The sequence below is a fragment of the Arvicanthis niloticus genome, chromosome 7 (genome assembly GCF_011762505.2).
Source record: "Arvicanthis niloticus isolate mArvNil1 chromosome 7, mArvNil1.pat.X, whole genome shotgun sequence".
Classification (NCBI taxonomy): domain Eukaryota; kingdom Metazoa; phylum Chordata; class Mammalia; order Rodentia; family Muridae; genus Arvicanthis; species Arvicanthis niloticus.
The window spans coordinates 53249924-53538281 of NC_047664.1; the positions used below are offsets into that span (position 1 = coordinate 53249924).

At 38.4% G+C, this 288358-nt stretch overlaps 1 protein-coding gene across 1 annotated transcript; it reads left to right on the forward strand.

Annotated features, from left to right (window-relative positions):
- The first annotated feature begins 53749 nt into the window (after positions 1-53749).
- On the forward strand, positions 53750-181888 carry LOC117712965 (cytosolic beta-glucosidase). The gene is made up of 5 exons (XM_076937731.1): positions 53750-53828; positions 98853-99080; positions 110409-111205; positions 111905-112028; positions 181061-181888. Exons 1-5 carry the CDS (start codon positions 53771-53773, stop codon positions 181261-181263), a joined length of 1410 nt encoding a protein of 469 aa, XP_076793846.1. The 5' UTR covers positions 53750-53770; the 3' UTR covers positions 181264-181888.
- The last annotated feature ends 106470 nt before the right edge of the window (positions 181889-288358 follow it).

A 288358-nucleotide genomic window follows, 5' to 3' on the forward strand; every position in this document is an offset into this window, starting at 1 on the left:
TTATACAAAGGGCTCCTAGTCAACAGACTACAGAAATATTTCCACATCAATACTTATTGCAATATTCTTCAGAATATATAAATTACAAAGGCAATCTAGGTGTCTAGTAACAAAAGAATGGGTAAGAAAAATATGATACACACATACATACATGGTGGATATTTTTCATGTATAAATAAGGAAAATTGTGCAGTTTGCAAGAAAATAGAAGAAACTTGGAATGATTATATTAATTTAATTAAACCTGTCTCAGAAAGTCAACAGTATTTAGTTTCTTGTACTTGTTGGTTTCTAGGTTTTCTTGGAGACATAAAATCACAGATGCAGACATGCAGCTCTCCAGGAGGCCAAAGGGACCTGACAGGGATAGAGAGTGTGAAATGGAAGGGTGTGTGGAAATGGAAGAAGATGCTCAACATACAATGTATACTTGTGTGAAAATAAATAATAAAATTCAAAACGGAAAAGAAGCCTTAAAAGTGTATTCAAAGTAACCCACACATCTGTCAATTCATTCAGTGAGGGTGTCATCAAAATGAAGACATTGAAAAACTCCAAGTATATTTATTGATCAGCTGTGACTTCCCAAATTAGTGGATTTTGCCATTCTTTTTATGAGTATGTATGTTTGAATGTGTGTGGGTGTAAGTGTGTGTCTATATGCTAGCTTACATGTATGTACACATGTATGTGAAAACTTGAGGTTATGTCAGGGATAGTCTTTGATCTCTCTTCCATTTTTATCTTTAAAACAAGATCACTCAATGTGAATCATCTTGTAGCCAGCTTGTTCTGGAGATCCTCTGTCTCTTAAGGGACTGGATTACAAGTGGCCATGGCCACGGGGTGTTTCAGAGAGTTCTGATTATCTGAACACTTTGTCATCCTGCATCCATAGCAGGCTCTTTGAACATCTGAGCCATCTATTCCTGGCCCCTAATTTAGAGATTTTTTAAGCCCACTGAAAAGAAGAGCTGTAGTTTTGTCTAATAGAACATCCGATGTCAGAGTTGATTCCAGAGACAATCAAGACATTTTATGGGGCATGGCTTTTTCTTCTCCAGTTCCTCACACCTTAGTTTGATACTTGTGTGGCTGTCTGAACTGCCACTAGATTTTAACCTGCTTTAGTAGGAAGGATTTCTAATTTGAAACCTTCTGGCTTTGGCACCCAATCTGTTACTTTATCACAAAGCTGTTAAATGTTTGCTCATAGATTAAGAATCTGGGTTTTATTTTTTTCTTTGTCCCCTTGTAGGTCCCTACCTCTTTCTGTTTAATAAAGAACAATGTGGAAATTGGGGGCATCAGCCTTGGCACCATCCTATATTCAAATACAGAATGTTGTTTACCAGCTGGAGAAACAACCTCAGACAGCAGTTTTGGGGAACTCAATGAACTGTTCGTCATAGAATCATCAGCAGAGTGGCTGACCCACAGCACTGCCAACTTCAGACTCCTAATATTCTCACTGTTATCTTTGCATTACACCCTCAGGATGCATTTGGATTGCCCCTCCATGCTTAACATCCCTGAAACATCATCTAGACTCCATCCATCTGATTCCATTACCAGAAAGCCACATAACTTGTCTTGTACAATGAAAATAAGGAATTCGGAAGTGAAACATAATTAGTCGAATTCTTGATATCCTTGTCTGCTCATTTCTCTTTATTTAGATCATTACCCTTGTTTAAAAGAATTTTCATCACAGGTGTCTCATTCTCAAACTTGTCCTTCTGCATTTGGCAAATTCCTGTTATTTCTGATAGATATTTTCAGCATTTCATGACTTTTTCTCCAACATATTCATCTTTTTCAGGACATTGCTTCATCTCACAAAAGTCTCCCCAGAGTTTTATTAGTTGCTCATTTCTTCATTTTTGATAGTTGGGTTTTCACCCTTGGAGAAAGTTTTCTGTGTCACTAATGGGAAACTAAATTGAGCTTCTAACCCTCCCAGTGCCTAGAAAGAAGCTTTCTGTAGTAGGATAGTGATTATAGAACCCTTCTCAATTTTGCCAGTCAGACACCTTGAAGAAATCAATTAGTAGGCAAATTATTAACTAATTGAGCATTTAGAGTGTTCTTACTTTTGAAAAATCAATTAGGCCTTTGCCCTTAGTTTTCAAACATTACTTCATTATTAATTGTTTTAAACAGCAGTTCATCAGCAATTGGTTGAGATCAGCTGACAGTTTTTTTTTTTTTTTTTGATATTCTGTGCTTAATTGATTAATACAATGAGCTGAAAACCTTTAACATCATTGATCAGGTCATAAAATGCTGAGTAACTGGCTGGTAAAACTTAATTGTTTTAAAAAAATAATGAATCAGTGGTTCAAAGTGGTTTGAGTGGAAATTGCAGTCAGCAAAGATTTTCAGTATTTCCTCAAGACAGCTGACCTGAGTGAGTGCCTCAACTCATTCTTGAAGCCAACACTATTGTGAGAGCTTCTCATTCTTTATAAAGTCTAGCTATGTCATCTATTGTTTTAATGAAAGGCTTTTATTATCAATGGGGAAGTGTGGATTTTAATTGCAAATTTGAGGAAATGGGCTGTTGTGGTCAAAGTCTTCCCAAGTTATAAGAGATTATTAACAAACCCAATGGGATAGAGGTGCATGCTTTGTAGTATCTTCAAGTGCAGGTAGTGATGGTGAGTGATGGGTAGAGTTATGGGCTCCAGGTTACCTACTTGCCCATTCAAGAAGGTGTTTTTTTTTTTTTTTTTTCCTTCCGTGTCAACTCTGTCCCTGAATTGTCAGTTTTGAGCTTGTTGGCATAACATCTTGGGCAATGAGACTAAACTCACAGAACTAATGGGCTTAATCTAAGTACTTTTAAATATTTAGTACTACACCTGATTGTAAAACAGAATTAACGACCAATGAATATTGGTTGGCCAAATAAACAACACACACAGACTATTTTTAATTTTTATTCTTGTCTCATACATTACATCCCAACTTCAGTTTCCCCTCTCTCCACTCCTCCCAGTCTCTCCCCCCACCTCCTTTCTCCCCAGATCAACTCCTGTTTCCAAGAAATATCCACTGAACATGGCCTAACAATAAGACATGTCACAGATAGGTGGTGTTAGTGTACATCTATAATCCCAGCACTCAGAAGGAGAGGCAAGTTGATCTCTGAATTTGAGACCAGCATGGTCTGTAAAGCTAGTTTTAGAACAGCTAGGGCTACACAGAGAAACCTTATCACAAACAAACAAACAAACAAACAAACAAACGAATGACAAGACTTGTCACAAACTCTCATATCATGGTTGCATGTGGCAAGTCAGTAGTAGGAAAAGGGATCCAAGTGTAGGCAAAAGAGCCAGAGACACTCCCTACTCCCATTGTTGGGTGTCCAACATGAACACTAAGATACACAATCACACGTTATATGCAGAGGACCTAGCTCACACCCATATGGGGTTTATGTTTTTTTGCTTCAGACTCTGTGAGCCCCTGTGATCCCTGTTTATTTGATTCTGTGGCCCATGTTCTCATGGTGTTCTTGACCCCTTGGCTCCTACAATCCTTCCTCTCCCTGTTCTGTGGGATTCCCCTGGCTCTGCCTAGTTGAATAAACATATTATTCTGTTCAGTTATGGAAATGTATTTTGGCTTTGTATGTTATATTATATTAATTTTGTAGAATTTATTGTTATTATGATAATATCTATATATCAGTATATGCTTATTTATTTTATAAAATAGATAAGAGATAGCTCTTATCTGTCTACATCTATAATCTATCTACATCTATTATCTGTCTCTTTTAAACATTTATAAAAAAATGTTGCTTTATTTCTAAGCTTGTCATTCAAGCTATTTGGCCATTACCTGGAAATGTTATCGATTTTTCAAGTCGCTAAGGTTTCATACATTAGCCAGGGTCTGTGATCATTTCTTGATAAACATTCTAATTTGTTTTATTTCTGTGTCTTTGGATTCTCTATGAGATAAAATATAAATATTTGTTTTTAAACAAACCTTTCAATATATTATTAATAGAAATAACTTTCAGTCAAATTAATTTTGTGAAATCTATCTAATTCACATCTTTGGGTACAGTCTGGTGTGTGTTAAAATACTGAAAGTTCTAACAAGTCTAATCATTATACTGCAGATTCCTAGTTTGTGGCCTGGGAATTCTTTGTGAAAAATATTTGCAAGCCTATCTGAGGTGGGGTGGTCTGTAGAGCCCACAATGGGAGATACGGCTTTAATCCTTGAAAGGTCAGAGGACCAGATCTCATTACAGTCTGTGTATAGGATAAAAGCAGGCTCTCCATGATACAGCAACTTTCCATATCTCCTTTCCTATTCATTTGTTGCTTTGTTTTCTAGGAATAGTGGTTTATTGAAATATAAAACTAGGTTAAAGAACATCTCTGTGATGTTCCATGCCCAGAAAAATCCAGGAAGTATAGGGAAAACGCACATTTTCATTCTTTTCTTACCATGAGTGATGGTCATCTTTAGTTGTCAACTTGAGATAGTCTCAGTGAGGGATTGCCAACACTGAGCTGGCCTGTGGGCATACATGTGGGGGATTATTTTGAATTGACATAGGTAGCACTTTCTGGAAGTGGCCCAGATAAAAGTACATAAATTAAAAACCTTTTGGCTTTTTTTTTTTTTTTTTTTTGCCTGCTTGCCCTCACTCACTCTTTCTGGTGGGTTCATTTACCCTGTTGTTGCCACTGCTGATTCCTAGGCTGAAGTTAGAGTCAGCTTCTCTAGCTTTTCAACAGGAATGGAGGATAAGCAGATTTAGAATCCTCCTGGCTCTCCTCAGCAGACTGAGACCAGAGAGACCTTCAGGGTCATGGACTGAAAAACTACCAGGTTCTTGGCTTTTCATGTATGAGACAGTCATATTGGACCACTCTGACAATATTGTGCATGCCAAGAAAATTCTATTGGCTCTGTTCCATTAGAGAGCCCTGATATAATATCCCATTTGACTTTCCAATGGAGGTTCAGTATACAGTTTTTCCATGTTTTAAAGCACAGATCCTTTTTGTTTCTAGGTGTTGAAGTGCCTGTTGGAAATGATGGATAATTAGAAAACTTTTGGAGGATCTTAAGAATTATTTCCCAGAATTTCTCACTGTGTGGCCTAGGCATGTTCCCAGGATAGTCAGGATCTCTTGGGATTTTAGTTTGAGGCTCTTGAAATCTATTTTTCAGCTTGTCATAACTGTCTTCCTTCAGGGACTGGGCTGAGACTCAGGGCACAAGCACCTACAGGAAGCAGAGCTAACAATAATAACAAAATTAATATGCACTTGGGAAACAATTGCTCAGGCAAACCAATACATGCATAATGGATTCTGTCCAAAGCTTCATTTTCCAAACGGAAGAACAATAAGATGCATATTAACCCAGGTGAGTGTCGAAACAGAGTCTTGGCAGGCTGTGATTAGATAAAGGAGCACAGGCAGCCTGAGTACAGTTTATGTAGCTAAAGCTATGCAGCATCCCAAAGGGACAAAGAGGAGATGCAGTAATGTTCAACCTTTTGTTAATCCAAATCTGTCTTACCTTTAAAATTCTAGGTAACTTTGAAGATTAAACATTTTATTTTCTTTGCAAAATGGCTAAGTCTAACTTTTAATTTAATTGCTGAGATTCAGGAGCTTATAACCATAAGCTCCTGAATGGAGCTTATGGTTATAATGGGAGGGTTTTTTTGTTTTGTTTTTTTGTTTTTGTTTGTTTGTTTGTTTTTGTTTTTTGGAAATAAAATTGAAGAATGTATAAAGATGTGTAAATTATATGACTTTCTTCTGCTCTTCTTAATTCCTGGCTAAGGAAAAATGGTAGTGTAACATTATTCTTGTTAAGTATTTCATATATAAAGTAGAAAGATTTAATTTCAAAAGATATTTAGAAGTTGAATGTCATGGTGCACACCTTTGATAGCAGCCCTAAGGAAGCAGAGGCAGGTGGATCTCTGTGAGTTTGAGACCAGCCTGTGCTACATAGTGAGATCCTGTCACAAAAAGAAAATGAAAACAAAAAAGAAAAAGAAAGAAAGAAAGAAAGAAAGGAAGGAAGGAAGGAAGGAAGAAAGAGAAAGAAAGAAAGAAAGAAAGAAAGAAAGAAAGAAAGAAAGAAAGAAAGAAAGAGAAAAGCACAGGTCTAGAGAAGTGGCTCTGTGGTTAAGAGAACTTGCTATTCTCCAGAGAACACAGGTTCAATTCCCAGCTCACACGTGATGGCTCACAACTATCTCTAATTCAAGTTTAAGGGAATCTGAAACACTCTTCAGGCCTGTGGAGGCACCATGCCTATGGTGGTGGATTAGACATAAATGCAGACAAAATACTTCATAGTTTTAAAAAAATTAATTAATAAATACTGGAATAAGTAATTGAATGAAACATATTTTATAATTATAAATGTAAAAGCAAATGGTAACTGCATTTTTAAATAATTCAGTTAAATTATAAAAATAATGAGAAAATTTAAGGTAATATTTTTCTGTTTATAGGCATGTGAGGTTTGTTTTTAAGTTCATAGTAATTTATCTAATAAATGATAACTATGTTTATGAAGTACAATGCAATGACTTGATATGTATGTACATATACATATGTATGAAATGTTGAATGAGTCAATGAAACTAATTAGCATATGTATAATCTTGCCTACTTGTTTTTCTCTGGAGAAATGTTTAAAAATTTCTTATTTTGAAATACATAATATATTTTGTTTACTATAGTCATTCTGCCATGTGATGGGGCTCAAAATTGTATAAATTATTCCCTTCATCTATCTGAAAGTCTGAACTCTTCACCAATAATTCACCAGCCTTTCCAAACTTAGCCTCTCTTCATCTGTGATTCATTGTTTTAGACTCCACATGAAAATGACTTCCCATTGCATTTGTCTTTCTTTGCCTAAATTATTTCTCTTATTGCCATGCCTTCTAAATTCATATATATTGTTGCAATAACATTATTTCCTCCACTTAAAAGGCATACTTATTTTTCATTATGCTTTTTTATGCATTTTTAAATTTTTTAATGCTTTTTTACACATCCATGTGTTGATGGACATTTAGATAAATTCCACATATTGGCTATTAGGAATAACGGCAATGAACACAGGGGTACAAGAAATCCTTGCATACATTTGTTTTAAGTTCTTTGGATAAATGAGGTTGCTAGATCTCATAATAGTTGTAATTGTAGCTTGTTAAGGAATCCTCATACCATTTTCCTCTATACTTTTCTATTCTATATCACCACTTATAGACTAAAAGAATTCCTTTTGTCCCTCTTCCTTGCTAAAACTTAATCTTTGGCATGTGGCTTTGGTTTGTCTTTTTGAGGCAGGATATAATGCCTTTGAGCACACTATGTGTTCTACGATGATTTTCAGTTTCACTGCAGGTGTGTGCTTCCTCATGTGTTTTGAGGTGGTGTTAGGGATCAAACCCAGGGATGTGTGTATGTTAGATGAGCACCCTACCCACTTTCATCTTATTCGTAGAAAATTATTCCCACAGGTCTGAGGTCTGAGGTGGTGAGACCTCACTGTGGTTTCAGTGCTCACGGATTAGTTGTACCAAGTATTTTTTCCATGTACAACCCATGTTGTGTGCATGTCTTTTGAGAATATCGAGTTAGGATCTCTGCTTATCTTTTACTTGGCTTATTCAATTTTTTGGCTATTGAGTTGTAATATTTTAGTTTCTTGTACATCTTGAACTTAATCCCATGCTAGACATGTGTTTTGTAATATTTTCTCCCTGATTGTAGTTTGCCTTTTTATTTTATTAGCTTCTAAAATATGGGTTTGAAAAAGAAAAAGATAGCCATATGTCTGGATGGCAGAAGAAGCATTTCTATTTGGTTTAGAAAAAGAAGCTATCATTTGCGGAGCACCTCCTATATATCTGGCTCTAACTAAATGTTTTATGTAAATTATTTCATTGAAGTCTGTCATCACCCATAAAAGTGATCACCCATATCTTCTTGTTTTACATTAGAGATGAAACATGAGGCAAAGGCCACAGAGCATAGTAAACGAGACTGGATTATAACACCGTTAGTGACTGATTCCCATCCATTTTGCAATCCAGGGATCACAAGAGTGTTATACGCATGGCATTTTCCTCTGTACTGTTGAATATGAATTCAGATGCTGGCTTTGATTCCCCAGTGGAAGAATTTCTCTTGACACTAATGCCATTCGAGAGCTTTCATCTTTCATATCTCTTTTGGAAGCTGTGCTCCATCATCTAGGATTCTTCTCTTCCCTCCATCAATAAAGAGCTGGATAAGACAGAGGATTGCTTTTTATCATGCGAGATCATAATGATTTGTAATCATAGTAATTCCTTTCTTCTTTGACTTCGTGTATGTGGTAAATGAATTTGAAAAGTGTTTTGTGTGTAAGAGGCCTGCCAAAAATGCTGTCCTGAGCATCAGTTGCTACTCAGGGGCATGAAACAAGACATATGTAATGGTTTCCACTTGTGATGGAGTGGGCATATGGGGAAGAGTAGATATGTTTTGTCTCTTCTTTCAAATTCTTAACGCAGAAAACATGTTTACAAAGACAAATTAATGTGAAGCAATAGTTCTTGCAATTGTGCTTGCTAATATCTATTAATTTGATTATAATTTCTCAGGGGTCTGTAGTCACCAAAGAGAAACCAAAAAAGTATGAGTGTTCATGCATGTGTTTGGTGTGTATGTGGTGTGTGTATATGTGTGTGTGGTGTGTATATGAGGTGTGTAGGTTATGTGTGTATGTGTATAGTATGTGGTATGTGTATACAGTATGTGTGTGTTTGATGTCTATATGGTGCATGTATGTGTGGTATAATGTGTATAGTACTGTATATGGTAATTGTGGTGTGTATGTGTGTATGTGGTGTGATGTATATGGTATGTGTGTGTGGTTTGTATGTGTGTGTCTGGTATGTATGCAGTATGGGTATATAGTATGCATGTGTACATGGTATATGTGGCCTGTGTGGCACATGTATGTGTGGTGTTATGTGAGTGGTATTTGTGTACAGTATATATGTGATTGTGTGTGTGTGTTGGGATGTACGTATGGTGTATGTGTGTATATCCAGTGTGATATGATGTGTAGTGTATGGAGGAGTGGTGGTAATGTGTGTGTGGGTATATGGGGTATGATATATGTGTAGGGTATGGGAAGATGATGTGTGTGTGTGTTTGTGTGTGTGTGTATGTGTGTGGGTGTGTTTAAACAGGCATGAAACTAATGGCCTAAGAGATCTGGGCTATAATTGCAGATGCCCTTCTCTTTAAAGCCCGTGCTTTCTTTTCATGTTTATGCAGGTGAGGTTTAAAAACACAAGAGGCATTCAATTTAGAATTATGGTTTTCACAAAAATTGCAGCATAATTCTATCTCACATTTATTCACATTTTATAAGACATATGACCATTTCCTAAACCTCTGGGTGTAATAACATATTTAAAAATACCAGCACAATTACTGGGCTGAAAGAGAGCACTAACTAGGCATTTTCCCCCAAGAAAACCATTTCACACATTGACTCAAAATTATATATTGAGTCAGGAGAATTTAATATTCCATATATAAAAACAATGAGTTATTCTTTCTTTGGGAGTCATAATTTTGTATTTTTAGACTGCTGTCTATTTACTATTTTAAACATAGCCCGTGTTTCTATAATTTTGAGGTGAGCATTGAATATACAAGCTTTGATGACAGAACAGCTTTCCCTCATTTTCTTGAAATTAACACAGACTCACACACCTATTTTAATACTTACTAGGTTTTCTGCATACCAACAAAGCAATGCTAAACAATTCCAATGATGTGTTTTTGAAAATCAGCATAGTTCCATGTTTTCCTAACTCTCTGAGTCTGGGGAACATAAATAATCACTTTAATTCTCTGGTAGACACTGAATTACATAGTAAATTATATCAAGCCTGGAAAGGCTCCATTAAAAAAAATCACACATTTCTTTTGTAAGAAGAATCTGAGATATGAATTAACTCAAAATGGTATTTAAAGTTTTGACTAAAATTAACTGTAGAACTTGAAATCATTCTTACTATTTTAAGGAAAAGGCTCTGGAGGGCATTTGAAAAAACAACGGATTATACTGAAGAAGAGAAAAGCAGAAAGAGAGAGATAATTAATAGAGTATACTAGAGATGAATAACTAAATCAAAATATACAGCTCTGCCAGAGCCCAGAGCAGTCAGAATAATATTAATCAAATCTTACTGACTCTTAATTGAAATAATGAGAAAACATTCTTAGCCTGCTTGATCATGTTGGCGTTTTAATTAAACTTTCTTGGATCCTGAAGAAAACAATGGTGTTTTTGTTGAAGTGCTTTTTGTTCAACTGTTACCAAAAATACTTTGGAAGGCAGTAACTGAGTACTATAATTGGGGTCTTTATGTACAATAACAAGGCAGAACATGTTACCATAGATTCAAAACTTTGGCTTTTAAAAAGTTAACCATAAATCTACTGCTACAAGAAGAGAGAACAATGAAATGTGGATTTAGTTAGAACAAACTTCCCATATTTTCAGAGATAATACTCTGGTTATTCTTCTACAGCATGTACTTAATAGAACAGTTCTGGTCTGGTGGAATAAAGATTTTCAATAAATACATAGCTGACAAGTCAATATAAACGTATTATAGCATGCAAGGTGCCAAAGGCAATGCTCTCAGGGCTGCAGTGTTGTGACCCCTCGTAGTCTTCATAACTTTCGTCTAATACAGGTAGTGTTCTCACTCCCACTTTAATAATGAAGACAGAGGTGCCAGGAATTTCATGGTTTGTGACGCATATACAAAAAGTGAAAGGAAGAAAAGAGTCAAGAGATGGCTCAGCAGGTAAAGGCTCTAGCAAGCATGAGGAGTACAGAAAAAGTTTCTAGCACTCACATAAACAGCCACGGACACCCATGTGTGCTTGCAACCCTAAGTCCGTGAAGATCAGGGAACTAGAGGATTGCTGGTGTTTGCTGGCTACCAGCCTAGTTCCAAGGCACAGTGAAAGACCCTGTCCTAAAGGGATAAAGTGGAGTGATAGAGAATATTTGATGTCCTTTCTGGCTTCTGCAGACATGGGTATGAACACCTTCATGCACGTGTACACCACAGACATACATACACTGAACTAAACATATTTTGGGCCTGAGAGTATATCTAACTGCATAGTGTACATTTAAGCTGAAAGTCTGATTTCAGACTAAGTTTTCTTCTGAGGCTTATGCACAATCAGGGACCTGATTCTATCACATTCGTCATCCTGTCTCATCCTCTGAGTTGTTTTCCAAAACAAATATTCCTATTGTCATTTACAGATGGGAAAAATTAGTACAGGGGACACAAAGTAATGATCATGTTTAAACTACATTGAGAAATAATTTAAGCCCATCTCTATGTAAGTCTGAAATGTTTAGGTTGTTCATCTCTTCTTGGAAGACTAAAGTCTGTAACCTTGATTCAAGCATTTCCATTATGTCTCTATAAACCACACAATGTTTTAGAGGGGGTATATGTAATGTTTTTAATGAGATAAAGATATTTTATGAATGACCATTCACTCCTATACCTAGGAGTCTGTCAGGATTTAGATAACCTAGAGAATCATATTCAGGAAAAGACCACATATTCATGTATCAAAGATGGAATAAGCAAGCCATTAAGTGAAACAGTGGGTCATGGCACCTACAGTCTCCTGCCCTAATGTTTACATTTTTGAGTGGGGAATGGTTTCACAGTGGACACATGTCCTCTCTCTGGAAAGTTAGCCATGACCTAATTGCAGACAGAAGTCATATTTGGTCACAAGAACACTCAGAAAGGACTTTCCAAGCTTTGGGGCCATCCCCACATGAGGGAGGAGTAGGGGAGGAACCACCATAAGCTTTGCAGTAATTTAGATTAGTAATAAATCTGTCAGACATACACTCCATTCCACTCACTGCTTGCCCTTCAAGAAAAAAAGGTGAGCAAGGCTGAACAGTAGAAAGCTAGCTGTGTGTGTAGTAAGAGTGAAGACCAGTATTTTTTTGTATTTAGTCAGATTATGCTAATCTGAAAAACTACAATAACTTATAATACAATGTAAGAAAAACAAATCTTTGTATTGCTTTTATTAACTGAGAAAAGCTTTCTGTTTTCCATCTCTTATTTGCTAATTATTAGTGTGTAGGTTGTGCATGTGTATGTGTGTGTGTATGCACAGGCACACATGTGCCCCATTGGACATGTGGAGGTCAGAAAACAAAGTTCAGGAGCTGGTTCTAGCTTTGCCCTTTGTTGAGGCTGGGTTTTTCTTTTGTTTTTTTGCCGTGCTCAATATTCTAGGCTAGCCCATTCACAAATTTTCTGTGATTCTCCTGTTTCTCCCTTCTTGCCAACGGAATGATAGGATTCTATGTGTGTCTCACTGTGTCTCACTGTGTCTCACTGTGTCTCATTGTGTCTCATTGTGTGTGGGCTACTGCGATCAAACACAGGGCACCAGGCTAATGCTTCAGACACTTGGACCTGCTGAGCCATCTATCAGCTCTACTTTTCTCCATCTAATTAAAAAAAAAAAGAAATGAATAGGTTGGAAATAGCCTATGAATTTGATGGTAGACCAAAGCAAAAGAAAAAAAAAAACATTTCTGGTTCTTAAGGCTTTTTATAACTAAGAATGGTGAGCTAAAGGGGGTCCCCTTAGCTCCCTCAAATGTAACATGCTGTTGCCAAGGCTATTGGTTGCCATTAACAACTGGATAGCGAAGAGGGCCCTAAGGCTGAAGACACTGCTTACTTATGTCATTGAACGTGGAGATATGGAGCTGATGCTCAGCTAGATGCTTTATTCCACCTCAGTAACATTCATGGTTCTGGCACATGCTTTGCACACTATCTGAGAAGAAAAGGAATCACTACTGGCATCCAGTCATAGACCCTGTGACCTACAACAGTAACCTGCTGGGCAGGGATAGGGCACAACATTGAGAGGAATGTTATGAGAGTAAGCAAGAAGTCTTTGAGTGGATGTAAGGCCCACTCCCTGAGATTTAACCCACACTGGACACTGCTAAAGTGTCAAGAACCTGAGAGTAGATAAGCCGTAGACCCTAGAGGCAAAAGCTAATACTATTATTCTGCTAAAGAAACATAACAATAAAGTGACTCCTAATGACACATAGATAGAAATATATATCACTTGCCCAACCCTCATCAGAAAAGCTTCTTCTTGCAATAGTTGAAAATGAGCATGAAATGCAACAGATGGATAGTGTACAGAGAGTAAGAGACTTTGAAACACTCAGCTCTAAATGGGTTGTCCCCTCAAGGCTCAAGGACCTGTGTGGAAAGAGAAGGCAGAAAGATTCTAAGAACCAGAGATGTAGGAGGTGACATTGTCTCCTAGACCCAACAGAGCTGATGCATAGTATGAACTCAGAGAGTGTGATAGCGTGGATAAGACCTGTACAAGTTCAAGCTAGACAACAACACCAGTACAGCAAAGGGGAAGTGGGCACAAAGTCCTAACCCTAACCAATAAGATGTTTGCACTTGATACTTGTTGGGAAAGGGAAAATCAATTTTTTTTAATGGAGTGTCACGGGGTATATCAATCATATTCTGGGGCAGGATCAGTGACCAGGAATAGCTGGCCAGTAGAAAATAGATGCTGTGTTTTTACTGTGTGTATGCTTTTGGTTTTGTTATTTTTGTCTTATTGAGTTGTTTGCTTTGAATTTGTTGTCTCAGAGAAGTGGGGGGAGGAAAAGAGAGGGGGGAGAGAGGAAGGCAGAGAGAGAGAAGAGAGAGAGAGAGAGAGAGAAGAGAATGAACATGAAGATGGGGGGGTAGGGCAGTAGGGGGGACCTTAGAGGAGTTGGGAGGAGGAAAAGAAAGTCAAAATATATCTTATATTAAATAAATTAAAAAATAGAGAACAAGAGAACAGCTGTTACAAAAAGAAAAGTCAGTCTCCCTAAGACTCATTCTAATTGCCTTGATGTCTTATGCTTTAAAAATTTGGCCTTGTACTGAAGAAGGAGAAGGAAGCGATATAAACTGGAATGCTGTGCAGAATGACAGACAATAATACCATCTCCATTTTGGATGTGGAATCCACAAGTCAGTCATTCCTATATTTGACTTGCAGAAATTTATTATTATATTTGGCTTATAGAGTGCAAAAAAGAAGAAAAACCAAACAATATTTCCTCAGTCCCATTTCTATCATTCCTCAACAAGTTTCTATGTGAACTACAGGTCTCAGACCTGGACACATACGGAAAAGTAAAGAGGATGCTCTCAGCTCATAATTATCTAGAGAAATGAAAGACCTGTCCCCACAAAGCAAGCACTAGCATGGTTCACAAATTCCCTTTGTAGGGATTCTTACTGTAAAGAAGCTGGTCTTTTGGAGTACATGTCTGTGGGAGCTTCTTTCTCCTTGACATGTACAGAGCCCATGGCAGAAGTATAAGGAGACATAGATACCATTTGTCTAATTATTCCCAAAGGATAAATCAAATAATAACTCATTGAATGAGATACATAGTTGTTACTTCCTACTTGAAAAACAGTGCTTCATAATGACAAAATGGAAAAACTGTTTAAAGCCAGGATTTCAGATGACTTAAAGTTGACAAAACATATCAAAGCTGAAGGATTGCATTACTTTCACAAATGGCTGGATGTTCAGTTGATGAGTCAAAGATTTATGGGTCAATAATAAAGACATTCATAATTTATAAATTGTATGCTTCTTTCATAATCCACATTTTCCCTTACTTCCAGCAAAATCACTGATTATAATTATCATAATCAAAGTTTTACATAATTTGGGTTCCTTTGGCACTAATGATTAACAGAAGCAGATACTTAATTTTAATTCTGCTAGTATAGCACTAAAGCAGCAAAAAAATATACAAACAAATGGACATAACTGGGTAACAGTGAAATATTGTTAATATGACCATGGAGGGGGTTTTTGTTGTTGTAATTTTTGTTTAGTTTTTTTTTTCTTTTGAGAGAAGATCTTGCTATGTAGCCCTTGTTGACTTAGAACTTTCTACATAGACCAGGCTGGCCTTGAACTCATAGAGATTCACCTGTCTCTGCCTCCTCCTGACAACTGGAAGTAGAAGTGTGCATTACTGTGTGTCCTGAAATTTATATACTTTCATCAGAAATGCAAAGCAAAAAAATACTAAAAATAAAAGAAGCCTCTAGTTTTTTCTACCTATTTTTAAATAGTAAATTAATCTAAAAGTTAAGAGAAAACCCATTTTAATTATTTAATTGTAGCAAATGATTATTTGTAAAAAAAAAAAATACTTAAATGAAGCTATGGCTTTCACTGGCCCTTTTAATGTATAGTGAATTTGTTTTAATACATTAAATGTACTTGTTTATTTTGGGCTTTCCATATCTGTCTAGTTGACAATGTGAAGTGGGAGTGTAAATGCAACCAATATCTAGTCTTGTTCCTACATGAATTCAGATGCATCCTGTTCTTTTACTATGGGAGAAGGAGATTCACCTGCCATTTACATTTCTTCCAAACACTGAGCTGGTTCCCAAGTAGCAAAGAAAGTAGGAATAGAATCATAGAATAAAGCCAGGTAAAGGATAATCAATAAAACAAAACAAAATAAAAACAAAACAAAAACACCACAGTAGAAGCCAGAACCTATTGTATTCAAACTGTGAGACAGAAGGGCTTTTACAGTAAACTAATTCAGTTACTCTTTTTCAGTTTTTTTTTTCTGCTCACATGATCTGCTTATTCTGATTTTGCCCTTCATTGGCAGGAGTATACGTGAACACATTGCTTTAAAAGTATTGGTTTATTTCTATTTCATGTATATGTATGAGTGCCTGCAATTATGTAGGTTATGTAGGTGCACCATATTCATACCTAGTACCTGTGGAGTCCAGAACAGGGTTTTGGGTTCACTGGAATTATAGGTAGTTGCGACCTGCAAGGTGGGTACTGGGAACTGAATCCAGGTACTCTGCAAGAGCATCAAGGGCTCTTCTCCAATCTAGCCATCTCTCCAGCCTCACAGTCATGTTTTATTTCACTAGTGCAGGTTAAAAAAGAGCCTGAGTGTTTCTTTGAGACTAAGATGCTGTTAGTCACAACGTGATGTGTAATGACATGCATACAATGTTACCAGGGCTGACATTCACTTCCTGAATAATGTAGAACCTCGATTTGTATACATTTTTCCAGACAATTTTTTATTTATAATGAGGATTTTAGATAAAAAATATTGTTCAGAAGAAAAACTACAATAAAATATTAATAGACATTTACTTGTATCTACTTTGGGGTTGCTAGCCATAAAATGCCTTTATGTATTTTTATATAATTCTTTGTAGGAACAATGTGCTTTCTTTCTCCTTTGTCAATTCTTGGAATCTCAGTATTTCTTAGTTTTGTATTTCTTCTGGTTAGGAACCAGTAGTATTTTACTGAATATTTGTGTTTGTTTCCATAATGACTAGTAACATCAACATACACACAGATACACACACACATACATGTGCCCTTCCCCCCAAGCCTTGAGCAGTCCTGAGAGACCTTGTTTACCACAACAGACCAAGTGATAGGATCTAGGTGGAGTTACCCACCTTAGCTTCACAGAACTCAGAAGCAGAACTGCCCCTGGGCTTGCCTTGAGACATCTCTGGCTGTGACCTGGAACGGACTATGGATTATCCCACCCATCTGAATCCAGGAGGGGTTGTGGGTTGGGCCTTCCCCTTTAAATTGAGAGCTGAACATTAAAGCTTTGAGCCTTGATCAGAGAACTTTGTCTTGGCTTCATCTCTTCCCGATGCTTTCCTATTCTCAGCCTCTCTTACAGGTGAACTCGGTTCAACATTGTTGCTGCTGGCGGCAACACATACACAGACACACACAGACATAACAGACACACAAACATACACAGGCACACAGACACACACAGGCACACACAGAGGCACACACAGACACACAAACACACATACACACATAAGTTCTTTTCTACCAGTGCTGAGGATTGAAGAGCATTTAACCCAGGGCTTGGAGCACGCTAGTCCAGCACACTGTTACTGAGCTATATTCTCAGTTCTATTAATCGCCTTTAGTGCATTATTTGTTTACCTTGTTTCCCATTGAAAATTAACTAGGATATTTGCCATTTATTATTAACTTATAGTAACTTGCTTTATTATTTACTAAGTGTATGGTGTTTACATGTGTATGCATATAGCAAAATATAAGGGTAGGAGTCAGAAGACGATGTTGTAGAGATGGTTGTCACCTCCAACTTTAAGTGGGTTCCAGGGAGAGAGTCTGGACATCAGTATTGTATCATCAGATGCCAAGTACCTTTACCCTCAGCTGGCTCTAATTTTAAGAAGTATTTCTGTATATAAATTTCTTATCTGATCTGTGTATTATACATATTCTGTCCCAGTTGTGTCTTGATCCTAATAGTATCTTAAGATACAGAAAACTTCTGAATTTTCATGATCCATTTGTTGTGTGAGGCATTTTGTGTGTGTGTGTGTGTGTGTGTGTGTGTGTGTGTGTATTTATGCTCCATGAGTTTCCTGGGAAGGGCTAGGTCCACTTACGGATTCCTATTGCTCAGGGCCTAGCAAGGACTGGCTCCTTTATTCATTGATAACTCTTAGCGATGACTATGCTCTTGGAGTTTTTCCAAATCCTTGTTCTCACTGGTATGTACCTTTAATAGTTAGCAATTGAACAAGGCATTTAGGCTGGAACCTATTATAAGCTCCTATTGATAATGGTGGAATGAGAAGGGCAAAAAAATCAATAGAGCACCTGACATTGTCACCACCATCTAAAGGCTTTACCCAGCCAGATTCATTAATGTCATGACAGAATATTAAGTTTGATGAAGAGAAAGGGAGTAGGAATGTTGGTAATGTAGTGAGAGATGCAAAGTAAATACTCTGTGGAGCCAGAAAATTAGGGTTCAAATCTCTGTCTCTCCACTTAAGAGCTATACACTCAGACTGGATGCTTTGAATGTCTAACTTACAGTTTTTTTCTCCTATAAAATGGAGGGGGTATTTGTGTTAATTGGTTTGGGCCACTGCAACAAAATGCCAGAGTAAATAGATTATAAGCAATAAATTTTTATTGCTCATAGGTCTGGAGGCTGGAAAGTACGAGATCAAAATAACACCATATTTGTATCTGGTAAGAATACTCCTTCCTGGTTCACCATGGGCACCTTCTCAATGTGTTCTCAGAAGGAGAAAGAAAGCACACCAATTCCCTCAGCCCTCCAGTCTCTTCTCATGATGCTTACATTAGTTATTAACTGAACAGAACTTAGAATCACTTGAGAGAGTGGCCTCTAGGAATACCTGTATGGTATTGTTATGACTGAGATGAGAAGTCCTGCCCACTGTGGGTGGTGCCATTCCCTGACTGACATACTGGACTGTGTAATTAGAGAAATGGAGCTGAGCAATAGCAAGTCTTCATGGCTTCTCTGCTTTCTGATTGTGGATGTAGAGTGTCCAGATGCTTCAAGCTCCTGATGTCTTGGCTTCCCTGCCATGGTTGATTATATGCTTGAACAGAAACAGACCCATTTCCCATAAGTTGCTTTTAGTAAATTGCTTTATTTAACACATCAACAGGAAAAAAGAAACCCTAAGATATTTTATATGCAACTGAATCATCTCCCAGATGCAGTTTTCCGAATACCATTACTTTGGGAATTACAATTTCACCCTAAGAATGTTGTCTGGGGTGGGTACAAACTGTTATATTATGGAAATAATAATAATAATAATAATAATAATAATAATAATAATAATAATAATAACAACAACAATAATAATTAGTGTGATTTAAAATGTGAAGGGCCACAAGAAGAGTATCTGGCATATAATAACTATTCAACAAACTTTGGCTATTATTATTTTTAATATCAAAGTTTATACTAATGAGGAGACCTTATGGATATCAAAGTCTGCAAACTGGGATAAGCAGATGCTGCAAAAGGTAATGAAGAGTTAGCAAGATGAAAGCACTTCGTGTGTCTCCAATGTTCTCAACTTTCCTTGTTTGATCGGAGTGCAAAGGGCAGAGAAGAATGGAGGAGCTTGGATTTGGGGAAAGAAAGAGAGAGTAAATGAAGTATTGCTTCCGTTGTGTCCAGTTCTCTGGTCCTTGGTTTCCTGTTGGGGCTTTGTTAGGCCACAGTTTAGAGTTTAGGAGGTAGGAAGGATTGCTGCCATCCATGTCTTTGCTTTATCTTCCAGATATTCTCCTACCCAACCAGTGCCTTGGCAGCCACCTGCTGTGCCATTCTTTGTGCCCCTTGCTTCGGTCCACATACCCTCAGCCAGTTCACACATGTGTAGTGGATTATACTTTTCCCACGTCTGTATCCATCACCTTCAGGGCAGAATTGCAACATTATGTCAGGAGGATACAGGGTGAAAAGGTCTCATAGCAGGCCTGGCAATCTCATGGCATGTTGTTGCTCATCTAAACATCTTAGATATTTGGAGAAAATGAACACGTGCATGCAAGCTCCCACTTGCATGAAAGGAAATTCCGATCTTCCTTAGCTGCATTTTCTCGCTTTAATGTCTCGTTTCATTTATTTCCCTTTCTTCTTGTGGCTGCTTTCTAGCAGCCAATTAATATTTTCTCTGATAAATGTTCCTTTTAAGGGTAATCTATCCTTGATGCTAAACTCAACATTTTTCTTATAATCTCAAAAACATAAAAAATAAAATAAAGGCGAGACATAAAAAAAAAAAAAAAAAAAAAAAAAGCTGATTCCTTCCTGGAGCCCGAAAGACCAGCTCCAGCTACCCGGTTTGCATACTTGCAATTGTTCTGTCTTATTCATAACAACACTCTCATAAAGTCAGTTAGGATTTAATGTATATTCGCATAGGGTAAAATAGAAGCGACAAAATTTGGAATCCACATTCATATGTGGTTTTATCTAGAGAGCCATGAACTTGAAGCTAGGCTCATTGCTCTCCGAGGATATTTAAATAACAAATACAAAAAGATACCTGGGACGACACAGGATAGTCTTGTGTTCTGCTGATTAAAATTAGAGCAGGTTGCAGGGGAAACAGTGGGATATGGCACATCCAGAATTTCAAATGACTTATAGTTTTGTTCATTTTCTGAGACTGAGTTTGACATTATCATATTTTAGTTTCTTATTCAGGAAAGAATTGTTAAAATAATTTCCAAACCAGCGGTGAGATTTTTCTGCTCTTTTCTCCTAGTGAGAGCCTTTATTGTTCTGTTTGGATTTTGCCACAAAGCATATCCTGGCAGCCTCTCCACTGGGGGTATATGGATCGAGGGTGTTGGATAAGATGCATAACTTAGTTCCATGTGGCTCAGTATGTGAACCGCACTGCCTTTCATCCTTAGATAAGAATGATTCATCCTAGCTGGTTATTTTATAGATTATAGGATGTGGTGCATTTATTACTTCCCCTAATGGTAGGTTGCTGACTTTATCAGTGCTTTATAAAACCTGTGTTCTTCCTTGTGTTTCATTAATACACATAGGGCATTATTTCTTCACTTTCACTTCCAAGTCTGAACCGTGGCTTTAAATACATATGCCCGGCTGGGGGACAATCAGAGCATGCCCAGGTGGTCTGAGCAGAGGTGTGGCCAGTTCTTCCAGAAGTATTGATCATTAGTATCTATCTCTTCTTCCTTTTGAGGGGATCTTGAACCCAGAGCTTCCTGTATGATTATTTTCATTCCATCACAGAAGCCTAACCTGTGTGTACTCTCAAAGGAATCACGATCAACTATAATACTCAGGTGGCAGGGCAAAGCTGCCATGTGATCAGGTTGGTGTGAGGTTCTTCAAACCCAATAAAAACTGGGCACAGGTGGTTTTCTATTTCAAGCTGAAAAAGGAAAATTCTAGGCCTCTTTGTCTTCCATTTCACTCCTCTGACTTTCTGTTCGGTGAGCCCAAATTAAATTTTGTTTCTACATCTCTAATGATACAAGCATTCAGGGCACAATGAAAAATAAAGGCCTTATTACTTCATAATATGTTTGGAATTGTGCATAATTATGTTTAGTTGATTAGTTGGCTATAGTAATCGCAGGACCATAGAATGAGTGAAATTAGAAATGGAAAAGACCCATTGGGGGTCATTATCATTCTTCCTGTTAGGGCCAGAGCATGCTTTGAAATGAAGTGTGCATGTGAGCATCTTAGAATTTTCTTTCAGCTACATAAATGTTCAAACTGTCTACTGATTTAGGTAGAAATAGCACTATTAAGAAGTGGGACACAGCTGGGTGTGGCATATGCATTTAATCAAAGCCCGATGGAAGCAGAGAAAGGCAGATGTCTGAGTTCTAGGACAACTTGATCTACAGAGGGAGTTCCAAGATAGCCAGGGCTCCACAGTTAAACCCTGTCTGAAAACCAAACAAGCAAACAAACAACAAGCAAGCGAACCAGGACTAATAGCCAGAGTAATCACAACAGAAGTACAGCAGCAGTGTTACATGTGTTATGGTTTGGTTTTGCTTTGTTATGTAGAAGCTGGTTCACATGTGCCAGCAAACTGCTCTACCACTGAGCCACATCCCCAGGCTGCAGTAGATGCTTTTATGGAGCCACATATCTATGCCAGGCTTGTTGTTTACATTATCTCCACTAGAAGCATAATAATCAGATATTACTGTTCTCGTGTTATATACTAGGAAACAGAGGTTGAACAGTTTAAACAAAGAAAAACAACTTGCACGATGGCCTATAGCTGCAGTCGGTGAAGTTCACAGGCAGATTATGTTCTAACACACAACCCACATCTTCTGGGCCTTTCACTGGAGAAGAATGGAATGCCCTTGGCTGCCTGGACTCTGGTTGTATTCCCTGAGAGGACTGACATGCCCTTGGCTGCACGTACAGTAGGATGGTTGCACAGTTGAGCATAAAACACAGGAAGAGAAGGGACTGTGAAGTCACCTTGACAATTTCTTGCTCCCCAGACTCAACTTCAGTTACACTTCTCTGAGTCCTGCTTCTGTTCCAGCCCTTGGTCCATTTAGCCCTGTGTCAGCACAAGTCTTTCTGGGTCAGTGAGGTAAGAAGACCTTTAATCTGACTGTTTCCCTGAGTAGTTTCTAAGCCACAAACCCCTCAGCTTCCACATTGGTCTACATGTTGTCCTGGTCTCATCATTTTCTGAATTGGGCTAGGTCTCAATCCCCAGCCTCCTTCAGTTTGCAGTTGCCCCTCTTGCCTTACCATGTTCATAAGGGCAAGAACAATTTCTTCTTTAACCTATTCACGGTCCCATAGAACTTGGGGACTGAAAATAAAACTCCCCAAATCAGTGGCTACTCAACTGGGAAGCCATCAGCTCAATTCTTTCTTTTGTGCACAGGGCCAAAGTGTGGCCAGGAGACAGAGGGACGGGTCATACGTACAGAGCATCAGCCTTTGATGGTGCAGAAAAGTACACCTTCCACTCACGCTTAGGCTGGGTTGGGAATATTCCTCAGGCTCAGAACCAGTCAGTTCTGGCAGAAGTCCCTAGGTCAAAGGGAATGATCATTGCAAGAAAACCACAAAACAAAACAAAAACAACAACAAGGAGGATTCTTCAGCGTTCCGAAGACTTCTGTTAGTATAGTTATAGTTATTAATTTATGTTAAACTAATTTTGGTATCTAGCTTTCTGGTTTTATGAAAAACCCAATCTCCTACTTCTTAAAAGATCCGATGAAGAAGAGAGACTGATCTGTTCCATGGGACTTAGGAAGATTCATTCTGATGCATTCTGTTAGGCCTTAAATCTCAAGTGCTTACTGAATACCTCAGCATAGTGAAGCTGGGGTTGTTTGTCAGGAACCCCAGATTGACTCAGTTTCCATGTCTATCTTGTATCTCTTCAACTTATACCTCAGAGGCTTCCCCTTTGTCAGTAGGTTAGGGGGTCACCTGCACTGTGCAGTGAAAATAAAGACTGATGCAGTCAGAGAAGCAAAGTTACCTGGAGTTGCAACAGGAAAGGGGGCAGCGATGGTGACTTGCCTTTCGGCTGAGAGATCAAAAGAAGCAGAGGAAGCAGAGAGCTTCTTAGTAGAAAAAAAAAACTTGCTTCAGATTAGTTACAGATGGAGGCTGTTTGTGTAGGCAGCTGCAGTTGGGTTAACTAGCAGTAGGGCATTCTGGGTAATAGACCATGAGCGCTTACTTGGTTTTCTTTACTTTGTCCTAAGCTGTAAGTAGAGACATAGAGGAGAGAAGTTGTCTTCTGGACTCATGGTTGGGGTTCTTGTTTGGTTTCCTGGGTTATCGCTAGGGAGAACAGTCTATTCTGAAAACCTCACACCATCAGACTCCATGTGGTAACTTCTGTAGATAAGGGTCTTGGTTTTCTGGCAGTCTATGAGTAAAGCATGGCTATCATGTCTGGTTGAGCCAGAGTCGGTAAATTCAGATTCTCAGTGTTTAAGTGCATGGTAAAGGGTAGGGATAGGTGTAGGTAGATGGAAACATGAGTATAGAAGCATGGTTTTAACAAATATTAACACACGCTCTCATTGAACATGATGAAGTAAGAGGTGGTAGTAAAAATGTACCATGTCACAGCTAGAGAATAAAGGACAAGGACAGCAAACTCACATGTTCAGATCTTGGAACAGAATTCCAAGACTTAAATGTCTCAGTCTGAAAACTGGCTTTCCATTTGTCATGGAGGAATAATGAGTTGTTAGTTCTTTGGGAATTCTATGTGTTGTACTTTGATCACATTTATTTCCTTTCTCCATTACTTCCAGATTCATTCTTCATCTTTGACCACTTAACTTTGGCCACCTTCTTTGTCTTCATCTCCTTCTTCTCTTCTTCTCCTTTTCCTTCTCCTCCTCCTCTTCTCCTCCTCCTCCTCCTCTTCCTCCTCCTCTTTCTTCTCCTCCTTCTCATCAAGTATGATGGTGTTGTTCGTATTCTCTTGAATGCATGACCTTTCCTGGAGCCTGGTCAACCAGCCCACCAGAAGCTACCCAGTTACAGAAAAATGATTTTCCCTCTCCCTGTAGTTATCTGGCTAGCTATAGTAGGACTTTATAATCATGCCTTTCCATGCAGATTTTATCTGGCTTGAGATTATGCTGGTCTTGTGCGTGCTGTCAAACCGCTATGAGTTCTATGTGCAGTATCCTGCTGTGTCTGAAAACACCGCTTTCGTGTTGCCATCTGCTGCTTTTGGCTCATTTATTTATTTATTTTTTGCAATGACCTCTGAGGCTTAGGAGACGAGGGTATGATACAGATGCTCTCGGTTACTCTCTAAAACTTGGATGAAGTTCACCACATACTTGAATCATAGAATATGTAAAAGTCAAGCTGGTACTCACCTGGAAGTGTTATCCCTGCTGCCTAACTTTCATGGAGCTGAACGTGAAAGTCCTATGCTTGCTACCTAGAGAAGAAAAAAAAAAAGTTTTACTCAGCTATGAACTAGATGAACTACAGCTGGGCCAGCCTAGCCAGTCATACTGACCTGTATAGTAGTGGCTTGAATGTCAGGAGGGTAACTAACCAATGTCTCACTAGATTTAAGGCCTACTCTAGGAGAGAAAACTCCTACCTGGTACCTTTACTACTGTCAAGAATCTATGGCTAAAATAGTCATAGGTCCTAAGGGAGAATCTACTATAGTTACTAAGCTAAATGGGTATAGTATTAATTGACTTCTAATGACATATTAATAGTATCTACAAATTAGGACATTTTTCAACCTTCATTCGAGAAGCTTCTTACATTGTAGTAGATGGTGTCACAATACTAAAATATAATGTGTTTATTGTTTTACAGGGTGCCTCTTGAAACTGTGTGGTGGTTGTAATATAGCATGACATGTTATTCTTAGCCAAAACGGGAATAAAAATGAAAATTATTAGCTTATATTGGTACTACTTTTTCTTATATTGTTCATTGTTAGTTTCCAGAGAGGCTACGAAAACTCTGACCTCACAGGTCGAATTGCTATGATGACGTAATGTTATCTAAAGCTCTTGCAGGCCTATAATGGAGGGAGCTGACTGAGGAAATGAACACAGTTGAGCCTATGAGAAAATTCTGGCTAAGAGTTCAGTTTACAAGCCCAATGAGACAACCACATGGTCTTCTAGAATTAACTGTGGAAGCTTTCGCAGGAAACTGAAAATCCCATAGGAAGAGATTGTTCTCAAATTAGAAAATTTGGGCCATCTGTTAGCATGGTATCTTTTTCACCCATGGGATCGCGTCCATTAATGTAATTTGGGACAAACATAAAATGGAAAAAAAAATGAATGATAATTACGTCCACAGATTTCCTTTTGTATTTATCACCAATATGTGTGTGATGGCAATCAGAGTCTAGTCCTGCTGGCCTTTTTAATATGCCTCATGAAACTCTTTTTTAAATAGCTTTATTGAGGTACAATTTACATATCATAAAACTTGCATATTATAGCTGCTCGACTCCGTGACTTTTAGGAAATTTACAGAGCTGTGCAGCCAGCCCTGTGATACAGCTGGTGAGCCTCTTCATCAACACAAACAGCTCCCCTGGGTCTATCTAGACTCTCACCTCCTCCATCCCTCGTCCCTGGTGACCATAAGATCCGCTTTCTTCCTCTAAGTTTGCTTTGCCAAAAGTTCTATGTAAATAATATGATATTTGCAGTCATTTATGTCTAGCTTCTTCCAATAATCCTAATGCGTTTAAAGGCTCATCCATGGCATATTTTTGGTTAATAAGTAGTATTCCGTGTGAGAAAAATCACATTTTGCTTAGATATGCAAATATTGATGGATGTTTCGGTTGTTTCCAGTTTTGACCTATTCTGAATGATGCTTTGGTAGACATATTTAGTGAGAATTTTAACAGGTTCTAAGTTGTCATAAGGTCCCATGATTGCTATGATTCATTGCATTGCCCACATATAAAGGAACTGAGACCTTATATAACTTTGAAAAAAAACCAATTTTGTAAGAAGGAAAATGGAAAAAGAGTTTCATTTCTCTCAAGGAAATATCTAAGAACAGAATTGCTTTGTTGCATGGTTTAAAATGGATATATTTTGGTTTACAGTTCCAGACTACACACTGTCATATTGGGAAAGGTTTCTTGGTGGGAGCTTGAAGCAGCTGGTCACATTGTGTCCACTGTTAGGAAGGAGAGATATGAATTCTGGTATCAGGCTGACCCTTTCCTTTAGCCAAGGACCCCAACCCACAGAATTGTGCTGCCTAAATTTGAGGTGAGTCTTTTTATCTCACTGAGACCTATGCAAGTTCTCTAACAGGCACATCCACAGATTTTCCCAAGTGATTCTAGATTCTGTCAAGTCGACAAACATGATTAGCCACGTCACAGGTAGTTACTCTGGTCTCAGCAAATCTGTAACAAACAGTTACTTAACAGATCTCAAGGGGCAAGACTAGGCTAGACTCCTTGTATTATAATTACAATTTAAGCAAGAGCCCAGCACAAGAAGGTGGGGTGAGTGGTGTGATTAAACAGAGGACCTCCAGGCTCTGAACTGAAACATGAAGCTTATTAGACTCAGAGCTACCAGAGTGGCATGTAGCCTTGAACAGAGTGACAGTGCATACTTGATGTGATTGCTATCACAAAAGGTGCAGTGGATAGAAGGGCTTTGTGCTGTGCTGCAGAGCGCATGTCTTCTGCTATTGTGATCCCAGAGAGTCCCTTTAACAGGTTCCAATCTTAATCTTTTCTTTTTTTATCCCCGCTCCCCTCCCCCGCAAGCTTTTAATATTTTCTCAAAAGCCAATCTTAATCGAACTTCTTAATCAGACTAGCTTCTCTTCTTTGAAATTACTTCCCTTTGACAATATCTTAATAGTAACTAAGGCATCCATGCAGAAAATTAGAAATGTATTGTGGTTCACCTCCCAGCCTCACCCCCAACAGGAAGCTGGGAATGGGGAATGGGTGCTGTTGGCTACAGCAGAAGGTTCTGATAGAAGCAGGCAACCTAATCATGCCCGTCTTCACCATCATGTTCTCCTGTTTCCTTTGTTCCTCTCTCTTTTTCCTTACCCTTCCTTTCCAGTTCCCCCTCCTTTCAGATATTTAGCAAAAAGTTGTTAGGCAAGAAGCTGTCTCGCTGGAAAAAGGTATTCATATTAAAACAATACATTGCTTCCATTTGATTTGGGAAAAAAAATTGACAAACTGGTCATGAAAATGCTGAATCATAGAAATTAAAAAAAAAAGAAGAAGAAGAAGAAAGAAAGAAATCTGGATGTGGAGCAAAAGAACTCATTCCAATCTTGCCTTTCCGTTTCTTAACTGAAAGCCCTGGGTACAGTGCACACCCTTGGTATTTTTTCATTTGTGAGGTATACCAAATTAGCGGACTTCTCACATTTTTGTTTGGTTTTGAGTAATTAGAGGTCATAAATTAGTGCCTGATGTAGGAAGCACTTAAAAACTGGCAATGTTAGGGGCAATAGGATAAAGTGCGAATTGTTTAAACAGTGAATACAAAATTATCATTTTAACAGGAAGAATAAAGAAGGTGAAGTGGCTGCAAGAATCTGTCTTTATAATTTGAAGAGAGTCACATAGTCGTGTAAATCCTAGGAAATGGGTCGCTCGCACAGCTCCTGAAGCCCAGAGCTAAACGGAGCATCTTGAACACTCATCCAATGGGCATCTTGAACACTTATCCAAATAGAATAATTTGCCGCTTTGTGCTCCTGTCGTTGACACAAAGCTCATACATGCACATACATAGTGTATGTGTGGAGACCACATGTGTGTGGAGGCTCCAAATGATGGAATCAGCTTTTCTCTGGAGAATCTCAGGATTAACAGTAGCCAAATAAGTCATTACTAGTCTCCATACTCTGTCTGTGTAAGTCCACTACACAAAACACTACTACTGTCCACCTCCTAACCTCTTCTGCTTCCTGCTGTCGCTTCCCTGCTGAGCTCATTACTCACACGTTGCCCTTGTTTATGTTTTCTTTTAAAATAAGAAAGTTCCTCAATCATGAGGATCTGGGTTCCATCCTGCCCTTGCGGATGGACGAAGCCAGAAGTGAAAGCATGTGTCTGTAATCTGAGGGCAGTAAGGTGGACACAGTGAGTGCCTGGAGCTCTCTCAGGCTAGCCAGCCGAGTGGGATCAGTGAGCCCCATGGTTAGTGAGAATCCATTTGTAAAAGAAGGTGGAGAGAGCTAGCCTAACGATTCAGCTGTAAAGGTGCCTTCTGCCAAGGCTGCCCAGCTTGATGAACTGAGTTTGATTCCTAGGACTCACATTATTGGAGGGGAAAAAAAACCCCAAAAAACCAAAACCATTATCTTTCTGCCTTACTCATGGGGAGCCAAATTTAAAGCAAGCTTTATTAATTATTAAATACTGACCAAGAGATGGACTTTGGTCAGGACCATTCTCTGGAATTTCCCAGCTGGAATGGCCCTGAGCCATGTGTTCCAGGAGTTTATAAAGACAACCCTGTAGGCCACTGTACTTTCCCATGAGACGTTGTTATTTCCCAAGAACTACAACTCCCAGAATTCCAGGAGGTTGCCTAGTCCTTAGGCAGGTGGGGCTTACAGGTTAATTTGGGACATTACATCTAGAACAGGGTATTTGACTTGTTTGAGTATAAGCTAGGGGAGAGTCTCTAGTGAAAGGTCAGCTTTTGCCGTTGAATTGGCTGAACTCAAGCTTCAGTTTGCTGTGCAGATCAAATTGATTTTTTGCTATATTTGCATAGTAACCCAAGACACCGGAGTTATCTCAGCCCAGCTGTCTTTCAATTAATCTTCTCGAAACAAAAGGAGTGGCATTTTCTAGACAACAGATTCATCGGATGCTTAGCTGGATGTCCATAACAATAGTTTGTAATAGCAACCACTGTGCCCATCTATACTGTGATTTCTTTGAAAGCAGTCAAATTGACAGATTTCTTAGTTGTTATCAAGAGGATCTTTGTCCCATTTTAATCCTTTTGTATATTGTGTATGTGCAGTGTTGGGCACATTGAAAGGAAGTAGAAAGTAATGAATTCCAGGATAACTTCCCACCGTTCTTTAGTGTACACAGGAAGCAGCAAGCATCCCCCAGACCCTCTTGGAGGACAGCTAGGGTCCCCTTTCTGTGCCTCTTGTGCCATCACAGCCAACTAATCACTGCTATGAAGCCAACCATGAATATCAGACCCAGCTTGTTGCATTATTTTTTTTTTTCTGGAGTAATTATAATCTCGAACAGATCACAAGACTTGAAGTCTTAGGACCCAGGCTTGCCAATTTTGTTGATGGAGTAGTTTTAAAGGTGAGTGCTTGTCTAGTAATGTCTAGTTCAAATTTGATTAAGAGAGGAATCAAGATGAGAAGGAAAATGAATGAGACAGCTCATTGAAAATTGAATTGAAAAGCTGTGGCAGAGCTAGAGAAAGCTGAGGGAAGTAATGGCTTACTTCCCAACCCCCTCAACAAACCTCATCCTTTTTCCTCTGCTTCTTGCTTCCTGTTTACCTTATCTTATGCATCAAGAATCAGAAGAATACTGCTTAAGTTCTTGCTGAATAACAGATAAGAAGGAGCCCACAGGTTCGAGGAGCTTAACGCCTACCAGTGGAAAGAAACCAAGTCTCCTCATACACTCATACAAAAGAAGTATTTGCAGGCAGGGAGCTTGTTAAGTGAGAGTGTCAGAAATTCGGGAAGTCAGAAGTCAGAAGTCAGAATTTCAAACAAAGGTGATTTCTCCTGCTATGGTGGGAGTTGGTAAGGGCAGTTGGTGGCAGGGGCCAAGACAGACTTTGACCTTTGACCTTCTGTGATGAGCAGATAAGCAATACTTCACAGGCTTTCTGAGAGGGGTGGGAGGGAGGAAGGGAAGGAGAGAGAGGGAGGAGAGAGAGAGAGAGCACTTGTGTTAAGCATCTCCCTCCCCTACCCCTAGCCTTTGTTCTGCTTGCTTGTTGTTTATTGAAATATCTGTATTTTGCCTGAAAGAAAGAAGAACAAGGGGGAGGAGGTTTATTCTAGGATCTAGTTATACCAAAAGGTAGAATGAGTGGTGCTCAATATTTGTCATCTTGCAGAGAAATAAATAGGCAAAATCCTTACACATTGGAGATTATGTTTCAGGGTTTACCAGTTAAGGAAGAATCATGATTTGGGCCAAACCAATAGGAATCTTTGTCAAGTATTTACCCAGTTCTAGTCTGGGTTTGAATTGACGATGTCTAATTGATAAACCAGCCTGCCTCCATCTTGGGCTTGAAAGTCATCTTGTTTACTAAAGACAAACTAGTTGCATTCTTGTCTAGATTAAATCTTTCTGTCAAGGATTGGACTATGCCCTTCCCGTAACTTTAATTACAAACAGTTCTCAACTATGTGTTCCAAGAAATGGCAATCACACCTTTGTTTCAGTGGGTTGTTATGGCCATTTTGTTATGACACCTTGCAAGGATGCCTTGGTTTCAGAATGTTGTTATGGCCACCTTGTTATGTTTATGTTCTGCATCTGTGATCCCACTGCCTACTTGCCTGCCAAATCCCCTATTTGCAAATCCCTTATCCCTGACCTATAAAATCCTATTTTCCCCAAGTCTGATGCTAATCTCTTGAACTACACCTCAGGGAAAGACAGCCCAGGATACGAAAGAGCCCACTTTTACTAATTTGGCCATGCCATAGGTTAGTGATCTTTCTCCTCACAGCTACCAGATTAACATAATCTAGCTACCCCCGCCCCCGCCCCCCCCCCCCATCTTTAGCAAGCGACAAGAGACTTCTGGTTCTTTGGGACTGTTGTAAGAAAGGGCTAAGCCAGCTTGATAAAGGGCTTTGAATCATGGAATGTCCAGCCCGTTTTGATTGCTCCCCATCCTATCGCTTACCAAATGTTATGAGAAAAGGAAAAGCTCAAGATGAAAGACAGCGGTTAACCTGTCTTTGGGCTGTATGTATCTTTAATGTTATTTGGAGTACAGCCTGGCTAAATGTCTGTTTTTCTGTTATCTCCCAACTCATCAGATTAGCTGTAGTTCATGAGTGGCATGTCTGTGAATAAATAAATAAATAAATAAATTAATTAATTAATAAATTAATAAATTCTGGCTGGCTGCAAATGGCCAATGTTTTTATGATTTTTTAAATTTATGTATATTTCATGTGTCTATAATTGTATGCCACTTACATGTGGGTCTTTGTGGAAAATATATGAGAGTATTGGGTTCTTTGGTGTGGGAGTTACAGGTGGTTTTGAACCACCCAGTGTATGTGCTGGAAATTGAACTATGGTTCTCTGGAGGATCATCGAGTGTCCTAACTACTGAGTCATCTCTGGAGCTCCTGGCTGTCCATTTCTGATCTGGAAACCCACAACACTCTTAAGCAAACTCAACCTTGTAGTACAAGCCTCTGGAATTGGGACTTGTTCTGACATACAGTGGTACTCACTAGTATGGTGTTGGGGGCCGACTTTTAGCAGAAAGCGGCTCTCAGCTTTGCAGCCATCTTGAGCCATATACCCTGACATGAAACTTGGATTACAATAGCCTACAACAGCTGAGCACACTCAGATAATCTTGGTTTAGATACCTTGAGATTAAAGGTGCATGAGATTAAAGGTGTGTGACTTAAGAGTATGACTTGGAAGTATAGAGATCAGAGTTAGAGACAAGACCTAAGGGCATGATTAAAGGTGTAACTTAGAGGCGTGGCTTAGAAGTGAGACATATAAAAGGCAGAGACAGAACAGGTCAGAATCAGACTGAGATCAGAGAATCAGACACATCAGACATTAGGTAGAAGACACTTGGCTCCAGACAGAATCAGACACAGCAGACAGAGGAGACAGAGAAGGAGACACTTAGAGGAAGAGAGACTGAAGAATAAATGGGATTGAATCACACCCTGTCTGGTCTCCATTCTTCGAGTCTGCCCTCACCCTCGCTCTTGCTGAACCCCGACCCGCAGCTTGGGCCGGGATACAGTGGCTGCCCAAACGTGGGTCGGCCCGGGCCTCAACATTTTGCTTGGGCCGAGACAGTATGGAACTTGTTCCTACTCACTTAGAGAAGCATGACTTTTTCTACCCAGGATCCCAAAGTATGGCCTGTGATGTGCTAAAATACACTAAGGTTTAGACAATATATTTGACTCCAAACTAAGGTCTTCCCAACTTCCTTTTATCCCTTCTTTCTCCCATCACCTTCTACCCTGCAGCATGTACTTCTTTCTACACTGCATTGTGTTCCTAGTCTGTTGCATGCATGGACCAGCCCAGGAGCTATTTTGGATCTGTAAATAGAAAACACATACCAATTATTCTTAAAATGCCTTGACTAACTCAATGACTGGGCACTCCTAAATCTTCCCCTGCTACCCCAGGCCTAAGAGGCCACTTCCTCAGAAACTCACATGGCTGGTTGGTTTTACCTCCTCTGCTATTGTGTCCTCTACTCCTCTCTCTGGACAGGCCTTGTCCAGTTCTCCCTTAGTCTGTTAACATCAGCTCACATCCGTTCTTTGATGACCCAAAACAGGTTTAACCTGGACATCAGGGTCTTCATTTCAGAAGCTTCTTTTGTCATATGATACTTTAAATACATCTGCTATGATCTTCTACTAATCTGTCTTTTGTCATTTGTCAGAGTGCCAGAAAGGACCCTTATAATAGCTGAGAAAAGATATTGAAATGGGAAAAATTGGGTGTTCTTGAGCTCCTCAGAGGTTTTCTCTCTTGCCTAAGATTTATGTGAGTCAATGTCTTCTGGGTTCTGGTCTCCTGAACTAGAAGAATGAGATTCACAGGCAATGGGAGGATGAGTACTGAAAAGAATTTACAATAGGCTTATAGATAAGACTTAAGAGGAAGAATGTTTAGCTCTCTGTAGCAGGAGCAGGTGTCTGTAAATAGGATACCTTCAAACTGTAGTCTACAGGATTTCTACAGGGCTTATAGCAAAAATTTGTTTGAGACCACGGAAGTGCAGAGTCTGGTGGAGATTGGGGCACTCAGCTCAGTCGTTTTGAACATCCCCATGAGGAGTCAATGTGCTTCCTTTCAGTTTTTATCCTGTCCTTGTGCACAGCTGCCAGGCAGGACTGCACATTTAGGGGACCCGAGAAGGAGAAGCATACTGGGAGTGAAAATTTCCTTCTGATGTTCTTGTCTCAGACTGGGACAGAACCAAGAACATTTCCTGGTTAAGGTAACAAGACTGGAACTACTTATTTTCTGCTCCAGAAGTTGTGCAGCCAGTTTTTGTCTCCTGTTTCTACCAATGTGGTACTAACTATTCCACCCTTACATTGTTAAAGACAAACTATCGTCAAGATATTAATCTTATTCACGTAAATTATAATCTGAAGCAGATGCACTGGGGATGGAATCCAGGGCTTTGTGGATGCTGGACAAGTACTCTATTTCAGAAGTACATTCCTAGCCCTCCACTTGTTAAATATTAATGCAAGGTTTCCCTAAATTGCTCAGATAGACCATGAACTTGAGGTCTTTCTGCGCAGCTTCCCAAGTAAATAGAATTATAGTCATGAAATATCATGCCTGACTGTTTGGTCTCCTATTGTTTTACTTTTAAATTTTATTTAGTTTTATGTGTTTGGGAATTTTGCCTACACGTATGTCTACATACCATGTGCATGCCTGGTGTCTGAGGAGTCCAGAAGAGGGTATTAGATCCTTTGTGACTGGAGTTATAGATGGTTGTGAGCTCCTATGTGCATGCTAGGAATCAAACTTGGGTCCTCTGAAAGAGCAGCCAGTGCTCGTAGTAACTGCTGAGCTATCTCCCCAGGCTTCTAATCTCCCCTTTATTGGATCATTTATATGATGAAATCTTAAACAAATGGGGGGGGTGTGACTCATTTTCTTTCCATTTTTTTTTTTTTTATTATTTGATTCAGAGAGAGAGGGTCTCTTTCTGTAGCTCTGGGATTTCCTGAAACTCTCTGTGTAGACGAGCCTGGTTTCAAACTCTCAGAGAGTAGCCTGCTTCTGCCTCACAAGTGCTAGAATTAAAGGTGTGTGCTACCACATCCAGCATTTTTTTTTTTTAAGTATAATGCTCCGTGTTGTTTTACAAAGTGGAATGGCAGCCATCTGCTTCTATTTTGATCGTGGTGAGAAATCTGTGCTTCGAACATGCTGATCATTTATAATGTACCTCTTGGTTAGATACTTGGCTTGCTGCTTTCTTAGTCAATATAGTACCAATACATCTTGGGTGTGCCACATATTCTCGGCTTCCTCTATACAGTGGTTATTAATCGCAGTGCCAAATCCATAGCACCTCAGATTACCAGATATGTCGCTCTCTGTGCCTTTTAATTTGATTTTTTTTTTTGTTTAAAAATTTTTATTTCTTTTTTTTTCCCCCATGAGACTCAGGCAGAGTCACACGGGGAAAGCGGGATTCAAACCAGGAGCGAGAGCAAAGGGCACGGGCTTGCCCTCTGCAGGCCAGCGCCTAAGCCGCTGCGCCACCACTGGCTTGCTAAATTTTTACTTCTATACCCAGCAGAAAAAGAAATAATAGAGAAAGTGACTTTTTAAAAAGTACAGGGTGAAGAGTCTGGCTAGGGGTATGATTTTCTGCCCTTTTGGCAACTGTGCTAATATACAAAGAACAGAACTACCAAGTGAGTGCAAGTATGTATCCAGAAAAGGGGATATTGATTTCTCTGATGTTCTGGCAAGTTAAAACATAAAGGAAAACATGGGAAGTTCTTTTGGCAGATGGCTTCTACAATAAAAATGTGTTCTTCTTACTAGAGCGGTAGTAGATTGTATGCTCAAGTGGATGAAAATACTGAAAAAAAAGAGGTACCACTTGTAACAAGGAGACGTGGACTTGGCATTGCGGCTCTGCTGATGTGTGACATTGTCTGAAGGTAGCTCCCTGGCTCTTCTTCCTGACAAGTTCTGCACCTTCCTAAACGAGTCTCACTTTTACTTTCCTCTCAAAAGTCTCTATGACCCTGAGGAGTCCTCTCAAAGGCTCCATGAATAGGGCCTTTTAGTTCTATATTTTATGACTTTGAATGAAGGCCTTGCTTCCACTTGACCACCGTAGGATGGGAAGGGACTGTGGGTTGTTAACTGCTAAACCACATGACACAAAGAACAGCTGTACTACAAGCATACTGCTTTCAAAAAATTAGGTATTAAAGTAGACAAGGAAAGACTAGACAGAAGAAGGGCACGAACCTCTGGAATGTTCTATTTAGCCTCAAATGATAGGCACCTCGATGTGACATTACTACTCAATGCATTTTTGCTGCCATTCAAAACAGTTGTTATAAGTGTTCAGCTTGAACAGTAGGCCTGTGTGGGTTATGCTTCCTGTCTCCTGGCTGGATGGAGAGGAATGTATACAACCCACTTTGAAGAATAGTAGTGGTTAGAATCAGGGTCTGTTGCTGGTCTATAGAATCTCTAGACTTTTCATGTCGTCTCATTTTGAGAAAGACTCTTTCCTTCTTCTGATATATAATATGTACATATCATGGAACATTTGTAAAGACATAGATGTAAATGAAGATGTATCACAACCTCAGTCACCGCATATTTGGAATAAATCTTAGAAGAAATATGTGGGTGAAGAAATACTTACATACAACACTATATATGGTAAATGCGATGGGGAAGGAACTTCTCCTATGCCTGCAGATTTTTTAAATTATGCCATGATTCCCCGGGGCTAAGCTACACACAGCCAAAGAGTAGAAGCATTGTGGATTTTTGAAAGCTAAAGTACGGAGCTGGGCTAAGGCAATTTTGCTCTCTGAGAGAAGAAAAGAATCATAGTGCAGGCCAGGAAAATAATTTTGGAAACTCAGTTAATTGTGAAAGGAAGGCTGAGCCAGAGTGTAGTTAGAGATACAAAGGGAATACTGTTCCCTTCTGTAAGTGATTTCCCATATGCAACGTGGGGCCAATCTTAGCAGGTGACTTCAGAGCACTGGAAAGATTTAACCACACAGGAATAAATCTTGCAAACACATTTGGGGGGGAAATGCAAAGTATAACCTTTAAAATAAAATCCCGTGGCTGTCACATTTAAAGACTGAAAGCTCAAAAAAGCAAGGCTTGTTTGTACCAACCACAAAGGCTGGGGACCCGTGGTTTTACTGCATCTCTCATCCCAGGAAAATATTTACACTTGGAGGAGATGATGCATTTTTAACTATAAAAGCCTACATAGCATATTTGTGAGAGTCTTGCAAATAAAAATGGTTTTATCCCCTAGCCTGACAAAACTGACAGCTCTGCTTAAGCCATCAAAACCAGGGCAAGAAATTGTACTATTTTTTAAATTCGTGAAGCTTTTTATTCTTAATAGTTATGTGTATGGGCGATCCTGTGAAATCAAAAGGTCTTTAGTGAGTGCACGGTTGCATTTTGCTGCAACATCCAGGATCCCAAAGTTCTTGAAGGCAAGATATACATTTTGTTGATGGGAGGAGAAAATAAAACCAGAGAGAAAAATTAAAAAAAAAAATCACATTAGCATAGCCACAGCGTCGTAAACCAGAAGCAAACAGAATGAAGTTACACTGTAGAGAAATAAAGAGAACTTAGAAAAATTTCACAGTGTTTGACACTTAAACATCAATAAATGTAATTACTGCAAAGCAATCAGTTTTTGACTTAGAAATCAGTTTGTTTATAAGAAAAAGGGGAGGGGCTAGTATAAACTAAATAATACCCATATTCATTAGCCATCATTCCTGAAAGGAGAGTCCGTAATTTTATGAAGTCTTGAGGATTCCAAAATATCAGGGGCAGAAATAAAACAAAAGCTGCACACAAGCTGGAGAAAGAGATCCAAAAATGGATGTGCCGACACTCACTAGTAGTTTGTTTTTTCCAAAAGAAACATCTGTATGGCCTAAGTTAGAAGGGGCTCAGGATGTCCTCAGTAGCCCCTCCTATCACTTCTCATATCCAATTGTCTCTCTGTAGCATCCCAGGAGAGCTTCACGGCAAAGCCACATAAAGAACCTTTCCTTCCTTCCTTCCTTCCTTCCTTCCTTCCTTCCTTCCTTCCTTCCTTCCTTCCTTCCTTTTTTTTTACTTTAAGATTTATATATGCATTTTATGCATAAGAGTAGTGTATCTGCATGTACACCTATATAACAGAAGGAGGATCATAGCCCATCAGAGATGGTTGTGAGCTATTCTATATTTGCTGGAAACTGAACTCAGAACCTCTGGCAAAGCAGCCCAGTGCTCTTAATCATTGAGCCAGCCTTGTGCTGTGGGACTGGATGTTTAGTTACAGGAGTGGGGAGGGGACTGACATTTTACCTTGACCATGGTTTGACTGCGTCCCCAAAGCGCACTGCAATTTAACCCTAACTCAATAGTGTAGACAGGTGGAATCTTTAGTAGGTGACTAGGTCACCAGAGAGCTGTGGCTAGATTGGTACCATTATCATGAGAGCTTGAGAGCTGCATGGCTATCATGGAACACACTCTAGATAAGGAGCTGACTTCTGCACCATGGCTAGGCTGCTCTCTGGCTCTTACCCTTTCTTGCCATTTGCCAGGAGTGTACCCTTGGACTTTCCAGCTTCCGGGACCTTGAGCAGAATGCATTTCTATGGTTTATTTATCACTCACATGTCAAGAGTTTTATTATAGCAAAAAAAAAAAAAAAAAAAAAAAAAAAAAAAAAAAAAAAGGATTAAAATATTTACTTTTCTAGAATTACCGGGCTTGAAAATGAAATTGACATAAAATAGACCAGCAAAAGAAAAGCATTTAGGTTTTTACATGTGCATGTGGATACAGTGAAATGGAGACCTAAGTATCACCAAACTCTATTCTTATGCAGCACTCTGAACAAAGCATGATAATTTAAAAAAAAGATCAGACTTATGCATTTCTGCATGTAGATTTCTGTGAGCTTTCCACTCCTGGGCTTTTGTGGCAAGAACTTTTCTTCTGTGATTGGCTAGACAAGTTCCTTTCACATGGAGCTTTCCCAGTCCCTGTGGTGATAAACATGCCTCTTTTCTTATGATGCAGAGAGGCCAGGGCATCCTTTTTGTTTCTGCTGTTCTTAAAATGCCTCAGCTTTAAATAGTCCTCATGTCACAGTGGTCTATTTGATGGGCTGATGTGGCTTCGGATAGCTTGTGGCAGCAAATACTCTTTGGAATATGAAAATGGTTAAATTCAAGGCTTCAGTGCTTTATATTTTAAGATGATGTGGTTGAGAACATACTAACCCCACATTTAATAGCTTGGCATTTGACAAAATAGCAGAGGTCTAAGGCTTAGACTTATCCTTAAACCAAATCATTCTCTGCTTATGGGTATCATCAAACCTAGGTTGGCCTCTGTGACCTCTGTTCTTCCCACGGCAGCTTGTAAGGTCCTCATTTGAGTGATACTTGCCCATCAGTGCCCATATCCAGAGGAAAGGAATGGTTTCATCCCAGAAGCAGAAGTAGAGTGCTTCCTTAGCCTGCACACAAGGCCCTGAATTTTATCCCTAGAATCATAAACAAAGAACTTTGCCACCTATTTGTGGTTGATACCCAAACCAACGTCCCTGCCTCTTACCATGTCAAAAAAGAAAGGTACCAATTGCAGGCAGAAAACAATATTTCAGTTGCCTTCTAATCAAAGTGGCCAGGAGAAAGTTAGTGAGCATTTCTCTTACTGTCCAAGTGCTAATCAGGTAGCGGGAGAACAGGACTTTAAGGGATGAAAAATGAAGACTTAGCGAAGAACAACCACAAATTTCACATTTGGAGTCTATCTTTGAAGTCTTGCCATGGATGCCCATGTTACAAAATTTACTTTGAATTATTATTCTATAGTAATATATGTTTACTTGCAAATGTGTTTACAAAGGAAAATCTCTAAAATGGTGGTGGATAGAGATCTGGCATCATTTACCGAGTTAAACATAGACAGAAAGCCAAACATGGTGAGCAGGGCATTTTACTCAATTATCTTTCACCTTTCTGTGGCTCCATCATTTTTTCTGGCTTCCAATACCCTTTTTTTTTTTTCTTCAGACTTTGATCTTCTCTGCCCAGTGGGACAGAGGCTTCTGCTAGAGTTAGATACTCCATTCCTGCTTTTGAACATCTCTAACTCCCACCTCCCACCCCCACTTCTACGATTGATCTCCTGGCCCTTCAAAAGCTTGTTTCTCATGTCACTTTCAGTGTGTACCATTGCAGTTGGTGGAGTATACATCTTCCATTACTGTAAGTTTTATGCTGTCATCAGAACCTTTGCTGTCCCATCCCCTAGCTCTGATCATCATCTTTGTGGTTTCTTTTTGCATGTATAAATAACTGACTATTCAATAAAACCCTAATAACAGGAACCAAAATTCACAAAGAAAAAAATTCAAGATAATCTTAATTTATTACATGCTCCCTCCCATTGACTTTTTTTTTTTAAAAAAACAAGTTTATTTTGTACCAGACACTTTTTCATTACTAAAATATTATTGTGTGCATATGAATGTAAATGCTGTAGTACTTATCATGTAGAGGTCAGAGGACAATTTTGTGGAATCAGTTTTCTCCTTCTACCTTTTAGTCAGTTCCAAGGACCAGGTTCTCTAGGTTTGTGCCTTCTTGCTGATAGCCTTTGCCTGATGAGCCATCTCACCCATCCCAGTGGTTCAGTGACACCATATATCTACAGCATCATTTGATTTCAGAAAAATTCTAACACATTGCCCACTCTGTACAAATTTTGTTTATTGTGTATAAAGACTGTAATGTAAGAAATCATCAATGAGAATGCAAACTTGTAAAATCTACATGCAGAATGAAGATGATATAATCTTCTATAACTACTTGAAATAGACAGATCATAGTTCATGTTCAGATTCTATAAACAGTCATAGTAAGCTGGGGGCCGGTAGGTTGTTGGGAGTCATGAGTTAATTCAGAGTTCTCCATTACCCCAAATGAATTATGATCAGAAGATGGCAACATCTCCTGTGTACCAAACGGGATGGAGTGCCAAGACTGAGCAGACAAGGTTTTCTACAGAGTCTGCTGAGGAACATCCTTGATGTCCTAAATTGAAAAGCCTGCCGATCTACTGCATGCAGTGCTTCCAGATGACTCGGCTCCCTACTGAGGCCTGCTGGACTCTGAGCTGCAACGGAGCTTCCTCAGATACTTTCCCCTTCTCTCTTCATCTCTAGCTGCTTTCTCAACTCTGTCTTGAAAAGTGTTACCAAAAGAAATGGCAACAAAGCATTCAGGAAAACCCAATACCCCTCTATCTACTCTCATATTCTTCCTCAGTAAATCTGAAGAAATTCATGGGATGATACTAAAACAGAGATAATATTTATTTTCTGTTTGTCTTAGTCTTTCACCTGTGTCCACTTTAGGAAAACACTCCTTCACGTGTTTGTTCCAAGAAGACACCATTCAACATAATTGACTTTTCAAAGAACCCTTAAGTTTTACTTCAATTGCCACGTTTTGTTTAGTTTCCATTAGCTCTCAACAGTGTCACCAAGCAAGCTTCTAGAACATGAACCCTTGAAGGATAAACCATTTCCAAATGTGGCACTGGGGAGCTTTCATTAGTAGACTGGAAGAAGATGTGGACCCAGACCACATGCTTAGGGTCGCTGCTTTTCTTGGCTCATTGTAATTTTTCTAGCATTTCTCATGGGCACATCCTCCATGTGGATAATAAGTTGATGAATTTAGGGGATGGGAGGCAAAGGATCAACTTTTACCATTTAAACTGAGCACGCATCTTCAGAGAAGTTGTAAAGGAATGGAGAAGACAGCCATCTAAACACATTTTCAACAACTGCTAAGGGGCATAGCCAAGACAGTGCAAGCACAAGGCAAGGAATCTCACTGACTGGGGAAATTCGAACTTCAAAAGTAAGTTCAATAGTTCATGGAAAGGTAGGATAAAAGTTAACCAAACTAAGAGGGAAGCAAGTTCGAAACAGCTGAAAAAGAACTTGAAGGATGAGAAAGATAACGAACAAAATAAAGTCCCTAAACTGGAAACAGCTTATTCTTGGAAACCCCAGGGTACATGTAAACAGAGTGCAGAAAGAACAAGCTAGGGCCCAAGTTAGGGCCATCTTGGTTGACTTCCAGAAGCTTGACCTTCCAGGGCAATCTGTGATTTAGATACAAGGAACACACTACAGAAAAATTATATTGGATGGAAAGAATACTGGAAATAAGAGTCCATCTAGAGCTTTTAGGCCTGGATGGATTTTTATTGACTGGGAATAGAGAAGAATCCACTGGAATTAAGGTAAATTGAAATCTACACAAGGCACGAAAGAACTAAAGTCAGCTCAGTTTAGAGGTGGGCAGCCTATGGCAGGGAACGAGGGGTTTGAATAGCACGTTAGACTAGAGACAGCCTCTGAGTGTGGATGCAAGATGGAAAATTCAGGCCAGGGTCTTCTTGATCTCCACAAGCTTCAAAGCTATAGTGCTTTTTCAATATGCTTTGTCTGAATCGTTCTATTTGCCAAGGATTTAACTCAATTGATACAATGCTTGCCTAGTTTACAGAGTCCTGGCTTCAGTCCCCTGGGCACCTTGTAAAACTGGGTGTGGTGGCTTACACCAGTGACCCCAGCACTGTGAAGGTGAAGGCGAAGAGTGTCAACAACTGGAGGCCACCTCCATCTGTCTAGTGATTTCAAGGCATGTAAGAGACCCTATGTCAAATACATTGATTAAAAAAAAAAAATCTACTTTATTATTTGCAAAATTGTTTCTTTTCATTCTGGTTTTTATACTGTGTTTTCTCCAGTCCACACTTTGAATGTTTCCTTTCCCTGGGCCTCTGAAACACTGCTTTGTTTACTGTGAGTAGAAAACCCTTTTGAAGTCCTAAACTCTGACTCTATGTGCGATTAATAATCAAAGATGCTCTCAATGTGTAAACACTGTGGGATTTAAGCAGATTAGCAACAGTCTAGTCCTGGGGCATATAACACACCTGCTCATTGTCACAGGCAGTCTGGAAATAAAATCAGTTTGTCCTCTGGAGCTAGGCCTTTGAACTTGAGCATTCTTTTTCTTCCGGTATTTAGCACTTGGAGAACAGCACCTCCTTACATTTTGCCCCCTAGGCACCTACTTGCCTCACCCTAATCCCGGCTCAGTTTAACATGGCTTCAGATACTCTAAGGGAATACAAGGCATGGATTGTATTGGGAAAAGAGTATTACTAAGAAGGTGACCTGAGTTTCCAACTCTGTGTGTGCAAATAATATATCTGATGAATCTGAAGCACAGAGATAAGGAGAATTGAGCCCTTGGCAGCTGCACTGTGAATAATGTCCTGCACTGTCCTACTGTTAGAACTTGATATCACAGCTGTGGGTGTTGGTTGTACGGTCCCCAAAAGGAATTCCAAGGTTTTGTCTCCACTCACTGCTTTTTAGAATGAGAGCTCTAAGGCCTGAGTCACTGTTGAAGTAGTTTCTGTCATGGCTTGTATGCCATTATGAGGATCAGCCTGTCTACGTCTTGAAGGGTAGACCATTTGTTGTTTGGTTGAAAAATCACTCCCTAGTAAATCCTTAATTATACAGCACTATGGTCTTTGTCTTTGTTTCTTATGTGAAATGTTGAGTGATGTAATGTTGTTTTGTGTTTCTTTTATGCTGGATCTTAGGGTGTGTGTGGTCTTCAATAAATAAAGGTAAATAATATAACTACCAAAGCCTGTCAGCTGTCACCTCATATAGCCTTTCACTTCTGGGATAAAAATCTGGCCCAGAATGTAAGAAAGGTAAGAATAAACCCCGAAGTCTTTTTTACTAAAAGGAGATTCTAGATAGCTTTAAAATTTGTATATTTTATTTTTTTATCAGTGTTTTGCCTGTATGTATGTCTATGTACTATTTATATATCTGGTACTCAGGGAAGCAAAAGGAGGGCATCTGCATCTGGAGTTTGAAACAGTTGTGATCTCTCAGATAGGCACTGGGAACTTAACTCAGGGTCTCTGAAAGAGAAACCAGTGCTTTTAACTGCTGAGTCATCTCTCTAGATCCTGTCCTAGTTATCTGTAAATGGCAATTCGATTTTGCCTAGAGTATCTCATGAGAGATTGCACATCTTTCTGTGTGGTGATGGCCTAAATTGTTCATTGATGTTGGAGAGGGTAGCCTACTGTGGGTGGTACCATTCCCTGGGCACATGGGTCTGGGCTGTATGAGAAAGCTAGGGAAGCACGTGCTTATGAGTTTGATAAGCAGTATCCTCAGAGGTTCCTCTTCTATCTCTGACTATGAATAGAGTTTTTCGGTCAGAGGCAATGCTGTGTGGAACAAGAAACAGCCTGCCCCCAACTTTCTGCTTGAGTTCTTGCTCTGACTTCTTTCAACAATGGAGTGTGACCCTGAAGTATAGCCAAATGAACTTTCCTCCTGGAAGTTCCTTTTTTTTTCATTGTGTTGGCCACAGCAATAAAATAAAAATGGAACTGAAGGAACGTATGATACTATAGTACACTGCCTACTTTACAAGAAACACATGCACACCTGGGCACATGCATACCCGCACACATCCTTTTATGTGTCTGTACTTGCTTATGAACATCTACTGAGGCTTGGGCAGAGAGTGAATGTATTCCATGTGTTCAGTTGACCCTTAAATGACTTGGGGTCTAGGGATGCCAACTGCTTAAAGTAGCAGCAAATTTAATTATAACCTCTGCCTCCCTAGGAACTTGAGTGTCTTTAGCCAACACTTTCCTTACAACAGCAACAGCAACAGCAACAGCAACAGCAACAGCAACAGCAACAGCAACAGCAACAGCAACAGCAACAGCAACAGCAACAGCAACAACAACAATAACAATGACAACACCAACAAACCAGTCTGTGACTAGGCATAGCGCCTGCCTGAACATAGTGCAACATCCGTGAGAAATTGCTTTTTGCTGTGATTTGCAGTTTCTTGGGAGAAAAGTGGCCCGTGTGGAGGCAATTTATGTAACAGGGTATTTGCAGTGGACACGCATGCCACATGCTGCCTCTGCAATAGCAACAAGAGGAAACAAACATGATCGCACGAGTATAGTGGATGATGTTAGTTTTATTTTGCTGTGATTTACGCTACATCTGTACTTCTATTTACATTTCTTTGATTGTGATGGTGCCTTATTTCTATAGGTGGGTTGTGATGGCTATTCTTGGTTGTCATCATGAGTCTATCTGGAAGTAATTAAAACCGAAGAGGCTGAGTACACCTGTGAGGAAGTTTTTTCAGTTAAATTATTTGAAGTGGTCAACTCACCTTTAATCTGGATCTTTGAAGTAGGAGAATCCAGTTATCTGGTTATCTGGTTAACAGGTTATCTGGAACACTACTTCTCGTAGCAGCCTATATAAAAGACATGGGGAAAGGAATCTCGTTCTCTTTGCCTGCTTGCCTTCACTCTTGGTGGTAAGTTCATTCCTTACTGAGCATCTAATTCTTCAGGATTCTGACATATACTGAAGACCAGTGAAGACTTCTAGACTTTTGGATTAAACAACTACCTACTGGATTCTTGGACTTTCCATTGATAGATAGCCATTGTTAGATTAGCCCGACCTCAGCCTGTAATATACATAGTGAGAGCTCTGACTGTAGTGGTTAGTGGATTTTCACTTTTTTATAATAGATCAATATAAATTCTATGGCAATGGTGATAAAGTAGATTTTGTCTATATAGGATTTTTTTATGCTGTATGTTTTGTTTCCTTTTTTTTTTCAGTGTTTCAAAGATGTGCAATTCATCTGTAAGCTTTTTTAAATTATAGGAAATCTCCCCAATTAAACCAATAGTTCTAAAGCAAAAAGCATTTACATCTAAGTAAAATTGTGGCATTCAAATTCATGTAGTTCATAGTTAACTAAAATATAAAGTATACACACACACACACACACACACACACACACACACGAGTTTGAAAATTTTGTTGGTAAGAAACAAGAAACCCAACTTTCTGAACCATAAAATGAATTCAAAAGTCCTCCAAACATCTCTCTTCTGTTTGTCCTACATGTCCCAAAGCCAATCCTCTTTATGTCTATGAAATGCCTGTGGCACTTCTCACTGAAGCATAGCAGGAAGGGTATGGCTTAAAATATATATAGCTTCAGTAGAAGACGAAACATCTTTCAGAAACAGGTGGACTTTCTCTGGCATCTCAATGTTTGAATTGGATGTCAAGCCCAAGTCTAATCCAATTCCCATAACCGATGAGATGAGATATGGAGATGAACAGAAATGAGTCCCTGGAGCTAGTGAGTTATTGGGTGGGACTCTGTGTCAGCTTTTCCAGAAGCATTTAGGCTGCACAGAGCAAGCAAAAGTCAGATTCTATTACCAAGAGGCAGGTTAACTGAATCCTGGGTAGCTCAGCTGAGCAAATGTCTCTGTCCCCTGTTTCTAGAAATGAACCTCCATGCATCACAATAAATAGAGTTCTCATAATTGAAGATTACCATTATTGGTTTCCTTCCTGCAACCATATTTTGACAGACCCTGTCTACTAAGAAACCAAGAATATCATTATAACTAATTTGGTCATGCATTTTCATGCATGAGAAACTGGTATTATCACAATAAGTTTATGTAATTCCAGCCTAAAGCAATAAAGTCGATGGTGGAGATAGCCTGGAAGACCTTATTGAAAATAGATTCACTGTTGCAATTAGAATTATTGAAAAATGAGAAATAGCACATGGTTTATAGGAGTCACTGGGGGCTGCTTAGAAAGCACCTTGGTGCCAGCGTCTTCTTAGGTCAGAGTTGCCAGCTTGTATAGAAAGGATATCAGGATGAATAATCCACTGCTCTAACAGCCGAAAGGTGGCCTATCTCACTTCTCACCTCACTGTTTTCTCTTCTACGTTCTTCTTCAGTTCCATTTTTTTTTTTTTTTCAATTGACACTCTCTCACTGTTGAAGATCCACTGCTGGGAAAGTATCTGGGGACCTTAAGTACCCCTTAACCCCCCTCCCATCTCACAAGTGAAAGTGTGTGTGTCCCTCCATCTCACGTGTGCAAGTGTGTGTCTGTGTGTGTGTGTGTGTGTGTGTGTGTGTGTGAGAAAGAGAGAGAGAGAGAGAGAGAGAGAGAGAGAGAGAGAGAGAGAGAGAGAGAGAGATATCTAATTATCGTATTATCATTCCCGGTATTTATTAGCAACTCTCTGACTAGTGAAATTTAGTGAGGTGAAAACATATTCCTATTCACAGGACAGTACTAGTGTTGCTTGTGAAGTGGAAACTTAAGCGTTCTTTGGAAAGTCAGTCGGACGGTGTTTTTTTCTGGGGCAAACACGTGAAGGAACGTTTAGCTGAAGTGGACACAAGTGAAAAGATGTTCTGCTACAGCAAGCCCGTGACTGGACACATGGTGAAGGATTCTTCAGTAATGATGCACGTATCGGTCTGCTTTACATTGTGTGTTTAAGCTGCATTTGTCAGGACTTCATAGTAACAAATGCACCGAAAAATTTCTGGTAGTATACTTTAGTTTCTTACTGCTTCCTCTGACTCAGTCTGATTGGCAGTCATCTGAGACAGATGCACATGCTGAGGCAAGACCCGTAGAGGACACGTGATGTTTTGAGGGAGTATAAAAAGGATTTGATGGACAGTAACAGAGGTTGAGCTAGGCTTGCTTATAGAACTAGCTGTGCAACGTTTGTTGGTCTCATTTAGGGCTATCTCTGCTAGGTTGTGCAACCACTACTATCCCAACTGTACTGAACTGGACTGTTGGTATATCCATAAAATGTTTGCAAGCTGCTGCTGCTGACTCCTGTGAACTGAACTGCCAATTTCCTGACAACACAGATAGGATTTGCTTCAATGAACCGTTTCTACAGGTCCACTTTCTTTGTATCCTTTCTTTCCCACTACCTTTTGTGGGTAGTGGGGTAAAAGCATTTAAGAGCCATCACTAAAAATAGATTTTGAAAAAAAAAAAAAAACCTAAAGTTCCATGTTTGCTTGTTACAGTCTTGCTCCATGCCATGGTACAAGTCTCCTCTGCACAGGCATTACTAGAACCATGGCATCTTCTAGTAGAGCCTGTATCTCTAGCCAGAGGATGAAAGAATGGTGACCCACACTTGAATCATGAGTCACGGTGTAATCAGGCTTTACTGAACCAGGACAGAAGCCCTGTATTGACTTCACTGCACAAGACACAGTCCAGGGACCATATATGTGCCACAGAACTGACAAGCAATGCTATAGAGTGGGTCCAGATGGCAAACAGAAGATGCTTGGCTTTGATGTCTGTGCATCTTTGCTATAAGTGGACAAATAAATGATGTTCACTTGCAACCCTTCTCTTCTGCATAAATATACAAAAATGGAAAAATTCAGCTGCTGAGCTTCAGAAATTCCAGTAAGAGGTCAACATTTATGAGCCAAAAGTTTACTTTAAAACAAGAGAGTTTGTTTTACAGTTCAGGAAACAGAATTTTGGAGGAAGGAGAAAGAAAATCATCAAGATATATCTGTGAAAAAAAATTTAAAGGCAATTAAAATTTATTTAAATTTTAACCTTAGCTATGAGAGAATTTATAGCTCTGCTATGAGCTGAATGTAAAGTGTCCCCCACAGGTCAACCTGCTTGAATGCCTGGTCCCAAGAGGGTGCTCCTGTTTTGGAAGGTTTTAGAAACTTCTAGACATAGAATGTACCCAACAACATAGGGATATAGGGGACAAGGCTCAAGGGTTATGAAAGCTTGCCGGTTCAGGCTCCAGCTAGATTTCTGTCTGGTCATTAATGTATAGAGATAAGTATAAAGTATCCTGATAGCCCGTGCCCCTCCAACAAGCTGTCATAATGACTGTATCCCTGTATTCCATGAACCAAAATCAACCAGTCCTCCCCTTAAGTTGCTTCTGCTAGGTGTTGGGGCACAGCAATCAGAAAAGAAATGCACAAGTTTTTAGTATTTCCCAGGAGACAGAGTGATTTTAGTTACTGATAATACAAGTAACTGATTTGCCTTCAGTCTGGAAGGTAGGGAGCGGTTGGTGGCTCTTTTGAGCAGAAGGGAGGACAGCAGGATCCCAGAAAGATTAATGTGAGACTGTGATTCAGTCAATAGCTTAGCATTGTAGCCCAGTGGTGGAGCATGTGCAAGGGCTGAGTTTGCACTATAAAAATTCAAACAAAACAAACAAAACAAAAAAGTTTAAATTCCACACCCCAAACTATTGGGCTATTGTGGGCTTAGAGTGTAGATACCTTGTTATTAACCAGTAGGGAGAAAAACTGGGAGGTAGAGAACAGGGTCATTTAAAAAAAAAAAAAAAAAAAAAAAAAAAAAGTCTTCATAAAGCCCAAATCTTGAAGTGAGGTGGAGGGGATCTAAAAGCCAGTAAACTTCAGTTACTGTTTCTGGATGAAGTAATGGAGCTTGAATTCTTTTCTTGCAAAGAAAGCAGAGGAGTGCTGCTTGCTGGCTTGCTCCACTTCTGCTTCTCATTCACCAACTATTACAGTCATTGTGGAGAATGCTTTTCAAGCTCTTGTATAGATTCCCTTAATTAGTGAATCCATTTGCTTGACTTTTATATATATTCATTTAATTCTTTTGAATAGGAAAACTCTAAATATTTTCTCAGACATTTCAGCTATCTCTGTAATATTGGATTCCATTCCAGGGGTTGGTGCTGGGGTATCGACTGAGGTTGTGTCATATGTTTGGTGCCGCTTTGTTATCTTTTACACATCCATTGACATGGGTTTGTTTTAAACTCCTCTTCTTCCAAGGCTATGAGACATTGTGCTTTCTGTAACTCTTCCTTGAGGAATGTCTGCATGAAATGTAGCTAGGGGTCTTGGTAAAACTTGATGTTGATTACTGCATGAATAGTTGAAGTGATCTTGTCTTGGCTTTGTGTGAATTGGACCAATGGAAAGATATTCCATGTTCTGTGATTGACAGAATTAATATTGTGAAAATGGCTACACTACCAAAATTGAGTTATGAATTTCATGTAGTACCTACGAAAATTCCAATATCATATTTCACAAGTTCAGAAAAACAATACAAGCATTCATATGGAGCCAAAAATAGAGCAATGGATAGCCAAAGGTCTTCCAATTAGTAAGGACACTAAGGGAGATATTACCCAACATTAAATTACACTTACAGAGCTGTAGTTATAAAAATAGACAAGAAGATCAATATTATAGAGTACCAGAAAACAAAATAACAAAGCTATGCCTGCTTAATATTTGAAAAAAAGGGGCAAAGACACATATTAGAAAAAGCCTCTTTTACACACGCTGCTACAGAACAGGGTCTCTGCCTACAGGAGAATGACAGATTCTTATATCTTACCTTGTACGAAAACCAGTTCAAAATGGATCAAAGACCTTAATTTAAAACCTGAAACTTAAATATAGGGGACACCTTTCAAGATACCAGCTAAGGAAAGAAATTTCTGAATAGAACATCAATGGCACAAGAGCCAACTCTGAGTATCAACAGATGGGATGACATGAAAATCCGAAGTTTCTGTACAGCAAATCAGCCGGGTTAATAGACAGCCTACATAGTGAGGGAATATCTCTAACACCCACTATACATCAAATAAGGTGCTAATGTCTAGAATTTAAATATTGTAGAAACTAACTACCAAGAAAATAAAACTGCAAACCAATAAACTGAATAATGAACTGAATAAATTTTTGCTTTTTTTCAAAGAAACACAAGTGGCCAATAATTATTATGAAAGTGTTCAATATTCCTAGCTATCAAGGAAATAAAAATTAAAAATACTTTGAGACACTACCCTACTCCAGTCAGTATGTCTGCCATAAAAAACATCTAACAATAAATGTTGAAGAGGATGTGGAGATAAAGTTTATTACTCACTACTGGTGGGGATGAAAAATTAATACAGCTGATGAATAAATCAATTTGAAAATTTCTCAAAAAAATTCAAAATAGAACTACTATAAGACCCTACTATTTTATTCCTGAGCATACAGAGTATTGCATGCTCTACCATAGAGATATTTGCACGCCATATTTATTTCTGTTGTATTCACTATAGCAAAGAATTAGACTAATCGTCCATATATAGATGAATGAATAATGAGAATGTTATATATAGTGACTTTAGAGGGAATATTATTCGTATATATGTAAATACTATTCAGTGCTAAAGAAAAACATAATCACAAAAGCTGCAGGAAAACGGATGGACTTAGCACATATAATATTGAAGGAGGTCACATAATCTCAGAAAGGAAAAAAAAAAAGTCTGTTCTATCTCATATACAAAATCTAGGCAATAACATTTGTATATGTATATAAATGAATACACATGTGGGTGCAACCTAATGTGGAGAAGAGAACAAGAAAGCTTACATAATTCAAGGGGATAAAGAAGACAGGCAATGGACAGGAGCTGTGGAAGGGGCTAGAAAGCTGATGGCTTTTCTAGTCCTAAGTCTGTTACAGGTTTTCATTTTGTGCTTTAGGTAAGTCCATGAAGACATGAAGACAGTGTAAAGCCCAAAGCGAAACCCCAAATCGCTTCTGCTTCTGCTTCAAATGGCTACTCTAACTGTACAGAAGTTCACTGAGTTATATAATCTTTGAGTGTGGTTAATTTCAATGTGTGATTTGTTTTTATTTATTTTTTATATCATTTCTATAACAAAGAATGAATGTCAAAACAAAAGTAGAGAGTACAGGAAGCAAGCAACTCTTTTTTTTATCTGAGATGTGGCTGAAAATTCATGTTTTAAAGACAGCCATAGCTCAGAAAATCACTAGTGAAGTCTCTAAAGGCAAGAAGGATAGAGAAGCTGTGGGTAGCAATGGAAGGTACTCATAGACAGGCAGGAAGAAAGTGCTAGGATATCTAAGGGGTGTGTGTGTGTGTGTGTGTGTGTGTGTGTGTGTGTGTGTGTGTGTGTAAGTATGCTCTTCTGTGAATACATGTGTGGAGGCCAGAAGTTAGCTTTGGATAACTTTCTGTGATTTTTACATCTTTCCTTTCAAGACATGATTTCTTACTAAACCTTGATCTTGCAAGTATCTCTGTAGTAGGATTTAGTGGCCTTTAGGAATATACTCTTTTGGTGTTGGAGATTCAGACTCAGGGCCTCATGTTTGCAAAGTGAACATCTTACCCACTGAGCCATCTCTCCAGGATTACATTTTTAAAAGTATGACCTGAAGTGGAAATTTCTAGTTGTGTCACTTGATGCTTTCCTGAAGCAGACTTATGTGATGTGTAGCTGAAACAGCCCCTTGAGAGGACATGCAGTGTTTGGAGAGAGCATAAATAGGACCCAACAGACAGTGATGGTGCACTTGCATAGCCAGCCATGCAATGCTTCCTTGGTCTTGTGTTTCCTCTGATTTTCACTTCGTTTAGAGAGGCATGGCAGAGAACTTCTGGCATTCTAGCTGGTTCTGCTCATTTCTTCTGACCTGTCCCAGTTTGGTGGAGGCCTGGCTGTTTCTGCTGGATCATGCTGCTGCTGATTTGTGTTTCCTGACACTACTGACCTGGACTGCTGGTATTATAGCAATGAAGATTGGAGTAGCCCCAAAGAACTACTTCTAAACAGGTCTACATTCCCATTATCCATTATTATCCATCTTTTCACCCCTAACTTTCAATGCTGGGCTAAAAGGGGGGACTGTCAAAGTTTTTGAGAACCCTTATTAAGGTAGGTTTTGAAAAATCTAAGCCTACAATGGTCCATGAGATTCTTGGGGTCCTCAAGTCTATTTAAGGGTCCACAAGGTCAAAATCACTTTTGTAATTATAAAATTATAACATGATTTTTTTTCGTTCTCATCTCTCATGCTTCTGTGAGGATACAGTAGATTTTTCAAGAGGCAGCACACTGAACAAGAAGCAAACAGGTATCTAGCTGTTTCAACCCGATAGGCATGATGAACCTTGGAAATATGTAAAATATGCACTGTTCTTACTATATTTTTGAATCATATGTTTTTCAAATAAATACATTATTTTTATCAACAGTTCTTACATTACTATTTATTTTGAGATAGAGTCCAAACAGGTAGCACAGGCTGGCCAGGAACTCACTATGTAGCTCTGGATGACCGGAAGCCTTCCATCCTCCTGCTTCAGTCTCCTGAGTGCTGGCATTGTAGGCATTGGCTACTTTTTCCAGTTTTTATTATTGTAAATGAAATCCACAAATCAATTTTAAAAAGTTCAGGTTCAATTTCTAATTCATTATATACCCATCTATATCACATATTAGTGACAAAGACCACCCCCCCCCCACCCCCCAAGGCCTCAGTTACATTTGTGAGTATAAGGAGTTGATATGAAAAGCAGGAGGCTGATCTGTGGGATGATCTGCTCAGAACTGAGGAAGAGTAAGTATGCATTTAGGAAGAAAATAACTTTACAAACTGCTGGAGAACATGGAGAAGGGTGTTGTTCTGTATGGAGAGGAACCTGGAATAGCTTAAGGAGCCAGGAGGGACTGCTACACACAGGAAATCCTGGGATAGTCAAGTTTCCGTTTTAACCCATTTGTGAGCCTACATAATTGCAACACTGCCATCTAGTGCTCCACAATGAAAAGATTTAACACCCCCATCCCCAATTTAGTTTATACAGATTATTCCAGAACTGAATATTTTTTGGATTAAATAATACCATCTGCTTTGCTGATGTTTGTGTCTCCAAGTATGTAATTTTAAGTGCCTTAAGGGTCTCCTCATCTTCTGTGCATATTTAAGCACTTCTTCTCAGGGTTAGCATTTCCTCTTCCCCTCTTTATGCCCTTGTCCCTGAACAGGGAACAGTTCAGTTCAGAGTTGCAGAAGTGGAACAAGCAACTTTTCCTCGTTCAATTCATTTCTCCAAAGAAGGTTTAAAATAAACTTTTAATTGCGTATTGTGTTTGTCTTAAAGAAAAGTTTCAATGTTAGTTCAGAGAATTCCGAAGGATACCCCTGTCACACCGTCTCTCTGTCACCAGCAATGTACATCTCTGTGGTGCACCCATTAATGTCCATTGGTAGAAATAACCCACAGTTAGACAAGCAGATGTGCATTTTCAGAAATAGAGCTCTAGGGGTCAGCAAGGGATGTAAAGGGGAAGAAGACAAGATGGACTATAGCTTAGAGTTGGGTTGTCATCATACCCCTCCATGGTCATACCAGAAGCTGAAAACCATAAACCAATGCTTTCAACAAGCTCCACCCCAAACACACACACACACACACACACACACACACACACACACACACAAGCACACACAGAGATGGGGAGGGATTGGTTAGGGGAATACTCTAGAAGAATTATGTAACTTATGAGCCATGCCCTTGTGCCACATTAAAAGAGAAAAAAATTAAGTTGGTCATATCATAGGGTGATTCAAGTCCGTTAAGAACAATGAAGAGAGCTGGGCAAAGAAAGCCTAATCCTTATCTTAGACAACACGACCCAGAGTCTTGTCACAGCTGTGGCCACTTGAGGGAGGGTCTTCCAGCCTTGAGCTCTACTTTTTATTCACCTGTTTGCTCTATGAAGTTCTGGTCTAGGATCAGAGGTCACCTGTCTCCACAGCTGCTAAGCTCCTCTGGTTAAAGTCCGAAACTCCAGTTAGCTCCTGTTAGTAGACTTGATGATACTACATCTGTAGCCATGGCTTTCCCTGTGGGGTTTGGATGGGGAGCAGCCACTGCTGCCTATCAAGTAGAAGGTAGGAGAAGATGCTTCTCCCATACTGGGGCTGGAACGGATGCTGGTGGGTTCTGTATTCCTTGGGAGGAGGGTAAAGTGAACAGGTAAAACTAGAAGAAAAACGCTAAAGCCTATAAAATGAAGCTGTCTCTCTTTTTAGAAGTCATATCCTTTTCTCTCCTTCCTCTGACACAAGAAGTGGTGAGTGAGGGGAATGTGGACGGGATGCAGCTGCCTTCCATTCAGTCTGGGCTATCTGACAAGTCAAGTTCAGGTCTGATAAGCTGCTTTCATGATTGGGTTCTTGAACAAATTTGCCAAGTGTTTAGAAAAGACGTTTCCCCCACTGGCTAGAAAAGTGTTGAGTAAATTTCTCCCAAAGGCTCTTCATTACTTGGTAAACGCGCTCTGCTCTGTTCCAAGTGAGCCAGAGCGTAGCACTGTCTTGGACATGTCACCCATTTCCTGGGTTAGTTCATAAGAGAGGAATACTGAGCTATCGGATACAAATGAACTTTCAGGTAGGTGCAGGTGGGCTTCATGTCTTAGCTCCAGTCTCTGTCCTCTGCAGATGAACACATGAAATTATGATATGCTCCACCTGCCCCTCCCACACATAATCTATTGTCTGCAAAGCAGAAAAGTTGGATTTGCTTTTTCTAAAACACATGTATCCTCTTGTCTTATAACACAATGAAGAATTCTTTTCTTCTTTGTTTGTTTATTCTTATCGTATATATTACACCCAATCTCAGTTTGCCCTCTTTCCTTTCCTTTCCTTTCCTTTCCTTTCCTTTCCTTTCCTTTCCTTTCCTTTCCTTTCCTTTCTTTTCCTTTCCCTGCCCCTTAACCTCTTCTCCCCCAGATCCACTCCTCCTCCATTTCCTTCTGAAAAAGAGCAGGCCTGCCAGGGATATCAACCAAACATGGCATATCAAGTTGCAATAAGACTAGACACCTCACCTCATATTAAGGATGGACAAGGCAAGCCAGTAGAAGGAAAAGGGTCACAGGGTCACAAGAGTAGGCAAGAGTCAAAGACAGTCCCCACTTCCATTTTAGGAGTCCCACAAGACTACGCTACACAACCATAGTATATATGCAGAGGGCCTAGGTCAGGGTCACGAAGGCTCTCTGGTTGTTATTTCAGTCTCTATGAGCTTATCACAGTCTCTGTGAGCCTGCTTAGTTGATTCTGTGAGTTTGCAATGAAGGATTCTTAACAGCCACCACAGTGAAAATATGTATGTGGCCACAGAAGTGTGTGGTGAACTCCTGAGTTAAACAAAGGTGAAGGGTTTCTTGTAGTTTTCTATGATGTCAAGCTTAAGCAACTAAAATGTGTTCTCTGATTGTCCCAGAGTCTAGCAATAGCCATTTAAGGATGAAATTAACTAAGTTGTACTGGGGTAGGGTTTGGCTCCGATCAGGTAGTACCTTATGTCCTCATACAAAGAACGAAGTTTGGACACAGAAAGGGACATGTAAGAACACCATGTGACAATAACTATGGAAATTGGAGTGACATAGCTGTAAGTGAAGAAATCGCAAGACTCAGTGTCTATAACCAGTGGACACTGAGAAAAAGCCAGAAAGGCTTGTGTAGTTACAGTCCTAGTAGCAGCAGGACTCTGTTGACCCCTTGAGTTTGAGCTGCTCATTTTTTAAAAAAAATTTTTTATTGGATATTTTATTTACATTTCAGATGTAATCCCTTTCTCCCTTTCCTCCCCACCCAGGAACCCCCTATCCCATCCCCCCTCCTCCTGCTTCCACCTACCCTCCTACTCCTACCTCCCCACCCACAATTTCCCCGACACTGGGGCATTCAGCCTTTATTGGACCAAGAACTTCCTCACCCACCTATGCCTGACAATGTCATTCTCCCCTACATATACAGCTGGGGCCATGGGTCCCTCCCTATGTGCTCCCAGGCTGGTGGTTTAGACCCTGGGAGCTCTCATTGGTTGGTATTGTTAAAAGAAGATACAGAGGTCAGATTTCTGTGATTTCTCCTCATTGCATGGGACTTCCTTACATAACTAAGACAAAACAGAAACAAGGCAGTCAATGAAATAACTTCTGACTGTATAAAGCCTGTATAACTGCCCATCAGTTACCGTGAGGAGTTATGTGGAAGCCTGGAAAGCTACACAGGACACAAGAATCAGTGTCATTTCACCTAAAGCTTAAAGAATGAGAAGGGAGCAATTTGAACGGGGGGTGGGGGTGGGCATTCTCTAGGAAGAGTGACAGAGGACAGGTTTATCTCTGCACAGACTAGGGCTGCTTTGGTCCCTAGCTGTTAATTCCAGACCTGCAAAGGAGAACAGGAGCCTCTGCTGCTCTTGCTATTACTCCCATCTCCATGGGAGGACGAGTGCTGTGATATAAAGGTCCTTTGAAAGGATATCTGAGAATTCTTTGGTCAACAGGGATTCAGTGCCGCATCTCCGCTGAATTGTCTTTACTTCTAGATAATTTCCAACTGGTCAGGTGAATTACAGAAAGGGTATCCCTCTCTCAGGGCAAAGGGAATGATCTTTGTTCCTTTCCTTTTTGGAAGGGAGGCCCACCAGCTCAGGGAGTAGATGTCATTTCTTTGGAATAGAGTGAGTAGGCTAGGTTTTAGAAGCACCAAGCTCTGTGGTTATGATGATGGGCTCTGGAGCCAGGCTTCGTAGATGCAGGACTCACATCTATTTCTTCCTACCTTGGTGAATTTGGCAAATTATTTAATTTCCCCTTCTTAAACCTTCATATTGTGTGTATGTGGGTGCTTTGCCTACAGATGTGATTTATGGTTCGAAGCCTCTGATTAATTGACAACCTGGCTTCTAAGATTGCCTGAAACTTTGTTAGTTTCGTGTCTTTGGACAGGGATGTTACACCTAGAGACCACTCAACCTCTCTGGTTACTGCACATAACCAGCCCAAGGCCAAACTGGTCAGCATTCCAGCAGGGATGGACAAGAACTCACAAGACCCACCCCTAGCTGAAGTACTACATGGAGTCGGAAGCTTCGAAGAGAGGGCAAATCAGTTTTTTTGAGAAGATAAGCCACCTGAAAGGTTGCCCATGTATACCATATATATATATATATGACTGATACTGATTAGATATGGTAGGAGCTGTATATGATCTATATCCATATCTATATCTATATCTATATGTCATATACAGAAGAAGAGAACATGAGTTTAAGAGGAATATAGTGATGCCATGGGTAAAGTTGGATATGAGCAAAATACATTCTATTCTACTATGATTTTTAAAAAATAAATAAAAACCATTTTTAAAGAAATTATTCTTAGCTTAGGTTATAGTTATTTAATGTAAGCTAGATTTCAATTCACTTTATTAAAAGAGAGCTTTGGGTGAAATTCTATTGATTTCAAGTCTTCCTTCTTAGTTAGCCTATTAGTTTTGAAGGCTAACTGAAACCTTAGCATTGCTACCTGGTCACCACTCTAATAAGCTTGTTTGGTTTCAATGTTAGCTTCAGAATTCACAGTGTCAAATTAATTAGATTACTTTTATATCTTAAAAATGTTAGGTTTATTTATCTTATGTCTATGAGTGTTTTGCCTGCATGAGGGTATGTGCACCAACTACATGCATGCCTGTTGCCCAGAGGTAATAAGAGGGCATTTGGATCCCCCCAGAACTGGAGTTACAGATGTTTATGAGCAACCATGTGGATGCTGGGAATTTAACCCCATCTTCTACAAGAACAGCAAGTGCTATTAACCAATGAATCATCTCCACTGCTCCTCTATGCTCTCCTTCCAACATTTTTACTATTGTAACCACAGTGAGGCCACTTGATGTACCAAGGATACTATAATTGAGACTCTTGAATGGATATAACCTATTGGGAAGAACATTATGGTAGACGTTAGGAAATTGTGATAAGAAATTACTCTCCTTAAAGAGAATACTTATGAAAAAACTTATCAAACTCAACCAATTAAAAATTTAGGCAATAAATACAGTCCATCAGTATAAAAGTCCATCTGGTCTTGGTGTTCGGGGCATGATGGCAGTTAAGACTCAGAATCACTACAAAATTATCATATTAAAAAATTCTCTATTTTTGTAGTTACTCTGGCAATACAGCTGTAGTCTACCTAGAGAACGCCTAAAAATACAGTCTCAAACTTGTTTATTCCAAAAATACCTTCTTCAAATTTTTTTGTTATTTTATGTGTATGAATGTTTGGCCTGCTTATTTGTCAGTATATCATATGTGTCCTTGATGTCCATGAAGGCCAAAAGAGGGCATCAGATGCCCCGGAACTGGAGTTACAAAGCAATTATGAACTACCATGTGAGTGCTGGGAATTAGGACCTTCAATGACTAAGCAGTTTCTTCAGCCCCAAAAGACTCTTGAGGAATTTAGTTAAGATTTAAATGAGTTGTTTTTATTTAATCCTTCCCTAGACTCTGTCTAGTAAAAAAATGTTTAAATAAGGTGAAAGATCTCAAAACACAAGTCTATGGAGCTCAAATGTGATAGAAAAGTCACCCATGACCCCATATGCTACAAATATCAATGGATCGGATGGGTCCTTCAAAACTGTGTTTGGTGTTCCTGAGCTTCCTGCTTATGCACTTCAGACCTCACCTCTCATGACAAGCTGTTAAGAGGGAAACTTTAGACAAATCGATTTTAGCAGAGTTTATTTGAGCAAAGAAATAATTTCTAAATTGGGTCATTCTCCAATCCAGTTAAGATTCAAAAACTCCACTTAGTGATGTGAATAGTCAGTATCTAAAGACAGAAAAAGAAAGTGATATACACAAACAGCCTAGTAACACTCAACATTTGCTTGATTTGGGCATGTCTGAGTAGTTAGCAGCCTGTGACTGGCTAAGTTCTTGACCGCTATAATTGTCCAAGCCTCAGGTACTTGTTATAAGCACACACTTCTTCCTTAGAGAGCTTGCATCTATTTATATTAAAAAAGGTTACAATTTTCTATGTATATGAACAGTTTCAGATCAAATTCTATTAACATTCTGCACTTTGTAAAATGGGGGATAATTATAACATGTACTACAGAACAGTAATGTATTGTAAGTGTTCTGTGCTAATATGTCTTCCAGGTAAAATCACATTTAGGAGCAGGGACAGAAAGATTACTGAGGATCACCCACTACAGAACTCTATAGATAACTTGGTGTAAGTACACAATTAGTTTTGTAAGTGTATAGTGGGTGTCTTACTTAGGGTTTTCTTGCTGTGAACAGACACCATGACCAAGGCAACTCTTATAAGTACAATATTTAATTGGGGCTGGCTTACAGGTTCAGAGGGTTAGTCCATTATCATCAAGGCAAAAACATGGCAGCATCTAGATAGGCATGGTGCAGGAGGAGCTGAGAGTTCTACATCTTCATCTGAAGGCTGCTAGCAGAATACTGGCTTCTAGGCAGTTAGGATGAGGGTCTTAAAGCCCACACCCACAGTGACACACCTACTCCAACAAGGCTGCACCTACTCCAACAGGGTCACATCTTCTAATAGTGCCACAAACAAATCATAATAGAGGGTTTCAGTCACCAACATCCAATTTCATTGTGGACCAGGGGCTACCTTTGTCAAGACTATCCTGTTCTTTTGTGTGTCTAGAGTCAGTCTTTCCCATGCCCTTCTGCACTGGGCTTGGTTCTGCCTAATGTTAAAGTCTTTGTGGCCCCTAACTGGCTGTTGTATGTTAACGCTTTATCAATAGATTCTAGTCTGGGGTACTTGACCCATGTACTGTGTTCAGTCCTCAGCCTGTTACTGAATGGCTTCTCTGTGCTTGCTTGTTAGAAGTGCTGGGTTTGAGTTTTACTTTAAACATTTTTTAGCATCCCAAGGGTAGATAAAATATGCATTTCTCAGCTTCCTTAATTATAGAATATGAAGTAGCCATGTTCTTTCTACAGATGTGGTTTGGGTGAGTTTATGCAATTGGAGCACTAGAATGCCTGTCCCACAGTCCTCAGAAACACGACCACAAATGCTCCTACCAGCATCAATACTACCATTTTTCTTTCACTTTGGGCTTTGCTCAACCTAGCTTGAACTTGAGAGCAGAGAAACATCATGTGCTTTATTTAGGGGGAATGCTCATATCTTGCTCTAACTATAAGTTATACGCTACCCATCTGTTCTTGTTCTTGACTCTTTCTTTGAGCAGGTGCTATGAGAGGGCGTTCCACCTTCTCCTCCACTACCATTTCGATTACAGATGCAGGAAGTCCAAATGTGGCTTAGTCAGATCAGCATGGCCTGACTTTGAAAGCTGAGGTCAGCTTGTCATTTTTTTATTTAGAAAAAAAAAATCTTTGAATTTGGGTTATACCTCAGTCTATGGGACCTTTGAAAGTCACAGCCATTGAGCAAAAAGGAGGGCTGCATGAAAGTGGTATTTGGAAAAACAATTTAGCAATTCAGTGACTTTGCTCTGAAACACCGTCATGTATGTCTTTTCACCGACTTTCAAAGCATGGTTGTCTGTGTAGGTGTATTTGTTTTCATTCTCTTGGGAGCACTGTGGGACTCCTGTACTCAAAATTGAGATGTTATGGCGCTTTGGTGTAGAACAGGGGGCAGTGTCAGCATCTTTGCAAGTGGGACTGACGGAGAAGCTCAGAGCCTGACCTTCTGACTACCCTTCTCATTATATCCTGACTTGATTATATATTTTATCAGAACCATGGCCTTCCTCCCATGCCTCTTATCCCTTCTGCTTCTCTTCTGAACACTTCCCTCTTTATGGTTCTAAAGAAGCGTTTAATGTTTATTATACAATGGTTTGCTCTGCAGTGCATTGGGACTCTTGGAGGAAGGTACACTATAAATCTCATAAATAAATAATAAATAAGTGTTATAAGTGGGAGAGAAATTATGCATTTTAGGTGAGTTGTAAAGAACATGGCACGATCTATAAAATGTATTTGTTCGAGTAAAAAGATAGAGAGAAAAATGCAGACTATCATTTTACATACAGAAGTGAGGCATGCCATCATTTTAGGCATAGAAAACTCACAAAGATTTTTAGCCCTTCAGGAAGCTGACTCTGTGTACTCTTCTGGGCTAGATGGCAGGTAAGAAACAAAGCTCAGGGTGGGTAGCTCAGTGTTCATTTCCTCTGCATGCCACAGAGGAACTATGAGAACAACATTTAGAACCTGAGTCTATGGCTCTTAGAAGCTTGTAACTAACTGCAGGTGATTTTGTAGAAGGCTCTTAAAGAGTAAACATAATCTGTAAAACCCTGCAAGTCCTGAGCAGAGTCCAAACTACTCCATTATGTCCTCCTAATGGATCTGGGGTTTGTGGTTCTAAAGGAGGCAAAGGACCCTGCTTTATGAATGTCATTGTGAGCCTTCCATGCTGCCTCGTATCCATGTTGTACCTACTTTTGATTTAACGGTGACTTTGGCTTTATGGTTGAAGAAACAAAGGTTGATCTTGTACAATTACTGGTCTGATTTATCAAAGCTGGAATTCTACAGTCAAGAAATTTGAAGTTATGTTTACATTTAAAAGGCAAAAGAATGAGTAGGGAAGTTATATGATAGGATGTAGGCCATGTTTATAATGGTTCTATATAGATTGTTTCTGTCATATCAACTTTCACTTTTCTGTAACAACAACAACAAAAAATACCTGACACAAGCAACCAAAACTGGAAAAGCTTTCTTTTGGATCATTGCTTTAGAGATATTTTAGTTTGTTCTGGTGGAGAAAGCATGGTAGCAGCAGTTATAGTGGAGATACACTCACATGGCCAGGTAGCAGAGATTGATGGATAGGAACCATGGGCATGTATTACTTCCAAAGGCTTATCACTAGTGATTGTGATTCTACCAGCCAAGCCCCACCTCCTAAATATTCCACAGCCTTTAAAAGAACAAACTGCCAGTAGCTAGGGAGCGAGAGTTTAAAACATGAGCATGTGGGTCATGTTTCAGATTCATGCAGTGACATTATTTCATTTTTCTGTTCTTAAACTTGAGATCTACAAAACTCTCAAGTTACCTTTATTTTTCTACTATGAGATTGACAAAGAATAAAAATGTAGGTGCAAGGAAGAGTGACTCATAAGCTGATGCAATTCACCAACCAGATGCCAGATGCAAAGAGTAGATTAGGAGATACAAACCAGAAAAAAAAAAAAAAAAAAAAAAGCAAAAAAAAAAAGCAAGCCACTGTGTCTCTGCTTTTAATGGTGGTAGGAATTCACCTTTGAGTGACTGACTCTTCAGGAGGATATCAGGTTTTACTTATTGATTATGCAGCATTGAATTGTTAGATTCTTTAAGCCTCAGATATTTTAATGGACAAAATTGCTAATCCGATGTAACATGAGGCCCACCACTCTTTCTACCTGTTGCTTACTTCATTCTAAGAATAATGGAGAGTCTTTCTTACATTTCCTGCTTCTTCTCTGGGTTACTTCCTTAACCGTTTCTTCTACATGAATGTCCTTTGGCTGTATTAGGGATTTAGTGGCATTTATGGCTAGAAAAACATAGTATTTGCACACAATGAAATACTATGCAGCCTCCAAATAGAAACACAATGAAAAACACTGTGTCAGCATGGGGAGAAGTAGACAACAATACACTCAATTAAAAAGGGTGGGTGTGGAAAAAGGATGCTGTATGTCCTCATCATGGTCTAAAACAACTGAACTGTTAGGGGAGGGGCACGGTGGCTGCAGATGTTAGGGATAAGGGGAGGGTGACTGTGATGGTCAATATCATGAGGACATACTTAAGCATACACATAGCACGGCAAGTGTATTTGAAATCTGAGTGTTCTGCTTTTCAAAACTGCCAAAAATATGAATTTCAAAGTTCTCATGTTAAAATGTATGTATTTAAAGGAACTGGTTTACCCATGAAATAGTCACAGGTCATAGAATCAGATTATAGTCCACACATATATGTAACTATAATTGTTTATTTGGAAAAGACAAAATAAAGAAGAACTAAACAGGGAAACATGATAAAAATAGAAAAGAGAAGAAATGAAAAACCCTAAAAAGCAGTAAAAGAAATAAACTCCATAATATATATATATATATATATATATATATATATATATATGGTATAATTTTTGATTTGCTGTGTAGTTTAGGCTAGCTTAGAATTTGCTACCTTGAGATCATGGCTCTTCTGGCTCAGCCTCCTGAATACTGAGATTGTAGATGAGGACCATAATATACTTCTTTCCTATTTTTACTTATTGTTGTTCTTTTCTTTCATATTGGTTGTTTTCATCCAGTGCCTGAATGTGAGGAGCCGACAGAAGGCGGCTATCATCCTTGCAGCCATCTTGAGCCATATACCCTGACAAGAGACTTGTTTACAGTAGCCTACAACAGCTGAGCACACTCTGATAACATCTTGTTTTAGATACCCAGGATTTTCCCTTGGGTGTGTGAGACTTAAAGATGTGACTTAAAGGTGTAATTTAGAGACAAAACTTGAGGGCGTGACTTAAAGGCGTGGCTTAGAAGTGAGACATATAAAAGATAAGAGGCAGACAGAAGAAAATTATTAGACACCTGAGACTTGGAAAGAGAACTAGGAATTAGACACTTGTACTTAGAAGAGTACTTGAGACTTGAGGCAGGTAACTTGAAACTGGGAAAGAGACTAGCAATTTAGAACTAGGATTAGGACATGAGACTTGGTGCCAAAGCCCAGGACCTGAGACTTGGTACTAGGAACTAGGGACGTCCAGAGAAGAAGAAAGACAGAAGAATAAACGGGATTGAATCACACTCTGTCTGGTCTCCATTCTTTGCATCTATCCTCACTCTCTCTCTTGCTGAGCCCAGACCCGCTGACTGGAGCAGCTTGGGACAGTGTGGGCTCTAACAATTTAGTCCACAAGGCTTTCGGCAGTTCGGGTTCCAACACTGATAGGGCGGACCGTGACATTTGGCCCTCAAGTGTGGGGCAGAGCAGTTCTCAACACCTGAAGATCCTAAGGCGAACTAATGCTGATTAATATCAGGACATATTCAGACTTCCTTTAAACTAGAATGGTATCATCAACCGAAATTCGGTTGCCTATAAAGTCACAGAGTTCTGTTTGTTAGTTAAAGAGATCGACAATCAATCCTCACAAAATGACAAGTTTACATGGAAGAACTAGCTAAGATTTCAATTCCAAATCACCAATTGGAAATGTTTAAAAAGTTTGTGTTTACCTCTGTGGTGCACTCTCTCTCCCTCTGTTCCCTTCTGTCTCTGTCTCTGTTCCTGTCTGTCTATCTGTCTGTCTGTCTGTCTGTCTCTGTCTCTTCCCTCTTCCTCTTCTCTTTCCCTCTCCCTCCCCCCTCCATCTCTGTTTCTCTCTCTTTCCCTTTCCTGCTCCGTTATGTATGTTAGAATCCTTCCTGGTCACATTTGTCACTCTCATGAAACATCTCTTATCATGAATTTGGGGTAAAGGTAGTAGTGTCTTGATGATGGAGGAGATGAGCCCAGCTGGCCATCAGTGACACAGATGGTCCCTGGATTAATTGTCAAGATGGGAGGCCACGTCTGCTTTCCCCTGTGCAGGCTGCCTCAGAGGTTGTCAAGCAGAAGCTTCCCAGTCTTCGCAGGCTTTCTCTAGCGTCTCTACTTGAGTACTTTGTCTTAGGTTCTCTGATAAATTGGTCCTAGTTTATTTTTATTTTCTAGCACTACTTGAATAAATGTGGTGTTCTATTGGGACCTTTTTAATGGAAGCTCAGTTGTGGATCTCTTATTTACTGTCATTTCAATGGAGTGTGAGAGGGAAAAGAATTAAATATGTATCTTTGACTCTGTTTTGAACTTGAAATCTTTATTAACATAAATACAGACTTTAATATAATATTCATTTATGTATACGTCTTTATTAAGATGCATTAACATATGGGAGCACCTCATAAGGGAGAAGGTATTATTCAAGATTAATGAACTGAACGAGTTCCCTCTTCTTTTTGCCATTATATTCTTCTGTGAGCACTAGGGCACCCACTTCTGACAATTCTCCAGGCCCAGACTTTTGGGGGGATGAGGAGTACTACAGACAGTGTGTACGGTTGCCTTCCCACTAAATTTGTAATTAGACACTCGAATCCTCAGTGTGCGTCTTTCATTGATGGGCTCCCTGCCTTGTAAAAGAAATCCAGAGGCCTAGGTACTTCTTCCCATTCTGGATGAGGACAGTCTGAAGATTCCCCCACTTGAACCAGGAGGAAATCCTGACTCTAGTCTGACCAAGTTGGTACCCAGGCATCAGACTTTTAAAACACTTCATTTGTGGTGGTCTATTCTAGTAACCTGAAGAAACTAAGATGGGAAAATACAGAATCAATGGAACTTCAGACAGCCTAGCGGTAGAAGGCAAAATGTTCAATGTGAAGAAACCCATTTAGAGGTTGTGACAGTTTCTATGTCTGAAAGAGCCCAACGATCTTTGGATTTGTTTCTGGGATCAGTTACTTGGTCATTACATTTGTCATAATCTCTTAACTCCTCTACTTCTGAATGCATAGAGTCTTCATGTACTGAGTCTTCCTGTTCCTTGGTTGGCTTCCTAGGGAGTAGTGCGAAGTAACTATTGCCAATACTACTGGTTATGTGGTATTTGTTGATAAAGCTCCATCTTTCAGCTTGTACATTCTTTTGTATTAACAAGGATCTGAATTGAATGCTTGCTTATTATATATGTTTCCAGAAAAATTATATTCTATAAATAATATAACTGTAGAACACGTAAAACATGTAGCAAAAACTCAGTTAAATATTTGCCAGGCAAGGATCTTAAAATTTGGAATATACATTTTCAGTTCCTCCCTAACATTCACAGTTTTGTTTTTGTAGCAGTATAGCAATGGTTTAAAAATGGGTTTAGTTTTATTAAGATATATATAAATAACTTCATAACACATAGCATGTTTTTTCTGGATAAGGTACTGTATTTTCTGCATTTTTACTCTTCCCATGCCCTCATTTTCGTGTTTATCTTTTATAGTAGTAGCAAGGATGTTATACAGAAAGCTAAATGAGAGTCAATGTATTTAACCTTGAGAAACAAGAAACAAGTCATGGTATCTCAGTAATTTATTTGAAGTATAGGTTCTACCTATTGGCCCACATTTGCTCATGAATTTTTTTTGTCACCAATAAATCCTTCAGTTAAGATTTGAATTTGCTTGTTTGAATGTAGTCCAGCACTGATTGGAGAGAGAAAGTATCAGTGTTTTTGTCTCCTCCTAGGCTTCCCCATCTCACAGGGCTCCCTGTCCAGCTATGTTCATAAATGCACAGATAACGTGATGCTGTGACCTTTATTAGAGCATCAGTAGATCCCAGAGCCAGCAGCATGGGGTGCATGCAAAAATCCCTCCTCTTATGCTCATGTCCACATTACTCATTTTTTTTTCTGGCTCGTGCAAACCTTTTTATCACCCCGCCCTCTTCATTATTTTTATTTTCCAATTAGTTTAAAAATATATTGTCTCTTCTTAGTCTCCTTCCTTCCTTATCATCCCCCTCTGATCTCTTCAGCACATCGCCTCCACAATTATCTCTTACAAGTCTACCGTCTTCTAAGTCTTCTTATCTACCATCTGCTATTGTGAGCTCTGATGGGGTACATATTACATTTGTACCTTACCTCTACCACTTACCAGTTGTGAAATCTTGGGTAATATCTAAATTTCGGAAGCTCCACTTTCCTCGTTTGTAAAATGGGCACAGTAAGAGTGCCTATCTCAGTGAATGTAAGTATTAAATGTGTTTATGATGTTTAGTACAGTGGTAGTAAAAATGTGTTTCATGTATTTTGATAATCATTAGAAAACTTTGATTTTTTTTTATTCTCTATAGGATCTGAACTTAAATAGCAGAAAAAATTTGTAATTTTTTCTCAGATTGCCCCCCCCAACTCTGTTTATTCTCTATTGGTACTTTATTCTTTAACCAAAACGCAGAATGTATATATATTTTTTTAATGTCATGACCTTCATGCCTCTGTACCTTTGCACATGCTGTTCTCTTTGCTTGAATGCACATCTCACTTTGGCATGAATAAAGAGATGCAGAGGACAAAGGTCCAGGTGTTCTCATTTTCAAGCTTTGGATTTTCTGCTCTGTTGCTTTCTGGTTTGTCCTCTGTGTTACTATTTCAAGAGTGCCACGGGGAACTTAGTAGTGATGGGGGCAGCTTGGTTCTGGTACTAAGAAACCCCTCAAAAATAGCATTTTAACTACATACTGTCAATGATTCCTTTTTTAAAAAGTTACATTTTATTTATTTGGTGTGCATTCGAGCATGCCTATGTGTGTGCATGCATGTATGCATCTCTCTCTCTCTCTCTGTCTCTCTCTCTGTCTCTCTCTCTCTCTCTCTCTCTCTCTCTCTCTCTCTCTCTCTCTCTCTGTGTGTGTGTGTGTGTGTACGTATGCAATTTATGGAAGTCAGAGAACTACCTATAAGAGTTAGTTCTCTCTACTGTGTAGATCTTAGGTATGTAGCTTGAGCCATCAAACTTGAAGTCAAGTGCCTCTACGCACTATAACCTAAGGATATATTCCCTAATAATCTATTTTTATACTATTTAGGGCAACATGGACACCAATCCTTTTGACATGGGGGTATTTGAACATAACTCCAGGCTTCTGCCAATAACTATTATTATTCTGGTTGGCCATATAGATATTGTCACTATGTGTTTATAGTATGGATAGATTGTGTCTACTGGCAGCACCTGTGACCCTGTTCTTCTTTCATTACTCCTTGTAGTCCCCTTCTTTGGGGTGCCTGAAGCCAGTGCAGCAGATCTGTCTTGATGTTGCATCTTTCTCAAGGTGTCTGTGTTTCCTTTCATTAATGTAGATAATCAGAGTTTGATTGTAAAGTATGCCTGGGCCAAATACAAGGGCTTTTAAGGTTGTGTGCTGTTTTGATTATCCAGGCCACTGATCCCCCTTCCTTAGCATAGATGAGTGAGAGTGAACTGGGCTGAAGACTTTTAAGCAGAACCAATTGACAAAATAAATGAGATTTAAAAATCATTTCAATTACCATTAATAATAAGGTATTTTTTTTAATTTAAAAATACCTTTTTTATATTTTCAAACTGTAAAAATATTTGGTTTTAAATTGCTTCAAGAGGGAAAAATATTTTCTGTGATGCAGGATACTAGTGATAATATACATTTAAGGAAGTAATGAGAAGAATTGAAAATCAAGATAAGAGGTCAGACAGCTTCAGGTTCAATGTCAAATCTTACAACCAAGCCAATGTTTCATCTTGGTAACAGTCAGCATATGAGACACTTTAAATTTAGAAAACCTCTCTCTATTTCACCGGCTACCATTGTTTACCCTTAATAAACAATGGTCATTTAGAGAAGGTCATTTCTGGAATGTAAACTTAAGAATAAAACGATTACTTCTTGGGCTTAGCTTCATATTTTTCCCATGCACCACTGAATGCAAGTAGAAATGAATCCACATGCCACTAGACTGTGAATTTAGGGGACAATTCCTCAAAGGAACAATGTTGTAAACGGGAGTCAGTGTCACAAAATACCCTTCAGGTGCATAATGAGATAAATAGATTTCAGGGGTTGGCTTGGGAATTAGAAGCATAATGTAAGAGGCAGTGATGAGTTTCTAGGCAGGTGACACAGAAACAAGGCTTGTGAAACATTACCCATTTTACTTTGAAATTTTCTAAGCTAAAGCTTTAAGTTTCCCATAGCACCTATGAATAATCATTTAAATATAGGCTTTGAGACTTGGGGAAAAAGTGCATTATTTACTCTAAAGACAAAAATCTTTCTTAGAGTTATTGCAGTCCGTCATGCTGATGCATAACTGGGGAACTTAGAAAATGCAACATTTTCTCTTGATAGCCCATTACTTTATACGTCTCATAAATTATTATCGAGGGCTAGGGAGTAGTTGCAGTTAGGGGCTCACACCAGTGATGATGCAACTGAGTGCAGGGCACTCCTGGTCTTTCATAGGGTGAAATTCTGCAATTTTTTTTTTTTTTTTGTTTGCCTCTAGTATTGTGTGAAGAAGTGGGAGGAGTAAATGATGAGTAGTCTATATATAGTCTTTGGTTTGATTCTGACTTAGAACTTGGCAAATTTTGGCCTACAGAATTTTCTGCTACCAAGCTGGCTTGTTGAAGGGAGAACTGAACAGTTCTCAATACAGACACTGTACTGATGAGGTTAAATATCTTCCTAGGATACTCCCACGGTTCTCTTCATGGCTCGAATAAAGCCGGAAAGAGGCCATACTAAAGTTGTGACCTGGTTGGCTTGTTGAAGAATGACTTTTCTCTTGTTTGGAGAGAAAAGATACAAAATGATACAGAAAATAATTCATGTTGAATCAGAGACCTGGTTTCCCTGGCAAGGGCTGAGTAATTAAATTATGACTACTTATTCAAATTGATAATGTATCATTATGAGTTTATGGCAATTAGGCATATTTTATGGAGATTATAGCTTGGTTATAGACAGGTGAATAAAAGGATCATTTGAATAAAACCTAAGGGGCAGAGGCAGGCACATAACTATGACAGGAAATGACAATGATTCACAATAAACATATTACTTGGGGAAGACTGGAAAAGTGTCCGGCAAGAGGAAGTGAGTGATTGATTGTGGTCTCTAAATGGCATCTGAAGGAGAAAGTTTTAGATTAGTTTAGTTTTGAGGGAATGACATAAGAAGCGAGTATCAGCAAGCTAAACATTTTGGAGAGAAGGCACAGAAGTATGAATCTTTGAACAACCTTTGGGGGAAAGATATAGTCATGGCCCTGGAAGTAGGCCAATGGTTTTGAATTGAAATGCTTTAAAATTTACGTAAATTATTTGGAGTTCTTCTAATTGTTTGGAACGTTATTAAAGACTACATAAGGGGAATATTTGCAAAGAGCATCTGGGAATAGATCCTTTGAGAAGTATCCTGGATGGCATTTTGCACTTGGATTATGCTTTGATGACTGGGTGAATGTTGGGACCTGAAGCCTAGTGCGTGGAATACACGCATTGATGATCATTATCCCTGACTAATGAGTTAGTGTGAAGAGTCATGTGCAGTAGGTATTTGGTAGTGGCAAAGTACTCATAAGTAGAGAAAATAATAGGATCAATTCTACATATTAGAAAACTGGAGGCCTGGAAAGAGATGTCAGGGCATTGTATGCAATAAATGAGATACATGATAATGATGAACAGTTGAAGTTGAGAGGATGGGACAAAAAGGACACAACAAAAGAATAGAGATGTCACTGATGGAGAACCAGAAAGCCATGTTCATGATGTAATTTGGGCCATAGAGGAAATAGAAAAAGACTAATAGGTACCTTGTGATGGTTTTATGCTATTTTCTTGGCTGATGAAGCTAACTAGGGGTTAAAGAAGCAAATTTGGATGTTGGAAAGATGATACATATGTTATAGGTTCAATTTGGCTTTGACAATTCCTCTGGGGGTTTCCTCAGTGTTTAGGAGAAAGCTGAGGATTCATATCTCCTTTTTAGGTTAGAGTTGCACCTAGTCATTGTGTAAAACACATGACTGATGTGATAACTGATGGAGAATGCATGTAATAAAGTTGTGTAGATAAAGAAGAGAAAAGTTGGGATGTTTACAAGTCATTTTAAAAGAATCTTAGAATGGGTAGAAAGAATGTTATAAATATTCTAGTCCAGTGGCTAATATGTTTTAAGTCATCAGCAAGAGTTTTCCAGATTTACTTCAGAATTCTCATAGATGCAGGACCCAGGTGACACTACTTTGGTTCAAGGGGGAGCTAGAGAGTATTTGGGCCCGTCCACTTAGACTTTCCTTCTTCCTTTCTCCTTCCTGACATGGTAACATTCCTCATTTCTAATGGGCATGGTTTTTAAAAATTATCAACAAACGTTTTGTGTTTTATAGAAGCTTGTCGGGATCAATATTGCACAAGGAGTTAGGGATAGGAAGAACGAAGTGATGTGATAAGTCGTTCAAGCAATAGGCAGCGGAAGGCAATGTGTTCTTCTGACATAGTTGTTCAGGTATGTGAGCTCAAGCACAAATGATCCTTTGCAGCTGGAATAGTCAAGAAACCAGTTGCAGAGGTGGTAGATTTTGGTAAGACATGAGAAGCTGATACAACTCAGGTTCTTGCCTATTTAAAATTCAGAGCTAACACAGCTTACAGAATCAACTAAACAGGACTCTCAAAGGTGCATGGAATCTGAATCAACAATCAGGGAACTGTATATATGTTTGTACTAGGTCCTCTGCATATATAATGGTTGTATAGCTTGGTGTTCTTATGGGACTCCCAACAGCAGCAGTGGGGCTGTCTGTGATTTTGCCTGATCATGAGACCCCCTTTCTTCTACTGGATTGCCTTGATGATCCTGGATATGAGGGTATGTGCCTAGTCTTTGTTACTTGTTATGCCATGTTTTGTTGATATCCTTAGTTGGCATGCTTTTATTTTTCCTGCGAATTAACAGAGGAGGAGTGAATCTAGGGGAGAGGGAAGCAGGGAGGGGGCCTGGGAAGAGTGGAAGGAGGGGAAACTGTAATAAATGGGAGGAAAAAAAACTAACCCTCACAAAACAATCAAAAAACAAACAAATAAACAAAACTAACCAACCAACCAAACAAACAAACAAACAAACAACATTTTCAGAGCTAAAATTTATGCAGGTTGGAAAAAGTCATAAAATGGATCTTTCTAATGTCTTTAAAACAGGCACTTGGAATATATGTCACAACATAATTACTTCTCCAATCTTTAATCCCCATAGTGGTCAAAGTTTGAGTGGGCCAGGTTGATAAGTCAATGCAAAGAACATTAAGTAGTAACTTCCTTTTGCTGTAGGGGGCGCTTTGGTTCAGTACACTTTGGTACAGCAATTTGCTAAAGGGATGTTGTCATGATAAGGTCATTTCTGCAAAGCATGCACAATCTTCTTGTTCTCATGTATACTTAAAAGAGACTTTCATTTATTTTTTCCTTTTTTATTGAATATTTTATTTATTTACAATACAGACGTCATCCCCTTTCCCCATTTCCCCTCCCTAGAATTCCCTATCCCATCCCCTCTCATTCTTTATGCTTTTATACCATTTTGATTACAGGCATGTATTAAGGTCAGTTCTAGGTTGAGGGTCTAGCAAACACTAGATGCAAATAGTTAAGGAGCAAGCAATACAATAAACACAAATAGTGAAAGAACAAGCCAGGCATTAAACCCAATTATGTGAACAGTCCTGTGATCACTGTTTCTCAGGGCTTATCAGGATGACCAAAGTATCTGAGCCTACTTCCCTGTCCAAGCCCAAAGTCATTTTTATGTCTGAAACCTACTTCCTGGTTCTAGCCTAAAATTTAGATTCCGTCTGAAATTACTTTTTTGTTCTAGCCTAATATTTAGATTCTTGCCTAATGTCAGATTCCTGTCTGAACCCTACTTTCTTGTCCTTGGACAATGTCATATTTCTGCAAAGCAGCCCATTTCCTTGTCCTTGGCCCATGTCAGACAGATAAGAGACTTCTATGAAGACAGCTGATCAGAAGAGAAAGAATTGGTGAATTGCTCTAAGTCTAGACAAATGCCTATTAATGTGACAAATTAATGTAACCATTCATGGAAAAAGTGTCTGCATGGTTCTGCTACAAGACAGACTGGAACAGAGCCCATGGTTTCTCATCTCCAGGAATTTATATTCTCAAGTGTAAAAGAGACTTTTAAAGGTTGCCCATAGACCACTCCTTTGTACTGCCAACTGCCCTATAGTAGAAATGATCTGTAGCTACTGGTATCTAACATGAACAAACCTCAGAAATTCTGTATTTAAGAAGAAGTCATTTGAAGGCACTGATGAAAGTCTGTCAAGACTGAAGCCTAACCCAGTGATTCCAGGGGGTCTTCAGGAACTGATAGTGGCTTATAAACCAAAGGAATTCTAAGTTATTCCAAGTACCACTGTTGTCACCTGGCTGTCCTGTTCTTAGATCAGCATGCTGATAAAAGGTCCAAGCCAGCATTCATTCTTAAAAAGATACTTATGGGGCATACATATTTTAAAGTGCATTTTATTACACCAACTCTTTTGTTTAGAGAAAACCCATTGGCTTGCTATTAAGTGATCTATTTAATACTGTCAATAAATTCTAAAACTGGAGGCCTGATATTATAATTTTGGATGTTTTAATAGCCAGAGTTATCTAGTTCCTTGACTTTGGGTCACTTTTTGCTTTTTGTTTGCTTTAATAGCCGAGAACCACTTTGCTATCAGCCACAGAGTTAATGTATTGGCTATGTATTGGCTATGTATGGGATTTCAAAAAGAACTTCCCGTTTTTGATAGTTTATTCATGTTTTAACATTTAACTAACATAACTTAGCATTCCGAGGAAGAGGCTGAAAAAATACTAGAAAACATTTCCCTCCTCTTGGGTAGCATGAACTGTTGTGACTTCTCTGAGCCAAATGGCCATATTGATATTTGTGATACAAATCTGGAAAGTACTTTATTAGGATAACTTATCAAATAATATTTAGATGAATATATTAGTCTTATTCAACATAACAAAATGTGGACAGTTGCAAATTTAGTAGGGGGATTAAAATAAAATTCATTGGCTTTTAGCCCCAGTGGATTCAGCTGCCATGTTTACCAGGCTAGCCTGAGACTCACAGAGCTTTGCCTGCTTCTGCCTCTCATCTACTGGGATTAAAGGTGTGCACCTCTATGTTGGGCTAAATTTAATTTCTTACAAAAGGCTTGACATCATACACTTATTTCTTTAAGTTAGCCATAACTATATCATAATTCTCTAGGGAAAAAAGATAAGATGAAACTGCAAACTCTTAATATAAACAGATGGAGTGGGGGCTGGGAGGATTGCTCAGTGGGTGTAATGCCTGCCATGAGAATATGAATTCATATCCCTAGCATGCACACAAAAAATAGAGCATAGCAAGTTCACATCCTGGGGGCTCACTGGTCACCCAGTACAGTTGAAATGGGGAGTTCTAGATTTAGTGACAGATGTTATTTTACAAAATGAGGTGGAAAAGCAGTTCAGGATGACACTCGATGTTGTCCTCCTCAATTGATTGCAAGGGTGAGCATACATCTAAGTGTATGCACACCACACACACACACACACACACACACACACACACACACAGAGGGGGAAGGAGGGAGATAGGGAGGGAGGGATGGAAGGAGGGAAAGAGAGAGAGAGAGAGAGTTCAATGTGCAAGTATTTTGAAAAATACGGAAACTAGTGATTACTGGCACTGCCACTTCTGTTTCTACAGGCACAGGAAAGCTAAAAGTCAATATTGCTTTTTTACACTCATAAGTAATATAGTCTTATTTTTATAGACTTTTAAAGACTTAACTTCTCTCAGTTGAGTCACAGAAATCTTTGTGTGTTTACTCTGCCTTAGTTCACCTTCTATAACTGGTATTGGTTGGGACCAACCCAGTGATTTGTGTCCTCAGTGTACATATTGTGTTTTTTTAAATAGGCCCATGGCTGGTAACACTGATCAATATTGAGCCCAGAGTTCTGCAAAATGTGTATACACTCATATACATACACAGAGAGGATTATGGGATTTCAAAAAGAACTTCCCGTTTTGGATAGTTTATTCATGTTTTAACATTTAACTAACATAACTTAGCATTCCGAGGAAGAGGCTGAAAAAATACTAGAAAACATTTCCCTCGTCTTGGGTAGCATGAACTGTTGTGACTCCTCTGAGTCTCTGAGTACTCCGCCATCTTTTTCATTTGCTTGAAATGTTCTCGCACGGCTGTGCTATTACTTCAAGTGGACCTTTCCACGAAAAGTTTTATTTCTCTGCTCCAACTCCAATTTCTATTTAGAAACCTGATTTGATTAGAGTGTGAAAGTTTAAGTGTTTGTAACAGGATTCAATTAAAATAGGTCATTCTTGGGGCTTGGAAAATGGTAACTGGCCCTGGGCAAATTGGAGCGAACGTTATAAAATTCAATTGGATGCATCACAACATTTAACATCTTTAAGGAAGACATTTTGCCTAATAGATTCAATTTAGAAATATTTAGTGTAGGTCATCAGCTTAAGGACCTAAAAATGTGTGTGTTTGTTTGTTTCTCTGCTTAGTTATAACTAGGATCAGGACACCTGGGCTTTGATTGACAAAATAAACAATTTGCGGTGGGACCTTGAAGAAAGTCAGCTAGTTTCTGTGACTTTATCGGTAGGTTAAAAAGGAGACTGTAATATTGGAGAATAATGTGCTTAGCGATGTTTGCATAAAGGATGCTTTGTCATTGTAAAGTATTATTGAATATTTATGGTCTAGCAGACTGAGCCAAATGGCCAGAGGGGAAAAACAGTCAGATTTATGGAAACCTTGTTCAGTGTTCCTGATTCTTCAGGATGGGTGTTCTCTATATATGAGTGAATAAATAAATGGTACAAACATTATTTTAAATCTTGAAGGAACATCAATATCATCTGGGGTGTTAGCCAGTGCACCTGACCTATGCCATTGAAATGAAAAGTCCTTCTCTGGCTAATGATTTCAATCTCATAAATATTTTTCAAAGCCAGAGGCAGTGATGGTAAGTGATGTTTTCTTAGAGTTTTGTATCTACAAATAAATGTAAATGATACTGTTACCTAAAAACTATAAGAAATGATTGCCTCTCATCGACAGGCTTGCTCTGAGCACTCTTAGACTGAAACTGCATATCATATTCATCTCTTGTCCTGTCCTAAAAAAAAGTGTTTTACTTACCCTCTGCATAGTAGTTTTCTATCACTTTATTGGGAGAAATCTGAATAATAATAATAATAATAATAATAATAATAATAATAATAATAACTGTAAAGAGTGCCTAAGGACTTAATGGATCTTACTGAGTCTTGCAATGCAGATGTTTTAGAATTCAAGTAGGTGACACGAGATAAGAGTAAGTGACTCTTTTAGATTGGGTCACTGAGAATCTAAGTGGCGTCATCCAAAGAATTCATGAAACAGGGGGAAATGGGGAAGTGAGGAAATCTGAAATGCAAATAAAATATTCAATAAGAAATTGATTAAAAAAATAATTCATGAAACTATGGGCCGAAAGGAACTTGCTGCAACATTTTCAGTCCCCCTACCTCTTCTTAAGCATTTGTAGTGCATTTTCCGGTATATACAGACCTGGAGCCCTGTCTGTACCAAGCGCAGAGCTGTGTGTGGGAAGATGGCTGCCATCCTCCTTAGGCAATGGGCTCTGACTCAGTGCTACCTCAAGTTGGGCTATTAATTTGTATGATCCATTGATTCTGAAAAGTATTTTTTTCTGTGAAACAAAAATGATACCACAATTGCCTAATAGAGTCTATCATTAAGTGCATTTTAATATTTGGTCATGATGTAAATATATTGTGAATCTAATGATGGATTTGAGAACCTAATACAGACAAACATACACACACATACACACATACACACACACACACACACACACACACACACACACAGAGACACCACACCACATACACCATATCATGTCACCATGATAATGGCAGAAAAATATCAATAATCTCTGCCTTTAAGTATAAACAACAGCTGTTGTGTCAGATATTTCATGCCCATCCATATAAAATCTTTTGAGAAACATACAATTGCTTTTTATATAGATATTGACATAGATTCCAAGAACTTAAATTATCCATAATAAGTTTGTGTTTTGGAGTTATAACTACTCACTACTCATTCCTGTTTAGACAAATAAGGAATTCTTGACTTCTGATGTACTATCTAGTATGAGCCATCTTGGTTTATGTCAGGCTCCTCAGATACTCACCCCACTAGCTTTTATGTTTTCTTATGGAAAATGGGAGCTAATATTTAAACCCAGAGTTCTGCTCATAATAGAAACCAGTGGTCCCTAAATACTATAAAGTTTCACAGGCAAACAAAGAATCAAACAAAAGACAGACAAACAAACAAAAAGCCCCAAGCTTTCCCCCAAGCAAAGAATAAAAATCACTATTAGCCTGTATTATGACTGTCAAATTTACATTAGTAACCCAGAAAGCCAATGTCAACATGGAATCTTTTTAAAACAAGATGCTCATATTTTACCGAATAGAAGAATTAATTTGCTCTGCCCAATCCCTAGAACAGATTCAAAGTCATGTTTGGGTTTAATTGTATCATGCAATAAAAAAATCTGTGATTTGTGGCTGATAAAAAAGACAGTTGCTTATACAGTTTTGAAGTTGATTTGGTGTTGAATTGGACCAGGCAAGATCCCAGGAGTTGAGGTTTCTAGTAGTGTTTATGTTTTGTGTGCCATCAGCAAGAAGCTGCAGATCACACGCATTTTGTGATGTTTCAAGTAGCAGGAGAGGAAAGAGTTAAAGGGTTTAATTGAATTTTGTGGAGGGCAGCAGAGGGTTGAATGTAGACTACCTTTTGCATTTTAAACATTGATACATGTTCCTTGTCTTGAAGTTATATAAAAGGAGGAGTGTCCCTCCACACCCCCATGTGTGTATTTTTTTTTAATAAAGGTCACTGAACCAAGCATTTGCTGCTTTCCAGGAAAACTTTATATTGTGTTTTATACTGGGGCTATTTTACCTGCCTCAAAGCTCTAGAGCAGAAAATATGTCCCTTTCAAAGTGTGGAGAGCTCAGAGATGGAGAAGTACCGACCTTAGAGGAATCCAGACATGGGTGACCAGGATGTGGTCGGCATATCTACTAGGTCTGGTGGGTTACCAAGGATCCAGGAATGCTATCCTTGACTCTTCAAGCTAAGTAAGAGGATGCGCCCAAATACCCATGACAATTACATACTACCTCCCCTCAGGTTAGTTTGTTGATTCTAGTCATACATCTAGTGAATTCACACATCTAGTAAATTCGGAAGATCTGGAGTGATGAACATTCTCATTGTGTCAATGAGGAAACTAAGATGAAGGCAGATGAAAGAACCTGCTAGGGTTGTAGAGTGTAATCTAGCGACTTGATATATAGAAAATGCTAACTGAAAGGACTCAGAGAGGACTTTGCTCAGTCACATATGGCTTAGAATTTTAGCTAGCTCTATCACCATTTCCAAGTCCTTGAACTTAAGGAAACCCTGGTTCCTCCCTCATATTTCAAAGATGAGGGGAATGGAATCATCATTATTATAAAGCATGGGACTCGGTTACAAAAAAGCATGCCTATTATGAGAGCTCAATAAGTGATATGTGCTCCCATTACCCAGGTGCGTTTTTCTACTAGGCCATTCTATCCTTCCAAATGAGGCTCCGATTAGGACAACAGTGATCAGAGCCCGAAGGCAGTGTAGGGAAAGCAGTGTCTTAATAGGTTGAAGGAAGAGTGGGAGGTTCTTTGCAAAGGCATAGAGAAAAAAACTCTGACGACATAATCTGAATGCAGAGATTTAATTGAAACTTAAAAGAATAATCAGTACAGACCAAAGCAGTTACGACAAAGAGCTTCATATATTATACAAGACTAATGGCAATGACGAAGGGGCCATGAAAGGGCCATGAAAGTCTTCGGTGTTAAGACCTTCCAGCCACCAGAAAGCAAACAATGCAAGAGCAGGGCTAGAGGGCAGAGGGTTAAGCCCAGCAGGTTTGAAACATTTCCTCTAACTGCTTATCTCTTTAAGATTGTATTCCTCTTCCGAATGATTGAATTAGCTGTTGTGATGGTTAATATGATCATAACCCTAGGAATGGAGGGAAGACATACCTCTGTCTGTGTCTGTGAATGTGTTCTCAAAGAGGATTAACTGAATGTAGGCAGCACCATTGTATGGCCTGGGTCAAGGTTAATAGGAGAAAGTGAGGAGAACGTCAAGATTCATCTCTTTCTGCTTCCTGACTTTGAGTTCAATGTGGCCAGCCATCTCACACCCCAGCCGCCATGCCTCCCCATAGTGATGGACTACACTTGTAAGTTGTGAGCCAAAATATATCCTTTCTTTAAGTGACCTTTGTTGGGAATTTTGTCATAACAGCTAGAAAAGTGACTATTGCAGAAGTTAAATTACAATTGTGTTTTGTTATTCCAGACACTGGTATTGTCACAGGTAGGACACAATCAGGAAAGGAGCCTTGTTTTGTTTACATTGTCCTTCCACACCGTCTTTTCTATCCACTTCAGGAAAAACACAGATGGTGATTATTCCTCTGGTACTTTGGATATTTTAGTTATAGACCCAATAGGACCAAACACACTCCTTATTCTTTCTTGCTCTGGATCCTGGAAGGGTCACAGATGTGGTTATGATTAGCCTTTCACCCTTCTTCGTGGTCTGCTTGGAGTTGATGGATGGGGATCTAACAAAGTGGGAGAGGAGAGTGGGAAGACAGACAAGCTAAAGAGTTTGGACTTCTTTTCCCACTCTTCTGACAGCAGGGGTTTGGAAGGGCCCTTTGCTTAAGGCCTTTTCTTCAGCCAGGCAGCCATTGGCAAACTGCTATTTGTCATAAGTTCTGGAAACCTGTTCTTCCTTTGACACTTTATCTGTATCTCTCTGAGCTTCCTCCTGGGCAAAGTGTCCTTGTTGCTTTCAGCAAACTCTTGGAAATAGCTTGTTTTTTTCCTCTTCTTCTTCCTCTCTCCTTCCTTTCTCCCTCCCCATCTTTCTTTCTCCTCCCCTCCTTTCCTGCACCCCCTTTATTAAACTCTCCTCGATTATCTAGCTAGAGTGGCATGTTTCCTCCTGACACCTTGGCTGATTCATATCACCATTGTAGGTAGCAAAGATTAATTCTCATTTTGGGATTTTAAATGACCAAACCACAAAATAGTTAATAATCCAAATTAGATTTAGGGTTAAATTTCTCTTACTCCCTTTCGAGGAGGGCCCCGGGTTTTTTTTTTTTTTTTTTTTTTTTTTTTAATTTTATTTTGTATTGCAGACTATGGTTTCCTATGTAGTTAAAAGTGAGATATCAAAAAAGAAGCTTCAACAAAGGTGTAGGCTGTCTTTCCAAGCTGAATCTTCTCTTTTGAGAATTTTTGTCCTCTAAAGTTGGGGGACCATCTTAGTCCTGGAGATGTACACTAAACTATAGTCTCTACCTTGTACTTTCTCTAGCCACAGGAATTCAGTCACCTACAAAAGATAGCTACATAACATAGGTCTGATCACTGTTTCTCACAAAAGCCACTATGTCTTGAAGCAGGGTTTTTTTTTTCTTTCTTTCTTTTTTTTTTTTTTCTGGCGCTATTGAGCTTTTTCTCTTCTGATAAGATCATTGTGGATTTAGGCTTGTCACACAAATCCTATTTGGGGATCCTTATAAAAGACTGAACGTGAAGTCAGTCATGGTCACTAAACATTCTAAAAGGTAAAGAAAGAAACATTGCCATGAATTTGAGGACACCCTGGGCTATACAGTCAATTTGAGGCTAGCCTGCCATACATATCAAAACAGTTTTTTTTTTTAATCTAAAAAACTGAGACAATAAAGAATCCCCTAAAGGGGAAGGTGAAAACATATGGAGAAGTTGGCATGATCAGAAGGAAAGGCAAGAAGTGTAAGTAGCACATAGAAATTAGTGAAGTGGCATGGGTAGTCCTTCATGGTTGCAGAAGTTACCAGCTCTTCCAATCCCTTTATCTCAGATTTCAGATTTTGAGAACAGTGGGAGTATAAGTTTCAGTTTTAAGCAACCAACATGGTCATGATTTGTTACACTGACTCCAGAAAACAAGTATAAAATCTCTTTACCATCTTGGGCATCCCTAGACAGGTGCTGTAACATCACCATGCTTGATTCATTTCCTGGGCCCATTCTCAGGTGTGAAAAAAATAAATAAAAGCACGGGTGCCATATTCAGGTTCTGTGCCATATTGGGGCCCTGAAGCAGCTAAAGCTTCTCTCTGCTTCCTCTCCTTCCTGTCCTTCTATTTGCACAGCATGACTCCAGGGTTACTTTTGAACTCTGGATTTATTTGTGATTGCTACCATAGCAAATTCCATAGATTGAGAACCTTCAGCATCAGAAAATTGTTTCCTTGTAGTTCTAGGAGCTAAAAGTTCAAGATCAAGGTGCTGGCTTTTCCTGAGACTCACTGCTTGGCTGGCAGATGGTGCCCTTAACTCTGTCCTCATGTAACCTTTTCATATTTCAATGACTTCATTTTAAGTAACTAACTCTTTCTGAGTTTACTTTGTGTACAGGCATATTTTAAGAAATGGAGGATTAGGATTTCAATACACCCATTTTGAAGGAATACTATTTGGGTGTATAAATGCTGTCTTCTGAGGTAGAAGGTGGGTAACTATCTTCCTGACTTTGTTGAGCCCCTGGGGCCGTGCCATGTTCATATGACCATGACAGATTGCTTTCAAAAGAACCACCTCTCATCCATCATTAGCAATTGCAAGACTTGAAAGGCTGCTAATCAGTCCAGGCACTGAGATCCCTCGTTTTGAGTGTTCACAACTGAGACTGACACCATTAACATTGTTTCACATTGACGTTGTTGTCTTTGGTCGTCTGCTCCATTGGTATGGGATTACTTACATCCATGTTTCTCATCTAAAATATTCAGCAATTCTTGATATAGTTCCACCTCTTGCTTTTAAATTATCTCAGTCCCATCAAAGAATATTTATTTAAATGTTTCATGAAGTTACTGTTAAGTAGAAGACCAACAAAGAGTTAAGAGTAACAGACGAAGAAATTATATTAAACCATCTGATTTATACTGCCTTTAATTTACTATCCTACAAATTTCTAACATAATCTCTGAACTCAATAAACTCCTGTCGTAATTTCATCAATTTTCACGGTTTTTTTTTTTTTTAAAAAGAGAGAACCTTGTAAATAGACTTAGGTTATAGCATGTATAGGTTATAGCGTGTGTATATTGTACTTGTGTGTGTGTGTCTTGGGAACACAGAAGAGAAATGGCAAATCTTGGGTAAATAGTTACCTCATCCAGTCTTTGCTTACAACATATTTGAGAAGTGTTGGTTGGGACATCATATCTTACAAAGTAACATAATAGAATTTTCTTGTTTTGCAAGAGATCACCTGTACCTCAGTGTAAAAACAAAACTGAACTATACACTTCCCAATCTACTGAATTCCACAGTGATATGAAACAAGGAGGACAGAGCTTGCATCTTTCAGGAACAAATTGATTTCTGCACACATGTTAGAGTCTTGGGAAGACCGAAGAAATTCATTTCTTAGCAAAACACCATGAAGGGTCCACTTGTCCATGTCAATTCCTAGTTATGAGGGTTCTTGAAAGGATGGGTTGACTGCATCATTGTAGTGTTGTATCTTGGAATGTACCTATCTCTCAACAACAGTGGGAGACCTGAACAAACCCTAGCTGTTATTTAAAATAGAGACTACTAAAAGTCTGCACAGTGAACTCTCCAATTGCAGAAAACTCCATTTTACTTATTTACTTTGTGTGAATGTACATTTGTGTGGTTTATATGTATACCCATTCATGTGGAAGAGTGCATACGCCTGTGTGTTCATGTTGAATCACCCAGTGGAGGATGCTGGATGTCCTACTCTGTCACTTAGCACTTTATTCCTTGAGGCAAGGTCTCTCACTAAACCAGAAACATTTTTGTCAAGGCAAAATGAGTTTATTTTTTTGTATGGATTTAGGGATCTGATCTCAGGGCCTCATGATTGTGTAGCCAGAGAACTTACCCACTCATTGATCTCCCCAGACCTTACTTATTTACTTTGAGACACAGACTTTCTATGTAGCCCTCCCTGAAGTCTGTATTTAGTGGTGTTACCCACACTTGACCAGAAATCCTTGCAATCTTGCTGCGTTAGTCTCCCAGGTACTGAGATTACAGGCACAAGTTGCCATTTATGGCCAAAAAGTTCATTCTAATTCCAATATATACATACACACACACACACACACACACACACACACACACACACACACACACATATATCTCCATCCATAATGCTTAGTTTTCAAGGTTTTGCATTACTTTAAGACAATTTAAGTCTACAGTTTCCTTAAAAGAATCTTCTTTTAATTTCTTGTTTAATGTACAATTTATTTTGAACTTTCAATAGTTCTAACATTTATATTTTAACATTATGTTATATATATAAAATGTTATATTTTATATAACATTAAATTAAAAGAAATAACGTTCTATTGAGTGTTCTTAGTGGAAGAAGGTGGTATGTAGGCTTACTACTATTTCTTGCTTTTTTTCTTCCTTTTCCGTTCCCTTTGTTTAGTTTTGTTTTCTTTTCATTAGCTATGTCTCCTTTTGAAAAATGTGTTGTTGCATACTAGTTCATGTCTCTAAATTGCATGTATATACCCACAACACCCATACCCATGAGTGTGTAAATGAGAGAGAGAGAGAGAGAGAGAGAGAGAGAGAGAGAGAGAGAGAGAAAGATGTGTTTATACCACAGAGAATAACATAATCAAATCTCCACCAGTTTCTTTCTTTTTTTTTTTAAGAGGGCTGACATTTTATTAAAGATGTTGGTTCTAACAACTTTTTTTTTCCCCTTTTTAAAAATTGGTTATAATATTTACATTTCAAGTTTTTATCCCCTTATCCCATCCCCCCCTCCTTGTGCTTCTATGAGGGTGTGATTTTCCTGTTTCTATGATGCTGTTTTCTTTTTTCTTTTCTTTTTTTTCTTTTCGTTTCGTTTTGTTTTATTTTGTTTTTCGAGACGGGGTGTCTCTGTGTAGCCCTGGCTGTCCTGGAGCTCACTCTGTAGACCAGGCTGGCCTCGAACTCAGAAATCTGCCTGCCTCTGCCTCCCAAGTGCTGGGATTAAAGGCGTGTGCCACCACCGCCAGGCTATGATGCTGTTTTCATTAACATAAATTGCCTCCTAAATCCTTTCTAAATCCTTCCATTTGTGTTATTAAATCTCCTTCTTTTTCTTTCTTTTTTTCTTTTTTTTCATCTTTTTCTAAAAAAGTAGGTATTATATTAACATTTCAGATTTTATCCCCTTACCCCACTTCCTCCCACCACCCAGAAACCTCCTATCCCATCCCCCCTCCTCATGCTTCTATGAGGCTGTGCCACTACCTACCCCTCGCCCCCACTATCCCCTCCCTGCCCTCACATTCTGCCCACCACTCTGTGTTCGTTTTTTATGGGACCAAGAAACTCCTTTGCCACCTATACCCGACAAGGCCATTCTCCCCTACATATATCGCTGGAGTCATGGGTCCCTCCCTATGTGCTTGCTCCCAGGCTGGTGGTTTAGACCCTGGGGGCCTCTGGTTGTTTGGTATTGTTGCTTTCTTCCTGGGGTCACAAACCCTTTCTGCTCCTTCAGTCTTCTCTCTAAGTTCTCCATTGGGAAACCCTTGATCATATCAGTGGTTAACTGTGAGCATCGTCCTCTGAATGTGTCAGTCTCTGGTAGGCCTCTAACGAGACAGCTATATCATGTTCTTGACAGCGTGCACTTCCAGCAATCCACATCAGTGTCTAGCTTAGGTGACTGTACATGGGATGAATACCCAGGTGGAATGGTCTCCTGATGGCCCCTCCTTCAGTTTCTGTCCCATGTTTTGTTTCCATATTTGCTCCCTTGAGTATTTTTGTTACTCGTTCTAAGTAGAACTGAGGCATCCCCTCTTGGTCTTCCTTCTTCATGAGCTTCATGTGGTCTGTGGGTTGAGTCTTCGCTATTCCAAGCTTTTGGGCTAACATCTGCTTAATAGTGAGTAAATACCATGTGTGTTCTTTTGTGATTGGGTAATTACTCACTCAGGATGATAATTTCTAGATCCATCCATTTACCTAGAAATTTCTCGAATTCATTATTTTTAATAGCTAAGTAATACTCCATTGTGTCGATGTACCACATTTTTTGTATCCATTCCTCTGCTGAGGGACATCTTGGTTCTTTCCAGCTTCTGGCTATTATAAATAAGGCTGCTATGAACATAGTGGAGCATATGTCCTTATTATATGTTGGAGCATCTTCTGGGTATATACCCAGGAGTGGTATAACTGGATCCTCAGGTAATGCTATGTCCAGTTTTCTGAGGAACCGCCAGACTGATTTCAAGAGTGGTTGTACCAGCTTGCAATCTCACCAACAATGGAGGAGTGTTCCTCTTTCTCCGCATCCTACTATCTACTATCACTATCTATCTATCTATATCTACTATCACCTGAGATTTTGATCTTAGCCATTCTGACTGGTGTGAGGTGGTATCTCAAGGTTGTTTTGATTTGCATTTCCCTGATGACTAAGGATGTTGAGCATTTCTTAAGGTGCTTCTCAGCCATTTGAATTTCCTCTGTTGAGAATTCTTTGTTTAGCTCTGTACCCCATTTTTAATAGGGTTATATGGGTATCTGGAGTATAATTTCTTGAGTTCTTTGTATATCTTGGATATTTCCCCTTTATCTAACCTACATTATTTTTTGTTACAAATTTTTACATTTTTTCTTAATGTCTATCTTTGTTCAAATGGAACTATGCATCAAAATTTTAGTTTTTTTTTTAATGAACACTGTTTCACCTTTGTTTGGTAATTTCCTTTTTTTTAAATTTTAGGATGTCATAGATTATTTTTTCTTTCATTTATAATTTCTTTTAACCTTTTCTCATCTAGAGAGGCATTTCCCCATATAGGTACTGCTGCTATTATACCTGGCTATGCTAAAGTATATAATACCTGCTTCATTTTGGCAAGCCTCTTCATTGCCTCTGGCAGTAGATATTAGTAAGACCCTAGTTGTTGGAGAGCCAGAAGCTCATTTGCGAACTTTGCTTTGCCCACCAGGGGTGTGATACTGTAATGAACTACAAACACTATTCCTCAGTTGAAACTTATACTTCTAATTTGTCTTGTTTAGTTTCTATCATTAGTTTTTCAAATTTAACCTTTTGTTTTAAATCTTTGTAGTGTATGCACATAGTACTGCAAGTACTATGGGGTGAGGACTGAATACTGCCCAACACCAAGAAAAGGTGTGTTATACTATATCTGTTTAGTTTTTATTTGTGGCCCAAGGCCTACTCATTTTAATTTTTCACTACTCATTTTAGTAGTATTTACAACTATGTTGCTAAAATCGTATAGATTTATAACTATTTCTTAATTTTTATTAATTAAGTTAATTGTACAGCATTAACTTTTTATTTCACAAGCTGAGTTTTTGCTTGTTAGTTTGTGTGCAAGGCCAACATCTCTGTTTTTCTAATTTGGTTAAAGAACACATTTTGTTTAAATTGTTGCTTTATTTTTACCTCACTGTGCAGGTTGAGTTGCTCTATGGTTACATTTTTAAAATAGATTTTGCTTTGTCTGAGAGTTGATAATTCTCTGCTGTTACTGTTAGCTTCCTTTTATATAATCTTTCCAGTAATTCATTTCCACTCTACCTGACAGAAATGCTGATTTCATCTCAATATTTTCAAACACATTACATACTTTATCAATTCACTTTTAATTTACCTTTCTTTTGGAAACATTCCTTCTAGAACCTTCCATCCTCTTATAACACAATAAAAAAGTATGTTCTATGTGGTATGGTGATTGACCCTGTGACTCTGAACACACTTGTCCTTCTGGGTCAGCTTGGGTTGCCAAGTTCTGCTTTTAGATCAAGCAGTGATTAATAACAATTGTCTTAGAGTTTTATGCAAAATAGTTTTGCCTAATATACTTAAAAGATATTATTTTTAAAATTAAACATTTTCTTCTGCAAGTGAATAACTTGTAAGTGGCAATTAGTTGGATTTTCAGGCATGTTTTCATCTTTAAACTAAATTGTAAGTAGCTTAAAATATGAAGATAACTTCTGCACATTCTTGAAGCAAGAAACCATTAAATATCAACATTCCTATTTTGCATGAAGTTTGATATGTGGGGAGCATCTTTACCGGCACATGGTATTGCCATATATCATACTTGTTTCTGGAAAGACAGATGAATCAGTGAAATGTAGATCTTGCCTGGATCGCAAAGCAAAGGGCAAATATCTTTAAAAATGACTCTGATCCTATGTGGTTTTTGTCTCATAGATGTTTAGTGTGGAGCATAAGTATGGGAAGAAAAATGAATTTTTGAAAGTTGTCATATAGTGAGGCCACCATTGGATATTGGTGGAAGAAGATATAGACTATGCACATGTACACATGACTATATCTCATTTATTTATTTACTAGAGATAATTTTCTTTGTGCATAGGACAGATGTGTACACAGATCTGTGATTTCTTAAAGGATGTTGTTGTAGCAATAATAACAGCAACATGGTGCCATCTATCATTATATCTTGTAAGTCACGGAGCAAAGACCTCATAGTGCCAACCCTCCTAGACGCTACATGAATTTTTAGTTCCACAGGCATATGAAAGTATTGGTGTTTAGAGTATTTCCTACATATACACTATGGTATAAAGAGCATGTTAGGGAAAGAAGCTAAAACCCTAAACTGGTCATGTTTTATAGAAAGGTAGTGGTTGCTCATTGCCTTGACCCTGTAGTAGGAGAGGAGAGCTCACAGCTGCAGTACACATCGAAGCCCATCATGTTCATTGGTGTTTTGACCACTTGAGACTAACTCGAAAGTCCGTTTAAAGTAGTCCATGTGTTGCCCCAATAAATACAGAGGAGTTATGTGACTCATATGCCAGAGAATGCACAGAGGCTTATCCATACCCAGCTGTGGAACAGCTGCAATTTCTGTAATACATTGCAGCCGTGAATGTCATTGATGTTGCTAAATATCAAAATTTTAAATAAAACTTGTATTACATTTTATTAATTCATTGTTTGCACACACATGTTAATAGTTAGTTTTCTATCACTGTGATAAAAACACCATAACCAAGGAAACATAAAGAAGAAAGGAATTTTCAGGGGCTCACAGTTCCAAAACGTAGAGTTTGTGATGGTGGATCAAAGGCAGGAGGTTGCCGAAGCAGGTAGCAGAGAGTTTACATCATGAAGTGCAAGCATGATACACGGAAAGCAAACTCAGAATGGCAAGAGTCTTTAAACTCTCAAAGCTCACCTCCAGTAACATACTTTCTCCAAATGTCATACCTCCTAAACCTCCCAAACAGTGTCATCAAGCTAGGACCAAGTGTCAAGTGACTGAGGCCATGAAGGATGTCTTTATTGTGTCTAAATGTGGAAAGGAGTTAGTTTTTTTTCCTCTCATGTGAGTCCTGGGGATCGAACTTATGTTCTCATACTTGGCAGTGAGTGAATTTACCATCTCAGAGACTCAAGACCTTACATTTTTGTTGAAATCCCTTGTATCATTTAGTAGGATAGAAATTCAAAGGACAATTTTATTTTCTCCCAAATGACTAAAGAATAAATATTTCTGGCTCAGAATAGTACATTATTGCATCTCTTTGCTTGGGGTTGTAGCAGTTCCTTTCTATAGGCACTGTAAGCACTATATGGGAATCACAAATCATTTTTCTATGTATCAACTACTGTGATCACTAATACTCATCTTTCAACAGCTCCCTATGTTAACATGTTTTCTATTGTGTAAGTCACCTGACTCCTGACGACAGTATCAATTCTTTTTTTTTTTTTTTTTTTTTTGGTTTTTCGAGACAGGGTTTCTCTGTGTAGTCCTGGCTGTCCTGGAACTCACTCTGTAGACCAGGCTGGCCTCGAACTCAGAAATCCACCTGCCTCTGCCTCCCAAGTGCTGGGATTAAAGGCGTGCGCCACCACCGCCCGGCAACAGTATCAATTCTTGAATATGTATTTTGATATTTTTCTCACCTTTTCACACAATCTTACAACAACTCTGTCTTCATGCAGCCAATATTTGTTTGTATAATAGAAATACATCTGTGAATTTCTTAGAAGAGAATGGATATATAATATTTATTAAATGTATAAATGCTGAATTCACAAAGGAAGGTTTTACATTTTTCCATCCTTACCCAAATAATTAATAATGGAGACAGGAGTTTGCTCTGTTGGCATTGCTATGGGTAGATTTGCACATCACATTGTGGTACTCAATGGTATCAGCTGTGCGATTTTTGGAAATTCATTCAAGCTCTTTGTTTTCCTCTTTGGAACAATAATACTTATTTTGAAGACTATTTATACCTGTAAGGCTTATTATGAAGAATAAAAGGATGAAATTAAAACAAGATCTCAATACAAGGCTGACTCAAAGTTGACTCTTAGCGAAAGATTCTGCTATGAACAATGAAATGTGTTATAAAACGGGCTTCATTAGCTTCACTGTAGTTGAAATGATAATGTGTGTATTAAATAAAAACATGCTCTAATACCATATTTTCACAACCCTATAAGTTATTTTCTCCTGCTCAGGTGGTCACTCAAATGAGATTTGCATTTGTTAAGTGTTTGATTTCTTTGTGATTTTACCACAGGAAACTGTAGCTACTTACCACTAATCTTATAGAGAGAAGATATATTCTACATACATTTAAGACTTGCTATTTACTGTATTTCTGTAATTTGGGGGGCTTTGTGGAGGCAGGTCGGCTTGTCCAGATGAAGTTCATTTATTCTTACTCCTGTCTGGTCTTCTATTGTATACAGATTCTATATTTCCTTTATTTATTGTCTGGACAAGGGGAGTTTGGATTGCTTCCACTGTTTCTTTTGTTCTTACTTTGCATTTAGTCATCTTTTGAAGTTGCAACCATGAGTATGTATGCCTCTGGTCCATATTGGTAGACATATGGTGGTAGGGAATTTCTAATTCATACCATACTGTTTGTTTTGTCAGACTTCTAGATGTTTATATGTTTCTCACCAGTGGATACTGTTTGTACATTTCCGCCTAGCAACAGCATCTTCAGCTTTTACATATGGATGCTATACCCAGCCAAATGTATGGGTGTATAACGTGATATTTATCTGTATTTCCAGGATTTAATGATCTGCTACATTTATTTATTTTTTGGCTTGCAGATTAAATTTTATTTAATTGTACACATATGGTATAAAAGCAAAAAGGAGAAGGGGGGATGGGATAGGGTTTTTTCTAGGGACGGGAAATGGAGAAAGGTGATGGCATCTGAAATGCAAATAAATAAAATATCCAATTAAAAAAGAAAAAAGAAAAAAAAAAAAAGAAAAGCAAACAACGTTAGCTTCGTGTCCTCCTTGCTCTGTCCATTTTGAGAAACATTTGATCTTTCTAGCCTATGATGCCTAGGATTGGTCACTGAATCCACACCCCAAGTAGAAGTCAACTTTAGCCCTTTGCTTGGGCTTTATTGCCCAGCTGGGTGGGCTCTGGAAGCTTATCAGAAACATTCTAGAAACTCCCACATAACAGTTGTGACTACACAAATTCCGTGCTGGCAGTGCTTTATGGATACAGAGAGGAAGAGAAAAACCAAGGATCAGATATCTGCCTTATTAAACACTCCATGTCTCAGAAGGTCCAAGGACTTCCCCACTGCTGCCCTAGGTTCACTTTTTTCTTCTTCTTGACTGCTTTCTTTCTTTAAAATGAGGCTCAGGTTAACACCACTAACGGCCTGGCCCTTCAGGTACCTTTAGATTCTGAAACCCAGAGGAAGTGGTGGTAGGTGAAGACATTTCACCCTGGGTAGAGATGCCTTATCTCTAGCTCCCAGCCAGAGTGAGAAGGCTTCGAAAACTGCTTTCCTGAGGCACATAATGCTTATAGGTGTAGAGTGAGGTAAGGTGGGTGTGTGGTGGGTGTGTGGTATAGGATGGACAGAGAGGTCTATTGATTGGATTTCTTTCTTCTTTCCTCTTTTTATCGAAACCATATTTTTCTCTCATATACTATATCATGATTACAATTTCCCCTCCTTCTCTTCCTTGCTGTTCTTATCCACCACCCCTCACATCTGGATCCACTCCCTTTTTGACTTTAATTAGAAAATGAACAGGCTTCTAGGTGATAAAATGACTTAAAATAAAGGATAAGATAGAGCAAAAACTAATGCATTACAATAGGACAAAACAAAACAAAGCAAAAACAAAGAAAGAGCCTAAGAAAAGGCACAAAAACCAGACACAAATGCAGAGTCCCACTTATTGCATCATTAGGGACATTCTCATTCTCTCTCTCTCTCTCTCTCTCTCTCTCTCTCTCTCTCTCTCTCACACACACACACACACACACACACACACACAATTTTTTTAAAAAAGCCATGGCATGGCACTATAAGACATGGGACCTCCAAAGATGCCATTGAATTCATTTTGCACTGTCCATCTCCGGCTGAACATGAAACCTACTCTAAACAGTATTTTGTTTCCATGGTGAGAATCCTTTGTACAAAAGTTTTCATTTGCAAGGGATTATCAGTTACAGTCGTTTCTGGGTTAGGGACTATGGGTTCATGAGTTCAGTTGTCCTTTCAGCTCTGGCATCCATTTGCTGCAAAGCTGTGTACGCCCTGTGCACGCTGCCCCAGCCTCTGTGAGTTCATATGTGCATCGGTCCTGCTGATTTAGAGGGCCTTGTGTTTTTGGAATTCTCTATCCTTTGTGATTCTTACATTCTTTCTACCTTCTTTTCCTTAGAGTTCTTTGAGTCCTTAGTTGAAGATTTGATGGAGACATTCAATTTAGGACTGAGTATTCCATTATCTCTTATTCTCTGTGCATCATCTGACTGTGGCTCTCTGTATTGGGTCTAATATGCTGAAGGAGGAAGCTTCTCAGTTGATGATTGAGCAAGGCACTGATCTATAGGTGTAGCAGAATGAAATTAGTAGTCATTTTATATCTATATTCAGAACAGTAGTATTAGATTTTACATAGCCCTAGTTTGGTATCTTGTGAATTTATTTTTCATTCAATTCTAGAAAGTCTTTAATGTTCTTTAATGAACGTCTTTAATACTGTTGATATCCAGTTTTAATCCATAGTGATCTTATAGGATGCAAGGTGTTATTCCAATTTTCATTTATCTATTGAGACTTACTCTGTGTCTGAATGTGGTCAGTTTTGGAGGGAGTTTTGGAGCATGAGATGCTGAGAGGAATGTATATTCTTTTGTGTTTGGGGGAAATGTTCTATAAATGTTAAGTCTATTTGGTTTTTAAAAATTATTTCTCATATTTCTGTTTAGTTTTTGTCTGGATGACTTGTCTATTGATTGGTGAGAATGTGGTATTGATGTCTCCCATGCTCACTGTGTGACTTAGGTTGTAGTAGTGTTTTTTTTTTTTTTTTTTTTTTTTTTTTTTTTTTTTATAAACTCAGGTGCTCTTGGATTTGGCACATATTGTTAAAAATTGCAGTGTCCTCTTGGTGGCTTTTTTCTTTGGTATTTAGTGTCCTTCCTTTTTTCCTTCAGTTAGTTTTGTTTTGTAGTCTATTTTTTGAGATATTAAAATGGATACATCAACTTACTTCTTGAGTATATTTTCTTGGAATATCTTTTTCCATCCTTTTATTCTGGGATGATGTCAAGCTTTGATGTTGAGGTGTGTTTCTGGGGATGCAGCAGAAGGTTGAATCCTGTTTGCAGATCCATTCTGTTTGTGTCTTTCAATCTAGGAATTGTAAAGCCATTGATGTCAAAAGATAGCAAATGTTTGTTTGTGTTGTTTATTCTAGTTATGTTATTGTTGGTGTTGGTGGTGTGTGTGTGTGTTTCCTCTTTTAATAAATAGGTCTGGAATTATTTATTTCTGTGTTTTCTTGGGTGCGATTAACCTCCTTATATTGGAATTTTCCTTCTAGTACCTTCTACAGACCTAGATTTATAGTTAGATACTGCTTAAATTTGGTTTTATCAAGGAATGTCCTAAACTGTCTATCTATGGTAATTGAAAGTTTTGTTGCATATACAAGTTTATGCTAACATTTGTGGTGTCTCAGAGATTGTAGAAGTCTGTCTAGGATCTTCTTGCTTTTTGAGTTTCCATTAAGAAGTCAGGTGTTACTATAATAAGCCTAGATTTATATGTTACTTGATCATTTTCCCTAGTAACTTTTGATATATTTTTTGATCTGTACATTTAGTGTATTGTTTATTATGTGCTGAGGGGAATTTCTTTCTTGTTCCAGTCTATCTGGTTTCTGTATGCTTCTTTGACCTTGATAGGCATTCCCTTGTTTACATTAGGAAATTTTTTTCCATGATTTTGTCAAAAAAATTTTTGTGCTTGTTACTTTTTTTTTTTTTTTTCTTCCTTTTCCCTCCAATCCCCTCATTTTTTAGATTTGGTCTTTTTATAGTGGCCCAGATTTCCTGCATGTGTTATGCCAGGACTTTTTAGAGTTAACACTTTTGTTGACTAAGGCATCCATTTTTTTCTACTGGGTCCTGAATGCCTGAGATTCTCTCTGCTACCCCTTGCATTCTGTTGTTGAGGATTGCCTCTGAAGTTCTTACATTATTCATTTCTATATTTCCCTCAGTTTGGGTTTTTTTTTTTTTAATTGATTCTGATTCACTTTCAGGTTTTAAGCTACTTTATTCATCTTTTTTCACTCTTTGTGTTTTCATAGATTTTTAAAAGGGATTTATTCATTTGCTTTTTAAGGACATAGAAAGGATCAATATTGGTTTAGGACCCCCAAGAAGAAGTTCTCAGCACAAGGGAGATTTATTTGCTCCAGAGGGAGAAAGGGAAGGGAACTGGAGTCAAAGACAAGAGATGGAGGACAAAGGAGGAGGGGAAGAAAACAAGGGAGAGGAGAAAGGGATATTTGTGATGGAAAAGTTGAAGAAAAGGACTGTATCTGGATAGAGAGGAGACAGATGTGGTCCATAGGAAATGCTAGTTTATAAAGGTAAAAGGAGAAATTCTGTGTCAGGATGAGGTGTTGAATTTTAATTGGGCTGATTAATTATGTGAGCCAAAGGGGGCTTTTGATTGCTGGACTTCAATACTTTGATAGCTGGACCTCAGTAGTAGGCCTCAGGGGTGGGAGGAAGTGGCCAGTGAAGGAATATAGACCATAGTGGTTAGCTTTAGGAATGTAATCTAACAGTTTAACAAGGCAGAGGAAATGCAGCGTAAGGCCTTCCAGAACAATGCTTACCACGTTTGGGCTGGGTCAAGAATATTCAGACCATTGTCAAATTCATAAAGGCTATTTCAAGGTCTTATCTTTTGCAGAGCCATGTTTTGCCTTCTTTTCTATATGTTTTTTTTTTTTTTTCTTTAAATATCAAATAAAATTGTGGAATTGCCATTTTGGGGCCGTACTGGTTTTGACTTAAGTATTTTGAAATTCGTATCGGTTCTTTTACTTTTATCACTGTTATATTCTCTATATAAACTGACTTCTATCATATCAATGTTTTATACCTGATGATTTTTGACTGGAAATCTATGCTGATATCAATACATGATTACTGTTTTCAGGTAATGGTAACAGAGTATGAATTTTCTATCATGTCACCTTAATTACTCTTTCATCCTTCTCTTTAAAGTGAATGTCTTGTGGGTACTTGTTGCACTTTATATTTTCTTTCAACATGATAGATAAGTTTCCCTTTTGAAGTAGGTTTTCTAGACTCATTTATATTGAATAATATTATTGACATGATTAGAGACCAGTTAAACATCTTACTATTTGCTTTTTTACTTGTTCCATCTCTGATTTTTCCTCCTATTTGTTGAGATTTTTTTTTCATTTCATTTGATGGTCTCATTTTCCATTCTTTGCACATGTATTAGCTATAATTCCTTCTGTTCTTACTTTAATGTTTCTTTTAGAGATTTTTACAACACATATCTTTTGGCCTGTCATCATCAAATGATAGTATACTACTTCATGTATAATCTAAGCTTCTTAACTACAGGCAGTTTCTATTTTGTCTCTCTGGCTTTTATGTTAATATGAAAATACAGTTTACACCTACATATGTTAAAAATCTTCACAAAAGCCTGAGCCATTATTCACTGGTGCCTTTAAATTATCCTTCTCACTTTGCTGTTTCACTTCCTGTGAGATTAATAGTTCATCTGAAATATATTTCTCAATTTAATCCAAGAATTATAGGTATTTAGAATATGGTTCAGAATATATGATTCACATGGGAGTGTTAGTTATCTTTGTCATTAAGGTTCAGGTACATTTTCAGACTGGACATTATACAGAAATAACTGAATTATTAATATCATCTGATCAGCAGTATCTGTGTTGAAGCACTGGTAAGTGCTATCTATTCTATAGTTTTTACCAAGGCTCCGATTATAATTGTTAATTTTCAATGCAATGCTTAGTTTCCTGTAGATTCATTATGTTGAAACATTTCTTATCTGGCTAACATGTGCATAGAATGAGGTGGTCCTCATAAGAATCTTTTCTTCTATGTGATTGTCAAAACTTCTTTGAGTCATATTATGTGGGACTGTGAAAGAATAGCTTGGTTTCTGGTGGAGCACTGGCTAGAGATGGCCGGAGACCCAACAGGTATCCATACCTACAAGGGACGGCATACATTTCACCATGCTCCCAGACTCCAGGCTCCTGATGCGTGGCCAAGACCTCCACTGATTGGCACCTTTCAGTCACGTAGGGCAATGCCCCTACAGCCCCTCCCAAAGAGATGTTAGAAGCCATCGGTCACACAGCACAGGAAGAGGCTGTGACTACAGGCCACAGAGCCTCAAGACATCTCCATATTCATGAAATACCTAAAGGCCAGAGGGCATAGCCAATTAAGCATTCCTTCCCAGACCCTCCTCCCTCTTCCTTCTCTATTTAACTTAGGTCTGCCCTGAGAAACATGTGTGTGTGTGTGTGTGTGTGTGTGTGTGTGTGTGTGTGTGTGTGTGTGTGCAGCCACACTTTCCACCTTGACAATAAACCTTTTAAAACCATGGACTTCCTTGTGTATTTGGGGCCCTGCCGTGGAGAACTATGAAGAAGGCTTTTGACTACCGAGCCACTGCTTAATCTCCCACTAGAAGACGTCTCTACGTTCCACTGCAGAGACCCGCCAACTCAACCAAGCTAGTCAACCCAGCCAAGCGAGTGCCTTTTTTAATTTAATTTTATTTTTTATTTTGTTTTGTTTGTTTTTTCGAGACAGGGTTTCTCTGTGTAGCCCTGGCTGTCCTGGAACTCACTCTGTAGACCAGACTGGCCTTGAACTCAGAAATTCGCCTGCCTCTGCCTCCCAAGTGCTGGAATGCCAAGCGAGTGCCTTAAACAAAAATCTCCTACCCACAGGGCACTGCTGGAGCTTCTCCCTCGCCCCTCTCGGCTGCGGGCCAGTCTAGCCCATATGCCCTCAAATCTCAGTTCTTCCATGGCTCCCACCAGCGTCTGGGAGCCCAAGGACAGAGACCGCTGGTCTCCTGGTCAACCATGATGGCCTGGAGACCTCTACTCAGGAGCTCTACCCCCACGGGACTTCAGGCTGAGACCTCTCCATGCCCGGGTGGAGACCCACAGCTTCTCACAGCCCAGTGTGGAGTGAACTCAGTCAAATTCCCACACTTCTGCTCCCCAGACCTGTGGTTCCAGCCATCTGGTGGGGCAGGCACACAGGAACCACAAGAGCCCAACAGGGCCCATGCCCACGTGCTCGAGCTACAGCCCTGACACTGGTGGAGGATGGTCCATGTATCGAAGATGTTCCTTTTAGACTTTATCCATTTACTAGTGTGTCATGGTACACTCTTGCTTCATCATTGTGAAGCATCATGACTTAAGATCTGTATGGCCAAGTGTAAGGACACAGACTTCACAGGCCTAGATACAAATGGTGCTCTTATGACTCATGAGCTGTTGGTTAGACAGCTATTATTAAATGTAAAGTTACATAAACTTATAAGCATATATTTAGCTAATAAGCAGAGAAAAGTCATCACTTATATTTTACTATTACTCATGCTATGGAGAAGATGTAGCTTCCTGTGCATGGAGAAGTACACTACTCCTTATTTTTCCCAATCCTACATTGCATGGCATCACAGAGGTTGCTTTAAACTGCCTAGAGCGAGGTTATTTACACCGCAGGTATTGGCATGTACTAAGACTCAGTATTTGATTTAACACGTTATTTGTGGTGCAGGCCCAAGTAAGTGATGCAGAAAATGTTAATAATTCACCTGGAAGTAAAGTCCTTCATTTCTGTCTGGTTCCTTGTGAATAGCACATAACACTGAGGAAATGGATGTCTGTGGTGAAAAACCAAACACTTATTTAACTCAGTAAAGAAGTGCTGGCGTCACAGGCAAAGAAGTCGAGTTCCAAAATTTCTTTCTTGTGTTTCTTTCATTTTTGTCTGTTCTTTCAACTAAAAATATCAACCAAGCGTCATGAGAGAACTCACAGTTTGCCAGGTTACAACCTTCAGACAGCTATAGATATAGGAATTTGATAAAATGAAAACATTCTTTCAGAATCAGTTGGTGACAGGGAGCTTTCTGTAGGGACCATTGTGGATTATTCTTTGTGAAGTGTACTCGCATATTTTTTCATTATACACTTCCTTGTATTTCTAAACACAGCCAGCAATAAAATAATATTATCTAGTCCTACACCACTTAAATTCTCTCAGAGTAATAATCCTCATGCATTAAACCAAGGATTCAATTCGTAAGGACAATACTAGGAAACTATATTTTCATGTTTGTAACTATTTCACAGTAGAGTAAACCACCAGGATCCTTTTCTCCACTCTCTCTAAGCCCATAGGTAGACATGACAGGGGTGTCCCTATGTCTCTGTGTAGTTATTTGTATCCTACCTTGATGTGCAGTCCCTTTTGCTTTTGTTATACTCCCCCCTCAGCACTTCTTTCATACACTCTTAGTCGCCTCCAGTCATTTTCTGTTTTTATTACCAATGCCCTCTGTTCACCAGGCTGGAGACCACTGTTGATCCTGTTAGAGTTAGTCACAAAATTTGAGTCCATAGATGCTCACATGAGAACCAGAAGGTCCTTGCCACTGTTGTTGATGACAATAGTCTGACTGTGAACTCTTTCTTACAGAGAGATTACGCTGAAATATTTTAGAATTATAAATTGTGTTACAGGCATCTCCCTGTATATTTTCCATCTTATTTAAGAAAAAATACATAGGAAATACCCTTCAAGATCCTTGTATTCCTCTTTAATTCTATCCCCCGTTTCTTTCCAAATATAAGCAGTAGCCTACATCCATCATTCCTAGATTATATTGTTAGACTTGGGCTTCATAGATTCTTTTCCATACTCTTAAACACACACACACACACACACACACACACACACACACACACACACACCCAATAGACTTTTAGTTCAGGTCAGTTTTAGTTTTATAAAATTACCAAGTAGAAAGAAACCTCCTCTGGTTTTTAGCTCACAATTGGATAATCATTTTTCGTTTATCTTTCCTGTATTTCTGTGAAGGCTAGGGTCTTTACAGTGGCAGTTTTACAACTGGTCATTGAATTTGGGTAAGTTCTTCAGCCCCGTGCACAGCATTGTTCTCCTGAGTATCTCCTTTGCTAGGCATGGTGCTTGATACAAAACATCTGTTGAATGAATAGACATACAGACAAAGGCATTTGAAATGCTAGTATCAACAGTGGAAGCTCTTTGTGTGGTTCCTCAAGTAACAGCCTGGACCATTAAAGGTCTCTCTGTCAGAGACAAGGAGAATGGGTTCAAGTGTAGCCAGCAGAGATATAGTCTTCAAACTCTGATAGGTAAGGATGAGATTGTTAGACACTACCAGGAGTAACATACTCAAGGCAGTAATGCTCAAAACTCAAACATTCCTAAGGCAGGGACTGCCTCTGTTTACCCCCTGAGAGCACTTTGGATAATGGACCATGAAAGCCTGCTATGCAACAGCACTATGCAATAAGTTTTCATTTGCTACTAGTCAACTTCAGGGATCAAGGACAGTAAAACACATAACCCAGTCATGCATGTTATTTTAAAGGCACATTTTAAAGCTATAAATATGGTACCATTGAGTTAATGAGGTATGTTCTTTTGGTGACAAATATTTACATTCCACATATGCCTCTTGATGTCAAGACTGTAACCGTTTCATTTTCTTCCTTCTCTCAGGAGGCTGGGATGCAGATGGAAGAGGCCCTTGTGTCTGGGACACATTCACTCATCAGGGAGGAGAGAGAGTTTTTGAGAACCAGACTGGTGATGTAGCTTGTGGCAGCTACACTCTGTGGGAAGAAGATTTGAAATGTATCAAACAGCTTGGATTGACTCATTACCGTTTCTCTCTTTCCTGGTCACGTCTGTTACCTGATGGGACGACAGGTTTCATCAACCAGAAAGGCAAGTGTTTCTTAAAAATAGAAGGTTGCAGCTTTAATTCAAGGTTATTGCTGCAGTCTGGCATAATTAATCCAGCATGCTGTTCTGCAGGGTAGCTTTGAGATCACAGTTTTCAGACTGATTATGGGATAACATTTTGAAATGGGTTTGCATTAGCTTTCTCAGTAATATTTTGATTTACCTGGGCTGTTGAGCTCCTCCTTGGTAGAAGGGATATGTGGGTATGAAGAAGGCTGGAATAAAGGTTTGATTTATGTAAGATACTATCTCAGTGAAGGTGAATTTTCAAAAGCTGCTGGATTAAACTACTTTTTACAGTTGTGTCACCCATGAGGAATTCTAATGCCTTGAAGGAGCCAAAAGGGCTGAGGAATTTCAGCTGCCCTGAGCTCCCAGTGGCAGCCTAGGGCTTTGTCCCCATGTCCCTGGAGCTCCCTTAGTTGAGGTGAAGTGGGAAGTATCAGTTACATTGTACTATGTAACAGTTTGTTTTGATATCATGCATTGACTCAGTTTCTCCATGGGTAGAAAGGAATACTTTAAAAGTTTACACTTCAGAGAAGTATTAAAAATTATCTGGAATGATGTTGTGTTTCTCATAGTACCTCACATATGATAAAACACTTATGAAATGTTAACTATTCTTAAAACACATAAATAAGGGAAACATTCACTTCTCTATTAGATACTTGACTTGCACATTTTGACACATATTTTCTCCCATCCTCTCAAACCAATACGGAAGATATCATGCTCATATTTTATAGATGTGGATGTCCAAGTTCACACATTTGGTAAATAGATATGAAATCTAAACTGAAGACTTTACACAGATAGGCTTGGAAACTTGGCCTAGGGACCAAATCTGGTCCACCACCTGTTTTTGTAAATAAAGTTTTACTGGAACACAGCCATGACCATTCATTACATATCATCTATGGTTGCTTCAACTACTGCAATGGCAAAAGTGAATAGTTGGGGTGGAGACCATATGGCCTACAAAGCCCAAAATATTAATGATCTGGTTCTTTACAGGAAAAGTTTGCCAACCCTATATTCTACAACATATGGCTTCTAAATACACACTCTTTATTATTACTTGGTCTGGAAAAGAGTTTGTATAACTCATAGAAGTACTAGATGAAACCAATGAAATGCAACGAGTGTAAAATTTAAGGAGTATTTCTTAAACACAGGATGGGGAATTGTATGACCCAAGAGTGGCTCTTCCCCTATATCACCAAGAGCCTTCATGATGCCATGGGATTCATATGAGTAAGCTATATAAATCCTTACATGCGAAAACCCATTATGTTAGTGCCTGCCTATGCTTGGGCATTTGCCGTGTTTGTCTCAAACAAGGCTGGATGATCTCTTCCTTGTGAAATATATCCACAACACAGAAATGTACATGAAGGTCTAGATTTTAAGGTTATGCTGCCTCTCCCCCCACCACAAGTAGGACCAACCCAAGATAATCAGGAGAATTACTGAATTCAGGAGATATTAGGCAAAATGAGGCCTGTTGGTTAAATGTAGACTTATTGCAAGTCATTGAATACTTTTAGTTTTGGCTTGAACAAGAAATGATGTATTGTTCAGGTCAAAGGTGAGTCCATAAATTTCTATCTTTCTCACCCAACACCTCTACATTCTTTTTTCTGTGTACCCTGCTACATCAAGCTCTGACAATTGACTCTGAAGGAGCTCAGTGTCTTGCTTCTTCCCTTGCACTGTTCACCAGTTTCAGTCTATTCTTTGTGCCTTTGCAGCTATTTGCTTTCCACCTTGATCATCATCCTACCAGCCCTCACCTGTTTATTGTTCTCACCAAGAACATTTGGACACACACATTGACAACTCTGTCTGTTTTTCTCCATTTCCGCCCTCTAGTATTTGCTATAAATTCCTATAAATACCACCACATCAACTTTTCTAACAGTTGGTCTAACTCATAGCAGGCTGGGTCATCTGCTAAAACATAGAAAGACTAAAGAAACTTATCTCATTCTTTCAAGGCTCAATAAGAAGCTGTTTTCTTTCTATATCATTCTAGGTTCTATTTAATTTAGTTTGAACTCACTTCTGAAGCCATCTAATATAATAATATAATCTAAATTTATATTATCTATGTCTATCTATCTATCTATCTATCATTTATCTATCATCTATCTATCTATCTATTTATCTATCTATCTATCTATCTATCTATTATCTCTCTATCTAGCCTCTATCATATCTCTATATATTATCTATCTATCTTCTATCTATCATCTATCTATCTATCTATCTATCTGTCTGTCTGTCTGTCTGTCTGTCTATCATCTAGATACCCATTTCTCAGCTATTATCTATCTATCTATCTATCTATCTATCTATCTATCTATCTATCTATCTGTCTGTCTATCATCTAGATACCCATTTCTCAGCTATCATCTATCTATCTATCTATCTATCTATCTATCTATCTATCTATCTATCATCTATCTACCTATATGTCTGTCATCTACCATCTGTCATCTCATAGCACTTTGAAAGGCTCATAGAGTATTTCTCACACTCTTTACTGTTAGTATTGTGAATACTTTGCATTTAATTCCATATTGAGTATGATTTATGCCTAAAGAATTTTTCTGTGTACTCACAGCATGGATAGAAGACAGTCCCTTGAATTGCTTACAGTGTGAAGGGTATATAATTATGTCTGCAGAGCTCTGTAATCTAATCTACTGCTTTTCATAGAGGGAATCAGTAAATAGTTCCTTAATTTATTTAGGTCAATATCAATCATAAAAAACATTGAGTTCAGTGATGATCTCTTTTTATTGAGCATGTAGTATGTGCCAGTCACTGAGCCAAACATCAAACTTGCTTTTGTAATTTCATGTTCCTATTAGGCCCATGAGTGAGAGGCCTTTATATCATGGACTATAGGCAGAAATCTGGGTGCAAAATTCCAAGATGACAAAGTCAGTTATGATGGAGTTTAACCTAGATTTGATATCAAAATCCTGGTGTTCAGTATTAAGTTCACCAAAAGCCATGAAAAACCACTTTAAGTCTGCTATAATTTTGTCTATCAGTGAAGTAAAAGTTTCACGTTCCCAAGACCCTTCCATTAAAGTTTCCATGGAGTTTTCAACAAGCTTCCATTTACATGATAAAGAACAAAATGATAATAATCCTCAAACTGTGACCACCACCAGGCTTATAAGCCAGGTTCAGCATTCCCTCTCTGAAGCTCTAGGATACCAAAGGCTCTTACTGAGGACCCTCTACAACTAAACTACCACTGTAAGTGGAAGAGAATGAGTGTGAAAACTTCTCTCATCCTCTTGGTTTAATCATATCTGTTGAAGATATTTATGTATTTTGCTTCAGATAAAACTGAACCAGACCTACTGTGGGTGTTAACTTACCATATGATGCATACCTTGCTTTTCCTTTCTAAGACACCTAAATCCTGAAGATATTCACGCTCAAAACTTATTTACTTGTTCTGTTTGTTCTGAAAAGGCAAAAGTTTGTGTGTTTATGTGTGTGTGCGCGCTCACGTGCATGCGAGTGCACACACACGTATGTCCATGCTTATAGAGGCTAGAAAATAGCCTTTGGATGTCTTGGATGTTTTCCCTCAGGCTCATCCCCCTTTTATTTTTGAGATAGTGTCCCACAAATTGCCAAGTAATCCTGCCTGGTTGGGCTAGCCACCAAACTTCATAGGTCTTCCTGTCTCTGTCTTATCAGCCATCATAGTACAAGGCTATTCCAGCACAACCAACTTTTAAAAATATGGTTTCTGGAGACTGAACTCAGATTCTCAGACTTGCAAGGCAAGCCTTGTACAGATTGAGCCATCTCTCCAGCTTCTCCTACCCTTCACCAAAGTTTGAATTAAAGACCTATGGAGCTGTAGCAGTATATCAGATGGTTGAGAGTCAGATTAACATGTACAGAAGTTTGTGTACCCTGTGTGAGTTAGTAATCCTAGAGAACAGAGGCCGAGAAACTGGAACAGGAAGCAGAGGTACAAAGGTTGACAGAGTCAGTTAGGTGATCTGGGGGTAGCAAGGAAAGACTCGTGCCAAGAACACATGGTGATCACTTGGCCACCACAGAGAGAGAGAGAGAGAGAGAGAGAGAGAGAGAGAGAGAGAGAGAGAGAGAGAGAGAGAGATATTTTTGTGTGTGTGTGTGTGTTTGGCCTCAGTCATAGCTAATTAATAGTACAGACTTTCTCTTGAACCAAAGGGCACAGGAGGTGCTTACAAGAGGCGGAATTTCTGCAAGCAGTTGCTCATTCTTGTGCAGGGAACTGTTGAAGAGATTTAACTTGGAAGACATTAAACTTGGAAAGGCTGGTGTGTCCCCCTCCTCCAAATTTAAATATTTTCTCAAAGAACATGTGAAAAAAATTGAAAACTCTTTTACTGTCTTTGTCCAGGAACACTCTCTGTCTTTGTTTCTTTGTTTGTGTCTGTCTCTATATGTGTCTCTCTCTGTTTCTCTTGGTGTCTCTGCATTTCTCTTTATCTCTGTCTCTATTGTCTCTCATGTCTCTGTCTCTCAGTCTCTCTATTTCTCTTTGTGTCTCTCTGTCTCTCTGTCTCTCTGTCTCTCTGTCTCTCTGTCTCTCTCTCTGTCTCTCTCTCTCTCTCTCTCTCTCTCTCTCTCTCTCTCTCTCTGCTTAACTATCTATTCCAAAGTTTGATTATGGGACATTTGAAACCTTGTAAAATTCTATGTTCTCAAACTGGCAGAATATTTTACAATGTAAGACTGTGGCATAGCTTTTCTTTTTCAAATGTCAAGTTTTCAAGGTTTAACAAGAAAAGAATGAGTTGGCGACTGAAATCACATAGCTCTGTAGTTTTTAGCTGTCTAAGTGCATTTTTATATCTGCCACAAATGTAGGTTTTATGGGATTGCTAGGAGACACAAGTCTTGAAAAGAAAGAAACAATGTGAATATACATGTAGAAATTCATGTTCACTTAAAGATTTCAAGTATAAGGATACTTAGTAGGAATGACTTAAATAAGTCGACTAACTCACATTTACCTTGTATTTCATGTCAAGCCTAATTGCAGACTGAATAATGTCTCCTTGGATGCCAAACAACTCCTTGTATTGAATTTTAGAGATTGTGAAAACATTACCTTAACTGGCAAGAGAAACTTTACAGATGTCATTAAGTTAAGGATATGGAGATGATGTTATCTTGTATGATCTGTGTGAGACCACTGTAGTCACATAGATCATTAAAGGAGGGAAGATAGATGATCAGAGCCAGGAATATAAGAACTAAAGCAGATTGAGAAAGAGAGACGAGGTGAAGATAAAGAAGAGACTGTAACACAGGCATTCAGGAGACCCCTACCACCCAGAAAAGACAAGGAAGTAGATTGTTACTGAGAGATTGCCTGAAGATGGCAACTCTATTGCCATATTGACCTAACCCTCTTGAAAACTATTTGGATTTCTGGCCTCCAGAGCTGTGGGACAATTTATGTGTAATTTGTTACACAGCAGCAGCAGCTACAGAGAGCTAAAATGGTTCTTGGACCACTAAATAAACTGGCAGAGTTAGACTAGAGGTGTGAATCAAAGAGACCACATATCTGATACAGGTCGGACATGTGATCAAACAATTCTGTTATAATTTCATAATTGGCTAATTTGTCCTGCCTGCTTGTCACCCTTCCTCTCTTCTCCCTTCCCTCTTCCTTTTTCTCTTCTTTCTTTCTTCCTTCTTTCCTTCCTTCCTTGGTTGCTTGTTTTCTTCTTTCCTTCTCCTCCCTCTCTCCCTCCCTCCGTCCCTCCCTCTGTCCCTCCCTCCCTCCCTCCCTCCCTCCCTCCCTCCCCTTTCCTTTCCTCCCTTCCTTCTTTGCTTCCTTCCTTCCTTGGTTGGTTGCTTGCTTTCTTCTTTCCTTCTCTCCTTCCTTCCTTTCCCTCCCTTCCTCCCTCCCTCCCTCCCTCCCTCCCTCCCTCCCTCCCTTCCTTCCTTCCTTCCTTCCTTCCTTCCTTCCTTCCTTCCTTCCTTCTCTACTGCCCCTCCTTTCTGTCTTACTGGAAGCATGCTTTCTGAAAGTTCTAGTCATTTTTCTCTTATCAAAGAGTTTCCTTATTTTTTTGTTCTGCGTCACCCTGTTTCATTCCCAGTCACTGCTGATGGGACAAAGGAAAAAGCCTATTTCTCATATTGAATAACTTCTGTGGCCTTGTTAAAAAACGATGGCCCTTCCTAGTCATTTCTCTCTCTCAAGGAAGTCTAGATTTAATCATCTGAGACAACTGAGTTGGCTGGTAGATTGTACAGGTAGTGTGGACAGATATGGATGGCCTTTGAGCGACCATGGTAAATGGGCCACATAGAGGATACATGTTCTGAAATGGAGGAAAGGTGCTGATGTATTAAGATGAGATAAGCCTACATATGAGAGTCCTCTGAGCCAAGGCATCTCAGCCTCCAAGTGCCTTGAATTTCAGTTGTAGTTAATTCTTGTCACTAGGTATCTGATATAGTCATAGTATTTCAAGTAGTACCTACTTTACCACACCAGCCCTACCACCCAACTGCCCTATGCTGCCTTTGCATGTGAGCTAGTCTTAGAAGGTTCATGTTTTCTTTATCTCAAATCTACTCCAAGTTTTCAAAGACCAACTAAACAGAAATGGGCTTAATTAAAACAGCAGTATGGGGCCTGGAAAGGTGACTCGGTGGTTACATGCACTGATTCTTCTTCCAGAGGACCTGGGTTCAATTCCCAGGACCCACATGGCAGCTCACAACTGTTTGTAACTCCAGTTCCAGGGGACCTGACACCCTCACACAAACACACATGCAGGAAAAACACCAATGCACATAAAATAAAAATAAATAAATCATTAAAACAGAAATGTGGTATCAACTATGAGAGAACCCTGTAGAAGTTTTACTTCTTCAAAGAGTCTATATTGTCCTAAGTATCTCAACAGACAGGACACAAATGATCTTTCAGTTCCAAGACCCTCAGATTTATAAAGGCGGTCACTTGAGAACATGGAGGGTTAGTTTTCACTGAACCTTACAAGTCTTATTCATAAAGGAAACTAAACACTTTAAACAATATGATTTTATCCAATTCTTATAATAGCCGCAAGGTGGTGCTGTTAGCACCTCTCTTTCACAAATGAGTGTAGGCATACAGAGGTCAAGGGATTCATCCAAGTTCCTTTGACTAAGTTATGTTAATTTGGTGCTTTGCCCTAGGATCTCATTCCTGCTGGGGATGCAACTCAATGGCAGAGGGATTTCCTATTGTTCATAAAACTTTAGATTCAATCCCTCCTTATTAACACACACACACACACACACACACACACACACACACACACCACTCTACCATCTCATGGAAAAGTTTTAAATGTTTTATTATATCATCAAGTAAACTGTAGAAAGCTGAAATAAGAAAGGTATTTCATTCTGGAATATTGCATATAAATTATGCAGCAGAGCATGAATTCCTAAACACAGAAAATGTATTTAATGCCAACTCATGATTATCATGTTGCTTAAATTAAAGTTGATTGGCTACCCTTAAAAATTCCTCATAAAAGAATAATAATAAAAAAAAGATCTGATATTATGACCAGGTCTGAGTAGGCAGAAGTTGAGGTTAATGAAAAGGTACATTTTTCTGGTTCAGGAACATTTGTAAACAGGAGAGATGATATGTTGTAGTGAGAGAAAACTCAGCCTCAGTGTGGGACTAAAAATTGTCGATTAAATTTGACAACACCCGGCTCTCTTGATACCAATTTTCATGTGTGTAATAGGAATAGAATTGCTCTCCTCTTGGGCTTAATGGTAAAATTAAGCAAAAGTGAATGTCATCACACACATGCACATGTGTGTGTGTGTGTGTGTGTGTGTGTGAATCCAGTGAAAGAAACTGATATGCAAGGCAAGATAATAAAAAGAGTTCACTAGGAGCTTGAAACTGACCAATACCAAGGTTAGTATAGTACATCGGCTTAGAAATCCCAGTTACATACTGGGAAATGTGGATTTATATTGGCCCAGAGATGGGTTTGGAACACTCTTTTATGAAGAGAGAAAAGGGCAGCTTTATAGAGAGAGGAAAGAAAAGCTTTATATATATTCAGAAATTGTATGAATTGATTTTTCCATTGTTACCCAAATCAACTTGAACCAACACAATTCTGTGTCCTCAGACCTCTGTCAACTGGAAAGGAGGGATCTTTAAGGCTGTGGGTTTGTCTAAGATCTACAAGGTGGTCTCTGATTTGGTTCATGTGTGTTGTTGACATGTGGTACTGAGATCTTCAAGTCCTTGCTGGCAATCTTTTGAGGGCCACCTTCATTTGCTTCTATTGGCTGTTGGTTATCTTTCTTCTCCTTCAAAGCCAGTGGCAACAAACCAGTCTCTCTCAGTCTACCACAGACTCCACCTCTGATTTATTCTTACATAGTCTGGTTATTTTTTCTTACCTATATTCTTTTACTTCTAAGGACTTATGTGTTCTATTGAGTCCATTTGAAAAGTCTAAAACATCTAGAGAAACCTTCCCATATCAAGATCTTTACCGTAATGGCAGTTTCATAATCTCCTTTGGCTTGGTCTCATACTCATTATCATTAATCTATGGACATTTTTGAGAAGAGAAGGAGGTATTCTGCTAGAGTCTCAAACCAATGTGTTCCCAAGCCGTGGAGTTCTTATATATGACTCATGTTATTTCTTCTTTTGAAATGAGTGAGCCAAGGTTAAAAATACTCAGACAGGTTACCACTATCCTGGTGTATAATGTGGTCTCTGCTTACTCTGCTTTCTTCTCCCCATTCTCTCTCTTCTTGTGATAAAGTATGAACCCTGAACTTTCAGTTCCCAGAAGGAGCACCTCTTTTAAGAGAGTAACTATATAAACACTGTCCAGACAGCACATCAAAATAAAACTCTGACCCACATGAGAAGCCGAGACAGCTAAACCACAACCTCTGTAGCTGTCTGCCCAGAATAGTCAGGGTTAGCTAACAACTTTCACTTTCTGCAGGTTTTGTTCCCAACAGAGGTCTGCATCCAACTCAGGCCAACTGGAGAAAGCTAAATATGCCCCACAAACCAATCACAGAAGGCATTCACTTCTACTCAGCTCTCTCCCTACTACCTGTGTCAGCAACTCAAGTTACAGCATGCCTGAAGCCTCTGCTTTTGCTTTTCCTTTCCCCTGACTATCCCCTGACTTGCCAAATTCTTATGATGGTGGTTGACTTCTTTCCTATAGCAAACTGAGTAAATCCTCTGTTTTCTTCTTTGGATGCTCTTCATGTCTCTATCTCCTTGGATGTTCTAGACATTTGCTTCTCTTTTATTTCTCTTTAAGGAACACTTTGTTCTTATTGCCTTATGATGATCATTTATATTTATCCAATAACAATAATATTAATTAATAAATATTATTTAATATTATTTAATTAATTAAAAGATCTGTATTGAGCCCTTATTATGTGTTAAGTAGTGATCTTATAATGTTTAGTCTACTAACTGATTATACCCTAAAAATAACTCACTGAAGTAGGTTTTTAGTGTTATCCATATTTTATAGACGAATAAAGATAATTCAGCACGCTCTAGTAGCCCAAGATCAAGGATCTTGGTGACAGAGTGGCTATAGACTTTATATTGGCTAGCATCATAATTCAATATTGAATTTATTATGGAATAATGTTCTTAGAGCATGCTTGCAGAGGCTCTCAGTTTAGGGTGGGTATGGGTTATCTCTTATTGATTGATTGATTGGTTAGACATACAGTGTTTTACCTGCCTCTGCCAGAAGATGGCACCAGATCTCATTACAGATGGTGGTGAGCTACCATGTGGTTGCTGGGTATTGAACTCAGGACCTCTAGAAGAAAAGCAATTAAGCGCTCTTAACCACTGGGCCATCTTTCCAGCTTGGTTTATCTCATTTTAAAATAAAGTACTAAACAGTATCTGTACTATGTAGTCCTACTGTGTTCACCTGTTTGTAAGTGCGTCTGTGTTATTTGTAGAGTTCTTAATAGGTTCTTTAAGGAACAGGGTCATGCTTAACTAAGTTTTTATGTCCAGCATATGATTGCTTTTCTCTCAATATGCTCTTAAGCAATGAGCACGGGAATGACAGAATGTGTAAAACAGTGCAGAAGTCTGTTTCTTATTCACAAAGTTAGTAAAGAAGGAGATCTTCCTTGTAGTATGCTTTTCTACTGCATTTACTGCATCTACGTAGTGCAATTCTACATATGATTTTACACCATCTCAATAAAAACTTCTTAATTCAGGATAGCTTTTCTTCTCCAAGCACTGGTTTCTTTCATTCTTATAAAAATAAAGCCAGGCACAATACCACTACTTTCTCCATAAAGAGTCTCTTTCAAGACAAGAGTTATTCTATGAGACTAGTGCCAATATCTTCGTTCTGAGGCAGAGTCTCTTCACCTTAATACAATTCTTCTGAACCCTTCAACAGTTGTTCCCACTACACTCCCCAGTTCATGCCATTGTGGAAGCATCAACTGAGAGGAAGGGCTTGCCTGGCATTCCTGTAGATGGTCAGAATTGTAATGAACTCCAACCAGGGATGTATACTGCATGAGGACTCTTGGTATCTTTTATCCACATTCTGAGATAGATACAGAGCTTTTTAGATTTCTGAAAAAGGCTATCTCCGTGTTGCTGAGACTGGCCTAAATGTACTTGACTCATATAGATCCTAATATTTGGGACCATGGGCGTGTCCCATCACACTTGTCTTTGATGCTAAACCTTTGTGTGTACTCAGTGGGTTTCTTTCCCTAGACTTGTAAGATGATTTGGTTTGGCAAGGAACTGAGGCATTCATTTGCTTTGCTTTTTTTCTTTATGTTTTAATACTACTGAGATCCATCAACTGAACAGGTCTTTATTAATCACTGAACTTCTGATAGTATTCCAGGGTTTAAGACTTTAGAGGCAAATCACACATTCTACTTTACATAAAAGTTGTATTCTTATGGAGTTGATTTCAACAAAACCAAAACCAGCATATTGTTAGGTGACAGTATCTTTCTCAAAAGAGTCTGCTTTGGAGCAACTATCTTTTCATCCTGCCAACACATCTCATCATCATTTTCTGATTATCCTGTCTTGGTATTTCCCATGCTTCTTCACAACATTTCATTGATCCACTTGAATACATAATACACTTTAGTTTGAATTAGACTCATTCTGATACCAGTTCCCTAAAATGTGTTGACAATATACTAAAAGTAACATTTTGTTTCTTACATTTTTTTTTCTCCCAGGAATCAACTACTACAACAAGATCATAGACGATTTGTTAAGGAATGGCGTGACGCCCATAGTGGCCATCTATCACTTTGATTTGCCTCAGGCTTTAGAAGACCTAGGAGGTTGGTTGTCAGAAGCAATTGTTGAAGCCTTTGACAAATATGCTCAGTTTTGCTTCAGCACCTTTGGAGACCGAGTGAAGAAGTGGATCACCATAAATGAGCCTAATATTCTTGCTCTTTTGGCCTATGACATGGGTATCTTCGCTCCTGGTGTGCCTCATGTTGGGATTGGGGGTTATCAAGCAGCTCATAATTTGATTAAGGCTCATGCCAGATCCTGGCACAGCTATGATTCTTTATTTCGAGAAGAACAGAAGGGCTTTGTGTCCCTATCATTATTTTTTTGCTGGTTAGAACCAGCAGATCCTAACTCAGAGATTGACCAGGAAGCTACTAAGAGGGCCATCAATTTCCACTTGGATTTCTTTGCTAAACCCATATTTATTGATGGTGATTATCCAGATGTTGTCAAATCCCAGGTTGCCTCCATGAGCAAAAGGCAAGGCTATCCATCATCAAGGCTTCCAGAATTCACAGATGAAGAGAAGAAAATGATCAAAGGCACTGCTGATTTCTTTGCTGTTCAATATTATACAACTCGCTTAGTCAGGCATCAGGAGAATAAGAAGGGAGAACTTAGCTTCTTTCAGGATGTGGAGATTGAATTTTTTCCCAATCCATCCTGGAAAAATGTGGGTTGGATCTATGTGGTGCCGTGGGGAATACGTAAACTCCTGAAATATATTAAGGTAAATTAATGATTTGTTTGTGTCTGTGTGTACCCAAGTACAGAAGGATACCAGAGAGTCAAATGTATTTGTATGCAAGGACACAAAAAGGGATGATTTTAGATGTTAGTATGCTCAGTTGTTGGCTGGGAAGAAAAGACTAAGATTTGAGTTAGTTAAAGTTAAGTAGCTTGCTTCTATACCAAAATTTGTTGATAAATTCTGTTGTGGCTATATGAACAGCTTGGAGAGTTTTCAAGTTGATGTCACTGCTATGATTAGAAAAGGCATTTAATGGAAAGAGAACTGAATGCTTTCTGGGTCTCCCCTATGCTGGCAGCTAAAATTACAATTTTAAGGTACCAGTTTTCTGGACCCCTCCTGTGGGGGATAGAAAATGTACCTGCTAGCAGGACCAAGGGGTTAAGGAGCAGTGACAATCAGCAGATGCTGATGGGAAGAAAGATATTTCTGTCTTCTCATTATGTTAAGAGTCATTTGACTGTCTTCATGGACATTTGCACAGTTTTGCTTTTCCATTGTTAGTCATAAAAGGTCAGTGTGTGGAAAATTAAGTTAATAGGGTCAGTGCAATTTGATGAAAACTAGTTTTGGGGTTGTAGCTTCCAGAAGATAGAGGGTAATGCACCTGATTTTATGAGCTATCTATTTTTTTTTTTAACATCTGTTTGGAATGAAACTTCTGCTCTCTTGTTCTAGGATACATATAATAACCCTGTAATTTACATCACCGAGAATGGGTTTCCCCAGTGTGACCCCCCATCTCTTGATGACACTCAGCGTTGGGAGTATTTCAGACAGACATTTCAGGAACTATTCAAAGGTACCATTTGAAATGATGAAAGATCAATTGTGCAAACTTAATATAATTTTGCCATGTGCTTATTTGCATTCCACAAAGACCATTGATTTTGAAAGCTGAAATTCATGTAAGTTAGTGTAAAGCCATGTAATTAGAAGAGGGGCGAGAGAGCAGGTATTTAGAGAAGAGGAAGGTGAGGATTAGGCCCAGCTTCCACTCTGCTGAAACTGAGTCAAGGAAAAAAAAAGCAGCTGTCTTCAGCGTTTCCTGAATCGTAGGTGAAGGTAACAAGAATAGAATGGTGGGGAGATCATTAAATATCACAAAACGTCAACACTGCTCAGCTGTAGCAAATTCCTTTGCATATTTTGCTGTCTTAACTATCAAGAATGAGTTGACAGGATTTGCAAGCATCTCAGTGTAGCATTTGAGCTATGACTAAGCAGCTTGGTTAAAAACAAAGGTATGTGAATTGCCTTCATGGGATGATGATGATGCCAATTCTTCCAAAAACAATTCTTTTAATATTTAATAAAAATGATGAGTCGTAATTATTAATTGAGAACATGTATTATGAATTAGTCTGCTGCCTTGTCTTCTCTTCTTCAGATTTTCTTAAAATACTGCTGTTTTACAATTGTCACTGCCTGGGTTTTATTTCTTATTCCTATAAAGGAGTCACAGCTGGACGATCTAACAACAAAATGAGACTGCAATTTCCCTTTTTCGATCTTAACAGCCATATTTGTTTATTGTCACTTTATTGAAATGTCCAGGAGTTATTCTTTAAAGAATTGCTCAGCAAACACCCAAAAGGAATTCTAGAACATGATTCAAAGGGGCATATGTCTAAAACCTGACAGTTTTTGAATGATTCCTCACTGAGGCCTGGAGTTCCTTGGCAGACAACAATCAGATTCTTACAATCTAACCAAAGCAAAGGATTATTTTTAAAATGACACTCAAAACCTGTGTGTATGTGTTTGTGTGTGTGTGTGTGTGTGTGTGTGTGTGTGTGTGTGCTGAGTGAAAATTTACTTGTGAAAATAAAGGGAAATCTCTGCTTCTCTGAGATTTCACTGCACTCCTCTCTGTGAATGAGTCTGGTATATTGTCATCTTGCTGATGTGAAGTTTCTTGCTAAAGGAGAGGTAGGCTTGTCAAGCAGATTTGTGGCTGGTTTTTTAGTTACTCTCACGTTGTTATGACAAAATACCAGAAAGACCTTTGAAAAGGAAGACTTTATTTTAACTTACAGTTTGGCTAGGATGTTGCAGGCTTCATTCCATGTTTCTTTGATCTTGTGTTCTTGACCCAGATGTAGTGACAATGAGATTGTATCAGCAAGGAGTGTTGTCCTCTCCATGACCAATCAGAAACTGCTGGTGCTCTTAACTTTCTACTTTCTTCAGATACTATTTCATCACAGTCCCTGGCCTATGGGGTGGTTCCTCCACCCTGTTTAAACTGGGTCAGCTCCCAGAGGTGTGCCTCAGATGCCTTGATTAATCTAAAGAAGTCAAGTTGACAATGAAAATTATCCATCACGGGTGGATATAAGAAGCCTGAATGACTCCTTCAAAATTAGTCTATGCATGTTTGGGAAAATAGACAAAATAGGAATTAACCTTTTTTTTTTTTTTAAATTTTCAATTTGGTATACTTTTTATTGCTAATTATAGAAATGCATCTTGTTGTTTTTGAAATGGTTTAGTGCTTGATGTAGTCCCTGAGATTTCTCACTCTAAAGACTCAGTAATAAGCCCATAAATGTCATCATTTAGAGGTGTGGGCTGTAACAGAACATGAGAACAGAAACTGTGAGTTAATTTGGGTTTCTAAGGGACAGGATTAAAAAACAAGGTTCACAAGCAAAATCCTATTCAGCAGCATGTTGACTTTTTGTTGTGTCTTATTGGATGGAAAATAAACAGGGTATACCAAAATGATGCCACCTCAATTTGGGATGTTTATAATTTATAAAGAAGAGAATGATATTGTCTCAGTAAAAAGGGAACCTAGAAGGTTGAATTTCCCAGACCTGGTATCAGAAGAGAACCATGTCTCTCAATTAGTCTCTGTCTCAAGGCAGAACAATCAAGACCATGGCATAGTCTGCCATGGGTCTTCCCTCGTTCAGTCTTTCTTGGAATATTGCTGTGTAGAACACTGTCACCGCCTCAGTGTTGCTCAGCTGGTAACAAGTAGCTTGTGGGTGGCACTTAAACATTTTTAGCTTAACAATGGAGTTGCAGAGACATGACCCCATGATGTGTTGTGTACTGATTGTATTATATATTTAAAACATCATTTGTTTTTAGCATGTTTTATCTTTTCATCTTACAACATATTATGCATTTTCTTTTTATTTTTTTCTTTTTCTTTATTTATTTATTTATTTATTTATTTATTTATTTATTTTTGATTTTTCGAGACAGGATTTCTCTGTGTAGCCCTGGCGGTCCTGGAACTCACTCTGTAGACCAGGCTGGCCTCGAACTCAGAAATCCGCCTGCCTCTGCCTCCCAAGTGCTGGGATTAAAGGCGTGGGCCACCACCTCCCGGCATGCATTTTCATTTTAACTAATACATAATGCAGTTTTTGTATTCTGGTTTGTCATCTTTATGAGACAAAGTCTCATGTATCCCAAGCTGGCTTTAGAGTCATTGTTAGTCAAACTTGGTCTTGAAATCCTGATACTCCTGCTTCCATAAGCAAATACTATCATGCCAGGCCTACAGTACCCTCTTGCTTTTGGGCTTAAAAAAGATATGAATTCTTAAAGTGTTCAGAAATGTATTTATTGACACAACTTTCATCTTAACATACATTTATTCCAGACAAATATACAAACATGGATATATTTATATTAGGGTGAATATCAGTGAAACATGTTTATTATGTTTATGTATCAGATGTCAGTAATTTATTCTGTGTGGGATTATTTTTCTGGTAACAAGTCCCCTTCTGTGAGGTGGTTATGGTCCCCTTTTGCATTCTTAGCAGAAGGTCATCTTGGAAAACTGGAGAGATAAGTGTACCTGTCAACAAATAATGGGTTGTTTTAGATGAACTCACATGTTGTGAACTGAGCCAATCCCAGTCTCTCACTGGAGTTTGAACTTAAATAGATCTGTGTTTTCTTAGGTTGAAGGGAGCAGGGAAGCAACTTCCTGGGCCATTTCTAGCCTTATTCTGACTTATGACATTAGAAACAGGAGGGAGATATTGCATGGGAAGGGAAATGGAAACCCGCGGCATGGAGAGCTTGAGTCTTTTATTCCAGCTTTTCATGAAATCTGGTTGCATCCATTTCCTCCAGAGACTTTAATTTTACTTCCATAAAACTTATTACTAAGCATTTTCTTCTTAACTCCATTCTGATTGGAAGAAAAAACAGATTTATTGACACCATTATGCCACTTAAATTCCCAACAGTGATTTGGGTAATTAGTGCCTTCATACAGATGAGGAAACTAACTTGCAAGTAGTTCAAGTTACTTGTTTATATCAAATGAAATAAAATAAAAATAAAATAAAATACAATAAATAAAAAAGCTACCAAGCAACTTTTCCTGTGATAGAGCAGAATGTGTTATTAATATCATTATCGAGGTTTTGTATTTTCTGAGACACAGTGAATTTTGTCCTCCCAGCACAAAGCCTTTTTTCTTAAGATTGCTGTTCAGGGTTTACTTACCTAGGTCCTCTGCAGCTGCTCTTCATGTCTTTGAAAGGGTCAATTGGTTCTGTGATGTTGGAGAGTCTTAGGCCCATGTATTTGGCCTGTTACCTGAATAGTAAAGCAGGAACTATTCGTGGATTCTCCGAGACTATTGGAGGCAATGCTGATGATCATGGTTGGCAAGAATTATCCTATTAAGATGCATCTGGTGGAAAATTAAAAATAATAACAGTTCAAGGAAGACATTTGTAGGAAGCTCTGCAGATGAGAGCCCAAGAACAAGCAAAGGTGTCGGATGGCCTTGTGATTCCTGTGAACCACCTGCCCACCCCCAATAACATGCATATGGACAGGCACATAATGACACTATAGTTCCACCTATGATATCTGCCTGTAGGCTTTACAGAGCTCCCCAGGTAAAATCCCACAGCAATTTATTGAGTAAGGTAATGTTTCTGGCTCATTTTTGGGAAGGAGAAAAAAAGAAAAAGAGAATGGGGAGAGGAAGAAGGAAGAAGAGAGAGAGGGAGAAGGAAAAGGAGAGAGACAGGGACAGGGAGAGAGAAATTTATTATTATTGTATTTTAATTAACATAGATACAGGCAAGAGTAAAGCTGCATTTCAATCTTGACAAAACTAGGCTTATAAATTTGTAAATTCCTCAATGCAGGGCCTTTGGCAAATAGCTTAACTTCAAGGTCCCTGATTTGTTCATGGGTAAGTGTGGGAATAATAGTTTCAGTGGCAGAGGTGTTACAAAGATTCCACCTAATAATTTACAGCATAAACCTCTCCAAGCAATTGTCAGGCACACTGGAGGTCCTTAGCCAGTGTTAATTATTGTTACAAAATGTGCATTCTTAAGATATTTTTATCACAGGTTATTTTTCTTGCTCTTTAAAGTCTAACCTACATGATTGGATAAACATGAGCTGAACAAAGACCAACAACAGACATGCCAAAAGTGGATGAGAGAAAGATCAGAAGGCTTCAACTGTACACAAAGAACCACAGTCAACTAATGGATACTGAGCATAGAAGTAATCTTCTTCAGGGAAGAGTACATCAACTGATTATCTAATTCCAAATGATTAGCCATGAAAACATATATATATATATATATATATATATATATATATATATATATATATATCCCCTCAATGATTAGTGAAAAAAGAAGTCATAAATTTTTAAAAGAGCAAAGGTAGGTATATGGGAGAGTTTAGAGGGAGGGAAGGGAACGGGGAAATGATTTATGTTATGATCTCAAAATTAAAAGAAATAATAAGAACGTAGCATTGTAGGGCCTGTGGGATGGCTCAGTTGGCAAAGGTAGCTGTCATTACACCTCTAGACCTGAATTCAAACTCTTGGGCCCACATGGAAGAAGTGGAGAACTGACTCATACAGTTCATCCTCTGACCTCTGCCCCCTACAACAAATAGTATAATATATTTTTAGAATAAGAAATATCATTTCAGCACCCACTATTGCCTGTTCTTTCCACTGTGAAGAGACACCATGACCAAGGCAACTCTTATAAAAGAAAACACTTAATTGTGGCTGGCTTCCAGTTTCAGAGGTTCACTCCATTATCATCATGGCAGGGAGCCGGGCAGCCTGCAGGTAGCCATGCTGCTAAAGAACAAGAGTTCTACATCTTGATCTGAAGGCAGCCAGAAAGAGACTGTCTTCTGCAAGTAGCCAGGAGGAGGGCCTGGTCTGGATCACACTGGTCAGACTTGAGCATATATGTGACACCTCAGTGCCCTGCCACATTGTAATACACTTCCTCTAACAAGCCTACACTCCCTCCAATAAGGCCCTACTTCCTAATAGTGCCACTTCCTATGGTCCAAGCCAATTCAAAGCCCTGAATCCTCCTTTCACATTGTAGCAGAGAAGTCTCTCAGGCCTGCGTGTTTTATCACTGTGTGAAGCATTGACCATTTGACTATTTTCCTTCCTGGAATCAGTAGAAAGGCAAATCTCCTCTCATTATTTCCTTCTGATAGGGCACAACATTAGGTGAAAAACCAAATTGTTTGCAAGAAAATTCATTTAGATGGATTTTTGTATGTTTGGAGTTTAGTGATCTAGAAATACTTGTGTTCCATACAACATAAGAGTCTTTATTCTATTCATAAGCTTAGCCTCAGTGGTGAATGCTCAAAAACCAGTGGACAGTTTTAAAATTCCCTACACAAATGCTCATGGATGGAAACCTTCCATTCTCAGTGCTGTGGATGGATATGAGGAAGAAGGAGGCCAGAGGACAGACTGCCCACGGCAAGGCTCCAGCACAAACTAATTCTCATGCAAGTGGTTATAGTCCTGGCTCATGTTCTTCCTTATATTTGCTTAACTTTTTTCTGCATCCAGCTTGGTTCTCCTTTTTCAGTTTGGGATTGTACGTCCTTCCCATACTTTTTAATGGTCTGATCTTGTGCGGTTGCATAGGACAGGTACATGTTTGAAGCTATGCAAAACCTCGTTTTGCAATCTGGATATGCCAGCTAGGAGGTTGTTAACTCTGATAAAAAAAAATTATTAAATGAGCATTAATTGATTTTCCAAATGTTATTTAATTTCTGAGACAGGGTCTCGTAGAGTCAAAGTTGGATTTGAGTTTCTAATTGCACCCCTGGGTACTGAGGTTATAGAAGTGTGCTATTATATCTAACTCTCCCTCTTCATACATGGGTATCATCATGCTTTGTTTTAGTCCATCCCTGTCCTCTACTGTCCTCCATCTCCCTCCTCCCACTCTTGTTGTTGGTTCCCTTCTTCCCCTAAAGCATCCTCATTTTCACTTTTCTCACACAGATACGCTATTACTGTCTCTCATACCCATCTCCATCTCCCCTTAGACTTCTTCATTCCCCTCTTATTGTCTCCTATCAACCTTCATGTCTTCCATCCAGAATCTGAGTATAAGCTAACGTGTACTACTTGTCTTTATGAGTCTGGCTTATTTTGCCTAACATAATGATCCCCAATATCATCTATTTCCTGAAAACATCCTCATTTTGTTCTTTATGGCCAGAGAAAGTTTCACTGTGTATGTGTACCATACTTTCAACCCAGGTTGGTTGATTTCCCAAGCAGGCAAAGCACTAGTCATTTAATCATAAAGACGAGGTTATTAAGAACATGCATCTTCCAAGAGACAGTGACAAATGAACAAGATGATGCTTATAATGCCTGCATTGGTTCTCACCATATTACAAAAGGTTGTGCTAATGATGGCTAATTTTGGGGGGTGGGGTGGGTGGGCATGATCCTCTGAAGGCTGAGTAGTGTTTTTTCCTAATTATATATTTAGCCACAAGCAGTGTGCCTATTATATAGTAGTGTGCTACACATGTTTGTTGAATTTGATTGTGTCTATGAGGGAAGGGTTAGTCCATAGATAATGAGAAATAAATGATGAAATGATTGGGATTCTTCCCCTAAAGAAATGTACTCTGCACAATAAAAATGCATTCTTCTAGAAAGTTTCCAAGCAGCCCAACTTTCCAGTTAGATCCATGCCTGAGCTAGCACAGCGGTGGATGATTGCAGAGAAGGTTTGTTAATGACCAGCTTTAGGCTTTTAATGACAAAACCCCTCAACAAGATGTCATCGAAGTTATTGAAGACTTCGCGGAAAGTGTTGAAGCTGATACATGGTAACAAGAAGGTTATAAATCTTGCAGTTGGATATACCACCAAGACAAGATGCTGAGCACAGAGTCCCCCTGCTGTTGTCTGTCAGTATTCTCCCTCCCCCGTCCTCTTCCCCTTCCCACCGAGAGCTCATAGAGGAGAAATGCATCAATTTCCCAAAGTAGCTCAGACCTGGCAGCCACCTGCCTATGCCAATTTCAGATCACAGAGGCCCATTTAACTGGACAAAATGTGTTAAGCACCTGCATTTCTTCTAAATGTGCACAAATGTCCTAAGGATTAAGGAAAGATCTGAAAAGTTAATACATTGACCTTTCAGAAGCTCCAACCAATTAAAAATCCATTGTCAGCTCAGAACAGGGATTCCAGTACCTGAGTGTGGATTCCCATACAGTGGCTACTGTTTTATTACTTCTTGAATGAGAATGATGTCACTTTAGCCCCATGAAATAATCCATGTCATGGTGCACAGAGGGCTCATGGGAGACACATTTTCATGGCTCTGAGGGGCATGGTAGTGGCATGTTAGATCGGCTTGATAATGTTAGCAAACGCTCTTGGCTTCCTTATATGGCTGCTGGCAAACAGGAGCCAGGTCAGGAGAGAAAATGGAAAGTCACAAATGGTACCTATAATTTTCTCATGAGTGCTAATGTATAGTTAGGAATTTTGACAGATCTTAACAAATATACATAAAGATTGTATACATTTATTGACTAACATTTCTTAGAATTTCTTAAAATATGTATTCTTCCTGAAATGGCTCAACCAAATTGATTAGTGAATACATTATCATACAAACCTACCATCTTTTTTTTTTTTTTTTTTTTTTTTTTTTTTTTTTTTTTTTTTTTTTTTTGTGATGAGAAACTCCCTTCTCAGTTTCCAGGGATGCCACACACTGTTATTGACCACAGTCACCACGTTGCATAACAGAAGTCTCCCTTTTTTTTTCCGCTTAGATTTTTACCTTTGACTGGCCTCTTCCTAAGCTCTCTCACTGCCTCATCCCTGGAAACAGGTTATGTTTTTCCTTTTATTGGATCAATTGTGTTGGTCTGCATATGTAACTGAGAGGATGCAGTTGGCCTTTCTGTCCTTGCAGGGTCTCACTGAATATCCTCAGGTTCTATAGTTACACAGCATATATATTTAAAGTCAAGTAGTATTCTATTTGTGCATATGTGCTGTGTTTTTCATTATATATTTTGAAAAGATTCAATTCTTATTTATGTGTATGTCTTTGCCAGCATATATGTAACTGCACCAAGTGTGTAGAGTGTCCAAGGAAGCCAAAAGAGGATAGGGCATCACATCCTTTGGAAATGTAATTACAGACATTTGTGAGCCACAAAATAGGTGCTGGGAACTCTACCTTGGTAATCTTTATGAGCATCAAGTGCTTTTAATTATTGGACCATTTTTCCAGCCCCTGCTTACACATTTGTTGAGGTGATTCTTCTTCTTGACTGTAGGGAATATTGCTTCAGTGACTATAGGAGCATGTGGAGCTTTTTCATATTCTGCTTGCAGGTCCTTTTAATAGGTACCCAGAATTTGTATTTATTTCTGGAATTTATGGCAGTTTTGTTTATTCAACTTCAGAAATTATGAACAGAACTCTGCAGTGTTTGAGAAGGAGCATGGGGCCTAGTTGTGTTCTTTTGCTGTGGCTTGTGAAAATCATGGCTTTAACCTTCTGAAGTACCTTCATCTGGGATCCAGGACAAAAGTAACTGCTATCTGCTTAGCCTACAGTCAGGCACAAAAACCAAAGAGCATTTGTATCTATGAGCACACTGACATCTTTAAAAATTTCATGTTCTCCTATTTGACATGGGTACTTCAGAAGTATGTCATGAAATTGGAGAAATATAGAGAAGTATGTCATGAAGTGTATGTGTGTGTGCATGTGTGTGTATGTGTGCTCGTGTGTGCACACATACACGCACACACATGTGAGTATGTGGATATGTTTGTTTACATATCTATGGTGCTTATATGTATTTACATATGCATGTAGATATGTGTATTTGTGTGTTGTTCTGTGAGTGAACATGGATGTGTATGTGCTAATGTGTGAGGGTGTATGTATGTTTCTGTAGGTGTACATGCATGTCTATGCACAACAACAAGTATCCAGTTTTTGGTTGTCTACCTTGTGTTTTGAGACAGCGTCTCTCACTGCCATCTGGGGCTCACTGGTTCATCTAGACTGGATGGTCTGTGAGTCTCAGGGATCCAGTTGCCTTAGCCTCCCCAGCACTAGGATCACAAGTGTGTGCCACTATTCCTGGCTTTTGTGTGGGTGCCAGGGATCAAACTCAGGTTCCATGCTTGTGCAGCAAGAACTTTGCTAACTGAGTTATCCCCCAGACCCCTGCTTTATACTTTAGTTAAGGTTATTCATTGCTCTGGTCAGGAGGTATAATTTCTGTCCTAGTGTTTTCCAGTAGAAATGCAAGTAAGAGATTTTTACTCGTATACTTGTAAAATCTATCACTGTCATATTCTATAATTTTATTTTAAAACACATTTTAAAATAATCATAGAGAACGTGTACTGCAACCAAAAGATATTTCAGTAGTGTCTAGTAATGTTCACACTTACATGTAGCACACACATACAAACACATACATGCATACACACATATTCATATATATATACACACACATATATGCTCATGTAGATATACATATATACAGACACATACACATGAATACACATATCTACATGCATACATAAATACATATAGGCACCATAGATATGTAAACAGACATATCCACATACTCATATGTGCATGGGTGCACATGCACACATACACACACACACACACACACACACACACACACACACACACACACAGACACTTCATGAAATACTTCTTCAGACTTGTCAAAGTTCCCATGGACAATGTCAGGTGTGCTGTTTGCTGGCCCATCTTCTGGAACATAGAGGGCCTGGCACATTGCCTCATGGAACAAGTGTTCTAGAACTGTCTGCAAAAAGAACAGCTGAATTGCCCATGGCAGACTTGACCAGAGCCAGCCGGACTCTCCAGTCTATGCTGTGCACTGGTTGGTGAGCCTTTCTGTGGGCAGGAACCAGAGCTTGAGACCAAAGTGAACTTTGGTTTTAATTAAGGTTTTTAATCTAGTTTCAGTTGCTCTGACATGGTAATTAACGTTCTTCACCAGACCAGAACCAGTGAATTTTAAAATTATGATTAATCATTTTTATTTTATTGTAGATCATATATTATCTTTTTTTTTTCATGAAAGTACTTCTTTATTTTAAGCGAAATTTAGAGTTTTGAAGTCTGTGCACAACCTGATTGTTTGCAGTGCTCATAGAGGCCAGAAGAGGGCATCAGATGCTCTGGAACTAGAGTTACAGATTATTGTGAGCTACTTTACTATATGGATGCTGGGAATTGAACCCCATTCCTTTGGAAAAACAACAACTGTTCTTAATCTCTTAGCAAACTCTCCAGCAAAACATTTGACTATGTTTTCTATTGTTTCTCCAAAATGACCTGAACATTCTGGTCTTTCAGTTGAGAGTGAATAAGCCTACTTTGGAGAGAAGTGGGAGATTTCCTCTTAGTTTGGTTGACAAGGGCTGCCTGGTAACTGTTTGGTGTGTATTATCTTGGGCCACTGTATGTTCATGGAGAGAATGGGGAATAATGGATAGCCAGGTGGTAGCTATCTTGCCTAGGAAGCTTACTGAAATTTCTAGTGTCTAAAGAGAAACATTCCTGAGAATATACTAGCACCTGTAAGTCAGCCCCTGATGGAGTATGAAATAAGCTTCTGAGCTAATGGTGCTAGTGGATAGTAGCATTCAGTGTTGTTCTCAATGGCCCTGTGGCCATCATCTCCATGATTTTGTCTTTTTACAATCCCAGTATTGCTCATGCTATTCTATCATTCCATAGGGACCTAAGTGTCGTCTCTGTCACACTTTCACAGACCTTCCATCGTGTGCATTGCTGGCTAACCATGCCTTACCTTTTCAGTTGGGCACCAGATACTGTGTAGAGGAAAATCAGCAGTATTACAAATAGACCCATCAACATCTGGGAACATAACTGCTTCCGGGGCTTTTTGCTTACCTGCAGCCTTGTCACAACTAGATGTATATTGTATAAGACAGTTGTTTAGATGGGAGTTGAAAGACACTTTGATTCCTGAAGGTAATACTTATTATAAACCTCGAGAGGAAGGAGGAAAACCATTTTCAGAAGAAAATGAAAGTTATTAAAAAGAATGAGCATGTGTAGACAGAAGTGGTATATATAAACATTTTATTTCCCATTGTTGAAAGGTGAAATTCTGACCAGAAAAACATTTTGGAATTTTGAGTTGCATACTTATTATTTAATAAGCACTCAGTAAGTATTTGAATAGCAAGGGGATAGGGCCTAGGTTAGAAGGAAAACTGAATCACTTTGGGGAATTTCAATAAAATATTAGAATGACATCACCATTGTGTTTTATTAAAAATTTTAAGGATGTAGTAATTGTTTTGATTTCCATAAAATTTATTTCAAATACTGAGATTATACATAGTTATTAATGATATCATTCTCTTCATCTTTTCTTGCGTTGGTAACTAGGGACTTTGCATGTTAAACAAGAGTTTCACCAGTGAGCTATCTCTCTGATTTCCTAAATTTTGATTTTGAGATGGTAATTTCTTACTTTGCCCATACTAATTACTCAGTTTATAACTCAGGACAGACTTCAATTTGTGACTCCTCTACTTCTGCTTCTCAAGTAGCTGTGATGATATGCTGAGGCCAAAGCCCAGGTAAGCTCTCATGAGAAGAATAAATGACTTAATCCATGCCAAACTGTTAGGTTATCTTTGTACAAATCTGGTTACTTGCTCTCTGCCTCAGTTTCTCCATTTGAATAGAAGAATTGAATTAGATGCTTATTTTGCAAATCCTGCCCAGATTAGAACCCTGTGACACTCTAAATATTCATTCCAAAAAGATATACCTTTATTAGGACTCTTGATAATTTTTTAAGCAATAAAATTAAGTCTAACCAATCCTACATCTGATAGAGGGCTAATATCCAATATATACAAAGAACACAAGAAATTAGACTCCAGATAATCAAATAACCCTATTAATATGGGAAACAGAGCTAAACAAAGAATTCTCAACTGAGGAAACTTGAATGGCTGAAAAGCACCTAAAGAAATGTTCAGCATCCTTAGTCATCAGGGAAATGCAAATCAAAATAACCCAGAGATTCTACCTCACATCAGTAAGAATGGCTAAGATCAAAATTTAGGTGATAGTAGATGCTGGGGAGGATGTGGAGAAAGAGGAACACTCCTCCATTGTTGGTGAGATTGCAAGATGGTGCAACCACTCTGGAAATCAGTCTGGTGGTTCCTCAGAAAATTGGACATAGTATTACCTGAGGACCAAGACATACCATTCCTGGGCATATACCCAGAAGATGCTCCAACATATAACAAGGACACATGCTCCACTATGTCCATAGCATCCTCATTTATAATAGTCAGAAGCTGGAAAGAACCCAGATGACTTTAAACAAAGGAATGGATACAAAAAATGTAGTACATTTACACAATGGAGTATTACTCAGTTATTAAAAAATATGAATTCATAAAATTTTTTAGGCAAATGGATAGAACTGGAAAATATTATTCTCAGTGAGGTAACTCAGTCACAAAAGAACACATATTGTATGCACTCATTGATAATTAGATATTAGCCCCAAAGCTTGAAATACCCAAGATTCAACTCACAGACCACATGAAGCTCATGAAGAAGGAAGATCAAAGTGTGGGTAATTGGGTCCTTCTTAGAAGGTGTAATAAAATACTCACAAGTGCAAATATGGAGACAAAGTGTGGAGCAGAGACTGAAGGAGGGGCGGTCTGGAGATCATTCTACCTGGGTATCCATCCCATGTGTAGTAACTGAGGCAGACGCTGATCTGGATGCCAGGAAGTGCATGTCAACAGGAGCCTGATATAGCTGTCTCCTTAGAGGCTCTTCCAGAGCCTGACAGAGGCAGATGCTCACAGCTAATCATTGAACTGATCACAGGGTTTCCAATGGAGGAGTTAGAGAGAAGACTGAAGGAGCTGAAGGGGTTTGTGGCCCCATGGGGAGAGCAACAATACCAACCAACTAGAGCTCCCAGGGTCTAAACCACCAGCCTGGGAGCACATAGAGAGGGACCCATGGATACAGCTGTATATGTAGGGGAGGATGGCCTTGTTGGGCATAGGTGGGAGAGGAGGTCCTTGGTCCAGTGAAGGCTGGATGCCCCAGTATGGGGGAATTTGAGGCCAGGGAAGTGAGAGTGGATGGGTGGGTGGGGGCACATCTTCATAGAATCAGGGGAAGGGGGAATGGGATAAGGGGTTTCAGAGGGGGGAAATGGGGAAAGGGAATAACATCTGAAATGTAAAAATTCTGAAAATTATAAATATTAAAAAAAGAAATTATAATTAATGATCTTCAAAAAAAGTCACCATTCTTTGTATCCAGCCATTTTGAATTTTAACGTCATTCTCATTTGAACATAAAATTAGGCCTTGCTTTTCAATGCACTGCTTCTATTGATACTGACTTAGGTTTCAGGTAACATGTTGTCCACCTTCAATCTCCATCTTGCCTCAATCACTGATACTAAAATAAATCTTGTTTTTCTCCATTACAAAGTTACCCTTCTAAGTTTGTAGAACCAGTAGTTCACCTTGCATTCAATCCACATAATCACTGTAAAGACCATAGAGTTTCACAAAGGAAGTTGGATGGATTTCAGCAGAGAACATCAGTGTCTAAAACCTGAAAGCTCTACTTGAGTTACTGTATAGGGTGACATCATCTTTCTGACATCCTCAAGGCCATTGCCATCTATCTGTCAAGTTTTAAGACAGTTATGTATGATTTGTCAAACTTTGCTACTAGTGCCTAATTTAATTCAGCTAGGCAGTGCAGTTCTATTAACTTTTCTTAAATTTAATGTGACCAGGAAACTTTTGTCCCTGGGCGAGATCCGGAATTAGAAGGAAGGATCAAGCTGTGGCAATCAGAACAACCACTCTGCCACCATTCTGTTCAAGCTTTGCATAGCAAAAGTATGTTTTTCTTTTCTGAATTTCAAACACAGTTCATCACAGCCAAGGCTGCTTTTGCCTCAAGTTATCATCTATGCACCTTTTCCTTCAATAGAACAAACCTAGATGCATGGTTCTGTGGAACTAAATAGTCCATTTTAGAAAAGCAAATCACCCATAGAGGTTATCTGTAAATGTTATAGGAGGACATAGTGGAAGGATATTGATGTCCTTGGATAGGGTTTTCTCCTCACCAGTAAAGTGTCCCTCATGGGCTAAAGAAATATAACATCCTGAGGTTCCTTTATGCTATTCTGAAGTTCAGATCCATTCAACCGTCTTTGTTTAGGAAAAACCTTTACAATAGTAACTTGTAGAAGAATTTTAATCCAGCAACATGGCTGCTTTGGCAAGGGATCATATCCAAAGACCTAGGTCTGTATGATCTGGCTGAAAGGTATACATGCCACACACCTTTAATGTCTCTGGCTAGAATACAGACAGACCCCTAGCACACACCTTTAATCCCAAACAATGAAAGTAAATTTAGTTTGTAGAGGGAAGCATCCATGTTTGAAAGTGACATCTAATTCAAGGGCAGACAAAGTGATGAATCAGAGAAAGATTTGACAGAGTCAGAGATGGAATATGCCCAACTCTTAGGAAGACAGCACAGGAAAGAAAGGCTACTTAAAAGCAGTTCTGAGAAAGAGAAAGCAGAGTTGAATAAATTCAGTCAATGTACTTCATTCAGAGCAGTTGAGTTTGTTTGTGAGTTCTGTTCAGTTTGTGCAGGTTGTGCAGTGAGAGTCAGCAGAGGCAGTTGAAGCCAGAGAATAAGAAGGCATCAGAAGATTAGAACTGATTGCCAGAGTTAGTTTGAGGTCATGGAGAGCAATTCAGTGAGAAGCCAAGCGAAGCTGATTTGAATCAGTGAGCTCATAGAAGAGTTTGGACCAGAACAGCTGAGTCGAACCAATCAGTGAGAGTTCAGAAAGAGCAAGAAGTAAGGAGGCTGAAACATTCTGGGCCTAGGTTAATAAACAGAGGCTGGAAGCTGAAGCATTCAAGATTCAGGTTAGCAGAAGATTGGATTGTACATAGGCTAGAAGCTTCTAGGCCTAGTGCAAGAGACAGAACAGAAAAAAAAAACACTCTGGGTTCAACCTGGGTCATGTATTTGCACAGCTAGGTATGGCTCATCTCATCTCATCTCTTCATCTGAGGAAATAAAAGTTACTTTTACAGACACTGGCTGTTTAGAGGTAAGCAAAACCACTATGGATATAAGGGAAGAGAAAACAATTGAATCATGAGGTATTTTATCAGACCTGGTAAGTAAAAGCAAATCAGAAACCATAACAATTTCAGGTGAAAAAATGAATGATTCAAAAATTAGAAAGTAGATAATGGGAATGAATAAGAGGAATAATATGTGTGAGCTAACTTCTCTGTTCTCATAATTAGAATCCATTTTTAAAAATGAATTTAAACTCAGCCCCAAATCTTAAGTAATTGTTATTGACCATGTTTTATGAGTAATAATTCAGTCAAATTTGTTTCACAGTTTAAAATGAACAGTAATATAAGAATTGGACCAGCATATAAAGATGAATAAACAAGTCTATTTTAGCATATACATTAACAATCAGATGAGTTTTAACTGGATGGTGGCTATATTGAACTAGTTTCTGAAAAATAATTTTCCTCTAAGATGTTCAGGTTATGATCCTTTATATTAACATTTTTCATTTTGACTATAAATACCTTCAAAATTACTTCATGAAGTTTGAGAGTGGCTCCATGGGTAAAGTGCTTGCTACATGACATGATCTGTGTTCAATTGCCAAGTCCAATGTGAAAGACATGCACATTTCTAACACTAGCCTTAGGTGGTGGCAGGATAGGGGAGAATCCCTGGGCCTCTTGCTGGCTAGCCAGTCTATCCAAGTGATGAGTTCCAGGGTCAGTGAGAGGCCTTGTCTGAAAAATAAGACAATGACAGATAGAGGAAAGACTTTAGATGTTGACCTTTATATTATACAGACCACATGCACACCCAGAAGAGCACCCTTACCCCAGCCAAGAGCATTCCCTATAAACATTATATAGACAGACATAGATAAGATGCACACACACACCAAGACATGCACAGACACACAGACACACTCTCTCTCTCTCTCTCTCTCTCTCTCTCTCTCTCTCTCTCTCTCTCTCTCTCTCACACACACACACACACACACACACACACACACACACACAAACACACACCTCTTAGCCCACATGTACAATCTTGCTAAATTTTTGGCTGCTACGTGGATTATGGCTAAAAATATTCTTCAACCCTTTGACATAAACAAACAGCATGGCCTCCAAATTGGGTTCATTCTGAGTATCCATGCTAAGAGCTCCACAAATAACATTTTTTTTTTTTTAATAACAAAGATTTGCTTACTCGAGCCTATCCTTTGAAGACAGATTGGTGTTCAAAAGCTTTGGTACCCTATCATGCTGGGCAAGTTACTCTGTTTCCATGGACATCAGTACATCATCTCTCAAAACTCATTTTTGATGAGGATTGATGATATACTGTATATCTCAGAAAAATGCTTAGCACGTAAATCCTCCAAATACTAACTTTTGCTCTGAATACTTTGTTTCACAGCCTCTATTAACCAAGATCTTAGAAAAGCTGTGACTTCCTGCATAGTCATCAAGCACTGATAATTTATGCTCCGCCTGATGACCCTGAAATGCATTCTGAATAATTAGAGAAAGATTAAATTATAATCAGTTTAGTTGCAGTGTTAAGTGTATTTTAATTTATTCTCATTCTTTTGAAAATTTGTAATCCTTCTACATGTGACAACAATTAACAAAAAATATTTGATTAGCTAGAACATGGCATTTCCTATCTGATGACTAAAGAGTTATTGTATATTGTTGGATCTCAGCTTTATTCTCAGAGAACTGAAGCCTTTAGTAGAGGTACATTTATTATTAGTCTGTTATCCATTCTCAGAACCAATGTATCAACTTATTGTCTGTTAGTAATTCTATAACTAATCTTTGATATCCTTGAACAAGAGCCATAGAGTCTGCACAATGTCCTGTGTGCATATTGCTTTGATCACAGGTCTTATTCCCGACCATCTCTTCTGATTGAGATTTGATATGGAACTAAGCCTTCCAGCCTAAAGGTTGTCTGTTCTCTTTCTGTAACTTTCTGAAGATAGACATCTTAACACTTAATCAGTCTATCAGGGTTTCATCTACTTTTGCCCTTATCAAGGATGTTTCAGGTTGTTTTCATGAAGGGTTTAGTCTGACATAATAATGGTATAGCTCTTACTGCTTGCTTTAGTTAGGGTTTCCATTGCTGTGAAGAGATACGATAACGAAGGTAACTCTTATAAAGGACAATATTTAATTGGAGCTGCCTTACAGAATCTAAGGTTCAGTCATTATCATTATGGTGGGAAGCATGGTAGCTTCCAGACAGACATGGTGCTGGAGGAGCTAAGAGATCTACATATTATTCCAAAGGTAACCAGGATAAGACTGGCTTTCAGTCAACTAGAAGAAGACTCTCAAAGACCAGCCCTAAAATAACACATTTTCTCCAACAAGCCATGCCTTTTCCAACAAGGCTATACATCCTAATAGTGCTACTCTCTGGGCCTAGCATATTCAAAGCACCACATTCTACTCCTTGGTCCCCATAGGCTTGTTAAAACACATGAGACTATGGAGGCCATACCTAGCCATAACATAATGCAAAATAAATTTAACCCAGCTGTAAAAGTCCCATAGTTTGTAACAGTCTCAACAATGTTGAGTGTCTAAAGCTCAAAGTTTCTTCCAAGATTTATATAATTTTTAACTGTAATCCCCTATAAGATCTAAATTAAAATCTAAATTAATATAAAATCTAAATTACCTTCAACATCACAGGATAAAGTCTAAACTAGAGATTTTGAGACTTCTTTTGTCAATGAAATGAATCCGAATCTTTCTACTTTAGCCTCAGGCTGACTCTTCAGACAGAGCAAAAACTCTGACTCTTCAGCCGTGTTCTTCACCAAAATATCACAAGACTCTTTGCCACATACTAATACTCTTCTCCTTTGAAAACTCTTGAGCCAGGCACCCACAGTTCAAATCACCCCAAGCAACAATGTCTTTCATATTCCTACTAGGATGACCCATTAAGCCCCACTTAAAGCATTCCACTGCTTTCCAAATACAAAGTCCCCAAATCTTCATTCCTCCAAATAAAAACATGGACAGACCTGTTCCATCAATACCCTACTCCTGGTACCAACTTCTGTCTTAGGATTTCCATTCCTGTGAAGAGACATCATGACCAAGGCAACTCTTATAAAGAACAACATTTAATTAATTTAATTCAATCCATTATCATCATGGTGGGAAGCATGGTAGCTTCCAGACAGACATAGTGCTGGAATTGCTGAAAGTTCTCTATCTTGTTCCAAAGGGGACCAGGATTAGACTGGGCCCAAGCAGCTAGGAGAAGGCTCTTAAAGCCCACCTTCAAAGTGATATACTTCCTCCACCAAGGTCACACCTACTCCAACAAGGCAACAACTACTCCAATAAGGCCACACCTTCTAATAGTTCCAACTCCTCGGCCAAGTATGTTTAAACCACTCTCTTACTTTTCTAGCCAAAGCATAGCTGTGCAACTACTGCAGACAAGTTTCATATTTGATAAACTACATTTATATTGTAGGATGAACTGAATTCTCTAGTAACCATGATTTTGGTTTATTTAAGTGGTCAATTGCAATATTTTATCAAATATGCTTTTAAAATATATATATGACATTTAAGTGTGGCTTAAGGTTGCCTAGCCAAACAAATTAAATTTTGTTAATATAAAATGTTAAACTTCATGGCTGTTCATAAATTGAAGCTGTATACACTGTTTTTCCATACTGATATATTTGTCATAGAGATACCATATTAAACACAAATGTTGGTCAATCTTTGAAGAGTACTTTATTTTATATTGCTAACAGAAGCAGGGGTAAACTTTCTTGTTTAGATAATGATAAGTAGGGCAGCTCTGAAATGACAGCGTAAATATGCTGAGAGTTATTAATTTTGTAAATCATTGAAGATGTGCCATTGTTGTGCATTTAGACTCCTGGTAAAAAGAAGTACTAGATAGCAATGTGCTGTGGCTGGGGATGTAGCTCAGTTGGTAGAATGCTTGCCCAGCACAGGAAAGTAAAAAGAGGGAGAATAACACAGGGTCTATACCACAATTGTTGACATGGGCCCAGGGAGATTAACTGTCAGTCAAACAAGTAGCTTTTACATTGTACTCCATGGTGCATTGTGTTCCATAATACCTTTGGGGACCCTGTCAGGATGCATAGAGGGAATATGGGAAAGCAGGGCCCCAGGGCACCTCAGTTTTTATTGGTTGTATATATTAGGAATTCAGAAAAAAATTCATTTAAAGTAAGATTCTTGCTAAAAAAAGAAAAAGTAGAAAACCACTGAGTAAAAACCACTGAGTAATTGGGACCTCATTACCAGAGAAGAAGAATATCATGGATCCTTTGGGGAAATGAAGATGAACTTCTGTTCTATTTAACTTAAAAATGAGTTATTTAAACAAAGAGAGAGAGAGAGAGAGAGAGAGAGAGAGAGAGACAGGTACCCATGAACTCTGGCCCATATTTTATTCATATCAATATTTTACAATTAATAAGTTATTATTGACCTGTGCTTTTATGCCTTCCTAAGCCTCTTTCCTTTCCTCCCTCTGTATTGAGAGGTAACCTTAATCGTGAACTTGATTCTACATTGTGCTGTTACATAAATGATAACACCCTGTAAACTCAATTCTCTGCATTATGTTTTTTTGAGGTCTGTCCATGCTAGTACTTGGAACTTCAGTGGATTCCTTCTAAGGGATGTTTAGTTTCCTAATGTGTGAACAGATCATATTTACTCATTTACTGATGATGAATATTTGAGGCCCTTTTATTTCTTCACTTTTATACACAGGATTATACTTCATATCCTTAGGAAGCTCGTTTGATTAAAAGGCATGCTTTACATAGGAATTATGAACCAGGCCTACTTCTTACCCTCATGATATCCCTGTGCTACAATGGCGCCCTCATTCTCAGAAACAGTGCACAATATTTTCCAGAAAAAGATTATAGAGATTATGAAAACATATAAAGATTTTCTATCAAGGATACTTTCTAGAATTGTATCCGTTAAACCCTATGTAACCATAAGCTGATGTTCTGCATGAAGGTGACTATGCAATGTGAAAATGAATAAAACAGAGTTTTGGTGTATTAGTGTGCCCTTAGCTTAGAGGTTAAGCTAAAGCAAAGATATATACCGTGTCCTGGAGATGCAGATCAGTTGGTAGAATGCTCATCCAGCATACAGTAAGCTCTGGGTTCCATCTTCAGAACCACGTATTTCAGACATAGTGACACAGACCTTTAATAGCTCTAAGGAGGTAGAGAGGCTGGAGGGTCAGAAATTCAAGGTTATTGATATCTATTTAGTGAATTGGAGATATAAGACCCTGTCTCAAAAAATGATCTCACTTCTCATAGGCAGATTTTTCTAGTTAATGCAGGGCCTAAGAAAAATTGTACATCCTCCAACTAGGGAAGTCAAGGACATGTGGACCATGGGCAAGGCCATACGGTATTAGAAATATCATTTATCAATTTTGTCCCATTATAGAATACTAACTTCAAGCCTCTTCAAGATAGACATGGACAATAGAGGCCCTTTTCTGGCCTCATGTGATAATGTAACAGTATATAACCAAGAAAAAGAAGAATCTCATGGAAGGTATTTTTACCCTTAGTCTAGAAAACTGAACTGCATCCTGCTCAAGTATTGATCTGTGGGCCTTTTCTAGGGGCTAATGCTTCAAGTCCAGCCTCACTAAAAAGCAATCATTTACATATTCCCACAAGGCAATTTTTCCTAGGGTGAAAGCATTCCCACTGCAGGTACGAGGATGCTTGTTCTGTTGATTATGGAAATGTAGTGGGCGTACTAGGTAATTTTTTTAATGCTGTGGTAAAACACCACGATTGAGGGCAACTTACCAAGTGAAGATTTTATTTAGGCTTACAGTTCTAGAGGAATGACAGTCACCATCACAGCAAGGGAGTATGGCAGCAAGCAGGGATTCTGACTGGAACAGTTTGACTGAAAGAGTCAAGGGTTCACATCTGTAACCACAGGAAGCAGACAAGGACATAGACTGTTTCCTCACCCATAACAAGAACTTACTGCATGTTTGTTGACATTGTGAAAGTATCATGGACACTACTGATGAATACAGAGAAAGGCACTGGCTTGATCTGATCTCAAACTTAGAGATGAAATTTGGATGGACAGAAGAGAAAAATACAGGAGGAATGTGTGTGTGTGTGTGTGTGCGTGTGTGTTTTATGTGAAGGCAAATATCTATATTGTTGTTTAAAGGGTTTCCTAAATTAATATGTGATATTGGCACTTTTTAATATCTGGAATTTTGTCTTCAATTCCAAGACTCATTGAGCCCTATTCTTAGTATTCAAATTTGAAATCATAGTGAAGAAACAGTATGTTGGATCCTAAGTGATCTCTGGTGGAGGGGAAACTGGCAGGCTCTAGCTTGTTACAGTTATGTAAGAAGAACAGAAAGAAGATCCAAAAGATTCATTTGTGTTTTCTGAAGGATAAAATACAGGTGAGTCGGATCCCATTATACCAAGTCATGTTTTGCCTTAATGTAAGACAAAGCTTTCTAAACATTAGAGAGACAGAATGAGAGAAGAAACAGCCATAGGAGGTCATTAGGTATCTGTCAATAGATGGCGTGGAAGCAGATGTCAGACACCCATCTGTCAAAGATGCTGTAGCAAGGATGTCTGGCCCACAGGGGAGGGTCATTCCACAAGTGTGTGCAATCACTTAATATTTATTGAGTACCCACAGCATGCTTGTTTCTGTGGGGGATATGGAAATGTATAAGGCACAGCTGCTGTCTGGATGCGATCACCTCTGGATTCTAATTTTAATGAATATTTGGATGCTTCAGCCCAAGTCCTGATTAAATAATCACAGATTCTAAATTGGAACAGTGTGGAGCAACGGGGGGTCTCTTCATACTCCACAGAAGCAGTAGTCATTGACTTGAGGTCCAGCAGGATGGTTATAGTATAGGCTCCTACGTGCCTGCTTCCTGCTTTTATCATCTGGTCTAAGTTCTAGCTTTGTTTTTGTGACATGAGAGATCACAACATATAAAACCTTGGTTGCTTTGTTTTACCTTTCTTATGGCTTTGTTCAGAGTTTTTATGATTTCTGAGCTTGCAATGATGTGTGCTAGCTTTGTTTAGTGAAAGTCTGGCAAGGTAAATATTTTTGCATTAGAATTGAACCTCTTTTCTAATTCCCATTGATGACAGAGACATGAATTATAAAGTAGAGACTTTATGGAATTAGAAGTAAGCTCACTTAATTCTTTAAAGTCAAGCCTGTACCAATCAATCATAAAGTGTTTGACATGGAAACCCACTTCAGAAGATTAATAAACAAACATCATGCTGGAACACATCAGTTTGGATGCTGCATTATGATTCTAAACATTTGTCTAAATTGATCGTTCTATGCATATGCATGATCCTGATTGTGGATGGACATAGGTGCTCTGTACATGCTTGTTAGGGATTCCACTGATACTGTAGTGCTTCCTGCTGGTGATTGGTCCAAGCACAATCACAGCAACCTAAAGGAATACATTGCACTCTTAGACTACTTAGCTATTTGGACTCTGAGTGGTCTCTAGCCTTACATATTTAATATTTGCTTTTATTAATATATCAAAACATAAAATATTTGACTTGTCTTTTTTTTTTTTTTACTTTTTAAAACTATATTTGTTCACTCCCTTACTCCCTTACTTTTTTTTTTTTTTTTTTTTTTTTTTTTTTTTTATGAGGGGGAGGCACTACAGCACCAGAGGTTAGAGCACCACTTACTGAGTTGGGTTCTCATCTTCCACATGTAGGTCCTGCATGTCAAACTCAGGTTGGCAGTCTTGGCAGCAAGCATCTTTAGCCACTGACCCAGAGCACTGGCTCCTTGAGTGGTTTGTAAAGTTTTTCTGTGTAGTGTGAGTTCTTCTGGAAAATTTGTCTTTGTGTGTGACTTGTTTTCATTTGTTGTCCTTGCAATTAATCGAGCTAAGAATCTTGCGCTTCAGATAGACTTGAGATGGTTCTGTTCTGAAGGAGAAAAATGCTGTTCAAAAGCTTTTGATGGTGTCAGCTTTGTCAAGTAATTGCTTTGCTGTTGTTAAGGCTGAGAAGTCATCAAGGTCCAAAATGTCCATTATGCCATGTAAATGTGTTTGTGTGTGTGTGTGTGTGTGTGTGTGTGTGTGTGTGTGAGCACACATGGGTATGTGGGTCGGGTGCTCATGTACATAGGTCTGTATGCATGTGGTTGTCTCGAGTTGATACTGGGTGTCTTTCTCCAGCGAGTCTATATTTACTTATTGAGCAGCGTTTCTCACTGAACCCGGAACTCACTGATTCTGGCTAGTCTAATTAGCCAGCTTGCCCTGGGATGCCCTGTTTGCCTCCTGAGTACTGGAATCATAGGTAGCTGCTACACCTGTCTGCCTTTTATGTGGGTTTTGTGAAGCTTATTATGATCCTCACACTTGTGTAACACATGGTTTATCCACTGAGACACCTCTCCAGACTGAAAAAAATTAAAGGGTTATTATCTAAGAAAGCAATAAATTTGGCAAATTAAAAATAGTAAAGTGGAAACCTGCATGATCTGGGGAGAAAACATCACCGTCCTATGGCTCCCTTTTAGATCTTTTGTTTTCTCTTCCAGGTAAAGCAAAGATTTGAAGCACTGCTTCTTAATTTTAGCTTCACACTGAAATCACCTGGGGAGATTTAAACACTACTGACACCCGAGTTCCATCCTCAGGGATGTTAATTTATATGTCTAAAGCACTGTCTGGGCATTGGGGGGTTTTACGAGTTCCCAGGGGATTCTAATGTGCAGATAATGCTGAGGATCACTGGTCTAAGGGCTTTGATCAGCTACTATTAAAGAGAAAGCTAAAAACCTTGCATGTGGTTATTTGTGCTGGGTTGTTGGTCTGGAACACAGACTACTTGTCAGTCTGAAAGTTGAAACAAAGGAACCAGCTTCTAAGAGAACTTCAAGTCGACAATCTCACTTCTATTAGGTTCCTATTACATGGTAGACAACCCCTTGAGAAAGATTTTAAGCTTTTTTTTTTTTTTTTTTTTTTTTTTTTTTTTTTTTTTTAACAGCCAGTAAAATGCTTCTAGATTATTTGTGAACTGATTTATTTGAGAGTACATTTCTATGGCACTCTATGTGAAAAGCAACTTGTGTCACTCTCAAGTTCTTCTGTCACTTCTCTCTTAGGAACACACACACACACACACACACACACACACGCGAGCGCTCGAGAAAACCAAATGAGATTAAAAACAGATAAAGAAAATTAAGTGTTCTCTATGTAAAACTACCTCCCTTCTCTTTTATTCTTTATCTTATTTCTTCTTCTAACTAAGGATGGGTGTGTTTCTCTTGGACCTTAGCATTAGGGGAGAATTGTTTGTAGAAAGAGAACATTTTCATGCTTCTCTGTTAGTGAGCAAGCAGCTGTGTACATGCTTGGGAGAATACTTATTCTTATAAGATAACTCTTCTCTTTTCACTGTCAGTAAGGCCTTAAAATTTCATACAATTTAATCTTTATTAATAATACCTACCTCTGCTGTCCCATTGTTTCCAAAGAAATTCTCTTTATATAATTTCTTAAAATATACTAATATATGTTTTATTTATATATGTAATTAACAAATAGAATATTATATTTCCTGACTCTTACCTGGAAAGCAGTTGTATCTCTGACCATGGGTGGAGACATGACTTTCTGGTAAAGAATAAAGCCGTATTATTGTCCTTTTTAAAAATTGTTAAGCCAAGTGAGCCTGACAATTATCCAAAAAATGTTCTTCTAGGAGCTGTTTCTGAAACTTTAAAACAAAGGCATAAATCCTATTTTATTTTTTATTATGAGTTGGGGTAGTGCCCCTCTGGCCACTGTCTACCATCACCCTGGACAGTGTACTGACATTCCTCCATAACAAACTCTATCTTCTCTGTGATGCTCCTGTCGTCTCTGAATTAATTTGCTCAAAAGCATAGGAACCAGAAAGCTGAGAAGAGACCATAGCAAGCTCTCATAACAAGTCAACCTAATTCTTCATGAGTTCCAGTGTGAATGTAGGTTCTCTGTAGTGTGTGCTTTGAAATATTCTGTATGGATAGGGGAACTGCAAGAACTAAATGCTTGTGGTCACACTGACAATTTGAAACCATTACAGATCTTTGGAATTTTGTTTTTAATACTCAGATTCTGCTGAAGTCCATAGGATACATGCAGTTCCAGAAAGAAAGTAGAGTCAAAGGATATGATGTCTAAAAGCATTATTTTCTAGAAATTAGTCTTTTTTTCCTTAACAGTTGCAAGGATAACAACTTTGCTATATTTTTATTAGTACTGAATGTTCTCTTTAAAAAAAAAACCAAACATATACAAAGCATACCTTTGATTAATTCGATATAATGCATTTATTTGCATGTCTGGTTTTATAGTTTTCATTTATATCAATCTCTAAGAAGACTAAATATTTTATATGAATTCCTTTTGTTGGGTGTATGCTCATATCTTGTGATTATTTCTGCATGGGTTTTAGGTTTGACATATTTTTAAAGAAAATGATAGATATGATAATAAATAAATGCCTCATTTTCCAGCACTCTCCAGGAAGTTATTTAGAGACAAAATGATTCTTATGAATGGGATGATATTTCTTTGATTTATGTTTTTAAATATTGATATACTTACTGAGATATTGAATGCAGTTTTTACATATTTTTGTGTTCTTTGTGTTCATATATTTATATGCACATGCATGTAGAAGTGTGCATGCACATGTGTGTTTGTGTAGGTGTGTAGAAATGAGGTTGACATTGAGTGTCTTCCTGAATTCCACTCTTTCCCTCATTTTTGATTTTGTTTTGACTTGAGGATCAAATTAAGGCCTTGAAAGTGCTAAGCAAGCACCTTACCTAAGCTATGGGCAAGCCTTCTGTGGTTGTTGTTGGTGATGGTCTTAGGTACGGGCAAGCCTTCTGTGGTTGTTGTTGTTGTTGTTGGTCTTCTGTTTTTGTTTTTGAGGCATGGTCTCTCACTGAACCTGGAGCTTACCAGTCAGGCTAGAGAAGTTAGACAGAAAGTTCTCGAGATCCTCTTACATTCACTTTCCCGTGCTGGAATTACAGGAGTGTGGTACTCTGATATGTCCATCATCAACACCCATTTTAAGTGAAGGTATGATGATAGAGAAGCACAAGACTTGCTCCACCGAACTAAAGCACATGCTGCTTTATGCTTCTTTCAACATAGGTAAAATTTAACCTTTTCTTCTGTGTCCCTAGCAAAGGTAAGCACCTTGCTCCGTGTTTCTGGGTTTGTGTAACTCTTATTTCTGGTTGAAACTACGTTTTCATGATTTTGCAGTTGGGATACATTGAAGGTGTATTTATAAGCAAAGATAAGGAAAAAGAAGGCCTATGAAAATTAACATTAAAGATACTTTTCTAGTTTTCATTGAACTTTTTAGTAAACTATTAGGATATTTCAGTATAAAATATGTAAATATTCTCGGATTTTTGGGAAATGACCATTTTTAAAGCCTTCATTATTTCCCATTTTTATTTCATGACAAATCCTTTACTTCCTCGATATGCTCTCTCTCCTTTCTTTTTACCTTACTACACCCTTCTCTCCTTTCATTCTTAATGTTCTTTCTACTTCAAAATGGGTGAGCTATAAGGAAGCAAGCACAGTTCAGTCTGGCTTCGAATAGCTTTGTATAAAGATGAGAATTGTGTTATATACTATTCAATCTTAAGAAATAAAAATGATCGTAACTCTGATGAAAGAAAAACCACCCGTATTTAAAATGAAGGGGGTTTTGAACTAGAAGAAACCATGGAAACCACCGAGTCCATCCTTCTTGTTTTAGGGATTAGAAACAATTACACACTCATTCTGTCATGGGTAAACTGTTCCATACTCAGGTATCTGCTTCATGCAGCCTACCTATTTTTTCCATTAACTTTAGCCAACGTTAGATAGACTGTAAGGCATAGTAGAGACCACAAGTTTGGGTTAGACAGGTGTGGGTTTAAACCAGTCCTCTTTTTCCTGTCTTAGATTATGGGCAGGTCACTTTACTCTGACAAATTTTGGTGCTAAATAAGGCTAATTATGTTCATCCCATAAAGTTACCATTAGAGTGGAATTACAGATTGTATTTAGTTCAATACTTGGTCGCAAAGTAAGCCTTAAGTAGTGGAACTTGGTTTCATGGGTACCTTTTTATGTGCTTACCTCTCTGTTTAGATTCTGAATTCCTTGAGCTATCAGTTCTTTCTTCATCTCTACATACTCTGCCCTAATATATCATATGATGGCAGGACCAAGTTTCTGAGTACTTTAGGAACCACAACTCTTCCTGGTTTTTCATTTGTACCCTCTCACATACCTGAATTTAAGTCAACACAGTCATCTTTTATTGACTCCATGTTTCCCTCCCTATTTCCCCTTCTTAAAACAGCCAAAATGATCCTCTTACATATGATAATCATAGCATAACATGAAAGTATTGTGCTTGGGACTCACAGCTACACATTCTACATGGATTAAGGGTCTATGGCTGAGCAGTGAAGAGTATATTCTGCTCTCCCAGAGAACCTGGGTTCTGTTCCCAGCATCTACTTGGATGTCTCACAGTTACCTGTCACTCCAGCTCCAAGGGATCAAAGTTACTCTTCTGGCCTTTGCAGCACCTGCAGTCACATTCACTTACCATGGATAGTCACACATTCACAAACATCATTTAAAAAAGAAAATCTTATAAATAGATCATCTCCTGTTGGTGTTTCTCCCTCTTTGCATTTCCATAACTGCCCTCCCAGTGTTTCCCAAGCACTCCAGGCATATAAATGCCTAGAGGGAGGGTAGAATAAGGGAGTGCTAGCCTATCCATTCTTTGTGGTATGTGCATTGCAAGTTAGATCTTGGCAAACCATTATTCTTTCTAACGAGTATTTCAGGTCTCACCTAAGACAAATACAAAATGCGCTTAAAGTAACAGAAACATAAGTAAATTTTACAGCAGAAATTATAATGTATATTATATTATGTGCAGTATATTATATTGCATATTATATAGTTATTATATATTATATATCTAGACTGGTGAGTTACAAAAGTGACAATCTCAAGGGATCTTTACAGAATTTAACCTGGACTAGAAAATCAGTCAAATTATTCACAAGAAAAGTGTTGAGTTCCCTCGGTCACTAATCTGACTAGACTATTTTCTTCCTTGATTTTACTATCTCTAAGTTAATGTGTTCTTGACTCCCATTTTATTGAAGTGAGTTTCTTTGCTGTGGGGCACTACTGGCTTTAATTCCCTCCTTAACATCTTTCAAAAATTTCAGTTATCTTATCCTAGAGATGGCTTTGGTGTCATGTCTTAGTATTTTCTACACAGTCTGCTCCGTATGAATCCTACCTGGTTGGTTTTTTTGTTGTTGGTTTTTATTTGAACAACTCTGACTGAATGTGGTTTAAGGCAAGCATGGCCAACTGAAAGACAACCATGTGTACAATCTCCAAGTACTAGCCTAACATAATTCTTGTGATTGGGTGTAATATTAACTTCAGAGTTACCTTTCAGCTAGGGTGAGAAGAAAAATCCTATGGTGTTCATAATTATCTTTATCCCCTGAAAGGGGGAAAACCAGTTCTCCAAGAGGAAATAATAATAATGACATGTATATATGTATACACACATACACAATATGTAAATATAATAATATATATATAATAAAACCTTTTGATATGTATATATAACATTTCATGGACTTATTACAAGCTTACTGTGCAGCATGTAAAGAAGAAAACTCAAATGAACTATTATTAAGATCATATGTGGCCTATGCTCAATCCTAGAGTTCTATAGTAAGAAAATGGAGAACCCATAAAATCAACTGCAGTTAAGTTAGAAGCATACCTAAGTGTTTTGTTCTTGAAAAGCTGTAGAAATTTGTATGCTCTTTGGTATTAGGAGTATTATGGGCTAAGATCCAAAACAACCAAGTATAGAATAAAGTGAGGACTTTGAACATGTAGTGACAGTTAGGATGGTCTTAGAGCACTGTTATGGTGAGGTGGAAATAACTTTAGTCTTAATAAGAATCCTGGGCCTTGTTTTCAACCAGACTATGTGACAAATCATCCAAGTCTCTGTCATTACCTGGGAAATGTGGGTCAGATCAGTTTCTGTATGCTGCAAGATGTTTTGACTTAGAGCTACTAAGAATGAAGAAGCTATACTCTTTTAACACACAAAGATCTCTTCTCGGCTAATAATTAGAGGGACAGGTGATGGTTTGCCTTGAAATTGCCCTTGATACCCAGCACTGCTGCTATAGTTAGAAGGTTGTAAATGAAAGGAATGAGTACTGAATTCCAGACTGTCCATTGGAATTACCCCTTGGAGGCTGTGGCCAGCCATGGCCATATGATCAATAGGCTTGTCTATTTGGAAAATAAAGAATCACTAGCTTTCTTAAATATATAATTTCTTGTAGAATGGTTACATCCAGCAACATGCAAGGCACTGATATAAGACCTAAGTGTCACTTAACTAAAATATGGCTTGAAATACAATTGCCAAGGGCACAGAATATTGATGTCCTTTAGGTGGCATATTTGTCTTTTTGAAGAAACCAACCGACAGAAAGCACAAGTAAAGCTTAAAATGCATCCAGATGGCTCTGGCATGGAGAGGCCAAAACAGCTTTGTGATGTTGCAGTCTGCTGAACCCAACTCCGTTATAATGGTTGCTCTTTCTCTCAGAAGAACTGCATAGATGTCTCAGTTCCTGGGATAGTCTGGGCATACATCTAAAAACTTCTCATGCACTCTTGTTTGTTAAATCCTGTTGTGTCTTGGGAGAGGGTGAGCTGATGGAAAATTTCCTTCCCTTGTTTGTTCTCCCCCTCTTATACACAGTATAAGTATAAGGCAGTTCTCTTCTCTCTGATATCATCATTTGTTCCCCCTTCCCCAGATCTGCCACCATCAGACTGTGTGATTATCTCTCTGGGTATTCTGTTAACTACAGAGGTTTCTTTTGGAGACCTGTATTCCCATAGCCATAGTTGTCTCTTGGCCTAAATGTTGGGGGAAGGCATAAAGAGATTATCTGGAACTGAATTAAGGAAAGATCAGGGTCATGGGTCATGGGTCATGGGGGCCTCTTCCCAAATGGAATAATTTATCTTTGCTTTGTCTTTGTTGGGTTCAGCCCTGGCTGATTAAGAATGCTCAGGGTAGTCTGTGACTCTCTTTTTGCAGACTTTGACTATTTTCTCCCCTCCAGGGAACATGGGATTCTCCAGAGTAAAATGAATTATCTATTTGGCTAATTAACTAGGACATAAAAATATTCCCAGGAGGATCGTCCCCTCTGAGGATGCTCTAAAGCATCCTTATTTTTGCAGAGTCTATCTCTGCTCATTTTCTATCCTGCTCATCCTAAAGCACATGCCTCACAAGGAGGGTAGAACTGTCAAGTAGGCAAAATCTCTTTCCATTTTTTTTTTTTTAAATTTTTTCTTTTCTGGATGTTCCTCCTGACTTCCACTTTCCACCTTCTATCTTCCAACTTGACCAGTTGCCCAATTCAGAAGGTTAGTGCGCCACTCAGCAACCATATGTTAGAATAATCTCTCTTGTGTACTCTCTACCAGTGACATAGTTTTGCGGCCAGTGTGTATACTAGTAGCTAGATGTAATATTAAAAATTTCACTTGGCTTTTAGACTCTTCCTTTTCTAGTGACCTCTCACTTCTGACATCATCATACATTTTCTTTTGAATAATTCAACTTATTCCCACTTTGTTCACTTTATTTCTGAATGACTCTACATTTTGCCTTAGAGACAATCGTTCATTAATTCTCATCAAATAAAACATCTCATTATTGAGATACCCTAGAGCATAGAGGGTATATCACTCTGAGATAAAGAGATATGTTTCTATAAAGAGACAGTTCTCTTATGAGAGATACTATTATTCTTTCTTTTGGAAGTGAAAAAAGAAGTTTCATACCAGAATAGAAGGAGAGAGGAGAGAGTGAGGAAGGAAGGGAAAGAGGGAGGGAGGGAAGGAGAGAGAGAGAGAGAGAGAGAGAGAGAGAGAGAGAGAGAGAGAGAGAGAGAGAGAAGAAGAAGAAGAAGAAGAAGAAGAAGAAGAAGAAGAAGAAGAAGAAGAAGAAGAAGAAGAGGAAGAAGAAGAAGAAGAAGAAAGAGGAGGAAGAAGGAGGAAGAGGAGGAAGAAGAGGAAGAGGAGGAAGAAGAAGAGGAAGGCATAAAACAATACACACCCTTCAAAGTCATGGTCCTGGTGAGTCATGACCCATCTTTTTCCCCAAATAGTTTCTACCCAGTCACAGATAATCTAGCTCTGAACATCAGTGGATTTACCCACTGATGCTGTCCATGTTCATATGACCCCAGTACCACAAGATAGTGACCAAACTTTTAGGACATGAATCTTTTGTGGGTATATGTTATATATAGTTAATAGTAAATATAGCTAGATTTAAAAAAATTTGTATACTATGCTGTATTATTTGTGCCCATTATAGCTAGGCAACGTTGTAGATAAATGAAGGTCATTTATTTCCCACTCTTGAGGCTTCAGAGAGCATTGCTAGTTATCAGTTTAGCTCTTGTGCAGATCTTATGGTAGATGGTACTATACAGCTCTGGGAGTGTTGACTTAAGAAAGAACTTATATCATTTGACAAGAAGCCAAAGACACCTTTGATGACCTCAGTTTCTCCACTGAGCCTCATCTCTTGTAGAAGACTAGCTTCTTCCTCCTTCACCTCTCCCTCCCTCCTTTGTGTTCCCCATCCCCTCCCCATTCTCTTTCTTCTACTCCCTCTGTTTCTCCTCATCTCCTTCTCTATGAACCTTGTGGTTATGGCAAGCAGCACCTACTGTCACTGAAACTGTGTTGGGACTAGGAGTCAGTCCCTAGAGAGATTCAGAATGCCTGTGCTAGGCAGTGAAAGTGCCTGCAGAGCAATGGGAATGCAACCATGCTTTGAACCAGTTAACCTACAGCCTCGTATATGGTGGCGTAGAAGCATGAAAAAGGGGAGGTGTGGTTAGCTGAATGTTCTCAGGTCGGTAGGTTTCACATTCTTCCTTCCTTCCAAAGCATCCTGTGCTTGGCTAGCTACACAGCAAACACTTAATAAATACTTGTAGATTAGTTATTTTACACTTGTTTAATGCCTTCCTTTGAAGTGCCTCCAGTTGAGATTGCTTCCACAAATCACATAATGTGAGATAAAATGCCCTATATACCTGTCAGTTTTCTCTGAGACTGTTGTCTAAGTGTTATATGTACTCAGTTCATGGACTGGGCGTTCAGCTGCTGGAAAAATAGAAATCACCCCATTAGTCATGCCTCTGAAAATTTCACATTCTATATTCCAGGTTCTGTGGTTGGGTGATATTTAAAGCGTTATGTATTTATTTTTTGGGCCATCTATTATATCACTATGACTGTATATTGCTTGTGGACATTTTGTGATCTCAGATCTAAGGAAAATGATGATCCATTTGTTATCACTTCCAAGGAAGCCAAAAAGACTGTACAGTGAGAAACACAGCTTAATTAGCACATTGATGATTTGTATTACCCAGCGTGAAACAGCCACTGGGATTAGAGGAAGGATCCACAGAAAAGGCAACTTTTGGGATTTTCCGTTTCTTTTTATTTCCTTACTCCAAATTCACAACCCTATTTCTATGTCTGTAGTCTAAAAACCCCACTAAATACCATCACTGTCTCAGACTACCACATTCCACAGGACCAGGTCAGGGAATTCAGCAATGCAATGATTCATCTCCTGGAACAAATATCCTCTGCTTTGCTATGCATACAGGTTTATACTTGGTTTGTATAGTGTCGATGCCCTTAGACAGTGCTTAGTACATTCACTCTATGTTGATTGAAAAGATTCCAATTAAAACCAAATGCACAGGGAGGACTGGGATGTAGCTGTTGTTAGACTGCTTGGTAAGGCCCCGGGTTTGAATCTCAACACAGCATAAAACCAAGTGTGATGGTTCTGCTTGCCTGTTACCTCAGTACTTGTGAGGTAAAGGCAGAGGGATCAGTTCCCAGTCACCTTTGTCTATACAGGGAATTCAAGGCCAATCTGGGTTACATGAGACATTTCCCACAAACCAAGATAGATGAATACATAAATAAATAATAAAACCCACTTAGAAAACTTTCACAATTACTGGTATTTTATTTAATATATCATCTATCTATCTATCTATCTATCTATCTATCTATCTATCTATCTATCTCCCTCCATTCATCCATCTATGTATATATCTATCTGTCATGTATCTATATATGGAATATTATGATATGTCTTAACTTGAATAATTATTCAACCTACAGGACATCTTGCGATCCTCTGTAAGTATCAGATTCATCTTACTCAGTTACAAAGAAATGAACAGAAATGGGTCACAACAGAGTTTATTTGATCAAGTAGCAGAAAGGTCACTCTACATTAGTGGAATTGAAATGCTCACAGGGTTTGAGTTCTTCTCTGTTCTTGCCTATGCACATCTGTGGACTATCATCTATATATAACCTGTCTCCTTGTATTCACTAGCAAATCCCAGGCTTATAGAGTTCTAGACCAGAGAAAAGAATACAACTTTTCCAGATAATGGTTGGCTTAGCTCTGAATAGGTAAATCAAACAAGGAGCTCATATTTGCACCAATCAGTATAGCTTTAGTTTGGCAAGATGAGAGTTGCTGTCTGCGTGCACAGCAGGGATTGGGAAGGAAGCTTAGCTCATACAAACTGGTGCTTATATTCAATCTGGATAATGACTTCTCAGAAACTGAAGTTGTTGGTAGGAGTTAGATGCATGGAAAATAGGCAAACCCCCAAAAGAAGTTTACAAGATGATTCTAGGTAACATTGTGGCAGTAACAGAATGGACAGGAGGTATTATTGGTCCTGCAGTAGTGAATAGACTGTGTGAACTACAACTTGGTAAGGATGGTGCATTTTAGAAAAGCAGTGTTATGTCTTTGGAATCCAGTTGAAATGGTAAATACAGTTCAACACTATTCTAAAACTCTTCTACCAGACAAAGATATTTCTTAATTATATATGGGATAAAAATGGAAAATGTGAATATCTGAAACAAAGATTTTGGTAGAGCTGGGGTTTGGATGAAAATCCTCATACATGCTTGGTAAGTACTTTCTTTACATTGAGATGTATATACTCCAGCCTTCTATTTACCTTTTATCTTGGGACAGAGCCTCATTCAGTTGCTGAGTCTGGGCTTAAATTCACTTTGTAGTGTATATGGGACCTGCCCTTTTGATTTCCCCCCTAGAATTTTGAACTGTTACCACCAGTTCCTGACTATGACTTAAAAATTTAGAAAATCCCCAAGCAAGTGAATAATTTTCTTTTTTCTCTGTATAGAAATAGTCTATAAAGGTTATCTGTTAAATTATTGTGAATTTAATTCTTGAACATGAAAATATAAATCAGGTTATTTAATCAAAATCTTTCATAGAGGTATCTGTTAATGAAGAAGGTTTTCAGTGGGATTCATTCATAATTTAAGCTGTGTTCCGAGAAAAACCATATTTTTAAGTCCCTCCATAAACTATCATTAGAATTGTATTGTCACTACACAACCCCAATAGTTAGAGAGTAATGAGTTTTCTGCAGGATTTCTTAGATCCTTGTAGTCCTGACTGGCTCTCATTCTTTTGTGTGACTGCTTCCTATGGGTGCTCATACGGAGAGTTCCTCACACTTGATCCACGTGGCCTCTTGATGTCTTTGGAACTAGCTTTAGTTTACATAGTGGCTTTTACTATACTTTGCCTGGAGAGATACCAAGTTATGAAGTAGTCCTTGGGAAGTTCTAAATCCATCCATCTACTGACATGTGTTCAATCTTTGTGATAGTCCACTGTGGCAGTGTGAACTGATTGCACACCATTGCTGGTGTTTCCCTCTACCATCCACTTTGTTCTATTTGGACCATCTGTCCTTTGTTCTATTTGTCTCGGTTCTGAAAATTCTACAGAACTATTACTCTGTACATCAGACTAGAAATTGTCATCAAGCTGCCTAATATGGGATTATTGAAGGAGGCATCTGAGTCTTACCAATATTATAGAAGACGATGGTGAAGATGTTGATGAGAAAACAATACATACTGCAATCCAAATTATAAGATAACCTCTTTCCTCTCTTATTGTGGGAGGTCTACTGGGGTGACTAGAGGTAGTGACATTTATTATATGAGTCACAAACTATATGGTCTTAAATAAAGTGGCTTGTGTGCAGAAGTAGCTGCCTTTGACCACTAGAACATCTTCTTGACATTCACAATAGTTGCTAAAAACTTTTAGCATTAACAATGGTTGCTGAAAACTTAAAATCCTGCTTTTCACTTCCTATCACATAAACCCCAATTGGGACCAATGGAAAAGGTCTAAAAACTGTTATGGTGATAACTGTTATGTCAAAAAAAAATTTAACCATTCCCTCTTTCTCTTAATTTAATGTTAACCAATGGTTCTCAACCATATTAATGCTGTGACCATTTAATACAGTACTTTATGTTGTGGTGACCCCAGCCATGTAATTATTTTTGTTGCTACTACATAACTGTAATCTACTACTGTTGTGAATTATAATGTAAATATCTGATATGCAGGATATCTGGTATGTGAGCCCTGGTAAAGGGGTTATTACCCATAACTTCAGAACCACTTTTTAAAACATTAATTTCTGTTTATAACCTACATGCTAAGTGCTGAACTAATTTGTAATAGTGGGGGTGAATTGGTCTTTCGAATATGCCTTCTGTTGAGTATCATAGTATGAGTACGAGCTTTAAGAGTATCACTGCAAAATGAATATCATATTTACTAATCCAAAATGTAAGCATCCAGAAGTTTAATAAGTTCTAGAAGGCTTGTAGCCATCAAATTTAGGAGTCAGACTCATGGCATTGTAACTGCTTCTACTGAAATTCTTTCTTTTCCTTCCTTTTCTCCTCTGCCTTTTGTTTCCCACCATCCCCTTCTCTCTCTGTCCATTTATATATTTTGATCTTACCCACCATTCATCTCTCTCATTTCCCTTGCTCTTCCCCTTGGACTCTTCACCCTTCCATCAACTCACCCGTCTACTCTCATGTCTTTTCAAATGACGCAATCAGTTTAATTAGTTTTTTTTTCAATGCTCATGGATTGAGAGTTTTTTTTTGTTAGTGTATGGGTAACTTGCCGCTAGCTACATCACTAAAGAAAGTGAATTTCCCTCCAGTAGCGACCTTTGACTGGCAATAGTTCCTCAAAGAACAGTGGGGCCTAATAAGCCTTCTTCATCTCATGATGAAATGTTGAAAGGCCTCATATGGTTCAGGTCCTGTGCAAGCACTGTACCTGCTATGAGTTCATGAGGACAAAGGTCATGCAGAATCCAAAAGACAGAGTGCCACAGCACTTCTTCCCCATATGTAACTCTTAAATTACTGTGACATTTCTTAAAAACTATGAATAACAAACACAAGTATTACCTTTAAGGAGCCCCCTACCTCGCAAATTTGTTAGTAAGTGGTCAAACAAAAATCACAGGCTTATTTTGCTATAATGTAATCCCAGAATGCCTTAAAGAAGTATTGAAAGGTTATAAAATCTTATTCATTTACTAAGAATAGTTTCCCAGAGGAAGTCCCTCAAATCTGAGTATATTTCCTATCTTAGACTCCCTACGTGCAGAGCCTGAGTAAAGGCTTCAGAATGTCCAGTGAGTAAACTGGCTGTGTATACAAGCTGAAAACCTGAGACTGGTGTTAAAAGATACTGTGGGGAGATGGGGCAGTCGTTCCAAGTAGAAGAGCTTTGGGTGGTGTTTTTACTTTGATAGAGAAGTAGCTTCAGTGTATCTGCTTTTATGTGGAGATCCTTGATCCACTTGGACTTGAGCTTTGTACAAGGAGATAATATTGGATCGATTTGCAGTCTTCTATACACTGACCTCCAGTTGATCCAGCACCATTTGTTGAAAATGTTGTCCTTTTTCCACTGGACAGTTTTAGCTCCTTTGTCAAAGATCAAGTGACCATAGGTGTATGAATTCATTTCTGGATCTTCAATTCTATTCCATTACTATTTCTGCATGTCTCTGTACCAATATCATGCAGTTTTTCTCACGATTGCTCTGCAGTACAGCTTGAGGTCAGGGATGGTGATTCCCCCAGAAGTTCTTTTACTGTTGAGAATGGTTTTTGCTACCTTGGGATTTTGTTATTCCAAATGAATTTGAGAATTGCTCTTTCTATCTCTATGAAGAATTGAGTTGGAATTTTGATGGGGATTGTATTGAATCTGTAGATTGCTTTCAGTAAGATGGCCATTTTTTACTATATTAATCTTGCCAATCCATGAGCATGGGAGATCCATGAGCATCTTCTGAGATCTTCTTCAATTTCTTTCTTCAGAGACATGAAGTTCTTGACATACAGATCTTTCACTTGCTTGGTTAGACTCACTCCAAGATATTTTATATTACTTGTGACTATTGTTAAGGGTGTCATTTCCCTAATTTCTTTCTCAGTCTGTTTATCTTTTTATAGAGGAAGGCTACTGATTTGTTTGAATTAATTTTATATCCAGCCACTTTGCTGAAGTTGTTCATCAGGTTTAGAAGTTCTCTGGTGGATGTTTTGGGGTCACTTAAGTATATTGTCATATCATCTGCAAATAATGATATTTTGAGGCAGATGCTAAAAGCTAACCATTGAACTGATCAAGGAGTTCCAGTGGAGGAGTTAGAGAGAAGACTGAAGGAGCTGAAAGGGTTTGCAGCCCCATGGGGAGAGCAACAATAATACCAACCAACTAGAGCTTCCAGGGTCTAAATCACCAGCCTGGGAGCACATAGGGAACGGCCCATGGCTCCAGCTGTATATGTAAGGGAGGATGGCCTTCATAGGTGGAAGAGGAAGTCCTTGGTCCCATGAAGGCTGGATGTCACAGTGTGGGGGAATTTGAGGGTGGGAAGGTGGGAGTGGATTTGTGGTTGAGGACACACCCTTGTAGAAGCAGGAGGAGGGTAGTTGGGATAAAGGTGTCTTTGAGGGGAAATGGGGTAAGGGGATAATATCTGAAATGTAAATAAATAAAATATTCAATAAAAAGTAAGTTTAAACTGGATAAAACAGTGATCAAGTTCTTGACTCATTTCTCATGTACCTGGAGAAGAGAAAGCTTAGCTTTTACTGACTGTTTTTTTATAGGCTTCAACTTTCTCCCCAAAGAATTATGTCTCAAGAAGTAGCCTCACAATCAATGTTTCTTTCCTGTTACAATTTCCATGACCAATACAGGTGCCACAAAAGGAAGGGGATAAAAGTTTAAGATGAGGTAAGAGAATCAGGAGTAGAGAAGGTAGATGTTGGGTTACCTGTATGAAGACATGTACTAGTTTGCAAGACATCTAAAAATATATTGTTTAAAGAGGAGATTGAACAGAAATACTCTACATGTTTTGTCAAAGCTCCTCCCAGAAGACATGGGCTATCACATGAACATCTCAGTTCCAGGAGTGGAATACTTCCCTATAAATTGTTGGTCAGAGAAGCCCTGAAGGCACCTCCAAAAAACAGAATATTGCTCTTGTTTGTTCACCATAACAAGATGGGAAGACCTTACTCCTGAAGACACTATTCATTTTGAATATGTGTCATTGAGAAATCAATTGCAATTGACCAGGAAAGTCTTTCCCTGCTGGCTAGCTTAAATAGTGCTAAATGGTGCTATGCAGGCTGGTGGGAAAGAAAAGGAATCAATGGTCTCACCTGATGCTAGACTCTGCATGCTGCGATACTAGCTTATTTGGCAAAATGTGTCTGCTGGTGGAATAGTGGTATGATGGTGTTTGGGCTAATTGATTTCTGATTAGACATCATGAGCTGTTGGGGAACTTACTTTTGTTATTCTGCTACATAGACATTCTGTTAAATTGCCTTTTAAATATTTATGCCCATAGTTTGTGTTATTCTCAATTTGCCCAGAGATTTTTATTTTCATTTTGATCAACATGATTGATCAGGATTAACTGTGAGTACTTAGCTGTACATGAATCATCTTAGTCAATTTTATCCCATCTAGGGCTCAAAGGCTATCATGAAAGAGGATACAGATAGAAAGAATACAGGAGCTAGTAGGTGAACAGAAGAGTTAGGAAATCATGACTTGTAGATATAGTATGAAGATTATATACATCAACTCATAGCAGTTGATTGGTGGTTTAGTCTCTAGAAGCTTGGGAGGTCTGGTTGGTTGATATTGTTATTCTTCCTATGAGGTATCCAGGAGTTTTCATCTTTGTTTAGTTATGGTGGCACAATAACACTTCTTCAAAGACCTAGCTACTCTAGTACTCTTATTTTCTCTTGAGCTTACCTATTGCAGCATTTACCTTTACTTCTGTAATAAAATAGGTTTTTCTAGAACACCAATAACCTCTCAAGCTTCCTAATCAATGGTGATTCCTGAATCTTCATCGAACTTTATCTATTAACATCAATGAATGCTCCTTCTGTTCTTTTTTGTAAAGTGGAAACATAACTACTCCTTGGACTCCAAGGCTTACTTTGTTATCTCTTTTTTCTTTTTCCATATTACAGATATTTCTTCTCACCTTCTTCATGGCATTTTCTTCATTGTCCTAACCTGTAACCTCCGAACAGACCAGGATTCTATCTCATGAGGTGCTCTACATTACATATCACTTCCTGCATGATGGTATCATAGCTTTCATGAGCTCCATGGAGCAGACAGCACACAATTGTATTGCCACTGCAAATTCTTCTCTGAATACCAGATTTGTCTGTTTCACTATCTCTCAAACTTCTCTGTGAGAAGCCAGACCCTCACTCTAATAAATTCAAGAGTGAAAGTGAAACAAGCTTTTATTTTCTATAAAAACAGGTGTCAGTTTGGCTAAACTGATTTTTAAATTCCCAGATCATGGAAAAATCTTGCTCTCTCTCTGTTCCCTGTATGCTGGGACTTTGGAGAGTTACAGTTTTGTTTGTCACCTAATACAGCTCCTCCCTAAGGTCCTCGTCTTGATGATTAAGGACACAAAGACTCATCTAATGTAAATCCTGACGCCTGAGAGTCCCTACTTTTATGATTATTGCCTCAGTAAGTAGCTGACTGCTTGTAACTTTTGTATCCTAAAATTAACCAAGAGAACTTAAGCAAGCAGTCAGTTGCTACCTAGACAAGACAGACTTAGTGCCATTCATCTGTGATGAGCTTTTAATGTACCTCATCCTAAAAACTGACTGGTTATTTCTTTTAGTTCCCCTTGGCTATTGTAATTGGTTGCTTTTAAATGTCAGTTTGCCACAACTTAGAATCATCTGATCAGTGATCCTCAACTGAAGGATTATCTTGACTGCCTAAGTTGATGTGCAAAGTCCTACTTCAAGCATGGGTGACACCTTGTGGTAGCAGCCTAGATAAAAAGGGACTCAAGAGGACTGTCATTACCCTCTGCTAGCTTTCCCTTCCCACTCTTCACTGAGTTAATACACCCTATTGCTGCTGCTGATTCATTTGGTGATATTAGAACCAGAGTTTCCAGGATTCCAAAATGGGTTGAGAACTAATTCTTTCCCAGAAACCACCCTTCAGGTCGTTGTTGCCAGATTAGGGTTGTTGAAACACCCAACTCTTTGGACTGGGCAGTCTCCGGTTTTAGGCAGCCATTCCTGGACTACTCTGCTGAGGCGCTTAGCCACTTGAACTAAGTAGCTACTGGGTTCTTGGCCAATCAAGTGTTAGATATCTGACATTGAGCTATTTTAACCATATTGTATAAGTCATATTGTTTAAGAATCTATTTAAAACTCTCTCTTTCACTCTCTCTCTTACACACATACAAACACACACACAAAACCACAAACACATACCCCTATACACCTATTCCTCTAGAGAAGTGCTGACTAATATTAAATCTTTATAGATATTTTAAATGTAAGTGTACACTTTAGGAATATAAAGAGTTACAGTCATCCTCTCCATTCCAATAAGTGACAAATATTCTAAGTATCCCCATTGTCTCCATTCTACTACACAAGTCTGTCTCACTGTCATCTACAAAAATGGCCTCCTAAGTAACATGTCTGCTTTTTGCTTGCTTCCTAGCTATGTACATTTCACACCAGCAAAGTCAGGCACTGTCATCTCTCTTCTTAAAAATAAAAAATATTAAAGCCTTTACACCTTACACTGAGTAGGATTTGTAAGAATCCACATTCTTGCTGCAGCTTAAAAGACCTTTGCTTGATCTAGTCTCTGTTGTTTATCTCTGCATCTATCTATCTATCTATCTATCTATCTATCTATCTATCTATCTATCTATGTCATCTGCTAATTCAATCTAGTCTGGCCAGTTTTTTTGTCCACATAAAAATGCTTTCAACTAAGAGGCTTGTGCTTGTGATTCATTCTTCCTGGGATATTTTCTATTTCTTCTTTTCCAAACTATATATTCATATATGTTGTTTCTTTTATAACCATTATCTCAGGCGAATTTGTTGGCTAAGCTTTCCTTGATCATTATATCAACTATCATCTAAAAATCTATTGTTCTCTTGAGTTATTTTCCATTATCACTTTGTTCACCTCTGCTGTAAACATACCAATACCGGTTTATTGCCAATTCTCTCCAAGGACTCTCTGTGGTTCATTGACAGATCCCTATTGCCAAGGCATTTCTTTAGACTTGGTGGTTCTTGAACAATATTTGTTGAGTTGGTGAACAACTAATGAATGAATGAATGAGTGAATGATTAAATGAAGAATCATATGGTATAATTGAGACAAAACAAAGAAATTTACTTCCAAGTTTCAGTTGGCTGGTTTTAAATGAATGCAAATTTTAAATCCCTATCAGAAAAGTCAAGACTTCACTCAACTTTGACACAATAGTTTTGACTATTTCCATTTTTGTTAAGAATAACCATGGAGCTGTACAAATGAAGAAGAGCCCTGTGGACATTTGGCACTGTACAGTCAGTTCTTTTTTGCCAGTGGGGCTATTTTTGCATTCCACATTTTTACTCCCACACGCTCAGGTCCTGGAAGCTACAAGACCAGACTAGGTAACGAAAATTCTCTTTTGGTTCTAAACAGTATGCACTATGCATTTCCCCTTCCATTCCTACTCTGTATGCTTTTTTAAAAAATTTTCTCTCTTTGGCTCATCTGCATTGCTCATTGACTTGTAACTCACAGATGAAGGAAACTATTGTGGTCCATGATTTGCAGGACTGAGTTTGACTATGTCTCTCAAATGTGACTTATTGGCAGCTATAGAGGCTCTTAATTCAGGAGTATAATCCAGGTAGTGCTGTTGATATGTGTACTGTTCAGAGTAAGATTGTACTGGAGACTACTGTCTTTCATCTGAAGTGATATGTGAAGTGTAGAGCCATGAAAGACTTTAAAATGACTTCGTTGCTGTTAGTACAGCAGAGTTGCTGAGGTGATTGTGTAATTAGTCTCTGTAGCTCTTGAGAGAGAACAAGGGGACTGGGCTTTGTCTAAAAATGCTTCTCACCATAATTTTCAGTGCCCTTTGCGTAAGAATTTAGCTTTATTTTTGTCTAAATCAATAGTTTAAACATGTTTTGATCTGATTGTGTGTGTGTGTTTGTGTGTGTGTGTGTGTGTGTGTGTGTGTATGTATTGGGTTTTGCTCTGTTTATTAAATGTAGGGTTTAAGAAAGAAAAGTTGAGGGAATCTTGTGGTAAGTAAATGTCCAGTAGAAGCGAAGCAAAGCAAAGCAAAGCAAAGCAAAGCAAAGCAAAGCAAAGCAAAGCAAAGCAAAGCAAAGCAAAGCAAAGCAAAACAAAACAAAACAAACAAAACAAAACACCCCTTCCTTGGAAGAAGAAAGTTTATTTGGACCTGAAATGAACCTGTCTTAAACATGATGAATACCATACTTTTCTAAGTTTTGTTGCAGAATTGATTTCTTTCCATATGCTTCTGGTGGTTTAATTTGATTGGCACCATAAACTATTGCTCTTTCATGTGGGAAGTTGTTCTTATTGCACAGAACTATAGACATAAATTTTATTTGTGTTAATAATGTTGAATAAACTGCATTTAGGTCCAGGGTTATTTCTGGCTGCTGTGCTTCTACCTCATTTGATTGTCCAGTTTTCAGACATGGATTTAAATCTTCCTGCAGCTGGGAATTCACCATTCATGTTACATTTGCTTCTGTTTCCAGAAGCAGGAAAATGGCCAAGCTAAAGCAGGAAAGCTATTTCAAGGTTTTCTTTTGCTTTTCAAATACAAAATTAATTCCACAGTGACCTGGCAATGAGGAGTCACTTCATTCCTTCCCGTAGTCCGTTGGATGATAGCTTGGAAAGATACGCTTCTGGCTTTTCATTCAACTACTGCATATACCAGGTAGAGAAGACTACCTGTCTTCTCTATACTGTCTTGGTTTGGCTTTTAGACAAAATTCATTTTTTACTTTTTTATATCTGTTTATACATATATAGAGAAACATATAATAACAACTAATAAAAGAGGCTGTAAATTAGAGAGAAAGCAACAAGGGGCACATGGAAAGGGTTAGAAGGAGAAAGGGGAAGAGGAAAATGATATAATTATAACCCTCCCACATAATAGAAGTATCAATAAGAATGATATTAGACTATAAAGTTGTTAGGTTGGATTTTTTTCTTTTTTCTTTTTTTCCCTTTTCTTAAAAACAAGGTCAGGTTACATAGCTCTCAATGGCCTGAAATTCATTGTATAGCCTTAAACTCCCAGAAACCTGCCTGCCTCTGCCTCTTAAGTGCTGGCATTAAATGTCTTATGCCGAGCTCAAGGTTGGCTTTTATCACATCATAAATTTATTATTTTCAATATTAATGCCGAAACCAGCCCTCTTGGGGACATTATGTACCTTAACCTTGAGTGAACTTTTCTGTTCAGACCTAAGTAATCAAGCCAGTAATTTATTCTTCATTTGCAAACATTAACAACATCCTTCTGTATTAGTAATTTTCTCATTTCAACTAAATGCCAGACAAGAAGCAACCTAAAGGAGGGAGGGCTTATTTGGCTTACATTTCTAGAAAGCATAGTCCATCATGCCAGAAGGCATAGCAGCAGAAAGAGGGTATGCTTCTTTAGTCACAAATCTGAAAAACCTATGCTTAGGGAGCCACTTCCTTAAGTGTGGCTTCAAAATTTCCACATCTTCAGAAGTAGTCCCACTAGCTGCATACAAGTCTTCAAACACACAAGCCCATGGGGGACGTTTTCCATGCAATCACAACCATATTTCCTTCATTTAAGATTGCTTGTGGCACACAAGGCAGACAGTAAGTAAGTAATCTCGATGAGTGGTATAGGACTCTCAACCTCATGAATAAGTACTGTTATCCCCATTTCTCAGGTGAGAAAACTTAGACCAGAATGACTTGTTGAATCCTTATGGCTTGTTAAGTACAAGTTTTGGTATTTGAGCAAAGCTACCCAGGATCACTGTCCATCCTAGGATATACCAGAAAGGGAGAAGCAGCCATAGGAAGTTAGCTTCTCCCTGCAACTTTACTTTCAGAGGCTCCAATTAGCATACGAATGATCTCATTTACTAAATGGGCTCTGAGTAATTGGCTGCTGGGGTTGGGGTGAATAGTGTCCCCAGGAGAGCTGTTTCACAGCTAGACACACTGGGCAGTCAGGCCTTCCCTGGTCATTTCTCTCCGGGATTGCACAGACCAGCACACTAATGCTGTTGGAAAATAGCCCCTAATTTGAAAACTCAAAATGGATGAACTGTCCTGTCTCTGTCTTTCGAACATAGCAGGAAGAGCCCAGAAAGGGTGTCCAGATTGGTCTCCCATGGGAGCACTCAAGCTGGGTGTGAGGCCGAGTAAATGGTCCTCACCATTCACACTGGAATTAAACAGTTGGGACCTCTCTCTGGTTGTTTTTCTTCACTTCACAGCCTTTGAAGGAAGGGCCTTCCAAAAAAGGAACCTCATGTTCTATCCAATCATATTCACTCAGCCTAACTGCTAAGTGGTTTGAGTCTGTGTAAGTTTCCCATGAAGGAAACTGCACTATGCACTCTCTCATCTTGCCCTTGGTGTCCTGTTGTTCAGTGACCAGCATTTATTTATTTATTTATTTATTTATTTATTTATTTATTTATTTATTTATTTTAGATTTATTTATTATGTAAACAGTGTTCTGCCTGCATGTATACCTGCAGGCCAGAAGAGGGCACCAGATCTCATTATAGATGGTTGTGAGCAACCATGTAGTTGCTGGGAATTGAACTCAGGACCTTTAGGAAGAGCAGTCAGTACTCTTAATCTCTGAGCCATGTCTTTAGCCTGTGATCAGCATCTTAAATTGCTGTATTAGGTCATTGCAATTGTGTTTGGATAGGGTTGAGTATAGGCTTTTATAGTAGGATCTGATAATTTTTTGAATTTCCTCAGTTTCTGTTATGTCTCCCTTTTCATTTCTGATTTTGTTAATTTGGATACTGTCTCTGTGCCCTTTAGATAGTTTGGCTAAAGGTTTATTTATCTTGTTGATTTTCTCAAAGAACCAGCTTAGTTTTGTTGATTCTTTGTATAGATCTATTTGTTTCTAATTGGTTAATTTTAGCCCCAAGTTTGACTATGTCCTGCCATTTACTCTTGAGTATGTGTGCTTCTTTTTTTTTTTTTCTAGATCTTTCAGATGTGCTAAGTTGCTAGTTTGGGATCTCTCCAATTTCCTTGTGAAGATACTCAGTGCTATGAATTTTCCTCGTAGCGCTGCTTTCATTGTGTCCCATAAGTTTTGGTATACTGTGCCTTCATTTTCATCAAATTCTAGAAAGTCTTAATTTCTTTCATTATTTTTTCCCTGACCAAGTTATCATTGAGTAAAGTGTTATTTAGTTTCCATAAATATGTGGGCATTCTGTTGTTTTTCTTGTTATTGAAGACCAGCCTTAGTCCGTGGTGATCTGATAGGAGGCATGGGATTATTTCAATCTTCTTGTATCTGTTGATGCTTGTTTTGTGTCTGACTATATGGTCAATTTTGGAGAAGGTACCTTGAGGTGCTGAGAAGAAAGTATATTCTTTTGTTTTATGGTGAAATGTTATGAAGATATCTGCTAAATCCATTTGTTTCATAACTTCCGTTAGTTTCATGGTGTCTCTGTTTAGTTTTTGTTTTGATGATCTTTCCCTTGATGAGAGAGGGGTGTTGAAGTCTCCAATTATTATTGTGTGTAGATGAGTTTGTGGTTTGAGCTTTAGTAATGTTTTCTTTACAAACGTGTGTGTTCTTTTATTTGGGACATCAGTGTTCAGAATTAAGAGTTCATTTTGGTGGATTTTTTTCTTTGATGAGTATGAAGTGACCATCTCTGTATCTTTTGATAACTTTTGGTTGAAAATCTGTATTGTTGGATATTAGAATGGCTGCAACAGCTTGTTTCTTGGGATCATTTGCTTGGAAATTTTTTTCTAGCTTTACAGTTTGACATAGTGTTTTTTTCTGTATGTGTGCTTCCTGTATGCATCTGCCCAGGACTGTCTGGACTTTATAGTCTCTGTTCAGAAGTCTGGTGTAATTCTGATAAGTCTGCTTTTATATGTTACTTGGCCTTTTCCTTTTACCGCTTTTTAATATTCTTTCTTTGTTCTGTGCATTTAGTGTTTTGATTACTATGTGAATAGAGACATTCCTTTTCTGGTCTAATCTATTTGGTGTTCTGTAGGCTTCTTCTACATTTATGACCATCTCTTTCTTTAGGTTAGGGACATTTTCTTCTATAATTTTGTTGAAGATGTTTCCTGGCCCTTTGAGCTGAGAATCTTCACTCTTCTCTATTCCTATTATTCTTAGGTTTGGCCTTTTTATTGTGTCCTGAATTTCCTGGATGTTTTGGGTTAGGAGCTTTTAGCACATTGTATTTTCTTTGACTGTTGTGTCAATATCTCCTATGTATCATCTGTGTCTGAGACTCTCTTTTCTTTTTTTTTAAAAAGTTTTTTATTTTTTTATTTTATATTTTAGTTACATTTCAGATGCCATCCCCTTTCCCCATTTTCCCTCCCTAGAAAACCCCTGTCCCATGCCCCCCCTTTCCTTTTTGCTCTTATACAATTTTTTTTTTAAATGTTAATCAAAGGATTTATAAGTTTGGTAATGCTCAATCAGAAGCGTAACCCAATACACAACCTAGATATAAAAACTATCTTTGACTGGTGGAGACATGTGAACATCTGCCTCCATGACCCCTCTCTCTTTATCTCTCTCATCACCTAGCTTCTCCTCTCCTTCATCTTCTCTCTTTACTCCATCTCTTCCTCTCAGTAATCTTTCCCACTTAGCTCCTCCTACATATCATTCTTCCTGTTAAAGTAAAACTTTTCTCTCAAAATACAATTAGAGCATACTTATTCCTAATTGTACCAGTGAGGTACAAGATAGTTCTAATACCCAGTCCATCATTTTGTTGACTAACCAGAACCTCTGTCATCTCTCCTTACTAAAACACTTACTTTTGATCCTGGCTTTTTTTTGGCTTTAGAATGAATGTCAGCTGAAAACCATCTACTCAGATCTTTTCTCTCGAAGTAAATAGCCAGAATTGGCTATGAGACTATAGGTCTTCAACCCCGTCAGAAATCCAGAATGACTGAGTTAACTGAAGTTATGGGAAGCACTAAACATAGCTTCTAAAACTTAGCCAATTTATAGAGACCGCTGAACACTTGAAAAGCTCCTATACTACCAAACGTTGGAGCATCAAATCTTCAGCCTTCTGGCCCAGAGTCATCTGACAGACCTTAGTGATGCAGGATTATTAAGGGCTGATTACTCTGTCTAGGCAGATATAATCAGTCGACTATTCTGCTGATTTGGGACGGTTAACCTATGAGTTAAGGGACTATAGCAAATTTATGGCTTTGAGTTTATTGTTAGGAGGTTTCCCATATTTTATTTAGAAATAGCTGAGAGGAGTTAACAGACAACAGTCCAGGTTACCTTACATGGATAGTTGTTTTTTAAAACATCTGAAGTCCATAGAATTGACGTTACAAATATTTATATATTAATGTCCATTCTGATTAGAGACCTGTCTGCTCCTGACAGCTTCCTGCCGTGGATTCTAAAAAGAAATTGAGCATCCTTGGAGTTTCTCCAGTTGTGTGGTGACAGCCACTAGGCAAGAATTGCCTCTCTCCATTTACAGACAAATTACTGTCCAGAAAAGAGACTCTCTTTTCTATCTCTTGTATTCTGTTGATGATGCTTACATCTGAAGCTCCCAATTCTTTCCTAGGTTTTAAATCTCCAGGGTTGCCTTCCTTTGTGATACTTTTATTCTTTCCATTTCCATTTTTAGATCCTGGACAACTTTGTTCAATTCTGTCACCTGTTTGATTGTGTTTTCCTGTATTCTTTAAGGGATTTATGTGTTTCCTCTGTAAGGGCTTCTACTTGTTTACTTATATTCTGTATTTGTTTAAGGGAGTTATTTTTGTCCTCCTTAAGGTCCTCTATCATCTTTATGAGATGAGATTTTAGTTTGGAATCTTGCTTCTCATGTGTGTTAGTGTATCTAGGGCTTGCTGTGGTGGGAGAACTGGGTTTTGATGTTGCTAAGTGGAATTGGTTTTTTGCTTACGTTCTTGCACTTGCCTCTTGCCATTTGGTTATCTCAGGTCTTAACTGGCCTTGCTGTCTCTGATGGATCCTGTCCCTCCTGTGAGCCTGGTTATGATGGACCTCCTTGAGTCAAGCTGTCTTTGGGAGCGTGGTTATGAAGGGCCTCCTGAAAGTCAAGGTGTCTCTGTGTGTGGTAGGGGTCTGGAATGCCTGACAGGGTAGGGTGGATAGGGTCCTCTTCCACTGGGCACTTTGGGGATCCCAGTTAAGCCGGGTATTAGGGAAAGGGAGGGATGGCATGTGTCTCACCTATAAGTCTGGTTGTGAAAGACCTCCTGGGAGTCAAGCTGCCTCTGGGTATGGGAGGGGGTCTGGGGTACCAGCTCTGCCCCATGCTAAGTTCACATTAGATTTTTTTTTTTCAAGACAGGGTTTCTCTGTATAAACCTGGCTGTCCTGGAACTCACTCTGTAGACCAGGCTGTCCTCGAACTCAGGCTGCCTCTGCCTCCCAAGTGCTGGGATTAAGGCATACGCCAGGCTACATTAGACGTTTTTAAGACTATTAATTTTGTATCAACTTGACTAGACAATGAGGTACTTAGATATGTGGTTAGATACACTGAGTGTGTAGGTGAAGATGTTTCTGGGTAAAATTACTATGGAGATTATAGATTGAGTGAAGTGGATTGCTTTTCCAGTTCTGGTGAGGAAAAGCCTTCATCTAATATATTGAAGAGAGAAGTGCATTTCAAAAGGAATAGGTGAAGGGACCAGTAAAGGTTAAGTAGCTGTCTTTGATCAGGAGCATTGATTTTTCCTAGATTCAGACTTGGACTTAGTATGTGCCCATGGAACTCCCTGAGTTTTAAGTTTATATACCACAAACCTCAGAAAGGTTCACCCTCTCTAAACACTTGAGCCAACTGCTTAAAACCAACACCTCCATTACGTCCATCTTTTCAGGGCTACTTCAATATCACATACTATCAAAATGCAGAGAACAGCTGCTGGTAGCATGTTCAACTGTAGCTGATACATCTACAGCCCAACTCCAATGCTTACAGCCCAGTGAATGTCCAGGAATAGGTGGGGCAGAAAGAATCGAAGAGTTAGAGAATCAGAACATCTGCTGTGAAATAGTGTCTTCTGGATAAGATAGGGAAGCTGCACCCATGAAATCTTAATATGCTGTCTAAACAAGACTGAAGGCTCAATGCCCCAGTGTAGAGAATGCCAGATCAGTGAGGTGGGAGTGGGTAGATGGGTGGGTAGAAGCAGGGGGAGGGGGTAGAGGATAGGGTATTTGCAGAGAGGGAACTTGAAAAGGGGATTACATTTGAAATGTAAATAAATAAAATATCTATTAAAAAAAAACCCACGACCTGTACAATGACAACCACCAGTTGACATAGCAACCTGGATAGAAGAAATCTCACACAGTCTTATCCACAGATGAAGAGCTAAAAGCAAATAATAACTTCTGAGAAAAAAATAAACAGTATTTTTCATGGATTAAACCCCTGATAATATATTCATCCCCAAACGGTCAACTCTAAATGAATATACATATAAGTAAAACTAAATAGACTCAGTACATTGGAAATATATATATATATATATATATATACACATATATGTACATATATATATACATATATACACATACATGTGTATATATGTATATATGTATGTATATATTGTATATAAATATATTTACATGTAAAATATACATTTACAATAGATATAATGTATATATTTACATGTGATATAAATATATGTAAGTATGATGTATATATTAATAATAATTAAGGAAGAGCTCATTAATTTTAAGAGGAGTAAACAAGACATGAGAAAATTGAAGGGAGAGAGAGAGAGAAAATGATGTAAATTCATATAGTAAATTTTCAAAAAAATTAAATAGACTAAGAAGTGTTCTTTGGTATTCCTTTTCCCCAAAACTTTTTATAAACAAGGAGTTTCTTGTTTTGCCCTTATAATACACAGTGTTTTCATCAGATCACTGCACTACAGCTGCTCCTTGACATGTCTCTTCTTTCATAGAGGAGCCCTTGAAGATAGGAAGGGTTATCACCCTATTTGTTCCTATATTCTCTGTAGCTTGGGAGAAAAGCAATAGATATTGATTGAATGCAAGACTAACTTTTATACTTAATGAAAATAGGGTGAGATAGCTGTCCTTCAAGCATTCTCTTCAAATTGCTAATCCACTCCATTCTGCAAGAGGAGACTATGCTAGAGTTTCTCTCCAAATGCAAGGCCTTGGGCAAATGGAATGGCTTCACAGTGCCTCAGGTATCTCATTGGGTAAAATGGAAACAGTAATAGGATCTATATTATGGGGCTGTAGGAAAGAGCAAGTGCTTCGTGCATGGGAAACTTCAAACTGAGCTTGGCATTCTGTAAACGCCTTGCAAATGGGAATTTTGCTATTTTATTAGCTCCAAAGGGGAGCTAACAAATTCATCCCACTGCTCATTTGCAAAAGCTGCTCTCAGATGTAATCAGTAGCAGGGAGAGGTGGTCTGTGGGTTTCCACTACTGCAGTTAAGTGCCTCACCATTGAGTATATGTATTGCAATTGAAACCAGGGCATTATTCAGAGAAAGGATGGAATGTAAAGACCTGAAGTCTCCTACCATGAGCCAAAGGAAACTAAAGTTCTGCAGACCCTCCTCTCCATTTGCCGGATGGCTCTCTCTACATGTCAAAAAGAAATACAGTCTGTTGCACATTTGCTAATCTCTCTCCCTTTTCTGCTCATTCTTCATGGGTTTCCATTTGTGTCTTTTTAAATGAACCAACCAAAACCCCATCATGGATGTATTATAGTCAGTGAGTTGAATAGAAATAGACTCTATTTGGCCATATTGTTGTCAGTAACGTGTTCCATATGAGGCATTGGTACAGCGTTTCAGTGTCATTCAGTGTCTATGTCCTACTGCAGTGGTGTCACCAGAAGTCTTTTCAAGCCTACAGGAAACAGACTAGTTTCTCTTTTACCCCCTAAGCAGGATAAAATCATTCTGTGACTCTTAAGGATCCTTTAGGCTCAACCAACTTAAATTAGGCTAGACCATTCCTAAAATACAGATTGGGACTTCTGGACATTGTTTGAGTAGAGAGATAAACATCTTTCATATTTCACCTAGATGATTTGGAGAGGAGAGTGAGGGAAGGAGAGAGGGAAGGAGAAAAAGAGAAAGGGAAGGAGGGGAGGGAGAGAGAGTGTGACAGGGAGGGAGGGAGATAGTGGGAGTGAAGGAGTGAGGGTGGATAGGGAGGTTGAAACATGAGAGAGAGAGAGAGAGAGAGAGAGAGAGAGAGAGAGAGAGAGAGAGAGAGAGAGAGAGAGAGATTGCAGTGTGGTAGACATGTAATAATCATACATTCCATGCTAGCCACTAAGCTATAACAGTCTTGGACTTGAATGCTTTGTTTACTCTCAGACTAGAGCAGAAATAGAAATTAGAGCCCTGAGAGGTGTCATAGTACATGGAGCAATGATGATGACACAAGAACATTCTTCTTGATATGCTACACACCATCACTTAAATGACTAGCTGGAGAACTCAAGTAATTTTCAAGTTTCCATTCAGACTGCCTATTCCTTTCAAGATTCTGGCCTAGACTTCACGGGATGGTTATATCTATGTATGCCCAGTGTCTTTTACAGCTTATGTTTCTGTGTATTCTCAAGCCAGTTTTTATTGAATCCATCTTCTCAATGAGAACACTGACTCCTGATACTGCACACACAGCCTGGAGTTTAGCACACAATAGTCTCTTAGTGGATATTTATTGAGGAAATCATGAACCTCCATGCTTCTCAAAGTTTTGGAACAAATGTAGAATTTTAGGACCCAATTGTCAAGAAAAGCCATTTCTCACCAGGGTTATTATTGATAACTGAGGTCCACTCTTAGTTCATATCAAATGCTCTCCTGGCTTTGCAGAGCTGCATAGGAACTGTTTCTTTGAATTTTGGGTAGATTGGTGAGCTTTGTATGCAACAACGTTGGTGTTCCCAAAATTTGGGTGGAACAATATTTTATGACTCTCACCCTGTAGTCTACAAGTTTTATTTTCTGAATAAGTATTGATCACAGCTTACAAAACACTGCAAGCCCACATAATTAAAAAGAATGAGACAAATCATCAGTGGGCAGTGCTTGTCTGAGTAGCAGAGAAGCCAAAGTCTTCAGGTGTCTGTGATTTTATAATTGTACTTGCTTGGGAAGCTTATTAAAGCCTTGCAGGTGCAATGTTTCATCACAGAGTAGTGAACCCTTGAAAGATATGCATAATAAACAGAGTTTGAAATATGTTTTTATTCCCGGCCATATGGTCCTGTCTGGAGCTTTCCTGGATCTTTGGGTCAGTTCACTGTTGAAAGATGGGCTTGCAAGGACCCACCTCTCGGAGCAGCTGTCAGAAGCCCTATCAGAATGAATCTGCACTTGCATGATTATTTATTTTATGTGGCTCTCGGAAATAAGCCCAGCCTTCCTCCAGAGCTGAAATGTGCTGAGCGAAGTCTCTTCCCTGAACAGCTTGTGCCCACATCACCAAGCAATGTCCTTCCTTGTCCTTAAAAAGCAGACTGGCGAGACTTGTGCATTAGGCCAGGATGGGCAGTCTGGGTGAGGTGTTGCCCACCTGGGCTTGAACTTGGTGCCAGCACTATGAAAACTGAAAACATACACAGGTGCATTTTAAACAAGTGTCAGTGTTCTTCTCTGCTCTTCGTTGCTCATCTTCCTGTGCCTCTTAGCTCTAAGCAATTACAGTGGCTGCTGTACCAAGGCTCTCTGAGTATTATAGCGGCCTTATGGTGAGCTTGTTCTTCCTTTGTTAGTGACAGAAGGTGGCATTGACATCTTTGACAATGGCTTCTTATGGAGAATCAGCTATGATTTATTTGGCATTTGTTGTATACATATAGGGATGCTGGTAACTGAAGAGAGACTTGATCTAGGAATTAAGGATTCCAATTCCAATTCCCAACATGTAAAACGCATTTATGCGAGTGGAGGAATAGTAAGTTCTACATCTTCTCCTGATTCTTCTGAAAAGTTGAACTTGGAAATGAATTCTGTCACTTTGGTCAAAAAGTCATTATCCTTTTTAATAATGGCTTTTGCTATGCTTTTTTTTTTTTTCTGACAGGATGGCCCATATAATATTGACTTAGAGGCATTCATTCTAAGCATTGTAAATTGAGCACAGGGATATAAAATCCAGGTCCTTCCTGACTTTCTGGGAAACAGAATCTGGAGTACAAGATAGACTTTAAACAAGTCTTACTCATATAACAAAATGGAAGCTAATTGTATCAAAGGAAAAGTAAAAGAAAAAAAGCTAAGAAGTATTAAGAGTCACCCATCCATTCTGCATGTGATTTGAGAAGATATAATTTGAAAGACATAAATCACTTAGGGTAAGCTACTTATTTTTGTTTGTGCCCATTTTAAGGGTTATCATGATTTTAACATTTACTATGATATCAATATTACTTTTCTACAACAGTGGAACCTAGAACTTAACCTTTTATGTGAATGTAAAAATATCTGACTAATATTTCTATATAGGGGTACAAAATGCTTTCTTTAAATGCTACCATCTTTAAAGACTACTTTAGGTGCTGTAGTTGGTTGGGGAGCTAATTTTTATCTGCAGATAAATCAATATTTTTATGGACTATATAATTATAGTAATTCTAAAGTATGTACTTTAGGTAAGAGATAAGAGCATACGATAAAAGTTGCTTTCTTGAGGGGCTCTACTTTGGACTCCAAAGGGCAAAGTGTTAACATCCAAGTTCCATACTTGGTCTAGGAGAGGGCAGTGACTGTATTCCACAGCATGAAGAAATGTTAGAATTATCATGGGAAAACCTTCATCAGTAAGTCCAAAAACTACTTCCAAGGGACACTCAGAGTTCCTCTGAGATATACTGAGAACCAGAGATGATGTATAGTAGCAGATACTGAGGTAGTAAGAAAGCTTTGTTGAAATATCACAAAGTGGGAAACCCCAGGGAAATACCAGTATACTTTTGAATGAATAGGTAGACAGGTAGAATAGACACATTTGGACTGGAATCAGAGATTGGTTGCTATGGAAGACAGTATAAATGAGATAAGGTAGATTCACTTATGAGGAGATCTGAAGTCAGTGGTTACTGGGTATAAACACTGGCTTGTTCAGCCTGGAGATGCTGAGATTCTAAGATTATGATGGGGATGATGAAACCAGAGGTTTTTGAGATCATGTCAAGACAATCCTTCATTCCCCATTTCTTTCTCTATGTCTTCCCTATTTTCCCATTTTATCCTCCTCATTCTTCTCCCCTTTCCATTTCTCTTTCTTCCTCTCCTCACATTTCCTTCAACAAGTGCTCAATCATCATCTACCTTGGAGAATGAAGAACTATTTTTATGCGTATTACATATTGAAGATAAAAAGATAATGTCTCTTTTAATCACAAGAGTCACCCATCTACTCATTAAGATGAACGACAAAATAGCATACACAAGCAAGACCTTTATTTAATAAATTTTACAAAATTGTATGGGATGATGCGAAAGAGAGTGGGTCATTATGAATACCTTAAATTTGAGCATCAGAAAAGACCTGTTATGGGGATGGCTTTGAGTGAAAAGTGGGATGGCCGCACTGTGACAGAAGAATAACATGTGCAAGCAAGCATCAACATAAAGGCCAGCAGGTGTACATGTGTTCAGTACATTCTAGGAAGACCAAGAAAGCCGATGTTTGTAGTAAGTATCAAAGAAAAGATAGGCTGGTACAAGAACCATCTGAATATACAATGGAAGTTTGAAAGATCAGAGAAGGTGTTTTGCTCTTAGGGGACTGATGTTCCAAGGTATTGGTCTACTTCCATCTATGTTGTGCTCTGCATACCATTTGGCACTGTACTTCCACAGTAGCTTGGATTCTTTATGACTCTTTCAGTCCTTGTGCTTCAGACATGTAACTTTCCATGTCCTTCTTGGTGTAGATCATAGGCTGTGGAGTTGGAGCCTCAGCTTCAATTGTTAGGATTTTGTCAGCCTCACGTTCACATTTCTTTTGTTTGTTTTTGTTTTGGCTATTTTTTTTTATTGGTCTTAGTCTCTTAAGTCTCTTAACAGCCATGATTTCAATTATCATCTCTGTGTGAAAATTCTAAAATTAAAATCAGCATCTCCGATGGTTCCTTGATCTTATATTTGGATGTCAAGGAAAGCACTGTAAGGTCATTATAACCAAGCGTCACCCTGTCTTCCCTGCTTCTCTGCCAAAACTTGTCTCTGCCCAGTATTTCCTAATCCAGAGATTGACACAATTATCAGTGAAGTTGTTCTCTGTTTTTATATGTCTTATATCACAAACTGTCAGCATGCTGGTAAATCTTGTTGCTTTAATTTGAGTACATATCAAACCAATTCACGTCTCTCTGTTTTTACTTACATCCCTTTTGTTGTCCCCATCTGACTGACTATCATCACCTCTGCCAGTTTACTCCAACTTTGTTCTTGCCAGTTCATTTCATCCATGCCCAGATATGTTCTTCACATGCTCAGATATATTCTTCACAGTGGTCACAGTAAGCTTTTAGATGTGCAAATTATATAAAATTACTCCCCTTCTTAAAATTCTTCAATGATTTCTATCACTGTTGGAGTAGAGCTAAGAAAAATCGTTACAGTTTTGATAAGGAACTAGTCTTGGGTCTTCCTTGTGATAGTTCCCTGCTATTCTTTTTGATGCTGTTGAATCAATCCCTCTTTTAATCTTTCTCACAGGGGCTCTCCCATATCTGAGTTTTCACATGCGCTATTCTTTCTGTTGTATTGCTCTTGTCTTTGTTCATCCAGAATGGTGAATACCTGTCACGTCATCTGGCTGCCCAACATTGGTTGAATGCACTTGCTCCATTCAAGAGACATCCAGACTTCTCTCCAAGAGAAGAAGAGTTTTATCCCTCCAAGGTGCAGGCTGAGAAATCTCTTGTTTCATTGGGCCAAAGTGTTATGTGATCTACCAGTTGGATTCAGTCATGTAAGAGTTTAATTCAAAGGTGAACAACTGGATAAAGGTAGAGTCCTTTATGTTGGTAAGGATGGAAGCAGAGTCCCAGCTCTTGACAGTGGTAGTGGCTGTAAGCTCTAGCCTCTAATAGAGCATAAGGTGGCTGATGAGGTAGAAAGAAAGTTAGTATTTTGGAAGCAATAGAACCGGTGGCACTCCATTTCTATTGGGCCATTAACAGCTGAGGTGGTCTCTGTTTAGTTAACTGGCTCCACAGTATATATTTGAGCACTGCAGCCTATTTTCCTGTGCATCCCCTTTTACTCTCCATCAGTATATAAACCTCCATCAGTTTTTAAAACTTCTGTTGCTGTTACGTAGTACCTGACAAAAATAAACTTAAGGGAAGAAGGATTTATTTTGGCTCACAGTTGGATGGGATATAAATTCATCATGGTGACAGAAAGCCCATGGTGGCTAGAGATTAATTGAATCTCAATATATCAGGGAGCGTAAGTACAGAAAGTGGGTGGGACGAAAAACTTGAAAGCCCACTCCTACTTCCTCCAGGTAGCTCCATCTTCTAAATCACCAAGGACACCAGTCTGTGTGGGGAACATTTCACATTCAAATAATAACAACTGGTGCAATCAGTCAAAGTCAGATTCTGTTAAGAAAAAAATTACGGTGGCTGAGGGCACTATATAACTCCAACTCATTGTTGGATCTATGGGCTCTATTTCATTAAACAAAGTGGTCCATTAGCTGTGCCCCATATGTTCTGATTAAAGTAGATCTTCTAATTATGCAGTCTCCACATGTAGGATTTGCTGCTGTTGCCCTCTTGAGTTCCTGTCTCAACTCACTTCCTTGCTGCACGAATCTTACCAAAGTTACTTAACCTTCCTGGACATCAGGACCCTTTCTGTAAAATAGAGATGATGATAATATCTACTAGGTTCATTGAAGCAAAGAAAGGACTTGATGCATGATGAACTTTTGATGTGGTATTCAAATACTCAGTAAATGTTATAGCTGTTTCCTATGCCCCCTCTACTTTTCAGAGACTATGGTTAAATGCACATGTGGTAATAATTTGATGACTACTTGCCTCACAAATAGGCTGCAATTGTGATTTAAATAAAAGAGTATAAAATATCACCATATACTCTGTTCCTTGCTTTTTGCTTGAAACACACTTATTTCATAAACATAGGCTAGGTGTTGCCCATCTGTCCTAGAAATGTCTACATAGGATACTCCTAATCCTTCCATTATTCTCTCAACTAGGGGAGCTGCAGTACCGCCCAGTATTCTGGAAACATCACTCAAAGTTCCATATCAGTACTGACTTCTTCTCCTGACCCACAGCTGACCCATTCCCACAGAGCATAACCCTGTCCCAGATGCTGTGCTTTCCCTTGGCACCCAATTTCACTGCTTCTCAGCACTGAGCACTTTGTGCTGACTCTACGTCCTCTGAAAGCTGTTGGAAACCAGATGGAGGAAGAGATGGAACAGATTTTCACTCCTCACCCTCCCAGACTTGGAGAGCAATAAAAGCCACAATTACAACCACTAAGTAGTATGTGCTAGGCTTTACTAGGGACTGAGCATTCTTCCCAGAGCTATCTGTATTAATTTATTTAATGCTCACCATTAGCCTATGAAGATATGCTAATATCTCCATTTTACAGGAAAGGAAAAAAAATCTCAGAGGAAAAGAAGTCAGGGAAAAGGTTAGAGAAAGGGATGGGGTGAAAGAATGAGCCGTTTTGATGAAACTCAGGCTGGGAAGAACATTGGTTTCTGTAATAGCAACTCCTTGACCAGAAGAGAAGTAACTGCATAATTAATACAGATTGAGAAATTGTGGAAGGGGATACAGACATATACCTAGTCTCAGATTAACTTTACAATTATGAATTTTTATATGATCCCATGATCCCTTTCAATTGCTTGCTATTTGCAGCATACCCCCTCCCCAAGTGTAATAGAAAGAGTAGGAATACTAGGTAATTAAGAAGTCTGTGGAGCTCATTTCTGGCTAATTGGCATTTTCCTATAAAATATTTAAAAATTAACTCTCATATTCAAAGAGTCTCTTTTCAGAGAGTTATGATCATGTGGCACTTTTTACCATGAATTTCCATCTGCAGGTGGGGTCTCCTATGTTGAGGTGATTTGAGTATTTTCCCAGATGCTGTCCAGGTACACATGTTAAACTGGGGAGAGGGGAGGAGAGTCTTGTTGTGTAGCTTTCTTTGTTTAGATCATCCCAATGTCTTTTTTTATTATTTTTTTTTCCGAAAAAAAGGAAACAGCCAGTGTGCCAGGTCTCCTGCAGATGCTATCCAGCTAACGCTCTTCTCCAATTGTAATGAACTTGTACTGTTCAACCAAACTCACAGAATCACATTTTCAAAGTTAGTGTGTGGGCAATTGCCAGAAAATCGGCTTCAAACTGTGTCCCCAGAAGGCTTTCTCTCTCTCTGGCTTTGACAGCCTTTGAGAGAGATACTTGTAAGCCCCCAGCAAGACCAGGTGGGTGGTTTGGGACTCTGAGCCCAGTTGGCAACCATTCTGAAAGCGTTTCCTGTGGCTATGCTAGCAAATTACCATAGACCTGGTGACTTAAAGACAACAGAAATATATCCTCTCACAGTTCTAAAAGCCAGAATTCCAAAATTAAAGTTTCAGCAGTATCAGAATTCCCTTTCAGAGGTTAGGGAAGAGAATTTGCTCTGTGATTGTCAATGGGCTTCTGGTAGCTGCTAGCAATCGTTGGTATTTCTGGGCTTGTGAATATTTTACTTCAACTTCCACCTTTCTCTGCATCTACTTCCTGGTGTTGCTTCCTCCTTTATCTTCTGCTACAAGGACGTTTGACATTCAGGGCTCACTATTATCCAGGACCATTATCTTGAGATTCATAATTATACTTTCCAAGATTTCTTTTTCCAGATTATATCACATGCATAGCTTTGGCTCCCCCTTTATAGGTTCCTACATAGTGACTGGGAATATTTCTTTTGATTGAATGAAAATGAAGGTAGATGTCAACTGAACAGTAGGCTGAAATGTATTCAGCTACAACTGAGTATTTAGCATCTCTATGGTCTTTCAGTGGTGATTTATGTTTTGAAGGAGTTACCTTGTTGAGATTACTCTTCTTTTAGCCTTTTTTCTTTTTCCTTAGGTGGAGTCTTTCATACATCCAGGCTTCAAGCATTCTAACATACATATGTTACTAAGGTATATACTAACAACACTGTAGTAGATACTGGTACATGTCATCAACTGGCGAGTCTGGTTAGATATAACAATCACCCAGTATGGTGATCATTAATCTTTATTCTCTCTGTCTCTCTGTCTCTGTCTCTCTCTCTCCCCCTCCCCCTTTCTCTCCTCTTCTCTCCTCTTCTCTTCTCTCTTCTCCTCTCCTAGTTATCTTTTTTTTTTCCAGTATTATTTTAAAGAATGCCTATAGAAGGGAAAACTCCAGAAATTCAGTATCTTCTGAGTGTTACGCTGGTGTTCATGGTCTTTCATGACTTTTACAACAAACTTGGAAGTAAATTTCAGAGTCTCCACTGGCGTATGAGAAATGAGTTTCCTTTCAACTAGCAATGTGTCTCTTACTCAGATAATATACTTCAGCCTACTAAAAGCTTCCAACGTTGTTTTTCTGCCTTCATCTCAGGAAATCTGGCTATTGTGTATTCTGATGGCACTTCTAACAACTGAGATCTTTGTGAGTTTGTGTATGTTACCAATTGGTTTCTTTTTCTTAGTTATTTTCTATACCTGTCTGACCATATTTGATTATTGAGTATGATTACATTTAAATATTTATAATAGCAATTAGACATTTGGGATACCGGTGGCACCATTTAAAAGCATTTGAGTGTGCATCTGTGATGTGCTTGGGATACTGTCAGTGTAGATTCACATATGAGTCAGATTTAATTTTTAATGAATAATTAGGAACTGTATTTCAAAATAACTAGTTTAAGTCCTGTCCTGTCACTGTAATCCCTAATAATGGGCGTCTTACTTAGGTTTCTATTGCTGAGAAGAGGCACCATGACCACGGCAGCTATTATAAAGGAAAATATTTAACTGAGGTTGGCTTCAGAGTTCAAGGTTTAATCCATTATCATCATGGCAGGAAGCATGGTGGCATGGGGGCAGACATGGTGACGGAAAGGAGCTGAGAGTTCTGGATCAACAGGCGGCAGGAAGAGTAGAGTGGGTGAGCCAGTTGACATAACTTGACTTCCTGAAACCTCAAAGCCAGTGACATACTACCTCCAATAAGGCCACGCTTATCCCAACAAGGCCACACATCATAATCCTTTCAAATAATGTCACTCCTTATGATTCTACGGGGGCCATTTTCATTCAAACTACCACACAGGAGTCATAGTTTTCTATGTGAGGTTGCATGCTAGGCTGACTCCAGCTCTTCAGAAAACACAATGGAATAATTTTTCAGATTTCCTAACACTGAGTCTTTCTATTAGATAAAAGTACCTGCCAGATATTAGGATGGTGATTCCTACTTGTTTATTGTTTCCATTTGTTTGGAATATTTAAGGTGCATTTTGTTTCTTCATCTACTTAGCTGGTCCGTGTCTTTTGATTTGAGGTTGAGGCCACTAATATTTAGAATTATCATTGAAAGCCATTTGTAGATTCCAGTCCTTTTGATTATTTTCTGGTGTATTTTCTTAGTTGTAGCAGGTTTTTTGTTAAACTATAGCTTCATTTGTTTTTGTTCAAGAGTCTCTTGGCCATGCTTACTTCTATCTTCAGTTTAAAGTATCTTCCAGTGTTCTGCTTAGTGGGTTTTTGTGTGTGTGTGTGTGTGTGTGTGTGTGTGTGTGTGTGTGTGTTTGATTTCTTTGTTTGTGTTTGGATCATGCAAAATTTATTTTTCTCTTTCAACTATGGCAGATATTTTTGCTGCATACACTATTCTAGCTTGGCCATCATTGTCTTTTACATTTTGGAATACTTTGTTCCAGACTCTTGTGGCTTTCAGGGTTTCCACTGAAAAATTTCCTTTGTGTGTGACTCATATTTTTCCCTTTGGCACCTGTAAATATTTCACATTGTTCTATATATATAGTTATATATAGTGTTTTAAGTATAATATGTCATGGGGTGTTCTTTGCTTGGTTGTATCTGGTTATTGTTTGCTTCTTGTATTGGTATGAGTGTGTCTTCCATTAGTTTGGGAAGCTTTCCTTTATAATCTCGGTGAAAACTAGTCTATGGCATTTGTTTTGGATTATTCTCTCATCTATTCTTATAATTCAAACATTTGATATTTTGATGGTTTCCCATATTTATTGTATGTCTCTTTTCTGTGCTTTAATTTCTTTCATTTTTAAAATTTGCTTTCTTTGCTTAGTTCAGCATTGCTTGCTTCCTCTATTTTATCATTTATTATTTATCATTCATAATTGAATTCTGATATTCTATCTTCTTCTGGATTCTTTCTACTTGTAAGGCTTTCCCCTGAGTTTTCTAATGGGGATACTAGATTTTTTTGGATTCTATCTTCATTACAGTTTACAGTAATTTTCTTTATTAACTAAGTTTTCAAGTCCTTTCAATTATCTTTTGAAATTTCTTTCAGCTATGTATATGTATTTTCTTAGACACCACTGAAGCAATTCGTGTTATGATCTTGGAGTTTAGCAAAGTGTTTGCTAATGCCTTTCTCAAATTCTTCCTTAAATCTTCCATACAACCCAGCTATATCACTCCTTGGCATATTCCCAAAGAACTGAGCCTCCTACTTTTTGAATACCTGTTCAGCAATGTTCATTGCTGCCCTACTCAAAATAGCCAGGAAATCAAAACAACTCAAATGCCCTTCAAAAGACGAATGTATAATGAAAATGTGGTACATATACACAATGAAATTCTATCCAGCTTTAAAGAAAAAATGAAATTTAAGTAAATGGATAGGCATATAAAAAGATTATACTGAATGAGGTAACCCAGAGCCGAAAAACAAACAAATGCTGTATGTTCTTTCTAATATGTGGTTCTCAGCCCCTAATCCTCAGATGTGAGTAGCCACAGAAAACAGCAAGGTATAAAGGGACCATTGCTGAGGTTGAGGGCTTCAGATAGGAATAACAGGATATAGGTTTTATGAAGCAATAAATAGAAAATTTAGGACGGGTCTTTGTGCATTCTGTTTTTATTCTGTTTCAACTTGACACAACCCGAGTTACTGAGAGGAGGCCTCCTAAATTGAGAAAATGCCTCTATATGATTGGGTTACAGACCAACTTATGTTTATTTTCTAAATTAGTGACTAATATAAGGAGAGACCATCCTGTTGTGGGTGGTACCACCTCGGGACTGATGGTCCTACGTTCTATAAAAAAGCAGGCTAGGCAAGCAATGAGAAGCAATCCAGTAAGTAGCACTCCTTCATAGACCCTGCATCAGCTTCTACCTCCAGAGTTGGTTTCTCCTGGTTTATGTTTTTACCTTGGCATCCTTTACTGGACTGTAACTTTGGGAAAGCAAACAAAATCAACTCCCCAAGTTTCTTTTGGTCAAGGTGTTTCATCACAGCAATAGAGATTTAACTAAGACAGACTCCAACTATGGAAGAAGGAAAGGTACACTTATCTTCAGGACTTATTACCAATGTTTATAATGTAGTTAGGGATTATGTTGGTTCAGTAAAGTGTCAGTTGTATGTTCTCCACCCAGATCCATGACTACAGTAGCCATGGGAAGTTGACTAGGTTTGCAGTAGCAGACTTTCCTTTTCTCTTATTGATCAGGCCTTAAGACCAATTAAAGAACTGTTTTTATGTCAAAAGAATGCATGCTGTTACATTCTCAGAGTTATTGTGCCATGCTGGTTTTTGTGACAGTTCATAGGCATTCTAACTAGGTAAGAATTATTATTTTCTTCCCTCTCTTGGAAGCTTTCATGGCACCTTCTGGTACCATGAAAGCTAGTCCTCTGTGAGAAGGCTTTCAGGTTAGGTTCAGCTCAGATTCTCTAACCACTGTGTCTGAACTCTACGTTGTCTGTAACAATGAGAACTTACTTTCTACTCATTGTGGTGGTACTCAGTAGCCTATAAAGTATGGGGAGTCTCTTGAAAAGCCCTGATGAGAAACTGAAAAGATGCCTTCTCATGCCTGGTGCTGAGATTTTTGTTAGATAGTCTGTGGATATCAGGAGGGAGCATTGTCAGCCCAGATAGGAAAATTTCATATAAAATATATCTGTTTGTACATACAGAATTATATATATTATTAATAATTTTGGGTAATAATGATTTTTTTTTTGTAAATTTTTCAGACACCCTTACGGTTATCTTACCCACTTCCTACATTCTTCTGCTTGTCCTCCGCTGTGATTCAAGCACCCTATTTTCCCCTCAGATCATTTGTACTATACTATCATCCACTCAGTTCTCTCTGACTTTCCTGGCTTCTGAAGTTACTCCTGGTTATATGCTCACATCTGAAGACTTGGGCAAGGGACTGAACATGGATGAGAGAGAATATGATATGTCTGTCTTTCTGCATCAGGGTTACCTCACTTGATATCATCTTTTGTAGGTCAATTCATTTACTTGAAATTTTCATTTTTTTCATAAATGAATAACATTGTTCCATTATGTGTATTTACTACATTTTTGTTATCCCCTTATCAGCTGAAGGACATCTCGGTTGCTTCCTAGTGGTCATGGCTGAACAAGTATGTGAGGGTTATTTGGCTTAAAGTTTGCCTTCATTCTTTTTAACTTGGCTCTTTTTCTGGACAAAGTATATATAGTATACATAGACATACACACACACAAAAACCATACATACACAAACACACACAATATATATGGAGAGAGAGAGAGAGAGAGAGAGAGAGAGAGAGAGAGAGAGAGAGAGAGAGATTGATTTTGAATGCACAATTTTGCAGAGTACAGTGCTAATGTGGTCTTCTTATAGCTATAAGAACTTAACTGGAAGCAAGCCGTAAAACTTTCATCCCTGTATCTTTCCATAGTCATGTAGTCCCACATTACACTCTGACTTTACAATGGGTACCATTTTTATCCTTGTGTGCTGTGTAGCTGTCCAAACTCCTATTGGTCTTGTTGACTTTGCCTCCAACTCTGGTTAAAGAAAGAAAGAAAGAAAATTCTCAGAAGTGCTTTTTTCCGCTGCCAAGATCTGGGACCTCATAAATCATGGAGACAAGAAATGTGATGATGGTCTCTTTCCGTTCCCAAGGAGATTGGAAGAAGAGAGGCGTGCAGGTTCTGGTGTGGTTTTGTAATTTTTCCCGGTGATGGCCTGGTGAGAAGGATTCCAGCAGGCTAGCTCCTGAACCTAACTAGGTAATTCTCCACTCGAGTGTTCCTGCAGTGAAAATGCAGAGACATCTACCAGTGTCACCCGGGCAGTTTAGTGCTTGCTGCTGCACTCCTGGCAGTTAACAATGAAATTGTCAAGACTTCTTTTTGTTCCCTTCCAAGCAGGCAGGGCCTCATTTTTATCCCCTGGGTTAGCACATGAATCAGCCCTTCTGTATATGATCAATGGGACTGTGCGTGTTTGCAGAAACAGTCTGGCTTTGTACCTGACAGGCTTTCTTGTTGGACAGTAGTACTTCTACAAGTGGGAAAAAAAAAAAAACATGCATGTTCTCAGGTAGCCCCAGGCTGAATTACCAAGCAAAGGAGATTGAGATTGCTGTTTTCTATAAGAGTAGTGGGCTTTCATAGCTTTGAGTCAGAGATGTCTCATTTTGTACAGTTGGATTCTTAAAAAAATTAAAAGAAAGGGTATTTTCCAGATTATACTTGGCAAATAACAACAGATCAGAGATCTTAATTCTTAATTCTTAAGAATGGCTTAATTCTTGCACTACACTATTTATAAAAACACTTGAATCAAAACACTTAGCTTGTCTCTTTGCTCAACTGTACCTAAGGTTACACATCACCTAGCCTGTCAGGGATATTTTGTCTGTGTAATATCTGACTCCATAAGTAAATTTCTTAAGAGTTAGAGACCTACAGATATAAAGTAAAGAAGGAACACAGTGTTTCTTAATAAACTTGGATAAATACAGACTGATACCAAAGAAAAATGAGAGTAGAGCTGCATTTGATTAATATTTAGCTATAGGACTCATTGTTGGTGAAAAAATTTCCCAATGCAATTAAAATCTGAGTCATTATATGAATGTTCATTTTCTTCTTGATTATTGAGGGATGTGGCCATCTTGTTAAGCAAACCAGCCTTTCCTCATGATTTCCACATGGAGAAATGGACCTTAGTAGATCACTGACCAAGTTTGCTTACTGTGATTTTCAAACATAAAGTACTCCAGGGAAGAGTCATACAATTTCAGAATTCTGAGAAACTTAAAATAGTAATTAAAAATATAAACTCAATTCTCCATCTCAAACAATACAAATCACTGTGAAGTGTTTTAGAGATTTCTCCATACTTTGGTCTCCAAGTATAAAGAGAAATGATAAGCTTAGAGAATTCGCATAAGAAATTATATAGAGGTGAGTAGGACAACCAGGGCTGCACAGACCAACCCTGTCTTGAGAAACCAAAACAAACAAACAAACAAACAAACAAAAAACAAAAACAAAAAAAAAAGAAAGAAATTATATAGAGAACATTCTACTAATTTATATGTATAGTTTTTGGACCAAATGACCAATGTTTCCACAATTTCTATTATGTCACTCTACCACTTTCCCCTCCTAACTCAATATTTATTTATTTATTTATTTATTTATTTATTTAATGTACATAGGTGTTTCGCCTGCATGTATGTCTGTGTGAGGATGTCAAATCCTGAAGTTACAGACAGCTTTGAGCTGTCTTGTGGGCTTTAGGAATTGTATCTGAGTCCTCTGGAAGAACATTCAGTGCGCTTAATTGCTAAGCCATCTGTTCAGTTCCATCAATATTCTATATTTTAAGCCACTGAGTTCATTTAATGCTGCCTGTATGTGAGCAGTTGTAGGACTCCTACTGGAGCATGGATAGAGATTCAGAGGCCACATACCTGAAGAAAACTAACACTTTCTCCTAGAAACTATTAATTGCAAATAGCTCTTCAGCTAGGGGTGGTATATCACGAGCCTCTCTCCCCATTCCATGATGAGATTTTTGTCTAGCTTGATGTTGTGCAAGTCTTGAGTATATAGTCATATATTTGGTTCTTAAAGTTCTCAGGCACCCCGAGTCTAGATGGAAATTAATGTGGATTTGAGTCTCTCTAAAATTAATGTGGATGTCTTAGCTCTCAATGTGATGGCACTATGAGATGGGGACCTTGGGATATGATTAGGTAAAGAAGAAGTCATCATCAGTGGAGTTAGTGACCATATATGAAGAGACAGATTGCCTTTCCTGCCAGATGAAGATACAGCAAGAAGGTGTCATAATAAACCTTGATATAGAGCCCTACAACATGCTGAGATGGCCCACTACCTTGATTTAGGATGTCTTACTTCTTTGAACTATAAAAGATGATTGACCATTGTTTATAATCTAGCCTGTCTTTGGTATTGTGCTACAGTGATCAATTAACAGGGGTTGCTATGGCATTTTTAAGCTTTCCATACTTGGCTGTGGACATGCTAGAGCTGTGTACTCATGTTTTTCAGTTTGGCATTTGTGATGTTATAGCTATAAGACAGTTTGCTCATGAGAATATAAGGGACAGGGACATTTTCAGATTTCCAGGACATGCTACTGTCTTCTTGTCCAACTGACCAATGGCTTTGCCCAGCTTTTAGAGGCTATACTCTGACAGTGACTCTCTTTGTAACTGAATACACTTTTGGGTACTAAGACGGTGTGTGTGTGTGTTTGTGTGTGTGTGTGTGTGTGTGTGTTGGAAAAAGCACTGGAAAAACTACATTAAAAGAAGTAACAAATGTCAAAATGACTGATCACATTATTAGAATAATAAGTAAACTCTTTTAGTTTTTGGATAATGTCCAAGATCATCTGCAGTTCATTAAGTAAAATAAACATGCCTTGAACCTATATCCATCCTCCTTTGTGAGACTTTCAAGTACTGGGCTTTTGGGCATTCTGTCACCCATGCCTGTCCATGACTTAATTTCTGAACTGAAGCTCCTGCTCAGGTTAAGCAGAAAACTGGAAAGAGGGATTATTTTAAGTGACAAAAATTCTTTTATGCTCTGACATGGGACCCAATGAAGGTACATTCTGTGGAATAACTAAATCAAGCTAGTTAACACATGCATTAGGTCCCATGTTATCTTTATTTTATTTCAGAGTAGTGTCTCTATGTTTAAAAACGATAAAGAAGAATTTTGTCTGTTCCCGCTGAGATGCCTACCAGAGCAGGTGAAAGAGGCACTCAGCAACTTTTTTTTTTTTTTTTTTTTCTCAGAACTTTCCCAGAAATTCTAATGTCTCTTTTAAAAAACGTTTCAGCTATCCATATTGATGAAGTCAATCTTCAAGTATACTGTGCATGGTCACTTCTGGATAACTTTGAGTGGAACAATGGATACAGCAGACGGTTTGGCCTCTTCCATGTTGATTTTGAAGATCCTGCTAGACCTCGAGTTCCATACAGATCAGCCAAGGAATATGCCAAGGTCATCAGAAACAATGGCCTGGAAGGCACTATGTAGGGAAAGCAGTTGGGAAATATCCCCTCTGTGCTTGAAGGACTGAGGGATGCTTTGGTCATATTGTCTTAGACAGCCTCAAGTTGCCTCTGTTCTCAATTATCTATGATTATAAAGCCTGAAACCTAGGACTACATCTGGTGAGAAGCTCTACATGCTAACTGCATTGTATCAGAAAGCTTCTTAGATAATAAAATAGAGAGTCACAGAAATTGATTTTCATTAACATTTTTTAGATTGATTTGAAAACTTCAGTCTAAACTCTTAGAACAATTTCCTGGATAAGTAATGGTGAGTTTATAAAGATAATACACTGTTGATTTGCAACTCTAACAACAGAAATCTTAGAAGTGTAGATTACTGTTACGAGGGTAGATGTGTGCACCTGCTTACTTTGGTACATAGCTATTTTTGCTCAGGAGAAGATCTCTGTTAGTGTTTGATCCATAAAATTTCCAGTATTAATCTAGCACAAAATAGCAAAGCCGACAGCCAGAATATGCATTCTGTACAACAGAAGAACTGATAATATATTTAATGAAATTTATATGTTAATATGTTTATGATATACTTTGTCAATGATTGGTTAAATGATCTTTTGTTTACTGAATTTTGGAAAATAATAAAAATTAAAATGAATTAAGCTTTGAAGGGAAGGAAGATATTTTTCTTTGCTTTGTTTTGTTTACCAGCATCAGGGATGGAACGCAATGCCTTGTGTCTGTTAGGCAAGCACTCTACCACTGATCGACACCCACAACTCCAGAAGTGTTGGTGTTGATATTTAACAAAGTCCCAGATTCTTGTTACACAGTAACAGAAACTTCAAAACAAAGTGAGAAACAGGGAGTGATCTTCATCTTTATGTTTATAAAAGTTATGTATTTATTTTAAAACATTTTATTAACAATTTTATACATGTATACAATGTACCATGAGGCTATTGACACTCTGCTTTCCTTCCCACATACTCTCACCACACAGTCTCCCACTTTTGTGTCCATTCTTCTTATTAAACAAAACAAAACAAACAAAACAAAACAACTACATCAAATCACCTAGTTTAATTTGCATTTCTGAGAGAATATTACCTGGTGGTGGTGGCTTGATCATGTGCAGGTAACCATAGCTACAGTGAAATTTTGAGTGCAATTCCCATGTAATGTCCAGAAGACAGCATTTCATAGCACTGCACCCCATCCCGTGGCTCTTAAATTCTTTCCCCTTCCACTTCTGTGATGTTTCCTGAACCTTGGGTTGTTTGTATTTCTATAATTTCTATTTTAAATTTTCATGAAATAAACACACACTTTGAATGGCCAAAATGAGGGTAAGCAAAGGAAAGGCAGGAAAAATTTACTACTTAGGAAGCTAAGAATGTTTAAGATGCCCATGGGGTTGATTGTAGTTAGAGGTTTGCTGAGATTCTTTAGTGGGAGTCACTGGTAGGTACAGGACTCCTTTGGAGATTCCATTTCTGTCTCTAGAACACTTTTCCTATATGCATCTCTGTCATTTAGGCAGTATTATCACCTCTTCTTTGAAGACTGAGAAACTGAGGCAGTATACTTAAGTTTCATATGTACTTATTAACAGGTCCTAGGATGTCTCGCATTAGCTTATTATCCAACACACTACAAATTAGGATTCACTGGGGGATCCTCTCTGCATTGTCTGGCTAGAAGAAGCAACAAGAATACACATGGAGGGATTCATGGCTCCAGCTGCATTTGTAGCAGAGGATGGCCTTGTCTGGCATAAAAGGAAGGGAAGGCTCTTGGTCCTGTGAACGCTTGATGCCCCAGTGTAGGGGAATGCTAGGGCAGTGGGGAAGGAGTGGGTATGTGGGTAGGGGAGCACCCTCGTGGATGTAGGGGAGAGAGGGGTGGGATAGGGGGTTCTTGGAGAGGAAACCAGGAAGTGGGATAATATTGGAAATATAAATAAACAAAATAACCAATAAAAAATGAAAAATGAAAAAGAAAAAGAAAAAGAAAAAGAAAAACAAAAAGCAACACAGGTGTTAAGTTGATGACCTAGCAGGAAACAGGGAGGGTTTTCTGTCCTCTCATTCTGCTTCCCCAAAGAAATTGTGCATAGACTTGGCATCCAAGAAGGGCCTTTTCTGTGAGTAGATGCAATGTCATTTTTCCTCTTATAAACTGTGGTCAATTTCTGGATCGTTTTCATGTTCATTATAAGGGAATTATTTACAGCGGAGAACACAATCTCAGTAACTTTGGACAGAGTGAGAAAGAATCGGTCATAGTAGTTCAATAAACATGGATGCACTGGGGAAAACTATATTAAGATTAAAATGGTATACATGGGGAATTCTATTACATCTTTGCCACTGGTTTGTTATTTTTATTGTTCAATGAGACATTATCTCACAATTTGTGTTCATTTAAGAAGCACATTTCCAAAGCTTATTTCATTCCTTTCCAATCCAGCCTGTCTTTTTCATTTTTACCATGCATCTTGTTTACAATTTACACGCCCTCCTATATTATCTTGCACGGCAACTGAGTTTTTCTTTTAATTAGGATGCTGCTTTGAGTATTACTTATCCTATGGGGCAAGTTCACAAGTTTTACAACAATACAAATGAGCCCTGTGTTTTCCTTAACCAAACCAGAAAATTAATATTCCATTGTACATAAAACAGTCTGTCACATTTGGTCTACCCGGTGAAATCAGCATTTGTGTTGTTCATGCCCAAGCTGTGGCCCTTTGCAATAGTCTTCTGGTTTTTACAGGACAACTCCTCATTTCACAGGTGTACCATGCAAAATGGGGCTCCCCAATTAGTCATATAATTTAGCATAAATTACCCTAAGGTTAAGATGAAAATACAAACAAACAAACAAACAACAGTAGCAAGTAAACATAAAAGTCCTCATGGACTTTCCCCTCCCTCTGCCAAATTCTCACGGTTTTTCTTAGCATTTAAGAACAAGGTGGGTTGTGTTTTGCCTGTCAAGGAATTACACTTTGAATTCTTTAATGGAAAACCAAGAGTTGTTAATTTTGCTTAGCCCTGATAGACACTGTTTTCAAAACATATAAGGCCACCCAAGGGTGGTAATGGTCATGTTTTATGTCTGTTTTAAACAAAGGGAGACCTACAGATCTCAGTGATAGAGTAGACAGACATACTCAAATGTTTTTATTTCTCCCTTGATTGTTTTACATTTCCAGTTTTCTTTTCCTTGTTATGTGGATACATCACATCTACATCCTGCTAGTCACATTTGAGAAAACTATTTTTTTTTCTTAAAAGGTATTTTGTGTTTTAAAATGTCCAATTGGCAGGTTGCTAAAAATATACACAAAATGAGAGGCTGCTTCACTCTGATAGGCAGAGTGTTTGTGGTTCCCTAACTCCTGAGAAGGGAGGGGTTTTCACCTGAGTCCTTTACTGTATAAAAAGATGGAAGTAATTTCTCATTAAAGCCTCAAACCGACAAGTTGGCAACTTCAGTGTTTGGCAGTAGACTGCTAGTCATGTTTTTATGTCTTTGGAATTTGTGTTTTGGCCTGTAGCTTTTAATTATTTTTTACAAACTTGAGAATAATGAATACGTTTGTAATATATTGAAAAAAAGGTTCTCCAGTGCTGACTGAATAAAAAAAAAAAAAAAAAAAAAAAAAAAACAACCCAGATTTATATGATAATCCTTAAACACCAATTCTATTACTCTGGGCTGGTCAAAAGGAAAATAGAATGCTGAGTCTTATTACTGAGAGCTCAGAATGTAAATCAAAGCTGATGGAATTAATACTGTTTAATTACTAGCAGCACACCTCACCTGGAGAACACATATTCATTGCTCAGCATAATATTTTAGGCTGGAGTTGTCTTGGGAGGGATGTGGTGCAGAGACGATAGCATAATGAACCTTAAAGAATGGTGTTATAGGGAACAGTCATGTCTTATATTTGTCTTTAGGTATGGGGGACAGCTGAGTGCAGGGAGCCCATTTAAGGTTTCAGGGGAAGGCCACTTCCCAACTGTGAGAGGAGAAGGAAGTGAGGTTTTAACGTAACTTTATCAGCATCTATTAATTATATAAGATAGTGAGTTGCATTGTGACATTCTGAATCATGCATAAAAAGCAGCTCACTTTGCTAACACCCTTAATTACACTCTTGTAATACCTTTGTGAGGGCTATTTCTTAAAGTGAGGAGACTGGTTGTTCACATAGCTGAGCCCCGACCAGTGCTTTGTGCTTGCTGTTTTGTCTGCATGGCTATTGGTAACCTGTATCAAGGAAACAGTGTTGCCAGCACCAAGCGTGTGGGGTCTTGAGGCACGTTTCTCTAAATCTAACATTATTCTAAAAATATAAATAAAAAATTTTCTAGCCAAGGAACATGTATCCACTTCCTGACATGCCACGTGCCTCATTCTCCCCATGAGCAAAATGAAGATATGGCTATCAAATCAGCAAGTACACACACAGCATCCATAGCACGTTTCCTAGAACACAGCAAGAGTGTGTTAGCATGGGCAATCATATTTCGACCCCTGAATCTCTCAACATCAAGGCTATGGTAATTCATCAAGTCTGTTTAGGTTTCCTTTCATGGGAGTAGCTCCGTTTCACACACAAAAAAATTTTCTGCATGGCTGTCTGCTAATGTGGGACTTATCATCCTGACTATCTATTACTCTAATTTCACTGACAGCCATTTTTCATCAGACCTCAATTCTTTGCTGGACCAAAGAAGAGATGCTGATTTTTATTTGTTCTGTTGGCTTGTTTTCTAGTAGGTAGAGTTTGACACTTGTGAGCTCTTTCAGTTTTGGAGTGTGCTGAGAAGATTCCATTTTGTACATCATCATTGGGGTTGGAGATGTTCTGTGACTCAATAAGTCTATGTTTATTAAACTCACCTACACAGCGTTTTGAAGATGCACAGTGCGACGGCTCTGAAGATTACCTGGACTTGTGCAGCTTGATTGAGACTTGAGAAAATAAGAGACGTCAAGTGAATTTTCTAAAGGCTAATTGCTCAGATACAGAGGAGGGAATAATTTTGAACAGCTGGGATGGTCACAAGAGGTTTGATGGGCAAATGAACATCGTCTAGGCTGGGTGTGGTAGTGAATGCTTACAATACTAGAACACAGGATGTAGAGGCAACAGCCCAGGAATTCAAGGCTGCATAATGACTTTGATTGCAGCCTGGGGCACTTAAGAGCCTGTCATGTACAATTTGTATTGCTCAAATGCTCTTGAATGTATGGATTTCCACTGATGCTTGGATGACCTATCAAAGGTCAAACACTTAAATAAAGCTGGCTTTAAATTTCCCAGCATGCATCAGATGTCTTGCTTGAACTTGCTCAGGTATTGTGCATACTGTCACAATTGCTGTGGATTCCTATGTGCAATGATCCTGATTTGTCCACAAATGTCACCCATCGCCTCTGGTTCCTACAATGAACCAATATATTTGAATTATTGAAGATGGAGAAATAAATGTGTTTCTAACCTGAGTCTTTCATCCCTGCTCTCTAGTTTTGTGGTGCTAGAAGGCTCTATGAATGCTACAGGAGGAGAAATATAATCATCAATATTGCCTAGCCTTGTACCCTGTGAGTTGCAATGATGACCAGCCTGAGAATATATGCCCATTTGTACAATAAATGATAGAAATGTCATGAAAGTAACTAACTACTTTCTGATTGGACTTAAGACCTGCACCATAAATTTAACCTCATGCATGGTACCTTTATTATGTCCAAAGTTCTATGAGAAGACTCCTACTCCTATTCTGTCAAATAAGTATATTTCACTGAGTCCCCAATGGCTTACTGTTATATCAGAAGAACAAACCACCGTCAGAACAGTTTTCTTTCTTTCTTTCTTTCTTTTTTTTTTTTCAGCATATGGTGCTTAAAACAGAGATCTGTCTAGCAACTAGCTGATGGGAAGAGAATAAGAGGCTATGGTCTGCTAAGCCCTGACCTGGGCACTTATAGCACACACCCTCATGACAAAACTCAGGTGTTTTCAGATATTTTTAGAAAAACAAACTTTAATGGTCAGTAGACCTGTTGGATAATGAAGGCTGGATAAAATCAGCAATGAGTCTGTGAAGGAACAATGGTGCAATGGAGAAAAAGTGACTGACATCAGTTTGCTCTAATCAGGAACATAAACTACAGCAGGGATTTTAGAACATTGATCATAGTTTTTGAGACTAATTACTTTCTCTTGTTTAGAGTAACTAATTTTTAAAAAAAATATATGATTTATTCTTCCTAGATTTTCTTCCCCTTAGTATTGAGAGTTAAACACAGGTCCTCATAGATGCTATGCTGGTGCTTACCATGGGGTTACTTCTCCAATGCTCTATTTCCTTTTCTAATATGTCCCAAGTCTTTTGTTCTCACCTACGATCGTCTTCATTAACCATCATATTACCTCACACCATCATGAGTTGGGTTTGTATAGCTTTCACCTCTGAGTGAGATCACGTGATACCCTTACTTTTTGTGCCTGGCTTATTTCTCTTTACATAATGTCCTTCAGGTCCATTTATATGTTCTTCTAATTGGTAGAAATTTATCAGTAATTCATTTCTTCCATGGGTTCTAAAAGATACATCTTATCTTTTATAATCTTTCCTACAATAATGCATTATTTTTACTCATCCAACTATTGATGGATACTCAGGTTGAAAGGACAGACTAAATTTATTTACTTTAGAAAAATACCCTGTACTAGAATTGCTCTCTATCTGTTTTAGTGTCAAGGCATTTTCATAAGATTATCAAAATGCTTGCACTAGTCTATATTCACACCAACAGTGTTCAAGCATTCCTTTTTGTCCACCTCTATGCCAATGGTTGTTATTTTTTTTTCCTTTTTGATGATAGCCATTCTATCAGGAGTGTGTGATGAACATGTAATGCTTTTAATCGTGTATCTACTTGTCCAGTGGTGACTAACTTCAGCTTTAATTTACTTTGTATTTTCTCTACCTAGGGTGATACTCAATTTCTGTAAGTAATTTATCAATGTATAAAGTCATTGATGCAATCTATATTATGTAGTCAGATTTTAATTTATAGTTGAAACTTCAGGTGTGGATAGATTTCTATAATCCTGGCATAGTTCCCATATGACATTCTATAGTGATCTTTACCCAGATAAATGAATTATGGCAATAAGAAGATAAATAACTTAAACCAACCACAGAGAAATGTAGTGGTGCATCTTGTATGGAAACCCATCCAACTTTTTTTTCTTTTTTGGGGGGATATCAAGCACACACTTTTTTTTTCCTGGCAAAGATCTGGAAATGTCAATCCTAGTGCCCAGGGCTAGAAACATTCAGACAGCCACCCTGACATATAGTTTAACCACAGGCCCTTTCATATGTCCTCTGTGTCTCTGAAACTTCAGCCAATTTTCCATACTTTCCTGCAGGCCATTTCATAGAATCCTAGATGCATAGCTTCTTTCTTTTTAAAGACAGCCACCATCTATATCAAACACTCTCTTTGCTCACATACTCACACAGGTCGTTTGGTTTTGGAACCTTGTCTCCTACAAATTTGGTACTCTTCCCAGAAATGAATCACCACACCAAAACTTTCCCCATGTTTCAAGTTTTGTATTTCAGCTTCCAATGGACAGATACGATGGTTAAGAAAGGTCATCTAATCCAGAGTTTTATTTTAGCTTCGTATTTTATAGAACATGTGACCTCAGCCACTTACGTTTTTGAATTTGACATCTTACTATCTATTTCATAAGTATTAAAATAGAACTATCGACATGGCTATTTTAAAATAAAATAAGAAGACATATGAGTAGGAACTAAGCCTACAGTCCACTAAATGATAATAGTAGTGGTTACTATTATTATTATCTACTGGTGTTTGTTAAAGACTCAAACATAAGGAAAGCAACCTTAGATAATCAGTCCTTGCTCCATACCTCTCTTACTTTTCCATCCTTCTCCTCCGAACAAAAGCAATTGCTTTACATGAGTGGCATGTACTAGATTGTCCCACAAACCAGCCACACCCTTGCACTGCGCTGGCACATTTTCAGATGGACTGCAGTTCCAACTGCATGTTAATTCCTCTACTACTTTTCCAGATCTATCCCGCTCAGGGAATGCAGGGTTGTTTTCTAGAAGAGCGACCACTTTTGAAAGCAACTGCTTGCCACAAGATGGGTTAAGGACTGCTCTTGATCAAGCATTTTTTTCTGTGGTGAGCTCTCTGTGCCTCTTGTGGGTTCAGTCTCCATGTTCAGCGGAACCGAAACATTTCATTTACCATGCATATAAAGAAGAACAGTGATGAAATTTTTTCTGCCCTCTACCCTGCAAATGTCTTCCATCTCTTTTTGCCTCCCGTAAATGACAATATACATTTCTTATTAAACTGTGAATTGATTTGCATTGAAAACAGAACCAGTGAAAGGTCTGGTAGCAAATAAACATTTCCTTTGCCCTCCGTGTTTCATTTTTGTACAGTAGAACGCATCCCTGAAAACCTTCCAGATTCACTACGTTCTGATCACACTGTCTATTATAATTCTGCCCGATGGCAAACTTCTCCTTATTGACTCTAAATTACATTTAATCCTGTTAGGATCACTTTTTATTGAAAGGCATGCATTGTGATGGCATTGACGGGAATCCAGCAACCAAATAGCCTGGCCAGAGGAAAATAAACTCTTGGAGCTTTCTAATGCTTGTCATTTTCATGCCGGGCCCAGCTGTGGAGCCTCTTGAAGAATGGAGAGGATTGGGGTGCTCAGTGTAGATGATGGTATGCTCCTGGGCTGTGTGGAGAGCTCTCTACCACAAGAAAATAATCTTTTGAGCCCAGTGGACTAAGAACCAAAGACCATTTTGAGTTAAGACAGTATAATTCTATTAGTGAAAAGCCCTTGCAGGGGGAAATTGCCTGTGTTAAAATCTGTGCACAAATTAAAATAACAGGGCTAAAGGGGAAAATATCTCTATAAAAGGCTTTATGGCTCCAGTGGATAATAATATCCTGCCACATTAGAATCTGGGGAACCTAAAGATAGAGTTTTTGAAAAATAGGTATATTGGTATCTTTTTCCAATTTTGGCTTGTGCAATAGATCTCTTCTTGAAAGTTTATTTGATGAATCTAAATGCTGCACCAACACATACTATTGTTTATTATCAAGAAAATGCGGAAAATAAAATGTCTGCATATCTTGGTTATGCATTAACACCTTACAAAACTGTTGTCATCTAAAAAAATTCTAGTATCCCTAAGTGTATTAAATGAGTACATTCCCTGTAACTTTTATGGAATGTTGGTGGCAAGTCCTGTTAATATTGCTGTTTTGATACTGTGTGTAAAATCCATTTTAAATGCATACCTTAATTTGCAATAGATCATTACAAAGGGGTGAGTAGTTAAAAATAAGCTGCCAGTGATAACAGTGTTCATTTTCTAGGGTGACAGAATTATGAAGTCTCAAGGACTGTGTAGCTGTTAAATAAAGAATGTCACATAACACAGAACTATCCATGGGTCTTTCATTCATTGGACTTTGTCCATGAGCTGGAAGCTTTTGCTACATTTCTAATTTCATGATAAAGACCATGTGAGCAAAGGGGTGTCAAGTATCTAAAACTGTACTGTGTAAGTAAATAAAGACACAGTTCATAATTCAGTTAAAGGATGACGGCAGCATTTACTCTAGAATTAAACAATTATGAAACAGATCTCTGAGATCTCACCATGGGCCATGGGCTGGAGGTTCAGTACCAGAGCATCTCTTTCCAATAGCATAATGGAGATAAGGGCCAACAGGGCCAATATCTTCTGCTTGTCTTCCAGCATTTTTGCTTTGTTTTGTTTGTTTGTTTGTTTTTTGGTTTTTTGGCCTTCCTTTCGTCTCTTCCTCCTCTCTCATTTTTCTCCATCAGTTATCTTTTCTTCCCAATTCTTGTCCTCCCCTTCATGCCTCCACTCTTCCTTCATCACTCATTGGGTTTTTATTGAGATAAATACCTTTCTTGGCCCAGGCATGGTGTAGGCACTGTCACTATTCTGTGACCAAGTGTCTTCATGCCATTCTCAATCAGGTTGAAACAGTGCGGGACTACCCAGTAGAAAGTTCAAATTTATGTTTAGGGTACCCATGAGGGGAAATTCTCTCATTCTTTCTTTAAGAACTAAGTTGCAAGGCATGAATAAAGTGGCTCACTGGAAACTTCTAGCATGCTTCCTCCTTTAACAAAAAAAGAAAAGAAAAAATGAAAAAAGAAACACACACACACACACACACACACACACCCAGAAACAATCACTAAAGTAAAACACAAGAAAAACAATGAATCATGAGCAACCTTGGCATCCAATATAGGTCCTATGAATCCCAGAATAGTTAGAAATATAGCCCAAGACATTTGTAGATGGCCATCTTGTGTTGCAATGTCAAATATTAGGCTACCTCTGCTAAAACATAAAAAACCCCAGATGGCTGTCCAGAAAAAGAAAAAGACACATTGCCTTTGACACCCTCATCTCTCCAGATGAGGTCAGCTTGGGATTAGAGGAATTTTTCTTCGCGAAGAAAGGGTAAGCAAGAAGCTGCCTCAGCTCCTACTACTACCATGAACACTTAGAATTCTCACTGTTGAGGACTCATGGATCCTTCCCAGGTAGTGAGCCCAGCCAAACATGTTCTCTGTTGTGCATAAGCTAAGTTGTCTCAATGGATACTAACCTATGTCAAGAGCAGCCACGCTCTGCCCCTGCTAATATGTGTCCTGTTCTGAGTATGAGAAGCCATTGAGCTCCTGCTTTCATGAGGCTCTGCTTCCCTGCGCATATTATGAGCCATCCCTGAACAGAGATTCCACTGTCCCTTTACCATTAGTGCCAAGTACTCTATGCCCTCATCTTACATTCTGTTGTACTTTCTTATGAAGAAAATCACTGCTGACTACTGATTGCTTGGGACCCTGAGTCTTGAACTACTAGAACAGTCACACATCTGGTAGGACCCCATTTTTAAGTCTTATGCACAAGGACAAAGTCACCGGGGGGTCTATCCTTTGGCACACTCCTCTGGAGGCACAGCTGATGTTGCATCCCACTTTCAGGTATGGACAGACTGCTAAATGCTGTGTGCATACTCTAACAGAATGAGAAGATGCAGTAACTTGCAGTCTAGGACATCAATGCCTTGGCTGGCCTGAGTAATTCCACCTTTCAGGTCCAATGATCACAGGCTGTAAGTACCTCCACTGCAGTTGTACTGTCCCCTTGGAGCTGCTAAGGTCACTGGCCTTTGTGAAGTACAGACACTATTGTGTTGTTCTCTTATAGAAAGTCCAATGTATCTGGTAGAAACTTCCCATTACAAAGCCCTGCTCCTGCTATACCGACCCTTAGAAGCTGGATTCCTTCCATATTTTATTATTCCAGGCTCCAGTTCTGCCTAGTGTAGTGTAATACTAGAGCTTGAAATGCTGTCAATCCTGTTAGTTCACAACTTTGAGTTAAATCTGTGACTTGGCTCCCAAGGTCCAAGGCTTTGGATTATCTTTTCTTCCTGAGAGTCATGCTGATGCTCTGAGCTACTAGAGTGCATGTCTGAGCACTCAACCTTGGCCTAGCTATTGAACCATATATATCCACTAGTGTCATTGGAAGTGAAATTGCACTAATGTCAAAGATGCTATCATATTTGGTGAGATTCTAAGCTCAGGAATTTGTCTCTGCAGCTTTTGCTGAACGCTGTCCTCCAAGCACAAACTCATGATGGAGCAGATCCTCCTCATCAGATGAAGCATCTTCATCACAGTAAATTCAACTATCACAAGAAATCCTCAATATCAGACTTGTTGATTTGATGTTGACTGCTTATGTTCCCTCATCAAAGAAGGGAGTAGGGGTGATCAATGCACCCTTATCTGAGATTCGGACTTTTTCCTATATATTCTTCTAAGCCAAATATAATTCTGTGAAACTTCATATGGTCTTATTCTCTTGAAATCAGAAAATACACAGTATGAAAAGTCAGCTTCTGGGAGACTTTGTCTATGCAGCTACAGGAAAATTGTCATCCAGATTGGGTTTAAAAAATTGAGAGTATGGCTACTTTGGGATCCTGTTTGATCCTACAAGTAACCATGCAGTATAAGTAAGACCAATAAATTATAAACAAACAACAAACAAACAAAAACCAAAAAAGCCAGACTTTGGTATGATTGAACTTTGATCTGTGATTCACATCCAATCTGAAATGACAGTGGGGTAGATATTTATTTATACTTCCCCAGAAAATGCTAATGCAATAATATCCCTTCTGAACACCCTTCCCTGGATGCAAGTGCCACTGTGGCCCCTAGTGAACCATTAAATACAATAAAAGAGCATCCCCTTCAACAAGGCTTTTCATTGAGAAGAAAATAAGAGCTGAATCTGTAAGCCCTTGCCACTATAATTATGAAGCTAAAATTACTAGTTCTGTAGCCTGGATCACCAAGCACATGTGTATACATAGTCATTGTAATGTTTATTACAGCTGAAGAGGCCTTAGGAAAACTCTCTACCATACCCACATAGAAACTGAGCACCTACACTTTACAAATACTATTGGCTTTATTTATTAACTTGACGCAGCCTAGGGTCATCTGAGGGAAAAGCATTGACTGAGAAATTTCCAAGGTCAGATTAGCTTTTGCATGTGTCTATGGGGGATTATCTTGATTGCTAATTGAAGTAGGAGGGTCTTATTACACTGTGAATAATATCACTTCCCCTGAAAGTGGTCCTGGACTATTAAGAAAGCTAGCTAGTAAGCATCATCTTCCATGGTTCCTGCTGTACTTTCTTAGCTGTGGTTTGGTTTCTTGGTCAAAGCTAATGCTGCATGGAAGAATCAGGAAGCCCTTCTTCAAGGTCCTGTTTGAAATCCTGCATTGACTTCTCTCAGTGATGAACTGAAACTTGTAACCTGAAATAAACCCATTCTTCCCCTATTTTATTTTTATCAAAAAGAGTGTTCATCATAAAGAAAAATAGAACACTGAGCAATTGGCAACATATATGTGTCTGCAGGTAAAAATCTTGCCCTGTGGAAGCCACTTTACAAAATGAAAAGAGGATACACAATCCCATTGTGCAGTCAATAATGCAGGGGCATAAGATGGTAAGAAAAACAATTGAAGGTATTTGTATGGCCCAACCAAAAGAACACAGTAACCCAGTAACTATCAACAAACAAATGGAAATATTCAGATTACATGAAAGAGAATTCAAAATAATTATCAAAGAAAAAAAAAAGATAAAACTTCAGTGAGACATTGGCCACTCTGACATTTGAGAATGTTTTCCTCTGCAGGGTTCTTTTAGGGATTGCCCACTCTGGACCTTGAGAGTCCCCTATTTTACCTTGTAATGAACTCTATTTTTTACACAGAAAAAGAAAACTCAGCAAGGGGAGTTAACAAAACAAGGGAGAGAAGGAACAAATAACATCTAACGAAATAACTGAGAGCTTTTTGTATTTGGAAGCATGTAACCATTTAGATCCAGGTAAGCTGGAAGGTCTCCAAATAAATTTAGCTGAAATAGGCCTTTTCCAAGTCGCATTGCAACCAAATTATCCAAAGGCCAAGAAAATTTTTTTAAGTCAACAGAACTATTGAGCGACATCAGGGAATCTCTATCAGTCTATGAGTGGATTGTTCAGCAGAAACTTCGCAATAATAAGAGAATGGGATGCTACACTTGAACATTAAACAAAAATTCTTAGAACCTACAGCCAAGCATGGAGTACTTTTGTAATGTCCAGCAAAACTGTTTTTCAGAAGAGGAAAAGAATGAAGCCACAAACATGTAACCAAGAGAGTTCATTACCAATAACCCTGCCTTGTTAAAATGACTTTAGAAATATTTTGTCCATCAGAAATGGATGATAATTATTATCATAAAAATCCACTAAAATATAAAATTCACAGATAAAAGTAAACATTCAGTGAAATTATAAAGAAAAGCAATTTTTTGGATAAATTTACAGCAAGTTTTAATTAAATACTGACAAGGATGTACTTTGGTCAGGGACACTCTATGGAATTTCCAACAAGTGATTGAATGGTGAATTATTATACCTTGCCAAAAAAATAGAGATTTCTTCTAGCCTTGATAAAAAAGGCCAGTAGATAATACCTAAAGTTGTTAGAAATAAAATTTCTACATAACCTAGGAATAATTCTTAGATGTACTCAAAGGAAACAAAATGATTATCCTCTTTTGGTACTTGCATAGACATGCTCACTGCAGCTTTAATCACAATATCTAAAATAAGAAAATATCTACATGTTCTTGAAGCATAGATGGATAAAAAACTGGGGTCTATACACACAAAAGAATATTACCTAAGTCTAAAATATAGATCTTTGTCCTTTGTCATAATATAGAGTAGTCTTGATAATACTATATCATATGAAACAAGAGACCAATGATAAATATTGCATAACCTTACTGATGTATGGAACATAATAAAAGAACAAATATTCAGAGATTGAGAACAGTGGTTAGTGGGAGGACAGGAAATGAAGAAATGTAGATGAGAGAACTTAAAGCAGCAGCTGCATAGGGTGAGAGAATCTGGAGAGATATTGGGATTCATGTTAATCTTGTTATATAATTGCTCTTACTTGTACCTGATGCAGGTAACTATATGAAATGGGAAAGACTCCAGTTTACTACATTGATTGTAACCATGACCATTAATTTTATGCATCCACTTGACTGAACCATGAGCCACACATGTAGTAGATCTGTGGGGTGGTTTTTTAATGAGACTAGCATTCAAATTTGAATACTAAGTAAGGCACATTCCCCTCTTCAATATGGGTGAGAATCATTCAGTCTATTGGTAGGAGGAAAGACTATGTCTCAAAGCACAACTGTCTTTGAGCTAGGAAATTGGTCTTCTACCTTCAGACTCGATCTCAAACTTTAGCTTAAATCTTTGTTGCAGGTGATCAAATATTTGATGGGGACTAAATATGTACAGTTTCAACTTTCTCTTCCCAGGCTTCTCATTCTCTATAATAATGTGAATCAATTACATTTACAGACAATTTATCCTCTCTTCTCCCACCCCCAGCCTCCCTGTCTCACTTCCTCTCCTATAGACACTGTTTCTCTGGCAATCACTGACTAATATGATGATATGAACATCTTTTTAACTGCTTCTGTGTTGCCTATAAGTAACATCATGCTGTTGAGTTCAACTATAGACAACAATTATAGAATATAAATGGATTTATATTGTAGGTCATATAAGGTCTAAAAGCGTGGTGGGTAAAACTTTTCTGGCTGTCTTAAACTTATTTTATACTTTTGATTTTTTTTTTAAATTTCAAAGTCCATCTGGTGTTGGAGGAGACACTATTATCTTGTCAGAGCTTAGGGCCTCTAAAGTCTTAATGGAGAACATGTGGGGAAGAAGTAATTAGGCAGTGACATTGAACAAGTAATTAGAAGTGTGATGACTGCTGTAAAGGAGAGAGCCAGAGTGCTCCTGAGCAAATGACGGTGAGTCTGAACCTTTTTTTACTTTTTCTGCATGAAATCCAAGACATGTACATTCCACACAGCTATGGAAGAAGGACATCAAAAGAACCCCGGTTACCATTTGAAACTGGGGGATGAGTAGTGAGAGGTAGTTATTTCTGGTGCCCATAAATGAACAAAAGTTACTGATGAAGAAACCCCAAAAGAAGTGAAAAATAACAAGACTTGAGGAAGCATTTGAATGGGATAACGAAGTGCTTACTCCAACACTTTGAGGAGTCATGGGAATTTGATTTAATTTTTTTGTTATCTTTTGGATGTGTTACTGTTCTTATAACTATGATAACAATATCTAACAGAGGCAACTTAAGGAAGGAAGAGAGGCTTTGTCTTAGCTCATTCTTTGAGGGTACAGTCCATCATGGCAAAACCCATCATGCCAACAGTAGTGTGAGGCAGCGGGTCTCAGTGAGTTCACAGACAGGAGGGCAAAGATGAATGCCTGTGATCTGTGCACTTCTTCCATTTTCTTCCATCCCTCAGGCCAAGTGATGATGCCACTCAGGGTGGGTCTTTCCACCTCAGCTAACCCAATCCAGAAACTCCCTTTCAACATGCACAGAGCTTTGTCTCCTAGGTATGTCTAGATCCTGTTAAGTTGATAAACAGCCTTAGCTGTATCATCTTCAAAGATCAGGGAGGAAGTGATAAGCTGCAGGTAGTTCTTCTGCCATACACTGATCAGTTTAAACCCTGCTTTTAATGGCTTTGAGCTCTTCTGGAGACTTGGCATAAGACCTATGCTTGGATTGCTTTGTGGTTTTACTAGGAGAAAAAAATAAGGGGATGTGTTGAAAGTTTGAAAGGAATTCACATCAGTTACCACATTATTAGGCCACAGTGTTTAGTAAATGCCAGGGTTCTCCACTTCACAGTCATCAGAAACATATGCAAAGCTCAGAAACATGTAGACCAGTGGACCAATTTAAGTTTCTGATTAATTCTTGGCTTGAGGTATTAGGATTCACATTCTTAAGTTTCAGATACTGCTGCTGTTACTGCACACTGAACCCTAGTGTGTGTCAATCACATGACCTCACTGGTATCAAAAGCAGAAGACCAGAGCGTATCATTTGGCTTCACTGAGCAAATGTTCCAGTTACCTTAGTCTTGTCATTAAGTTTCTTCAGCCGATTCCTCCTTCTTAAATGTAGAATGTGTGCTAACAAAGACACAAGAAACAAATATGATACATCTGAAAGTGCTTTAACCAAAAGACATACCTCAGGCATTGAAACTCTTTTCTTTTTAAATCTTCCATCATGATCGGATATCTCCAGTGTGCTTAGTGAATAATTGCCCTGAGACTAGGGAAGGTATTCAGAGTGTCCAAGAGCAAAGTTGTGACCTCCAGCAGTGATGGATGCATGAAGTATGTAATAATACATGTTCCAATGCTTCAAAGAAGTACAAATTGAACAACTAGGTTGAGCCTCATACTGCGGTACTTTTATGGTTCTTCTCATTCCTCCAATTGGCAGTCTGTCTGTCTTTGTATTTGGAAGTCGGAAATCCTACTTTTCTCACAATGTTACCATTCTGGCTGAATAGGTGAAGTCTCATGATCAAATACTATTGAAATTTTAAGAGTCACAATGTCACGAAAGAATGGTGTCATTTAAACACTAACTGCTACAAAAGGAAGGGAAAAAGCAAGTAACAAGACATTTTCATGATGTAAAATAACTTATCCCTCTCTATGAGTATTTAAGATCCCAACTATAGAAGCTGGGGAGGTGGGCTGGTAAAGTGCCTGTAGTACAAGCATGGAGAGCAGAGTTTTGATCCTCAGGACGCACACAGGGCTTAGGTGTCATCATGCATAATAACCCTACCATGGAGAGGGGACATTTAGATTCCTGGATGTCTGCCATTCTAGTTAATCAGTGAGCTCTGGGTTCAACGAGAGATACTGACTCCAAAACCAAAACCCAAACAGGAGCAAAAATCAATAGAACATGACATGTGACATCATCCTCTGGCTTCCACATACCCAATTACACATGTTCATAAACTCATCTCCATTCACAGGTGCACAAATATGCACACATACACTGTGCACACATATTGTACAGACATATTCTACATACACATGTTTCACACATACACATATTATACACTCATACACCAAACACACACAGTTCCCAATTCTATTTTTTTTTGATAGAGTTAACAACCTAACAATATGTCTTACCCAAATTTTCTTTAAAATATTAAATCTTAAGTTAAAACAGATTTCATTTTCATCAGCTTAAAAATTCGAGCCCATACTCCTTTGACCGTGACCTGCCCAGTGTGCTTTATCTTTAGTCTCAGCTGAGCACTTCTTTAGCTGAGCTGTTCCAGGAGAGATGGACAACTGTGAGTCCTGGTGGAAATGTGAGCATCTGTGTGTCCTGAAAGAAAATCTGCGAGATGTATTGAGAGAACAGCAGAATTGAGAACCCCTTCCATGGGGTTACCAGTAATCTTTTATTTGGCCACTAGATTGTTCCTAGAATGTATTACTTTACATGGTGACAGAAAATCATTGAGAAAGGCCCCTCTTGTCCAGAGATACCACAGAAAACATCTGTGTGTCTGTTGTCCTGAGGCTGATTCTTACAAGCTCTAGGTTCCTGCCAGTGGCTTGCAAGGTAGGCTACAAGTTTTACATGAATTATGGGTTTTCCCTCAAGCTTTGCTGGACGTGTTTACTTGTGTTTTTAACAATTATAGCTGGAAGATTTCCCATGGGCAGATGATTTGTTCTGTAGCATTTGAAGGGGAGAATAATAGATGAGTAAAACATATAAAGAGTCCAAGTCTAAAGACTAAGAAAGATCATGGAGATTAGTCCTTAGCTTGCCAAAGAATGAGCCATAAGCAGCTAAAAGATACAAGCCAAAGCCAACAGTCTGGACTCCAGTTCAAGACACAGGGTTCACTTCCTTGTTACAGTATTTCTGGCATTCAGCAAACATCCTCTCAGGACTCAGTTTCCTTCTTTGCAAAATTAGCATAAAATAGTTTCTTTGGTTTCATATGAATAGTGAATATTACATGTAGGGTAGGATGAGCTATTGACATCAACTAGGATGTGTGTTCCTGTACAGAAGACAGCAGTCTTGCTCTCCATTATTAAAAAGCCTGACATCGAGCTCTTATTATGTTCAGGACTCTAGAGATGTCTGTCTTCTCTATGTTGTTCTATCACATCGTGTTTGCCTTCACACACATATGTACAGGATCACCTGAATGCAAGTTTTCCATATTATTTCTTAGAAGTGTAAATTAATTTGGGTCACCTCTTCATTAACCTGTCATACTTTCTTAAAATGTTTGCAAATTTAACCAGAGTATTCTGCTATTAAGAAGGTAGAATGAGGGGACTGGAGAGAAGGCTCAGTAGCAAAGTTTGTATATTGATCTCAGAGAGAAGGACTGGGGTTGAGTTTTTAGAACCTATGGCAGGTAGCTCACAACCACCAGCTTCCAGGGATTTCATGCCTCCTTTGGCCTCCTCAGAGACCACATTCATTTGCACATATACTCTCCACAGTATGTACAGATAGGTTATAAATCTTTTAAAATCATCTCTAAAATGAAGAAAGCATTGTGTAAAATTTCTTTCCAGATCTTCCATGTCATTCTGTGTCCCGGGGATATGATTGATTAGAAGTTAACACTGAGGAAGCTTTTTTAAATGCAAGATGAAATCTATGCAGAGATCCATGACTGTACTATAACAGTGTCCTCTTGAAGTTTGGATCTCATTTTTGATTTAGGCATTTTTTTTCCACCATGAAATATTGTGTGTTATGATGTAGCAGCTAATAAGACCTGATATAGTGACTTTAAATTGAATTTCATTAGAAAAATAAGAGCATAAAATGTCTTCCTAATAGTCTTAATTAGAGAAAATGGAAGATCATAGTATTTCTATCTTGATGCTCTAACCTAGATAATTGGGGTAATATGAAATCCAGGGTGAGAAAAATAGGGAGTCTTGGAGCCAGAGGAAGATAACTCCTGAGTGTCCAGTTCCTTGAGTGATTTTGGATCAAAAGATTCACCAGATGACAGGCATAGACTTGGTGTAATTATTCTCTTTCATGTGGACAAGTCAGCATTGTTCAACTCTGCCCTTGATTTGCAGAGACTGCTTACTGCAGAAAGGCATTGTTCTGAGCCTCACTGCTTCATAACAAGGGCCACTTGTCCCCCTGATGAGGGCATTGTATGAAAACAGCGCATTCATCCTTGGGCTCAGGCTAATCTCTCTGCTTTCATCCCCTGTCTCCAGTTTCTCAGAGCTCTGCCTGGGCATTTTAAATCAAATGTCCTTAACCTTGATATTCATATATTCTGCTTGCCTGAAATCTCTGTTCATACCTCATGATGAAAGTCTTATCTTTCTCTTTTATATTTCAGTCTTGTCAGGGAGGGAAATTAAGCTAGATTCTCTAATTGGTAACCACATGGGGCATGCGCATGGTGATGACTGTGGCAGGATTCAATAGCTACCCAGCACTCAGGAACAGAAGGTCGCCATTTTGTAAAACCAGAGAAAATGCTATTGGGCATTTTGCAGAATTGTCAATCAGGATAGAATGGACGCTAATTGCTTCTCCCACAGCTGTTAGTATTTCTTTTCAGTAGCCAAGCAACCCTTAAGACAGGAGCAAACTCTGCAAGACATCTGAAGGTTTTACAAACCTAAGCACAAGCTTCCAAGGTGACATCAGTGGTGAGTCCTCTATTGGTTAACATAAAGAAAAGGTTTATATGATCTGAAGAGAAACCAGAGTAGGGTTAAGATAAATAAAAAATTTAACAGTTCCAGAGCAATAAAAAATTTAGACAATCAATCTGATCTAATTAAAAGAATATAGTTATCAGATAAATAAAATTGTTGTATGTCTATGATTTGGAAGAGTATTTTATTCTGATTTTATAGGTTTGCTCTTCAGCAGTGTTCACCGGAGCAAATGTGGCTACATCCACACAGGAAAATATCTGAGTGGAGAGTGGAAACATGGTTTGAACTTCTTTCTACATTTGTTATTATCACAAAATGGAGAAAACCTAAAAGGGAAACTTACACAAGTCAATAACCAAAACAAAGGAAAACAAAGTCATCCAGATAAAAATGGGTAAAGGACTTGGATAACACATTTCTTTAAAAAAAAACACACATAAATGGTTGGCAAGTATGCCCAAACAGAAATAGTCAAACAAAAAGCGCAAGCAACAGCTACAGGAAAACACCATCATGAACTACTTAGAACATGAAAATTCACAAACAACAGTAAAATATTGTCTTACGTCCATAAAAATGGTCATAGTTAAAATAATGACAGGTCACTAGGCATGGCAGTTCATGAGTATAAACCTTACATTTAGAGGACAAAGTAGGAACATTGATGTACGTTTGAGAGTAGCCTGGGTTACATAAGGAGACTATGTTTCTCCTTACAAATAATAATAACAGCAATCACAAACCAACCATAATAGAGGACAAAGTCCATTATGAATAAAAACACAGGAAACTGTGTACTGTTTAAAAGAACGGAAACGTGTACAGTCCTGAAAATGGATGAAGGTTCCTTTGAACTATCATGTGATCTCATGATCCTGCTTCTGGCTATATATGTACAGCAAGATGAAACCAGTAGCCAGGAGAAGTTCTCTCATCTACACATTAATTGTGATAACTTTCACAACAGCCCAAATATAGAATTAACCCAGGTTAGGTAGAAAGAGGAGGAGAAAGAAATTATGGTAAGCAATAAAATATTGAGCCATGAACAAGATGAGAATTATGCCATTGGAAACATCTTGGATAAAATTAAGCTACTGGAAATATGTGAAATATAGGCCAATGAAAGCAACAGAAATAGAATAAAATGATGGCGGCTATGGAAGATTGAGAAAAGTTGTTAAATAAGAATAACTTTTTACTTTAAGATAGAACAATCTCCGAGGAGCTACCTACCCTCTGACATGGTGACTACACATAACAATATCCAGTTTATGTTCAAAGTTGCCTACTATAGTAGATCTTAATGATTCATATTTGTGGTGGTTTGAATGACAATAACCACCATAGGTTCATATATCTTAACGCCTAGTCACTAGGGAGTGAATTGTTTGATAAGGATTAGAAGGATTAGGAGATGTGGCCTTGTTGGAGGGTGTGTGTTACTGGCCATGGGCTTTGGGCTTTCAAAAGCCCACACTTGGCTCAGAGTATCTTTTTCTGTCTGCTGCTTGTGGATCAGAATATAACGATTTTAGAGACTGCTCCAACACTTTGCTTGTCTGCTTCCCACCATAATGATCATGGACTAAGGCTCTAAAATAGTAAGATGCCCTCAATTAAATGTTTTATTTTACAAGAGTTGTCTTGGTCATGATGTTTCATTATAGCAATAAACCAATAACTAAAATATTATCTTACATAGAAAAACAGGAACTAAGTAAAAATTAGATATAAGTAAGTTCAATGTGGTATATATATGTGTGTGTGTGTACATATATTCCACAGTTAAGTTAATTACATATATACACATATATGTGCCTATATAAAATATATATAATATATACATATATAATCATCAAACAGTATTTCTCAGATTTATAATTTTTTGTCAACAATACTATAATAAATATGAAAAATGAAGATAAAGAAAATACAAAGATTACTAATATTTAAAATAAAGGTTTAAAGAAATATATGACTATAATCCATAAATGAATATAACTATATTGAGAATGCATGCTCCAAATATTTGTACTAATGGGAGTATACATGAGTTACTTGTTGATGTATGATTATCACCATAAAATAGCAGAGTTATCAAGTCCACATTAATCAGAATCTTAGGTATGATTTATCTATACTCTTCCTATTCCAGGTTCTTTGTAAGCTGAGAATAAGGTAGGAATAATGTGGCCTGAGATGGAACTGAAGGGCCAGCTGGGAGGACTTGTCTCAAGCTGGCTCTCCTGGGTGATCACAGGACTCAGTTCTTATAATGGGTTGGTTTGACGGCCACGGTTTCTTGATGATGTTTGAAAGCTTCTCTCCTTGTCTTGCCCTGCTGTAGGGTGGCTCACAACATGGACATGTCTTCTGCAGAGCAGGTGAATGAGAGAGGGGGAGGAAACATCGAAGTTAAAAGGCAAACTCATTTTGTGATCTATCTTTAGAAGAGGCTTTCTGTCCCTTCTCTGTATTCCACGTAGGGAGATTGAGAAAGTAAGACTTTTGAATAGCACAGCAGGGCATAGAGTGAAACTCTAAACAGGCCCACAGTTAAGGGGAGTGGGTATTTAAGATCATGGGTGCAAAGACATAAAGATCTTCAAACAATATTTTAGAAGCTACTTATCATGGAAGACATGCTCAAAAATAGGGTGCTCACAAAAGCAATTTCTTTTTTTCCAAATTTTCCAATTATAAATGTGTTGGAGTTATCCTGAGAACTTGAATGTTCTTGAATTTTTTTTCTTTTAAGAAATAGTCTTTAAGGTAAGAAAGGTAGCTCAATGTAAAATGCTTTAGGAGCCACATTAAAAATCCAGGCATGGTGGAACATGCTTTTAATCCCAGCTCTGGGAATATGGAGACTGATAAATTCTGAGGGGATTACTAACCAGGCAGCCTATCCCATTTGATATTCCAGTTTTAGGCCTGGTCAGAGACCCTGACTCAAAAGACAAGGTGACAACATTTAAGAATTGACACCAGAAGTTTTTATGGTCTCCATCCATGGACATACTCATGTACACACACTAGTCTACACTGAGACCAGAGCCCATAGGGATATGTAAACAACAACATCATCATCAACAACAGCAAAATTCTATGAACATAGAGACCAGGTTGAAGACTGAATATAACTAGGTTATGTATAAGATTCACCTATATACTACAGTCTTCCAGCACTCACTCATCCTATTGAACCTTGACCTAATTTAGGTCAAAAAACAAAACAAAACAAAACAAACAAACAAACAAAAACCTCAGCAATCAATACCACCATATGACAGCGTCACCATGTCTGACTCAGTGAAACAAATAATACAGTTGCCTCAGGAAAAGAATTGTCGAGATTGAAGACGCAGAATGTAACACAGACCCATTGAGGCTTTTCCAAGGTAACTTCTTCCAGATGAGAGCATATGCTTCAGTCTTGGCTCAAGAAGAAGACTGGCTTGATGAATGCAATTGGAAATGTATTCATTATCTCTGTTTCCAAAATAAAAAAATGCCAAATATTAATATGCCACAATTAAAAAAAATGGTGTTTGATTTTGTTTGCATACAAACTTTCTTGATATAGATTTTCTCTCTCCCCTTTGTTGTAATAATCCCCTGGCACTATTTTACAGAATATTTAGGCCAAATGAGTGAACTCACAGGTTGTTCTATTTTGTGGAACTCTTATCTCTAGGTCTGAAGGCCATTGTTTCGTCTATTGATATATACTTTCCTCCATAGTTACCTCCATGTCCAGTTCTGTCTAACATGCTTTAAACAACTCCATCTACTAGGGAAGTTCTCTATGTTTTGGTGACATGGATTTTATAGAACTCAAGTTGTCTAAAAGCAAACTGATTTATTTTAGATGCTGATCTTAAATATAGTATTTTCATACAGGAGATACTTAAGCAAGATTTATTGAATGAATGAAGATAGAAAAAAATCTCAGAGTCCTTTGAGCCATTTGTGATTATGGACACAGAGATGGGAAGTCAATGTCTGTATAATGAATCAATGCATTGCAGGGTTGGGGTGGGGTGGAGGGCAACAGTGTAATCCGTTAGCTTGAGGTTGTCATAAATCTGGGTATGTCCTCATGAGCAATCAAACTAAGTTTATCACCGTTATAAATTAAGAAGATTAAAATAAAATTGTGCTTCTGAGATTCAGATTTGTATTAAAGTCTGCCACTTTAAAAATAACCCTGGCGGATCTAGTTGATATCTTTGCACTAGATGACTTGATATGGCCATGGCTTTCATCTGTGCATAATAGAATATTATCTGGTTACAATACATAATTCAATTAACACTATCCTTTACATTTTCCCATCCTTTGTTGAAATGTTTGAATATATTCTTTTATCCTTGACTCTTCATTTTCAATCTTGAAAACCACTGTCATTAATCAGTATCTTCTGAGGTTATCACTTCACTTTAGCTATGGCCATTCCTTTCTTATCAGTACCCACAATTCATCATCAGGCTGCTCTTCTCTATGTTATGTATTGCCATCAATATTCCATCCTTATATATTTTTAATCTCAGCCAGGAAGGTTGTATCATCTTTATTTCTGGTCAGATAGAATAAATGTTCCACTGGATATGTAAATGATCCTGTAAACCAGATGAATCCAGGACGTTTTGCTTTCTGGGTTGAAAAAAATAAGATCTTTATCCTTACATCAGACAGTTCAGAAACAAATGAAATGTTACATGCTGGCATATTTTTAAATGCCATTTCCCTTTTACCTCTCCATGAATTAAGAAAAAGATGACATCTGTGACTTGTGATTTGCTCTGGAAAATGAAGTGCTTTCATTCCTTACAAAAGAGAAATTCAAGGAACAGTGGGGCTTTTGGTGTGTGTCTATCTCTAGAGCTGCTAGGTCATCAGCATTAGCCTCAACTAGCTTGGGATGGAGGCAGATAGATGCCAACCTCACTTCAAGGCAGCCAAGGAATTAAAATTCCTCAACATTTTAACTAGAAGAGATCTAATTATACTATAAGGGATCTAACACTGGGTCCAACCCACTACTTGTATAGTTGGGGAATCGAGGGCTCAAGAGTTTTAAGTGAGAGTAAAAGATGTCACGATTCTCAGTAGTAAACTCTCTTTGAGATTGGATCTCCAGATCCCTGTCTCAGGGCGCGTTCCAATTCATTCTATGGTCATATTATCTCTTTTGGAATTTTTTATTGGATATTTTATTTATTTACATTTTAAATGTTATCCCCTTTCCCAGTTTCCCTTCTGCAAACACCTTATCCAATCCCCCTCCCCTGCCTCTATGAGGATGCTTCCCCACTTACCCACCCATTCTCACCTCACCACCCTGGAATTCCCCTACACTGGGGCACTGAGCCTTCAGAGGACCAAGGGACTCTCCTCCTATTGATGCCAGTTAAGGCCATCCTCTGCTACATATGCAACTGGAGCCTTGGGTCCCTCCATTTGTACTCTTTGGTTGGTGGTTTAGTCCTTGGGAGCTCTGGGGGGTCTGATTGGTTGATATTGCTGTTTTTTCCTATGGGGTTGCAAACCCCTTAAGCTCCTTCAGTCTTTTCTCTAACTCCTCCTTTGGGGTCACTGAACTCAGTCCAATGGTTGGCTATGAGCTTTCACCTCTATATTTGTCAGGCTCTGGCAGAGGTCTCAGGAGACAGCTATATCAGGCTCCTGTCAAGAAGCACTTCTTGACATCAACAATAGTGTCTAGGTTTGGTGTGTGTATATGGGATGTCTTTTGAAAATTTTGATGGCTTATTAAGAGTGTGCTTTATGAGTGAATCACAGGATTGGGTCACATATCTATTAAGACCTCAAGTGAAAATATGATCAAGAGGATACTTATTTATAAATAAAACCCCCCAAACCCAAACCAAAACAAAAAAGCCTTACTTTTTTTCTTTTTCTTTTCTTTCTTTCTTTTTTAACTAATAAGTTGATCTTGAGTATGGGCCTTTTCAGCATCTGATACTTCAATAGTCTCACATGGTTGTTGGTATTAAGGCATAAGGTCTACAGAGAGGTCTATAGACAGGAGAGACAATGCCTGAGAGCCCTTTGTCCCCAGTGTTGTTGCTCAGGAACCTGATCTCTCAGCAATAATACTTTCTGAAAGTATTTAAGATGATTTTAAATGTTTAAAAAACAAACCCACATTATTTGCACATAGATACATCTGAATTGCACCTGGTATTTTCTTTCTGGGGATTTTTTTTTTACATTAGATTAAAAAAGTCTGAGAGAAAATTCAGATAATTAACAAAATATAAAACAAAACCCATGAAGGTCAGCAGCAATAGCAATCACTTTAGCTTTGAGGAGAAAAATCATAGCAAAATCCTCAGATTACAACAAATGCTGTAACTTCAGTTATGATGAGGCTCCCAGCACAATGGAGTCCTCCATTTAGAATTTCCCATGTGTGGTGATTACTAAATGTTTACAGTGAATAGCTCTGGCATTATGTACTACATCTCAAACCCTGTTTATTACACAGCACCTACATATTTTCCAGTATGGCTGCCTTGCCTGGCATTGGTGACCTCCATCCTGACATCTTTCCTGTTATAAGGTCACATTAGCCAATACTTAGTAAGCTTTAATGCCATTCCCATATCCTGGTGTCTGTAAATAACCATAGATGAAGTGATTATGAACAAACAGATCTTTAACTATATCCTCTGCTTCAACTTCAGACTAAGTGTGTTCCCAAATAACTTTTGCATTCATTAAAAATAAACTAACCAATCAATAAGTACATAAATAAGTAAATACAAAATACAAAAATAAAACAACAGAGAGTTGTGAACGATAAATTGAAGAAGGACTGCACACCATCATCCATTTAGTAGGTGGCAAGGATTGGAAGCCTACACCTTCCTTCTACTTTGGTGACATTTCTCTTTCCTCTGCTCTGGTGCCTGAGTTCATCCAGGTGTGTCCACCGTGTTTTACTTTTAAGGCTCTGAAAGAGAGTTCAGGGTTTTTAAACTCTTCCCATTTTTTCAAGTAGGAGATTGTCTTGATGACAAATCTTCCTCAAAGCAAAATTTTCAATTTATTCTCCAGATGCATGATTTCTCAGTGGGTTACAAAGAACTTAATACAGAATTTCAGATTTTTTCATAGACTGGTACCCACTCAGCTCAGTCATCACCCTTTCCCCTCCTGGGTGTGTAGCAGGCATTCTTTGTTGAGGACTTTTTACTCTTCTCTGGATTTTTCCCTCATCTTGCTTTAAGAGTTATGATTTGTTGGGCTGACCCAGGCCTCTCTGCACATATGTAGTAGAAATGCAGGTTGGTCTTCATGTGGGTCCTGAACAACTGGAACAACAATTATCCTCAAATCTGTTGGTTGTATGTGGACTATTTGCCATGGTTGGCCTCAGTGGGAAAGGACATGCCTAGCTTCACAGAGACTTAATGTGGCAGAGTGGGGAGATACCCAGGGGCACCCCACTTGCTTAGAGGAGAAGGAGAGGGAGAATGGGGAGGAGAATTGTGGGAAGGGATGAGTGGTAGTGGGTAAAGTGATTAAGTAAAATAATAATAATTTGTTTTAAAAAACTGTGATTTGTTATATGGAGTAGTATTCTGCCATTTTATTATTTTATTTCTTGTTTGTTTTGCTTGTCTCTGCCTGATTACTTATTTCTATGTTTAGCCTGTGTTACAGATGAACAACTTGTATATCCCTCATCAACTTTCCAGTTTCCAGGAATTTCCCAAACAAATTGTATTTAACACCACATAGTCATAAAATTACCTAGTAGTATAGCGAAAGACTGCATTAAAGTATTACACTTAGCCCTTTGAGGAGACTGTACAAATACTCACAGGAAATGGTTTGCAGTTAGTAGGCAATACAGTGAAATCCAGTTCTTGTTTTTAAATGTTATGCCCAGAAGAGATCTTTGAAATTTTATAAACAGATGGATTCTTTTTGCTTGATTCACTAATGTTTTACAATTAACTAATTAACAGGTTTATTGCCAAAATTAGCAATAAAAAGTGTTCAGGAGCGTTGACCAAAGCAGTCTTTTGTAATTACATAGATACCCAAACAATCTGTGTGATAGTTTGAGGCTAAACGTTGCTCACATCAGAATTCTGCCTGCTGTTTTCAAATAAAAGTTGACAAATATGAAAATGAACCCTGTAGATTCCCATACTCCTTTCATATACACAGGCCTCTGCCTTAATTAATAATAATTACAGGTACCACAAACTAGAGGGAGAAGCACTGGATGTACCCAGATTGCTTTCAAGTATGCAAAATTGCTTAGAAACCACGCTTCTGAAGGACTATTAGGAAGTGCTTTTATGTAAAGTCCATCTGCTGTTCTCTGGCCACAGAGACCTTAAGTGACCTGTGCAACCTGATTTCCTACCTTTTCTACCTTGAGCAGGTCAGGGACCCATCTGGGGAGCTCTCACCCCACTGCTGTGTTGATTTTTCCCCCCACAGCTTCTCCAAACACTGCAACACGCTTCTGGCATTCTCAAATCCTCGCTGTTCTCATGGCAAGTCTTACTGAGCCTCTTTAGTTGGCATGAGCTGTTTCACTGCTGGGAAATCCCTCAAGGCTCTCATAGGACATCACATGAACATTTCCAGGGAGTTCATTTGCTGATTACTGTAGGTGGATGTAGACGTAGAAGGCATATGTGTTCAACTTCGGATCTTTCCTCACTGGCTTTCCAGTAAAAAAGAATAGGCTTTGAACTTTGAGATCCTTTTTTTCCCCCTAGGTTTGGGGCTGGGAATGTGGCCATCTATATCTGGGCATGGGGCCTATATATGTTCAGTACGGTGTATATACCTAGTGAAGCTCCATTGGAGAAAACTAATTTTTCCTTTGCAAGTGCATGTCAGTTGGAAATAGCTCCTTGGTTAGAGATGGAAGCGTGTGTCTACTTTCCCCTCTTAGCAATGGGATCCTTGAGCTTGTGAAGACATTGTGTTTGAATTCCTACAAACCAGGCAGGCATGAAAGTCACCTGTAATCTCACTTCACTGGAGGGAGAGGCACATTGTAGCTTCTGAATGGGTTAGCTAGCTATATTAGTTGGAATAGGTGAATTCATAAGAGACCGTACCTCAATAAAAAAGGTGAACAATAATGGACAAAAAAGCCCCATGGTAACATTGGGGCTTCACAGGCATGTGCAAACAGCAGTATGTGATCCTGCATGCACCACACACACAAAAGTGTACACACATCCACATATAATTCAGATGAAAAAATTTCTAGGTTCAGTGAATAACAAGTTGGAACAAAGAAGTAAAGTAAGGAAAAAATTCAGGAAAGAATTGAAAGTAGATATGAAAGGGGAATAAGAAGAGAATTGGTCAGAAAGTTGGAATTTTTCTTATTGCCTTATATTTCCTCACCAATACTGCCCCAAACTTCCATTGTTTAGTCTGCATTCCTGGGAGAATTTCTCAGATCTTAGAAGAGTTTCAGTTTGTTTAAAACTATTATTCCTTTTTTTATTATCCTTGCTTTACCTTCGTGTGTGTGTGTGTGTGTGTGTGTGTGTGTGTGTGTGTGTGTGTGTAAATGAGTCCCATTAATTAGGTTACAAACTTCCTGGACAACAGGTTGGCAAACCCTTTACTCCTCAGATGGACTGAGCAAAGTAAGGCCTATTTAAAGACGCCTTTTTTGTTGCAAGGCTCCACTGCCCACCAGGCTGGTCTAAGAATTTCCTCACATCTTCTTTGTCACCAAGCCCTTGATAAGCACTGTGTGAATGATGAATCAATTAAACATTTCTTGTGCCTAACAAGATTAAATACTGTTCTTATGACTTTATTGATTTATTAAATTAATTACTTTTTTATTTATACCCTACCATGTTCCAAAACACACACACACGCACAATTAGATCAAAATCAATTGTGATTTCTTAACCCTGTGGCATGGTGTGAACAGTGAATTAAACTGCAGCACCTGCATTTTTTCTAAGTTCTAAGGGGCAGCTATGTTGAGGTTTTCATCCTCAGGGTCTCCTTGACAACTTCGTGGAGGTTGATGACCCTCAACTGGGCTTCTAAAGCACCCATGCATATCTTCCCTACAAAGTCAATCTAGATATCTCCACTGATTGGTATGGCAATTTTATGACCCCCTATTTCTACCTATCATTAAGAACTTGGAAGGCATTCAGTGTGATTCCTGCATCCTGGAATGGTCACATACACACGGCTGGGGATATGGAATCATACCTGAGATGCACCCTCTGTGACTCTACCAGAGATTTACAACCTATGGAAAATGTGCCTATAGCAAAGCCTCTTCAGTATCTTGAATGGGAGAAATGGGGAATACTAGAATCAGGGGCAAGTCTCCATCCCATGGTCTGGTCAGTATCCCAGCCTCACTGCCACCCTCATTCCTTCTACTATTTACCTTCTCTCAGCCACATGTTATCTTACACCACTGGTGCTGAAAAGAATATTTTTCTTCACTAATCTCTGCCAGCTGAATATGTCTTTGGGAGTATGCAGTTCTCTGTTAAGATTCGGCTGAAGGATTAGCTGAATCCTTTGCACCCCGAAAGCAATTTGATAAAACCCACTTCCTAGTCTTCATCCCCATGCCATGCCAGTGAGCACCAATCATGAGTCAGAGAAATGGAGTCAGGAGTGCATTGAGTGAGCAGGGAATCTACTCACTTTCTTTGCTTGTATCTCTCCCTTAAAGCAGGGTGTCTATCCAGTCACTATATTTCAGTGAACACATCCTTGCAGATTTCTTGCATATTAATTTGTCACAATATTAATGGCTATTGTTGGCCTTCGTAGCTAAAGTAACGTAATATAAGCCATGTGCCCTTCCATGGACAGGAATTTTCAAAATACCACTGAAAGAAGATGCACTTGCTCATTCCAGAAGCTGAAGATATGGTTCTTTCATTGTCCTTTAAATATTTTTTTAAGAATTCCATTCTTTTGCTTTTTAAATTCTCTGTAGTTAATTTTTGCATTAATACTGTCTTTGACATTGTATTAGCTATAATACTTAATTTTTCACATAATGTATGGAGAGTTAAGTATACAGCTTCTTACTGATAATGGAAATACTGATAATGGCAGGGTTTTTTCTTTGTTCAAACTCCTTGTGTATTATTAGAATGGAGAACATTATTTTACTCAGATTCCTCAGGGAGCTGAGAAGACACTATTCAAACAACACTAAAAAAAATACAAACTTTATTAACTATCACCATTTTTATCAGACAATAACCTGTTGCTCTATTTTCATGGAAAAAATGGTAAATATGGAGCAATATTACTCATAAAGAATGGAATTTGGTATGCACATGAGTACTAATGCAGTTGCATGACCATAACTTAGCAATAGAGGAACCACAGCTAGCCTTATTGAGAGTCAGGAGCCATCACAACTCTAAGAAGTTAGGAGAAACAGTTTTTCTTTTCCCTTCTTCCAAATAGATGTGTATATGCACAGTGGGGCTACTCTTAACTGATGCCTACTTAAAGAAATGACTGCAGTCATGTTAGTCTTGTTTGATTTATTCATTGTGCTGCTTGACATTCTCCATTCGTCTCTGAAATGGATGTATCAACAACCCATACTAACACATAAGACATTTTAAATGTTCAGGAGCCTTTAAAAATGTCAGTTCTTTGTACATTTATTTTTGATAAAATATACATAGATATGAGTCACCAAACTAATTTTGATTTATTAAAATTAATTCATGAGGGGCTGGAGAAGTGGCTTAGTGGTAAAAATCACTAGCTGCTTTTCCAGAGGATCTGGATTCAGTTCCCAACACCCACATGACAGCTCACAACTGCACACAACTCCAGTTCCAGGGGTCTGACACCCTTTCATAGACATATATACAGTCAAAACATCAATATACATAAAAATAAATAAAAATAAAAAACTTCAAATGAATACATGGAGATCTGAGTATCTGGTATCCAATCTGAAAGAGAAGCTCATGTTCCATTCCCTTGTTGTGTCTGTCTCCCATCTTGTCTGTCTCACCTATACTCTTCTATGACTAACCAGTACTCTGGCTCGAACTTACTCTGGAAGATTCCTCTATGTGAACCTCAAATTATGTACTCCTTTCTCCCACTTATTTTGGATCACCATGCAAAAACACAGTATAAAATACATACATACATAATACATATATATGTATTCAAATGTAATCCTATGTATGATAACATAATTTTGATGAGTACATGCATATCCTTCACTTTTTTGTTCATTTTTCTATGTTTGGATGCTATGTGGTCACTTATTTTCTGTTATTCTATACATTTTAACACACCTATTTAACAACAGTAATAACTCCATCATCCTCCCAGACATTTGAAGACTAAATACTTAGCTTTCAACATTTCTTTTCACAATTCAGTCTTCTTGTTCTGTAGTCATCAAAAACACTTTTGTTTTTCTCCAGTAACCAAAAATTCTTTTGGAGGTGGCTGGAGAGATGACTTGGTATTAGAGAACACTTCTTGCTCCTGTAGAGGAACTGAGTTACCCTAGTTTGTTTCCCAACAAAAATGGGACACTCATAAACACCTGTTACGCTGCCTCCAAGGCAATCCAGTGATGCTAGGCTTAGTGAGCACCTGCCCTCACATGGACATATTCATGTGTAGACAAATATTCACATAATAAATAAATTGTTAATTAACTTTGAATTGTCTATACTGATTTACATTTGCCCATGTTTTTCAGTCACTATTAGTCAGTATTCTGTCTTGAATTTTTTATTTGGGATCATTTTTTTTTGTGTGTGTGCCTAAATGTATTTCATTTTTCCGCATGCACTCTCAGGAGGGTGTGTGCTACCTTGATCCAGTCACAAGTGTTTTTTCTGAAAATGTCTTTCCCTTGTCCCTTAACAATAGTTCAACTTTTTATTTTCCTCATTACACTGGTAGCGCTCTTCTAATGTCATGCGGCTTTGTTGCTGCTCAAATCATCCCTTTGTGGACCATCTGTCGTTTAAGAAACCTGTTTTGAATTTTCTTGTGATTATCAAAGTATAATTGTCATTTCATTTAGTATTCTTGGAATTTCTTCCAGTTCGGAGTACTGATTTTGCCAACCAGTGTTTTTCAATCTTTCTAATCTTGAGGCTCTTTAATAAGTTCCTCATGTTGTGATACCTCCAAACCATAAAATTATTTTTGTGGCTGTTTCATAACTGCCATTTTGCTACTTTTGCTACTTTGTGTTTTCCATTATCTTAGGTGATCTCTGTGAACTGGTCTTTTGGCCATTGAAGGGGTAGTGAACCACAGGTTGAGAACTGCTGCTATTAACAACCCTAAAAAAATTTAACCTTAAAAAAATGTTCAAACATTATTTTTGTGTCTTGTAATGGTTTGAATAAGAAGTGACCTCATATGTTTAAACACTTCATCTTGAGCTAGTAGCACTGTTTGTGGGTGGGGTATTAGGAGGCTATAGTGTTGCTGAAGGAAATACATCATGGGACAGGTATTGAGAGTTTAGAGACTCACTTCTGGTTTTCTCTCTGCTTACTGTGTAAAGATGTCAATGTGGTCTTTCAGCTTCCTGTCATGGCATGTACAGCAGTGCCTCCCCCACAATTATGAGCTCCTCTTCTAGAACCCTGGCTAACATAAACTATTTTTCATATATTGTTTTTGGTCCTGGTATTCTATCATAATAACAATTACTGCTACAATCCCATGCTCTACAATCTCAGGGAAGAAGCAATGCTTTGCACATTCTAGGCTTATAAACAAGGATAGCTGAATCTCCCTGCTAATTAGATTGGGACTAAAGGACATAGTATGAGCAAAGGAATGTGGTTAGAAAAAAACACCTGTACTGTTCGGACGTGGTAGATTCCATTGATACTCTGGGTATCAACTTAGTGTAGTCCCAGGAATTATCACTGAAAGTCAAAGTACATACACGTCCACTGGCAGTTGTAAATGGCCTGAACACTCTCAGTCAGATGTTTGGAAGGAGAAAGACTAGAAGACTAATGATAAAGACTGGAGACAAAAGGATGTGAGTGAATGCTAGAAGTAGGGGCTACATGTAAAAATCTTTGTAACGCATTTCCATTACAGAGAATCTGCTTGAAAGAGATAAGAGCGATTCATTTGGTTGACGTAGCAGCCATTATTTCATGGATACTCTGGCCCTGACAGGATAGACATGGATGGCAAACACAAGTAACAACTGGACTCCCCTTATGTGTCCATGTTCAACAGGGCTGCCATAACTGTAGCTATTGGTAAGTGTTCTGTTGCTCAATCATGCATTATTGATAAGTGTGTGATTCTGATCTATTTAATGAAGAGACAACTTAGCTTGTAAGGTGACAACTTATTGGACTTCCCTGAATCTCCAAGTACCTCTGGCTTTGATGAGTACCTCTACTTACATACACCATTTCCCACCCCGATGCAAATAATTCTAAATTAATAAAAGACTCTTTGGTTATATTGAACGATCTATACTGATTTATATTTGATCATGTGTCCCAGTCACTCTTCCTCATTACACCAGCTCAGATGTTTGGGGGGTCAGTTGCGATCACTCACTTTACAGCAAAGAGAACTCAAGTGTGTCTAAAGACAAGAGGTCCACAGATGGATACCTTGGTGGAGAACTTATATATTGTTTATGCTTCTGAAGTCATCTGAAGTACAGTGAGCTGTCTTTTGTTTCACTAACCCACCACTTTTACATTTCCAGAGAACAAGAACACCACCAAACCACGTATGGCTATTTTCCAGATTTACGTCTCTGTTAGCATAACATTTTTTTTTTTTTTTTTTTTTTTTTTTTTAATAGAATGCTTGACTGTAGACAGCTATCTTGCCCAAAAGTAAACTCCTCCTGGCATGGCTCATACTCATTGATGAAAGCAGACAAATAAACAGCCAGACATTTTGTTCTAGCAATTGACAACCCCACTGGATGATTTTACTTCCAGAGTTCCCTGTGAGAAAGGCTATGACATTCATTGACCTCTTGTACATGTTAGTTTCTCCCTCTGTTCAACCCTATGGCACACCTTTCCCTTTCTCAGGTTCTAATCCCATGCATAAATAAGCATTTTGCCCATTAAACTATATACTGAAGTCTGCTCTCTAGAGAATCAACCTGTGACTTTTATAGAAATGTAATCTATTCTAAAACAATAGGGCTACATCATAAGTGTGAAAATGGCAATATAGAGACTCCAGAAACATAATGTTTTTGTTGGAAAAAAAATACAGCAGTCACAGAAAATCTATACTCAGGTTAAAAATCACATTACATCTCTTCTCATATGTTCTAGAAGACAATGGGTAACGCACGGGGTTATTCAAGAAAGAAGTAAATTATTCCTGAAAACAGACCTGTAAGAGCATTCGTTACATTCCCAACTAGAGCAGAAGTCTATTAACATTTTTTGGAAACCTGTCAGAAAATGCCAACCAACCATAACAATTTTTTTTTTAGAAAATAAATTATAAATAAGAAACATTTGATGTCCATTTTTTTTATAAGTGGAATATTGGCTATAAAAGCTGAAAAGACCTTAAGGATTAAAACATTCTCACATCCACCCCATATCCAGGAAAGCATGATGATTGGAAAAGACTTAGTGCACAGGAAATGGATTCGGGAGCCATGAAGTCAATGTCCAGGATTCTTCCAATGAGGGGGGTTCTTTGAGTAAAGAGCATTAGTGATGCCTCCTTAGTAGATGTCCACTAATTATATGCTGTAAGTGTCTTTCTAAATATCCTTTTTCCTCATGTTTTTCAGAATGGTAACATAGAAAGTACTTTGTTCTTGGCTGATTATAGTTCCTATTAACTTTGGCTCACAGGCCCCTGGGATCTAGGTAAACTATGCCTGAAGATACTGATGCTTACATCACTTGGAATGTCTGAATACCAAGCTGAAGCCAGTAACTAGATGGTACTTACTAATGGTGTCCACTACCTTCTATGTATGGAACAATTCATTTGACAGCTCAAAGACAAGCAGATGTGGAGATAAATTCAACATATTTTTTTTTCTTCTGTGAACCCCCATCTTTTTCTCCCTGCCCAACAACTCTGTATACTCTTGTAGAAGCTGGTGATCTGTACATCTTAAAGGAGAACATTTTTCTAGGATTTTCCAGGCTCATGTTGAACTTTGTGTAGATGATAAACATACTTATTTTGTCAAGATACTACATGGAGACTAGCCTCTTCTGAGTAAAGCCTGTGTTAAATCTATGCCAGATGTCAGTCTTCTAATCTCTGTCAGCTACCCTCTCCCAAATTTTCCATCACATTCTCTTTAGAATAGAGTCTGGGTCATTTCTCTGGATCTACTTTCACTTTGGTTACATTTCCATGATATCTCCAATTTGCTGTTTAACTGGCCCATTGTATGTTTAACTTTAATCTATTTTTCATGTGTGGAAATACATTGGAGGCCTTATACTAATCTGCACAAGCTAATATAGCCTCCTCTTCACTCCATTCCCATTCTCAATCCTCTCTGGGATGCTTTAAACATATGCTAAATCTGTACTCTTAAAATATTTTTTTTACTTGATATAACAATCACTGGCTAATTTCTGTTGCACTATTAAACCCTTTCTATTTCTTCACATTGCTGTACTACTTCTTATGTGTTTTTGTTTTCTCATGTTTAGCTATAGTCTTCTGATTGATCTTGGTGCTTTCTGGGAATCTAGAGACCTATGCTGTCAGGTACCTCAAAGCTGCACCTGCTTTTGCTTGGGCTATTTGAGTGGCAGCTTAGGACCACTTTTTTTGTATTGAGACTTTTATTTTTATATTCCTACTTTTCCTTCCTTCCTTCCCTCCCTCCCTCCCTCCCTCCCTCCCTCCCTCCCTCCCTCCCTCCCTCCCTCCCTCTTTCTCTCCTTCTACCTACCTTTCCTTCTTTCTTTCTTTCTTTCTTTCTTTCTTTCTTTCTTTCTTTCTTTCTCTCTCTCTTTCTATTATTATCATTTTATATCATCATTATGATATTATGAAATAGGTCTCATTTTGAAGCCTGGGGTTAGTCTTGAATTCATTATCTAGGCAGCCTTGAGCTGTCTTCCTACCTCAGCATCTCAAGTGCTGGAATTACAGGCATGAAACCAGAACACATGGGGTTTTTATTTATTTTTTTATTTTTCTGAACTATCAAAATAGAAGGGTGAATTTGGACTGCAATCCTCTGTAATAACGCCTAATGGACAAAGTGAACAGATGTGCTATTTTTCTCTATTCTTTCAGTACAGGAACAATGAATACATTCTTTTCTTTTTTTTCTTCTCTGAAATACGTGTTTGAGTCTATGGACTGTGGGGCTACCTTTATGAAGGCTATCTCCGTAGGCTCCTTCTTTGTGAAGTAACCAGGTTTAAACTCTAGTGCCTGCACCTTTTAAAGCCTCAAAGTGGAAGCTGCAGAAACCCAGGGTCTATGCAAAACCTCTCCATGTAATCTGGACTTGGCATCCTCTTAGGTACAATGCTCCTTTTCTCACTTTATCTTCAGCCTCTGAATTACTTCCTTTTGTGCCAGCTCAGCAACACATTTTAGAAGATTGAACATATATGTTTTATCCAACACTTTAGTTCTTCCCATCAGGAATTTGCTCAGAATGATCTAATCTGTCATCTTGCTGGAAAAAAAAAAACTTACTTTAGTAACATTTTAGAAATGTGACACAGGTCTATTGGTCAAACAGCATGCTCACCAAAGTTAAAGGCATTTGTTACTGGATTCTACTGTGATAATTTTCAAAATTATGACTCAGACACAGAGATGGTATCCTAGTTAAATATTTAAGAATATTTTTGTTTTGAAATAGTGATACCAAGTTTCACAAAGATGTCGAATATAATATTCTGGTATATTCAATATCTTGGGAGTAAAGGAATATATTAAACCTAGGAAAAATTTGAAAAAAAAATTTAAGAATCTAGGAGGACTTTGACCTCAGATTCCTTTGTAGACATTTCACATTATTATTTTACTTTAAAGAAATTAAATTTGAGAGCAATGCATTTCATTTATAATTTACCTAAGAAAGATGGCAATGCAGTCAACTCAGGAAATTTTCTGAAAAGAAAGCTATTTAATAAACTAAAGATCAACCAGTTAATATAACTTAATGATTTTAAAATTCTTTTGACCAATTTAAAATAGTATATTTTTTGTTTGTTTCCTTTCTTTTCCTTTCCTTTTCTTTTCTTGTTTTCTCCTTCTCTTCCTTCTCCTTCTCCTCCTTCTCCTCCTTTTCCTCCTCCTCCTCCTCCTCCTCCTCCTCATCCTCCTCCTCCTCCTCCTCCTCTCCCTCCTCTATGAAAAATTGACTTATGAATGGAGCATTCCTTAGCTTCAGGCATTGGCTCAGAAAGCTTCTCCCAGCAAAGGGGCAAACAATAGAAGTGGGGAGCTAAAGAATTTCATTGCCTACAGATTTAAGAATTTATCTAATTTAGATATAGTTTGGCTGTTTGGCAGCCTGTAATTAGCTGAAGTTTAGCTACTGTGACTGGTTCATGTCTAGTTAGTCTGTATATTGTTAGCTTGTAGTGCAGAAATGGAGTCAGCTTTGGACCAAATGTAATTTAACAGTAAATATGTACCATGCTTATCATTCTTCAACAAAAACACATTTTTAATGAACCAGCTCTGAAAATAGAAAGAAATAGAGTTTCTAGTATTCTTAACCCCAAAAGCAGAATAACTAATGTAATAAGCTTTTGGTTTGTATTTTTTTGTTTGTTTCTACTTCTCCCTTCCTGAGAACAGCATCCTCCTACTAGAATCTTATTTTGATGCATTCTGGCCTTTGGTCAGTCTTGTCCAGAGTTGAGTACTTTATTTAACACAGATAGTTTATATCTTTAGGGCGCATGTATCCTTCTTGGTATTATGCTAGCTTAACCCAGCTATATCTAGCATTAAACTATCAGTATTGTAGAATTGCTTTTAGAGAACCCAGATTAAACAATCTATTTTTCTTAATCTACTGTGGGAGGAGTTTGAATAGTTTTTTTTTCTCTTCCCAGTCAAACCAAATTTAGTGAATCATCCCTTATCATCATCCAGGAGTACAGCTGGATAGACTTGACTTTCCACCATGTATGTTCACCTCAGTATTGGCTTCATAATGACAGTGCTGTGGGTTACTTGTCTCTGCATATTGACCCCAAAGATGAAGGGTCTGCATTAATTAAACTGAAGAGCCCATTCTCTTCCATGTTCTAGTTCAGAACTTCACTGAGCCATCCCTACCCATAATTCACTATAGTGACCATCTCTCAGAGTAACTTTTCTCATCTCATTTCATATAGAAATTTTATAGTCTTTGTTCCTTCACTTCTTGTAGGCAAGAGAAATTTTGGGTCAATGATTTTGTGGGTGGTTTGGTGTAATGGCCACACAATGAGTGGCCCATCTTGAGATCCATCCCATGGGCAAGAACCAATCCTTGACACTATTAATAATACTCTATTATGCTTTCAGTTAACAGCCTAGCATGACTATCCTCTGAAAGGTTCCACCCAGCAGCTGACCAAAACAAATGCAGAGATCCACTGCCAAACATTAGACAGATCTCAGGAAGTCTTTTGAAAGAAGTGGAGGAAGGATTGAGAAATCTGGAGGGGATAGGGACTCCAGGAGAAGATGAACACAGTCAACTAACCTGGGTCCTTGGGGGCACCCAGAGACTGAACCACCAAACAAAGGGCATACAAAGGCTGGAACTAAGCCCCATGTATATTTGTATCAAATATGCAGCTTGGACTTCAGGCAGGTCCCCTAACAACTGGAGAAGGGCTATCCCTGAATCTGTTGGCTGCATGTGGATTCTATTCTCCTAACTGGGCTGCCTTAACAAGGTGTCAGTCGGAGAGGATGTACCTAGCTCTGCAGTGACTTGAGGAGCCAGGGTAGGTGTGGTACCCACTTCTCAGAGGTGAAGAGGAGAGGCTAAAAAGAAGAACCTGTGAGGCAATCGTGTTGTAAAGTGAATAAATAAATTAATGGAGAAAAAAGAAAACCAAGGAAAGAAAATAATAAGAAACAAAAAGAATTTCATAGTCTCATACAATTCCAAAATGTTTGCTATTTAAAAAGAAACAATTATGTTGAGGCCCAAGCTCGAGTCCCTGTTCGGGCGCCAAAATAATGTTGGGGTCCACACTAGCCCCACATTGGGGCGGCCAAAATAAATGTTGCAGCCCAGGCAAAATGTTGAGGCCCAGGTTGACCCACGTTTGGGCGGCCACTACATCCCAGCCCAAGCTGCTGCTCCGGTCTGCGGGTCGGGGTTCAGCAAGAGCGAGGGTGAGGGCAGACTCAAAGAATAGAGACCAGACCGGGTGTGTTTCAATCCTGTTTATTCTTCAATCTCTCTTCCTCTAAGTGTCTCCTGTCTGATTCTCCCTCTATAGTCTGAATCTCTACTGTCTGCCTCTGCCTTTTATATGTCTTACTTCTAAGCCACGCCTCTAAAGTTACACCTTTAATCATGCCCTTAGGTCTTGTCTCTAACTCTGATCTCTATACTTCTAAATCATACTCTTAAATCACACACCTTTAATCTCACACACCTTTAATCTCACACACCTTTAATCTCAAGGTATCTAAACCAAGATTATCAGAGTGCGCTCAGCTGTTGTAGGCTATTGTAATCCAAGTCTCATGTCAGGGTATATGGCTCAAGATGGCTGCAAAGCTGATAGCCACTTTCTGCTAAAAGTCAGCCCCCAACACAATTACTAACAATAACTGCTAAAATTATTAAATACTAGCTTAAATAAAAATGATTTCCCACCTCTCAAGCCAATAAGACGTGTTTCTCAATACATTCTGTTTAAGGTTCCTGCCTTGAGTTCCTGCTTTGACTTCCCTTTTAGGCTTAGATTTTTCAAAACCTACTTTAATAAGAGTTCCTAAATGCTTTATCCTCCCTTCTAGCCCACCACCCACCAGATGTAGTAGAAAGGAAAGGTTAATAAAGCAAAGACAGATGTGGACCTGTTTAGCAGTAGTTCTTTTGGGTCACTCCAATCTTCTTTGTCAAGATATCAATAGTTCAGTTCACATAAAACAGCAGTGGTAACTCAATCCACTTACAAAAATATTCACAAATCAGCAATGGAAGTTTGATCCAGAAGAAACTGTGAGGCTCTGGCAATCAGCTTGGAAATTGCAAGAAGCCACCAGAATATCACAAGAAGTTCTTTGGTGCCTCTTTCTCTCTATGAAGTCGTGATAAAGGATGATCAGTGAAGAAGGCAAAGTGAACCAATGCTACAGTGTCATCAGCAAATACTAGTATCAGCAAAGCCCAACAAAGTCCAGCAATGAGTGGCAAGGAGAACCAATGTCATAGCATCATCCACTGTTTATTGGGTTATACTTATAGATGGTCACAAATGCTTCTGTAGAAGGAACAAGCCTGTGACACTGTCTTTTCAAATGTAATTTGTAAGTCTAACCAAAATGTCATATTCTTACCACTGAATCATTTTCATTTCATTTACTAAAAGAAAAAAAAAGTCTTTACATGTGAAATTTATCACAGACTTATTTTTGGATTAAAAATTAAAAACTACTTGAATGGCCAAAAAATGTATTATTACACAGGCATATCAATTGAATACCACGAAGCCCTTAAGATTATGTCTGGAATGATTTATAATAATATGTAACAGTTCTCTTTTGCTTATGCTGGTTTATATGGTGCAAAACTTGCAAAGAAGGCTCAAGTGAATGTCATTTCATTAGGATGGTGAGTAGAGCAGGTGCAAAGACAGCAGGGAGCTAACAATAAAAGCCAACACAAGAACAAGTTTTGTTCTTATCTCTGAATAGATAAAAATGAACACTAATCTGATCTTTGAAGAAACATCTTTTTCAATTATTGAAGTCAAAAGTGTTTATCTACTGGCCCTGACCTCTTTTTGATCAATATTGGCATCATGGACACATCTCAAATTTAGATATGAAATTACCAGGAGGAGGTTCTTAGTCTGTAGAATTAGGTACTTTCAGTTGTAAAGGAAGTCTGCATAGGATACTCTCTAAATTACACCTGCTTGAAGCCCATAGGGAATCTTGGGAGCTGGGGGGACAACCTCCTCGAAGTTAGCTATGAGTTGAAACTCATACAAAGCTTGTTCATTTCAGTGTTTGAATATTGTGAAAAGAAAATAAGTTACAGTTGCATGCTCAATTGAATGTTGATCAATTCATGCTTCAGGAGTCTATTGAATGATGAGTCTGTTCCAGGTCCTATAAAATCAAAAACTGTGATCTCCCTTTTCCTTGGGGAGCACCCTTTATAGGGGAGAAGGGATTTTCAGCTCAGTTGGTTTAACCAACAATAAACCATTAATAGACAAAATAAATACAGTGATTAGGACTAGATTGTAGATGAAAAATCAACAACCTAACGATGCTTGGGAAAGAAATTAAAGTACAGGAAAATTTCAGCATTGGAGCACTCTGGATAGGACAACTAATTTTATAGGGTTGTTATTGTTGTTTGTATGTTTGCTTTTTAATTACCTATGTTTTCTGCAATGGACCAAGATTTCTCTTAAAACAGAAAAAAACCTGGTGAAATGATCATTGGAAATATTTGAAAGATAATAAAATAATTCCTCATTCCTCATGTAGTTATTGGTTTAGATCCTAGTCTATACTTGGTCTTTTTTGTGTGTGTGTGTGTGAATCACTTCTACTTACTTTTCAGTGCCTTCCTGATAGTAGATATAAGGGGTTTTGCCTTCCCCCACTTCTCTCAGTGTATGGAAAGAAAATCCCTGGAAACAAATTTCTAACAGCATGCCCTTAGTAAGAACTTGGTGACTGTGTGTTCCTGAAATGTAACTTATCCCACTTGCCACTTGCTAACAGGACTAGCCATCCATGAAGTTGACTCTTTTGGGAGTTTCGTGTCTGAGATTTTAAGTGGTTGATTTCCAAGTAGAGGCAACTATTGCTATGTAGTATAGCCAGTTATTGTTTAAATTTATAATAAACTGTGCATAGAATTACACTTTCAGTTTCCAAGGTGCCTATTTAATACTGAGATTGGCACTTAACACTGTTTTACTTTCCCTGTGACAAGGTGTCACCAGAAACACAAATCTGTAAGAAACTGCCGCTTACCATCTGCTTCACACTCAGGGTCTCTGAATGGCCCCAAAAGGTGGTGGCTGTTTGCAGTGCTCGGACTTTTGAATTATATTAAGTCCTAATCTGAATTTTCCTTTTGGCTGACCTCTAAAGAATGGCAGAGGAGAAATAAAATGCCCAACAAAGGAACCTTGTGGGACAGTAGGCTCCTGTTCCTGATGCCAGTGTGACCAATTCAGCAATTGTGTCTTTCCTGAGGATAAAATGAACATCGTGTCAATGAAGCTAAAAATCAGAGAATGATGATCTGAGAATCAGCAAGAAAGAAGACGCTGACCTTGGAGAGGTTTAAGAACGCCTTCCGAATAGCTATCCTGAACATAATTAAAGGCATTTTAACATTATAAGCCTTAAAGAATGCAAACCATCACTGCTGCACACTGGGGAGTTAAAGATATTGCTTTTATAGCTGGGGAGCTTATGGTCAGAAGCGATATGAAATATTAGAAATGTGACAGTTTTATAATAATTTTATTCTTGCTCATTGTGATCATTTCATTTGGAGCTTTTTACCTTGGAATGTGTTGAATTGCATTATGCCTCCCTCACTCCATCCTTGTCCTGTACTATTAGAGGTTGTAGTTATAAGTTGAGGAATTAGAGAGTGTTATAGTGACAAGCAAACAGGTAATGGTGTGTATGACACTTACTGTTTCATGAATTAGACATTCACAGTGAATTTGTCTCCCAGTTAATAGAGCGTAGAGTGAAATATTATCTCTTCTTTATTCCTATTTGTCTTTTATCCCATTATCTTTCTGAGACAATTTTTATTTTTTAAAAGAAAGCATAATTCAATTCTTTTTGTTAAATATTTTGTATGCTATGTTTTATCCTTGCCCATATTCTCTCAAATATTATATGTATTCTCTATATTGAACCACCAACCACTACTTTTTTGGAGTTGAAATTATAGGTCATCTAATTTACTTATTTAAATGAGGTTAACTTATTTCAGTTAAGTTAACATAAAGCCATAGTGCTCAGGAACTATCTAGAACTAGAGCATAATCCAATAAGCAGAAACAGGATAGCTAAAAACCGAGCTCTGGCTGGCGACAGCCAAGAGCACTGAGCACTCTACACATGCTGGCTCTTCTAAGCTTTGGAATGATAATAGTTCTTCTTATTCTTGTTACACTCATTTCATGGAAGAATGAACCAAGTCACTCTATGTCTAGGTATCTTATTCAAGGTTACTTGTGGTAGTATGGTTTTTATGTGAAATGTTCCACATAGGCTCATGCATTTGAGTGTCTGATTTTCATCTTGCAGAACTGTTTGGGAAGGTTGTGGAACTTTGACATGTTAGAAGGTTGATAGAGGAAGAAGTGCCTACCTGATAAAGGATGGACTTTGAGGTTTTATAGCCAACACCATTTTTTGTTCTCTGATTTCTGACTGGATATATTGTATCCATCTGATCCCACATTCCTTCTTCTATGTCTTCTCTACTGTGATGTGCTCTATGACATCAGAATAGGAAGCTGTAATAATTAATTTCTTGCATAAGTTATTTTTGTCATGTATTTTGTTGCAGCAATGTATGAACTGATTAAGATGAGTGGAATGATTTTCTTGATCCTAGTACTCTATAAACTGATGAATATTGAAGTTTGAGCTTGGCTAAAATTTTTCTTTTCTTTTAACTTTTCTTTTCTCTCTTTTCTTTTTGCTTTTCTTGGGGAACTCTTTTCCATTTTGACCTTTTAAATTATATGTAAATAACATGGTATTTCTTTAGACATGCAATTGATTAATAAAACATTTGTTGGTCATGTTTTGGGGAGACTGTAGCACATCGTCTGTTGATGGCTGGGAGATTGCTTCAATTTGTATTGCCAACATTTGTAGTTCTTTTCAATAATGGAAAGATGGTTTTAATGCAGCTATCTCCAAGATATGACTGATTAAATCTCAAACGGTGCTCTGGTTGTGAACTGACTATGTTATGCTACCTGTGGTGGTTTGAATGAAAATGGCCCCCATTGACTCCTACAGAGTGGCACTTCATTGGGAAGTGTAGCCTTGTTGGAGTAGGTGTGACCTTGTTAGAGGAAGTGTGTGTCTCTGAGGCTGAGCTTTAGGGTTTCAAATGTTCAAGCCAGGCCCAATGTCAGTCTTTCTTCCTTCTGCCTTCCAATTCAGATATAGAACTCTCAGTTACTATGCCTCTATCGCCTGTGTGCCACGATGCTTCCTATCATAATGATAATGCACTAATCCTTTTAAGCTTTAAGCCAGTTCCAATGAAATGTTTTCCTATATAAAAGTTGCTGTGGTCATGGTATCCCTTTACAGCAATAGAAACCCCAACTAAGACAAAAGTTAGTATCAGGGACAGTGGTGTTATTGTAATAAGTAAGACCATACTTTTGCTTGGAAAAATGTGGACTTTAGATTTGAAAAGTAGTTAAACACTTAAGTGGAGCTTAATAGTCCATACTAATTAGATCATGGGAGACAGTGGTGCTGAGGGTAATTTGAACTGTGGATGCCGATTTCACTAGGTTTCAGAGGAGAATATTGATATATGGCCTAGAGATCGTTCTTGTGATTTTTTAACTACGGATGTGATTGCTTTAGACAGAATTTAGGCAGAATTTGTCAGCCATTTTTGCTATTATTCTTTGTTCCCTCCTCTGTGTGATTTTTCTGAGCCTTGGTGAATGGGTCTTAGTTAGAGCTGAGCACTCAGCCATCACATAATATCAGGTCTTTGACCAGTTATGAACTTCTACACTAACAGCTGCCCACTGTAAACAGAGAGAATCTGTATTTTTTTAAAACATACTCCTAGGTCATTCTTTTTGACTTTATGAATCATAAAAATAATTATAAATTCTCTTATTCTTCATTTACCCTTCTAGAAACAGAGGTAGCAAGATTTTAAGTTCTTTCATAACTGATTAAACAGGAGCCATGACTACTCTTGTCCATGTGGTATGAAGTTGAATCTGCCAAGTCTCCTTGGACAATTGGTCTAATAGGTTGTATCACTGAGATCGTGGTAGCTTTAATCATATTTGTAACCTGACCTTTTGGATGAGGCTGAGAGGAAGTGTTAGCTGCAGATATAAGACAAATTCTAAGCAGTGTTGGTAGTGTATGCTTTTAATTCCAATACTCAGGAAGTAGATGCAGAAGGATCTCTAATTTTGAGGCCATCCCAGAGTACATAATGAGTTTCAATCCAGTCAGGGTTGCATAATGAAAACTTGTCTCAAAATAAAATAAATAATGTTACTAACATTATTTTCTAAAATTTGGCAAAATTAAAGGCCAGCTCATATTTCAAAAAGAATATATAACAGTTAATGTACATAAAGAACTTGGCTTCTTTTCACAAGTATTAATATAAATTACAAGTTGGAGATGTTTTGATATGTCCTAACGTTCTTATCATGAATTGACTAAATTCTTGACTAATGTTTCATTTCCCAAGGAGTATTACTTCATTCAACAGGAAGATGCCACATATGCCATAGTTTTCCACTTTGCTTGCTGTCACCATTTTCAGAATCAATTTGAAGCCATGGCTAAAAGCTAAACCAACACTTTATGTAGTTTGGCCAAGATAATAAGATATCTGCTTCTGTAATGTTGATTCTTGGGAATATTGAAAAGTGATTCATAGCCCCTGCTATCACTCTGTTTTATTTTTATTTATACTAGAATGCAGCACTTGGAATGCAACGTGAAGACAGCAGGCATTTTCAGACTGTGATTTATATTAAATTGATAAGATGTCAAGCATGTCTTCAGCTCAGAATCTGACATATTATAGAACCAAGTTAAATAATAGTTACAGCCATTTTGTTTAAATAAATGCATCCTACCATACTCACTCTGACGTAAAAAGTGGTGATTTGACAAAGTGTAGCAACAATAAGTATATTTAGTAGAAAATTTTGGTACTAATACAGCCACAGGAAAATTATAGAAAATAGAGAAAAGATCCTAAAATGGCCTGTGACTAAACATTGGTATTGGGTTGTTAGCCTACTGTCTTCTGCTTGGTAGAGCTCACTTTATAACAGCATTTCTTGTTTGCTTGCCTTCTTTTGCTGTTAGAGTCTCAACATAGTTTTCAATACTGGTTCTTGGGACTTACTGATTAACCTATTGAGGATGCTTGTAAAGGACCAGACAAACGAAAAACATACCGTTTTTTATTTTCTCTATTTTGTATATCTGAGATGGTGCAATGCCTGGAGTTATATCATCCTTCTTCAACCATGAGGATGAATTCAGGACCCTTGATGTTGCTGAGTGTCTGTAGGAATCTTAACTGCATTCACACCCTTTTTATTTGAAACAAATAAAGCTTTGTATGAGTTTTCTATTCTTCAGTTATTCTGCTTCTTGAAACCAAAATCACCCCCCCCCCTTTTTTTTTAATCTGGCATAGCTTTATAACACTGAAACTTTTTTTAGAATATAGCTTTATTAGGACAGGAATCAAGTATTCATATCAAATTACAGTACCTCAAGTATGATAGAAGTTTATTTCTACGTTATATTCAGTCTCATTGCTGTGATGGCTGCTGATAGGATATGTCTTGTAAGCATGTAAGCTGAGTCCCTCCAGTGCATTGATTTGTTATAAGATGCCGTGGTGGTTTGAATAAGAATGCTTCCCTGCCCCCATAGGCTCATATATTTGAAGGTCTAGCCCTAGTTGTGAAATGTGTGAGTAGGATTAGGTGTGGTCTTATTAGAACAAGTGTGTCCCAGGGATTGGTATTTGAGATTTCAGAAGCCCATGTCAAGCATTGGCTTTGTCTTTTTGCCTTCCAATCAGGATGTAGTTCTCAGTTACTGCTCAAGTGCTTGTCTGTGTTCTACCATACATCCTGCCAGGATGATAACAGAATAAACCTCTGAACTGTAAACAAGCCCCCATTTAAATGTTTTCTTTCCTAAGAGTTGCCTTGGTCATAATGATTCTTTCAAACTATAGGGCTGCACTCATCTTTACAGTTCAAGATGGGACCTACTACATCTGAGACCCAAATAACAGAAGGGAACAAATAAAATAAGAAGGCATATTACTTTAAATGGCATAGCCTAGAAGTCATACATACTTTTGGCTTAACATGATATTTGTTGGAATATAAACACCTGAAAACAGAATCTAGAATGGCCAAGCACTGATTCTTACTCTGTACTATACACATTTTTAAAAGGACAATAGGTATACACAGATTTAAGAGAATGTGGTAGCTTTAATATGCTTGACCCATAGGCAGTAGCACTATTAGGAGATGTGTCCTTATTGGAAAAGGTGTGTCATTGTGACGACAGGCTTTGAGAGCCTCCTGACTGCATGTGGAAGACAGAGTCTTCTCCTGGCTGTCTTTGGATCAAAATACGGAACTCTTGACTCCTCTATCATCATGTCTGTGTGGATGCTGCCATGCTTTCTGTCATGACCATAATGTGCTAAACCTCTAAAGCTGTAAGCCAGTCTCAATTAAATGTCTTTTTATAAGAGTTTCCTTGGTCATGAGGTCTCTTCAAAGCAATGGAAAGCCTAAGATGCAGATAAAAATTTAACTTTTGTTCCATCCAGGTAGTCTTTGAACTGTCTCATTCACTTTTTATAATAGCCATACCATGTAAATACAAGATCATCCCCACTTTGTATTTGAAGATAGCAAAACCGTAGAGTTTATCTATGTTGTACAAGATCAAGTATAACATTGAATCCAGAGTTCATTTCTTGATGCTTTACTCTCTATGATCTGTGTGGCTCAGGACCAGCCACTTGAGCCCCAGCTGTTCCACCCTGACATTACATCCAAGGTCACCTTTAATCTGTCTTCAAAGTTTGCTGGAGAATTTAGAGGGCTTACTTGTTTTTTTTTTTTTTTTTTTCTTTGCTCGCCTCTTGTTCACATTTTCTGCTTCTGTTTCTGCTTCCACCATCCCCTTTAGAGTCTCAGCTCAAAGATGATTTACTAATTCATCTGTATTCTCATTACTTCTAGTTCCAGTTATTAATCAATTGTTTTACCTTTGATTTTTATTCCTCTGTGATTCTGGGGCTGTGTAGTCACCTTTCTGCTTTGTTGCTCTCCCCTAAGACATACCAAGGGGAGGCAGTATAATGACACTGTGAGCACTACTGAAGGTATTGTCTCCTGTTTTCTTTGTTCAAATTCACCTCCTGTCAGTCTCACCCAGGGGATGATTCTTTACTCTAGCAGATGAGTCCATGTTTTTCTAACACTCATAGGACTAGCCCCATCAAGTATTACTGACACAGCAGTTCCTTCCGACTATGCAAGACCTGGCTCTTCATTTCCTGAAGCCTGAATTTAACCTCACTGGGTCTTTCTGCTTTTTTTTTTTAATGCTAAAAACTTTCTCTCTTGGATTTCCCAGACTAGGGGGCAGCATCTAACCCATCTCTTGTATTTCCCAGGGTTAGGGGTGCAATTTCTCCCTTGGTCAGAGTCCAGAACTCTTCATTTACACTCATCCCCTCCTTAATCTCAATTGTTCCAGAGGATAGCAGAAGACAGAATTGACTAGTCAGCATTGCTTTCTTTTGTTCCTGGTCAGCTAGACATTCACTTGGCTCTGTTTTTCGTGGGGAGTTGTGTGTTGCCATTTCTTGAGCAATCAAGAAACTTCACAGACATTTGAGTGAGGGCAACATGCTACCTCTATATCTTTGGCTGCTCCATAGGAGGCACAATCTAGAAAGCACAATGGAGAACTGCTCAATGGTTGCATTCATTCTTTATTTCTGGAAATGAACTTGGTTGTTGGTTAACTGAATTGTTATCACACTTATGCCCTGGTAAGCTTAGAAGTTCTTCATATGTAAAAAGTTCTCTATTCTCAAGTTTCAGTCATCAAACAACCCACTCAGTGGAGTGGGAAACTGAAATTAGGTACAGCAAGTGATTTGGCCAAGCTTTCAAATTGGACTGTAGCAAGAATAAGGAAACTAGATTCTTGTATTTTGGTCTCCTGAGCCCCTACCCCCACTCTACCCCAGACAAGAGAGGGCAGAGTGACCCTTGAGGCTAAGGTTCTTTCTCCTCTCTGATCATTTTTATTAGAAAGTCTAACCCTTTATTTGCCTGACCTGCCAGGCTGGCATTTTCTACAGGCATAAAATTCACTTCAGAGAAGGAAATAGAAGTAAGATCAAAGTCTCATATAATTTCCTTTCTCCAGGGGAGAGAAATCCTCTTCTATCAGGCTGCTCCTCAGAAGTGCTCCAAACTATGTTCCCCTTGTAGCCTGTGGGCTAGAAACGGAAGCAGGGACTTGGTGTTTCCTCCAGTAGTCACTAATGATCTTGGGGATGGCTTAGCAGCCACATGGAGAGGTGACTATGAGACATAGGGTCATCTACCAAAGTTATGGAGCAACCCACGAAGGTTACATTGAATCAGACCCTATATGAATTTGGTTTGAAATCATTATTTGGATGAGGGCAAGCAAAGGACCATATTTGAGCATCGCCACAGACAACATTCCCTTGAGTGTGACTGGCACTGTGAGGTACTGCCATAATTGACTGATGGCATGCATCTCCAAGCCTACTGCTTGAGTCATGTTATTTTTTTTATTGTATGTTATGCTTTTATAATGGTAGATGTGCAATGGGAGAGATTGGTTAATATGAGAAGTTGTTTTGAGATTTAGTGATATTTAATATTTTGAGTAACTACATCTTGTTGGAGTGATTTGGCTCTTCGAGGATATGCTGTACATGTTTAAAATCGGATGTCTGGGTCTGCCACAGCATAATTGACTGTGAAATAAGTCCCTTCGAAAGGACAATTACTCCTAGGACCTCAAATGCAAGTCAAGTCTCCCGTGGAAGTAAGAGGGAGAGCCCTGCTTGGTTTTAGTTAGGAATGAAAATGACTGCTGTTCTCTTCCTTACAAAGAACCAGTGACTGCATTATAAAATCATCAGCCAGACTGAGAGTACAGACATGGCTCCTGTGATCAGTCAAAAATGTCTCAAAGTACACTTGAATATTGAACTGAATGAGTGATTATTCCATTCCTCTATCTGTTCATTCATTTGTTCATCCCTTCATTTGTTAATTCATCCTGGCATAAATTATCTTTAAAAATAAGCACTGATAACCTAGTCTGTGTCAGAAAAATACAAAGGTACTAGAAATACACATAAAGTATATTCTTTAGGCATGTGATTATGTAGTAGAGGAGAAGAGAGGAGAGCTAAGGGGAGGGGAGTGGAGAGGAGGAGGACTTTTATTAAAGGTATACTACACTACACTACACTACACTACACTACACTACACTACACTATACTATACTATACCATGGACTATACTATGATACAGTACTTGTACATTCAAGGAATTTTTACCCCTTTCACAAAGGATAAAACTGAGGCATGAGTCAGTGAGGGCAGTAAGGAGGGTTCTGTGTTTCCGGCTCATGAGGAATGCATGTGCCTTTGTTACCCTGATTCCATGCTGGAGATAAGCTTAGTAAAGATGTAACCAAAAACTGACCCAGACTTGATTTCTACCCATTTCCTGATCTTGAGAGAATCCATTTTTCAATGTCAATTGGGCCATACATTTTTCTTTTTAATGGAGAAACTACCCTTCATTTCTTTTCCTAAACCAGTCAAGGATCCTGAAAGCTGCTTTTTTTTTGGGGGGGGGGAGAACATACATAAGTTACATCTAATTAGACACATATTTACAATGATAGTTGGTCAATATCCAAGCTTGAGCCACTGTATTGAAGAACCCCCACCAGAAATGTAAGCCATTTCTTGACCTAAAATTGCAGCTGATGCTTAAACCACCACATTAATTCAGGAAATCTCATGACTGACTTTATGATTCAGCCTAGCTCAGTATAAGATGACAACTGTAGGCTGACCTTCTGAGCCTAGGGAGACCTTTTCTTTAGCAGTGTTTTATTGCTCCATACTTATAAATACTCTTATCAGTCACAGACAGTTTTCTTAAGATACACAAGTATGCAAACACATCTACCACACCACCCTCTTCCTGTGACCCACCCCATACAAACATGACAGTAAAGATACCAAGGGTTTTTTTTTTAACCAATAACATCTTTGATTTACACTTTGCTCATCATATGAGTTAAACATTATTTTTGCAAATTTATTTTGGTTTTCCTGACTAGTGATTTTAATTTTTTCCTACACATGACTGCTGAGTAAACCATCTGAAACCATCACTTTTCTCCTTTAATATTTACTTTAATATTGCAATAACTTTTCTGGCTATTGTATCTTGAATAAATCAGACCTTCACCCTTCTGCCTTTCAAGCTGGAGAGGTTTTGAAAACTATATTAAACCTTCACTTCCCACAATCTTTTGTAGATGAGGCTTTTGGTGTGAAGTGTTCCATTCCTGTGGAATGGAAGCTGGGTCTCTGACCTTCTTGAGGAAGGCATGTGTGAGTGGATGTTTGCCTTGCCATGTTCTCTTGTTCACTATTTTCTTCCTTCTGCAATGCCTTCGTGACTTTGTCACAATTTCCAGACTCCTAGATACCATTGTTTGGCTGGTAGTTTGGTTTGGAATTTATTCCAAAGTTGGTTATGGAGGAGCAATCTAGGATCTTTTTATTAACCAGCAATAGGAAGGCAATAAGTGCTCACTTCCCTACCGTATATTTACTTTTCTGATTGAAATACCTTGTTTCTTTTTTGATTGAACTCTGATTAAACACCTGTCTGTTAAAGACAATCTTGAGTTCTCTCTCATAGCTCATTCAGCTCATTAAAAATAATCTTAATAACTTCAAACCTACCACTTTCAAATTTTTACTCAATGAGGCCTTATCTTGTTGGTTTCAGTCACTGTCTCATTCTCTCTGTTTGAAAAGTCCTTTGGTTCTTCCTTCAAGTCATTTGCTTTGTTTGATCATAATTTCAGAGAAAATCAAGACATTTGTACCTTAGGTGCATTCATTCCTTGTACTTTAATTATGTATAAACTTGAGATACTGGTACAAAGGTTAGCCCCTTGCTACAGAGGGGCACTGTCAGCCTAGGGTGAGAGATGAGTGAGTGAAGAAACAAACTCTTAAGAGGCAACACATTATCCCTCAACATTGATCCTTCCCTCGATGGTTGGCACAGTGTTGGTGTTAATCAGTGTCTGTGAATGTGGTTTGATGTGACATGTGTGGGTGAAATTATGAATAGGGAAATTCACAGGGCAGCACTTGATGCCATAAAAGAGGCACTGTCAGTTCCACTTTATGGATTCAAATTCCATGTTGCATTTCACTCCCTCTAAGATAATGGTTTGTTACCACTTTGATCCCTTCTGAAAGCCTCTGTGATTGCTACAGAAGAAAAATATGCTGATTCCTCCTTTCTTCACACAACTCAACACTGTTTGCATTAATGTCCCTCAGATGATACCCTCTAACCCGAGTTTCATCTGAACATGTGAAAACTGTACTCAACTGTAGGATTAGCACCTCTATCCCTAAAGGAAAAATATGAATAAACTAGCATTTTTCTGTAGCATTAATGTTTGGTGAAATTAAATGCATACTTTCAAAAGGTTTCAGTTGAATTTGTATTAGAGCAAACAAACAAACCAAAAGACAACCAACAAGGAAGAAATCATTTTATTTCTCCAGCTTTTCTGTCTCAGACCCTGGTACATGTCAGAGCCAGCCACTATCAAGCACATGTACAATTTAGAGTGATTTACAGGCTCATTTCTTTATGATTTCCACCTGTGCAGAATTAAGGAGCTGGAACATCCAGAACATGCTCTTTCTCAATCATTTTCTTTATTTATTATTGCACAGCCTACTCCTTGGCCTTGGCTGCCAAGCCAGTGTCCTCTGTAATTCAAAGGAGCTCTCTACCTGCTCCAATCACTCCTAATTGGATCAGGTTAGCTCTTACTTTTATGATAAGGATGGCTCATTCTCAGTTCTCTCCTCTCCTCGCCTTCAACTTGACATAACTCCTGGGACTGGCATGTATCTCTAACTCAAGTTTTAATTTTAACATCAAACTTAGTTCATTTCCCCATGGTTCTATCCAAAGTCCAGGAGTTTAGAGTTTGCCTTCCTGCTCAGAATCCTTCTAGTACTTAAAGCTTGTCATTACTTTTCTATTTAGAAATACAAAAAGAGAATCCAAATGGGGATAGTGTGTATTCCAAAGGGACACAATGAAGGGACCCTTATTGAGAAATAGTGTCTTGGTATGAAAATAGTCAAGTTAAAAATAGACTACACTCAATGTTCTTGGTTCCTAATCTAATATGACTGGCTTATTTACAAGAAGAGAGAGGAGAAGCAAGAAAGTAGTATCATAGAGGTACAGAGGATGACATTGGGTCATGGAGGCTAAGAGTGGAGTCCTGCTTCAAATAGAAAAGCATGTGGGGCAACAAAGAGAAGCTTCTGGTGTGATAACCATAGGTTTGCACAGGAGTTTGGTTCATTCACCACCTTGTCTTTGGATTTCTAGCTTGAAGAATGGTAATAGAAGAGTTTCTCCTGTCTTGAGCACTGGATTTATATAGGTCGCACCTGCTATCCTAAAAATGTAATGCAGAATCTTAAACAAGATGTGGCCTATGTCTGGCCATTGAAGTTAAGAGAAACAAAGCTAAGAGTGTAGTGTGGACCTCTATTTCACAGGTAAGGGAGCTGAGATTAGACTCTAAGGGACTTGATCAAAGCAACTCAGCTTTCAGGAAAAGGCTCATTTTTGCTTCTTTAGACTAAAACCCACCACACTTTGTATTCTACTCTGTATGCCTGGCTTTTGAACAAGAAATCTTTGGGATATAATTCATTTTAACTGTGTCATTATTTATATTTAGGTTATTGCACATCTGAATTCAGGACTTAACTCAGGCACTTTAAGTTAGATCAGCTTAGGCAAATAGGTGTCTGGCTAGCTGTGTCACATAGGTGAAGAGACTCACTCTTCTCCTCACCCTATCTCTACCAACATCACTGAAGTCCAACTCACCATTCTCCCTCAATGGATTCATACCACCAGACTCCTATTGGGGGGAATCCCTGCCCTCTCATGCCATCCTCTTCTCAGACTGGCCAGACTATCTAAACATTTGCCTCTCACACTAATAGCTTTATCCTGAGCCTCAATAGAACACAATGATTGCTAACCTGGGACCACAATGTCTTCCAAGCCCTCTGACCTGATTTCTTGTCTCTCCTACCCTTATTTATTATCCTACAGCTTCACATTTTTGTTTCCCCCACACCCTCTGCTTCAATCTATCAAGCATAGTCCCACGTCTTGCTTTTGTACCAGCTCTTTCCTATACTTCAGCTCTTTCATATACTTAAACATTCAGGTGGCAGCTCAGATAATTTCTCTTCAGGTGACTTGAAGTCAAAGCCTCCCCTGTGTTTGCTCTACTGAGGTTTTAGGTTTAATTTTCACCATAGACTTGGTTAATATTTCTAAATGAAGTCTTTTTTTATTTTTGTTTCTCTTAAAAGTCCTGGACATTCAGCAGGAAGAAAGCATTGTGTGTATTCTTTTTTTTTTTTTTCTGTGTTGAATTTCTAACACACAATTCAGTGTTTGGTCCAGAATCAATGCTAAGTAAGGATTAGCTGAATGAACACCAACTTAGAAGTAACAGCCAAGCTTTCCAGATATTGTTGTGCATCAGGTGTCTAAGGTGAACACAAATGGTGCCATTCACTGCATCTCAATAAATTAGAAACAATTCCAACCCTCATGGTACAGATGAGACACTGAGGAAAAAATGACATTATAAGACTTATTTCAGGTTAGAAAGATAGATTGTCACAGAGGTAGGATTCAAACCTAGGGGTGTGCAGATGACTGGCTTGTCCTCTGACACTATACTCTCTGTTCATATGTTGTACACAAAATCAAGTAATCTCTTTTTGTTGTAGCAGACAGTGACAATGTCAGAAAGCAAGTGTGCAATGTGAAGGCAATGCTTCTTTCTGTTTTATGAGAGGTGACCAGCTCACTTATCAGATGAATTCATGGCTTCATACACAGAGTCAGGAAGTGGCCCTATGCTTTGCAGTCTCACTGGATTCAAAGGTTTTCTTTTGGCAACATTTACTTTGGTCCTTTCTGGATTGGGGGACATAATCCCGACAAGTCAATGGGTCCCAAGACAGTGAGAGTTCTTAGAAACAAAAGGGTCATGACAGCATTGTTGAATACTTCTCCTCCTCCTCGTATGCCTCTGGTTAATTTCTACTCCTGTATTAGCAGAGCTGGCTGGGACACAGGCCCCATTTAGCAAAACGATGAAACACAAACGTTTATTGAAACTGTGTTTCGAATCAACAGGGTTTTCCTCAGATTGAGTCGCCGCCAATTATCCTCCATGCAATTATGGTGATCCCAGAAGCAAGCAGATGGGGAAGAGTTTTGTTTTCAAATGGAGGAGAAACCAATATGTAGGAAGAAAAGGCAGCTTGTTCATTTGAACAGACTCCAGGTGGCTGCTTGCCAACAGGCAGAGAGCTGGGGAGGCAGGGCTGGCCCTGGATCAGTTTGACTGCCCATAGACCAGAACAGCCACTGAGACAAGACTGGGCTCTGCTCATCTCCTCTGCCCTCAGCCAGACTGTCTGTGGGAGAGGAGGCAGAGCAAGCAACAGCCCTAGAGGCCCTCCTAGGTCAGGGTTCTGATTTAGATGCCACTGTATTTAGAGTCCTGGGATTTTGTTATTGTTTAAGAGCAACATATTGGTATGTTTTGTAAGAGAAGAAAACTCAAGAAGACATAAAATCCTAAACCATATGGCCAACCTCCTTGTGTGGCCTTGATCATTTTGCTATTTTGCAAAATCTAAAAGATATTTTAGCTTCTTAAGGACTATATTCTACCAAACTTCTTTTTAGACTCTACTTTTGAGGTGACCATTCACAAAGAAACAGAGAACAGTACTGTGGTTGGCATAATTATTCTACCTTGGGCTTTTAATCATAATTAAATATGTACACTGGGTTCAAAGAAACATTAAATAGATACCAGGTAGCAAAACTTCTTATTTATTTATTTATTTATTTATTTATTTATTATATTTTATTTACATTTCAGATGCCATCCCCTTTCCCCATTTCCCCTCCCTAGAAAACCCCTATCCCATGCCCCCTTTTCCTTTTTGCTTTTATACATTTTTTTTTTAAAAATGTTAATCAAAGGCTTTATAAGTTTGGTATTGCTCAATCAGAAGTGTAACCCACTACCCAACCTAGATATATAAACTATCTTTGACTGGTGGAGACATGTGAACATCTGCCTCCATGCCACCCCCCCTTCTCTCTCTTTCTCTCTCTCACCTAGCTTCACCCTTCCTGTTAAAATAAAACTTTTCTCTCAAAATGCAATTAGAGCATAATTATTCCTAATTGTACCAGTGAGGTACAAGATAGTCCTAGTACCCAGTCCATCATTTTTTTGACTAACCAGAACTAGCAAAAACTTGTAACCTTACAGTTTTAAGGTAGAAATAAGATCATGAATTCATGTCTAGCATGTGCTCGCCTAATGCTTGGGGACATAATATAATGATGGGGTGCTTGCCTACATGATAGAGGTCCTCAGTTTGACTACCAGCAGTAAAATTAAAACACCCCTTAGTGAAATTCTAAGAATATCTGTCTTTAGAAGGGAGTTGTTCATCTTTTGTCAATATGGCAACATTATGGGATTGAAATAAATTCAAAGTGCAGAAAATGTAGAAATGATATTCACTTTTCCTCAGTAAATTAATGGCTGTGGAAAAGGTATAATTAAATGAGGAAATTTTCTATGCAAAATATCAGCCTATCATAAGTAGTGATTTGGCAACATCACTCAGAAAAATTAACCATTTCCACCTTATTATTATTATTCCAACTTATTATTATTTTAATAATAAGTTAAAATAGTTGTATAACTTCAGACTCAATCCCTGAAGATATCTATCTATCTATCTATCTATCTATCTATCTATCTATCTAAAAATATGTGTGTGTGTATGCACATAATATCAATAGGACAGAGATGTCAACTCTCTGAGATTTTAGTTTATTTCTCCTGTTTAAGGCAATACTCTCAGATTCTTCAATGAAATTTACTCATAGATCTTAAAGCATACTTTTGTGGTTAGATGGGGGAATGCCCAGATAGATTGTAAGCTTCTTAAGAAGTTGATTGACTCTGTGTTCACTAACATAAGATTTTTCAGAGCTTAGCCATATATGGTCACAATTATGCACTTCTTTCCAGAAGGGTACAATACAGACATGCCAGGCTACACAAACCAAATCTGGCCACACAATAAGATGTGTGTTATACATTCTGACTGGGAGGGGACAAAATCCCAGGAAACCATTCATTGACACAAAAGCACTTTGGAAATGCCACAAAAAGACAATGATATTGCTCTTGGTTTAGTAGGTGATCTGTTCTATGAAATAAAGCTGCAGGGCCACGTTTGTCTTGGTTAATAATGTCAGGGGAATGAGGAGGCTTAGCTGTAATAACAGCAATAACTGTGTCATGTAACTGCAGAAGCAGGATTTCTATCTGCAGCCTCATAGTATATGACCTTTGTTAAGCGTCTACCTGTTGATTTTTTTCCAAAGCAAAATTGGCTTGTCTGTTCTGTCTAGGCAACGGAAGCTCAAATAGTTCATTTCCCAACCCCAGGCTGAGTCACAGTGTTGGGGAGTGATTTAGTGTCCCAGATATCCCTTTGAATTCCATTAGATTTTCAGAAAAAGGAAGTTGGACATTAGCAAACGCATTGTTCCTGTGACACTGAATTGGGAACGTAAAAGTTATACTTACAAAATTTTCTTGTCATTTATTCCTTCTCATCTTTTAAAACAATTCATAAAACCCCAAATCACAGCTGTATTTCCCATGTATGATGCTTTGTTAACCTCTCGTGATAGAGTTAGCCATAGCATACTCTTCAAATATACTTGCTCGTTAGATCTGCCAAATAATTTTCAGTGAGTCCACTTCCACATGTTTCCTGTACTGTTAGCTTATGACTTCTTGGTAGAGACCAAGTATTCCTTATTTTTGGATCACTATCTACAGAGGCTGGTTAATGCCTAGTATTTACTAAAAGTGCAAGCAAATTTTCTACTTGACATAGTTTGTATTTCTATTGCAATTCTCCACTTGACTCATGTAGTACCATAGTTGGCTGGGCTAGTGGAAGATAGAAGAACAGATTGACATAGTTAGAGGGTGCTTATATTAGTGAAGGGTGAAGGTCTAGCAGCTCATTAGTGATGCATGGGGGGTCAAAGTTCTTGTTTTCTAATTAGTATTTTGGAGTTTGGACCAACCCAGGTGATGCTGAATGGTAATACATTTTTGTCATCATTCCTTATCTACTATACACTGTTTTTTTTTTTTTAATCTCATTTTCCATTACCTTTATGTGTTTTGCTTCCCTCTATCACATGACTATTTTCTTTTATCTCCTTTCTTCTTGTTTTCTTCCAGTTTGCAGCTTTATTCCTGCTGGCATCCCTTGTTTTCTTTCTATCATTGCTTAGATTTAGCCGTGTTGAGCTACTCTCTGGAAGTCCTTAACAACAATTTGCATTTATCTCTCAGAATTTGTGAGACAATCTAATTATCAAACTCTAAGGCATCCTAGATGACCATATCCAGCTATGTTGAGATGCTTGATGGGCTTACTAATTATGTTTTGGTCCTGCCTTCAGTAGTTTTCTTCTACAGTGAATTCACTCTGTCTTTCAAGGGTCATCATAATCACAATTTTACACCAGATTCTCTCTAAAGGATTCTGTTTATTGAAAACATAATGCTGCCCGTCTGTATCTCCCACTAATCAAATGCTGCTCACAGAATCAGTTGTATCATCATAAGCAATTTTTGACTGGTTTTCCTCAGCTACACATACAAAAGATACATTATAATGCCTATGATTTGTAATAGTGCATAGAAACCTCTCTGGGCTAAAAAATATGATGATATTGGGATAATTTCCAATGACATGCTCATTTATGTAGTGTTCCCCAATGGTTTTTGTGCATTTATATCCCTTTTGTTCTACATTTATGTTGCAATTTTCCACATTCATGTCTTCTTTCTGTACAAGGTAAACAGAGTAAAGTTTTGTAGTCTCACTTTATATAAAAATGGAATGATAATCATAGAAATAAAATAGTTAGCTATCATGTACCTTAAGGGGACTGATAATGACAGTGCTGATGTTGATGATTTGGGTGGTGGTGGTAGTGATGACAGTGGTGGCAATGGTGGCAGCAATGATGATGATGCTATTGGTGGTGGTGGTGGTGGTGGTGGTATTTGGGATGGTGCTGGTAGTCATAGTGTCAGTGTCAATGATGACTAGTCATTTTTGCAGGGAGAATCTTCCAGAATCATATGCTTTTGTGAATTTTGTTTCAATCAGTGAAACTTCTTGTTGCCAAGACCTTGATATGCTCTTCTCTTTCTTAAGTTTGTCATCAACTCCTAAGTTGGTTCAAGTCTCTCATTACTATTCAGATATGACAGTAAACACTCCAGGAGGAGGATCTGCCAAAAACTCCAGCCAAAATATGACAATGACAATCCAATTCTTATGCTGATTTTCACCACTAAATAGCTACAACATCATAGACCACTGCACAGAGAAAAAGAAGAAAGCCAATGAAAGATGGCAAACAGCAGAGCCCCAGCAGGGGATGGCAATGGTGTGAAGGATCCGAATATGGTGCCTTCAATCATTTCTCTCAGACATCATGTTGATGGAGCTTCCATGTCACCAGAAAAAAACCCACCTGATTCTAATATCAAACACTTAAACCTTTGCTCCAAAGTAAGTCAAATTTACTCAGGCAGAGCCAGAGTTAATGTGTAAATTTCTCCCTAGGGTATCCTTCATTTTGGAATGAATGACTTATCACCATGGAAAAATTTCAGTCATTCATGAGTGGGCAGGTTTGGGAGGTTTGGAATGGGAGGTGCTGGCAGGAATTTTCTAAGCGTTATTACAGGGAAATGCAATGCACAATGATTGAGTGTACCTGCCCCCCCACCCCCTTGTTCATTTTGAGTTGCTTTTACTCTTTGTTATCCAACTTGGTCTGTCACCAGTAAAAGTGCAAGTTGTCCTTGGTCTCTGGGTTCTTTCAGTCCTTAGTTATGTGAACCATTCTACCAAAAACCTCAACCTCTTTTTGCTTGTCACTGATTAATATTATTATATTACAGAGGAAAAACTGAAAGTTCTCTTTCCTTCTCTTGCATTCTTTCTCCCTTCTACTCTGCATCTCTCACTGACTATGTCCATCTGTCATCTTATATAATAGCTGCTGTGATAACCTTGTATATGTATCTCTGGAAGCTAAGAAGTTAGGTCACTATCCACTTCCTTTTGCATGCTTTAGACTAGAAAGGGATTACAGTTTAAATCTGAAATACCCCCTGACAGATGCATAATTTGAAGACTTTGTCCTCCATTTAGTTGCTTATTTTCTTAAGTTAACAAAAAAATTGTTTGAGAATTTTAAACATGAATATAGTATATTTTGATTGATTCTTTTTCTTCTTCTTCTTCTTCTTCTTCTTCTTCTTCTTCTTCTTCTTCTTCTTCTTCTTCTTCTTCTTCTTCTTTCTCCTCTTCCTCCTCCTCCTCCTTTTCCTCCTCCTCCTCCTTTTCCTCCTCCTCCTCTTCTTCCTCCTCCTCCTCCTCTTCCTTCTTCTTCTTCTTCTTCTTCTTCTTCTTCTTCTTCTTCTTCTTCTTCTTCTTCTTCTTCTTCTTCTTCTTCTTCCTCTCTCTCTCCCTCTCTCTCTCTCTCTCTCTCTCTCTCTCTCTCTCTCTCTCTCTCTCTCTCTCCTCTGTTCATCTCTTCCTGTACTTTATGTCAGCACTCTCCCCTTTCCACTTATTGTGTTCTTTCTTTAAAAAACACTGAGCCTAGTTAGTGCTTCCAGTATGCACATGGTTGTAGGGTCACCCACTGAAATAGGGGAAAAATATCAAAGGTATCATCTAAAGAGCTTGAGTCTTCCTTCTTTCAGTAGCAATCTAGTTAACCATAGACTCCCCAGGTCCTCAGAACTCTTTTTTATATCCATCTATAATACTTTGGCTGGCTTGATCCTATGCAGGTCTTGTGTATGTTGTCACAGGCACTGTGAATTCATGTATACAACATCTCTTTCATAGCTGGAAAACACTGTGGTGCACCAATCTTTCACTACCTTTGGCTCTTATTTTCTGTCTACTTCTGCTTCCATAATGATCCCTGAGTTCTTGGAGAAGCAAGTGAAATATACATGTCCCCACTTAGAGATGATCTTCCACAATTTCTTATTCTTTATACTTTGACCACTTGAGAATCTCTCTATTCATTACTGTATTATAAAAAGCCTCTTTGATAGACTCATGGAACTGTAAATAGATCGGGAAACATGCTGTTGCTGAGACAAAGAATGATGCCAACCTGTGAGCTTTTTGAGTGCCCTGACAAGGGTGATTGGGGAGCTGTATTGGACATATGTTTCTGACCCACCTTTGCTTAGTATGTTGACACCTGGCATGTCTGTTATGGGGGAGGGGTCTATCAACCAGCTTTTGTCTTACTGTCCTGAGTATTAGAAAACCTCAATTCTCTGAAAAAAAAAAAAAAAAGCTTGAAAGTGCTGGAAGAAGTGAGTTAGGCTTTAAGCAGAAACAAGAGGGTAGTTCCATTAATTGCTAGCACCACTGCTTCTGCAATAGCATTGACACAGGGAGTTAAGACAACTATTTTTGTTAACCATCTAGCAAAAAAATGTTACTAATATATTGAATATACAAAAGGATTTATATAGGTATCTGGAACAATGAATGATGCTCTATAACCTATTCAAATTATCTGAAGGACGTTCAGGGTTCAAGAGTTAGGAGCCATCCCAAATGTCATGACAAATATCACTGGAGTAGTGTTACCTCTAAAATTTACAATGACTGTCATTATAATTAGAAAAAAGTTTAAAGACACCTCTGGGTATTTGGCATAATCCTAACACCTCTCTGGGTGTGTTAACTTTGCATAGTGAGATTGCAAATGTAAAGAGTGCTTCTCTGTTGAGCTTTGATGCTGCAGATAATACCAATAATCCATGGCCTGAGGTCAGTATTTCCATTTTAGTCAAACCTCAGGAATGGCATATATAGCTTGATCAGGCTAGCTCTTCTTGTCCTGGGAATACTTTTATTCCTTCCCATCGTGTTAAAGCTTGTCTCTAACTACATTAACAGGCTGGCAGCCAAAGTACATGACTTGAAACTGAAAATGGACCCCAGACAGAGTTATTAATTTAACAGGCTGGCAAGCCAAGGACGGGTAAGACTCTTCACAGAGCCTTACCAACCTAAGACAGAAGTGCGTTGCTTATGATAATGCATATTCCACAATGGGTAAGGAAGGCTTTCTTGTCAGAACAACCTAAAACAGGTTCAGTCTGGTTTATGCAATAAAAAGCGGGAGATGTGGAGAGCTTTTGGGGCTGCCTGGCAAAAATCTGTCATTGGCCATGGACAAAAATTGGGCTGCTTCGAAGGAATCTGACATAGGCCAAGGACAAGGAAATGAATTGCAAGCAGAAATCTGACATTGGGCTGGAACAAAGAAGTAATTTCAGGCATGAATCTAAATCTTAGGATAGAACAAAGAAGTAATTATAGGCAGAAATCTAAATCTTAAGCTAGAACAAAGTAGGCTTCAGGCATGAAAAATGATGTTGAACTAGGATAGGGAAGTATGCTCAGATATTTTGATCATCCTGATAAGCCCTTAGAAATAGTCACCACAGCAGTGATCACAAGACTCTGTTTATTGCCATGCATGTTCTTTGATTATCTGGGTTTATTGTCTTTTTTGTTCCTGGACTATTTGCATCTATTGTATTGCTAGTTCCTCAACCTAGAACTGACCTTAATATTTGCATGTAATTTAAACAGTATAAAGACAAAAAAGGAGGGATAGGATAGAGGAATAATGGATGGGGGGGGAATGGAGAAGGAGGATGGCAACTGAAATGTAAATAAATAAAATATCGAATAAAAAATACAAAACAAAATAAAACAAAAAAAGCCTCTTTGAACAAGAATGAATGTTTTACTAATCTATAAGTAAAGTCAATTATTTAGGGGCAGTTTTACACTATGTTCATTTAGCAGAACAATGATAGCATGTTCTCCTGTAGGACCTATAAATTACCCAGTCATGGGTTTTTGGCCCAGTTAGCAACATCAGCCCTGAGTTATGCCTTAGGGATCAGGCTTTAAATCTAATCAGAAAGTTGTTGGATACTCCTGTAATATGCTGCTATTGAACAGTGAGCATCTCTTTCCAGGCCAGTTAATATTGTAGCTGGCAAGCTTAGTTGTATTGACTCTCTAGGTAGTCATGTGAATGGGGATGACTCCCGTAGACTTATGTATTTGAATACTTGGTCCTTACTAAGTGGTACTATTAGGAGATGTGACCTTGTTGGAGAAAGTGTGTCACTGTGGAGGTGGGCTTTGAGGTGTCATATGCTTAAGCTAGGCCTCGTATGGCAGTCTCCTTCTGCTGCCTTACAGATCCAGATATAGAACTCTCACCTTCTTCTCCAGCATCATGTCTGGCTACATTCCATTATGCTTCTTTCCATGACGATAATGGACTAAACCTATGAAACTATAAGCCAGCCTCAATTAAATGTTTGTTTGTTTGTTTTTTTTTTTTTATAAAAGTTGCCATGGTCATGGTGACTCTTTGCAGCAATAACAAACTAACTAAAACAATTTTCTCCTTCTCAGCAGCTTATATAGCTGCTATATGCCTTCTAGCACAGCAACATGAGGAGCAAGTATGAAGCTTTAGGCCAGCATCAGCTTGATATCTTCACACACTATGACTCAAAAACATACTGCCTTCAGCAAGAAAAAATTGCTATCAACTTTTTACAGGGAACTAAGAGCAATGGCTGGAGCCTGTATTGTTTTAGGTGTCTGTGGAAACCTACTGACCAACAATATGAAGGGAAGTAACCTTTACATGACTCTAAATTTTATGTTTGATAGCCTATAGCATCTCAGAGAGACTTCGTCCCTCATATAGATTAACTTCATGTAAATTCTTTTTATATTTATGTATGTATATATTTTAGGAGGCTTTTACAATAGTAAGTTTCAATCCATCTGGCTTTTCAAAGATCTTTAGTTTTAGTTATCCTTCCTTAATCCCCACCCACTTGACCCCTTTTGTCTCAGTATTTTCATTTTTCCTTCATTTCCCTTGTGTTCTGTGATGACCCTTTCTTGAAATCCTTTTATACTCACTTTTGGATTTTTCTGGCTTCTCCAAATACTCCAAATTAAAGATACATATCCAAGATGTGCCCATCAAATCCCTTTTGTCAGAGCTCAGGGGATTATGTGGAATAGGGGGCAGTAGGAGTTGGGGAGGCAGAGGAGACAGAGGACACCAGGAGAACCTCTAAAACAACCACATAAAGCTCATTGGAATTCACAGAAAGTGAAACAGCAATCACAGGGCCTATACAGATCTGCAGTAGGTCCTCTGATACACACTATAGCTTTTAGTTTAGTACCTTTATGAGACTCCTCATGAGTGAAGGAGTAGGTGTCTGATTCTTCTACCTGCTCTTGGAACTCTTTATTTTTTGGTTGGCTTGGCTTCTCTGACTTCAGTTTGATGTTTTAAATTTAATCTTATTGTATTTTGTTTTATTATGATTTGTTGTTGTTGTTTTTTTTTTTAGAAAGTTGTTCTTTTATAATGAGTGACAGAAAGGGAGTGGATCCAGATGGAAGAGGAGGTCAGGAAGGACTTGGAAGAGTAGAGGGGGGAAAAAGTGTATCCATATTGTATTGTATGAAAAAAATATATGGTTAATAAAAGCTAGGATACACATATTAGGCAGAATCTGCACTATTCTTTTGTTGGATTAAATGTTTATTTTACTTTTATTTGTGTATGTGTTCGACTATGTCTATGTAAGTGTCTGTAAAAGGCATAAGAGAGTGTCTGATACCCTGGAGTTAGAATTACAGTTATGTATCACTCACTCATTATAGATGCTGGAAATTACATTCCATTTTCTGCAAAAGAAACAAATACTCATATCAACAGAGTCATCTCTGCAGTCCTGGAAGTGCTTATTTTGAAGGCTGTGGAGTCTTTAGAAAGTGAGTCCTGTTTGTCAGGAGTGTATCACTAAGGGCAGGTCTATGAGCGTTATACCTATGCCTGGTGCTTGGTTCTAGACTACCTACTGATCTTCTGCAAGAGAAAAGCCTCCATTAAGAGCTCTTGTTTGCATGAGCTGAACCATCACTTCCATAATGTGATGAACCAATAGAAACAGTGAGCAAAAGTAAACTTTTCTTCCCTTAAGTTGTTTCTGTCAGGTATTATGTTTCAGGAAGAGAAATCTAACTATACAAAGTTTTAATTTTGTCTACTAGTTACCTTGGTAACTCTGAATAATATGGTTAAACTTTTATTTAGTACCATATTAACTTTAGTAAGTTAAGAGAATCTTGTTTGTAATGACATTGGTAGAAGATTGTCTGTGCTAAAGTCATTTTAGAGAAAGACTGATTCTAATCTTTAGACTGTAGGTCACTTTATCCATGAAAAGTGCCTGTGATGGGAACAGCAATAAGAACTTTGAGAATGAGATAGATTGGAAACCAATATCTTAGAAGGTTTGGTAGAACTGAAAACTGATAAACTCAGGACAAAACAAAAATTGACATGATAAACAGTAATTGAGAAAATCACTCAGTTAAAAAAGAAACAGTATCCAACAATTAGCCGAATTAGCACCTCTATTGATTCTGGGAAGTATTTTCTTCCATTTAACCTACTCAGATCAATTAGCTTGGCATCTGCCTGCAACTTCATATATCAATATAACTGTTTTCTCCCCAGCTAACTGCTACTTAGGAGATAATGGGAGGGGTGGGCCATTTTACAAGACAATAACATGGTTCTTGGAGAAATAAATTGAGACACTGAAGAAATCAGATTTATTTCCAAAGAAAACGGAACATCTCTTCCATGGTGCCTCATACACCAGTAGTTAAACAATTATGGTTATTTTTGGACACAGAGTTAATTACTTTAAAAAGTCTGCCATTGACAAATACTACCCTTAAATCCCCAGAAATAACAAGGCCGTCACTCAGAACAGCTAAAATGGCCACATTTGACATTTCTTATTGCAGGAATTATACACTTCCTGCAAATTTACTTGATCTTTCTAATCTTAATTGAGCCTTAACAGGGCAGGCTTCAGAATTTTCCCAGACATGGGGACAGAGCACCCCACTATTTTCCTTGTTAGGTCCTGTGAATATTCTGCAAGTGACTGTTCCCCTCCATTAGCTGTCAAGTACCTTTCTCTCAGTGTTAAACCCCTTGATTTTCAATTATATTTAGAAGCTTAGCTGGCTCTGGATGTCAATGAATGCCTTTATAATGACCAATTTCTGATCAAAAACTTGCTTTGCTTTCTTCAAGTTCTAGCTTTCTGCTTGAAGTGTAAGATCACAAACAATAAAGGCTTCAGGAAGTCCAGGTGTTTCCGATGCCAGATTTACACAGTCAGAGAAAAATATCTCTGAGTAATATTCAATGTCAATTGAAATCCTGGCAAAATGTAGTTAAGTGTAAAAGGGCAGACATGACAAAAAATCTGAGAATTTAAATAGATCTGAAATTGCTGCAATGGGTCAGTGGAAGAAAAGAAAAACAGATTTGAAAGAAGCATACTGCATAGCTCAGGATTGAGGGTTTATTTCCTTGATGTCCTTTGTTCAATATCTCCTCCACAGGCTGTTAAAATCAAACTTTAGTGCTAGAGAGATGGCTTAATATTTAAGAGTGCTGAGAATTCTTACAAGTTTGTTTCCACATCTGGTGTCTTATAAATGCCCATCCAATTATAGGGGAATCTGTTGCCCTCTTCTGGGCTCTGTGGACACCTGCACTTCTGTGGGCATACCCTCCACATAAAACATACACACACACACACACACACACACACATGTATATATATCAAAATTGAAAATATCTTTAAAAAACTTTAAATAATTCTTTATTTCATATTTAATATTAATTAATTAATTTTACATTCTGATTGTAGCTTCCTCTCCCTTGTCTCCTTCTGGGTCCCTCCCTCTCATCTCGTTTGGTAATTTGAATATGCTTGGCCCATAGCAAATGGCAGTATTGGGAAGTGTGGCCTAACTGGAGGAGATATGGCCTTGTTAGAGGAAGTGTGTCACTCAAGGGGTGGGCTTTGAGGCTCCTACACTTAGGTTCCACTGAAGGTAGAGTGAGAATCTCCCTCTGGCTACCTTCAGTTCAAGATAGAACCAACAACGTAGACAAATCTTCAAACAACTCTCAGCTCTTCCTCAAGCACAACACCATGCTTCCCACAATGATGATAAGGTACTGAACTTCTGAAACTGTAAGCTAGGACCACCTAAATGTTTGCTTTTATAAGGGTTGCCTTAGTCATGGTATCTTTTCAAAGCAATGAAACCCTAACTCAGACAACTCTCCTATCTCCATTTCCCCTCCCTTATTCCTTAAAGGAGAGACCTTTCATGGATATTAACTCCCCCTTGACACATAAAGTTGCAGTAGAAGTAGACACCTCTTATCTGATCGAGGCTAAATAAGGCAGCCCAGTTAAGAGAAAGGGCAGGCAGCCGAGTCAGAGACAACCCCAGATTCTACTATTAAAGGACCCACATGAAGACCAAGCTGCATGTCTGTTATTTATATGTAGAGGCCATAGGTCTGTCCCACGAATGTTCTCTGGATGGTGGTTCAGTCTCATTGTATCCCTTTGGGCTGAGATTAGTTTATTCTGTAAGTATTATTGTGGTGTCTTTGACTCTTCTGGCTCCTGCAATCTTTCCTCCCCCTCTTCCACATGACTCCTTGAGCTCTGCCTAATGTTTAGCTGTGGGTCTCTGCAGCTGTTTCTATCAGCTGTTACTCAAATGACAATTTTGTCAGGCTCCTGGCTGGAAGTATAGTAGAGTATCATTAACAGCATCAGGGGGTTGGGTGTCTCTCATGACATGGGTCTCAAGTTGGTCCTGCCATTAATTGATCAAACTTTACATAATTAAAGGGACTTAATGAAGTTTCAGATCATATCCCTTCCCATTTTCACATATTATTTAACCTCTCATCTCCACATTTTTCTTTTTGCTTTGTATATTTGTAAAATGGGTTATAGTTGGTTTTGTTTTACTTTTGCCTGAGAGTGACAAAATAATGATCTCTATGGCATGAATGTATCCCCTTTATCCAGGAATTCAGTCATTTTGGTGTGAAGAGATGAAGACTTGATTAGCCTAGGAGGGCTTGTTTCTCAAGAAGAGGATTCATGCAGTGTGCCCAAGTCTTGTCCTTGGACCTGCATCCATGTAAGGCTGTACCAGAACTCCTTTACATGATGCTGGTATCTTGAACTCTGACTCTCTAAATTCTAGAACTATGAGAGATCAACTGCTTTTTATAAACTTCTGAGGCAAAAGTAATTCTATAGCAGCATTAATATGACTACATCAGGGCACATACAAACTTTAATCAGCTTGCAGAACAAAACCTTTTTATACACTCATAACACTGTTTTTCCTAAGTGGTTCCTGGTTACTCACAAGAACATTCAGTGGGGATGAGAAAGACAAGTTTAAGGAATGGCCCACTCACACAGGTAGAAGTGAGAAATGAAAGACCGTGGTGGAGGGTAGGTGCATGCTAGGGTTAGGAGAGGACCCACGTCAGCATCCGTGGTCTCTGGTGTGACAGGCAGCCAAGGCAATACTACAAAGCAATAAAATCATAATGAACTATTGATAGAACCAACAATATAGACAAATCTTCAAATAATTATGTGGAACAAAAGAGTTCATACTCTGTGATTCCATTAATATTAAATTGTAAGAAAAATAAAATTCATGGATAAGGACAGAAATCAGTGGTTACCTGGGGCTGTGGTTGGGGCTGACAGCAAAGATGAATTTAGTAGCATCTTGTGGAGTGAGGCATTTCCTTTCTTGATTATTGTAGAGGTTATGCAGATGTATATATTTTTATTAATTTTTTTATCAGAGTCAGTGCAAATGATTTGACTGTGTGCAAATAAATCTCATTATACAAGTTATGAGGTCATTTTGAATAAGTGGTTCAGAGAGAAGAAACTAGTCACATGAGATACCAGAATCCCAGCCTTTCCCAGTCTGAATATCTCCCATAGATTTCTTATATAAGATGTGAGGTAAACAATAGTCTAAGGTAGGCTTTTGAAGTCAGTGGTTCTCACTCTGAGTAGAATCCTCAGGAGATAATCCAGCAGAATCTTCATGAGGGCAAGACCATTAAAGAACCTCCCCCCACCCCTTGCAGGAGAAGTATTAATATTAGGTAGGAAAGTATATCTTGGTTGAAAAAGCTGCTAATGATTTAGTTGGCGATGTAAAGCAAATTGATTAAGTGTAACTAGCTATAGGAAATAATACTGTAACTTGGCAAAACATCACCCACAGTGGAACCCTTTGATTGCTCTCAGTGCATGCAGAAAAGAAAACCCAGACCCTGAAGTTTGTACCCATGTTGAATAGCAAACTTCTTCTAATATGAACCTCTTGCTCTTGTGTGGCCTTTTTGTACCTCAATCCCACTCATCTCATCCTTTCACTCCTGCCCTCAGCCCTTGCAATCTCTACCCCAGAAGAAAAAAACAAAACCTTGTGGAAGCTGTAGCGTGTCACAGTGTGTCCCATAGTTGGTTCACACTTTTTTCCTTGGAAATGTTCATTGCAATGAGTCATTGTTTCCAGGTTTCTGGCTTCTGCTACACTATCAATACTGTATCCTCACTGGGACTCCTCTTAACTATCCTGTTGCTGCTTTGGGTCACAGAAACCCTGAAGCTTTGGATCTGCAAGATTTGCCCTTTCACACACGTCAAGAGCTCATATAAGATGGGGTAGAGGTTGGGGTGGGCCTACTCAAAATCCTAAAGCTGGGCCTTGGAGGGTAGATTGCTCAGATTGTCAGCTCTCCCACACCCACACCACTATGGTGGGATCTCCAGCACTGTCCCAGTTCACTTATCTAGTACTGCAGCAGACAAGGTGCTGGGCCAACTCTCACACTTTTGGTACTGGCGCTCCAGCAACCCCAGCAAACCGGGCCAGCTCTACTGTGCTACTCCGGTGAGGTGCAAGGTCCATGCTCTTGAGTACTACAGCAGGTGAGGAGGAGGGCCAACTCTCCTCTTCTCATGACTCCGGGGCAAGCTCTTTTGCCTGCTGCAGATGGTGGTGGTGCAGTTTTGAAACTTGTTCAGTTATTTCTAAGTACCCATTTAACCAACACAATTTTTTTGGCTTACATATTTCATGTGTTATCCATATTGTGAGACAATGTTTTACATATAACTTCTTAGAAACTCTAAAAGATTCCTGCTTCCATATGTGTTTCAAAGATGTGGAGATAAAAATATTAAGGAACATGTACCCTGATGGTGACAGTCACAGTTAGGAATTCCTGCCTATGAAGTTTCATTCACCTACAGGAATCAATTGCCTTTCTATGGAACCTTTGTATGTTAACTTCCTACTTTTCCTTCCATTGGATGGTTCTGGTATGGCAGGTATGAAATGAAAAATTCTGCGTCTTCCCTTACTTGCATGGGTGCAATCAACGTCTAACAGATTCCATAATCTACATATAGTATTTAACACACACACACACACACACACACACACACACAAATGTATATAGCCATTTTGGGGGGGATACATACATGCCAGTGATACATTTTGATAAATAAATTAGCTATGTTATGATATCAATAATAAGAAGAAGTAATAAGCTAGGATAATTAAAACAGTGTATTGTAATAAAGTATACTCTTATACTATGGGGCCATTAGAAGATAAGGGTCACTTGAAGAAAATAGTTGCGATTGCAGAATAGCTGAGCTGATAACTGAAAGGCTGCTAAGCCAACTTATATGCAAGCAGCACATAGAGCATACATACACAGGGCAAAGGTCCAAGTGAGACAGAGCTTGATGACTTGAAATTTCATCATATTACGCAAAACAAGACACTATGGGGGTACCCAGAGCTACATGCATTTTCAAACATGAACTGTATGTGGACATTTTGTTTAGTCACAAATGTGGATCACATTTGGCCACATTATGATAAGAGGGAATCTGTTAAAAAAAAAAAAAAACCTTCAATTCCTTTGAGGTCTCTAGCTGGGGGTTGAATTGTATAAATTCTAACAAGATAGATATGTAACTATTGAACAAACTGAGGACTTAAAAAGACTTCATTTCTTCTATTTCCCTGGCAGTCGATAGACTTACAATAGAGGTTTGTCTGGTTCAATACTCTTTTAAACTTAGTGATCATATATTCATTTAGTTTTTGTTTGTGCACCCAGAATTGTAAACAGCCAACATGACTGACAAGGAAACACCCAGAAGTGGCAGGAATTCAGGTGTGTACCCTCTGTACCAGAGGCTCTATTTTCACATTCCCTTTTTTTTGACACAAAGTGCTGTCAAAATGTTGTTGAGTAAAGTCTTAATTACTGATTTCTGTCTTTATGTTCCCAAAGTTTCAGAATGCAGAATAAGGCAAAAAGAGAGATTATTTTCAACTCTCTGAATTCAAGTATTTTAACTGTCAACAAGACTAGATGATATTACTTTGGGTCCTCAAAAATATTTATTGAGCAATTACTGAGTACTCTATAGAAGTTATCAACTGCTTCTTAATAAATTATTCCCAAACTTAGTGCCTTATGGTAACACATGTTCAGTATTAGAGTTTCAGTAGATTATTTTTCTAAGAATACATTAATTGAGTCCCCTGATTTGACATATCTCAACAAGACAAAGATATAGTAAACATATGCTTCAGTTTCCAGTCTTAGTGAGAATCAGACATCAAGAGAGGTTGCTTTTAAGTCATTCACATAGATGCTGGCAGACCTGAGAATATCCATTTGCAAACCTATTCACATGATGCTGTAGAGCTCAGGTGCTAGTGGACATTGGTTGAAAATGTCAGACTATGACACTGGGCTTCTCTTCCAATCTATGGAGAAGAAGAGGAGGCAACACAAGTCCAGGAATAGCACAATGCTGGGAGTATTGAGTTACACCAGAGGGGCTGCTGCCACAATCAGCCCCACTGCATCAATAAGATGTGTTTGATTGACAACCATCTATGTGCTCAGAATTGATAAGGTTTTTGTGAGGCAGTAAGGAGTTGGTCATGACAGTCAAAAAAAGAGGTGTGAATCATTTTACTTTCCCAAGAGGACTATAATGGAGCTGAAGAAATGGTAAATAACCAACAGCAACAGTTAATTAATACCAGGTTGCATGTAATTCTTTGTACAAATAAGTGGAACTTGCCCTCAAGGAGTTTCTCATTACAGATGAAGCATGTGCTGGAATACTTATAAATTTAAGTGCAAAATTCTCAAGGGCTGGGAGGAAGAGATTGTACAGGAGTGCGGAGAAATTATGATGCCAGCAAAATTATGATACTGGTTAAAAATAAAAAATACTTTGGAACCTAGCTGTAATTTTTGGGCTTCCAAAAGAAATTCCTTATTGGGCTCACATAGTTTAATTCATTAGTCATTTACTGCATGCCCCCAAGAAATATCACAAACAGAATCTTTTCTGTTTGACAATCCACCAAAGTTCATTATAATCACTTCAGTATTCACAATTGAATTAACTGAGATTCAGATATGAAAACCGTTGAGATTTAAATTTGCTGTGCCACGTTACAAATGCATCACTTATTATTGTTTTTTTAATTTATTCAATAAACACTTGCCAACCACTAGCAAGCTATGGGATCTACTTAAATCTGGATGTCAATGTAGATACAGAGATAAACAAGGCAGAAAGGAGGTTCGCTGTGCTGTGGTTCAGCTTCCAATGGAGAAATGGTCTTGAATAAAAAGAACAAGCCCCCCAAAATATGGGGCCAAATGATAAATCTGTTTTCCCCTTTTTGAATGTTGACTCCTAAAGAACAATAATCTCACTTATTTTCTTACCCCCATATTTTAAGTGTGTATTAAAGGTTTTAGCAGGATACTGATAAATAAGGTTCTTCAACCATTGTAAATAGGAAGCAAAGTGCTAAATCATAAATAAAATTATGCAGAGTAGAGATTGACCAATGGGTTATTTCCAGTCAGGTTGGTTTTGAGAACTTTATTTCAAGAGTCCTATATTTGAGTTGAGGTCTGAAAGCTAAGAAGAACAAGCTACGTAAATATCTTGAAGAACTTCTGGACACAAATAAATGGGTAACACAAAGAACCCAAGGTCTGTGTTGGCTTGATGGTGTTCAGCAGTTGAAGAGACACTATAGTGAGGAATAAGCAGAATTATACACAGGATAGGAGATGAGCAAGGCAAGGTACCAGGAGAACTATTAGAGCATCACTTTCAAATGCAATACAAACCATTTGTATTAGCCACTTTTATCTGCAAAATGATAAAAAAAAAAATCCTGATATCAACTACTAAAAGATAAAAAGGATTTATCTTGCTCACAGTTTCCAGGGGATCAGTTAATCCTGGTGGAAAGGATGAATGAGCAAACAACTAACATAAGTAAGGAGAGGAAGGCCCAAGCAAAGTGGAAGCTAGCTTCACAGCTCATTTATATTCTCCCGCATCCTCCAGCCAGCCTCCACTTTCTAAATGTCTCCTAACCCCTTGTGGGTCAACTGTCTAAATACAGGGTGCTGTGGAAGATATTGTTCTCTTTGAACCAAAACATCACTGGAAAGTTTAAATCAGGTGGTGGAGATGCCAGTACAGGGGAAGGAGGGAACAATGCTTGTCACGGGTGGGCTACTAACTGAGAGGTTGAATCTCAAGTATTGTGTTGTGTGTTTGTGTGTATATTGGTAAGGCCAAATCTTAGTGACATTGCCTCTTTGCCACAATGCTCACATTTTCTTAGATATGAACAATTAATGCCAAAATCTGTATTAGTTTGTGGGCTACTGGCTTTATAATACATCACACATCAGAGTCTTAGACCAAGAAAATTTATTCTTACAGAATTAAAGGCTGGAAGTTCTAGTGAACGTTATCTGCCAGCCAGGTTCATTCTTAACAGGTGTGAAGATGAATCTGTTTCATGCTTCCTAAGGTGTGAATGTGTCTTTTCCAAAATTAAGATATTGTCAAAATGATAGGATTCCGAAGTGAGGGTCATCAGACATGATTAGCCCATGATGTTTCTTCTTTGTGGATGGGATTAAAGCCCTTTAAATTGGTATCAAATTCAGTATGGAAGGGTCTTAAAGAACTGAAAATAAAACTACTGTGCGAGCCACCTATACCAGTCCAGGGAAGATATTCAAAATGATGAAAACAGTATGCTATGGTTATATACAATCCATGTTCATCCCAGCACTTTTTGTAATAGCAAGTTACAGAATAGTCTAGATGAATGGATAAAGAAAAGATGGCATAAACAGACAATGGAATTTTATGAGTCACAAAGAATAATGAAATCATATCATTTTCAAGACAATGGATGCAACTGGAGATCATCTTATTAAAAAAAAGAAGAGACTCAGAAAAATACTTTTGGTTTTATACGTAGAGCTTAGATGTTACACACACACACGAGAGAGAGAGAGAGAGAGAGAGAGAGAGAGAGAGAGAGAGAGAGAGAGAGAGAGAGACAGCCTTTTCTTTGAAAGAACAGGATGGGAAAGATAGAGGAAGAGGAGAGTGGAGGGGTGGAAGATGGCTAAAATATATGGTATACAATAATAAAAATATCTTTATGAACTTGTATCTATGGACAATGAATATATGACAATGAGAAACATGTTTTGCATAACATCGATTTGCTCTCTTTCCTCCATCACATGAGGGTTAGCTCTGCTCACCTCCAGAATTTCAGTCCACATCAGACTACCAAACTTCCCAGCATTTTTATCTTGGACTGCAGCAACTCCAAAAGTATATAAAATAAAATTCTGTTCCTTATGTGTTATGTAGTGCTGGGCAGCAAACATAGACTAGACAGTATCTCTTTTATCTACTGGTGGCTTCCTGGTGATCCCTGGCATCCGTGGGTTGGTAGAAAATCACCTCATCTCTCCTTTCATCTCCATATTGTACTCTCTTTATGTGAGCAGGTTGTTGGACAGGGGCAGAACTCACAATGTCTCATATTAAATGGGATTTGACTGGAAAGTGATGTCAGATGCTGAGAAGGGAGAGTCTGGTCACAGCTGGACAGATCTCATGGCAGCAGACTTAAAAATGGGGAAAGCTTTTTGCAAACATCAAACTTCAGGATTCTCTGGGGTTCCCAAGCCATTTGGCTAAGTAAATGGATAAGGAAGTATATTATAAGCATGGAAAAGCATTCATTGTTTCCCCCTCACAGAGGGGAAGATCACCAAGGAATTCCTAGGCTCGTATTCTGATCAGTAACTTCAGCTATTTCCAGATGGAGCTGACAGCTACCCTGGAGAGAGCACTGACTTAGAAATATCCCCCAGTTCACAGGAAAAGCATCTCTCTTTCTGTCTTTGTTAAGAGAGGAGGTCTCTGATGCTATTGGTTAAGTCTCGTCTGTGCCCAGGATGCTGACATGAAGATAAAGACAAAAGGAAAATCAACAGATCCAAATGATTTGCAATTTTTATCCTAGTGTGTTTTGATACTGATTAGAAAGACTCAATAAAATATCATTATCATGGTGCTTTAATTTATCCTCAGTGCTTTTAGACAGACTCCAGTTTACTGGCCTGCTCCAATTCTATTAGCGTTCTGTATTTCAGCTCCTACAGCCTTTCTTTATTTCCTATCTCCTTCCTACACCACCCGTCTTATTTGCCTGGCCTTTGAGTACATAGTTGCCTCCCTCATAAATCTGAGCTTTTACTCACCTCTCTTACCCACTCTTGCTATTCTATTCAACCTGAGATTTTAGGGAGCCATGGAGACCTGTCTCACTCTTGTCACCTGTCACTCCTCGCTTGCCTCTTGCTTCATTTTGCAATAGCTTTCAAATGAGTAGGTAGGTTTTGATGGAGCTATTAGTCACCAGGCAAATTTAGTTTATTTCCTGCTTCCCCACTAGGGGGCGGGCCACTCAAGTTTTATGCTTCAGAATTTTGGTACCGGCTCACTCAGAGTTAAGGGCAGAGGGCCAGCCTCAATGAAATGGGAAGGTGCTGTTAAATCTTGAGCATTAAGAAAATAAAAAAGACAGCAGAAGAGGAAGGTTCACAGATGATAGGTTGGCATGTTGTAGAAGAAATGAGGCAGTAATTATTTGAAAGTTTGTTTACAAACGTCTTGAGGGTAGTGGGTATGTATGCAGAAGGTAAATCTGCTAGAATCTCTGATCAGTGGAGATTTTTATTTGCTGTTCTCTTGTCTAGAGGAAATTAAAGGTAATCACGTAGAAGGCTCAAATGGCAAATAATATATTAGCCTTTTGGTAGGTAGCCTGTAGATCTGAGCTTTTTAAACAGGAATAGGGAGAGGGTAAGGATTAAGAGTGCATGCTGTCTTTCTGGAATTTCTGTTCACCTGCTCCCCACCCCTTGTCTTTGTCTCTTTCTCTCCCCCCCCCTTTGTCTCTGTCTCTCTGTTTAGGTAGCCTGTAAACATTTTATTTCTTCTCTGTGCCTCAGTTTCCTCATCTACAGATTAGGGGTACTGCTAGCTCTCCAAGGAGTACAGTGAGCTTTCACAGATGAAAGCCACACCATGCTCATTAGTCCTTTATGTCTAATTCTGGTTCTGAGAACATCTGTAAGGCATAGTTGCTACTGTAACATTGTTTATCCCTATTTTATAGACTCAGAAAGAAAGGCATGGAAGAGTTTAGAAATTTTCCAGGTCGTACAGCTGACAGTGACACAGTCAGCACTTAAAAACAAACAAACAAACAAAACCAAAGTAAAAAACCACAATAACAAACCAAATCCAAAACCAAAAATCTGTTAGTTATGACTCTGCCACTTACTAGAAACTCTGTCTGCTGGTCTAAGGGGCAGGTCTCTGTTTCTTAAGCTTTGATTTTACATAAGACACACAGAGAAGATAAATTACCTGCATGAGGTAGTTCTACTTCATGGCAGAAGTTTCTGAATTTGTGAGAGGGTTATAGAAAGTTTGGGATTCTGACAGGTCTATTTCTAAGTCTGTATAGATAGTCTATGATGAGTATATTTTTCACTCTGTGTAAAACATAATGTGGTGGCCTTAGTTCAGAGACACTGATAGGACCTCCACCCATCCCTTGGCTCACATTTCTGGCATGATGGATGCCCTGCCTTTAGTCTGGTGTTCTCATGGAGGATTCTGCAGTCTGTGATACATGACTGCAATCACCAAAGGGAGACATGGAAACCACACAGGAGGCTGCTACATGCCTTCTACACCTCTAAAAATGATTGGGGACATTTTAACAGAGAGAAACAGAAGGCCTGTAACATGTAGAAGGCTTTCAACATGAAGAGGAAGGAGGAGGAGGAGAAGAGGAAGAAGAAGAGGAGAAAGAAGAAGCAGCAGCCAGTAGAATACCCCAAGAATGATTGATTTCTTCCAAAAGAGTTGCCTAAAACCCAGTCTTTTAGACCTGGGGTAATAGGAGAAATGTTTATATCTTATCTTGTCTGTCTGTCTGTATGTCTGTCTGTGGTTTTGTCTGTCTAGTTTGTCATCTATCCATCTGTATCTATTATCTCTTATCTGTGTTTTTATTAAATGATTCTCGTTTGTGGAAGAAATCCAACTGCAGTAATGCACAGTATTTATTCCCAAGACATCTAGCACACATCCCTATTTAATGTGCATCCTTGCACCAATGTTTGATTGATGTGAGAGGTAGAGGTTGTAGACAGGTACCAAGTTATAATTCAAATTGAATTTATGGCTCCAGTTTGATCCAAAATGATAGTCAAGACAAGTTTTCAAAATCTATTGTATCTTCTTTGGAGGTTATCGTAAAGATTTCTTAAATTAATACAAACTGTGGAGATGTTACAAACAGTTTATGTTTTGGTTGTTTAACTGAGTATAGTACCCAGGACATCAAAGTACGTCGAAGCACAAGGGTATGTTGGAAATCTATATTCAAAGTCTATTTAATTATTTAAAGTTGTGCATGTCTGACTGTCTGGTGTTTGCATACTGTATACCTGAGTCCTGGAGGGTACAGATGGTCTCCTTGCTCTACTAATGATCCTGGAAGATCACAACACTGATGGTTTCTGGTTAGTCATCCAGGAGCATGTGAATTTGCAAAAATATACGTAACCCTTCTGGGAACAAGGTTAAGGTTCCCCTTAACCTTAATGAATCAGAAGGACTCGGACACGCCTCTGAGGTTAGAGCGGATTTATGTGTGGGCTATGAGTGCTAGAAATGAGAACAATTCCAACAAGCTTGTTGTGTTTTTGTCAAGGTCATTAAAATTGCTGTTTGTTTTTTCACTGTAAATATAAGCAATAAGTGACCATTTCTTCCATATTATTTCATGGAAGTGATGGCAATAATTGATTCTAGATATGACAAATAATGGTGGAGGGGGACCTTATGCCCTATGGGAAGAGGTGTCGAGGAGAGTGAGCGTCAGAGTCAGAATATTCACTCATATGGGGAAAACTTTAGTTGTGAAAGCTTTTTTTCAATGATCACCCTGCCTTGGTGTTTTACAAGGATTCACTGTTACTGACGATCAATGAAACTAGAATTTATAGAGGGGAGTTTGAAAACCTTTGTTGCAGGTATATGAAGAATGATTAGTAAGCTTGGATCTGCAATGCTTTGAGTTTCAATGAGCTTTGCTGGCTTTCCCAGAGCGATTTTTAAAATGATAAAATTCCAGTCCTGAAATATAATGATAATCCCTCTAACATACACTAAGGGCTTAGATTTGAGTAGTAGGCTGACATAACAGAATCAGCCAAACAATTTGACACATACAAGGACCAAATATCTGTGCCTTCTCCAAAATTTATGTGCTGAATACTAATACCCAGGCTGATAGCGTTAGAATATACAGCCTTGGAAGTTAAAGGGGCCTAGGAGAACTCTCTTCTGCTGTGAAGACACATTAAGATGATTGTGTGTGAACTGGGAAATGGGCTCTCAGCTGATAATGACTCTGTCTTCTGTCATATTCATCTTGTGTTTTCAAGCCTCTGGAACCAAGAGAGACAAACTTTTGTTGATTATAAGCCCCTAAATACATTGAATTTTGTTATAACATCCGAATAGACCAAGGAATAAGATGGTATCTTTCCTCATTTTGAGTTTCATAATATTAGATGTTCTTTCATTGTAGCTCTGAAGCCTAGCACTTTTTTTCTTCCGTTGAATTCTGAAAATTCAAGTGTGGGAGAAAAAGGCAAGTTGTTCTCTGCAAATAAGTTTTGAACCAGGTAGGACTTAAGCAAGAGAACATGGTTGCAATTTAGAATGGCATCAAGAGATAAATCTTGATTTGCTGCCCTTGAAAGTATTTTTTTTTTCTCTAAAATGGGACTTTCAATTTAATAGTGGAGTTTTAACTTTTATTAAAGATAAATACATTTGGGATACAGGATGGCATAGTGCAAAGTACATTGGATTGGATCTAGACTTAATGGATGAAAAGCTATGTGAGAATCAAAATAAAGTTTAAACCTCTCTAGAACAAAATGTCCCTTTTTGTACTATGTAGGGTACTAGGCTTGCTGGTATCCCAGGTGACACTTGATACTCAATAATGTGATTTATAATGACACTTCCTAGGGTTTAGGAGAAAGGTGATTGTGACTCTTTTCATTGACAGCACCTCATCAGTGCCAACAACTAAGTGGGTATAGTATCAGAGGAGGAGCATCCCCAAGGGGACTACACTGGATGTGGATGTGCAGATTGGTACCAATGTAATATTAGAGAGACAACAATGTATAAGATGCTTAAAAAGCAAGTCTCCAAACTGAACAGATAAATAGATACAGTTCATTAATATATTAAAGAGGACATTGTTGGAAAATATTATTGGCACCTAAAAACTAGAGTCTTGAAAGTCATGAGAAAGGAGACAATCAAGTAAAAAAAAACCTAGGAAGTAAGAAGGAAGGGACTGACAGGGAAAAGGAGATAAGAGGTAATAGAGTTGTTGCAGGAGGGCTAGTGACTGTAAAAGCTGATTTGACTTCCACGGTTGTTTTGCTTCGTGGGACTTTGGACCGTGTCCCTCCCATGCTCAGTTTGTTCATCCATGAATGGAGCAAATAAACACTGTGTTTTGGCTTCTGCTATTGAATGATTCCCTCCAAGCAGGACCAACCATAATCAACCTTATCAGAGCAGCTAAGACTATGGGCAAGCAATCCTCAAGTTTGGAGTTTTTAGCTTTCCCTCATAGAAAGAAAAGGTAAAGGGCATCAATATAGCCTCACCTGAGGTCTCTGGTGTTCCCACACACAGAACCCTGCTATTTGTTGTTTTGTTCAGAAGCTGGTGAAATCTCTACAAACCCTTGATTATGTTACTGCCTTTGGGAGAATTCAGTAGTTCAATGTCTTTGAATTCTCGAAAAACATCCCAGGTACCTGGTATGTGGTAAACGTGAGGGAGAAGAAAGGTGTTTCAAACATTTAGTAAGGACCTATTGATATTGCCTTCCATTAGTTGAACTCTACACTGTTATAACTACTGATCCCAAAGTCATATATTCACATTTTCTTCTGGGTGAAAACCAGAAAGGCATTGAGGTTAAAAGTGCCACACTGGGTGTCTTAGAAGAGGACAGAGTCCAAGATCTTACCTATCGACATGGATGCTCTTTCCCTTGCAATTCACCAGGCAGTACTTTGGCTCTTTACTAACTACAGTTAATTTGCTTCTTGCTTGCAATAACCACAGATGTTAAATAAAGTTACAGAAACATACTCTACACTTCTCAGATTCTAACCTCACCCTCTGTAGTAAGAACATATGGATAGATACTTTGTGAGATGTTAAGTATACAGCACTATAATTTGCCTTCATTGTTTTCACCACTGGTGGTCAGATACAGTATGAAAACCTAAACTGGAAAATTCCAAAATAAGGTTTCTAAGTTTTGCATTTTATGCTCTTTAAAGTAACATGATCAAACATTATGCCATCTTGCTGTCCCTCGTGGGATTCAAATCAATCCTCTGTCCAGGGAATCCCCATCGTATATGCTACCTTCCTATTAGTTACTTGGTCATCTGCTTGGCTCTTAGACAAACTAGCTTAGTATCACAGTTTTTGTGTTCAATCTTATTTTACGTAAAGATGCCTCTAGAATACAAGACTGGTGGTTGTCTCAGTTAGAATAAGAACAGAAAAGCCATCAATTACCCATTTTAAGTAAAGTGGTTAAAATTATCAGCTTAATGGGGAAATAAAACTATTTGTGTAACCTGAGATTGTTAATATCTATAGTAAGAACAAACCTTCTGGCAATGAAATTGTGAACAAGGGAAGTAAATGCATTAGCTTTACTGTCATAGAACAAGCTGATACCATAGCCACTGTGTAATAAGTGCTTAGTTAAGATCGAGAAAGTGTCCAATTATAGGGTTGGTGGCAGTGCTCACTTTCAGGCTCCACCTAGGGATATCTGAATGTGTGTGCCCCAGATAAAGGAATACTATCACATAATTCTCTGCAGTCCAGCACTGGCTAATGAACACATGAAGGGGTTGAATATGTGGGTTTGTATGTGATTTAAATATTCTAGAAGTCCCATTTCCAAAGTAAAAAAGAAGTGAGCAGAACTAATTTTAGTAATATAATTTATGTAACCCTATAGATCTACATGATTTTCATTGTACTTAAATATTCAATTAAAATGAAAATCACTAATAATGTATTCTATGTTTTTTTCTTTTTCTTATACTTAGTCATTTTCCCGCCATAGCACATGTTATTTTGGACTAATGCCCTCTCTTAAGTGGTTCAGTTTTTATTAATGTTTTAAACTATTTACTTATTTAGTGTTGTAGGATGTATGTATTGTTGTGGGACATGTGTGTGTGTGTGTACGTGTGTGTGTGTGTGTGTGTGTGTGTGTATGCACATGTGGAGGTCAGAGGGCAATTTACAGGAGTCAAGTCTCTCCTACCATCGTGTATATCCAGGTATTGGTAGCTAGTGCCCTGATTCATTGGTTGATAAGCCAACAGGAGACCAGTGGCTGCCATATTTGATCACAGAGCTTTTGGTGATTGTTTTGCCAGACTGTCTGATTCTTCCAGCCGTAGAAATTATTGAAGTCAGTAGCCAGAGCAAGGTTGTCACAGCATAGCAGCAAGAAAAATATGATCAAAGATTTTATGAGTTAATCCTGTCAGTGAAATTTTGGACTTCTGTGGCTACATTTACAAAGCAAAGAATGGCCCAACTTATTTTGCCCTTAAGAAAAATATAATTTCTTCACTTATAATAGAAACTTGGCTAGCTTCCTCTTTCCCTAATCAAATTAAGAATGCAAGGTAGTTGGATTTTATGTGAATCAGAGGGAAATATTTAGAATTCATCTGTGTGATGTTTAGAGAATACAAAATAAGGAGAGGGGAAAATGAGGTCTTTGGATAAGTCATCAAAGCCTTTTGTCACTAAAGCTGGCACTTTTAGAGAAGCTGTCATCTGACATGCACTGTATTGAGTTTGCTTTGGTGGAGAGGTTCCTAGTGGAAGGGAATTTCGTGAACTCTTTTGTGAAATGCATAGGCAAAGCCCAGAGGCCACAGCATGTGCAATTGCCTTTCCTATTTACTTATGTCACATGGACTATATGTCAAAAGTCCTAAATTAAGAAACTTTTAAGTTCCACGATAAACTAAATAGCAGTTACATTTAACAGTGTGAACCAAGGATTTTCAAAGAAATGCTAAATCTCTGACATTCAGAAGCCACAAATTACATAATACTTCACTGGTGTGCTTAATATTTCCAAAGGGCAATAACACTGTCCTTACAGGCTCCTCCCAAATCCAGCCACAGGCACAGCCAGTCTCGTGTATAAACCCATAACTCACCTAACCCAAGCAGCTGATTGTGCCTGGGCAGTGTGAAGTACTTTTGGTCTTAGCCACATTTAACTATTACTTCCTCATTTAGTAGCCTTTGCTTGGCCTTTCCCCTGCCCATCTGAACCATCGTTTTATCAAGACCTTCTCATTGTTATTGTTAAGTCTAGAATAAATCAGAAATATCTGTTATTAAGTAGCTGAAAATTTTCTGTGTAAAGTTGAGGAAGAACATTTCAATTCGATCAGTATGGGGGCTAATTATTTTAGGCAAGCTGTCATTTAAGCTTTCTAAAGTAGATTTTTTTTATTCTTGCAGTCAAGAACATTGCTTAGTGCGGAATTAATTAATCATTGTAAATATAAAACCTGCAGTATCAGCTCCTATGGTAGGAGAGATTTCAAGAGGCAAGGTTGAAAGAGTCAATGGGCTGCTGAAGGGGCAATGCTCACACCCACCCACCATCTGATAACAGGACAATTAAATATTGCACTTCATCATTTTACAGAGCCCGACTTCAAGTACCAGTTGAAGAACTGGAAATGTCTACTTTTCTAAAGACAGTGTTTCATTTGGCTTCCTCTGCATGCCTTCTCTTGAAGAGATTTACAAAAAGCAAGGTTAACAAAGAAATGGAGAAAAATTGGAATTTTTTTTTTTTTTGGCTGAAAGAAATACAAAAAACTAAAACAAAATAAACAAAACATTTAATTTTTTTTAACACTCTGCCAAGTAGAACACGTGACCTTAGTGGGCTCTGAGCTTCCCCAAGTACAGTGGCTATTTAAGGATTGTTCTAAACAATGACTCTAATGATTGTGTTTCTCACATTATAAAGCTCCTGGTTCTTCTACTGTAAGACAAAACACTCACTATCCCCATTATCCTCCCCTGCTTGTTATCATGGCTCTGTAATATTGTTTCTTTCCTTGCCCCACAATGTAAGCTTGACTTAAACACGTTATCATCCAAAGCATTCGGATCAAGTCCACAGGGTAAAGAAACCACTTGGCTTATCAGTGAAGATACTGCTGAGATTAACCAACATTCAATAAGCCAACTATATGCAACTCCCTATGATTATCTATATGTGATTACCTTGGATGGGGGCTTCATGTACAATTGTCTCATTTAAGTCTTACTCTTCATGAGCAAAATCTGCTTCACACACAAAAAAGCTTACTCAATTTATATTATTTTGTTAATATCTCAAACTTTTAAAACTACATATCTATTTTTTAAAGTGTACATATATTGGAACTTTTGTCGAGCAGTTTCCTAAAAAGATGAAGAAATTCACTGCTTCTCTACCCAATGCATGCACAAAGCATTTGTTCATCGTTCCACACTGTAGACTGTTTGTCTAGCCTGGGTGTGACATGAGAGTCTATAGTTCTCAAAAGTTCTTAGGTCATGCTATGAGAACTTTATTTTGTGATCAAGGAGAGTGTTTACAGTTAGAACAATTTTGAAGTGATGAAGACCAAAGGGTCACACTGTAATTGTGTTGAGGTGTTAGTGAGTAACGACAGCTTTAGAAGTAAGGATGACTTTTAAAAATGATGACTTTTTGTTTTTCTCAGACAGGATTTTCTCTGTGTAGCCCTGGTTGTCCTAGAACTCATTTTGTAGACCAAGCTGGTCTTGAACTTAGAATCTACCTGCCTCTGAGCCCTAAGTGCTGGGATTAAAAGTGTGTGCCACCATGTGCCACTTCAAAATAATGACTTTTGAGTTGGGTCTGGAATAATGAGTCAAAGCAAGTGCTGGAGGGCTCCTTTGTTATGTTACCTACTTGGCTTGTTGCTAAGACAAGATACTTGGCAACCAAACCTAACCAAACCAAACCAAATCAAACCAAACCAAATCAAACCAACAACCAATCCAAAACAACACAAGGGAGGAAGAGCTTTTTTCGGCTCACTGTTTATGAGTAGAGTCTATCATGGTAGGGGTAACACGGAAGCTGGAGCTTGAGGCAGCTGCCATCAAGAAGCAAAGGACAGTGTGTTCTGGTGCTCAGTTCCCTTTCTCCTTTCTATTCAGCCCCAAACTCTGGCCAGAGGGTTGGTCTTACCAACAGTTAACGTGGATCATCCCACCTCAATTAATCTAACATAGATAATAATTTGTCAACATGCCCAGATGCTTTTCTCCTAGGTGACCCCAGATACTGTTAAATTGATAGTAGTCACCATCACACTTAGTATGTTCTTTTTTTTTTTTCCTGTGGGTGGTGGGAAAGTGTTCCAAGTTATGGAGGAATGTCTACAGGGTTTTTGACTCACTTAAAAAATATTTAGTGGGGACTGCTGTATTTTATTGGTGTCTGCATTTGCCTCTGACATGCTTCTGCAATTATTCTTTCTATAGTAACAGCAGCCCCAACTTAAATCAGGACAGGTGAGAACAGAAAAGTATGATGCAGCCTTGTGTGATCCAGAGAATTAATAATTCACGAAGTCCCCCATTTATTTTAAAGATATCACTTTGTGATTTATATCACAACAATTATATTTCTAATGGGATTTTAATTGATTTTGAATTCAATTAAAGGAAACCTATTTTTAAAGCCCATAGTAGCTACTGCCACCTCAGGAGTCACAACCAGGCTGGCATACTGTAAGTCATTACAGCATACTGTGTGACCAGCTCAGGGAATTTGGGAATGAGGTATATTTATTGTTCTTTAAAAATTGCCTTGATATGAGTTTGATTTTGTGCTTATCCAGATTATGTCTGCATTTAAAATTCAATTTCTCTATGTGTGCGTGTATGTATATGACAGTTGTTTATATGGTATGTGTATGTGGGTTTATACATAGACGTCAGAAGATAACCTTTGGTAGTCAGTTCTTGTCTTTTGTCTTTATGTGGGTTAAAGGAATTGAACTCTGGTCATTTGGCTTATGCAGCAAATAATTGTACCTGCTGAGACATCTTGCTAGCATGGCTCTATCTATTTCTAATAAAACAAATAACAGGTTTTCACTAGACAGTGTTCAATGGTTTTTTTGGGGGGGAAGAGATACTGGTTCTAATTTTGGTATAGGGACATTATTTTTTCTAGGATCAAATGTCTTATTGTTTATATGTTGTGTCTGTGGAATATTATTCCTTTCCTCGAAAGCATAGATGATTCAATTCCTTAGGAAGGCACTCTCAAATGGATTTTTAAAAGAGATTTGATTCAGTCATATTACTCATAAACCTAAATGTATGTATGGTTCTTTGTCCATTGAGTGAAGTCAACAATTGAGATTCTTCAAAGAAGTGATGAAAACCTAGGCCTAGTCAGATTCCTGCCTTCAGTTTGCTCTGTACTCTCTGTACTGAACTATACAGTGACATTTTGGTGAGTACTCTCTGATACTAGCATAAGATTTTCATAGTGTTACTTGACTACTTTGTAAAAGCCCAGTTCAGAGCCAATATGGAGCCACATGGTGATAGAAAATAGGAAAGGAGAAGACCAAGTGGTTTTCAGAATATGTGGACAACTTTGTGCAAAGAAGGTAAAGAGCTTCCAGAGGAAAATAGCTACAACATGATGAGGAATCTCAGGGTTTTAGGTATCAAACAGAACATTTCTATGAGTCTATTAACAATTCACACCTGGGTACTGATGGGTTCTACACAGCCTGGGAGAAACTTCTTTCCATGTTAAAGTCCTAGATTTAAGTGTTGTATAATATGCACAATAAAGTTTCCAATGTTCAAATAGTCAACATGTTGAACACGTGAAGTGAACTTGGATTGAAATGAAGCAATTTCATTTCTTTATAACTCATCGCTGACTTATGAGTGTTAGGTCAGCCATTCACAGAAAACCACACAATTGTAAGCTGCTTTAAAAGAGTCAATCACTGTATATACTTTAAAGTTTTTGTTTGTTTTGGTTTGGTTTGATTTGGTTTAGTCCCCTTTGCCACAGACTAGGGTCATTGTATCCAGGAGTCTGGCTGAAAAAAAAATATTGTTGTTTATGCACTGGCTTCCAAAGACAGATTTGTTTTTGTTATTGTTTGTTTGGTTGGTTTGGTTTCTTTTTTTTTTCCACATGAAAAGGCAAAGGTGTATGTTAATCATCATCAGAATTGTAGTTTATAGAGAAGTCTAGGTATGACATGAATTTTGTTTTTTGGAAAGCATATAAAAATCTTCAGAGCTTCAGGCCAGAGAGACAAGGTGGGGGAAAGAAGGGAGGGAGCCAGGTGGGAAAAAGGGACAACATTAAGGTAGTAGAGAAGACTGAACAGAACCAAAGAAAGAGAAGGAGGGGGGAGAGTTGTGAAAAGGATAGGGGATTGATAAAAGAACTTAAGGCATGATCTCAAAACATGATCTTTGTCTTCTGTGGGACCAATACAATAGTTAGAGTTGAGAGACATTTAAGGTAGGGGCTTATGTTCTCTCTGATATCAGTGAGCTCAGAGACAGCAGTATGGAATTCCAAACCCTCATAGGTTGCCAGAAATTTTGAGAGGAATAATTCAGTGGGAAAGACTTAAGCTAGAGCTAGAGGGTGTCTTGAAGTAGGTGGTTTACCAAGACCAAGCATAAACGGTTACTGTATCCATGCCATGGAAAGAATTTGGACAAACTCATCCATAGGTCAGTGGATTCTGCCACAGCTGTCTCATGATACGGAGTAGTATCCAAGGGCAAAATGAGGCAGGTAGTACCTGGATCTATTGGAATATAGGAATTAGGGCTCCCAAGCAATTTGAGTTGTTCAAAATTCCTGTATTTTTAACATAAAATTTTTTTTTATGAATAAAAGTATACAAACATCCACTAATTCTCATGCCATTTCTTTTTTTTTTTTTGAGTGAATGCATTTTATTTTTTTCTCCATCTTCTTCTTTTTTTATTTTTTATTTTATATTTTATTTACATTTAAGATGCCATCCCCTTTCTACATTTCCCCTCCCTAGAACACCCCTGCCCCATGCCCCCCTTTTCTTTTTGCTTTTATATCTCATGCCATTTCAAATGCTATTTATTTCTTGAAACCTTTGCTGTTCCCTCACTTGAAGGTCTTATTGACATATAGTTTTGCTCTATAATTCATTTCTAATTGTTGTGCCTCTTAGAAATTACTAACTCAAGATTCACAGAATAAAGAAGGACCTGATGGACTAAACTTCAGACATGTTCCTTAAAAGATAACTCGATTGCTGAGGGGAGAAAATTCTTCATTCATTATTACACAGAACAATGTGCTGTACAGACCTTTGAAAACCCCGAGTGTAGTCAACACATGTTCAGAATGTGACAGAGCAATGTAGTTTCTCAACTTTAAAATAGAGACAATAGTCTCAGGTTGCCCAAGGATGGCATCGGCTGTTCTTCTACCTATGTTGGTTCCTTTAGAAGGAACTCACATCCTTGAAGAACCAGGGAGAACAATACACAACTTATTTTCATTGTGTAGCTTTGTTTTGTTCTTAGGATTGGTTGTGTTTAATTTCAGTGGGGTTCAGCAGAGCCTAGTTATTTTGAGACTATATAAATGGACTTCTGCATTTGAATTTGACCTTACAGGATTAGCTAAAATGGCAATTAAACTATAAGGAAAGGATTATTTTTAAATTTCCATTTAAAACTCATTTCCAAATGAGCAGAACAGTAACATGCTGACTTTTTAACCGTTATTTCGTAATATGCTTATTGTTGTTTTCTCCACTGTAATTGTATCTGTGACTTCAGAATAGGTTGTAAAAATGCAATGATTGGGGCTGATCACCAGAACAATAAATAAGCTATTTTATATTTGTCTTTAAGTTGTGCCTGCTAGGTGTGAAAGGTACTATGTTCCTTGACTTTGATTCTTCTCACTCCTCGACCCTTTCTTCACTTTTCCTTTCTTATCTCACTTCCCTTGCTTCAATCCTTCCTCTTTCTCCATATATTTCCACCTCCTCTGTCTCTCTTTCTCATCTCAGAGATGACCAGTGATAAGATTCTTGGTGCCTTGGTTCTATGTGTCTCAGTCACTGAGGCCTAGAGTCATTACGTCCTCCCCACCTTTATCACATTGTTTCTCTCCATCTCTTGAGTTATCAATTATAGAAATTCTGACAATTGTTTTATGTTTATAGTATTCTATAAGTACTATAATTCTAGAATTCTAGCCTCAATGATGAATTTTGCATTGATAATGTATTAGAGAAGCTTTGAATACTGAAGTAGAAAAATAATCATGAGATCATCATAGACTCATGGATAAGAAGCAGAAAGACATTTATCAAAGATGTCTTTGTATCTCAGCTGATTTCCTTCAGGAATTCAGTGATTGTGAAAGTTAAAAAGCTGCAAAAGGAGACTAATCAAATTCAAGATTCTTCAGGTAAACATAAGAATGGTTTCAGGAAGGATTTTTTTATATCTGGCATTGGTGTTAATTAACTTATTGTATCCATCTTGTTTGGAGCTTTTTGTCAGGAAAAACACAACAGCCCTTTATCCCCACAAAGGGCCAATGGTGTATAAGTTTGATCCACCTTATAAAAATAGAAACAAAAAAAATTCACAAGAAAAGTTTAATCTCAACTCTTCCTCAAACCTATTCCTGTGAGGTAGCTATATTATTAGTAATATGATTGCAAAATATCAGACAAAATCTAACTTCCCAAAGGAGAGTGACATGAAATAACCAAACCCTCCATGAAAGCAGGAAGAAAAGGAGTCTAAAGAAAATCAAAATCTCCAGCTCTTTCCCAAGCTTCATCCAGCATTCATTATGACAGATATGGATATAAGATATTAGACAAAATCCAACATGCATTGGCTTCAGTATCTATGAAGAGTCTGGTAAGAAGAAATGGGATAAAGAATCTTACTACATTTCTTGGAAGAAAGATTTAGAAATCATGCTGAATTTTCCTCCAAGACTCCTGTTTTGGAGAAGTAAGAATTCCTTGGTTTACAAAGTTAGAAAGTAGGTATTGATTGTGCATGACTAAACCTATTCCAGTTTCTCATTCTGGATCAACCAGCCCATAGCCAGAGACTTCCAGATGGCTAGCATATATGTGTCTTTGTCTCTAATTGTTCTAATGGAAGAACTTGAATTCTGTGTTTTCCTGCTAATATGGATAAAAACATAGTATTCAGTTGTTCTTGTTAATAATGAGTGTTTGGCCTTTCTTAGGTTGGTCTGACTAATGTATACCTTTGGAGCACTTTCTTAGTTTTATTTCTACTGCTGGGATAAAGACTGTGAGCAAAAGTAACTTGGGAAGGATGATTTAATTCATCTTATATCTTATGGTCACTACAAATGAAAGTCAGGTAAGGAACTGATGGCTTGAAGCTATAAGCAAGAACTGACACAGGGGCCATGGAGGGATGCTGCTGTGTGGGTTGCTTTTCACTGCTTGCTCATCTTGCTCTTTTGTGGACCTCAGATCCAGCCATTCAGGGTTTGCTCTGCCCACAGTGGGCTGTGCACGTATACATACATCATTAAATAAGAAAATGTCCCACTGACTTGTCTATAGACAATGAGATGGAAGCATTTTCACAGCTATGGGTCCCTCTTCCTGGATGAGTTTAGCTTGTGTCAAGGTGATGAGAAACTAATACAGCTAGAATCTTGGTTAATGCATTAGAATGCATGTGACTTCACATTGAACTGGCTTCTCTTCCACTTTTACCTACTGCAACCTTCTCTGTTTATCCATTATTTTTGCTCATTTCTTTAGACATGTGTAATATTGTTTACCATCTCAAACCCAATCATAAGCAAATGACCTTACACAGCATGGTGATGAAATAAATGCAGTGGATAATGTTATAGTGAAAAACATCATTGTTGTTGATAGCCCTGGATTCAGATTTCAGTCTCTTGCATAACTAGTTATTGAACCAGTTATTCATCTATCTAAGTTTCTAGTAACAATCTACCAGGGTTGTAAAGATTAAATAAGATGAGATCTATCCCTTACTTCGTTATCTCTCTATATTACTGAGACAACATACAGTAGAACTCAACTGTGAGTTATTCTCTTTATTTCTCTCCTGTGGTACAGGTAATGTTTATTTATATTCACCTTATACAATCACAAGTCACATCCTCTGTTCATCCAGAGTACCTCCTCACTTCGTCATAATCACTTGACCTATTGTGGAATGAAGAGTAGGTTTTGTTGGGAATGCAAATGGGCCAGTGTTCCATCTATCACCTAGACACTCCATGAAAATTATATTTTCTTGTGCCTTACCCACACAGCCCCATTGGAATGCTATACTTTCCTTTATAATAAACTCACATTTTAGAGTGTGACAAAATTATTCCAAGAAAATCAAACTCCTCATTTGCAAAATTGTTGGATTACATTTATAAGACGAATAAGGAAATCCTTTTTCTGTTACATAGCTCTATACTTCTGTAAAAATGCCACGGTATCATTACCCTTGAAACTATTTTGTTTACAGGTCCTGCTCCATGTAATTTTCCTAATAATTGGTCTATGCTTGTGTTTACAGTGCTTTTATATTTTTCTTTCATTGCACGGAAAGATAGAGGATAATAGAATTCTTTTTGCTTACTAGCAAAAAATATTGTCTCAGTGAATTTTTATGAAACTCTGCAGGAACACTGAAGAAACTTATTTAAATGTGCTATCATTGTGGTTAGGGCTATGTTGACTAATTTTCTCATACAAGTTGAATTTATGGGGTTCAACTCTGCTGATCCCCACAGGGCGGATCATTAAGAAGGGTAAGCTTAAATTTGTCAACTTGCGTGGAAGCTGCTGTCTACACGTGGAATATCCTCATTGTGAGGGAAGCCTCATTGGCTCTCAAGGCCTTGCAGTAGATTGATCCAGCCACAAAAGAATGATCTAAAACAAACTTGCTCACTCAAAATCAACTGATCATGGAGTTTCATCCCATGTTTAAAATACTTTGATAAAAATCACCTAGATTAGTGTTTGATTGAGCTATAGCTAGCCACAATGACACAAAATACCACCACAGTCATCAACTGCAAAGTCTTTGTCAATCAGAGATGTAACTTAGAGATTTTCCCAAATTACAACCTATTTATGGTAGGGGACACTGTTGCTTTCAGTGCTAACAGTTTCAGCTCCTCACACACAAGCTTTCCCATGCCATCAGGGATTCAGCACTCTTGGCTATTACATCTTTAGCATGGAGTTTTGTGGTGAAATGATTTTTATATTACTCTGTAATCATGTGAATGGAGGGGGAAATGCAAGAATATAGGAGTAAAAAGAAATATACATGGATATTTTAAATAAAAGGCACTTAGATTCGTTAAAGGTTACTGAGTTAATTGTTTCTAAAGTAGAACTCATTGATAGAAAGTTTCTTGAAATAAAATGCCTAGTTAAATTTACTACCATGTATCATGCATGTATACATGTATCTATCATCTATCATTTATTATCTTTCAATCATTGATATATTGATTTTCAATTGCCTATGTTTATGTATAAAATAATTTATTAAATATAAGTATGTGGATATATACATATTTTAGAAACCCAGTCATTATATATGCACATTTACATGTGCTTAAATACAGAGTTTCTGAAAAAATATTCAAGGGAGAAATGTTAGAAATATCTTCAAAAGCTTTTTTGCTTTTAGATACTTCAGAACCCTTTGTATGTTGCCTTCACTGTAATTTTCAAAAAGGACGTTTGGAATTTAGCTTTCATCTAGTGCATTTGAACATGGGATACCTTTATTTATGGGCTAAGTCAATGAGTTATTATTTACTGTAATGTACATTTAAAATGCACCAAAGTAATTTTTATGAGGTGGGAATAAGAAGGATTAGCAATTAAGCAGCTGTTTCAATCCAACTGAACGTGGTATCATCACATGCCGCAGGTGGCAGACAGCTCTGAAACTGTGATTTCAACCACTCGCTCAATGGATAATGCTTTCTCTTTCCCTTCAATCACATGCTGGCCAGTACCTCCTGTATAGAAGAAGCTACAGTCTCACAACACAATCCACCACACTGTCTTCATTATTACTTTGATACTCCCAATTTGTCTTTGTCAAAGGTCTCCAACAAAAACAATTCTAAATGGAAAACCAACAGGCTAACACAGGAAGCAATGCCACACAGCGTGGTACGACAAGCAAGTGCAGAATATAGGTTTTGTATATACAGGAACTTAGAAAGATCCTGATTTTAAGGATTGGCATTTTTTTTTTTTTGATATAACATCACTCATCTGAGAGTGAAACAAAGGGACTCTCACATACAGAGTTATGAAGATGAGGAAAGTTCTGACCCTGGAAACTGACCATTAAATAAAATTACAACAGAGTGTGTGAATTGGATAAGAGAAGAAAGGTGTGACAGGTTTAATGTGTTGCTTCAGGATTTATAGAATGATATTATAAGCCCCGTGTCTTATGGTGTAACATATTGGAATACAGGATCCTTTTAAAGGAACATGAATTAAACTGACCTCTGAAGTGGATTCTACTCCAGTATAACTGGAGTAAAACTCACCAGTAATGAAAGTTACCTAAGAGACTCAGGATGAGGCAGCCCCCAGTAAGCTGAGAGAAGTTATTGGGGATAAATCTATTTCTCATAGTCCTCTGCCCCCAAGCAACCAGATTTGCCAACATCTTGATGTCAGACTTTTGTCCTACAGAGTTGAAAGACATTATATTTCTGTTGCATACGTCACCCAACCTGAGGAACTTTGTTTTGACAGCCCTAGAAATCATCTGCAGGAAGCAAAGCTGAACTGAGAGTCCAGGCTAGACCATGAGAAACCTTCAATTATGTATTCATCAGCCTGAGTGGTTAGAAACTTCTTAATTGTTCTGAGCTTCTTAACAAGTTAACTTGAGGGAGATGGAGCAATTTTAGGTTGGGAGAGGGTTGGCATTTGGAACCCAGAGTCCAGATTTCCCTCTGTGATCTGGTGAAAGACGCTGAGTCCTTACTTCAGTGAGGGACATGGGGGGTGATTTTCAAAATATTGAAAAGCTAACCATGGTGAATCTGAGGGCATGAAGAAAAAAATGAAGATATCAGAGGAGCAAGAAGACTGTAGTAGGACTTTTCTATCTTGGTTGAGCACAATGGAATGGTTTGGGATTTTTCCATTTCATGGTCCATGTGGCTTTTCAGATAAAGTTTATTTTAATATAAATTATTTAATCTTTTATCTACAGTCCAGTCATTATCTCCCTCCCAGATTGGCCTCCCACAGTTCCTCATCCCATTCCTTCTCTCCTGTCTCCAAGAGGCTATCCCCAACCCTCAACCTCCCCAGGCCTCCTCATTCTCTGGGGCCTCAAGTCTCTCAAGGGCTAGGTGCATCTTCCCTCACTGAGGGCAGACCAGGTAGTCCTCTGCTATATGTGTGTTGGGGGCCTCATATCAGCTAGTATATGCTGCTTGGTTGGTGGCTCACTCTCTGAGAGATCTCAGGGGTCCAGGTTAGTTGAAACTGCTGGTCTTCCTATGCTGTCACCCTCCTCTTCAGTTTCTTCCAGTCTTTCCATAATTCAACCACAGGGTTCCCCAGCTTCTGCCCATTGGTTGGATAAAGTTCTTAATGGTCTCCTACATTTCCTTCTCTGCACTGTAAAAACCCCCATAAACTACTTTTCTTCATTTATTTTTCTGTCTTATTGAAATGCAATTGATAAAATATCAATATGTTAAAGGCATACAATTTGTGTTCCAATATACATTTCAAAATGATTGCTATAGTCAAGCTAATTAAAATTTCTGTCATCTCACGTAGTACATGTGTGCTGAGGGAATGCCTAAGATATACCCTTGCAGCAAATATTGCGCATACAATACATAATCATTGGTTACGGTCACCACCCTGCATAGTAGGTGTCCAGGATTACTCAGAAATTGTGAATATTTTATGATCTTTTCCACATAAATACCTGCCTCTAAACCAACGTTTGTGTTTGATTCTTTTAAAATGCTTTTCAGTTAGTGTATTAAACAAGCTTATTATGCTGATTTCGTGCTTTATAAGTCATCTTTGCCTCAGGTTTACCTGTCATTACCCTCCTGTGTCCCTTCCCACACTAGTTCTGTTTTCAAAATAACCCCCTTTCTGCTTTCATCTCATATTTATATCATGCTGAATAAGATATAGAATCTGCATGTAAAACATTTGATATTGGTCTTTGTTTCCCATTTCATTTTACTTCTTTATAAATTTTTGGTTACGTTGTCCTTGTGTCAGACTTACTGAAATCATAATCACCTCTGTTGTCTTGTCCCTTTTCACTCTTCTGACATACTTACTGTCCCCAACTAGTCCTCTTTCTACTTCTATCTCTCTCCCTAACTCTCTCCATCTCTCGTGAAGGTGGTCACAGCAGCTGTGTGCTCAAGATGCAGCCCTGCCATATCAAGATGACAGCATTTCATGGCAATCCTTCTTTTCTGCTGCATCTTAAAGTTCTTCTGCCCCAACCTCTGTGATGCAGAGTAGATAATATAGATGTCCCTTTCAGGGCTGAGCACTCATCCTTAGATTTGCCTTTCTGCTTGAATTTTTTTTAACTTAGCATCATGTCCCAAATGTTCACCCATATCACTACAAATGGCAGAATGTTCATCCTTTACAAGATAAATAATATTGTGTGACTATGTGTGAGGATGTGCCATTTTTTTTTATCCATTTGTATTCTGACACTCAGGATATTTCCAACATCTTGGCTGTCCTATGGCTTCTGTGAACAGAGGAATACATGTATTATTTCCATACTTTTGTGACTTATCTTGTGTCCTGGAAATGTATCATGTTTTTTTTTTTCCCAACCAAGGATTTTCCTTGTGCCAATCTCAGTAAACGAAACCTTTGGCCCAGGCATCACCTGAAGGCCCATACACATACTTCTAAGAAGAGTTGCCGTTTCTTTCAAAATACTGCCACCTTGGTCTTCTGAGTGTCCACTCTGTTTGAAAGACAGTTCTGGGTTCTGAATTTGGAGGACTATACTGCTGTGTGTATTGTGGTCTGTTGTTAGCTGCTCACTTTAACTCAGAGTGACCACTGTTGACTCATATTCCGATTAGGGCTGGATCCTGTGTCCTTGGATCTATTGCTTCTTCCTCCAGTCTGCCACAGTTTCTAGTGCTTAGTAGGTGCTTACTTAATGGAGGATAATTAAGTAAATTATTTAGTTTGAAACTGAAATGTACTTTGGTAATTTCATAAAATTTAAACTATATCAATGCCTTATTGTTTCATCTTGTATCGAAAATAATCACAGTGATTAACGAATATCTTTCTAGTTAAGATGTCACTTATAATAATAATATAAAAAATAATTAAATTTCAGAAAATATGAAAAATGGGCCTACAAGACAGTTAAGTGGTTGAAGGTGCTTGCATTCATGCCACATGACCTGAATTTGATCACTGAGATTCTCATGATGGAAGGAAAGACCCTACTCCCACAGCTGTGCTTTGATCTCCACATCTGAACCATGATATATATATATATATATATATATATATATATATATATATATAACACACACCCAAAACACACAAAACACATAAATACATTTAAAATCATGTAAAATATTGAATTGTGAAAGACTAGAGTTTAATTTCCTATTTACTCAAAGAAAATATTTTGAATTGTACAATCTTTTTAAATATTTTTATATTTTATGTAGATATTTAATATTTAAACAAACAGAATAATGTGAACAAAAGAACCCCAGGAAAGGAGCTTTCTGAGTATGTGCAATTTCTCTTCCCCCCCCACCCCTTTTGCAGCATGAGGATGTGATGTGTGCTCCCTGTGTGACAGAGGATCAGGCAGGCAGCCTCCAACCTTTGAATAGCTAAAGCATTTAGACACCTGATGGCAATCTTTCATTAAATTTGGTGTACTCGCAGTGGTTCTGGCAGGTATGAGAAAACACAATTTGTTTTTCCTTAGCAATCTTCATACCGAATATCTGAAAATGTTTCCCAGTGACAGACAGAACTGAGAGCTTAATATCTTTCCAGATGAGCATGGTAGCTTTCACCAAGGGAAAATGATGTGGGTGGACGAGTTCAGTGAAAAGTGAAGAGAAGAGGATAGGAAAATGAAGTTTATGCAAGGTCCAGATACAGTTAGGGACTTGGGCAGACTACTTAGAGGGGATGCAGGGTGCGATGCTGAAGGGCAGAAAACATGGTCAGTGAGGTTTATGTTGTGTTAAAATGCAGTGGAATTTTGTGAGCTACCACCCCCCTCAACCCCCGTTTCTCTCTTCTTCCTAGATTTCTTTACACTGTTTTTGCCTCAGGCTCGGAAAAAAAAAAAGATGCAATTTGGGGCATCAAGGTAGATATTTCTCTTCAACAAGAACAAAAAGGACAGGATTAATTGAGAGAATGTGGCCCAAACAAACTTTCTGTTATCTTCATGCTCCTTCCTTGGATCAAATTTTCTGTGACCTTGACAATATATCAACTGAAAACTACCTTCATCAATCATCTCTGTATTCAAACCACGGGTGAGCAAGGCGGGCCTGACTAACCTGTCTGAATCAAAGCACCCAAGTCACGGAGAATTTAGTAAAATTTCCAACTCATATCAGCAGATATCTACCAACCCTTTTCTATAAGGAAATACTGCCCCAAGTAGCAGGATGTATGTATGAGAATGTACAGAATACCATTGTTTATCAGCACAAAGCTGCAAGATGCTATTCTAAAGATGACCAGCAGGAGACAGACAACCATATTGTGCTCTGTTTATTCAACAAAAACGCCAACTATGAAAATGAAGGAGCTAAGTCAACATGAACTGAGGGGAACCCATAACACAAGTTTCCACAGCTCTGGAAAACATAGGATTCTATTTGTTCCTATTTCAAAACCAAACAAACTATAATATATTATGTGGGCACCTATATGTATAAATACATCTGTTTAAATGTGTATGATAAATCTGTAAACAGAACCATGAGCAAACTGTAGATCAGTGAAGAGGGCAATCGTAATCTGGCATCTGTGTAGTTGTAATGTGGCATCTTCCTCAGCTTTGTGACTTACATTTCTATTCCTTTGAGGGCTATTATGGTGAACTAATGTTTACTGTTTAATAGTCATTTTTCTCATTTTTTTCTTTCATAGTTCCTTACTTTATAAATTACTGTAAGCTGCTTCATTAAGATGGAAATTGTTTTCCAAATAATTATTACATTTTTTAAATATTGTCTTTTCACTTTAACTTTTGGTATGAGATGCAGAGTTTTTAAAATAAAGAAATAGGAAATTACACCAGCAACCCTGATTGAACAGCCCATCCTTTCTCTATCAGCTACACCCACTCAGTCACTCATCAAATTTTCATATATGCCATGGGCCTGCTTCTGGCTCTCCACTCTCTTCCACTGGTTTTGACAGCCTTGCTCGGGATCTCCCTAGTTCCTCTCACTTCTTGTTCAAACCATTCTCCACTTGATGACTACAGTCAGCTTTAGAGTGGTGTGTTTGCCTCTCTGTGTGTATATATGTGCGTGCATTCACGCATGCGCACATAGCTTGCTCACATGTATATGCAAACATCTGCTTATGAAGTTTTCTTTTAAAGTACCAACTTGTTTGTCCCTTAGCTTTTGAAAGTATATATGCCCTTCCCCTAGGTCCCTGCCATTTTCTTCTCGCACCATTCCCACACACAGATGAAGCAGTTGGAGTTTAAGTGGCAAGGAAACTTCTCAGCCAGTGAACAGGGAGAAGCAGCAGAATCCAGCAATGTTTCTACTCTCCACTTGTCAGTTTTTCCTCCTTGCCTCTCCTGACTTTAAAGTCAGGATTTTCCCATTTGTGAAAAGAACTAGGTATCATTAATGTGATTTTTTTCAACTGTTCTGTGTGTGTCCCTACTGATCCTCGTCAAGGAATTAGCGCAGCCTTCATTCTCTGCACCCTTAGCACCTGTGCTCTTCAGCCCGAGCTGCTTCTCCTCGTGCTCTACGCCACGCAAAGCCCCCATTGCTGCTGCTTCTGACCTCATTTCTGTAACTGAGAATCTACAGAGACTTCCACAGTCAAAGTGCTTGGAGTTCCAACACCTCCTTACTACACAGAACTCAAGTAGAAACATCCCTAAGAACTTATTTGAAAGGAAAAAGAACTTTAAAAATGAGAACAAATATCAGTATGGGTGTTCTTTCTAGGTTTCTGACATACCTACCTTTTTCTCTCTTCTGTATCCCCTGTCTAAGAGGAGATCTTGCATCATCCTCCCAGTACACGGTGGCTGTCCTTCAATCCTATGCCAGACTATCTTGATGAACTTCCTCCATCTCACCCATACTTTCCTTTCTCTCTATGGTTTTCTGTGTATAGGGAACCTCTTTTATCTATATTACTCTTCCCACTGGTCATTATGATGGAATGAATAAGACAAGCATCTTTTCCATCCATGGGTCCTTTTTCCTGACTAGTTCTTTTATCTAGACCCCTCTCTTCTCTCCTATTTTCACTTGTGTTCCCTGTAACAGGGTGCTACTATATTATTCTCTCTCTCTCTCTCTCTCTCTCTCTCTCTCTCTCTCTCTCTCTCTCTCCATTAGTTAAAGGATGATTGCATTCTTGTTCCTCTTATTATTTTGACCTCTGATTATCTGTGTCCCACTTCTATTAGAGATGCTATCTCTGCATATCATGCCCTAGGTTTACCATTATATCAGCTTATCACGAGAATGAAGAATATTGGTTATTGAATGATTTCTGTGCTCGTGTTTTAGGTTAGGTACTTTGTCCCCACTAGAACATTATCATCCTCAGGCACAAACCTTTCCTCCATTATTGTGCCTACAATTGCTGTGATGTGCCTGCATGGATACAGGAAACCTCAATCAACTTTTTCTCATCAGCTATTAATTTCACACAGTTATTCATCATGCCAGACCATATAATTATTGTCATAGAAGCACATGTCTGGTTAGCAATAAAAGTGTACATTCACATGATAATATGTTAAGGGTATCTCCTACTTCGTGGTGTGATTTCTGAATAGGATGATTATTTTTATCCCTTTCTTTTTCTTTTTTCACAGTCTGAGAAGCACTGCTTTCACCTAGCTTGATAAATGTAAGTGAGAATCATGCTTAGTGGCTTTCTTCATCCATTGCACATTAAGTCAGTCACCATGTTCTATTGATTTTACTCCGAAGTCTATTTCATATTCATGGATCTTCTTCCTCCATACTATTACAACCCCAGTCAGGTCTCCCCTTGTTTCTTGTTTAGCTTTCTAAAACCAGTCCTAGTTTGGTTTCTCTATTTTTTCTTCCTACAAATGTCATCACACAGAATCGGGGAACTGTTTATACGAGAGGTATGTTGCTACTCTCCTGTGTGTGGCCCTTTACTGCCTTCCTTGCACACCTGGATGGACTCCAAGCTCCTAAAAGTAATGTGCTAGCCACCACATGTACTTCAGCACCTTCAGAGTCAGCACTTTTCATTGCCTGTTTCCCAGTGGGTGCCATTCTCTCCCCAAAGCTTATGTGATTCTTGGAATGAGAAAGCTGATTAGGCCTTGCCCTGCTACACAGGTGGGAAGTGAAAACCATAGACAGAGATAGGGTGGGTGATGACCAATATTGAAAATGAGTCTATGTTTTCCTTTGTTCCACAGTCATTCCATTCAGATGGTCATCAAATGGTACCAACTCATCTTGAAGCCTCACAAAAGGAGTAAGAGGATTCCCGAGGTAGCCCAACCTCCTGATTCTCAGACTCTGTGTAATTTCCACGTTCCTATGGTATTATTGCCATCCTCCACCATGATGTTCTGTCTATGACAGACAATGATAAATCATCTACAAAACTGATAGATCGTCTACACTAACCAGGACTGGGTTACACTGCAGCCCAAACATTACTGTATTTAGAGGTAGGAGGAGGGAAATTTGGGGAAGAGGTAAGTTTTTTGAACACTAAGGAGCTAGCTTATGTGTGGCTATGAGTACATTTAATTGACGATTTTATATCAAGCAGTATCTTAAAAACATAGTGTATTATTAGCAATGCATTTTCATTATTATTTCTTGGAGAATTTATTTGCTTTTTTCTTTTCCTTCTCCTCCTCTCCCTCTACCTTTTTCTCTATTTCTCTCTCTCTTTGTTTCTCTCTCTGTATGTATGTATGTATGTATGTATGTGTATGTATGTATGTATGTATGTATATGTATGTATGTATGTATGTGTATATGTATGTATGTATATGCAAGTCTGAGTGCAGACACATGCATGCCAGTGTTTTGTGGAGGTCACAAAACAACTTTAGAAGTCATGACTCTCATACTATTCTAGTGTTCAGGCTTGTGTGTACCCTACTGAGGTGCTTAACTATTTCAAGCATAATTCTTTAGACTGTTAGTTTTCCTGTTTTGATAGCTGGGAAAACTGAGGTATAAAGAGGTCAGAATTGACTCCAAATCTCATAGAAAGTAGAGTAACTCAGGGATAAGCTCAGTTGGCTTGCTTCTAGAGATCATCATTTTAGTCACAATACCATGAGACTGCCAACTGAGATTTTTAAAAGAAGGATTTTAGATGTGTAAGAGAGGTCCATAGTATATGGCAGTGTGGCAATTGTTAGGATCCACCAACTGGGATGTTTTGGTTACCAAAGTTAGATGTTTTCAAATATGATTTTATTTCTGTGACACATAAATTTCTAACTTAGAGAATTTTATCAACTTCATTAGATTGTAAAACATATTTTACCTATCAGGTTCAGTTTCTTCATAAATAAAACACAGATAGTGGTATCTTTATTGATGTTACAATTAGTTTTAAAAAGTTTATGTGAACCAAATATTCTGCACATCATTGACCAATATAAATGTGGTTTTAAGTTGACAGAGTGTTAATGAGAGGACTATTATATAAGTGTAAGTGTCAGATATAAATTAAGGAAGAAACTATTTGCCTTAGAAGTGATGTCCTACAAACAACAGTGCACTTTTGTTGGGTCTGACCAGAACTCTCAGAATTGTATAAACACAAATAAGAATAACATGATTCCATTTCCCACTTTTCTCAAGGTCTATGTACCACCCTATCCCATACTTTCTATTGACATTCATCCTACTACTCTGAGATGAGCCTCCCAATACTGAAATCGATAGATACTACTGAAGGAAAAAGGCAGATGGCAAATAACTGGGTCCTTAATAATGCCAACAAGACATTGGTTCACCCAAATATGAGTCCTGTCAACCTCTACACTCTTCACTGTAGGAGTCATATTGGTGTTCCACTTTTGAAATCTGTCTGAGCTGAGGTTTTTGGTTTCTGCTAACTGTAGAGGATTCTAGACAGGAGGGATGCACATGCAAAGCTTTGCTGAGAGATACCATGGGGTATGATGAGTCTGGAAATATTACATTGAGAAATGAGGCCAGAAGGTGGGTCAGTGGCAGCATTTCAAGGGCACTGACTTCCATTTTAATGAGTTTGGACTCTAGCCTGTAGGCAGTGGGGAGCAACATTTATTTTTCTTTTAGCAGAAAAGTGACATGATCAGATTTGCATTTTAGAAATATGACTTTAGCTGTGAGGTTGAGTTTGGATATGAATAGGGAAGGCTGAAAGCCGAGGTGAGAGTCAGTAGGTAACTGCCATGAGATGGAGTATTGGGTTACTGAACTTGGACCACAGATGTGGGGATAGCAAGGTAGGGACCTGATCTCATTTTCTTCACAACTGCACTGTCATTATGCATGCCCTGTTGTGGATGCTTCTTGGCTGTTAATTCTGGATTCACAGATGCTGCTCTCATGGCAGCTGCAGACTGGCAGACAGGAGGCTCCTCCTTTGCAGGTACATTGACTGCTGAACCTTCAAAACCTGAGATGTGAGGCAAGAAGATTTCTAGCCCAAACATTCTGGTCTACCTTTGTCATTCCTCATGGTAATTCTCCTCTGCTGGATACTAACAAGGAAAATAAAAACTTTGGTCATCATAGACCACAGCTCAGCAGGCCATTGTATCTATCCTCCTGAAGATGTGTCCCTCAGCTTCTTCCAAAGACAAAAAATGTCTTGGTAGGGAGTTTCAAAATATTGTAATGAAGTTCATGTTAGCTACTTCCTGTTCCAGAAAAACCTCCATCTAGAAACCTCAGAGTTAATTTCCCTTCCTACTTTCCTGAGATTTTTCTTTCAATAGAGAAATACTGTAATTGTATGAGGGCAGAGATACATAAAACACTTGAGATCTTTGGATTCAAGGCATACACGTACACATTTTAAAACTTAGATACTTATGTCCAGTATTTGGCAGTATGATCTCACTTGCTACACACAGTTTGGCATAACATTAGATGATCAAATAAACATCTGATAATTAGATCAAGGAAGAAGTGTAACATACATTATGTTAGTTTGCTCTTGAACTCTAATGTGATATATATATAAGCACACAAAGATCTACAGAGTTTGGCTAGGCACTCACAATTACTATATATATAATTACTATATATATATATATGCAACTACTCTCACCAACACAAATAAGAATCACTCTTACATTTATTGTGGGACAATAGTATTGTTTGTTTTTTGTTGTTGTTGTTGATTTGTTTTCTGTTTTTGGAGATGGGGTTTCTCCCCATCTTGGCTGTCCTAGGACTCACACAGTAGACCACACAAGCTTCAAACTCAGAGATCTACCTGTCTCTGCCTCCCAAGTGCTGAGATTACAGGCACATACTGGCAGTTTTATTTTTCAATAAAAAGGATTGGAGTTAATCTTAGGAATTAGAAACTCTAAATTATGTCCCTAAATGTTATTAGTCCATGAACTCATTTGTTTAGACTAAAGGTATTAGAAATTGTTTCCCAAAGTGCTGAGTGAGATCCCACCATGTCAAATCTGCCACCAGGAAGGCATCTCAGTTCTAAGTTTGTAAGATCAGAGTGATCACAGCAACAGTCTCTTGTGGCTGTGTTGAACAATGCTGTCCTCTGAGAATACTATTCACGATCATGATCATCATCATCACCATCACCATCATCATCATCATAACATTGTAACTATTTGAAAAAAATCTTCAATATTGGGTCTGAAAGATCGCAACTGCTCCTTTCTGCCAGATGTATAAGTTTCAAACTGCATGTGGTCTTATATTCTTGGGGGATAACAGATAATATAATGTGTGAAAGGAGCTATGCAGCTGTTGAGAAATTATCACTTCTACTGGAGTAAGACTTCCTGGTTATGTGGCTACTTTAGGTTACCCATGCTCCAGTATTATAACCCATTACCCATACTAGGAAACCACAGCAAACTAATTGATTTGCTAAGTTGGGATATTGGTAGAATTCTACTTGGGTCTAAATTGGGTATCCTATTAGCAGTAAGCAGATGTATTTTGGTGGGTCATCTCAATTAAAGTTATGCGGCAGATTGATGAATAAAGTAATTTATATAAAATACGTTGAATGCTGCTTGGATACAGTAAGTGGCAGGTTAAATGTTGCTTATTGCTATGTGGTAGTTTAGAGACTTGGAGTTGCTGTCTGCCTCTCGGATGACTGGCTGGCTCACCAGATGGTCTACTAGTATGCCACAGTAATTCTTGCTATGTTGTCCTTCACAATGTTATGGGTTTGTCAGAGCAAAAGAAGAGAACAAACAGTTCCTACTGATTCTTGTAGATATGCACAAAAGAATAGGTCATGGTCTTCATTCTTTTCCAAAGGAGATGAGTGGATTGATTCTTTGAGATCTGGACAAGCAAAGTACCAGGTTTCCTTGAAATAAGGTACAGCCAGAGAAAATATAGACAAATTTGCCTTCAAAAGGGCAGACACTAGTAATGGGAAAGATTCAAAATGAAGCTTGAATGGATCAGAAGAGTCAACTGTCCACATAAAGGTACATAATCAGCAATTATTTACTGACTTCATACATTCATGCACTTTTCTGATACTCAATGATTAACAGTGGATAAGTGTTAATCTCTTCTGGCTTTGAAACTAGAATGCATACGGAGAAAGGATGAGAAACCAGTAAAGAAATGACTGTATATATGTTGCATATGAGTGGGGAGGTGCTCATAAGCAAATAGGAGTAGGAGAGATAGGCTGAACGGGAGGTCAACATGGCCAAAGGAACATGGTGTACATTCTCTGCTGACTGCTTATACTTCCAAATTCTCAGTCCACTTGAAATTGATGTCAGGAGGACAAGAAGGATCAGGCAGGAGGTGTTGGAAGTTTAAAGGGAAGGAATAAAACTGTCACTTAGAATCATGGGAGAGAAAGCTGAATTGGGAACTTTGGTAGGTTTGTCAGTAGCTTTAAGGACTCTCTTGAGAACTCTGGTAA

What these genes read in the sequence shown, in the direction of transcription:
- LOC117712965 (XM_076937731.1), top strand. Translation starts at nt 53,771, where the DNA reads ATGGCTTTCCCTGTGGGGTTTGGATGGGGAGCAGCCACTGCTGCCTAT. An exon ending in AACTCCTGAAATATATTAAG is followed by an intron (nt 111,206 to 111,904) that starts GTAAATTAATGA and finishes CTCTTGTTCTAG; the next exon opens with GATACATATAATAACCCTGT. An exon ending in ATTTCAGGAACTATTCAAAG is followed by an intron (nt 112,029 to 181,060) that starts GTACCATTTGAA and finishes AAAACGTTTCAG; the next exon opens with CTATCCATATTGATGAAGTC.